Source organism: Zonotrichia leucophrys, chromosome 5 (genome assembly GCF_028769735.1).
Source record: "Zonotrichia leucophrys gambelii isolate GWCS_2022_RI chromosome 5, RI_Zleu_2.0, whole genome shotgun sequence".
NCBI classification, from domain to species: domain Eukaryota; kingdom Metazoa; phylum Chordata; class Aves; order Passeriformes; family Passerellidae; genus Zonotrichia; species Zonotrichia leucophrys.
In genome coordinates, this window is record NC_088175.1 from 45,004,539 (window position 1) to 45,230,338 (window position 225,800).

At 39.4% G+C, this 225,800-nt stretch overlaps 3 protein-coding genes across 11 annotated transcripts; 1 reads left to right on the plus strand and 2 right to left on the minus strand.

Moving 5' to 3' along the window:
- Positions 1 to 57,676: 57,676 nt before the first annotated feature.
- INSC (INSC spindle orientation adaptor protein) lies at positions 57,677 to 178,085 on the minus strand. Of its 4 annotated transcripts, XM_064714166.1 has the most exons (14): positions 177,886 to 178,085; positions 148,074 to 148,321; positions 144,907 to 145,000; positions 112,543 to 112,888; positions 111,990 to 112,042; positions 110,289 to 110,412; positions 108,004 to 108,117; positions 102,883 to 103,008; positions 74,727 to 74,898; positions 72,372 to 72,550; positions 61,964 to 62,030; positions 60,238 to 60,393; positions 59,527 to 59,603; positions 57,677 to 57,805 (listed from the first exon to the last, which is right to left on the minus strand). In XM_064714166.1, exons 3-14 carry the CDS (start codon positions 144,957 to 144,959, stop codon positions 57,677 to 57,679), a joined length of 1,596 nt encoding a protein of 531 aa, XP_064570236.1. In that variant the 5' UTR covers positions 144,960 to 145,000; positions 148,074 to 148,321; positions 177,886 to 178,085. The 4 variants fall into 4 exon arrangements, with proteins under 4 accessions (XP_064570236.1, XP_064570234.1, XP_064570237.1 ...); XM_064714164.1 differs by lacking the exon at positions 148,074 to 148,321; XM_064714167.1 differs by lacking the exons at positions 144,907 to 145,000; positions 148,074 to 148,321.
- Positions 178,086 to 201,479: 23,394 nt separating this feature from the next.
- CALCB (calcitonin related polypeptide beta) lies at positions 201,480 to 206,658 on the minus strand. 5 transcript variants are annotated; one of them, XM_064714084.1, is made up of 5 exons: positions 206,561 to 206,658; positions 205,540 to 205,635; positions 205,111 to 205,242; positions 202,253 to 202,435; positions 201,480 to 201,955 (listed from the first exon to the last, which is right to left on the minus strand). In XM_064714084.1, the coding sequence occupies exons 2-4, from the start codon at positions 205,623 to 205,625 to the stop codon at positions 202,273 to 202,275; spliced, it is 381 nt and encodes a 126-aa protein (XP_064570154.1). In that variant the 5' UTR covers positions 205,626 to 205,635; positions 206,561 to 206,658; the 3' UTR covers positions 201,480 to 201,955; positions 202,253 to 202,272. The 5 variants fall into 5 exon arrangements, with proteins under 5 accessions (XP_064570154.1, XP_064570155.1, XP_064570153.1 ...); XM_064714085.1 differs by having other exon boundaries at positions 201,815 to 201,955; positions 202,253 to 202,432; XM_064714083.1 differs by having other exon boundaries at positions 201,850 to 201,955; positions 202,277 to 202,432.
- An 8,617-nt stretch (positions 206,659 to 215,275) lies between these two features.
- Positions 215,276 to 220,697, plus strand: LOC135448285 (vitamin D 25-hydroxylase). Of its 2 annotated transcripts, XM_064714112.1 has the most exons (5): positions 215,276 to 215,536; positions 217,179 to 217,320; positions 217,591 to 218,223; positions 219,157 to 219,486; positions 220,093 to 220,697. In XM_064714112.1, the coding sequence occupies exons 1-5, from the start codon at positions 215,276 to 215,278 to the stop codon at positions 220,266 to 220,268; spliced, it is 1,542 nt and encodes a 513-aa protein (XP_064570182.1). In that variant the 3' UTR covers positions 220,269 to 220,697. The 2 variants fall into 2 exon arrangements, with proteins under 2 accessions (XP_064570182.1, XP_064570183.1); XM_064714113.1 differs by lacking the exon at positions 215,276 to 215,536 and having other exon boundaries at positions 217,235 to 217,320; positions 218,027 to 218,223.
- The last annotated feature ends 5,103 nt before the right edge of the window (positions 220,698 to 225,800 follow it).

Genomic DNA, 225,800 nt, shown 5'->3' on the forward strand with positions numbered 1-225,800 from the left:
ACTAAAGATTACTTGGATTAATAGCGAGAGTAATAAAAATACTCCCCACTTTATAATACTAAGATAAACATATGTATTTGTAACGGGAAAATGTGATTTGTGGAAAAGATGTAAAATTTAAATCTTGGCTCAGAGAAAGTAAAAGTAGCCCTGAATGGTCACCCAAAACTGGTTTTAGCCTCTATATTTGCTTATAGCAGAAGTCATTTTCTTGGGTCATTTCTGGTTTAAAATTGTTACTGAAGATATTTAGATAATACTTAGAGTAGGGCTACAGCAACATTTTAATCATAATGTGATGCCTCTCAGTGCAGCTTCTCAAGCCATATTTGAGCCAAGTTTGCAAAGTTCATAAACCTTTTGGTAAAACTGGGCCAAGTCTAGAGTGAGCTCAGATTGATTTATAGCATTGCATTTAAAAAGGAAGCACCTTGTTATCTTCAGAAAGTTCAAAAATTAAATAATAGCCTCAATATTGTAAATCATTGGGATGCCCTCTTATGAAATAATTTACCATGTTCTTTCTATTCAGCTTTGGAAAGAACACAGAGAAAGACCTGGGCCAATGACAGAACTAAAAACCAGGCAACAATCAAGATTGCAGTCATAAAAACACATCTGCAGAAGGAGAGCTTGAAATATTAAAAATTTTGTTTTGAGAGGAAACACAGGAGGAAGCAGGGGGGAACATGCTAGAGCTACTGCACTGAACACAGTCTGAGGGATTTCAGACGTTTCCGTGTGCACTATCAGAGTATGAGAATAAAGACTGCAAAAATACTCCTCTTAAAATGTAACATTCTTTTTAAACTGTAATTTCAAGTTGCTCTTTCTAAAGTTGTTTTTTTAACAGCATATTGTGAGTAACCATTAGAATTCATTGTTATAATGAAAAAGTTTAGTTGGTTGGGGAAAATCCAAGTGATTAGGTTGAAAATCTCAATAACATAAACCATAATGATTAGCACAAAAACAGATTGGCTAAAGAGGTGAACCTGATTCAAGACAAAACAAAACTTATCTCTTGGACAGGTTGCCTTTTGTACCAAATAATACTATTACTAATGTAAATGTTTCCATTATTAACTCAGCATTTTTATTTCCCTATTATGTTACTAAACTTCCAATTGATTTAAGATTTGTAATTTACTTTTTCATTTTAATTTTTGTTGACAAAGGATTGCTCTGAGGTTAATAATCTGCAGAGATTATGTGTGTTCTTCAGCACACAAGTTTCCAAGAGAGAAACTTGAAAACTAGAGAAGGCACTTCATTCATGATTACATTATATATCTCCTTGCTTTGGAGCTATCAATAACCTCCTTAAAAATAAAGATATCACAGCCAGATAATTCATTTCATTCTAGCAATAATTGATCTTTACCACTGCATACCACCAGAGCAGTCTGGATACCATCTAGGAGCTTCACTAAAGTATTTGCATAAATCATCAGCATGGAGCCGCCTCTAGGCATCTGTTGGGTTTGAAGTGACTAAGAGGCAAAAAATCCTCTTTGACTTAATAGACAGACAGGCACTGACACCAGTCAATGTCTGAAACTGAATCAGGTGCAACAGATTTCTCCAGAAGCCTGGGCAAATACAATCTGGGGATGTGGAAAGAAATCAGGAATGGCGCTGGGAACATGGACGAGAAGTAAGGAAATGTTTGCTGAAAATACTAGCAGGGAGTGTAAAATGTATGCGAGAATGCCAAATTTAACCAGAGGAAGCCAGAAGAGATCAGAATTCAGTTTCTGTGCTCAAAGAAGCTTTTAGTCTTTCTTCTCCATCTTCCTCTGATGCATCAGAGATTGGCCACAGCTACAAAGAACATCTTAGGTAAAGGTGGACAGCTCTTAGACTACACAGAATACTAATTTTCCTAGACACATAGCTCAAGTTATAAAAACCAATAAATTAAAAGCCTCTGCTACTTAGAGAGTCACGTTAGATCATCAAACCATTTCTCTTCTCCTGATTCTAGATGTTAATAATGTAATTTAGCCACTTTCCTTTCTGCTTCATTCACTGTGGCTGTGACACATCATATATTGGGTATGGAGAGCAGGGGCACTCAGAGCAGAAGCAGCAAGAAACATTAAGGATTTTAATTCTATCTTGCACCAACATCCTTCCAGTGCCTTGACTACTCTTGAAGTGTAAAAGCAATTATGCCTCAGGTTTACAAAGGTTAGAGCATTTAGATTTACCAAGTATGAACCTGGAGCAGGTATCCTGCACAATACTTGCTTAGTCTTTGTCGCGATCTTTCACAAAACCTTGGGTTGTTCTTGTTTCTGTAAAAGGCATTGTCCTCGGGTGCACAAAACTCACAAAATATTTTTACCTTCCTCCCAGCACAACAAGGGCTCGGCAGCAATCTGAGATGCAAAAAAAAAAAAAAAAACAAAACAAAACAAACAAACAAAACAAACTAGAGAAGTAGTTTTGAGACCTGTAAATGTGGGTGCCTCACAAACCATTTGATTAGGAGAAGGTTGGACACCACACTGGCAGATAGTCAGTGAAGACAACAACATGCTGTAGGATCATCCCTCCACTACAGAAGGGAAGCTCAGCTCACAGTCCTGGGACACCTCTGAGGAAAGGATGAGCACCAAGCAGTTCCTGCTGTCGCTGGACTCCAAACTGCCAGACCAGCCCACAGCATTTTTCAAACATCACTAAATCAGTTCACATCTGTACAGCAGGTTATAAATGGCCTCAATGAGGCCACTGACTGCAAGGGCTGAGCTTTGACTTGCCAGTCTCTTTCTCTCCACCTGGCCTTCCACAGTCTGTACAGCCACTAGGGAAGCCTCTCCTGAGGAGCAGTTTCTGGACAGCTCAAGTGAACTCAAACTCACTGCAGGTTCCATGTGGCAGAAGAGTCAGCTCCGCTGGACACCCTGGAACTTGCAGAAACGGCTCAGATTGAAACATACCCAACTGATTTCCGCTTCTGTGCATGAACCCAGTATGTGCCAAACCTTACATGTCTTGTGGGAGCAAGGGGAAGGCACTTGAAAGATATTTTTTGGGAGGAGAGGAGAAGAGAAAGCGCAGCTACTTCTGTGATCAGCTTCAGATGACAAAGCTATTGTCACAAGAAGAAAAAAAGCTAGGGAGTTGTTTCATTTCAAAATATTAAATTTAGATGAACCTTGACGTTTCTAGGTGAGAAACCAAAGTCTAGCTCCAGGTAAGAGCATGTATGCTGTGCATGTCACTAATGAAATATATACAACAACTAAGACACATTAGTTAAGAAGGCCCATTAGTCATTTGTGTGTTTACAACACAGTTCCTGCTGCTTGAACGTAGCTCCTCTGACTTGATGAAGTATAAGCAGAACACCATTGTGATTTTCCCACAGAACACTGTAGAGCTGGTACTGAGGAAATGCAAATACCACATAGCGCTGCGAGATCCAGATTCACAGAGTACTGTGGTAGCTGAATTGTTTGAAAAGACATATGGCATCCCAAGTGTAACAGATAGTTGAATCTCAAGGGGGAACCATTGTTCATTCATCTGGACCAAGTGACATTCTTTATGCAAGAATAATTCCTGATTAAAGGGTGAGTTTTAATGGAAACTAATTAGGCAACCTCTTTAGCCTGGGCATAATGATCAAATGAGCTGTCACACAGTACCTGATACAATGATCTCACTTGGTACAAGATTTTATTCCTTAGCAATTACACTCCCACGTTGCACTGCATGTGTTTATTGCCTGGAGCACACATGTCAAATTAAAGAGCAGCTTATGCACCTGATATTTAATTATTGCCTAGCACTACAGACAACCGGGAAATGTCAAAGCGAGCAGTCCTGCACTGGAGCAACTAAAACGGATATCTTCTCTGGCAAAGAAAAAAATAGAGATAAAATATGTATGGATGATTCAGTTGTCTTACAATTCACAGTTACAAAAAATGGCCTCCCAAATCTTAAATAATTTACCATCCTGCTCAATGCAGAGAATACTCCCTGAGCAGAAGGGTATGTGAAACAGGTTCATCAACTCACACGATTATTTGTATTAGATGCATTTTTGCATGATTAGAGTGTTTAAAAGAATATGTTGAAATTTGAGCTGGTTTATATCAACTTCAAATACCAAAGGGATCATTTATTTATTCAGGTATGGACTAATTCACAGGTGTTAAAAGAAACATTCATTTCTACAACCCTGTTATCCTGCAGTTAACTTAAAATCATCCTTAGCTTACTGGAAATTTTCCTAAATTCCTTCATAGTCAAATCACCTCCTTAATCCTAGCTGTAATAAGGCTGAAATGAAAAGCCAGCAATACTAAAAGAGATGCAAGCAAAGGGTTTCCAGCAAATTGAGACAAGCTAATCAAAAAGGAAAGTTTTATGGCTCCAACAGAGGTGATGACAATAAGGTGAGGAAAAATCCACACCGCCCCAAGTTTGGAGCACAATTTTTAATAAAGAAAAAATGTGTGCAATACAAAAGAGTTTCTCTTAGTCATTGATCTGTAATGGAACACCCAAATAGAGATACGACGCTATCCTGTGGCTAAGAAAGTTGTGTGTGTGTATCTTGGACCATTCTACTCCCAATAAAGGAATCTAATTACCCGTAGTCTTAATTGCACAGTCTAATACTAAAAAGGCTTAATAAGAGTGCTTTTGTATTTACAAAACTGCACAGCTTGTGAAAGAACCCTCAAAACATTTGGCAGGAATCCCAGCCGAGGTATGACTGACTGGAACCTCTAATGACTACAACATGTAAACAAGTGTTTTGTTTCGACTGATAATCATTAACTTCCAGTGTCAGACTTATCCCACAAGGTTTTGTTCACTCCTTCACCAGGCTGCTTTACAAAGGCATCTGGTGCTAAGGGAAAGGACGAGGGGGGGGAGAGGAGGAAAGTGCAGAGTGCTATACAGTGTTGTCACTCTTAAACTAAAGTGGCAGTAGGCAAATGAAAGGGTCATGAGGTAAATGCTTCTAACAAGGAGCAAGCTGCTGTGATAATTCCCACCATTCTTTGATGGTCCCTCTTACTGTGTGACTTAGTGACATAACGTGCTAGACCTCCTGGTTATTTTATTTTATTTTTTAATGAAGACAGGTCATTTGAAACAGAGCCTCTCTGAATTATTGTTTCAAGCCAAGGTGGCTTTCAAATGTAAACGCAGGCAAAAAGAAAAAAAAAAAAAGAAAATGGAAATTTGGTTTCCCTTACTACTATAGTACTGGAACAATCTGCCTCTAAGCGCTGCATTAAAATAAAAGAGGAGTTGAATACAAGTCCTGTTAGGACAAATCTGGTTGCACACATAACAGAAGGGAAGTGTGTCAGAAATGACACAAACTGTCCTGGCTAGCTAAGCAACAGTCATTTTAAACATGAATTTCAGATGTCCAGATCCTCAGCTAAAATGCAGTCACCATGGAGAAGCCTAACCTGGACTTCTCATCATACACTTACTTAAATAATAAAGTACTTCCCATTTGAATTTCATGTAGAAACACTGAACAAGTAATAAAAAAATATGTCCGTTATGTAGAGCATTTAGTACAACTTTTCAGTCTATAAACAAAACACTGACTAGCCATATTCACATTCTCAACCCTTTCTCAGCCTGAGAAGTGCAGCTATTCTGGTGATTTTTAACCACGAGGCTGCAGGCAGCCAGTGGTTTCCAAGCCAGCAGAAGCAGCTTGCAGCCTGCAGATCTGATGCTCCTGTGGCTCCCTGCGAGCAGAAGGTCGCCTGTAACACCCCTTTAACTATGGGGGCCACGGAGGCTCCTTTCAGAGGTTTACATTTATTTCATGCCCTGTAAAGGGAGCACTCCCTGCCCAGCCTCGGCAGAGCCCTGTGAGGAGCAGGCTGCTCCCACCACTGCACCAGGGAATTTCTGCACGCAGCTCTGCTATAAACCCCGCCGAATCAGGTATGAGCCAGGAAGCAGCCCAGCTAAATTTATTTGAAAAACACTTGGCAAAGCAAGTTTGCCATTGTTTAATTTTCATTACAACTGCTGCCTCACGAGATAATGAGCCCTCATAACAGTGTTTTATATAAAAGCACATTATGCCTTTACCCAGCACACACAAATGGCCAGCGATTATTAACAATGTTAAAATGTCAGTAGAACCAAACCAGCAGAAAGGCAGAGATTTAGATGCCATAAAAGCTGCAAATGACTGTTACATTGTTTTAAGGAAGCATCTTTAAAAGGCTCTTACAAACAGAGAAAAAGAAATATTAGTTATGTGGAATAGAAATTTATGATGAAATGTCAATCAAATTTGACTTCACGACAAGCATTAGGCACAAGAAGCAGCTAAGCTCATCCCTGCTGCCACTTTTCAGTTTTAGGATTAGAGACAAAACGCTCCATAAATAATTTTTGATTTTACCTTTGGCTTGATATTTTTTTTTCCCTTGCCATTCCAGGATTTCAGTGTTTTGGAATGCTTTAAGAAAACATTCTCAAAGTAAAACTTCAGAAAGTCCAAATCTGCACATTTGCCACTGATTTACAGTCAGGGAAAAAAAAAAAAGGGTTCAACATTTAAATGAAAGTCTAGTAAAGAGAAAAGGTCTAGACAGGATAATCACTATCTAAATTATTACAAATATTTTAGAAGCTTTTAGCCTCAAAATGTCACTCACAGCATCATCTCAGATACAAGTGGGTCTTATTCCCATTCACTGAGGGGAAAATTAGTGTGGTAAAAGTCTGATTGACAAAGGATTTATGTTTGGCTGTTGTCAGTTATTTATGTCAATTCTCCAAAGTTATTCACACGAATTTGAGATCATTAAACTCAGTAGGCTACGTTTAAGTTAGTTCAATTTTTAAATTAGAAAGAAAGAGGAATTGTGGTGTAGTGTTTTGGGGGTATTTTTTTATTTGCTTTGGATTTGAAATTTTGGGGAGATTGGGGGGTTTGCTTCTTTATTTGTGTTTTTTAAGTTACCACTACCTAGCAAAGAATACAGTATCATCCAGGATTTGTCAGAAAAATTACTGTGTTTGTCTCTATGTAACTCCAAAAGCTCTACAAATGCATGTAAGTTAAATCATTTTTAATTTTAGCTTGTTCAGTTGCCAGGCCACATGCTGCATTTCATTTCATACATTAACAAAAGGTGTTCAAGAGCAAATGAGTTGTGAATGTCAATGTTTCCCTCACTAAAGATCTACTTCTATGAACCTTTAATCTCTTTATTAGATGTGAATACAAACAGAAATGCAAAATCAAGAATTTTAGACTTGATCTATGTAATCTATTGCCAATAGTAATTTTTTTTTATTTCCACGTATTATTATTTTATCTTGCACAGACAGTAGCCTTTTCAAATGTGATATTTGATAAATATTTGTACATCCCTCTCTCACTAACCACAGGCCTAATTTCTTCTCCTCAGTTATTATAAACCAAATACTTTAGAAACTGATTTAGATAGCTCATAGAATAAATTGGTATGTCTGTATAATTAATATAATATAGATTTTTGAGCCAGATAGATGGGAGATATTTCAAACATTACTCTAAAATATTAATATTTCATTGCTTTCACTGGGCACTCAATTGTGAGCTTAGTTTAAGGCAATAAATTAGTCTTCCTTAAACATGCATTAGATAGATATTGTTTCTTTAAAGTTGCAAATCTATCATTCATCTCCAGTCAGCTTAACACTTAACAGGTCTGTAATAAATACACACACAAGCAACAAAAGCCTGAACATTAGCAGAGATGCTAAGAGGACTATTAATTAAGCCACATTAGTACAATGTGATCAAAAACAAGGCATCAGTATCCTTAGGGCAAAACCACATCTCAGGTCAAACTTTACACACATGCACACACACATATATATAAAAATAGAAATAGATATATACACTCCCCCAATCAGGCACACACAAAGAAGTCTATACCAGACAGACCCTTCCTTTATGCTAAGTATTAAAAAAAAAAAAGGCATCAAAGTAACTATTTGCACTGGCTGCTTCGTTTATTTGCACTGTGAATTATTTGAGATCAGATTTTAAATCTCGTTTGGTTTCTGATCTGCTCAGAGCCCAAACCATTGTCTCGTCCTGGATATACTGATGGCCTGGCACCACCCTATGGCAGCCGTCAGAAATGCAGATGGAAGCTCTTCCAGATGCATGGAGAGACATTAGCAACACCTAATCATATTAGAGAAAAGAAGCAGTGAGTGTTTTCTCAAAAATAATCAACAGGTATTTATTCAAAACTAACTAGCTTCTCTTAAATATGTTTCAAAGTGGTTCAACAAGTGTGTTTCTTGCTAAGAGTTTAGTGCTGCCTAAAATCCATAGCAAAGCAAAATTGTTAGTGAATGCTGTATTTGGTTGGTTTGTTTGCTTTTTTAAAAAATATCATTAAATAATCACAGTTCTTGTGATATCAAAGCTCGTAACCAGATGGGAATTATTGTCAGGTCTCCTGTGACAGGAAGGCTGACCTACAGTGTGTAACTACAGAGTAAAGGGTAAAAGTTAATTAATTCTAGCAACTAGGGAAAGAGAAATAGGTGGCTTCAAAGCAGACAAGGAAAAAAAGCCTTTAGTTATTTCTTAGCCACAGCAAATTTATTCAATCCTTACTTGCTCCATGACATATATTATGGATAATTTAAAAAAAGACACAACAAAATGCCAAACTCCCTCTTCCTGCAAAAAACCCCAATGCACCAACTCCTCAATCAGATGTAAGAGGGTAAACAAGTCCCATGGCTCCTCCACCATTCCTCAGACAGAATAACAAACATTACTGCACTATCAGGAAAGCTGGCCATTCCCAAAGAGGAGGTGAAGTCACAACTTCACCCCCAGATATCCCACTCAGTCACAGCCTTTGTGCAACCCCAAATTAGATTTCCAGTGCACAGAGTTACAACAAAATGTAAAGGCAATATAAGAAGCCAGAAAAGCTTGCTCAAAAATGCTTTGAAACAAGTCAGATTATTTTTCTCAAAGAAGGTTCTTCTAGAAAACTACTTGGTATTGCAAGTTTAAGCTGTCTTATGCTCTGCTGCATAGTTTGCTCTTCATTGCCTTCATTATGAAGGTTGAGCTTTATCAAGTGTGAAAATAATTTCCTGCTGCTCCCAGAAAATTATAAAAGAGAGCAAACAGCATTTGGGCTTACACTCTCTCTCTCTTTTTTTTTTTTTTTTTATATTTAAACACATACATAGGAAACTTGAAAAGGATGAACTGGTGAGGCATTTTCTTTAATTGACAGATTGCTTTTCTAGAGGCTTTGCATGAAACTGACTGTAACAAGCATCTCTTAAATTTAAGACCTCCTGGATTTCACAAACACAGAGCACCTGCAGGATTCCACAGAAACTAACAGTGCTTTCACAGGAGGAATTAAGTCTCAAATGCTATCATAGACTAAAAATGCTGTGGCAGCTTTATCCAATTTCAGATAAACTGGATTTTTCAAATGTAAAATGACGTGAATGGAATAATGTGTAAAATTTACTTGCTCCTGTGTTTAGAGAGATTTCTCTGGACATTTGAGTGCTAGAAAATGAAATATTTACACAATATATTTTTTCTGCTGTTCAACGCTGGCAATTAAAGATTCTTGACCACTACTCCCCATAAGGAGAATGTTTTGCAAGAGAATTCAGAAAACCGCAAAACCACCTGTGCTCCTGAGAGCAGCATTTGTATTTCTAGAAAAGCTTTCTTAGGACAGAATCAGTTTTCTTCAACAAATTAAGACACAAACAACGCTCCAAAATGAGCAGATCCTACTACATGCCTGTCATGGACAGAATGGAGGTGCACAGGGATTTAATACTTCCTCTGGATGAAATGGCAGATCTGAACTACTGTGTGTCTTACTCACAGAAACATCCTTTCTCTCTTTTCTTTATTCTCTAGGCAATAAACACACTAATGACTGAGGTTCACTGAGAAAAATGGAAAAGACACAGAACGTGTTCCTTCTATGGTGGATTTTAACTCATAAGACGTTATTTGACAGAAATTCCACAGCTTCAAAAGGAAAAAAAAACTAAACAGCAAGAGCAAAGCTTGCAACACTAAATATAATAGTACAATTTATATGTTATTTTCACAAGGATAAGCTGTTTTCTAAGGACAAGACAAAATAATCAACTCTATAGAAGCAGCTTGAGTAGTCTAAATATGTCCCAGTTAAAATTTTTAATGAAGCTGCCGAGTGAATGCAAATCTACAAGTCCCAGAGCTGGTATAGCACCACGTAATTTCTAAGTAGCAGTGCCTGAGCAGTCCCCTAGCAGCACACCACAGCTCCTGCTGAAGAACTGAGCACCCCTGTAACACATCAGGGTCTGCACAGCAGCATCCAACCAGTCCCTTCAATCTGAGCAGTGCCTTTTGACTTTGTGAGGAACCCAAGTCTGCTGGGGGGTTAAACTGGAGGCTTTGGGATCCAAAAGCAGCAGCATTATCAATGCCAGCAAAGGCAAACCTCCAGGACCTTTTAGGGGGAGTCCTGAGAGGGCTGTAAAAGCAGTGAGAGTCTCTCCCTTGCAGGGATTCCAGTCATAAAGGATAAACCCCTCAGCCAGGTTTGACCGTAACAAACAGGGCAGGGAGAAAAACCCGCACAGGAAAAAGGGATGCTAAATTATAGAGGAACAGTAGCACATATGTTGTGTTCATTCCAGGTCAGAGTTCACATGGAATTAAATCCTGGCAGAGCCTGAGTGCTTTTCAGCTGCCATTGGGCCAAATCCTCCCGTCTTTCATGTTTCCTTAAAAAACAGCAAAACTGCCAGGGACTCCCAAATTATTTTTCCCTACTTAGAAGAATAGCTGGAGTGCTAAAATGAGAGGAAGATATGACAGAACTATTCTGGCTCAGTGACAGAGGTTTCTTGGCATATCTTCTTCCCCTTTAAAAAGCAGGAAAGTCAGACGCGTATTAGAACAAGCCAACAGGAGAACAAACATTTCTCATAAAAAGCCAAGGCAAAAGATGTCTTGTTTCCCTGCTACCTGGGAGGACAGCTTCCCTGGCTGCTGGAAGACTTGGAGACCTTGCTTCCCTGGAAAGGGGTGTCCCTCCCCCTGCTCCAGGTGAGATCAGCAGCTCTGAACCCCTGCACACTGGGCTGACGGGAAAGCTGAAAGCCTTTCCCGGGGTTTTTGGCTCACGACCTCTAACTTTTTGGGACGATGCCAAAGTACAGCTCTTTCTGTGCTTGTTGGCTCAGCAGCCCTAAGAGGGTGAACTAAAGCCCAGGCCTCTAAAGGACAATTACTCATTTATGCACATTGAACCTACAACCTTGTAACAACCAGGACAAATACAGCACTTCAGGGTCAAACTCTGCTTTTGGGTAAACACGAGGCAAGTAGCACAGAGTGCATGTCATTTAGATGGCTTTGAGCAAGCCCACAGAAAAGCACAGAGAAGGGAGCCTTACCCCCACTTGACCCCACACAGCAAACATGGCTCTGCCGTGCTCTGTTCCTGCAGGGAATTCGTGGCATCAAAAGGGAGAAGTTTTCACTGCCAAGCAGAGCTCTCCAAGAGACACCCAAGTTCAGGGAACAGAGTTCATGCACTGACAGACAGCCTGATGGCTCCTCAAAACCCCCGTGAAAAAGCTGCACAATAAATAGGGAGCACTTGGACCCAACATTTATGCAGTAATATAAAATATTAACTCCAGCCAGGGCGCGCAGACTTTGCCAAAGCTTGATTGGCGTTAGGTGATTTTGGCACCGTGGCTTATAAAGATTTCAATGGAAACCTGGGCAACTGAAAATTAAGTGTAAAAAAATTATAGAGACTGGAATCTACCTTCAAGCCCTTGTGCAGCAGAAGGGGTCAACCAGGTAGCTGCTATTCTAAAGGCAAGGAGGAAAATTTGAAAGCAGCTTGAAAGCTTTGAATAAAGAAATTATTGGTACAGAAAATACCATGAAACCTCACCTGGCTAACAGCTTATTCTGAAAAGCAAAACCAAAGAAGGGAAAAAGTGTCAGAGGACATGTGAAACCAAGCAAAAAAATATGTAGCTGTCATTCCAGTTAATTTCCGTGTTCGTTATTCATTAAGTCTTTTGTCTACATCTACTGATAAAAGGCTTTAATCTCTACACTTCAATTCCAGATCTCTATGAATGACAATTTAAGGCATTTTATTTACCCCATATTTTTAAAGATGTGGTAATTAAAATAATCTGTTTTACACTTATTAAAAATAAATTATTGCATATTTTAATGTTTTTCCTCCCTGCAACTTTTTCTTAATTAGTTATTTAAACTGCGTTGAAAATCCCAAGCCAATACATTTCAATATTCATTTTTCTATTTTAATTTTTCAAACAAGAATAAAAGTTTCCCTCTTTAAGCTGAAAATTCAATTTAAAAAGCAGATTAAATACTCATTGGTGTTATTTTACATCGTTCACAGAGAGCTTTTTCTTCAATATTTATTAATGACGACATTCTTGCATGTAGACATTATCTTACATCTATTAGCATCTTTTATCTGGAAGGAACTTGGAGAGCTCTATCAAACAGACATTTTTGTAACTACAATCAGGGACTCGTTCACTATTAGAACCCAAACCTCCCTGGAACAGAAATCCTTCAACTGTTCAAAACTCCTCAGCAATGATGTGAAAAGCAGCAAAGAGCACCTTAGTGAACATCAGCAGAATTTAAGCAATGTAGACCCACTGAATTCTATTGAATCTTACCATAAAATTCACAAGGTAAATAAATCAACTATTGAGGCTGATTGGTTATTTGTTCTGTTGGATATCAGGCCTTGTATCCCTAAATAAAAGATTTGAAAACCACACATTCCCCGTTCAGAAACGGCTGCACATATTTTACATAATTTTGTAGCACATATCTTCAATTATGTTGCTGTTTTACCCTCTGAAGAGCACTGGACTACTTCACTATTAGCAAATAATAACCAAAAATACAACCAAAATCTGGCTGCTATCTCAGCCAAGATCCTCAGCAGATGTCAGCATGTTCTAGGTGTCTGCCATGGCCACACAGCAATGCTAGAGAGGAGGCTTCACAAGGATACACATACATATGTACGTGGTTTAAACTTAATTGTAATTACAGACTTTGTGAAAACAAAGCTTCAGGGGAAGACAGAGGCTTAATTTCAGCTCAGTTGGAACTGAAGCAATCATTACACAGTGGGGATTGGTACAAAGAATGAACTCAGTAAGCTTATGCAGAAATTGACTGAGTTTAAAGGGTCCCTCTACATCTTAAAAAATAAAACAATTTTGCTCTTTGACTGTCTGTGTTTTTCCACTATGACAGATTTCTTCCAAAGTGAAACACTCTACACTGTGTTTGGCTGGGATAGAGTTAATTTTCTTATATCTATAGGCATGAATGCTGAATGCAGCATGTATTTTCTACAATGCAGAAATACATGTTTTTCATAACATCTGGTTTTCTAAGAAATGTGCTATTAGAACAGCCAGTGTGTCATTTTGGCCTCATGATGGTGGTGACTGAAATACTTCTGGTTTGGTCAGCCTGTTTCTAGTTTTCCAGGTAGATGTCCAGGCCAAATTTGGAGAGGGGGGAACGTGGGTAGAACTGGCTTAGGGGTGGTTTTATATTGTGTGGGTTTGAATTTGATTTGGGATTTTTGCCCCTTTTATTCCACTGCTTTCCCTTGTGCAGACTAGTGTTTTATTCACGTAGGCAGTAATGAGGTGAAGTATGGAAACATTGCCTTGGCACAGGGTGTTTCCCAGCTACCAGCATCATTTTTACTGCCTGCATGTCTAATGCTTCCCTAATAGATATTGTCCTGCTCTTTCAGACTAATCACATAGTGGGCAGTGTACTCCCCTCTCTCTTCAGCTGGCCTAATCTCTTCAGTGCTTGACTGGTACAGTATCTTTCCACGTCAAACTCAGTTTAATTCAGGGAAAGATGCCACAACTAAAGATTAAACTCTTACTTAATTGCTGTGAAGAACACTCCAGAGGTATATAAATTCAAAGTTTTTGTGTTCCAATGTCTCCTTCCCAGTTGTCATACAATAGTTTAGGTTGGAAAAGACCTTTAAGATCATTGAGTCCAACCTTTAACTCAGCATTGCCAAGGCCACCACTAAACCAAGTCCCCAGGTGCCACATCTGCATGACTTTTAAATACCTTGAGCGTCAGAAAGAAGCAGCAGTTTTCTCAAGTTCCCTTTAGAAAGGAGAAGCAGAGAAAACCCAGTGCTTGCTCACACATCTATCTACAGCAATGCAAACTCCACATCAATCTGACACTCAACAGTTCAGCAACAGGAAAATTGGAGCTACACAGCTATGAATTCCTTGTTGGGACTGAAGAGGCCTCCCATATCCTGATTAAGTAACCACAGCAATCCTCTTTGCTCATACTCTGAGCACACAGAATAAATACCTTTCCTGGCACCCTGAAAGATAAGGGTTAAACAGCGAGGCAAAAGAACCCTGGCTAAGTTTTGTCCAACTTGGGATGCGTTATACCGTATAATTTTCCAGAAGTACACATTGTACTAAACAGGAACAAAAGAGGAAATAAGAGATTTACACATTTATTATATTGCCCAGTAAGTGATGTCTTCTCAGCCATCAGCCTTATTTCCTCTCAAAAATGCATCAGATTCTTCTTCATTCCGGGGGTTTTCTTTCTCTGTAGTTTAAGTGTGATGGTCAAGCCATAGGGAAATGACAGAGCACATTATATCCACAAAAAATAATTTTAAAGCCCAACAGCATTCCCAAGCCAACGATTATTTTACTTTACATATTCAACATGTTATTCCTGCTTTTGACTCCAAATTAATTCCCAATAATTTTGCAAATGTCTATCTATCTATCTCAAATGTAATACTTGTGCGAGAATGGTAGCTAAAAATCTTGTGTTAGAACTGGACCAAAAGTTTCAGTCTAATGCTGAAGATTTGGGTTTTAAGGTTTTGATTTCTGCACTGTGACCAACTGCTCCAGTAATTTTGTGAATTTGCAGCTTTGAATGAGAGCAGAGATCTGCAGATTCCATTGCCAAATCAAACCCAAATATATCAGCTGTCATCATAATGTCTTTATTCACAGAAAGGGGGGCACATTTGTGCACACAGATATTCTATGTACTGCAGGCAAACTCTCTTTCTATAGGAATTACATTGTTGCAAAGCAGAGCTAGGAAAGCTCTACACTAAGGCTACATCCCTGTGGAAATACTGCATGAAAAGGCTTTTCATTTTTAAAGATAAATTAAATTTTTTTTTGTATAATTGAGTCACACTTTTCATGTAGCACTCAGCCTAGGGATGTCTGCAGGAGAAAAGAACAATATCTTACTAAATCCCTTTTAGGATCATTAAATTTAGATCACAAAACTCTCGCAGGCATGCAATTCCAAACATGTCACAGAAACAAAAGGAGCAACAACAAAAAATGACAAGCTTCTCTTACATTATTTTCCTTCTTTACAATGATGTTTAAGGTAGCAAAGTGTTAATGAATTCAGTACAATGTATCGTGCATTGTGTTAGAACTTTTATATTGTTGAAAAATTGTCATATTTGGCTAGGCAGCTGCATGGAGAAAAAAGCTCTGACAATATCTAATTGAGTCTATTTTTACTGTCTTTCAGATAACATTGTTAGAATTATGTACTGTACATATTTCTTATTTTTAGTTTCATACTCCCTCCCCCCCTCTTCACAGCCCTTCTCTGCCACAGTTTTTTATTACTGCTTATATAAATCCAGGTCATTTTCACAAAAAAAAAAAAAAAAGTGAGTCCTATTCTGTAATATTGAAATGGGTCTACAAGCTGTTATGTAAATCACTATTAATAACAGAGTATTCAGGACATGTGCCTCTAAAAAGCTGGTCCTTCTTTAGAAGGCTGACTGGGACACAAAGGCTTCGAGCTCTGTCTCCTACTTTATCATGGGATTCCTGGGCATTTTTGAGCTGAGCATCTCCTATCTCACTTGCACTTTTCAGTAAAATGGGGTAGCAGAATATTTCCTTTGGGTTATTCTGCCTTTGGAAACAAAGAGTGCTCCAATGCAAAGCCTGCCTGGGATACTTTCAGCACAACAACCTTTCATCTCTCGTCCTTACCCAATCAGCCTATTCACTTGGGACTTTTCATGAGTTTGCCAAGCCCCCACAGCCTTGTAGGAAAACCAGGTAGGTAGGTTAGTCACACAGCAGTTTTCTTCAAGGATAGGGAAAGAATGTCTTGAGCCTCATCCTTTGCAGTAGCCTGGTTAAGAATGTGGCAGGACACTAAGCAGGCACTGTCAGAAAGTCTTTTTAAGAGGAATCAAATTGTCTGGGGCAGCACACACCAAGCAGCACCACCACTGATGAAGGCCAGAAGCAGAAAATTACTCTGCACAGCCAGCCAAGAGGACTGGCTCTTCAGCCTTTGCAAATGGAAATATCACAGCCTGCTTCCATGCAGGAGAACAGCACACCAAACTAGATAAAGCAAGCCAGCCAGGGGTAAAAACAGACTTCTGGGGACAAAACTCTTTATGAAAATTTCAACCAGACATGATCAAAGACAGCATTTTGCTATGTGTACAGTAGGGACTCTTTCAATAACTGGGCTTCACTAGGCTTTGGAGGAAAGCATAGTACTGAGAAGAAAAATAATTATTTCAGTGACAAGGTACAGGAGAGGAAAGTAAGCAAATGGGACTATCAAGATGGGAAAGAAAACCACATCACTAAAAAAACCCCAAAACCACCAAAAACCACTTTTCAGCTTCTTTGGTTAGCTTCTTTTAACACCACCAAGATTTCCCCCCAAAACTTAGAGAAAAATACCTCCTCTTGAAATCTGAATGACATACTTTCATGTGGGTAAAATTAAACACTCAGCAAAAAGTCAAAATTCCAGAAACTGAAACTAGTACATTTAGTAGAAAAAAGAAACTTTTCCTTTCTATTACTTTTTTCCTCCCAACAATAGAAACATTGAGTTTAGGATGAAAAGCAAGGTACCATTTTGCAGAGGACCGAAAAAGTAAAATACATATTCTCTATACCTTTCCCTTGGCCCTTACCCTCCAATTCTGTCTCTATAAAAACACATTTTATTATTTTTCTGCATGACACCTCAGAGTCTCATGATAGGAGCCTAATACTGAGACGTTGTTCTGAGTGATTTAAGCTTGTGTAGGCTTTTAGGTGTCCATGGGGGCACTGATTATTAGAGAAACAGGAGTGAAAAAAAAAAGGAATGAAAATAGAACTTGGAAAGCATGGCATTCTCAGGGAAGAATAGTTGGGATCTAATGAGGAGCTGTACCTGTGAAACCTAATGGCCAGAACAGAATTGGCCATTCAGGGGGACTTACTCAAAATAGTTCTTAGAGCAGGTCTAACAGCAGAAGTGCTCCAAACCAATATAAAGTGCAGCTGCAGGTACAAGTAACAAGTGCATGAGTTAGTAGGACCTGCTCCTCTGTTACAGATGCCCAGAGGCTATGGTCAGACATCCAGAATATGAAAATGGATACATATGTGAATGCTCACAGCATTCACTTCCATTTAGCCTGCAGGCTTCTGAAAGTACAGGGAAAAGTCTGGTCCATTATGGGAACTGGCATTATGCATGTATGGCCAAAAAGAGCAAATTCTCTAATATAATAACACCACTTTTCATTTTTCATGAGTTTCCTGATTTACAGTGCATAACACACTGGTTTGAGCAGATGGATTTAGGAATCAATTGGCTTGTGCACAAACTTGTCCATTATTAAAAAAAAAAAAAAAATCAGCATAATTTGCATGTGTGGATCTACACAAAGGCTCAAAATGGAATGTCACCAACTTTGCAAGCTGAACTTTAACAACCTTAATAAAGATTCTGCCCATGTACCTCTGCCACCAGAGGTGAGGACTGGGTCTCACATGAAAAGTTCTTAAAAAAACCTAATTAAATCTGCTTGACTACTACCACTTACTGTCTAGAGTTACTATGTGACTGCATATAAAATAGCAGCTGCTAATGACAAAAACCCAGAAATCTTAGCAAAGGAGGTTTCCTCTTTCTGAATGCAAGATGAGCTGTAGCCTCATAATGATTGCTATGACATTTATTATTAATTGCATATTTTTGGAAATAAATTACTATTTTGAGGGGGTTTTTGGGCAACATTCAGTCTAACCCTCACCTGTCTACAGTTCATACTCATGTTTGCAGTTTAACATGGGAAAATAAGTATAATATGGTCGTTTTCTGTTCAGTTCCAAGCTAGACACATGATAACCATATGCACAAACCTCCTGCAGAAACACAGAATGTGAGAGTGCTACCTGGACTATCAGCTCCTGCCCTCACAGGTGTACACTTCACAAAATCCTTCCAAAAGAGGCTAAATCTCCATCTTGGAAACTGCACCTTTGGTCCACAGGGCTCATGGGAGGAGGTTCTAATTTCCCACTGCTCTGATGGTTTAGTTCCTGATTTTAAACCTGAATTCACTCATGGCCAACTCATCCCATTTGTTCCCAAATGTTCAGTGTTGTTGTAGCTTCACTTCCTCTGCTGTTAAATTTTTCTCCCTCTTCTTTCCTTCCTGTTTCCCTGCTGTCCCTGAGAGTTTCTTGGGTAAATTACTCTTTGCAAGGACCTACTTGACAACAAATTATTCATTTTCATTTTGCACAATTATGCAAGTAATTTATTTAAGGATCCTGTTGAATGTGTGTACATATAACACACACAATTGTTACTAGTTACTGAATTATCAAACAGTTCAACATGACACAAGCCAAAATAGAGACTTTATTTTTGTGTCAGTGAGAACACTCCCGCTCACCAAAATGGGAATTTTTTTTTTTTTGTCTTAGTTCTGTTTATGGCAAAGTCTGACTTCAGGGTGGTTTCCTACCACAGTGAAGTCACAGAAACAAAGACTCTTCTCTGAATTATCTCTGCTTCTGGCAATTGTCAAAGAAAATACACTGAAATAACACACCATTCATTTGCCCCAGCAAGTGTCATGCAGGCAGCTCTTACTGCAGTGTCAGTCCCGGGCCAATGCTCAGATCTGTGCATAAGTTCCTGACACAAGTGTCAGCCCCACACCATCCTTCATTTTGAGAACTGCCTTTAATAAAATTAGCAGAGACTGACTGTACATTCTTCTCTCCCTAAATACTGAAAAATCATTAGAAGGAAACAAGAACATCCATAAAGTGGCAAAGGTTCAAAGAAGCATCTATAACAGGATGTAACCATTTCTCTATTATGGTCCCTGCTTGTAACCCTGGAAACTAACTTGGTAGGACATGAAAGATGTACTAGAAAGTAAACTCAACTCTAAAACATCAGAAGCAAAGTTGAACTTCATTAGCCAATGTACAAGCCATCTTGAAAATATGGAAAAATTAAGCCCTGTGCATGGTTTGAGGCTTTATGAAATTTACACCCTTAATATTTAAAATTATTCAATTGCTGCAAGGCCTCCCTCTATCTCTTTTGGAAAGTCTAAAACAAAACTTTCATTAAAGGAGACTGCAAGCTTGCCTGTGGAGCCAAATTATTTCCTCATATCCCATTTGAGAAAGCTCTTATTTTACAGGTCAGCTCTGCTTACCACACATGCCTGTTTTGTAAGGGGTACAACTCATGCCAGCTAGAGTAGCAGATGGGATGCAACAGAATAAAGAGATCCTGGTAATTTGGGAGAAAGGAGTTAATCTGACTGATCTGATTAGAAAAATGTATATTTTACATTTTAGAATGGCTTCAATTCTCCCATTACAGTTGCTTTTCCTTTTTTTGTTCTTTCTTCTGTTTCCCTTCCTCTCTTCTAATGCAATACTCTTCTCCTGACTCTGTACACTCTTTACAGTCCCCCTTGCTCCCTGGCATGTGCTGTCTCACTGGAGACACTCATTTTCCTGCCCTTCTCTCTCTTTCAAGTGATTCCCTCCAAGTGAGCCCTCCTTCCAGGAGCATCTCCTTCCCACCATGCCAGGAAGGGCTTCCAGCCCAATAACCACCTTTCATCACACACACAACACAAAGAACCCTCTGGATTTCACTCTGACCTTCTCCACACCAGGTCTCTGGATTTGCCCTGCACTGGAGTGTCCCATGCAGTGTGAAAGCATCAGAAAGACACTTCTTCCACAGGCCAGGTCTTTCCTGCCAGGATGGAGGGCAAGTAAGAGTACATGGTATTATTGTATACATGATATTATGTCGCTGGGGCTTTGATTCACCAGATTCCCCAGATATGGAGCCAGAAATAAACCCCAGTTGTACTCTTCAACGAGAGGTCTTACAGCCTACAGAAGGGGTCCCAAATCACCCTGCTCAGTAGGAGTTTTGGAGTGTATTTTCTAAATGTAGGAATTTTTCCACAGAGGGCAGCTCAAGAAAGAGAAGAAACACCCAACACCCTTCCATCGAACCCCAAATTCTGCTCCACTGAAGTGAGAACAGACAGACTTCAGTCTCAGGCTATCATGTTTGATGCCCCTAGAGATCATTGAGCAAATGCAGACCAAATTGTTGTACCATTCTCCCTTCTCATATCCCCTCTTCTCACCAGGAAATGCTCTGTGTACTGGAGCTTACACAGAATAAAACCCCTCTGCGCTCTCTCTCTGCGTCTGCATCCAGACGGGGTGGCTTTCGTCCCTTTCTGCTGCTTGAAAACAAAGCAAAGAATCTTCCCCATTTATTGATTTCCAGAACCCTAAAGGTTTTGAAATAATACCTTTGCCTTTCAAGCCAGAAGGGTTGGAAGCCACAGCATAGGAAACTGGCAACAAAGAAAGCATTTTTTGATAGCATCCGCTCAGCAATTCAGAATCGATCTGCAGAGTATGTTCCACTTGTGCTTGCTTTTCACAGCCATTAGAGCAAGAAAGCTCTTTTTGCACTCAGGCCCTGCCCAAGGGCTGGGAGGCTGCAGGCTGTGGCCTCATGGACTGTGCACACCCCAGCTCGTAGAGCAGAGTTGGTGCCTTTGTACAGAAAGGAGCCAAGGCCTGGGTGAGAAACCCACCCTGGTTAAAGTGGAAAAGCAAACAGAAAGGTCACATGTTAGGGAATTTCTGTAAATCAAGACCATGCTCTCTCAGATAAGAAAAAAAGAGAAAAAGGCAGATGAACCTTTCTTTACATCACCTGTTGGTTTATATCTGGTACTTCAAACAAAAAATTACAGCATGGAAACATACATCTGCCCCAAGGCAAGTAAGGGAATAACCAACTGTTTAACCTCTAATCAAGGCCGGCTCAAATCGCCCTATCACATCTACAACATGCAATCAACCACAGAAAATGAGTTGTTTATCTCAATGATCTCCTGCAAACTTCACATTTTCTGTTGTAATCTGAAAAGGCTGCCAAGATACTGTTTATTTATCTCCTAACACAGAGGCTCCTTCAATGGGCCTTCCACAGGCAGAAGAAAAAACCAAGCAAGCAACCCTTTCCCTGGTCACAGAGCAGACAACTTCCTCACTTCTGGAATGCAGGACCCCAAACTTCCTTGACATATCTCCTGCACATTGAGACAAAACAGCACAGGAAGGAATAGCTGTTTGACCTCTCTCTCGACTGACAATAAGCACAACAAACATATGGGATGTATCTCTGTGGTGAGAAGAGCAGACAAATTCTTAATTTATTTAATGTTATCAGAGGCTGGAAGCATTCTGTGACTTAAAGGTCCCCAAAAACTTCAGGCTTTTGTTAAGAGATTATTTTATCACCATGGAAAGAAATGCATTCAGAGATCTGTTGCCCGGAGACTTAGGAGAAGTGTCAAGTTACAACCATCTTCAAGAAATTAGAATCAAAAGGAGCTCAAAAGTACAGCTTCTCAGAATCCATTTCCCTACTTGAAAATTTCTAGAGAAAAAGAAAAGAAGTGTGTAGATTTCAATATTTTAAAAAATAGACGTTTCTCTAACTAGTAGTCCAAGACTCCATGGCAGGAATATTTGACAGCACTCTCTCATCTTTTCTCTGCAGTCTTTATACAAAGCCCATGACACATCAGAGACCTCCATCCTTCACAGTTGCCACTCTTTCAGCAACCATTACTGAAAACATAAGAATACTGTAATAAAAATAAAATATAAATATAAAATATAATATATGAATATTGTAATAAACAAAAATCAAACAATGCAATCACTGGAAAGACCCACTGAAGAGTTGGACATGTGAGATTCCATTTGCAGCAATCAGTTTGTAGGCACCTGATCTTCAAGGTAGAATCCATAACCCTAAATTATACCTTAGGGTAATGACTAAGGAAAGGAAATCTTATCAAAAAAATAGTCTTCAAAACAACTGTCACTGTGCAGGGAGCTGCTAAAGCCATGGAAGGGGGTGTTTGCTCACATTCGGCAGCTATTGCAGTGTAAAGTCCCAGGGGATGGGGAGAGGCTTCCATCCATGGGGATCCCCATTGCAGATGGGCTCATTACACATATATAAAATATTGAGTGTGAGTATATATGTGAGAATATCTAGGTATTCTGCTGCATAATTTGTCACACAGAGTCAAGTCAAGTCTCTTGTACCCTTTCTGACTATGCTGCAGAGGTTTTTGGCATCCCATTCACATTATTACTTGGTATTTTTCTTTAAGTTTGTTCCCTCTCTTGGCCTAAGCAACATCAATGTGACAAACAAAGGACAGGAAGTAATTTCAAACAGGTTAATTTCTACATTTGCATCTACTCATAAAGCCTCCTATTTTTACAGAAAAAAAGTCATCATTAAAATTGCATGGAACAACCACTGTTGTCAATAACTGTAATGGAATTTCAGAAAATGTGCTGTTTCTCAAGAGAGTCTAGATGATAGGCCTAGACTTTGCTATCAGCTCTAGGAGAACAAACCAGAAACCAGTTAAACAAACCTGAATTTATGCTTTCTTCCTGACAAGTTGTGACTGTGCAGAAAGATCTTTTTAATGCTTTGGTGCTGCCACCATAATTAAACATCACAGATGTTCACTCAGATTTACAGCAACGCAAGTGCAATTTTCACCATGTCAAAAATACAATATTGTACTTCCTACTCATCCTCTGGCCCCAGCATGACCACAAATGAAGAAGAAGAAAGGGAAAAAAAAAAAAAAAAAAAAAAAAAAAAAAAAAAAAACAAGAAACAAACCCCTGTTGTGGGATCTGTCTCCTTGGGAAAAGGCTGGAATTTCAAGTCCTGGCACTATTTATGCATGCTGTGATTTCTTATGCACAGTCTCTATGGCATGAAAAAGCCTACATCAAATATGACCATCTTCTGAAGATTCTGTGTGGGTTTCGAAAAATCACTTTGCACATTCCAGTGCTCGTAGGTACCCACACTGAGTTATGAATAACTCCCAACATGTCTCAAAGCCAGCAAGCCTCTGGCACTACTTCAGGATATTCCTGGCAAGAGAGAGTTTTCCTACAACCATCATAATAAACTCAGGTAACATTTTGGAAAAGGATATTCTACCTACTGAGCAATTTATTTTTTTTTTTTAGGAAGGGGTCATCCAAAGCACTCTTCTTTGTATATAGAGATATGCAAATAGATTTTTAATCCCAGTTTCCCCAGAAAACAAGGCTGATGCAATCACATTTGTTTATCTGTTTTTCAGCAAAGCTTCCCACATCAGCACATTTGCAAGTAGAACTAGTATCAAAGACATGTTGAGTGAAAACAGGCTGTCAATAGAAGGAAAAGTTCCAGGCTGGGCTTGTGCACTGGTCCCTAGAAAAGTTTACACTCAGGAGACCAAAATAATTTTCTCCTGTTAAAAAAATATGGATGATAACCCTAGAGTAAAAACAGGGGATCCTTCCAAGCCATGGGAAAATGTCAGATTTCACTGACAAGCACTTTTTGCAGTTCCACTGCAAACCAGTACACAGTCATTCTTGTGCTCCTGAAATTATTTGGTTTTAGCTTTCATGTTGTTCTTTTGTATCAGAGTAGCCCAGCAATATTAGAGCTCAGACACAGCCTGTTCTTGGTGTACTTGTGCATGTCTGTGCACTTGCAAAGCTACTCCATTGTTTTGGTTTTTGGCTTTTTCCCCCATTTGGAAAGAGAATTTGCAGATTCACCAGATCCACCAAGAAGCAATCTGGGCAGACAGGTCCTGTGCATCAACCTCATTTATTACGCAGGCCTCTAGGAGACAGCCCACATCTTCTATTTCCTTTATGCATAAACATTTTCTGAAGATTTGTTTAGTGACACTACAACTGGGCAACACTCTCAGGCATGGGGTGAGATTTTTGGGGAGTACTGTGCAGGGCCACAATTTAGGTTCAAACACTGATGGATCCCTTCCAGCTCAGCATATTCTATGATTCTATGACCTTTCTTCTTTCTCAGTCAACGTGGTAAAATCAGTATGACTTGACTTCCAAAAAGCAAGGCCCAACACCAGTGTTTTATAGCATAGAGGGGAAAAAATCAAGAGCCTTAATTCACTCTTAAATCCAGTTTAGAGCTCTGAAAATACATCTATATTTGCACTGAGTTCTGGTTTTGCAGATAAGTGATAAAAACTCAGTTTTCTTCATGTTTTCAGCTGATGGTAGGCAGATTTTACATGGTTTTCTTCATCTGATTCTTACTTTAACTATATATATATATCCAGGAATGAATGAGAGCATTAGCCTCCACACATTCTGTACTTTATGCTATTTACTACCGGATAGCCCTGGAATATTTGCAGCTGGCTGTACTGTGTTTTGTACAATGTAGCTCTTTCTCATGTTTTTTATCAAAGAACTGTGGTTTAGCACAGAATGAGGCAGAGATGCATTGAAGCTGTAATGTGGTTCAGGTTACCAGATTGCATTTTTGATGATTTGGTATTAAAGTGTTCAACATACACACACAAAAAAAAAAAAAAATCAACATTTAAGAAATGCAAGTGAGAAAAGCTCTAAAGGGAGACTGTATAAACTATACCATTATGGAGATTTTGCCTTACTTTCTATATTAAAACAAGTAGCTTTGAATCAATACAAGTGAATCTCCCTATTATTTTCTTGCTGAGGCAAATCTTACACTAAACTTTTGCTAGCAGAAAGTCAGGGGTGTGAGGACATGGGATTTGCAACCAGCACAGCTGTGCTGGCAAAAGGCCCTAACATAGATGTGGTTTTACTGGCAAAATTGAACTTTTGCCAGCATAGCTAATTTCTCTCTTGGGAGTTAGTTTTGCCAGTACAGCTGCGTCCAGACTCAGGATCACTGAGTTAGAGACATTTTCAGAGCTGCCTTCCAAGCATGGGCACGCTCTCAGTCTCAGCAGAACACTGGTTTGTCAACACCTTGGGCTGACATTGCAACCATGGCTGTCAAACAAGGAAACAGCCAACAAAACAAAAGACTTACCTGGCTCCTCCAATGCTTCCAGGGCCACGAAGCTCACTCCTTTTGTCTCTCCTTTCTTTCTTGTCCTGATTCCTTGCTGGGCAACCCAGAATAACTAATTTAGAAGTTAAATTATCCTATTACCACCTCCCTCTCTGGCAACCTCAAGCACATCACCTTCTCCCCATTCCCTCAATCCTCCATGAACCCTTTGTGCTCCTCAGCTCAGCTCTGATTTCAGCTGATGCCTGTGATAAAAACTGCTATCAGCTGCAGTTCCATCACCTGTTATGGTCCTTGCACAGCTGCCCATCTCATCCTGAAGGACTTCTGCAGCATGGCATTTCTTATGTGCTGATGAAAGTGCTGATCTTCTACCACTACACGCCCTTATTCAGCTTTTCTGTCTTTCTCAAGCATTATTGCTACCAGCTTGTAGTCCTCTTTCAAACTGGCATCTCTCCTTTTTCTGTGGGAAACAATTGTGGCTCCTGCATCAGATGTCAGACAGGACTGCTCCCCCTGCACATTTAACACTGTTAAATTCTGCTCTAGTCAGAGGGCAACTTTTGTAGTTGGATGATACAGAATATAATTTCCCCTGTGCCGCTTCATCACTAAATATCTGAAGTTGCTCCACATCAGTGTCTGCAGAACAGTATTTTGATTTTTCAATTATTCCTCTGTCCTTAAACCTTCAGTTAAAAAAAACCCACCATGGTACTATTCCTGCTGGTAAGGGAGCAAGACCAATCATAAAGTAAGGGATTATTTTATACCAAAATAAGTCTAAAAAAGCGGGAGTATTCTGTTTTCTACCACTACTGAGAGCAGACTAGTGAAAATGGGAAGCTGTCTTAAAAGGAGATTTCAGCATCTTAAGCAGTTGGCAGCAGGAAAAAATGATACTGAAAACATTGAATGTTTTTCCTTGAAATACTATTTTTTATGCTTCTATATTATTTATCTGATTTAAGCAACCACAAAATACACCACCTTTGGAAAGATTGTTGTGTTCTTTCTTGTGATTTAAACTGACCAGTTTAAATATGTCATTTAACTTGAAGTTTTGATAATCAGAGAAATGGGAAACTATAATTCCTAGCATCCTTTGAGGATGCCTGCTTTTGGGTTTGGTGTCATGCACAAACACACAGGCAACAATTAAATTCCAGCAGGGCACTTTTTTCTGCGTCAGCCATCACTGAGAGTGGCACAGCCAGCATCTCCAAAGAGCTCCCATACTCAGCAGCTTTAGAGCTGCTCTGCAAACATGCTCAAAGGTTGCTTTGTTGAAGTCCCTCAGCACGGCAAACAAATGCCTTGCTGATGTCCTCAAACAAACAAAATCAACAAGTTGCATTGATAAAGAGCAAAAGTCTTGAGCTAGATTTGAAAATACATCAAGTAGTTAATAAAAGGCAATTCAGAAAAATATTTTTTTCCTCCTATGCCAGATATGTCATTGCAGGTAATTTACAAAATTGTTCCTTAAGAGACTAAACTAAACTTCAGAAATCTCATAAAGAATTTCATCAGAAATTATTTTCCTCAGAAATAAAGTATAAAAAACAAAAAGAAGAATAAAGTATAAAACAAAGAATTCAGCTCTGAAGCCAAGCACCTTGCATCGGTTTTGGCACAGGGGTACAGAGATGACGGAATAGTGCTTGCCCTGACCTTGCAATTTTTATCACCATGACTGGGATAATCTCCCAGGAGATGAGCAATGTGTTTGCACATCATGTGGATGCGAACGGGCAAGGAGAGCCAGCCCCTCAGTGAGGCTGCCCTGATCCTGAAAGGCAGCTGGAGGCACCACTCTGCAGTGGGGATCCCCATGGATGGGAGATGGAAGCCTCTCCCCATCCCCTGGGACCTGGCACTGGAACAGCTGCAGAATGGGAGCAAACGCCCTTCCCTGGCCTCAGCAGCTCCCTGCACAATCACAGTTATTTTGAAGACTCTATTTTTTTGAGAAAATTGACTTTCCTTAGTCATTACCCAGAGGTATAATTTAGGGTTACAGACTCCACCTTGAAGATCAGGTGCCTACAAATTGGTTGCTGCAATGGAATCTCACATGTCCAACTTTTCAGTGGGTCTTGCCAGTGATTGCATTGTTTGATTTTTATTTATTACAATATTCATATATTACATCTGCCTCTTTCATATTGCTGCCATATAATCTTGACCTTAGCTCTGCCTTTCTGCGATGTTTTTTTCAGAGAAGCCCCACAGTTATTTAACATCCAAACAAAAGCAGTAAACAAGCACAAGGAACAAGCCTGCAGTGCTTTCAGTTATTTGCTATTTAGTATTGGCACTGAAAAAATTTTATTCACTTTGGAGGTTATTAACTAATTTGCTAAACACACCAACAGCTAGTTGGTTATCAATAAGGCTTATAGCACTTTTAGATATTACAGCAAGCATATAAGACTACCACACTGCACAGGTAAATTTGGCCTTTAAAATGTAAATCTATTTTCTTTTCCTTTTGTTTTTCAGAGTACATGCACAATGGAGTTAGAACAAAGCCAGTTCCCCTATTTGATTTTTTTTACTTTTTATTTTATTTTTTTTAATGGTACCAAGCAGTGATTATGTAGCCTTGAAGACTTAAAAACCGAGGGAAACCATCCAAAAATATCTACCAGGAAAAACACTGTGTGCTATGTGTATCTTGCCCTCCACACCCCGGAGCTCTTAGAGCAGAATGTGGTGCTGTGTTTCCTTTAGCCCCAGGAAAAGGGCACTGGGAGAGTCACAGAGGCTCAGCTTGGGAATCCTCCACTCAGAGTTCTCCAGGCTACTGGCCTGGGCTGTGAACAGCTTGGCTTTATCACACTTTCTCTTCTCCAGATTTAGTGAAGATGCACAACTGCTACCAAGTAACAGTTATTCAATGTTTTAAATGCTTTCCATTACGCATTGTCAAAACCGTTTGAGGAAATTAAACATTTTATAATGTTGTGTGATTTGGTTTGTTTTGTTGGGTATTTTTTTTTTCTTAGAGAAGTTTTCATTTATATTAACTGCAAAGAAATTAAGGCCCTGATTTATCAATTCTTAGATATTTATTTCTAACTTAAAGAAAACAGTACTGCATGTCCAGAGAGGATATTCTGTCTTTTTGGGGGGTAAAATGAAAAGTTGAATTCTAGCCTAAAGTTCACCAGTTCATCAATTTATGTTTTTTTGGCCATGTGAAAATGCACATTTAATTACATATAGCTTATCACATGGCACAGGTAAGGACAGACCTGTAGTTCAGGCCAACAAACACCAAAAGATGTCTTGATACATCTAGGACTTTTTACATGCATTTGTGAGAGAGTCTCACATGAGACACACCCACATTAGCAACCATATATTCCCCAAGTATCTTAAAAGTACGGGCTGCAGATTCAATTTCTCCTGAGCTTTGCACTTCTCAGCTATTGTCAATTTGCATCACAAGCATAAAGTTATTTAATATACAAAAGCTTTAATGCTCTTTCCACATCATATAACAACACATGTTTATCTGAGTGCTAAATAAAAGCTTTCAGAACTTTAAAGTGACTTTATGAATTGTATGTACCATAAAATAAACATTAGAGTAAAATAATATTCTGTAATTTGGAAAACAGCAACAGAAACCAGTAGAAGACAAAAGAACCAATGCTTGAATAATCTGCTGCATGTCAGAAACATTAAATTAATTTATGCAATAATGTAAGCACAGTGATGTTAAGGTAATATGGAGGACATAAATTATACATTATTATTGTCAGTTCTAGCACTTATCTTAGTGGTATGTCAAAATAAATCCTGATGTGTTAATATTTATAGAAATGAACAAGTGTTACAGCTCAGGGATTCATCTGTGATATTTTTATATATAATTTGCATTCGCATATATGGGTGTCATTGTCTTTTCTGTAATTTGAGAGGTAAGCATCATGCAATTCATTTCTAATGCATTTTACATTACCATGAAAGCACATTATGCTTCCTCCACTAACACTTTTCAAATAGATGGCCTGCAATGATTTAGAGATTGCACAAAACCACTCAGCAAATGGGTGACAATCTACCTGCAAAATCTGCAGTAACAATGGGTTATGGTGAGCAAAGTGCACAATTTGCTAACAACAGATTGTCTCTGTAGAATAAATACCTCCCAAACTTCTTGCAGTGGCACATTTGTTAGGGATTAATATCTCCAAAGGATGCATCTTTCCATTTTTCATACTTTCACACAAATTGGGGGAGCAATTCACCCTTCTCCACATAAAATATGAGAATCTGTATTTACCCCCTTTTATCATGCCCAGATCAGTTTCTGGATGAAGATAACTGGACCCCACTTGGTATTTGAAGCTGACAGGAGAAGTTTCCATAAAAAAATGAAGATTTCCCCCCAGATGAAGTACAGTCCCATTTGTTGCTACCTCAGAAGCAAGAGGCACACATTCTTCCCTCAGCACAAGACCCTGAGTAAGGGTAGTTGGGGGTTTTGGCCCTGGGCCACATCTTCTGGGAACCATGCTTTGGACAGAAAGATAGCTGTAGAGTTCATACACTGCTGAGTCCACAAGCACGGCTACTGTTTCCAATTACCCAAGACCGTTTTGATGTTTTCCAGAAAAGAAGTGTGAAAATACTTATACTCCCTGGTTCAGCAGTAAAAGACTTCTTCTGACCCTTGGGTTCATGTTCTGGTTATGCATGGACTGCCATGTCAAAATGATTTGGCTAAGTCTGATGAACTTGCCTTTTCCCAATCGCCTCACACACAGCTGAAGTCTTTAGTTTTTTGCTCTGAAGTTTTCTGTCAAGAGTCTCAGTACAGAAGAGTTTAAATTCAGTTTTTTGTATTTTTATTAGGGAGATGGCTATCTTAAAAAACTCAAAAACCGTCCCCAGTACCAACCCTTATGCTTCATCCTGTCTTCAGAAAGAGCTTACCTGGAAAAACAGCTTAATGTCTTTCTTTTTGCTTCCCTCCAAAGGTATTTCTAGGGTCTATCTACAAACATCAGCCTAAAGAGCCATTTTGATGCCAGCATAGGCACAGAATCCAGAGGACTGGAGAAACTTAGAGAATAAGCCATTAAAAACCTGTAGGCTGTGGCCTTAAGCACAATCAAGCTCCGCTGTGTTGTCTTATGTATTACAACAGCTCCATTATCATTACAGTGCAAGGATTCCATACCACCAGAATTTCATACCTCCTAAATGTTTCTCACAGGCAGCTCCTCTAAGCACTGACTATTCCTACTCCTTGCAGGAGCCATCTAATTGCACATCCTATCATTCCACTCTTTTATACCACTTGTTCTTATTGGCTGCAGGTGTGGCCTGTTAACATCAGGCCTGCTCCTAATCTTAGTAACTGGCCCAGCTGCAACTCGTTGGGGAAAAGGACTACATTCTATACCACCTGCATTTACCCATACTGTATCCCCCTACACCACTGGGCACAGTATGAGCATACAAGAAGCTGCAAGAGAAAATATGGGGAAGTGTCAGAGGGCAGTTTCAGATCAACACACTCTAAAATCAGCCTGAGACTTGAATGAAGAGAAGGGGCAGCACAGCCATAAATTGAGAGCATGAATTGTCCCTGTAAGCCTTTTGTCAGACAGCATGGACAAAAAGTCCTGCTTGATTTCACATTTGAACAGGAAACAAAAATAAAAGAATTCAATGACCACATTTTTGCAGAACCCATGTACAATTCAGGAGAGTGAAAAATGACACAAGTACAGTCTTTTCACATATGAAACCCATACCTGAAAGAATGCCATGCCAGTACAGGCAGCACACTGTATACACAGAAAATATGTAAGTAAAGCATAGTGTGTGGGTCCAATTTATCACTTGCCTTTTGTTTATAACATTTTATGCTCCACAGAAGTATAGGATTCTCTTCCATCACTGAAATGGAACTTGTGTCAGCACTCCAGTGAAATGAAATACTATAAAAGGCTGCTTGAAGGTTCTGGGAACAGAGAGGAAATAGTCTTGGGGTAAATGTGGAAAAAGCTTCTAAGCACGCAACTTTACAATAGCATTCAGTCTCTATGGGATATGTCTTCAGCTACAATAAATGTTATCTCTTCACTGAAATCAGTGGAAGAGTAGCAATCGATATCAGCTGAGGATTTGTCCCACTGACTTCAAAGGACACACTTACAGTGCACACATTTAAAGGAAATGTATAAACCTTTCCAGCACTGGGGACTTCCATGTAAGCACACCAAATCCTGAAATCCTTACTTCATATTTTAAACTACTTTTATTCTGAAAACTCTCATTGGAATCAATCAGGATAAGTAACAAACAGAGCACTAAAAGGTATTTTCAGACCAAGATAGTACATATAAGATTCTTGCATGTCAAAGATCTTTAGCAGAATAAGGGGCTTAGTCTCATGTAAATTTGTACTCCGGAAATAAAGTATTCTTTATTTCTTGGGCTTACAAAAGAAGGAGATTTTTTATTATTATGTATTATCACTTTCTCAGTGTAGCTGAAGCAGAGAAGAGAGACTGAAAGCAGGAGAAAAGTTGGAAGTAAGCATGTGTAGACAGTATGGATTTTAATGGACTCAGTACAAAAAGGGAAAAATATGAGCAACAGGGAAAAAAATTGATTTGTAAAACAGTGACTGTGTTTTGAAAACAGTATGCATTTTTCAACCTTACAAAACAGAAATTATGTCAAATATTTTGTAGTATTCCATAAACTGCTCTTCTACTTTCCAACCAGATCTTACACATATAACCATATAGATTTTATCTTTACTTTTAGTAAAACTCTAGGAAAACATAAGATAATGTTAAAGGTGTTTAGTGTGGGCCTTTCCTTCTTGAACACTCATAAATCCTGATAAGGAGAATGGGGCCTTTAAGTATAAGAGCATATTGTATATTCCCACTACTTTCTTTCTACCTTGGTTTCAGCCAGAGTTCTGCTTTATATATTTATATGAATTGTGCACAGTTACTGGAAAATTCCAATAATGAGCATACAGAAAAACAGAGTAACTGGCACTTGCCAGACAAAAGGGAGGGAAGGAAATGTGCAATTTATAATGTGCTGTAGTGCTAGAACTGCTTCTCTGTCCTAAATCTAAAGGACCCTTTACAAAATGGTCACTACAGCATATTTCATCTTGTTGCCTAGTGGGGTTTAAGTGGCAGCCTGATGCTTGTTGTTTGTTTCTTAGCTTTCATTTGAGCTTGCTACCACTGCACTGCAATATGTTTTTCACTCATTTTTTCCCCCCTCTGCAATGTCTCTAGGTTTTTTGTTTGTTTGTTTTCACTGCTGCTTAATATGGCTTCCTTGTTGCCTCTGGCTCTGTCCACCACACAGCTCCTCTATTTTGTCTTCCTTATCCTCCTTTTTTTTGTCACTTTCTCACATTAGACCTTTCTTCTTGCAAAGTGTGCATGCTAAAGTGTCCAGCAGCACTCTTACTCAAAATCTAACAGGACACACCCTCAGCTGTGAGGAAACCATGAGGGCCTCCCAGGCAATGCTCCTGCATGGGGAAAATCCTTAACTGGAATAAAGCTACTACATCAATACCCAAACACTGGGTTTCTTGACCATGGAATTCAGAATATGTTTAGTGTAAATGTCCTGACTGGATAATCCTGGTGCAGCATCACTCCTGGAAGAATCTGCAGGCAGGCAGCCAGCCATGAGTTAGCACAGTTTGATGTTATCCTAAATTATACTGGCCACCAGGAAAGGCCTATGTGATTTGGGATGGGCAAACACACACAAACCCACTGCTGCTTCAGCACTGCCACCTTCTAAAAGCATTTACTTCTGCCTCCCCACATGCAGCCATCACAAATCTGATTATTTAGTCTGATACAGCGCTCCCTCCCCAGAATTCTGTTCTTCTTTCTCTCCACAAAACAGATTGCCCTGGCTTTCTGTTCTCAAGCACAATTTTCACTAGATCACCTCTTAGATCTCTTCAGGGTCTCCTGACTGTTCTAGCTTGTCTAGACAAAAGCAGCTGAACTCCACAGGACAGAGAAGCTAGAGAGGAGGATGAGAAGTCAGAAAAAAACAGAAAAAGGTCTAATAACCCAGCTACAAAACAAGCTCTCCTCTAGACAGTACCTACTGTCATACCAAATCTCTATTTATTGAGTTCTACAGTGACACATCCCTTTCTGAAGGAGAACAACATTTCTGAATTTCACATTTATTTATACTCTTCTACAATGCTCTCCACTCTCACCTTTGACTATGTTGAGACAAATCAGTTTGCTATACTGCTTCAGAATCTCACAATTATTTTTCTCCCCTTTTTTATTTTTTAATCTCTCATAAGCATGACATAAATATGGAGCAGTCCTAATACCACTGGCAAAAAAAAAAAAAAAAAAAAAAAAAAAATCAAATATTAAAACAAAAATACAAGTTCACACTGAGATTATTTTATTCCAGCTAGAGAGCCAGCATGCTTAGTCATGTCATGTACACCTGTAGCTCTCCCCTTTCCTGTCTCTCACAGGTATCAGGCTGTGGTGGTAAACACACACTCCAGACTTTCCCAGGGTGGTAGGGATGGGAAGGGGGTGGTGACATAGCCTGTGGGTGCTGAGAGCAGCCAGGCAGGGTTGTGTGTGTCAGCACCAGCTGTTCTCTGCAAAGAATGCGTGTTATCATGCTAAACAGGATGCATCTTTTCTGCATTTGGCTGGTAAAGCTTTGCAACTTTGTCAACCTTTTTAGCATTCAACAAATTCTTTTAAACATATGACTTTTAGTAAGTTAATCCATTCATTGTCTGGAACTGCGCAAAGTGACATAAAAGCACAATGAAGCCTAATTAAACTTGTTCTGTGAAAGCTAATTTGTCAAACCCAGAAGCATAGTTCATAGATAAATGCTAATATTTGAAAGTCAAATTAAAGTTGAAAAGGTTTGTAATAACAGTTAATTAACTCTTGTTTTGTTTTCCTCTCACAAACTTGAACCAGCTGAAATATTGCTCAGTTCATCTTTAACATTTTGGACCACAAAGATAAAATTCAAAGCTTTGAGATAAGCCTTTGATGTTGGTATTCTCTACAGATTATATATTATTTTAAGATCTCTTTGTTTAAAAATTCATTTTTATTATCCCTGCATGAAATGCATGGCAATTCCCCAAATAACTAACCATCAGGGCAATTAACATCTTCGATCGACACCATATTCCTGATAATTAATACAGACTTTGTACCTCCCCTGTGATAGCTGCAAGGGTTTGATTTTTCAGAGCAACTGTTCATTTACAGAATCAGTTTCATCCTAATGAAAATGGATTGTGAAACTTTAATGAACAAGACTTTGCTGTCATAATAATAAAGACTTTGAAACAACACGAAGACCTACATAACAAGCATCCCTCTACCCTTGTGTTGCTATCCTGTATCCAACCAATTAAGCCATACAATGAATATTAACACCAGTGTTTGTCTAAAGTATGTGACATCAGGTAAACTCACAAAAACGTGCATTATTTTGCTCTGACAACTTCTGGCATTGTGGCTTAATAAACTTAAAACATCTGTAGAGCAGGATGCTTTGGTCTGCTCTCCTCTCTTTGGTTTAACATAGGTTAGCCAAAGTCTGGAAAATCAATTTACACACAGTGCCATTGTGTGTTTGCTGTGACAGGCAGAGAATTGCCTCTCCTGCTTGCTTCCAGCACTCTAGGAAATACACACAAAAGCAAAACTGCTGTTTCTGGCACACATCTTGTACCTTTACCAGCACCTTGCAGGATAAATAACTCAACTATTAACAGGTAAGCTCTTCTGAGGAAGGGGTTTGCTGTTCCAACACTAATCTTGGATGGCCTTGCCAAGGATTCCATGTCTGAACCCTGAAGGGTTTTCAGCTAGCTGCTGGCCCCACTGGAATGAGCCCATCAGCCTGTGGTTCATCTTGAAAACCAACCAACCAAGCAACCACCTGCTGAAAAAATAAAATAACTGGGGGGCAGAGAGGATTAATACATTCATCTGCTGAACCAAGGTGTCAGGGTTTCTCTCCAGCTCATCTGACCCCTATGCAGGGCTCCCTGGAAAGCTCAGAAAGGAGTTTTATGCAACCTCTAATATCTTGGCAAAAGGCCTTTCAAAGTTGTGATCTGAGCTATAATATGCTTATAGTTTTCCTTTGGCTAAATCCCCTCAAACATGGAAATGGCTGATAGTTCCCACTTTAAAAAAATGGTGCATGGGAGAGAAGGGATAGAGTCATTAGTAAATAAATGAATGGGATGATTTTAAAAAAGAATAATTTGCTCAATCAAGAATAATTTGAGCAGCATCTAAGTAGTCATGGAAAATCATAAACTATTACCCTATATAGTGCTCTGTTGACTATTAAATGCCTCCTTTTTCACACCACTGGCCTGAATGAATAACTTGGCAGCACAAAATTAGCCAGGTGGCAAAATGTGCTTGTGTCAGCTATTGGCCAAACAAAACAGCAAATAGCAAAGCTCATTTTGCAATGTCACATTAACTCCTTCAACACTGGGGGCACGTATTTTATATCTGCTGTTTGGAAGTACCTGGGAGCAGGCCAGGAGAGAGCTGCTCACTCCCTGCAGCACAGGTGGCCCTGCTCTTGCTCCACTCCTTGCTGTCACAGGTTGAGCTGATGTTCGTGGCTGTTTCCAGATGTGGCATCTGAGATTGCATGGAAAGGGCTCCTCTGTAACATCTGTGTCAGCTTAGAAAAACTGTATTCTCAGATGCTTTCTGCTGGAGGGGATTTTATGCACAACTTCCTTTACCTTTATTAGAGCCATCTCTTCACATTATCATAATACTTACCCATTTTTACGTTTTCATGTTTCCATTATCGCGTGTTTGTCTTCAGCTTCCAAGTGACCTTCAGGAAACTGATGTAAGCAGCATGAAGACAAGAGTTAGATGACCAAACTTAACTGTTGTCATGTTCCCAGTAGCTTCATTGGAATCACCTCAGGGATTAATCTGGAGTTTCACTTACACAGCATTACTAAAATATTATATATGACAAAAGCAGCTTATCTCATTGATGTCAGCAGGATCCTTTTCAGAGATTTCACAGAATTTATCAAGAGCAACCATGACCTTTTTCATTCTAGAGGTTAATACAGGGGAACAAAACATGTTCTTTTATAATTAGCAGTCCTTCCCTGCTCCAGAAACTCACCTTCCCATTGCACAGCTAATAGTAGATCCCTAAAGTTAACACTGGGCCTGGTTTTTGTTAGCAGAGAATTTATTTAACCTTAGTATGTAATATTTCCCCGAAGTACCGTGGAATCCATTAAGAAAATAAAGGCAGTATTTCATAATTAAGTTGCTGGTTTAATATTTTTTTTACATGAGACATGCTTTATTGATAAAACTGCCCGTGTCATTCACTGTGAACCCAAAGCAGAGAAGGGTGGGATATTGGCAGCTGTATTTTTTACAAAGGATATTTATAGATTTTTCTTGGTCCACAACATATATATCTCATATTTCAGATCCACTTTATTTCCAAAAATTATAAACACATTGCACCTAGCCAAGGATGATGTCCTGTTCTTATCCAGGCAGTCTCTTTTCCACAGGGTTGTTTCACATGCCCTAGGAGAAAGACGTGTGAATATTTTCCATTAAAAACACCAGTGGTGGGAGGAGGGAATCACCAGTACTGTAAGTTAATGAGATGGGGGGCTTTAAATACACTTAATAAACAGTCACTTAGGTTGAGCATAATAAGTCATGGAAATTTATAAACTATTACCCACTATAGTACTTCATTGACTATTAAACATCTATTTTTCACACCACAAGCCTGAGTGAATAGCTTGGCAGGAAAAAAAATTGGCCAGGTGGCAAAACGTGCTCAGTACAACCCATGTCAGATATTGGCCAAACAAAATAGTCCAATAGAAGCTGATTTTCAAATGCTTTTTAACCCTTGATAGCCTACAATGAAAATTTCTAGTAGCAAGCACACTTATTTTCCTGGAAAGAGTAATCTGTATAAGAACCGTACACTTCTTTTTCCAATATATTTTGGTTTTGCTTATCCTGGATACCTGTTCTCAGTACAGCCCCTCTGTGATCTCCAGTCCTGCTGATGGTCACAGCCTGGGGACAGAGGCACTCTCTGTCACCCAAGGTGTGAGGGTGCACCTGACAAAGTTTTCATTGCAGACCTTCAACGCTGGGGTTTGGACTGTGCTCTAATTTGGGTTCTCTCCTGTTTAATAACAAATTCCAAGGAGGACTGGGGAATTTCCAGGCTAGTTAAACACATGGCAATCCCTAATCACTCCCCCATGAGCAAATGGACTTTTTCTGGTGTAGAAGCAAGGGTCTACCTGTGGATTTAAGACTGTGATGTGCCTGGAGTCACATGGGACAAGGAATGTCTGAGGAAATCCCTGAGCTTGGTTGCATTGCTGTATATTAGCTCTGCTGATCTCTGTGGAGAGACCAAAACACCCATTTTTAGAAATTCATCAAGCTTGAGCCACTCCCAGGCAGTTTAAACATTCTGAGGTATCTCATGCCTGGCTGAAGAGCCCCTCCATAAAGTAGGGTAGAAGGGCTAAAGCTGGTTCCATACAGCACATTGGAAACTATTCAGTGTAGATGAAAAATGAGAGGTTTACACCGTGTCTGACCTTTCTTCATCCTTTGTGACTTCAGTTAGGCACAGCAGCAAAAAGACAACAACCTTGTTTTCCATTATGTCCTCATATCTGTCAGAGTATAAGATTTTGATTCAGCTTCTAATGCATTTCATGTGCCTCGTGTCTCTTCCTTTCTCCCACATAACACTGTACTTTTGCCTTCAGTTTGCTTATCTCCTATTTCCTCTCTGATGAATTTTGGAAGTGTTTCACCAGATTACACAGAGAGACAGAATTATCTTCATTTCTTGCTGATACCACCCATCACTACAAATCCAACCATGCAGCTCACAGTGGGTTACACCTCCTGCCACAAACTGGCTTGAGAGTTTCTCTGTGTACAGGGCTAAAAATCAGTGTCAGAAGAATAGCTCAGCCACCTACGTCCAGTCCCCAACAGATAATACATTCACCTTCTGAGTTCCTACTGAATATGGCCTTCTAGAAATGTCCCCCTATCAAATATTGCTGGAGAGGTGGTAGAGACACACTACTGAAAGCACACCTGAAAAAACTTTGTTAAGCAGTAATTGTGTTATTGGGACAAAGGACTATATGGGAGGGGAAAGACAGCTTACAGTTGTCCTAGTGTCAGTTTGCATCAGTCTAGCTACAAAAAAAAACAAAAACAGAGGGCCAATGTGGCAGCACTGAACTGAGCTCAGCACATAGAACTAAATGAAACTGCTGAAGGAATGTGTGTAAGTTAAAAAAAAAATTTAAAAAAATCCAATTACTGGCACTGGAATTAGGCCAGAACACCTTCACTAACACCTCTATTCATGAAATAAGAAAAAAAAAAGGTATCCTTAATGACCACAAATGATCACAGACTCTGTTTTACATCTCTTACAAAAGCCAGCATATTCAGCAGCATTACATCCCCCAGAGCTAGATGGATAAAGGGGGAAATATGTCATTGATTTTTTTCCCCCCAAGAAACCCATGATACTGTTTGCACTAATTTGAACAGTACAGAGATTTTCAAAAAGGGAATCAGTCTTGTTTAACCTGGAAGCTAACAGTATTGAAAACCTATGTTGTCTCATTGCTTTCATTTGCAGAGGCAATCAGGATCTGCTTCTTCTCAAGTAGTATTCATAAAAAAGCCTCTTAACTCTTAGACTGTAACACTATTACCTGCAGCAGAAGAGAAACAGCCTCTCTGAAGGTTCCTTGTAGCCTCATTCCAACAGGGTGATGTCTGCACTGTCCCAAAGCCCACTGATGTAGATGGATGGGGTTCTGTGGGTCTCACTAGTAGATACATGTAGAAAAGAATTCATGTTTTTAATTTCTACTAATGAACTGTCAGTTTATACCTATATCCTTCCTTTCTCCATATATCTATTATTCAGTTCCTTGCTGCCTGAATTTTGGGTACACAGGAACAAGGACTAACTTCCTTTACTCACCCATCCTCTGCTCCACTGGAAAAGAGGAATGAAGAATTAGGAGATCACCTTTTCCCCTCACTCATTTGCCAGCCTTACTGGGATTCAGTGTCTTGCAGGACATTTCTTGGCACAGTGTAATCTTTTTCCCAATAATTCGCTCATTCTATTGCCTACTAAAACCTCACCTTTGCTTTACATGAAAGTTACTGAATCAAAACTAAGAGAACAGCTCACATGGTTCTACATAAATTCCTTGGACTACTTGTTCAAAGAGATTGATATAATTCTGCTGTCAAACTTACAATTGGCTTAACCCAACTTGGAGCCTGTAGTGTTGTTCCAACATGTGCTACTGAGAAAGTTTTCTCTTTCTAAAATTTTATTTTCCACTGCCAAAGCACGCAATGATCCAGTGCTCAGCTATGGAAACTTAATGAATGAAAGGAGAACACTCCTGAAATATGAAGAATTTATTTTATTTCATATTCCTTTTCAAATTGGCTACTCCTAAACACTTCTTCCACTTTAATGGGCAATAAAAAATGTCCAAAATCCTGCTGTCCTTAGACCTCTGTTGGTTAAATAAAGCAAAGCAGTATTCCAGCATACATGTTGAAAGGACACACAAGCCTTACTTCCAAAGCAGAGAAGTAATTTTGCCTACGTGCTTGCAAGGGAAGAGTGTTATGGTACCATGATCAGAAGGTTTGGTATTAAGTTTGTTCAGCCTGTTCCCATTTTTAGGCTCACCATTCTTGGGAACACAATTCTACATTTGACACACTAAGCTGGCAGAAGTAAGCATGAGGACTTCTTGCTTAATTGCTGAGAGGGGTCATCTTGCTGCTGCTCTACCAGGGCTCCTGTGGATGGATCTGAGCAAAAATACTGGTGAATTTTTAGAGTGAAGACCCACTGAACCCCTTCTAGGAAATGGTACTTTAAAATGGAGTGTTTGCTTTGTATTTAGCTTTTTATTAGCTTTTTCATTTCATCTTTTGTCAAAGGAAATAATTAGTAGCACTGACCAGATATTATCACATGGAATAATAACTGACCACGCATTCCTGGTTCTGGAAACATGAATTTTTTCCTTCCCATTTATTTACTGTTATCCTGGAACCCACTGCATTCTGGGTTTTATTTAACCAAAATTCAGAAGATTTATGCTGATCTATGATGCTTGTGGTATTATTTTTTTCCCTTATTGTATGCCATTTGTGGCATCTACACAAACTTGCTCTTTCAGCCATGGAACAAATCCATAAGACACCACTGTAGATACAAACCATGTACCCAAATGTGTTGATTTTGGCACCAAACTTGCTGATGAAATTTATGCTTCATTAACAAATGCCTAATGTATATAATGTACATATTTTAGAATTGACCTCAGCCTGGCCAGGGAGGCTGGCTGACCCCATGAAAATACAATTACTTAATGAGAGATTGGAGTTTTGCTTATTGTATTTACTATTTATAGGAAATTACTTTTTGTCTCTGTAGCTGCGTCAGCCTTCTTGCTCAAAGTATGTTTAAATGTTATTAGAGCTTGCAAGCTAAACTAGTGGAAAGACAGGGAAAGGCAGCACAATTTCCTTTCAGATCAGAGCCAATGTTTCTCCAAAACCTTAGCAGGCTGGGTTTGCCACAAGATCAATGCAGCTGAACACTCCACCTGCAGAATGAGCTCACTGTCTGTGCATTACACCAGCCCTCTGCCAGTCCAAGTACTGAGACTCCTGGGGTTGGTCCTGAACCTGCTGCTCCCCACACTGGAGTGCTAAGCTTTGCTGCCAAGACACCAGGCCAGGTATTAAATGCATTCTTGTTCCTATTACTTTCCAGCACTCCAGAGGACCACATTAGAAACACCAGGAAACTTAATTGGAAAGCAAGGAGAATGCAGAATGCTTAAAGACCTTTTACAGACAGAAATATGTTCTTAAAAAAAAAAAAAAACAAAAAAAACCCCAAAAACAACCCAACCTGTTTGAAGCAAACAAAAAAAAAAAAAGTATCAGGACTAATTTCATCTTCGTCACTGTATTAAATTTTATGTGGGCTGCTCATTTCAGCATTGTAAAGCCTCCATCTTTTGGAGAAGGGGACTTAGTGGACACTGTAGCTCAAATCCCCAGGTGTAGGAGCCCTGGGCTATGAACTCACCAAGGACCTCCAGTTTGGTCTCACTCAGGACTTTGGATGGAGCATGTGCACCTTGTGAATTCCTTGGAAACCACAGTGAAGGGCAGAAGTGCTGCTTTTAATTATTTGGAGTAAAACTAGTGAACAGGAAAGTGAGGTCCCTATAAAAGTGATTTGGCAGGATGGTTTACCTTGGTTTTTATAGCTCTTGCAAGGGAGAAATGAAAAGCCCATTTGTGGTTTTCTAGTTGTGATTATTGGAGGTAAAAACTCGAGTACCTTAGGTTTATCATTGTATTGACTGCAGGCATGGGAAATAATGCACAGTAGAGATTAACCACTATGCTAAGTAAAGCTTCTTACTGGCTTTCCTAGGATCAAGCTAACAAAAAGAAGCAATTCTGAGATTGTGAGATGCCATGAGGAACTCAGAGGGACATAGGCATGAGGATACATTATTTCATTATAGAAGATTGTTTAAAAAACCATTAGTAATTTAGTGTTTCTGAATCAGAGCTAAATTTTAGTCTTCCATTTTTTCACAACAGAGTTGAAAATAGCAGAATGTTTGTTCCAGTACAAGGAGTTTCTCTACTATCTGTGCTCCTCTCTCTCTACATTTCTCTAGCCAAAGAGGACAAAGAAGTAAAAAAAGACAAAGAAAAAAAAAAGAAAAAGACAAGGAAGAAAGTCCTTCCATTTCTAGTAATAAGTCTAAGAGAAATATTTTCATGCTGCTTTAAGCTCTCCTAAACATGACAGTCCCTTCAAACAAGCCATACAGGTCAGGGGGAATGAAGAGGAAGCAATTATATGAATTTATATAGCTCCCCTCTTAATATGGGAACTGCATTGGTATATCCCTTTAACTGTGTTGTTGGGTATGGCAGGGAGACACTACACTAAAAGTTATTTAGCATGTAAATAACAAACATTTGTGAAATCTAAAAACCTTCTTCAAAATACATGTCCACTGCTCTAAACAGCAATTTCAAGTTCTCTATGCCTTGGTTTGGAAGGGTTTTCCACCTTGAACAAGAAATGATGAATGAACAATAATTAATCTGATGGCTTTGACAGCTGCTGCTTATGTTGAAGTTTGATATACAGCCCAGGTCTCTTACTGGTGGCTTCACAATAAGGTAATTGATGTGGATCCAGACTGAAAGGCAAGTGTGTCTCATCCCAGCCCTGCCGTGTCAGTCCTCAGTGCAGAGGGCAGCAGTAGCTCAGAGAGACTGTCAATATTTTTGAATAACTTACTTGAAGTATGGGCTGATAAAGTTTTGCTATTAACCCTAATATATCAATCAATTTTCATCTGGAGGAGAATAATGACTCTGCTTTCTCCCTGAGTCAGCAAGGAACAATGCCAAAGCTTGGGGTGTTTCCACATTAGTGCAGGGAGAGGGGAGGGCATTGCAGCACAGCTGCTCTACACACTTGGAGGAAACATGGAGATGAACATCTCTCAACAGGATTGATGCTCCTCTCTCCTTGGGTAAGTAGGAAAACACCAAGCAACAACACCACAGGTGCTTTTTTCTCAGACCTGAAATTAGCGAGGTCTTTAGATCTAAAACAAGCAAACAAAAAAACCCCACCAAAAAAAAATCCCCAAAAAATGCAGAGTGAAAATGTTGAAATGGTTAGAAAGTTATAAAAAGGTGAAATCAAAAGCAAAAGACACACAATGAGAAACACCAGAAGCTTTATCTGTGTCATTCAAAGATTTTGATTACAGCCCAGTCACACTTAGGGAAAGTTCTCCACTAACACAAGGTTCTCTGATGCAGCATGACAAGATCTCAATGATTAACTCCAGCTTTTAGCTGAAACAAACTCATATTAGAAATACACAGTGTTTCTTTTTTTTTTTTTCTTTTTTTTTGAGCATAGATCACCATCAATCACTGAACCAATTTAGGAAAGTAATCAATTTACTGTTAACCCTACAGTAGTTCAGACTGTCTAGGAGGATCCCTCTCTAAACAGTTCAGGACATGATGTAGAATAGATGAAATTTATTGTCCTCAAGTGGCAAGACAGATCAAAACATCCTAAAATATCCCTCCAAAATCCACAAAACCAAGCAAAACAAAATCAGTTTAAATCAGTGGAGTTATGTACATGATGCCCCTTAAAACATGAGAATCATTAAAGAAAAAAAAGAGAGCAACACAAAAACCCACATAGTCACTGTTTTTTGTGTACTTGTGAAAAGAGACACTGAAAAATATTCATAGGGTTATGTGCTAGGCAAGGGACCTCCCATCCTATTCTGAGTATTACAGTGTTTGGATGTTGACAAATAAATTACATTAATTGCATTCATTCTAGCAACCACTTAAACACCATTAGGGCTTATGCATACAATAACTGTGCCATTAGTCAAATCTGGATACCTCACTGCTGGTAATCAACATTCTGTCTTCTTCTAGTACAACTATCTTAATTTCTTTTTGCAAGCCTCCTTCAGAACCATTCAGCTTTTGAACATGAAATTAAGGACATTATCATTTTGCCTAATAACATTACATGGTGTTCTCTCAGAGTTACAGTCTAGTGAGCTACTTGTAATTACTTGCAGTGAAAAGCTGGGGTTTTCTGACTATTCTACTTTTTTTTTTTGCCATGCTGCAAACACCTGCTGCAATACCATCCTCATATTACTGTTATAATTGTTGCTTTGCTTCTTTCTTAATCCAGGGGGGAGTAAGAATCTTTGTTTTCCTATCCCTCTCCCAGAGGACTGACAGCCTATGCCAGGAGGAACATGAGATACAGAGGACCAAATATTGGGATAATATTTGTCCCTTGTATCCACTTTGAAATAAAAAAAAGTGGACAGTGGAGTGGGTGATTTCTTAAAATCTGTTTTCCTTCTTTACCCTTCAGCTGCCACCACAGTCCTGGGATTAGGAAGCTGATTCCTTGCCAAAGCTGCTTGTGCATCCTCTCCCAAGGGCTGATCCAGGGACATGTGGTCCCAGCAGTCCCAGGGTACCACATCCAGGAGTTCCCAGCTTTGCCATCAGTGTAGCTGCTTCTGCACACAATGACCAGGGCACTATGAGCCTTCTTTAAGGAGCAGGCTGAAACCACTTGGAAATTCACCAGTCCTGTTTCAGTCTATAATCACAAGACTAAGGTGATTTATTTTCAATATTGACACCAAAAACTCATCAATGCACCAGGGAGGAATTCCTTGATTACTTGAGTTAGAGAGCTCCTTTGTATAAATGTGGGAAAAATTAAAAGGCAGGGTAGGAAGTTATAAAAGTGCTTATTCAGGTCACAGAGATCTCTATTTTTATCATTTCATTAGCATTTGTTTGTGTTTGATCAAGGCAATAAGAAAAGGGACAAGCACACTCAGCATAGCAAGAAACATTTGAGAGTGTGGTTTGCCCACAGCTTTCAGAGAAGCTCAGCAATAAATTAGCAGAGCAAAAAAGATTAATCTTAGGGAAAACATCTTACTATTAGTTCAAACTCTTCATTCCACAGCCAACACCTGGCCGAGATTCCTAAATTAAGCATTGATACAGCATTGACATAAATGTAACAGTTGTTCACTAAAATCAAGTTCTTTCATTTATGTTCATTCTCCCCCCTCTTGTGGTTCATTATAAAATCACAATTGTTGCTTTCAGAAACCTTCCATAGTTGGACTTTTGTGCAGGAAGGACAGAAAAAGATCCACAAAATCTAAACAGGCAGTACAACAACTAAACTCTACAAATATAGTAAATAATGAATATAGTAAATAATGAGCTTGTTATTCAGGGTACTTTTCACAGCTATTTTAAATGTTCTCTGTAATCTCCTATTGAAAGCAACTCTTGCCAGAAATTATATGGAGTACATTTCAGACAGATTTACCACAACTATTAATTGGATATTATGTGCTATTGTCTGCGGAAGATTTTAGTGCTTGCATCCTCAATCATTTATTGTCTTACTAGCTTAACATATAAGTATTTTTACTTTAATGCCTTCAGCTTGTCTAAGTGCATGTATTACTAAAGTGTACTCTGAAAATGTGCCAGAAGTTTTGCCAGCACCATTGTGCAGGCAGCTTCTGGTATGTCTAACATACAGGTACATTTCCCTAACTATGTCCTGATCCACTAAAGTGTAATTATGAAAAGTACTAATTGAAAATATACAAGAACTTTGTCCATAGATCCTGGATATTGGAGGGTCTGCAATAGGAGTAGGTTTGAGCCTCAAAAAGGTTAGAAATAGATGTGGATATGCATAAAGACTCAGGGAATCTCTTTTCAATTAAAAATGTGTTATTTGGGATAAATTTAGAAAAACTTGGGAGCAGCAGGCCAACCAAATGAGACTGATATATTGAAAGAAATGTGTCAGTTTAGTAAATCAGAGGCACAGTGCAGGAAAGTTAACACTTACTAACAAATCTGGAGGATTAAAACTCATTATTAAAGTCAGAAAACAGTCATGTGAGCATTTCTCACCATAATGCTGACACCCATACTGTCCCCAATGAGCAGCAGGTAAGTGAGATTGTCACTTGTGGTCTCTTTAACCAGTCTCATAACCGGAGCACACAGCAAACAGTGTGCAAAACAAATCCCCCTACTGGAAAGGCTGGGATGAGTGGGATCTCCTTTGATTCCCAGTACCCAACTGAAGGCAAGACTGGTGGTAAATGTATGTTTTGATGAGCAGCCAATAGTTCTCTTTTGTCATTCCAGCAGAAAATCCTTAAGGACAGTTTGGTGGAAAGCTTTACAGAAACCTAAAGTTACTCACAGATCTGACAGTTTTTAACAAAAGATAGGTAGATAGATAGATAGATAGATAGATAGATAGATAGATAGATAGATAGATAGATAGAATGAGTAAAAAAAACCCAGCACAATAATGTGAACCAGCTATGTGTAATTTTTAAGGCAATTCCTAGTAAGAAAGAAAAATGGTGGTGGGACTTACAGGAATAGGACTTATCCTCCACTTTGTCCATGGCTTTTCTGGTGCCTGTTACTCTAAATATTGCTGAGCAATCATTTCACATTACCCACCAGAAATCACACAATTTATTTAGTCCATCATATGCAAAGACTGAAAATGCAGAGCCCAGTAAAATAGAGTGTTTGTGAAACTCTGTGGAACAGTCTGTGAAGTACCAGTGTACTTCAAACATTGGTAATTTGGCTTTTAGTTTAAGGAGAGTGGGGAAACTCCTGCTTCTCATTTTCAACAATTTTTAATTTCATGACACAATCACATCATACAATCAGGTCATAAACTTTGTAAAGTCATAGGGTCTTTGAACTTCAAGGATTAAAATATGGCATAGACTGAAGGGCATAGGACAGACAAATTGCAGTGGCACACAGATAACACTGGAAAACATCCCTTCAGGCCAATTTTATCTACACCTTCCTTGTCCAAGCAGGAATTATTTATGCACTAATAAATAGGGATAAAATTTTGGGAAACCCCAGCCTCCATCCAAACCGAGCAAGTCAGAATTTCTGTATCAAGAGGGACACCTTCCCCTTCTGCAATTTTAATCCTCTTTCCCTCCCTTCCCCAGACTTTCTCTGAGGAGAGGAAGGGAGCACATCCATAACACTGCTGCTCCTGCAGGCCCTGTCCCAAGGTCCAAGCAACTTACATCAGGATGCAGGAAGAGCCTTCACACTCTTATTGGGCATGCAGGACACATCTCAATCTAGCCCCAAGAAATTAGGAGATTAAAGTCAGAACATGCTTTAAATGGATCTGAGTGAATAATTTTTAATGAATGCACTTAATGATGGATGAGTTTCCTTCCTTCTTACCATGAAATGTGGGGAGTGGGTTGCAATTTCCTTCACATTATTCCTTCCTCATTGAATTCTTTTTTAATTCTTTTAAAGTAAGGAGTTGCTACTCCAAGCACAAACTCACTATTCAATTGCAGTTTGTCCCATAAATCACTTAATATTGTTTCCATCCTCCAGTCTAATGAACATAACTCATGGAATCAGCTTTGTGGTACACAGGCTTACAGAAAGCACATTAGAAATTCACTTTTCATAGTATTCCTGTGTGAGCTTAACATTTATTTTCTGCCAACAGTTATGTGATTAAAGTTTAATAACTCTGAGTGTGTGCAGGAAATGACACCAAAAGCAACCCCAAGATGGCTGAAGATTTGCTTCCAAATTTGCACAAATATAAGTAGAAATTGTTTCTGCATTATTCATCCAACTTTAGACCTAAACCAAATATGTCTCACTAGCAGCCTTGGAAACATATGATGAAGTGTTTTAAAATTCCAGTAGATGTCCCCACTTCTCCCCCAGCAAGTCCTTAAGTACATCTAAAAGGAGCTTTTGAAAACTCAGTTTGCACTTCATCATGAGTTGTGAAAGCACAGAGACTCCTTTTGCTTTGGGTTACATTGTGTTTTGACAGAAAAAGAATATATCCATTTTTCTAATCTGTGCCAATGAATTAATGAGCTTCTAGAACTCCTGCCACTATTGCAAACCAAGGCACGTGCAGATCAGCTGCCAGTGGTGATGTTGTCACTAATATAAAACTGCACCTAGTCTTGTATTAATTTTTTTATTTTTCACTTGGTACTTCATAAATATCAAGTTTAAAATGATACTTTGATTGTAACTACAACTCTGATTGTGACTACAGTTAGTTTTCCCGAGGTCATAACCATTCCCTGCAACATTTCATTTGCTTTTGTTTCCCAAGTTTCAGCAAGCTCCAGTAGTATCTCCTTCCTAAACATTTGAGTTCAATTCTTTTCAGCTTTTCCTTTCTACTATCTCATGAAAAACGAGGCCTCATGCTTCAGTTCACCTGATTTTGGTGGCTGCATTTTTCTCCACTCTCGCTGGGAACAAGACACCCATGAGGCCTGGAGTTCTGACATCATGGAAGAAGGCTCATGCTTCTGGTCAGTCACATCCAGACAGACATTCCCAGTACTTTCCCTTCTTCTTTGCACACTGTCTCTAGGGAAGAAAATATCTTTAAATTAATATCAGATGAAACTCAATTCCAGATAAAATCTGCATCTTTGAGAAACAACATCAATGGATATTCATTGCTTACACTGACCTTGACTCCTCACATTTGACAATTAATATATTTTCTTAATTATTAAATAATTATTATTTAAAATTTAATTAATAAATAATAAATTTAATTAATAAATCCCTTTATATTTCTCTGCATCATGAAATAACACAAATTTACTCTGCTCTTTTTTAAAAGCAACTCAGATCCACAGGACACTGTAATGTGAAAAACCAAATTAAGAAAACCTTACTCTGCTACAGAAAAAAAAATTCCTTAGTCTACACTTCATTTTCTGAAGAGATTTTAATAATCTTTTTCTTTAGAGAAAAATTTTACATTTTCTTAAGAATATTAGAGGACAAAATTAATTCTCAGGAGTTCCCAGGGCAAGGAAATGTTTTGTGTGACTTTTTTTGGTCACTTTAGTGTGTGGCCCCACGGGAAGTTGACTTTCTGGCTACATTCACCCCTTAAGACTTGGAAGAGAGTTTGGATGCATAACAGTGTATAATGATCATGTATTTCTGATGAGTTCAGCAGTGGTTTAAAGATTTCAGAAAGGTTCATTTGCAGGTCTCTAGATTACTTGCTCTCATTCAGATTTCACCCAGATTAGAACAGCCAAACTGACTAAAGACATTCCAGATGTAAGGAAAATTGGTTCTTAAGTATTTTAGGAAGTGAGATAAGATTCAAATGCATCCCTTAGACTTTTTAAAATGTCTTTATTCATGGGATCAGGTCACCAGAACAAGTTAAAAAACTATCAAATATTTTTAAGAATATTTAAAACATTATTGTTGCAATTCCTTTCCCACCCAGCTGCAAAGGGGCCTCTAAATTACCCTATTGTCCCTGGGATTTGTAGAATAGCAGCCAGAACTAACATGAATCTGAACAATAGCAACACTGTACTCCTTCTCAAGAAAAAAGAAAAATGCAGTCTATGGCAAAACATTGGGCTGCTACATGACAACTGACTCTTTTAGAAGATTCTCTAATTGCTTTCTAACTTTTAAAGAAACAAGTTTTCATGTTAAGCATTTGAAATTTTTTCCTTGTTTGAAAATAAGTTAAATTTGAAGAGAGATTTTTTGCTTGAACTGTTAAAAGCAGTTTATTGACAAGATTATGGAAATAGAGGAGAATAATATGAGCAACTGTCCCTGATAAAGTTGATTAAGTTTTCTAGCAAATGCTTTAGTATTAACAAAATAATGCTGTCTTTACATGGAGGAAAGGGTATTTTATTAATTATTTGTTTAGTTTGATTGCAGTTTTGTTAGATTTCAGAAAAGCCTGACATGAGTAAACAAATAGTAAGGAAGATGATTCTTCAGCAGGCAAGTGTTACAAATAAAGCAGAAAGAAAGAGGTATGCAGACAAAATCAGAATTATCCACAGGGTTGCAGCTCTCAGCTGTCATGATGGGAACAGAGAGAAATTACCATTCAAGGTTTTTTGAAAAACTGAACAAGCTGAGAGGGTACTGAGTGAAGGCAGGGGACACCTGAACTATGCAGGGGCCATGGGGCACTCTCCAAATGATGAGGACTTTCTGAATCTTGAGCAGGAGGAAGCACTTTCAGCAAGATCTTTGCTTTTGCTTGTATTTCATACATTTCCTGTACCCTTGGAGAACACATCTCCAGTCTGCAGCACAGAACTACCACAGTGCTGCAAGCAAAACCAAACACATGGTCATTTTCTTGGAAAAGTAGCCCCTGGGCAAAACTAGAATTAATTTTTTTTTTTTTCTGATAACACTGTCATTTCTGGATTCAAGGTAAAAAGGGACATTAAAACTTTGTGAAATGTCACAAAAGAAAACAAAATATAAGAACCTCTTTGGTAAAATCTTTTGCAGTTTTTCATGGTGTTTTTAACATAAACATTTCTAATTTTTAAAAAAATCCAACTATTTAGGAAAGAATTTTCTCAATAAAAATATATCCATACTTCATAGTGAAAGACACTCTACCTTAAAAGTACCTTCAAAATACTTAAAGCCTGAGATCCTGGTGTCAATAACACCTCTCTTCCAAAACCATATTTTAATGATTTGATTTTCAGCAGCCTTTTTGATTATTGCTCACAACAACTGATAGCATTTAAATCTGAATTTAAACAGCTGCAATATTTAATTGATACACATAATGAGAAAAGTGAACAAATTAAAAAGGTGATCAAAGGATAAATGAAGAAGGCAGAACTTCCACTGAGGATGAGAAGCAACAAAAGTTTTGCTCATGAAAGGGGCTCTCAGATGAGCTTGCAAGCAATGGAAGTGCTGAAATAATTTTCTATAAATGAAAAAAAAAAGTTGGAAATCAGCTGTTTTTAGTGAATGAAAGCTGCAGCTGAACAGGTGTTGGACACAAAAGGCATTTCTATTTCTAATCCATGTCAGATTATTAACTACAAAAAAAACCTTGAAAGACATTTGCACACAAGGAATATCCAAGGGTCACAAGCAAAAAGACCATACTGGTACTGTCAAAAGAAATGATCTTTGTTCTTAATATTTTTCAGAATAAATACTCTTTTAGTGGCCTCAAATGAAAGGAATAATCTTAGAGACCTCAGTATCATACAAAAGATTGGGAAAGAACACTTCACTCCTGTAGTTTTTAACTTAGATAGGCAAAAAAATGAGAAATGGCAACAATTAATGAATGTTCATCTGGTCTTTGCAGCAGAATTCCAAAATTCCGTCTGAGTGCACTACCCAGCATGTTGATAACTGCAAGTATGATGCTTTCAAAAAATAAAAATAGATAATATTTGAGGAGAAATAGTTGTGAGATGGTGATAACTGTGCAAGTTAGGAAACAGAAAAAATTTTAGTCAAGATGTTACACCCAGAGATTGCCTTGATGCAGATATAACAGAGCAGTGGGACAGCACCTGCAAATACCCTGAAAAAATGTCACTGTCCAGTTTCACAGATGTTGGGTTTGAGCTCTCAGGAGCTTTCCCTTTTACTGAGCTAATCCTTCAGCTGCCATTCACTCTCAAGGGGAGCATTAATCTGTTGACATCAGGGGTAAAGACCTAAAGAAAACTAGAGAGGAATGAAGTTTTGAACTACCACATATCTGTCAACTGCAACATTGATGGAAAGCATATTCTTGACTCAATAAAGAGTTCCCAACTAGCTAGCTAGATTAAAGATTAAGCTAAAGTAAGCACAGCAACAGAGACTTCTATGGGTTTAGCAATGGTCTTGATGATAAGCAGCTTCCAAACCAGCATGGGATGCTATAGGATAGTCTGGAGCACCTGGAAATAGTCCTCATTTATCTGTGTCTTACCTGTGATGTTGCATTGTTCTAGGCTCTGCCATGTAATGAAGTGTCCTTTCTTCTTCTTCCAGCTCAGCTGATTACTTTTAGGAAAGAGGCTGCACCGGGTTTGAGGGGATTTGTGTTTGTTCTCTTGTTTTCTGGGGAGTAGCAGCTTTCCTGGCATGTGCAATACTATTGATGAGCACAGTGGTATTTCACATATTGTCCAGGATAGCTCACTTTGGAGCTCTTAGTGTCTTTCTTCTCCCTTTTTTCCAAATACAATATATTTTTCTGTAATAATAAACCTATAATATAATCTGGTACATTATCATGAGCTTTATCAATGAGTTGGTGCAGTTATTCCTTGTTTTAAAACAGGGCCAAACAGAATTCATCAGTTAGCACATAGCATACAAGCAAATGATGTCTTTGTCATTTTAAAAGAAGAGTCTGATCTTGCAAAATTTTCTGGTTTGTGCTTGATATGTAAACAGCATGCAAAACCCCAGTTGGAAAAGTGCCTCCCATTTGTCTCGAGACTGAGCCTGGAATTCATCTCTCGTGATCTGAAGAAAGAGTTAGATGTCAAGGTGTTTAGACAGCTCCCTCAAAGGAATCATCAGGACTATTTTTCCATACTTCTCTCTGTGGTCTACAGAATGGAACTAAATTACTTGTCTGTGTATGCTTGCAGAGCTGAACTTCTAACAGTTCACAATTCCCCCCTAGATAAAGCACGCAATCATTTCTTCTACTGATAGGATAAACTTTTAAAATCATTGATTTGTGTTAATTGTTGCTCTGAAAAAAAAAAAGTTTTTATTCTTAGTTTCATATTGTAAGATTTATTTATACTTATTTTATGTGTTAGACCTCTACACATCTAACTCTTGCAAGGTCCTGTAAACCTTGGGTTACCTCTGGCTCTTCTTTCCTTCAGTGCAAGCAAACTGACTTATAGAAGTCAGAAAAAGCAGCATCAAATAAGATTTCCCTAGATCATTTGGACCTATAATTATTCTTTTGATGCAAGTGAAAACATACATGTCTGTTTCTGGATCCTTTTAGATATACCTTCTTGATTTATCAAAATCTTTGTCTCACCTGAGGAACATACAAAATAGACATAAATTGTTAGGTTTATCCTTTCAGAATTATTCAAAAAAGGAAATCTTTACAATATAGGTATTAAATATAAATAAATCAGGCTAAGTAGATCACTTAGAAGACATACACATTATTAGGCCACATTGTAAATGTTGTGAGGAATGTGGACAAAATCTGAATAAAACCCAGAGGTAATCCAGAAAGCTTGAAGAGGGTATGAGCAGTGATTTGTAGCACAGGTGATCAAACATTGATAGGTGAGGCACTGCATTATACACACTTCCTACTTCACATCATTTAGGCCTTTAGATCCTTTCAAATTTCTTTCCAAAGCAAATTAGCATCATTATTTGCTACGGGTTTTTTTGCCCCACTGGTTTCCCATAGGTTTTTTTGGGTTCTAGGCACACTTCAATTATTAAAATGAAAAAGTCAGCAACTGGTTGTTGAAAATGAGAGAGAAAAATCTTTGATTTTTACAGTGTTTGGTCTGCAGGTCTAGTGGGTTACTTTTATTTCCCTGATTCAGTGATTATTTGGCTGAAAACTGATTAAACCATAAACTCTTAGTCAGCAGGTCTGCTTGTAAAAGTACCAAAAACATTAAAGTATAAGCTGATATTCCATGCTTTCTCTCAGGCTTTTTGGAGGATATGTTGTTCCTTCCCCTTGTAATAACAATAAATAATTCTTTCTGTTCTAGGTGATCCTAATTATATCTATTTAACAAGGTCTTTTTGTTACTTAGTTTCTCAGCAAAAACCTTATCAATATAATAATTAGCAGGACTAGACCTTGGAATGCAACTCTGTTAGATAACTAGCAATTATACAAATGCACTCCCAAGAGGAAGAAATTTGTCACAGCTGGAAAAAGAAACTCAGATCCAAGAGCAAGAAAATAGAGATAAGGGTCTCCACAAAGAACATAAGTAACTAGAATAGATGATCCTGTGTTTTTCTTGTTCCCAGTTAGCTTGTCAAGGGCCAAAAGTATTCACTCACCTTCCCACCAGTTCTGCACTTCCAACTCCAATTAACAAATTCACTCTGGACCTTTCCTTCAATGCTTAATGCCATCTTCCCTCCCCTCCCCTTGAAAATGAGAACATTGGTGAATAATTTACATTGTCTAGAGTGCTTCTTTAAATGCATTAAATTTAATATAAATTAAAAGTGAATATCAAAGCAGATTCCTCAAAATACAAAAGCCAAGGTTATTTTGACTGTTCATTGCTGTTATCTAAAAGAAGATGGTCAACACAAAAATTTGGAACAAGCCATATAAGAGAACAGAGTCAGTCTTGTACAAAGGCAAACCCTACAAACGAAGTAATCTTTTGGATACTAACAGGCAAACCCAAAAAGTAGCTAAGATATGCAATTTACAAAGACATTATTTTATTCTAGGTAAATACAATTTTAAATTGAAAAGGTCAGACAAGTAAAATTCCCCATAAGTGATTCATGTACCAAGTACACAATAAACAGAGAATAACCAAACTATTCTATGAATGAAACATCTGGGCCCTGAATATCTGTAAACAGTTTGAAACCAAAGCTGAAATTTGAAGACATTGTCCAAAGTTGCTGGAGTGTAAATCAAAATTACAAAGAATCCTGCAGCTCACTGCATGTTTGTTAAGTATTTCTAATCTCATACAAAACTGAAAATGTTCAGAAGAATTTAAGTGAAACAACATTCCCCACAAGTTTGACATTCATTTTCCAGGAAGATGAAACCCATACCTAATCTACATTCAGGCTCTATGGGGCAATGAGTCCACATAAATGAGCTGATTTGGGAATGTATTACACATACTCTCCACTCTTACTCCTACCTGTATATGTATATACAGAGGGAGTCCAAGGATTAAGCCATCACAATATTTATTTTAGTGAAAAATTCTTGATATTAAATATTGTATTTCATACTACATTTGAAAGAAAAAATATTTATTCTGGCTTAAACTGTTATTTTTTGTCCATTTTGTTTAAAAGCTGAAGAGCCACTTTCAAAGCAAACATTTAGAATCAAGAATTCATTCGGAATCCAGAATTCTCATTCAGAAGTAATGAGAATAAAAAAAAAAACAGTATTTTTAATGACTTATTATTTCCAAGTGAATCAAGAAGTAAAATTAGAGGTATGTTTATTTTCCCATAAACTTTAGCATATACCAAAATAAAGTGCACAGCTCCTGGTGAAAAAAATCAAAGCCTAAAATGCTTTTGAGGACACTTAGGTGACAAGAGATCTGCTGAAATGGCTCTTTCAAGATATATTTTCTGCTGCAAATAGGAGTTTCACCTAAAAGTACTCTTCTTCTGTAATATAAACAGCCACATCTGTAATATGAACACATTTAAATGGAAAATATGGACCTAGAATTATGGATCCATATTGCAGATTGAGAGTATCTGTAGTAAATTCAGTCATTGTGGGTTCACATTCCTGTACTTAGGAGAAAATTAGTTGTTAGCAACCTGCTCACTGAATATTTGATTAATATGTTAGAAATTACATTAAAACATTATGAGCCATGATAGCATCTTCTTAATAGCCCTTTCAGTTCACTATGCATGCATGCGAGGAAAATTTCTTTAAAAGAGTTTTTAAATTTACCTATTATGGAGTAAACCCTACTCTATCTTGACACTCCTATCTCTGCTGTTAGCTGAAGTTGACAGAATGAAGTTCTGTACAGAAACTTAGTACAGAATTTGATGTATTTTATCAGGGACTGCCATGCTAACAGAATGATAACAAGATTTTTTTTATTAGGTTTTTTTATTAAATTTATTAATTTATTGTTTCTACCAAGACAACCATGGCTCACACATGTATTTCTGCTTAGGAAGAAAAATGTTGAAGTCCATCAATAATACAATATTTTTAAAGCTTTACAGTACCATGCATTTTAACAATCTTGGAAACTTAAGAAGTTGTCTCAAAATAAGCAAAAAATCAGAATTCATCTCTGTGCTTACTAGAACATCTGATCCAACACTTTCCCTTGAATAGCTGCTCATGACAGAGGTTATTGTAAGTTTTGTAAGGTTTTAAAATTCAGTCAAGATAGAGCTGATTATATGGAGAGGTCACAAGAAAGACATTAAGACAGAGACTTCTTAACTCATACAATCAAAGGAGAAAAAAGTGACCACCTTTGTCTCACTGCTTCAAGGTTTCTTATATACAGAAAATGTGGAAGGCAATCACAGCTTCACAATTTCCTGGTGCTTTTCACCCAAACAGTACATAACACTAAAGAAACGTTAATTAATTAAGCTGGTTAATGTATCTACAAAATACAGCAAGAAAAGAATGGAGGGGGGGCGTTTTGGCAGATATCCTAGAACCCTGAAGTTGCTGATCATGAAATGATCCAAAGCAATGTTTGGAAGCCACGAAAAAAAAATTACAGCTCTTTTCAAAATCTACAGAGTGCTTTGAGAAAAATCAAGGGAAAAAACCACTACCAGATATTGTTGGTTGAGTAATTTTCAATAGATGTGGTTTTTCAATGAAAGGAAAGAGAAAGAATTAAGAAGAATGCTTATGGGAAAAAAGTTGATTTCAAAATAATGTCTGTTATTTAGGTTATCATCCATTTCTCAACTTCCAGAGCTCCTAAGGGTCCCATTTAAGTTTTAAAAATACAGAACTAGTTAGCAAGCCAGAAAAATGAAAATTCAAGCTAAAATTAATTAAACTCTTCAGGTTATTTAGTATAGGTGTGAACAACTTTTCACAAAAACAGTAGCTTGAATGTAAAAACATGTCTGGACATTAGCACTTCCAGTTCTTGTAAGGCTTGGAAAGGAGAGAAAATCGTCACTGTGTAATGGTTTTAAATCATAGGTGGAAAATTTTACATTATGAGATAAAACACACACCATCCAAGATTTTTCTAGAATTCTATGGATTTCTTTAGGAAATTTCAGTCAACATAAATAAAGACCTTTCTGTTATTGTGTATCCTCTGATGAAAATATATTTAAACAGCCTAAGAATGTATTCAAGCATCATTTGAAGCCAGTGCTTGAACGTTTTTGGAAATTTTTCTATCATTTATATAATTCTATTAAAATATATAAAAAGTTAGGAACTGGACTTAGACTGTAACATCCCTTTCATTTCAAAGTATATACTTGCAGCTTTTAGGATTATTTTTCTCCTAATACAGATGAGGCTAAAACATTTATTTAAAAACCTACAAAATGTCCTAACTATAGAAAAATATCAGTGAAAAAAATCATCAGAAGCATTTAACATCAGAGCAAAAAATTCTTGGCTTCATTACCTTAATTCAACTATATTAAACAAAACATTTTGCTAGATGGCAATGATAAGGTATTGTGTGTCTTGGCAGGAAAATGAAATAAAAAATTACCTTTGCAAACCACAGTAACAAGTTTTCTGCCTTTGCTCTGACAAACCACATGTTCATGGGTTTAGAATAAATAAGTCATAAATAACAATAGGACTAAACCAAAATAAAATTGTACATGTGCTATCTTACTGTGTACCTATCACCTTCATCATTGTTCAAAGGTTTTTGGCTCCCATTTATACAAAGCTCTCTTCCATATTTGTGCACAGCAGAAAAGAATCCACGAGTCTGGGCTTTACCAGCTGCTGAAAATCTGAATCCTCCAGCCCATCAGGACTCATCACTGCCAGTCTCCTCAGGGCTGCCTAGAAAAACAAAAACCAGCATCGTTGCAATGCAGTTTGGGAAAGGTTTCATTTCAGGTTTGGCAAAGCTTTCATTGCAGAAATCCATTATAACCATACCTAAATAACAGCCAGAACCCAAAACTGAACTGTGCAGGTCTATGAGTTCTGCTACCTGGGTAATCTCTCCTCACTGTCTTCATCTGTCAGATGAATCTTCCCTCATGCAAAGTTATTCAATAGCAATTATTTTGGGGCACTTTGCTTTTAGACCTGAGTAATGTCTAAGTACAGTTCAAGCCCTCAGACACCAGTGGCAGTACCCATCAGAGCTTGAAGCAACTTACATCTCAAGAATAATATTTTTGCCACATTTTTATCAGAAAACATCTTCAGGCAATTACTAAAATATCAGGAGAAGCAGAATTTCTGAGACAGCAAAGTAGGTAACATCTCAAGCAACAGGCATGGATTCAAGGAATGTGCAGCAACTTCAGTGAGAAAGAAAAATCATAGTCTGGTTTGTTGCCATTGCTCTGTGGTCTCTGCTCTAACCACACAAGATTAACAAGTCTTCTTGGCATGTAGGAAGAATAATCACAGCATTTTCTGTGCTCACATTTATACTTTCTTCATCCTGAACGAGACCTGCTTAAATGAACAATCTGCAATAACCAAGCATTACTATTACATTTAAAATAACATTAATATCATAAAGCACTGTGAAATTACATTCTTCATTCACCAGAGCTTGTGCTCCAGCCCTAGATCACCCACGTCCCCAGAGGCCTCTCACAGCAAGCTCAGTGAAATCATTCAGCTCTGGCATTTGGCTCACAGTGCATGCAGTGCAGGGCCAGCAGATGGGATCTTTCTCCTGAGCAGAGACAGTCTTAAGCTTCTGGTGCCCACTCCTTGCTGGGCACTGTATTGTCTTGGTGACACAAATAGAAAAAAATGGATTGGAGTGGAAGCAAGAAATAACTTTTCCTCTTTTTGGATGTTTTACATAAATATTTTCATATATAGGCGTGAGTGCAGATAAAGGGCTGCTACCCCCATGACTCAAGGCTAATTTCAACAAACACAGAACCATCACAGGATGGAATTTGGGAATTAATGAATCCTTAAATTCCAAAGTGTTCCAAGGAAATTTTTGGTGCCCAGTTGTTGGGAATTTAGCTGCTAAGGATTGGAAAAGTACAAAACTGCGGCTAATTCCAAGTCCTGCACCTGCACAGATAGCAATGTCCTTGGGCCTAGCTGTGGTATAATAACAAACAGTGAAAGAGACATGAGAAAAGAGAGTGTAACCCCTAAGGAATGAGGATGAGTTAATGCTATAGTTTAACCAACAGATTGCTTGGCTTACAGAATATTCATAAGCTTATTATTTGCTGTATAAGTGTTTGATACTTTCTTCAATAAACTGGACCAGAAAGACCTGAGGGACCGGGACCGGACCGGACCTGAAGGGCCTGTGATGAACCAACTGGTGTCCTGGTCCCCTTCCTTCGACACCCAGTAATTTGAAGATGAAGCCATTTTTCCTTGTGTGCTTAAATCTTCAAGCTGAGGATGAATAATTGACAGTGTACAGGATTATGCTTAAGGGGAAAAGCAGGAGACCCTGACATGAATTTAAAACATTTCTGCAATACTTATGCATTTTGAAATCTAAAGGGATGTTTTTTCTTTAATTTTCCAGTATAAGCATGAAAGGAAGACTAAAATGTACATACCAGACATGCCACTAAGACAGAATCACTGTTATTTCTTTCTGTTGGTGATCTGCAAAGTTTAATCAGGCGAGGAATACCTGAGAGCAACAAAAGAGTGTCAGGAGAAATAATTTAGAAAAACAACTTATTTTGTGACATTTTTGAGGCATCATATTTATTTTTTTTAGTAGATATGATCTCTAATGCAAAGATGATATGCAAATACTTAAGAGACCTTCCATGGAGATATGCAGTTCAGAGCAGTTATAATTAATAGTTGTAAAGCATAAACAAATAAATTGGGTTTACTTGCTGCTGCAATTTCAGAGAAAATTGTGACCTCCATTTCTTCCCTACCAATCCCCCCACTCACCCTTAAAAAACTCCTAGCTAAAGAACACATTCCCTCCCATTGGATTCATCACACCTGGGCAAGCTGGGGTCCCAGCCTTCTGTGCCCTGACAGATCCTGCATAAAGGAATGAGGAGGCAGCAGTGTCATTTGGCACAGCAAGGCACAGCTCTGTGCTGAGTGGTGCTGCACCTCAGGCTCCTCTGGGAAACAAGCCAGAGCTTCATTTAGCTCCATCCCCTCCATCACCCTCTGGACAGACTCTACAGGGAATATCTCTCACAAAGTTCACCAAGTGAGGCTAAACATTAAAAAGAGCTTCTCCATGACTGGCAGCTGCTCCCTCTTTCAGTGCCATTAAGCAGGAGACACGTCCTTACAGCTGAGTTTTACAGCTGCCTCTGCCACCTCGGGATCCCGGCTGAGCCGTGCCAGGGTCACCGCAGATTTCTGCTGCACTCGCTCACAAGCTGCAGCTTCTGCTGGGTTTCCAGAAGAGGATTTCTCAAAGAGCATCTCCATTAAAAGCTGAACACCTGAAAGAATACAAGAGCCATCGTTATCCACTCTGCAACAAAAATCTCAGTGCAAAAAAGTAAAGGGGAAAGGAAAGCTGGGCTAATACAGACCAGCCACTGCCCAAAAAGGGAGAATGCAGAATACATAAATGAAGGCTGCAATTTTGACTTTAGCACCCAGGCACATCTAATCTCTGCATAAGTTTGTCTTCACTAGGAAGGTACAGAACTTCTGGAATTAGAAAATGCACTAACTTTTCCCTCCTCTAAAAGTTGGTATCTTAAATTTCACTAATTTATTTCAGTCAACCAAATGTAATTCCTTATTTGCTTCTAAATTAACCTGAAGGCAATCACTAACTGAAAAACCTGTAGTGACATATTTCAGGTCACTAAACGAAGTTTCACTCTCAATTCAAGTAATTATTTCTTGCTTATTTACATATTTTTAAGCAAGCCTTTAAAAGTTTCCTTCTCAAACTGTTTGAGAATACTTTAGAATGAGGAATATTTTAATGAAGGAAATTATGAAATTCTGTTTCTTGAATTTACTGTATAACTCTTCACTCTAGAAGAGACAATGTTATCCCTGTCTAAGTGGCTTCATTAACTTATTGTTGCCTGTAGGAGTTGATATTCTTCTTGTAGCATCACAAAAAAAGAAGATGATTTCTCCTTTCTAGATAATTTTAAATGTAAAGACAATTATGTGCTATTAGACTCCATATGCTATTAGGCATTCAGATTACATCAGGTAGCATCAGAGGATTTTAACTGTTTGAACATTTGCATAAATAATTCAGAGAATTATCATCAGAACCATGCAGCTAGATAATAATCAATCAACATACAAAAAATTCAGAGTTGAGAAGAAAGTTCCTAAATTCTCCAGCATTCAAAGACCATTCTCAGAATGTGGCCTCTGACTAGCACCTGCTTATTATAACATGAGGCAGACACAAAAGACACTTTACACACAGCATGAGTGCCAACCCCTCTCAAAAGCCAGGGGGCAAATGTTTCTTGTGAAATTCCATGGCAGAGTGTGTACAAAAATTTTACTTACTGTCATTGTCCCTGACAATCCACTGCAGTGTCTAGCATGAGTTAGGCCTACTTGACTTAGCAAAGCAATACATGTGAACTTTCACTGTAATTTAATGTTTCCCAAAAAAAAAAAATCACCCATCTTACTCTGTTGCTGGCCTTGAATTTGCTGGTAGATGTATTAATAAGGCATTTACATCTTACCACAATATTACCTGTATTACCACAATACAGCTTGCTGAAACAACCTTTACTTTTTTACTACTTTTCTTTGCATCTAGGAGTAAGAAACACACACAGAACACCAACAATGTGGTCACAAATGCAATTTCCTAAAACAGTGGCATTTTATTTCATTTATGTGGAACCATCCCCAGGACTCATTTTGCATCCTGCAGCAATGTGTAATATGCAGCAGAGACAGGATGCAAAATTAAGCTTTATTAGTGAAGACTTTCTCCTCTACCTTGTAAGTACTATGTTCCCATCTACTCTGACTCTACAGAAAGAAATAAAAATATAATTCAGTTAAAATACATACCATTTCCTTGAATGATTTCTGAAGCACACTGGTCCAACACAGACATGTTTGCCAATATTGTTACCACCTGTTGTTAAAAAGAGAAGGAAATATGAAGTCCAGTCCTACAATTCAGTAATATTAAATACAATTGTGGTTCATAAAATAAATATGGTAAATATTTGGGAGAGCTGTTATTGCGCTGAGTCTGTTCAGGAAAAATGCTAAGAAATCCTTGCAAGAGATTTGGAGTTTTGAGCTTTGATTCAAGGGCATATTTAAGGAATATTTTCCAGTTTTGTTGAAGTCAAGAATTTTCTGCATGTCAAGGCACTGTCTCAAAAGTACCTGGACTTAAAATTTTGTTTATACTTTTCTAGAGGTAAAAAACCATGGTTAAGCTTTGTACCAACACATTCTGTGTTGGTATGTGCATAAGCCCATTCTAAGATCTTGATTTACAGAATTTCTTATCCCAAATCACTTTAACTGTTTTTGAGATTAGGTGTAACTCAACTTGCTTAAAGTGATGCAGCAAGACACTGATAGAGCCTGAACCCTGTGGGGCTGCTGGCTTTCAGTCAGCCATTCCCTCATTGATATCACATACTTTCTCACACATCCTGCAAGACATTCTTCTCAGTCCTTCAAATACTTTGCTTTTTGCATGCAGACACATCCCAACATTAACAGCATATGTGAGAGACCAAATAATAAATGCTAAAGATCTTCATAATGCAAAACAGAAATAATATTCTTTCTTAAGAGGTTTTAAACTTTCTCTAATGTAATTCAGGAAAACTGATCAGACTCAAAAATAAGGGTCAGTTTTGGAACTGATTATCAGCTTTTAACAGTACAGTGTCACTTCAGAAACCAGCAAGCCTCTTAGATGTAAAGAGGCATGAGATCAAATCACCATTCTGATCTCACTTTGCCATTTTAAAAACAAGGATGACTCATTTCCAATGCTGTGACATAAAGGTCTTCCACTTTTGAAGGTGGTGTTACAGTGTCATCTCCCTGAATAAATATACTTACTTAGCATGCAAATGAGTTGCTGAAACTCTACAGAGTGACAGGTAGAAATATGGTAACTCAGTGTATGTCTATGTATTTATTCCATATTAATTATTAACTGTGTTGCAGGCAGAGTGTATATGTTTTCTCATTCTAAATTATATCCCGTTAATGAAAATTGCTTCCTCCGTGCAGAATCTGTACCCCATGTGGCTCTCTAAGCCACAGATGAAGAATTCAATTAACCACAATTTGAATACATGCCAATTATTCCACTGCTTCAAGTTATTTTGTCTAATAAGTATTTTCATACATAAAAATAGTTTGTGTGCATCTTTTGACACCAAAAAAATCATTTGAGGTTATAGCTATACTTCCTTTGTGTTGATTATGTGGCCCCCATATTTTGCAATATTTATGGACTAGCTTAGAGGGTTTATTTGTAACATTCTCCAGAGGGGAGTAAAAAAGACCCTTATGACCAATGACCATCAAGTTCTACCTATGTTATCTTCTAAAATCTTAGCAGGACTCAAAAGGTAGCTAAGCCCTATGGCTTACTCACTCCATATGGATAAACCTTTTTTTTCCCCAAGAAAGTCCATTTTGTTGTGATGTAAACAATATAACAAAATAGGATAATGTAAAAATATAATAGGCAAGCAGAATAAAGAGTTGACTTCAAAAGCTCTATTTCCCCTCCATTTTCCTCTTTTAAAGTTCATGCAACTTACATGAAAATTTCCTCTCTAACACAAACCAAAGTTCAAGGAAGTTTCCTATTAAGGATGAACTCTCTAGAGGAAAACAAAAACAAATGTAGATTCAATTTGCTTCAGAAAGTAACACTTCTGTGAGCACTAGTATTAATGAAGCCTCATCTCTTTTGGATTTAGAGCTGATCAAAAACATAAATAGATGTTTGCCAGTAGATCCTCTCCCACTGTAGATTTATTTTTCTTTTTGTACACAGAAGCTTATACTGCAGTCTTTGCTTCTCTTCCCATTATCTGGCTCCAAATTTCATAAAGCCTTAGGCAGTCTCAAAAATAACTATGAAGTCCTGTTGAATCAGCAAACCAGTTCAGATGTTATGGTGAGACATGGAGCACACAAACAGATAGAGATAAAATGACTGCCTGAGCCTCATTTCATATTTGAAAATTATTGGAAAAGAATGCATACCAAAACCACTTTCAGAACTGAAATTACTTTGAAATAATTGAAAGTCTTGAAGATGTTTAACATGGAATCTCTACTGTTCAACTGCAATTTGTAGCATCAATTTCATTAATTGCTGAAGTAATTGATGCTGCCAAAGGGCACACTCCATGATTACAAAGCATTGGCACCTGACAGAATTTATAGTTCTTGCAATTATTTTGGATTCCTAATCCATGCAATGAACTTGTGGTCAACTCAAAGTGTAAGAAAGAAGACATCCTGAAGACAAGGTGCATGAGCTCTGGTCATCTGTCATTGCCTCCCTGCCATGGAGAAGGAATGTGCTGAAGCCACATGCCAATTCTTGACCTGTGGGATTTGTAGACGTGCTATGAAGCAAATTTTGTCAGGGAATCCAGCATAATTCCCTACCCCAGCATCTATATCTCTGCTAAGCAGATCTGCTTTGGAGGTGGATCCTGACCCATGCATTTCCAATACCTGCATTTTAGCAGTGCTCTCCAATAGACTGACACAGGCTGGCCCACACTCCTTTCTCTGATCTCCAAATCCATCAAGAATTGCAGCTGCCTCTCTCTGCTAAGCCTGGTGGCTGCAGCTAGTGCACTGGGAGCCCTAAATCCACTGTACTGATGAAGACCACAGAAAAATAGACTTGATCAACACAAAATCAGCACAGAAACATAGAACAGCTTGGGTTGGAAGGGACCTTAGAGATCATCTAATTCCCATCCCTGCCATAGGTAGAGACACTTCCCATTTGACCAGGTTGCTCAGACCTCCATCCAGCCTGGCATTGGACATTTCCAGGGATGGGACATCCTCCGCTTCTCTTGGCAACCTGCTCCTGCGCCTCACCACCCTCACAGCAAAGAATTTCTCCCCAATATCTAATCCAAACCCACTCTTGTTCTGTTTGAAGCCATTCCCCTTGTCCTGTCACTACATGCCCTTGCAAAAAGTCCTTCTCCACCTTCCCGGTTGGCTCCCTCAGGTCCTGGAAGCCCTGTGACATTTGTTTGCCATCAGAAGGGAGCAGGATGGATGATTCAGGTCAGTGTCACGAGCAGCACTGCTAAAAACAACCAGAGGAACAGCCCTGCAGGGCTCCTCCTGTGCTCAACACCTGCCTGCTCACCTGTGCTCTGCACACCTGACCCAGGGCGCACTGAGACACGGGGCAAGGCAGAACGTCAGCAAAGGAATTCTCAGCTAAAGCTCATGCTTTAGCACCTTCTGAAGGGACACCAACTTAGCAAAATATCAACACGCAGAGATTTCATCGGGAGTAGTAAGATTTTTCACAAGAGTAAGAGATTAGGCAGTTAAAGCTGAACTTTAAAACTTTAAATTTTTAAGTTAATTTTTAAGTTAAAATTGAACTTTAAAACTTCAGAACTTAAAAAAGCACCAAAATCAAGAAGCTTTGAATGTTCATCTTTAAAGGGTTTGTTGGTGAACCTAGTACACAGGGATATTTGAGAGGCCCCTTAAGACCCGTGGAAAATTTTCCTGTATAATAAATAAAACTAAAAATAACAGTGTTATTTCATATTTTTCAAATGTGAGTACAGCATCATCTTCTTAAGTGTTGCAGTTACCATGGAAATTATTCTGAAATCTAATCAAAAATCTCTATTTTTATAAGCCAAATAAGTAAACAGATATTAAACACAGATACATCTCTAGTGATAATATCAGATATTATTATAAAATTGGCAGTGTTGATCTTTTTTGGTTGTCCTATATATATTTCATAACTTAAAATTTGTTTCTATTCCCACGTAGTTTCCTTCCACTCCCTCAGACTTCCACACATATTGAATTCATGAGTGGTGAATCCTCCTTTTAAGTTCTGTAGTCTGCTTTGCCCTGAACTGTAGGAATTTCAGTTGTCAAGAGGAATTTAAATTTGAGAAACCATGGTTGATTAAGAACCTTTAAAATAGTTTTCTTCAAACAATAGTCACCTTGGAATTTTTTTTTTTTTGCTAAAATACATAATTACTAACACTACAATAAAACTTTTCTAAACAACTAATGGTGACTAATGCTCATCAGCCAGTGTACAAGGTACTAAATCTTTGCTGCAAAAGTAAAAACTAGATACAAATGCTTTGCTATAAAATAAGATACACTGAGAGTCTAAACCTGTAGTTATCAAAGAGATTTATACTTAAAGAACACTTAAGAACAGAAGGCCTCTCTGAAAACTTTCCCTTAGTGAGAGATTTAAGAAAGTTTTTCTCTTTATTGTGAAACCAGCTACTAAGGAAGAAAGATGCACATATTGGCCCTTTAGGAGGCTAAAATTTTCCACAATTGAGGGTCCCTTACCTCATTTGTGGGAGGGGGAAGTGTCTGCAGATGTGAAGGTGTGGTGCTAATATACCTTTAGTGATAATAAAGGCACTGCTCAGGAGGCTTTTATCAACACTCCCAAAATAAAAAGAAAGACACAAGCTCAAAATAAGAATTAGCAAGTAATTTAATAGAGTGGCTAAGAAGATCAATATAGAACTGCTAATTCTCTTAGTTAATTACTCCTTTAAGGCAGATTCATTGCTAAGTAATATTAATTTTTGTACATATTATAAGAGCATTTTGTAATTCATTCAAGTAAATGAGATAAGCATAAATCATAATGTGTCTGCAAAGTTTCAGATAGCCATCTTCAGAAACAAAGTGGCACCTGAATACTACTCAGAAGTAAGACAGTCTCTGTTTCTGAAGGTAAATTAAAATCATCTGAACATCACCATTCAAGATCCATCCACAGGGAGACAGCAAAAGAGTGCATTTAGCAGGCATCAAGAACAGGAATTACAGCAAGCTGAGGTAGAAAAAGCCTTTCAAGATACTATCTATCAGGAGGAAAAACTTCAGTGAGAAATCTCTGGATATTCTCCCTGGGATATTATAATGCTTGAAAATAGGAAATAACTCCAATGGCTTCTGATAGCCATTTTTGTGATTAGGAACTTTGTTTTTCTTCCTGAAAACAGACAATAAATACAGCCAGATGAGCAGAAGAAGGTAACATCCCCCAAAAACAATTACAGTGGTTGGAGACAGGACCTGCTTGCCAAGTCTAGGTTTATTCTGAGACTGTGCCAGAGAAATGTATTTTTGGCATGCTGAGGCAGAGCAACAGAGACTAAAGCTGTAGGAAACTTACATTTTGGAATGAAGGAAGTCTTTACTACATTTTTATGTTACTTCCTCTTGCTGACTAATGTAGATAAGGAACAGGCAGAATAGCCAGGCTCTCACATTATTTGTTTTAAAGAAGCACATAGGACGTGCACCCTGTGTGGGTCACATTGTGAAAATACACATCCCATAAACCAGGGCATATAACTAACAATGACTGAGCTAGTGGCCACAGTTTTGTGTCTTTCAGGTTAAAGCCTGGGGGGGGAAAGAATCTCTCAGACTTCCTTCAAGGCACTGAAAAGCTTCTTGTGTTCTTCAAACAGGCTCAAGCAGCCAAAGGCACCTAAGAGATCTGATCTCCCCAGAGCAGAGCGCAAATGAGCCTTTATCACAAATTAGTTCTTCAGCTGAGCTGAGATTTTATTCTTCCAACTGAACCCCTTGCTTTGCAAGTGGGAGTACACTGTCTTATCCTGCACAGAATCTAAAGTATGAGAGGCAGAATTGGAACTAAGCAGGAATTTTGTCCCAAAAATCTTAGTTTTGGACCCCTAAAATATAACAATCTATAACATTGACCATATAATGCCAGTCAGTACTCTTATCTATTTATGCTGGTCAGATGTGCATGAAAAGACAGAGATAAGTGGTTAAAAAGAGAAATAAAAGACATCAGTAAAATTATTACAATCTTACATAGGAAACTAACTGTAATATCATTAATATAATGGTGTGGTTAAAATTCAGATAGTTGGGTGAGTTTGGCCTAATTTTCATTTTTGCATCTGTTACTAGCAGTCATGTTTCTTTCTTGATTTCTTGAGCTTTTTAAAGTAACTTAATTTTTTCATTTACCAGTTCTCTTTCTTGCTATATTAGTTGAAATCATGTTTTCTCAGTGTGATCTAGTCAATACTGGAAAGGATCCCACAATTTTAATGTACAATTTACCATTCACAGAGCACAGTCAGGCCTCTCAGAGGGAAGGGAATTCCAACCACCTATCTAGCGCCAGAGCTGGGTATTAACAGAGACCTGTGCAAGAAAACAGTGCAGATACGCTTTTATGAACTTGTCCACATGTAAAGGCTTTGTTAATAAACTCCCCAGTATTCAAGAAATTTAGATTGAGAAGTAGTACTGCAAGTTTCTTTCATACAGACAGGGATTTTCAAGGAAATCTAAAAGAACTGTTAATATTCTTCTCATTAAAAACAGTATTCTCAAAGTCTTTCACTGAGGGTTCAGAAATATTTAGAAATCAAAACTTCTTTATATTATAGTAACATCTGTTTCTAATCTCCCTTTGACACTACAATCTTCTTTCAGGGAGGGGAAAAAGGTGAGGAAGGACAGGAAAAATAAACACAAATGCCTAATAATGAACAAAAGGTGAAGAACAGAGAAAAGAATGTGGAACCTAGAGGAAGAAAGGTAATAAGGACTTAAAATATTAAATGAAACAGAAGATCTCAGTGTCTAAACCAGCAGCATCTCCCAAATACCAAGAAGGCAGGAAATAATTTATTAGGAAAAAAAAAGCAGCAATCATTTCCAATTTTTCCTTCCAGCTTAAGAGTCTTTCTCTACCTCAAATTGTTTTCAAACCTAACTCACTGATTTTAGACCTAGGAATAACCACTTTAAAATGGATGTGTTCACTGCACATTAATTCTTTGTGTGCCTGAGTAAGAGAAGCTCAGAAGGTGTTAGGCTATACCTCCACAGCTTCACAGGTGAGGTGAGAATACTAACAACACTGAAGAGACAAGTGGGAATGCAGAGAGAAAAATTGTATTATACATAAACATACTGTGCCCAAACATACATATTTCATATTTTTCTATGTAGAATCTAAGATGATGGTTAAAGTCAAAAAGATCCTGGATGATAAGGGATTTAGCTAAACCCCTCTTTTGACAGATCTCAAACTCCATTAAGACTGCATACACTACACTGCTGAATTTAGGCATAAACACTTCTGAAAGGATATTTTGATTGTTTTTTGAAGTAAAAAATCTGCTCTTCAGAGAATAAGTATCTGCAGAAAGAAACAAAACATGGGACATTCATATCCATTTTGACCCAAAACTGTGGACAAAGGAATCTGGGAAACAGTGCTTTATGACTGTTCTTATACAATGTATTTTGTTACAAAACTAAGGAATCTCAGTAGAATGTTGCTGGCTACAGAAACAGTCACATGCTTCTCTAAAATGGGCAATGATAATCTTGTTTATCCAGTTTAGTCCAGTTCTCTGTTCTAGATTTCGTTCCTGACCTAATCTAACACTGCCTGGGAAATGAAAGAAGGAGGAGGTTGGTTTTTGGATAGCAAAGACAGAAAAGGTTGGGGTTTTTTTTAGTTTAAGTTTTTTTAAATGTTTTTTGTCATCTGGACAAAAAAACTTTACAGAATTCAAAAGACAGAATTTTAAAGGCAGAATGTTATTTATTTGTACCATCACAGAGGGTGATAACTAATAATAATTTTATGTCTTGTATAGAAGGACATAGTGTGAATTTAAGATGAGGCAAAATGGCACAAAGGAAAACAAATTTCCACGTTCCTTTGCAGCATTTCAGCTTCCTCCCAGGTTTGGTTTACAGTAAAGCACACTCCAGTCTAGCAGAATAGAATTTTTTTAAATCAGCATTAACACTAAAGTAGTAATATAGTTAGAAATATTAGGTAGCTTTCTATAAGTAGTTGTGCTACTTAAATTAATATTTGTATGAAAAACAGAGCATTTAAGTTTGAGGGGTCTTTTATACTATTTTCTAATATTTTGTATCAGCTATGTAAATTTTTACTTTGTTTAATCACTTTAACATTTAGTATAACTTATTCCAAATCATCTTTTTTACTGACCAGGATGACTTGGTCATTCAGAATGGACATCAGTGCATGAGAATATATTTCATATTGGTTCCATTATCCAAAATAGAATCTTGAATCAAAAAATTTTCAAATCTACTCATCTTTAATGTACATCTCCCTAGACAAATGGCTACTGTCTGGGACATAATATTATATATACTGGGAAAAGATTCGGACTACATTACTTACCTAAAAGGATTTCCTGTCAAAAGCCAAAAAACACAATTTATGATACCATTATAAAATATAGTATTGCAATGCTGTTTTTCTTTTTTAGCTGAGTTTATTTTCCTCATTGCAATGATAGACACAGAGCAAATTAAAAGGCAAAATATTCCATGAGACTGCTGCAATCGGCAGACATCATCCCCACCCCCAAATACAAGAAGCAAGGGAAGCTATCCACTCAAACACACTTGTTCAGGAATTTGAAGGAAGTCTTCTCTCAAGGCTTTGGCATTAGCAAAACTGCTTGACTGGCAGCTCTTAAAGACAAGATGAGCAGCACTCAAAATCCACCTGGACATTCAAAACCCCAGGGAAGGATGTTATAGTTCCCATTGCTACAAGAGCCAAGGAGACAGCTCAGAATCTTCCTGCAGCACGCCACAGAGAATCCTTGCTGCTCTAGGTTGTTGTTCTGAGAAGGAAGATGAGGTGTCTGGGGGATGAGATCTCAGTTTTTGAAGGGAAGCCATTCAGTTTGCTGTTCATCTGGCTAGTGAGATGAACTTGCAGCCTGCAAGCTGCAAAAGGCCTGGAACTAGCCTGTCACCTAAAAAAGTCATATATATTTCTTTCAAGATCTACCTTCCTCAAAAAAAGGGGCTTGCTCTGCTACCCACAGAGCAAACTGTAAACTCACAGCTGACAGCAGAATTCAGATGAGGACATAAAAAATAAGGAAATCAAAACTATGAGAGCATACAGGAAGAATTTTTTAAAAAGTGTGAAGGATTGTACATATGTAATAGTACACAGCCATGACAACACCACAACTGATATCTCTGACTTTGCCCAAAGAGTACTACAGCAATTAGGGCTTAATTCCATCTTTTTATACACAGACCTGAGCTGAAAAACTACTAGTTGCTATTAGAAGCTAAAGCAGCCCTAGTAATCCCTCTAGAATACCAATAATCAGTTTCTAGGGTCCACTGTGCCTTAATTTCCAAGGCCTGGCTGATGGCTAAGGATGAGCAAAGCCTTCTGTGGCAGTGTAGATCCTAAATCTACCATAAGTCATCTTTTCTTATCTAAATCTACCATAAATCATCTTTTGGCTCCTTCAGAGCTGTGAAAGGGAAGGTTGTGAGGCCTGAATGGTGGAAGTTTAATTACAGTCACAAGGTCTCATGGACAGAAGTAGGTTAAGTTTGCTGAGTCCCAGCCTCCATCCCTCAGCAGCCACTACTGAACCCTCAGGCCTCATGCACATCACTGCTGAGGCAAAATTAATCACTGAGACACCAAATAAGTAGTGCCTCTGCACCATCCCAATGCATTGGAGTGACTGAGAGGAGCAAAAGAATTCCCCCTGATTTCACCTGTGCATTAACATAGACATTTAGTATTCTCTAGTGTCCCTTTACTAAAAGAAAAAAACTTAAATATTGGTGAGAAGGAAAGAGAAAGGCAAAAGCACATTAGCAGTATTTGCCAATAAAAATTTGCAAGCCATCTACCAGGCAGACAGGACTTGGTCTGAAGCCCACCGACGTCAATGGGCTGGGGATCAGGTCCTTATTCAGCTTTTGGAGCTAATTCCTCTTTGAACTGACAACTCTATATTTAGGCTCCATATTTATCTTTGCCTCAAAGCTCTGTCCAGTCAAGTTTTGAATCCCTCCAACGACAGAGATCCCATAACCTCTCTGGGTTTCTGTGTCACTATTTGGCCTAATTCATGATGAAAAAAAATAAATTCTGCTATCTTAGATATATGGAATTCAACTTTTTTTTTTTTTTTTTTTTTTTTTACTTTTTGAAAATCACATTAAAGCTGTCATATTTTCAATGCTCACTAAAAAATTAATAAAAAAACAACCAAAACCAAATAAGGAACTGAAGCAGATAAACAAAGAGGCAATACAATTAAAAGAACCAAGAAAGGATTGGCTATGTCAAAACAGACACAGTGCTGAAATCTTTTGGCTTTTACACAAACGTGACAGAGAAATTCCTCACCTGATCCCGGGAATATGGAGTATCCACTATGTGTTTGTCTGAGCATGCTGCCAGGAGAATCTTCATTGCATTTAACTGGAGCAATATTTCACAAGCCATGGTATCAAAGAAAGTGATGTTGGCAAGAGCTGCTGAAGCCAGCAGGAAAACTTCACCTGATGAGGCTTCTTGGCACAGTTCTAGGAATGCAGAAAATAAGCTGGATAAAAGTCATTCCTTCAATGCAGCTGTTAAAGGCAATATTTAAGCATCTGCAGCTTGCAATAGTGATCTTATTAGCCGATATCAAGTTCATAAACAGGGAGATAAAAAAAAGGAAACAAAAAATATAAACTTAATTTTTGTCAGTTATGTAACATCATAGAAGGATTTAGGGTGGAAAAGACTTCTAAGATCATCAGCTCCAACCAAATCCATCTCTGCCAAGTCCATCACTAAACCATGGGCCCAAGTGCCACATCCACACAGCTTTTAAATACCTCCAGGGATGGCAATTCAACCACTTCCCTGGGCAGAGTTTTCCAGCATTTAATAATTCTCTCCATGAAGTAATTTTTTTCCTAATATCCAATCTAAAACTCCCCTGGCACAACTTGGGGCCATTTACTCTTGTTCTAACACCTGTTACTTGGAAGAGACGAACACCCATCTCACTAGAGGCCCTGATGAACAATATGCTCTACCTAGTATACCGTTCTACTGGGAATATTGCACTGCATGTTGTTCAAAATAAAGCTTAATATAACTAAATAAAATCAAATACAGGAGGCAGAAAGCTAAAAGTAAATTATCCATATGAGAATAATTCCATCCCCTTCTTTAGAACAAGGTAGATGTTGCTTATCTCTAAATCTAATTCTCTGTAGTCGAAAATCCTCCTGCATATTTTTCAACTTCAATAAGTGCTGAAGAGACAGCTACCTTTTAATCCCTTGTACATATGTACTTCAACTAAGATGTGAATCACCTGGTAATGGGATTTCTGCATGGTTTAAAAATTAAACATATTACAGTAATTCAATTACTGAGTTATAAATATTACAAGGAAAGTGGTGTGTGATTACTGAAACAGGTCTTGCAAAGTTATACATGTTCCATTTTTAACACTTACATTTCTTGGGCAGAATATGTACAGCTAAAATTCCTGCTCAGCTTAAAGAGCAACAACTGAGGAATGATCCACTACCTAATACATTCTGGATAAACTGTTCAGATTGGCCCTTGACTGCAGTTCACTAAAATAACCCAGAAAATCATCTGAAACAAACCAGGTCACATGCTGCTAGCTACAACAGAACCAAGCTCAGCACAGGTTAATTCCACCCACTGGCTTCCGGGCAGTGTTAGGGCACAAGCTTCTCTGTTTGCTGCTGGACGTCAGGAATAAATTGTTCCCTTGATTTCTCCATCATTAGTTCTGTTTTGGCCTACTGAAGAATGCCTAAATACAGCTCAGATAATTCCCAGCCACAGCAGAATCCTCAAGCACTCATACTATTCTTTTTTTCTTCTTTAAAAAGCAAACAAACAAACAAAAAAAATACAACCCAGCTGTATCCAAATTGAAGTTCTACAGTTTAACCAATAGGTTCACTAGAAAAAATTCTGAATTTACTGATCTATTATACATGAGAAATCAAACCAGAAAACCCAAACAGTACCTTTTGACTTGGAGCTCTGGGAGACTAAATTTCTAGACTAGACAGAAGAGAATGCTTGAATGAAAGCTCCTGGTATTTGAGAGGGAGGGAGCACACTGCCAGAAATAAGGTATTCCTCTCTTTAGAAAGCAATAAGAAATGTCATCTTGTTTTTTCTAAAATATCCTCACTGACCCAGATCAAGGAAAGTCTTGCTGCTACCTTTGTCTCACTTTACCATGGATCAGGGGCCTAAACAAGAAAGACAGAGCTTTCATTTTCTTGTAACAATACCCATAGATTATATGACACTCTACTTTTCCTCTGAATTATCATACAAATGCAGATGTAGTGGTGAGCTTGAGTCTTAGCAAGTTTGGAAAATACAATAGGCATAAAGGTTATCAGCTCTCAATATTCCTCTTTTACAGACAAAAACCAAACAAAAGGATGCTTTGCTGGTCCTCCTTGGCTCTTAAGATAGACTTTCACACAGATACTATTTTTACAAATATTTATAAATTCTATTCACACGAGGCCTGGAGTAAAAAAAAAATATTATGTAATTGCAGAATTCTCCGGTTCAGAATTTAAAATTGTTATTTCATCTGTTAAGGGAAGGATGGTAAACATTATTTAGGGAATATTTCTAATGAAAGGCTCATACCTTAACCTGTTACTTTAACTGGACTCAGAAGTCCTGTGGAAAACTTACTGACAAGTGCTGTCACAATTTCTTCCATATTTTCCAGGAAGCTGCTGAGATGCTGAGTGAATGTGAGATGTGGAGATGTGATCTGGGCAATTACTGCTGCTGCTTCTGCATGGGTGGCTTCAGAATGGCTGGTATCAGTGAGGATGTCAGCCAGGCACAGTATCCCATCCACCTATGGACAAACAAGAGGTAGATGTAGAAATACTATAGGAAGCACTTTTGCAACCAAAGATGGTTTTCTATTTGTCTTTTCTTGGCAGTGACTAAACTACTCCATTTATTTTCAAAAATAACTTAAACTTGGTGGCCTTTGTGTCACAGGAAGTTTTAGTTTAGCAACTAGAAATGAGTTCAGCATAAGAGTTTGTTGTCCTGCCAAAAGTCTTGCAGTTCCTTCTTCCTTAATTTTTTTGTGAAATCAATTTTGGTCCAACAAAGTCTTCTCTGACAGACATCTAAAGTTAAATATAAATGCAAAAATAAGCTCTGATAAGCAAATGTTCATTGCTACTGTGCCTCATTTGAGCTCTACTACAAGACTCAAACTTCAAGGTCTAAACAGACAAAATTTTTTGGCCACTTTTCCCTGAAATTGTCACAAAGCCAACACAGGATCAAGAAGAATACTATTAAGATGACCCTGGCCAAGCTGGTCCTGATGAGCTTACAGAGCATTTATATTAAAGCCAGGTCCACACATCCCTTGCATACTTCAAAGGGAAACAGTATAATGAGAACTGACTTAAGTTTTTGCTTTTAGAGTGTTTCAAGTGCTCTTACACAGTTCAGGCAGATAGATATCATATGCACACATATTGGTTTAAATAATTGGAGACCCACTGGCACAACAAAAGACAGCAAAGGGCACATCCATTGGACTCGTGAGCAACAAAACATAGCAAGGGAGTGTTCTCTGTGCACAGGGGCATAATGTGTGAACTTTCAAATTAATAGCAATGTGTTTCTCCCCATTTAACATAGCCCTGAATAACTTATCACATTGACAAGCAAGTTGTTAGACCATAGGATCATTTAGGATGTAAAAGAACCCCAAGATCACTGAGTCCAGCCTATGACTGACCACCTTGTCAAGCAGGCAAGGCACTCAGTGCCCTTCAGTCCTGGTGCCTCTCTTGGGCAGTACATTCCAAAGCCTGACAACCCTTTTCATGTAGGAATTTTCCTGATGTCCAGCCTGACCCTTCCCAGGTGCAGTTTGAGGCCATTTCCCCTTGTCCTGTCACTGGCTGCCTGGGAGAAGATGTCAAGTCCCACCTTCCTCCACCTTCCTTTCACTGAGTTGTAGAGTAATAAAGTCTCTCCCCTGAGTCTTCTTTTCTCCAGGCTAAACACCCCCAGCTCTGCACACTTTAGAGATACAAGGAGGAGTTAAGAAGGCTTAGTACCAAAATATGCTTGAACACTCAAACAAAAAACAAACCCACATTTGTGTTTCACACCCACTCTTGGCTCTGTCAATTCAAAGCTTCCTCACAATATCCATGTTAAGTCCTACCCATTATCTTCAAAAAGGGTATTTAGCAAATCTCTTATTCTCATTTTTATTATTTATTAATACAGAATGTTGAGTTATCTTAATTACTTATCCTGCAATGGCCATGAATTAAATTATTTGATAAGTACTGACAGTTACAGTATTTTATGAGAAAAGCCCTCAGGTAGATAGAAGTAAAAATTATTCTCTGTAAGATTATTCACTGGGATGGAATTTTTAATAAGAAACAGACTATATCATTGAAACTCTAATAACACAGACAAATAGAAAAGAAATTATATCTCTATTTTTCCCCAGATCACAAATGGTATTTATTGTAGAAGCTCAAGCACTGGCAAAAAGAGAAAGAATAAATTTTCAATGTTGAACTTTTTCTTGACAAGCTTTCAACATTAATCTACCTACAGCAAAATATTTCCTCCTAGTTATGGCAGAATTCTACAGCTTGAAACAGCAGAGTCACATAATTCACTGGGCTTCAAGGTATATTAATAGATCTCAGTGTCAAGAATTAATCTATGTCCTCACAAGATGATTTAGTACCCAAAGTGTGCTAGACAATATCATATGCAAAACCCCACAATTTTGTCACCTTGAAATCTCCCCAGATCGCACCTTGTCTGGGGTCCAAAGGATGTTAATAACAACAGGCAGTATAAAAAGTTAAACATATTCCAAGACACTCAAAAAATACTTCACAAGAAAGTTCTTCTAAGATCCACTTCAGTCTTCAGCTCTAAATTTACTGGTTAAAATTCACTTGGCCTACTTATATTCAATGCCCTTGACAAATGACTTAAGAGTACTTTTATGCTGTTTGAGAACAGGTAATGGCTTATGAAAGACAGGTACAAGTACATGGTTAGATTTTTCTATCACCAGTAATTGTGTAAATCTACATTAATGATACAAGCTTCTACTGCTGTACTCAAATTTTAAATCACATATTTGATTTCATTATTTGCTAAGTGATAGGTTTTGGAAATTGGGTGTAGCTGAATTGTGAATAAAAAAGCAGATACCATTTTATTCAACACAGAGAGAAATTACATTTTGGGTCTGTGAAACCCAGCACTAGTTATTCTCCTTCCTTTTCAGAAACACGTAAAATACTAACAAATTCAGCCGAAAATTTTCTCCATACACTTTTTCCTCCTATCTTCAATATAGAAAATAAAATAATTCTACTTCAGCAGGCAACCCCATTTATAAGTGTCTAGCAATAAATTTTAAAATGACAGGGGAACAATCTAATAAAAGCACTTTAACATCCAAAAAGAAATTGCTGCTCAAAGCATTTTTATAATTAGGTTTCACACTGAAAGGAACTTTGGATGGCTGCCCTGTTTTCTGTTTAATTTTGGTGAAGTAATCAGCTAAATGTCAAATCTGTTCATCACCTTGGCAATACAAAAGAACCAGTTAGCCAGATAATGCAAACAAATGAATTCCATGAATGCAACAAGATGCTGTGAAGCCCCTGCATTTGAGGAATGGCGTTCAGTAAATGCTTGATCACTAATATTTCAGTATTGATAACTGGAAACATGCCAGTAACTTACATCCTTATGAACATAGCCCTGTTGTAGAAACTTAATCCAAGTGACAAAATAAATGTGTGACCATGCTACTGCATAGATCAAGTCTTCTGAAAGGAAATAATTTCTTTTTTTCTACAACAGGAATGAATGAGTTTTGGGGCAAAAGTCTTGTTTCTTCAGTATACCTTTCCTTCCTCCTAAAAATATTAAATAAAACTAGGCATCCGTTAAAGATACCAATACAGAACTTGGGATGAATTGCATTAATGACTTCATGATTTGAAATATTACACACAACAGCAATCTTAACTCTCTGCTTCCCACAAGGGGGTTTAAGGCAGTTTTCCCATGCCACTCTGAGAACCAAGACCCATTGCCTTCCTTTTAGAAATATCTATGTTCCTTTGTATAAAATGCTGCTGAAATTCTTATAGCATGATTTTCCCTACCATTCCTGTTTGCTCACTTAACATTCAAATGGATCCCTATGTATTGGTAAAACTTTGGTCAAAACACTTTTTTGTCTTCTCTAAATTGATCTCCAGAGTCATTTAGTGAGACTGGAAAGTCTTACAGGCTACTGTCAGCTGATTTCCCACTGTGAATTCCAAGGATAACACTATCAGCCCAAATTGGGTGCTTCTGGTAAGAACAATCAGCAGATTTCCAAGCAGTTTTACAGAAGAATAAAATGAAGATGTTGAGATCCAGAGGTAGGGCAGCAAATGTGGAAACAGTATCACAAAAGGGATTACCCCTTAAACAACTTTCCCAGAAGAGAATTTCAAAAGCAGAGGCTGCACCCAACAGTCAAGAACTGATAGATCAGAGCTATGTGTCTTCTCTCCTTTCACCCATGCTGTGTAATAACATCTCCTACCTGAAGCCAGGACAGGTTTACTGTGTAGGTGAAGACATGAACATTAGGCGCGGCAAACCAAACATATAAATGTGGATAAAAATCCAAACACATCAAAACTTATAGGATGAGAGAGAGGGTAACTGAGAAAGAAAGCAGGGAGGGAGGATTATCCTATTCATCCAGCAAAACCCATGTATTGTTATTCTGATGACTTGTTACTGAGTAATGGAATTGAATGAGATGATATAGTAACAAAGTGATGTCATTAAAACATCCCCAAATATAATCCTTAATAATCCAAAGTACTGCAACAATTCCACGGCAGCAGCAGTGACCAGTGAACAAAACTTCAATGATTTTATAACTAATGCTGTACAACAGTGGCCATGGCACCTAATTCAAAAGCCCTGTTGTGTACACCATGGAATAGTGTGTGGCTGAATAAAAGTTGACCAGTTCCCAACTCAGTAGCTTTGAAACTTCTGTCAATAACTTTAGCTTTGTATCTAAACTGGCAGTGAGTTGTGTTTTGGTTTGCAGCAACTTTGACTACAACTTCCCTTTAAAACTCCCTTCCTTCAGACGGAGCCAAGCTGATGAAGAGGTATTTTTTCTTTCTGATGTTTATCCACCAAGGAGAAGTATAAATTTGATCTAAGAATATTGTTATGTGCATAAGAGAAAAGACATTTGGCTGTATCAGCTTGAAGGATGCATTAAGTGTGGCAATGCCTGAGTAGCAACCTTACATCAATGCTGCAGGGAGAAGCAAAGTGCAGAGCAAGATCAAATAAAAAGATCCGTACTCTGGACTGTCCAGGAGTCAAAAGATAAATCCTGTGCAAACCCTTTCTCCCTATGAAACCAAGAGGAAGCAGCTCTGCACCTCAAAATTCATGTTCCTCAGCACTCAAAGATGCTCTAAGTTTGTTGCAGATAGGAAGTACAAGTGGTTGTCAAAGAGATAATAGAGAATAAGTCATTTTATAGAAAGGATGGAAAAAATCAGAAAAGTCGATATCCAAGACAAGACTTCTTTCTTGTCTTTGCTTCAAGGATAAGAGAATAGAAGGCTTTGAACTCCCTCAATATTGAGAACTGAAGTGAAGCATAAAACAGTCTTTTAAAGCATTTTTGTGGTTTATAAAAGAAACCAGGCACTACACTCTTAGCCTAGCAATATTCACATATCCCCAGTCCCATAAATCACAGCTTACATTGCTTCAAACTACTCCCCACAAATATAAGTGAAATACCCAAGGATAAACTCACCTTTCCTGAACTACTCCTCCAATGTGATATCCCTCAATTTCTACAGGATAAACCCTGAGTGGCTGCAAAGGGCATGAGCAGAGACTGCAAAGGAATTCACTTGCAGCTATGCAGAAGTCACTGTAGTGCAGGTAGGTGTTCACAAAATTGGGTTACATTGATAAAACAGAAGGAAAACCACTGGTCACAAATGAGCACAGAGGCTTACAGGGGAAAGAAAAGACATTTGCAATTACCCTCATACCCAACATTTGTTACATTTTTTTTCTCCTATTCTGTCAAACAATCCCAATAATGACTATGTTACCTGTAGAGTCAGAACCCTGTAAGAATAAGAAAGAACAATTTATGATAAATATTATGATATATATTTAAGTAAGAACTATTCATTATATATATGATAAAGATTACATATTATAAAGATTAAATTCATGAAGTTATGTGACACATGACACCAAATGTTTCTCAGGTTCTTGTGCCTTACATTTCTGAGGGCTGGATACAACAGCTTGTTTTTAAATTGCAAGAATCTATTCCTATTTGTAGGGTTTTCTTGGTATCTGCATCTGCATTACAAATTCCAGAAAGTACATGCTTGTTTCTTTTAAATAATGGATAAGGCTTTATATATTATATTTTGGGGACTGAAATCCATTAAAATGAAGGCACACAGACCCAAAAAAGGACTTGTCAACAAGATGAGAGGAACTGTCAAGTGGTGTACAAGAATGCTGAACAAGATACTGGGACCCGAAGTCTGAATTAAGGAGAGACCATACATTAGTCATTTTCACATAGCCCTCATTTTTATTTACCCTGGGGGGTCATAGTCTGAGAAAAAGAAAAACACCCACTTCAACTACTCCTATAAACAAACAGGTGCTCTGGGTTATGTGTAGCAGGGCACTCCAGAAAATGAGATGTGCTCCCTGAAAAAATATGCACTAGTCATCTACTTCTAAATAAATAATGTCACAGACACTTCATGGTGTGAGGGTAAATTCTCCAACACCTAGAGCCTGGCATTTAAAAACAAGAACACTCTTTCAACATGTTTGATGACTTTGTATCATTTAGGTTTTGAAGCGACACCATGGGTTTTATTTTCTAGTATCTCTTAGTGTAGTTCTTCATGACAAAAAAAACCCCAAAACTCATGCACATTGCATTTTTGGAGGACCCTCATTTTATTACGATAATGAGAAATGGTCTCTATCCAAAAACAGCAGCATGGAGGTCACAGCCAGTCATTATCACCTAATCTAACTCTCCATAGTGTCCTTCCTCTCTCAGGAAAAGTATCTGATAATCTTCCTGCCAGAATTCTTGATTTGTTCATGTCAAAAATTTGAAACCTTAATTATGCTGCAGATTTAATTTATAATGTTGACAATCCCTGGTTTTATTATTGCTATAATTGCACATACAATTTCTCTCATTGAATTAAAATTCTTGACCAGGTGTACAGCATTATATCCTGACTTTCACACAAATACAACCCTACTCTATTCTCAAATGACAACAAACACCACAGTAGAAAGCAGAGTTACATTAGAGAGGTAGAGAAAGTGAGCAATGGACATGCATAAGAGTCAAAACAAAGCACAACATCCTATTTTAAATACGAGATTTTTGCACACTCTTTTAAGAAAAATATCCTCCTGCAAACAATTTTCCTGCACTTCTCATTTCAATGGTGTCCCTCAATTTAGCCTAAAAATATTCACCCTCTAAAATGCATGGCTTCTGCAGTATTTCAATCATATTTACACTAATCAAATGCACTATTACAGTAGAATATTTGTATAATGTAATGTATTAAATATGCACAGTAAATTGCTGAGAAAAATGGGTTTATATCTAAATTCACATAGTTACCAAAACTGACTCAGTGCTTTACTGATAGTTCTCCTCCCAAAATTTCTGTTGCTGTTAAGAACCGTGCTATGAGGCACCAGGCATTAATAGAACTGTTTGCTACATTCATTACTTCACAATGGCTGTTCAATTATTTTAATAAATTTTTTAAAATAAATTAGCTCCAGAACCAACCTTGGATGTGCCAGATTTTTATTGGCAGAGACTTTTTACAAGCAAGTTATAGAGTTTTATGATACCCATTTATAATGAAAACACTCACAGTACTTTTGCAATAAAACTTTTAGGGAGCAACTCAATAAGAGTTCATTCGTGTTGTAATAACAACAGAGGAAATTGCTACCCTTATTTAAATAAAAAATTCACAAAAAGTGAAAGAGGGGTAGTTTTTATCTGGTGAGAAATGATAGAACTTCATTGGCAACAGCAGACCCAAGTTATTTGGTCCTAAGATTCCTCTCCTGACAGTTTGGTAAATCTCCTTGGGTCTCCTGCATTGATTTATGTCTATGACTGCAGTGGCAATAAAATAATTTCAGAATTGCTTTAAGCCAAAGAAATTCAAGTTTAAGATCAGCTGTTCCCATACAGTCTCTTTGAGAAGTCAGAGGTCTACTAGGAGTCATTAGGTAAAGTGATCTCAGATGTTTTTCTCTCCATTAGCACCTTCCAGTGCTGCTCTTTGGTCAAATACAGTTGCTACATTGATTCTATACTAGAAGAAATAAGAACAATCCTTAGACTCTGAGAAAATGGAATATTTTTACAAGCTGAATTTTGATTTTTCTTCTATGCAATATTCTTTGCTGTCTTAACAGGTCTCAACATAAAGAACCCCTCTTATGAAGAATAACAAACACATATATTTAAAGTTAAGCTAGTGTTTGAACTAAGAGGAACAAAGGCACAAATTCTGTTACACTTTCAGTAGAGATTGTTCTTCAATATGTGAAAATCCAAGGATAAGTACCATACAGCACTTTGATATAGGGGCAGTTACATTCTGCATTCCAAATCCTATTTCCAAGTCAGCCTTTTTTCATAAGCTGATCTAACATCAGAAAAATGGATCAGAACTGTCTGAAATTGAATTTACCTAGTGAACAGATTCCAGCTTCAATAGTCCAGGATCTTCTCAGGGTATTTTGGATAGATAAATGTGGAAGTGTTATGTTATGGCAAAGATAAAACCCCAATTTGCCTTATTTTAGCTGCTTATTTTAGATCTGGGAAAACAAATATGTTACTTAGGAAAGTCCCAAACAGTGTTCTGATTCTGTCATCCAGTCACTGCCTGTTTTTCTAATATTGCCCCTAATCCAAAAATCAGTGTTCTCATTCTTAGAAAAATGCAAAGGATGTTATGGCAGAAGGAATGTAACAGCTCCAAAATACTAGCGTTCCCCAATAACACACAAGGCTCAGTTCTCATAAGCAGTAAAAAACTTTCATTCCATACTCCAAACCAAATGAATCCACCAGATCTGTAAAGCTCAAGTCTGGATTAGAAATTTCACATGACCAAGCTGCATTCTGCCATCTGCCAGTCCATAAAGAACAGAAGAGCCACTGGAGCTCTCCACAGAATGCTGTTGGCTTTCTCCTGGATCCAGGAGAGCTCCCATGATTAGGATCTGTTCTAGTTCACAAGGAATCAAAGACATAACTGGACATCTAGAAGTGATACTAGGAAAGGGTGACAGCTAGGATTCTGAGGTATATACACATCACTCTGAAACCACAGACACTGAATCCTTTAGGTCAAAGAATGTAACCTTAAATTAAAATCTACCAGACTTTTAGAAAGAACTCAAATTCGAGGCATCCAAAAGAAGGAAAATGCTGTTTTGAAGGACAGTGCCTTGCCCAGAATGAAACTGTGGTTTACTGGACTTTCTCCTGAAACTTGCCTTCTGTGCACTCTCCATTCCCAAAAGCATTAACAAACAAAATCAATATAATTTTCTAGGCAATCTAATCTAGAATAATTCAGACTGTAAATAAAATATTTCAATGGAAGTATTTTTCCAGTATTTAATCTCTACAGCTGACAAAGAACAAAAAGAGAAAGAACTGTGGACATTCTATTTATATTTTCATCACGTCTCAGAGTACAAATACGTCCAATTTCACTGGGCAACAGGCAGAGTCCTGGTCACATCCTTCTCATCCTTGGGAAAGTGTAACAAGCCAGAACTGCCACTGGAAGAAATGATAACAACTGCTAGGGAAAAGCCACTGCAAAGTCTGAGCTACGTCTTTCCCACTATTTTTTACCAAAGATGAATCTAGCATATGAATTTAACTTTTTTTTTTAAATTTACTTTGACTGATGTCAAATGAGGAAAGTAAACCATATAAAACAGGATTCAACATAAAAAAATTCTACCACATTCAAAGCCAACAAGGATCCTGGTGGGAAAAAAAATGATCAGTGTAAATGACTTTTTAAAAATCTCCCATGTTGCTTATAATTACATTAGTAGCCTCCAAATAAAAAACTCAAGCCAATCTCTCATACATGTTTGCTTTCCCTCTATACATAAGAGGAAGAGATGTTCTAGTAAAGGTCATCCAAAACTGTCTCGAAGTGAGTCTCTTGTGTGCTAAGAACTGACAGCTCTCTCCACAAATAAAGAGCATCTTCAGGCTTTATTTCACCCAAAATGTGTGAAAAGTACCTTGCAATTGAGGCATATTAATGTTATGACAAAGTGAAGGTTTAACATTCTTCAGTGAAATTAGGAGCCATCAATAAAAGTCCTTGCACCTAGACCTAGTTAGGCTAAGAACTGTTCGACCTCCCATGTTGTCCCAAAAGTAACTCTAGGTCTTTACAGGTTTCAATGCTCTCAGACTGCCTGGGCACTTAGGTGTTCTGTCCACATCTGCTCTAAAGTTCTGTATAAAAACCTAAATAGCAGTTGTTGCACTGAATGCGTGGGCTTTTGTTTTCAAAATATTTATAGAATTGCCAGTTTTTCAAGCAACTTTACATGTGTACATACAGCAGTTAAGATACATACAAGGGAATAGAGGGTGGTGGGATTGCACAGGCTTGGATTTGGTTTTTTTAAATCTTAATTTGCCTAATCTGAATTGCCTGGGAGCCAAATTTGGGGTTTTTTAAATTAAGTTTCTGTCATTAAAAAGCCAGTTCAAATTGCACTGATATTTTAATGCACTAGGTGGCATAATGTTATTCATATTAGAGAAATTAAATGATTCACCAGCATCCAGATATTTTGTTGGATAAAATTAGTTACTCTTTCTGCCACATAAGAAGTGGCCACCCTTCACTGGGATTTTGTCTGTGACTATGATTTTCACTAACACCCATATCAAATACCAATAACATTTATTTCCATATTGCTTCCCTTCAAAATAACTTCCATATTGTCAACAGCAAAGATTCACCATGTACTCTGGAGATTCATTAGTCCCACCACTGAGCAAAGACATTTCTAAAGCAAAGTAGATCCAAACCACCTTTGCATGATCCTCGCCGTGACAGAAAACTTATGTTTCTAACTCCTAATGCACAAAACCTGCAGGATAACTCTGTCATCTCCATTGCCAACCACCTGCTGGACAGGTTGCCCTGCAGCAACAGAGATGCTGGCAGGCTTTTTACTGACACTCATGGCTTAGATCCTTAGCTGTTTTAGGGGAGAGCAACTTTAACCAGAAGTAAAATACAGGAGTCACTACAAAGATGAATGGCCAAAGTAAATACAAATACTTCTTCCAAAACCCTAAGGATTTTTAAGAAAAGGACAAATGTTTTTGTTCAAAATAACTGGCCACAAACCATTCTTCTTGAAAAAAAAAAATAAAAACACCAGCAGTCTAATCAGATGGCTTTTAATGAGTTTTAACTGATCTCTGTTAATTCAATTGTAAATCTTAGAATCTATGTTACTGAAAAGGTCCTTGTTACATCCTTGCCTATCTCTCTCTCTCTCTGTGTTATTTTCTCTTTAAACGAAAAAATACTAATTATTGGAATAGGCATACTCTTCTTTTTAGGACTAGAAGGATTAGAAATCAGCACTCATATCTTCTTCAAAAAACAAGAGAGAAAAAGAAGGAAAAAAAAAGCCAGTGTCATCTTGACTTAAAATCACTTCCTTGCCATTACCACTTTCAGCAATTGTCATTCTTTGTCTTTTGGGGTTTTTTTTCTGTAAGAAAAATCAATTGTAATTACATGAGTATGTCTCAATTACCTGTCCTTTTTTTTTGGGCTGAATGTCCTGGCCTGATTAATTGGACTTCTCTGTCCTAATGTCTTCTCCAATGCCACAGGTCCTAAGTGCCTTACCTTCTTCGTACATTTTGTGGCTTCATTTTTACTGGTTAATACAAGACATAAATTCTTCTAGCAGAGAAATGTGCCAAAAATTAAATGCAAGTGAGTTATTTCATGTTTAAAGGAGCTTGAAGGGAAGATGAACCAAAGGAGAGCAGCAAACAGAATTTTTACTCAGAGTAACCAATATCATTAATACACTGGCAAAGCTGGTAAAATAAAAGTGCAGGGTGTGTTTCTCAGCCTTATATGATACAGCCACACAGAAATCCATGGGCTGGAAAACTCACACACCACCAGTTCCCTGGGGCAAAAACCATCAAAAATCCTTTTCTGAGTGAGGAAAAAAGCAATTTGTCATGGCCTTTAAATACGTAAATAAATTTAGCTAACTGGAGCAGGAAGTCAGTCATGTGTCTTCATCCATGAACCTTTCCTAGGTGAGATCCTGTGACGTGTAACCCAGTTTTTCCTCCAGGATACAGGATGAGACATGAGCAATCTTTAGTAACTAAAAGGTGACTTATGCCTTCTAACTACTTTTCTCAGAACAAATCAGGTATCTTGCTCAAAAAAAAATTGCAAGCCTATTCTAACAGCTCTTTTGCCTTCACTTTAGTTATAATTGCTTTCTCAGCCTAGACAGTAGTAAAACACCATGTTTGGATCAGCCACGAGGTTCACATTACACATATGGGGGAGATTCTTACTCCTCAGTGACTTCATTTCCCTTTCATACCCTGTGCTATGATAAAAAAGTGAAGATAAAAACTTACTTACCTACAGCCACATGGTATGTGGCTATAGGCCATTCAATAATGCTATTTATTATCCTTCAAATGAACTTTCATTTCTCCAGAAATTGAGTGTTTCTCAGACTGAACAATAACCAGATTAACATAAGTCCTGGAATGTGTTTTCCTGCATCCAGCCACTCCTTGCAGACCTAGAAGAATTCCGGCAGGGACAAAATGCCAAAGTCTGTGGTGCTTATGATGAAATGCTAAAATAAATGCAAAAGGAAGAAAGTGTTAAAACAGTTAAGGCTGGACAATTTCTAGGAACTCAGATCATCATTCTAATTCATCACATTTTTGTGATCTTATAAGGCCTATACATAGCAGGAACTGAAATCTGAGCACAACAACACCTTGTGTGCAGGAACATCATTCTAATTCACTCCATTCTCTTTAGCACAACATGTCAGCTATTCCCAAATCCCTGCTCATCAGAACTACTTACAATACATGATCCCTGGGAAAGCAATAACCAGAAGATGACAAGTGCAGATAGCCCCCTTCCCCATGGAGCAGCATGTTGACCACCCCATAGCAAATAATATTATTTACAGAAATCTGATAGACAATTTATTTTGTAGCATGTTTTTTTGAAGTTGTTCTGCTTACAGCTCATTCTTAGTGCCCATATATTTTAATGGTGCTGTGTTATCATTACCTGAATTTAAAGCTTGAAGACATTTTTCCCTTAATAATTCCTTCCCTACCTGACACTCTTGGCATTCCTCCTGTTCTCAACTCCTCTCTCATGCACCTTACAGCCTTTTCAGACTGAAACTGTGCAAGCAGCCATGCTTTCCTTCTGATCCCCCTTTCCCCTGTGCACAAATCCTGCTCCTCACATTCTCTCCAAGTTTTTCAGGCTGATACTCTCAATATCCAGGCATTACTCTCAGGGCAGTGGGAATAGAAGGCATTTTTGCCCACCTCCCCAAGGATGCTCTTGCATTAGATGTTGCTTAAAGATTTTTTTTTTTAATTAATGCAGGTAAGGCAGAGGGTCTATCCTGTAGGAAAACAGGCCATCCAGGTTGATGCGAATAGATAAGAGAACCTTAATTTTTCAGATTAAAACCCTGTTATCCATGGCTTACCTTGATTTAGGAGGATGCTTCAGTGGTGCATAGCTTTGGTTCCCATAAACCGGCCTTCCCAAATCCTGTGCTGCCTTCCTAAACTCAGGATAGGTTTGGGCAGACCATACCCAGGAGCAGCACAAGCTTTGCTGTAATTCCAATCTCCACTGGGTGCCACTATTGCATAGTATAATGTGCATTCACTGCGGGGAGTCAGCAGCCTGGCAAAACTGACTTTTAACTTGGGCTTCCCTGTCATGAAGTTTTCAGACCAGATGTAGAGAATTATCACTTGGTTTTTATGACCCTAAAACGCCACGTGATAATCATTTTAGCACAGAAATACGAGGATGATTTAATTCTTCCTAGATCACTACAGCTGAAAAGCTCTAATGAAAAAGTGCTCAGATTCTTTCCTGATTTTGTGCTGGAATAAGCCTTTCTGCCCCATGTGTGGATGTCTTCCTCCATGCTGACTGATAATCAATTTACCCCTCTATTTTGCCCTATTTTTTAATCTCACTGCAGCGGGCCTGGATTAGATGACCTTTAAAAGTTCCTTCCAGCCCAAATTATTGTATTGCCTTATCTCCAGCTAAAGTGCTTTGAACACAGCTTAACCAGCACAAGGGGAAAATCCTACCACAGACACCTTAAAAACACTCAGTGCTCTTAAACTGTGTGCACATCCCAAGGATGGCAGTAACGTTGAAATACATTATCAGCCCACTTTTAAATTAATAGAAATTAAGTATTAATTTTACGGAGTGGATTTAATTGCCATTTGATGGTGCATGGATATCCACAACTGGAGAGATACCATTCTGGTGATTTGAGCTGTAATCTAAAAAGACTGAAATTTAATCCTATTAATCACTTTTTTAAATCATGGGCAGACAATTCAATCACCTTTGATGTATTTCACATTATCCCTGCTCTTGTATTTTGCTTCATTTCCTTTTCCCAGGCCTCAAATAAGTAACTAACTAAATAACTAAGCAATATTAACTAATACTATATTAATAAATAAAAATATTTAAATGTATACATTCTATTAATATATGCAATAACCTATGTAATCACATAAATAAATATTAGCTAATGGATACTTTGAGAGCTTACAGAAAACATGCAAAATTCTTCCAGGCAAAACACTGATACCAGGAGATTTTCATGCCAGCCTCCCATCCTGGAATGATTTGTTATCCTACTCATTTGGCAGAGCTGACATAAACACAACTGCTGCAAGTTGTTGAAGATGAGGGAAGCAGTGTCTCAGTGTTTATGAAGTTTACTTTTGTAACTTGGTCTTTCCTCTCACTCCTCTCAATACTCATAGACAGTGACACCAAGAAGTACAGAAATGTCTACAGTCACTGGCCTTTGAAAGGATCTCAGCCTTTTCTAGTAGAGATCCAAAATACTTCCTTGAAAATCTGATATATTCTGGCACAGGCTTTATTGCAAACAGAAGCTTGAGCAACTCTGTCCAATATTGGTTATATTAAAAGAGAGATGGGCAAAAAAAAAGAGCATGTAAGGATTAATCTGACAGTCTAGACTTTTCTAAGACCAGAAGATACAGCAGCAAGAGAGAACAAGACTATCCAATAAAGCAGGGAAATCAACAAAAACAAACAGCAAGTAGAGTGAATCCTTATCTGACCCACAGTTGTTCAAAGCCAGCTAAACCATTGGCACCAGCAGCTACAGATCTGTGATGCAGGTCTGGAGGCAACAGGTAAGACCTGTGCTCTGCACCTGGACACTCCTGCACTGCTGGAGACTCAGAAGTGGCTGTTTGTGGCTAAGGAGAAACAGCTATTCATATGGCAAGGTAAATTAATAAGGTCAAGAAATTCATCCAGGGCAGGAAATAGAAACACCTGCAAAAGAAAATGGAAACAGAGGCAGAATTTCATACTGTTAGAGCAGCTCTGCTCTAGGGCTCCCTCAGCATTCCAGCTGCTGTTCATCAGGCTTGGCAAACTCTGCAGGAGTGACCATCACCCATGTGGTTGCCTCCATTATTCCTAGGTAGTAAGTCATGTCAGGAACAGCAACAGGACAAAAGAACTATCTACCTGCTCTTCAAATGGATTGGTGTCTATCAGGCATACCAATGAAGATGTGAAAGAATGGTCACAGATGGAAAGTTCAGGTTTATAAACCAATTTGTGCTTATCAAAACCTGGGAAATCTCTGTCTTTCTATTAACAGCTGTACTAAAAGCTTCTGGATAGGAGAGCCCAGTCCCACTTTCAGCAATTTAGGATACTTTCAGGAATCTAGGACGTGTATGCCTTTCCTACCTCACCAACAACTCAGGAAACTGTCTGTGCACAGCCACCAGGAATGAGTCTTGTGCTGCCTTCAGAATTCTTCTGGGCAATTGTCAGGGTATCAGAAGGCTTTAAGCTCAGCATAGCTTTCCAATTTTATTTATTTTTTTAGGGTTTGATATGTTTCTTTAACTTTCATTTCTTTCCCTTATTTTATGAATTGTAGTTAATCAGGAACTCTGACCAGTAAAGCTGAGGATAAATAGCCAATAGGGCGACCAGGAAATTATGTCATCACAGGCAGATCTTTCATGGCTCTTGCTGTACATCTTTATGTGACTCAGTACATCTTTATGTGGCACAGGGCTCAGCTTTGTGAGTCTCCACCTCTGCACTGCCTTCAGTCAGACTGAGGCTGTCACAAACTCTTTTCAGAAGGGGCTTCTTTGAAAATTCAAGATATACATAGAAAATGCTTGTCTCCATACAAAATATAACTGCACATATAGGTGAGAGGAAAGGATATAAAATCCTGAGGGACAGAGGGAGCACCTTTAGCTGGTATATTGACCTCTCTGTTGTAACCAAGAACAGCAGTGTAGGGACTAGTAAACAGAATTAGATGTGTCAGATACCACTGTAGTAATGACATCACGAAATTTCATGGCACACTGAAGAGAAAAAAAATCAACTCCTTCAGTGACGGATGTTATAGGTCCCCTATTGAGTGTCAACAAGCCTTCATGGGATATATGTAAGAGAAAATTTGGCCTCCCTTCAAAATCCAATTCTCTGAAGTGTTCGTGCCAGAAATGCCCATTTTTAGCAACCCAGCTAAGCTCATTTTTAAACAAAGACAGACAAGAAGACATTTGGACTCTGGCAGAGACACACAAGTGTGTCTTATGGAGACACAACAGAAGCTAGGAACAAACATTGGTTATACCAGCTGGTCTGTCAGTTATATATGAAGTATGAAGGAAGGGCACACATGTCCAGTGTGACAGAATTCTCAGTATGAGGGAAGACATCATGTCAAAAGCCTTACAGAAGTCCAGATAAATGGTATCTTCCCTTGTCCATGAGTTTAGTCACTCCATCACAGAAGCCATTCAGCTGGTCAGGCAGGACTGGTCCTTGGCTAATTTAAGTCACTGTGAAAACTTCTCCACACCTTCTTTGTGAGAACAAAGTGACAAAGATGAGTTCCTACAAAAGGAAAGGCCTCTGTCTTCTTGATTCTACTTGCTGGTCCCATGAGGATTCCTTCTTCATCTCATTGAAGATCCTTGTCAGACAAGCATATGCGTATGCCCTGATCCATACAAAACTTTCTGATCCCTTCCCAGGGACTGCAAAGGAACAAACTGAAAGCCCTCATAAAGGAAAAACTTGAGACAGGACTTCAAGGGAAGGAACAGTCAGTTAAAGAGCTTCTGTCTGGGAACTTAATGATAGGCAAGAGAAGAAAGGTACAGGTCAGGTAAATATACAAGCAATGCTGTTAGATGTTTAGCTAACAGGATTATTATCTTTACCAGAAGAGGTTGTTTTTCCAACAGCTCTTTAAGTGTTTTCAAAGATGCTTTATGAAACATGAAAGTTTTAGTGTAAATCAGGCAGTGTGCCAGACCTAAGTGGTTTCCTGCAAACAAGCCTAAGCAAAAAATCCAGTGACACACAAACACATCTCTACATCATCTGCCATTAATTATTGTTTACCCTTCCCTTATTTTAAGAAATACATGGAGACTCCTACTTATCATGGGTGAGCTTCAGGTAAGTCACATGGTAGCTCTGAGCTCATTACAAGGCTGGAGTAAGAAAAATCTCACACAATTATCTTCCTTTGCTTTGTTAGGAGCACAGACAAGACACTTCACCTGAGTAATGCCAGCCCTGACCTCAAACGTACATCACAAGGAAAGGATACCAGGTTTCATCTAATTAGCCAGCTGGATTACACTGGGTTTGATTTCCTCTGTTACTTTTTTACACCTCCCTCTGGGAAACAGTCATCTCATCTCCACTAAGGGCTAGTTTTTGGCCCACGTAGCAGAGTCAGAATATTACCACTAGGAAAATCCTGAGTGAGTTTTTTTGTTTTTATAACAAATAACCCCTTTTGTCTGAGGGTAAAGTTAAACTGCTGAGCACTCATTTAAATCAATCAAGCCTACTGGTAGAATGTTTAATAGCAGCCAGGGCTAGAACTGGCCAACACTGGTGTTGTAAAGTTTCCTGTATTTATTTTTAACTTGTTTTCTAAAGAGCTTTCTGACTTTTTGGCAGTGATAGGTACTGAGGACAAAGAAGGAGAAAAGAGGGTTTTGCCAAATATTTTGACTGTAATTTTGGCAAATATTGTGTGAAACCAAACAAAAACCACAAGCAACTGTATAAAATTAAAATTTTCAAAATACAAACTTGTGGATTTCCCTCTCAATAACAATATCTAGATTTTTCACATTTTAGGAACCCTCCTTGGACCTGATTTGCAAAGGTTCCTTAGTATCTGCAGCTAGAAAAGATTGCCAGCTTATAGCGGGACTGAATTGTGTCACAGCAGGACTCTTGGAGCCTCCCTGCCTAAGTGTGAGCTCTGGGAAGTGCTGTGGTGCAAGGGCTTGTGAGCACCACTGCAACTGGAGGAAGGGCAGTAGCACTCGTGGGAATGCAAGAGTGGCAGAAGTGGTTTTGGAAAAGAGCCAAGTTGTAAGCTGAACATAAACTGAGGTTTATGTGTTTTGCTAGTTTGAGCTACTACCAAAAAGCAAGCACAAGGAAGTGGTCAAGATGAGAAGTTGATTCAGAATATGGATGCTTTTGTGATGAAAACCAGTTTTCTGTAGTGCTCCCACGTCCTGTAACCCCAATATGTTACCAATATCTATTTCCAGACCAAGCCAGTGACTTTGTCTGACAGCCTCCATCATGTTACCCATATTTATGACTGAGATCAGCTCATTTATTAACATACAGAGCTATTTGTTTCCTACTGGAATGACCTAAAGAAAATAAATATGGACATTTTTTCTCCAGATTCCAGGAGAAAAAAATTTCCTATTTTTGAGAGCTTTGGTCATGCAGTACTTCTGTAAATATAGTTTTATATTAGTAAGGAATCCCATAGCTGCATTTAGATTAACAAAGGAAGGATTTTCTCCTTTTGCTTTTTGGTAATGTGCATCTGAGAATTCAGTCCTTCAAAATTAAAAGGGTATTAACATTTTTGAAAATCAATGTTATGCAAGCAGGAATAGATACACAAAAAAACATATAGAGCACTAGAAAACCCTCAGAGCAAGTTGGTAAAGGTGGGAAAATAAACATGAGAGAAGAATTAGAAGGAAAAATAATGCTGGTAGTGAATCCTCAGGCTCCAGAGGCATTTAAATCCCTGATGTGTTACCAGATCTCTGCAGGAAGGTACCTCAGGAAGGACACCTCTGCTCTCCTTCCTGCAGAGGTCTCAGAAACTAGTGAGGATTTAGGTAAGCTCAAGGATCAGCCAAGCAAGAAAAAGAAGCTCTGAGCAGTAAACTCTTTGGACTTTTCTATGATCCAGAAAATTCTTCCACAGTACTGAGTCATAAAATCTGCAGCAGGATGGATTGGTTAGATCAACTATTATTATTAGCTATAAGTTAGATCAACTAACTATATCTAACTATAAGTTAGATCAACTTATTGTTATTATTATTAGCAGAGATTTTATAGAGGGCAACTATCTACTTGTGTTCCTTTTACAAGCATTTTCACTCCTATCTCTCCTTTATCATGGCTACAGATAAGCTATTCAGAAAGTGCAACCTAAACACATTCAGTGCATGTGTTTACACCTGGCTACAGATGCAGATATGAGATGCAACAGTTTCCTGGTGAGTGAGGAGAAAAGGTTTATCCAAGCTATTAATCTGTTAGGTCCTTCTGTAAGACCATCTCTTTCCAGATTTCTGCCTCTGTCAGAGACAAGGGGAATATTTGAGGTCCAAAATAGCTCTCTGCTTGCACTCTTTTTAAATGCTTCAATTGATTGTCATTAATCTCTGCCTTCAGTTTAGGAGCTGAGTAAGCTGTTTCTTTCATCTTAAAATTAAATTTTCTTGATAGATGATGATGATTATTATTATTAGGTAGGGAAAACCCACCTGTTATTTGATGTGCTGGCTTCTGTTCCTTCGGACATCATTCGTGGATAATTCTCTGCCCTGATCACTGTCATCACTTTAGGTAATACTTTAAATTGTTACAGAAAAATCATCATCTGGTGATTTCCAAATTATTTTTCATTTATAAAATTCTCTTAACATCCTGACTTTTGAAACATAAATCTGGAGCTATTTGGAGAGCTTGAAATAAAATACTTAGGGAAATATAAAATCAATAAATAGCATAAAATACTAACAGAACTGACTGCAAAAACCATGTGTAAATTATATGGGAGCCAAACAAGTGCAGAGCAGTAACCTGGCACCAGTCCAAAGTTTCAAAATGAAGTTGGAGGGAATGGCTATCCACAGGCACTGCTCCAACTTGATCTTGCTCTTTGAAGTGTACACCTCAGTAACCTGTCATAACCTGGGGTCTTTCCTTTCCAGCTTTTAAAATCTATTTCAAGGAAATTTATCTTTTTAAAACAAGAAGAAAAAAGAGATTTGTAGGGTCTATCCTGCATCTCAATTAAAGAAACTGAGGTGTATAAAAAGGCAGAGCTGAGGGATAGATTAGAAGAGTGGTTGCTCCTCCTTCAGTAACTGCATCCTCTCTGGAAACCAAATGCCAAAGTACACCTCATTCCATCAGCTGTCACTTGCTGATGGAGCTCTCGCTGCTCTGCAGCCATGAAAAAAGTGTAACAGTGGCAAGATTTACTCCCAGAACAGCAGTGATAATACCTGAATGCTGCTGCAATGCCTTCTTCTGATCAGGTCTTGCTGAAACATGGAAAAAACCCAATAAAACAGGGCTGCTTTGACTGCTGTGAAATTTTTGCACGTGGACACATTATCACAGATCTGTGCTTAAGCAATATACCCCTTTAAGTACAGGACAAACTTCACAAAGCCTAAATCTGTGGGTGATGTGGAAAGACTCACACTATAGGGAATGGACTTTGAGTATTCATTGTTGGGTTAGAAGAGAGCTCATCTTAAATTGACATACAAATCTATTCATAAATTGTTAATATTAACAATTTACAGATAGATTTTTATGTCAACTCATGGATTGCCTGTTCAACTCTATTGAAAAGGCAGATAAAGTTTATCAAAAAGATCTTTTACCTATTTAACTCTAAAAACTTTTCCTTTGTGCCACAGCACTGTGTTCAGTAGTCAACAAATTAATATTTACTTAATGAAATTCATTGCCATCAGAAGTCTCAGTCATGAACAGACTGACAGATGTGCATGCCTGCTGACATTTTTAGCAGGTAGTGGCTCTCTTGTTTTTTCATTTTATTTACTCAGATGTTTAAGGCTGAGTGCACATTTATATGTTTGCAGAATCTGGGCAAGGCCAGATACCTAAATGAGGATCTGCTAATAAACAATAGAATCTGTGTCCTCCAAAGCCCAAGGCACGTATTCACCAACTCTTTAGCCAAGTCTCACATTGTCCTCCTTCACCAGTATTATCAAAATTCTTATCTTATTGCTACACTTGCTGCTCCTTTCTTCCTCTTTTAAAAACCTGTAATATGCTTTAAGTGAAGCAAGGTTTGTAAGAAGAGATAATATCTTTTATCAGAGCAACAGATACATATCTCTTTAAAGCATCAGGACTACAACAACCCATCCATAATTTCATTAGTCATTTCAACAGAATTGAAATCATGTCCATGACCTCAGCCAAAGCAGTTTGTGGATACTTTTTTCCTATGTAGATCTGGCAACTTACCATAATCTTGCACCAAGTTGTCTGTCTTTATTCAATTCTATGTCTCTTAAATGAGGCATAAAAAAAACCTCCTTGCTTTCCTTTTTGCATGATGAAATGGGCACTACCATAAAGTGAACAAATTTTAATCTGCTGTGTAACTGGCAGAAGGCTTTCAACATATCAAATGCTACTTCAGAGATTAGCTCCCAGTTGGTTTTGGGTTTTTTTCTTTTGATGTTGTTGTTGTGAGGTTTTTGGGGAGAGGGATGGGAATTTTTTAAACCTCTTTTCAGTGTTTCTCAGTATTTACAAATATCACTTCCATTACTTCTTTCACCTTAGAACTGCAGCCTGCTCCACCAAAGATGGTCAGATTCTGCAGTGGCCTAGGAAGTCTTGCTGCTCTTGCCTGGGAAGGTGCTGAAAGAGGCTACACTTACTGATTTCATGTACACAGCTGTGTAGTCAGAGGTAAAACTTGAACCACCTAATACACACAAAGCCAGCACTTGAGGGAGAGCAGCTCCTGCACTCTCAGTTATGATTTAGTGAATCTTGCAGGGGCTTTGACAGAAATGTAATTTGCCAAACACTGCACATTTTTCACTGCCAATTAATTAAACAGCCTTACTCAGAAGAAGTGTCCAGTAAATTAAAGAGCTGCAAGCGTAGAACTTTGCATTATCTAATTGTACCACAAACTCAGCTACTGAAACAGATATGCCTGGTTATCTAAAAGGCTAAGTGAAAAGCAGCTTCAATAGGTTGTCCCTCCTGCTATTCCTTAAGTTTGACTTATTTCTTATGTCTTTCTCATTGCTCTTCTTTCTCATGTGACTTTCACACTTGCCCACTGAGAGCAGTGAGACAATCCCCGGGTCCAGCTACCAATGCCATCAACTTTCAGTGTGCTGTGCTCTGTCAAAAGTTGCCAGAATTAGTCTTTAAAAGGTTATCCTCCTCTCTCAAAATTCAGAAACCTCTTTATCCGTCCCTGGTCACTGTTTGTAACTTCACAAGTATGATTTCAAAGCCTGGCTCCAAACAGCCATGGAAGATGAGCCAAAAGAGTGTTCCAGGATAAAAAGAAGTGAGTTATGCAGACCAGAAGAGTTGATTCTCCAGCCAAAGGGCTGTAAAAGCAATGCATCACTTGAACCCTATCCACCTAAATCATTTCACATGTTTTCAGCACACAAGCCAGTGCTCTGTGGTTTTGAGCATGCAGAAAGTAAGTTTCCAGGCTCTTCCCAACCAGTCAGCCTCACAAGCTTCTCCAGTAAACAAACACAGCTTGAGGAAACATAAAAGAAAGGTACTCCTCTTTATAAAACAGCATTAATAATGTGTTTGCCAACATGAGCTGTGAAAAATTCAGAAAGGGTTGTAACACTGCATGTTACCTGTTTTTGACGAAAGAGACAAGAGATCGGCTCCTTGTCAACTTGATACCTACCAATGGCTTCTAAAAATCCTGTATTTTGTTGTTATTACTCAGCTTTATCCTGTCTCTCACAGGAAAAAGAATAATATGAAATTTGACTTTCCATGTATTAAAAGTAAACTTGGAAAACTATGGCCATTTTGAAATGTATTTTTTTAAATCTCAATCATTTGATTTCTTGAACTCGACTAAATTTAGAATAAAACAACCACGCAACTTTTATCATCTTTGAGATCATCAAATCCTTGTTCTGAAACTATTAAAATAGGCCATGAAAATTTTTCATCTAAGAAACCCTAACACAAAGCTCTTCTCTGAGTTATAAGGGCTGACAGGCTGAGGCAGAGATATGCACTTTCTGAAACTTTCTCATTCTTGGAAGTCCTGTAAATAAGCCTTTTGCTACAATAAAAAATCAATATTTCCCTGTTCCTAAGAGAACTTGCACTTCTTAAAAGAAGCAAACAACCTGCAGACATGCTCTAAAATGTAGCAACCTAAGGGTTTTCCCTACCTAAACTGGCAATCTCACATACCTTTTCTAGAAGAGAAATTATATTTCTCCTAATTAAGAGATTTAATGTTAATATTAAAATATTAATAACATCCCTGGTCATTCTGAAATTGGAATAATGATATATAAAGGCAGCTAAATAGTTCATTCAGATCAGGAAAATTTTTTATCTCTTGCACTGTACAAAGTTACTTCCACTGTATACCAGGTACTATAAAAATTAAAACATTCACAATTCTAGAGCATTCCCATGCTGTGGCAATGAAACTCATGGGCCACCAGCTAACTTTTACATTCAGCCTTTGAATTAGTGACTTTACTTTCACATCATCCAAGCTCTCGTAATCAAAGCCCTCTCCATAATTCATAGAATAGTTTGAGTTGGAAGGGATTTTAAAGATCATCAATTTCCACCCCCCACCCTGCCATAGGCAGGGACTTCTTTCATTAGACCAGGCTGCTCAAAGCCTCATCCAATCTGGCCTTGAACACTTCCAGGGGTGGGACATCCACAGCTTCCCTGGGAAACCTCTTCTGGTGCTCTACCACTCTCACAGTGAGGGAGTTTTCCTAACACAGTTCTCATTTCTGTCTCACCCTACACTCACATGGACTTCAGTGGCTTTAGCAGCTGGGACTTCACCTGATACAAAGTTGCTCCATGATTTTAACTGAGGTTAATGTCTGAAACTGAAAGTTCAAAGTGGTTAGAGGTGAATTAAGCAACCCTCACACATGCACCCAAAAACTATGAATAAGTTCTGGTAGGAGGTTCTGTAATATACATTTTACTTCATTCCCCTAGAAAAACTTGTTTTTTCAGCAGCATTATGGACAGACTGCATTACCACCATGCAGAAATTATTACTGCATATAAGAATATGGTTATTCTGAGGCTCAGACTGGGTTCACAGTGACTAATAGATTTTTAGGTCACTCATGTTTTAAAAGTCTTCGCAAAATTCATATATTTTCCCAGCCGCAAATAACGTACACTTCATGCTATCTTTACCTTTCCTCTTCTGGAGGCAATTTGATTTAGTGTGCTTTAAATGAAGAATTCAAAGTAATTTTTAATTTATTCCTTGGCAATTTTGCTTAAAGCACAATGATAAAAGCTGTGTCATTTGTTAAAAAGGTTTTACTAATGAAAGTAACAGCTGTTGTCACCAGTGTCTCTGGATTATCTCCTCTTAATGAGCTGATTCCAGGTGTCTTGCTTTCTGGAATAGTTTAAATAATCTAAGTAACCATACTCAGCACACTGTTAAAATTTAGGCAGCTGGCTTTTTGTAAAATCATCCTGGTTTTGTGGCAGTTAACCCTTGATCCAGGTCCCAGCTAAGCAGCATTTTTTAATGTGATAACATTTCACATGCACAGTAAAAAAATGCAGTACATTGCACTGTTTGCTATTTATTTCTGAACCAGCTCTGCAGTTCTTTTATTGCAGCAGGAAGTTTATTGCCACAGAAGCTTCAGTGAAAGACCACAAAATTGGGCTTCAGGAAGGCAAAAATTAGGCGGCCATGCCTTTTAGTACCACCAACAACAACTTTTGTACAGACAGCCCTGAAACAAAGAAACTGCCACAGATTTTAGACTTTAATGAGGTTGCAAGTCACCAAATGTGTGGGAGAACCTTTGCCCAGACAGCTCTGCAAAACAAGGACCTAATGTATGCTCACAGGGGTAAGGCCTGAAGAATTGCTTTAGAAAAAAAAAAAATCTATTTAAACACAAATCCCATTTCCAGGCAAGGTTGCTCCATGTTGAAAACCAGATCTGTTAGATGTTCTGTGTTTCTTCATAACAAAAGTATTACTTGAAATGCAGTTACTCCTAATGCAATTTGCAGGATATACATCACCAAGATCACAATTTTTACTTTTTCTGGACCTTAAGTGTCACTAAATACACACAATAATCAATCCTAACTCCGTGCCTCCAACTCTCCTTGCTGTATGGAGGTGAATTATGTTTGCAAAACATATTCGTGAAGGCTCAGATATTCTTTTCTCCAGAACCCCTAACAAATCAAGACAACTAATCTCCTGCTACATCACTGCATTTCTGTCCTAAACCTCAGCACCAGGTCCGTCTGCATGTGCAGCACTAACATTGTTCTTCAGTTTCAGTCATGCTCAGCTCTCCCAAACTCCTCTCAGTTTGGGATTTAGGGACTTTATCTATTTTCTCTATTCCCAACTACCTGTAGTACTTATTGTGTCTTTATAAATCCTGGAATGCCCAGATCAAGAAAAACCAACTTTTCTGGTGTAGTGAGCTTTCTCCTAAAAATAGAGTGCCACAAGACACAGATGACAAAGTTCTCTTGGGTACAGGGACAAACAGCAACAGGAATAATATGTTCTAGTTGCTTTTCCAGGGTCTCACCACTCCACTCTAAAGTAGGAAGTTCTGACCAAATAATGATCTCAATCCTGCTGGCATCACACTGGATTACAAAATTAAAGTGTATCAAACAACCAGACACCCACAAGCAGGTTGAAGCACCTTGAAGCACAAAAATTACCACTTGTTGAGCACAGCTTACAGAGAACATTTATTTATGCAGTCCTCAGGCACACAATGAGACTATTTCTTCACCATTTTTCTACTTTAATTGCCTAATTTGTCACTCTTGAGTTCCTGGAGCTCTGCACTTCAATGTACAACAAAGAGTACTAGTATATTATCAAAATTCACTAAAGTATTTGCAAGTGAAATAATCGCTCCAAAATCCCATTTTGACCAAGTGATTTTACATCACTGTACACAGACCCAACTAGATTCACTGAAAAGAGGAAAAGCTAATAATTGCAACAACTACCTTATCACTGCAATTATAGCAAAGACCAGCTTGTTTACCAAGCTGATAAAAAGGTGATAATGGCTTTTTCCAGTCTGATATATTTAGAGATGTGTCACTGGGAAGAAAAAGAATGTTTTTTTTTTATTGAAAGAAATGCTTTTTTATTAAAATAGGCAATTTTCTACAGCTTTAGAAATGAGCACTGAATTGGCAAGATCAAAGAACATTGGATAAATAAATAATATTCCTGATGTCTTTAGTAATTAAGCACTGCAATTACTGCAGAAAGAGTACCACCCCCTTTCAGTTCACCTTTCAGATAAGCGTTTCATAAGAAATTACAGCACTTGCTGCTTTCTTTTAAATGGTCTTTTAAACACTACAATGGCTGTGCAATCTAATTTAAAAAATACAGGGGGGAAGGCTTGCATAGGGTTTTTTTTAATCTTGATTTGCCTAATCTGAATTGCTCAGTAGCCAAGTTTGGGGGTTTTTAAGTGAGGTTTCTGTCATTAAAAGCCCAGTTCAAATTGCACTGATATTTTAATGCACTAGGTGGCATAATGATATTCATACTAGAGAAATTAAATCATTCACCAGCACCCAGATTCTTCGTTGGATAAAAGAAGCTCCCTTTTCTGGCACATTATAAGTCCTGTGATAACTTCTGTAATTACAGGATTGCTAATACTTTTAACTCTCTTTTGTGTTCTTCAGAAGAGTACTTCAAATTTTGAAAGAAAAAACTATTCATATTTAAAGATGATGACTTAAGAATCGAAAGTTCTTGAAGGGGGTAAACCTTTTAAACCCTGCTCCAATCCTGATTGTGATCGAGTTTACCCTGAACAATTTTATTTGTGGCCAGCTTTAAAGCAGATCAAAGAAACATGAGCTTGAGAGTGTTCACTTTTTCTGGCACTCCTGTTCCATCAGCTTTGATATGGGGACATTAAACACGTGTTGATGCTTCCAGGAATTGGACCTGGTGACTTGATTCAATCTTTTCCATTTCTACCTCTATTAACTCTACCATTATAATGGACATAATGAAAGACACTTTCAGACTGATTCTGGTGTTAGTCTGAACCAGCATGATGTAAAAAAAAAAATTAAGTCATCTTCATTTACTGTAAACTCAGAGACTTGCTTTTTGCTGCAGGTGTTCTGTCACAGTTTACTTGAATTCAGGGAAGTAAATTACAAGATATGTCAGTGTAAAGGGGCAGTGAAATCATTTATCATTAACTTCAAGAGGCCATTATTCAGCTGAGGAAGATGACTCTTTTATGAAATACAAAAGATGAGATCATGATTTAGTGACCAGAAGTGTTCATTTTCCAAAACATAGCAGTACGTAGAGAATGTGAGAAAGGAAAGGAGCCTAAGAAGTTGATATAATTTTCTCTGGATAATGTTTTGATGTTGGCCATTGCAGTTAAAAGTGGCTTTTATGAAAGCTGCTGCTGATTAGCAGACACATTTTTTGATTGACTAACGATTGTATCTATCTCACTTCTTTCTGTACATCTACAGCTCTCACAAGCTGCAGCACTGCCACAAGCAGGAGCCCTATCAGACCATCAGGAAAGGATTTAAAGAGGTATAAAGCCTTCTGTATTTTAAGGATGATTTGAAACAGTGGAGTTTCTAAACAATTTAGAAACTCCAGAAAACATAATTTCCCTAGTTTTTGTTCTCCTTTTTTTGATGCAGTTGCTAACATGTTTACCTGTTTTACAAAATTATCCCCACTTATAAAGCCAATTTGTGCAAAGATTATAGGATAATGCTATTGCTGAGATTAATTTTTTGAAGACTGAAGATGTGTTCAGCACAGAAAAGGTGTGTATAGTATGGAACACCAGTATTAAACACCACCAAATCATCAATTTCTGCAAGAGATTAAAGACAGGGCTTCTCTATTTTATGACAGAGTCAGTAAGGAACCCTGAAGCTCCTACCTTTTCCAGCTGGTGCATCCCTTCCTCTACACAGCAAATTGACGCCAGCGTTCTCAGGGTCTGGGGATAAAGGCACCTGAAACAATCCTGGCGACAGATCTTGAAGAGAACAACAACACCTCCTTCCTGCAGGGGAAAAAAAGACATCAGGACAGTAGGATTAGATGTTTCCCTAGTATTTAATCAAGACTGGGATGGGGAGCAGATTCCTTTATTATTTTATCGAAAACATCTATCAGAATAACACCAACAAAGAGGGTGTTAAGCTCCCACAGAGAACTCAAGTGGATTAATGCTTGTACACTAAGTGATGAAAAAGTAATACAACCTCAGCAGGAGGTGTGCTTAAGTGATTGACTCCTACCAGTTACAAGCTCCATTTAAATTAAACCTGACATTCCTGCAAAAATTACAAAGAACCATCAATAGGTGGCAATTAGAGTAACATTTAACTGACCCTTCAGCCATATTTTTAGTGTAAAACAGGTTTTTGTTACCATATATTTCCTGTTCATCTACATTTCTGAGCTCCACAAAAAATTTAATTAATACTAAATTTATGAACAGGAAGGTCGTATGTTTGAAGAGGTACTGAAAAGCAGGTGGAAATAGTTGTCAAATTCTAAACAGATACAATCCAAATATTCATCCTCTTAGAAATAAAATCTGCATTCCTAAAATTTTTCTTTAAATACTACAGTGGCTAGGACTTGAGTCCATATTGGAGTAGCTATCCCTAATTAATTTCCAACACAACTTGTAAATACTCGTTTTAGCAAATTTCATATAACAAATATAAATATTTAAATAAATGCCAACAATGTTGCACTTCGTGTGGTGGGGTTTTTAAAATTATTTTTCATTTCAAAACGTTGTGCTATCAGGTAGACTACATATGTCTTTTATGATGTAGGATCAGACATATGATGAGGATGAAATCATTTAAATTACTGATGACAAATGAAAGAGCTCAGTCTAGTGGTCAGATTACAGCAGTAAATTAAGAATAGTTGAAATCATGGGCCAAGTGAAAAGTACACCCTTTTTTAAAGCCTGTTTCATTAGACTCTGTTTAAAAATATTTTTAGATTCACAGAAATAACCTATTTTTTCCTCAGCCATTTTCTCCTCACCATTATTTGAAAGCTCAACAGGTTATACTGACTTAAAACCCTGGGCTACAATTCAGCCTTTATTCATTTTCAGAATTCTATATTTCTGTACCAGTTTTGCTTGAATACAGTAGAGAATAATACAGGAAGCAAAGCCTTCTGTTCAGTTTAACAAAAAATGTATACCAAGTCATATAGAATTAGATAAAATTAACTCTTCAACATATTTTCCAGAAAGAAATTTCATATCATATCTTTGCACAAATATATGGAATTTCTGTGGCATCAGTGAAAACAATAGCCTCACTGAAATTTTTTAGGAGTAAAACTTGTTTCTGGAATTGTAAGAAGCATTCATGTGTCTGTTATTTTATATCTTATACTGCTATATAAAGACTAATACAGAAAGATATTTCTGAGCCTTTAAATTAAAAAAGAGACAGTACATTAACAAAAAAGTTTCAGTCACACTTTTCCTTCCACAAAAAGTTACTGATATTTCACCCAAGCATTAATTAAATTATCTATCAAAAATGTAGGGGAAAAGCTGTTGCACTGTCATTCCTAAGCCAAAGGGAACAGTTTTGTTGGGTTTTTTTTTTTTTTTTTGCTTACATTTCATTATCAATTTGAATTTTCCCACAGTTCAATTGAATCAAGGATGATCTGATTCTCTGCTTTGGCCATAATAAGCAGAAGATTGTGGATAAATCTAGCAATGATCAAGTGATGTTGGCACATTGCTTTAAGCCTTTTCTATGCCAAATGGGTGCCCTGATTTTGCCTTTGATGGACAGGAAGTGATTTATCACTGCATTTGTCAGGAGGAGATCTGTACTCTTTATTTTGTGCTCCATGTGCCATCACTAAGCTGTAAAATATTGACCATGAGTAATGAACTGAGAGATGTGTAAGTGAAATATTGAATGGGTAGCAAATACTGAGCCTGATTCCATGGCTTGTCAAAACCAGTCCCTTCATTGGTATCAGAGCATTTCTCAAAATTTATTCTCCTTTTTCAAGATTCTTCCCCTGTATCTTTTGCAATGATGCCAAACCATTCCATCTGACAGAGACATAGATAAATTGGTCAAGTGGGTAAACATTCAGAGGAAGAGAGGGACACTTGCTTTAACATGTGATGAACTACTTCTCTCCTACATTGTATTAACAGGAATCCAATTTTGTGGGAGACTTTTCAGAAGGGCTAGTTTTAGGTAATGAAATCACCTGAAATACAATCACCACAACCATGTGGATTGAGTGAATAAAGGGGGGAAGCAAAAAGACAGCTAATTCTAAGGTGGAATATTTTGTGGTTTCAGCCTGAAATGACAACAGGTGCAGTAAATACTCATCAAGGCTTTGACAACATTTATAATTATCTGACAGATGACCTCCAAAGAGATCTTCATAGTAAATAGTTGCTAGAAAAGGAACTGGCATATAAAGAAGGTAAGGAAAGATGCATTAGAAGCTTATCAGAGCAAATGATCTACTGTACAGACATAAGGAATTCCAATAGTCAAGTATTCTCCAGGGGGGCTGTTATGAGGTATGAATATCTTCATTTTTGTTTCTTTCTCTTTTACAAGCCTATTATCACAGCCCTCTGTTCAGTACAGTTGGAATTGGACTGTATCATCAGTAAAATGTTTCTGGGGTTTTTTTAATATTTTCTTTACCACTCCATGACCTATTTATTGTAACTTGTAAACAGATTTCTACAAATCCTTCTGCTTGTTACAAATCCAAATCTATTTATACCTATTTGCTCCAAGTAATGCTAATTTTCATCTCTTGTCCATGCTACTACTCATTTTTGTTAGAGACCTTAGGTTTGATGTCTCTGACAGCTAGTGAGAACTACTACTGGCTGCCAGGGTGAGTCAGCAACATGAGTTTTTCACAGCAGATTGCAAAGTTACATGCTAAAAAAGAAAGTGTCAAAGAATGCCTGTAGGTGGAATAAAATTATGGGTGATGCTTCATCATAGAGCATTTTATTTTTTTTTAATTTCTGTAAAATATTAGCAGGGGATGGGGGAGAAGGAGAGAAATTATGAAACTTTTACCAAACTGTAAAATGAGACACCAGCTCCCGTAATATTGTAGCTTTACAACACTATCTTGGTTCTTTTTCTTTTGCATCTCCAAGATTGTTGTGCTTTAGGGTTGTACCTTATAGCTTGGGACTGGAAAAAACCTAACAGCAGTGTTCCACAAGATCACACTTTGTCATAGAGAGTAAGACTTCAAGGTTACATGGAAAAATTTTTGAATTTCGCTTTCACGGTAAACAAATAATCTCTGGCTGGTTTTTATCAAGGATACTATGGCAGCTCTTGAGGGAAATATGGATTCAATAGAAGCTTTTGAGATCTTTGCATGACTTCAATCCTTTTTCGCCCTCATAATGACTGAGAACAATTTCAGATTTTGTTTTTGTTGTTGTTTATTTTTTGTCTGGAAATTACCCTGAAATTTTACTGTCATAGCTAACTTGAGCCAGTGCCCCTCTCTCCCTTTCTGCTTCAGAGATTGTGAAACCTGCCACAAGTAAAACTTGAATGACAGCACAAACAACATTTATGTGCTATTTGGTCAAAAACTGGAAACTCCAAAAAGCCTGCACACAAGGTCTGTTAGAGTTCCTCTGCCGCCTTGGTCACTGATGCAGGGAACTGAGGCAGTGAAGAGGGGGAAGGATAATGGTCAGCCTGGACAAATGCATTTCCCAGTGCACAGGGCAGGCAGAGGCACAGCACAAGGGATGCAATCACTGCTGTCATTTGTAGCCAAACTCCACTTAGGGTTCTTTGCATAGGGGATGCATTTCCTCAGTTGTAAACCTGTGACACACCCAAATTTTAGCAATATATTATCTAATGATTTATGAAAGGTCAGACTTCACTTCTACTAAGTTAAACTCTTATGGAAGTATTAAATTACAAAAAGCCCAAGCCCAATTTTCTTTACTTTGTTAATTCTGCACTACTCAATACTCAGCATTTTAACATTGTTTTTGGGTACCACTGAGTGGAGCTCACATACCAATTTAGAAAAAACTAAACCTCTCAGGCTGTTGACATAATCCACTACAGGTTTCCAAGTCTGACTTGTTCTCAGCCTTCAGAACAGAGGAGCACCTTTTATGGTGTAAATATCCATCTAAGGGTACATCAGAAGTAATTAAATGCTGCTGAGTAACCCTGCCTCTGAGTGGGACAAGGAACTGGCACAGCAGTAGCTGGGGGAGGGAGGTTTTCCTCTTTCTGCATGCCCTGTGGTTGTGATTATCCTATCCTCAACAAGACACCATGTCCCACCATTCTCACTTCTTCAAGATCCAAGTGTCCTCAAAGGTGCAAACTCTGCAGGGATTTCCAGTATCATGGATCTTGACAGAATGACTCATTTATACCAAAAGTTAGCACCAGCTACTCAGCAAATGAGAACACACACTGACAGAAGGAACTGCCATGATGGGTCTTTTGTAAAAGCATAATAAGGCAAAGCATTTCTGAATTTGCATCTTTAGTAATACCTGTAACCCCCTAGCTACACACAGCTGAGAGGTTTTGCTATTTCTCTGCAGTCTGAAACAGTCCATTATTAAGTTTCTCTCCATTTCCATGGCTGGTAGTTAAAAAGCACTGTCAGGAGAGACACTACAAAAGTTCCCAAAATTATGGAGTGATAATAGCTCAGATGGCACAAAGACAACTGCAACTGAAACAATGCTGAGAAGCCTGTTGGAGCTGACCATCCTATTGAAGCTGCTTGCACAGGTGTTGGGCATTATCAAATTAAAAATTGGGGGGATGTGGGCCTCTTAAGAAAAAAATGTCTAATGCAATAGTTGGGGTGGTAAACTTTGTAGAGTATGACTTGCAAAAGCACCACAAGAAGAGAAAAATGCAGTTTCTCTGAATAAATTTTGTTTCTCTTTAGTGAAATGAGTTTCTTGTATTGCCAGTTTGCTTTGGTTACTCCTGGGATCCCTTACCTTGGCTATGATGCGGCAGAGGTGAGCTCCTTCCTGGGCAAGGCTGAACAAACTGCTGATGGCCGACTCTGTCACGTACAGGCTGTCAGAGAGCTCTATCTGCCTCAGCAGGTTCTGGGGGTTACAGGACAAAAAGTGGGGCAGTCAGACTGACAACACACATTTATCACTGCATTTGAGTAGATGGAACCAAGGACAGGGATATTTAAAAATAAATATTAACAGAGCAAGACAATGGGCACGTGCATAAGAACAAGCGGTATGGAACACTCCAGCTATTTAGTACATATTAATAATATTTAGTTATTGTGTTTGGTTCTGGGATTGAATCAGAATTTTCAGAAAGCAACTAATTTAGTTAGTGTAGAAGCTGAATCACATGGTGATACAATATTTCTACTTTATTTATAAGCAATATTGCTACACTCTGTTTTACACTACCTTCTAAGGGTCTGCTTTCATCACTAATCTCAGTCAAAACATCACTGACAAATAGATATTCTTATAAAGAAATATAGTCTATTTCTCCAATGTTAAAAAAATTAAATATTTTTTAATCTTAGTAAAAAATTGTCTTGCTTTTGCATTAGTGTCAATGCAGCTTTAGAGAAGCACAGCTGTGAAAAGAACATGAAGTCCATTTCATTTTATGTTTCTGAAAAAAGACATAGAATCACTAGAGTAATTTAATTCTATTTCCTAGGAGGAGGAAGGTAAGCATTTTTGTATTTAATCCAACTTTGAAAGAAATGCAAGGAAGTATCCCATGTTTTACAGTGTTATTTATACAAAATTCAATTACCTTGCCTTTAAGAGGCTCTGTTCTTCCACCTTTAGCATTAGAAAAATGCTCCATAATAATGCATTAGAAAAATGCTCCGTAAAAGACATAGCTTAAGAGTTCAAAATTTGATATGAACCTATCCTGAATTAAATCCTGATACACTGATTAGAAAAAAGGCTCTTTACACAATTTAAGCTGAAATCTCTCACACAGACACTGAGTCTGCTTCAGAGCAGCAAACGATCCCCAGACATTGAGGTTTTATGACAGAAGTGGGCACACAGCCTGACTGAATGGCTCAGAAAACTGTTCATAAAAAAATTTTTATTAATGAGTTCTATATCCTTCAGTCACCCAAATACACATAAGATGAGGTGGCATCAATAATTCCACTCCCTTAAAAGAAGAAGGGAGAAGGATTTCAGGTGTGTCAGTAGGTGCCAAGATGCCCAAACGCAGAAATATCAGCAGGGAATAACTTCAGACTGAAATAATAAACATCTTAACAATCCTTACCTACTCACCGAATTTGAAATATGCAAAGTTATTAATACACTTCAACTCATACATTTCATGGAGTTCTCATAAATCCCAACCAAAGAGCATTTGGAGGTAGCTCGTTGGTTTGACTGTAATTCTGCAAATATATTTGGGATAGTCTCACCTCCTAGTAATAACCCTTTAAAACTAGAAGGGATTTTTCTGAAACCACCACAACTTCTTTTTTGCCATCTTAGCACATCAGAGTATGCTAGAGTTTAACCAATAGCATGCATTAATTTAGTTTTGTCACTGCAATAAATACTTTTTAACTATTTGTGTTCACTAAACATCTCCTTTCTTCTTTTTCTGCTGCAACAACACAAAATTTCAGCATAAAATCACCTCTAAAACATGGACAAGTTATTTGAGTAAAGTTATATTGGGGAAGGGGAAGGGTCAAAATAGGTTCGCTAGACTTGCAAATTGCAATGATTTCAATAATGATCTAATGGAAAAAAAATAATGCATTTGCAGCCTCAGAGTAATTACTCAGTGTATTTCACAGATTCAGAATCACAAAATGGGTAAGGCTGGAAGGGAAAATCAGAAGTCATCATTTAGATGCTTTGAAAGAAAGAGACATCAGGAAAAACAAATAACATGGTGAGACAAGAGATCATTTTGTTTGGGATTTGATGTTCTTGGAGAATTTGAGAATGTGAACACCTAAATCTCATTGCAACATATTTGAATTCTTGATCATAAATTTGTTGAAAATTGAGATCTGTAATTCTAATCCTCCTATTAATCGCAGAATTATAGAATGGCTTGAGTGAGAAGGGGCCTCTAAAATAATTTCATTGCCATCTCTGCTATGAGCAGGGACACCTTCCACTAGATCAGGTTTCTCAGATGCCCCATCCAACCCAGCCTTGGATCCTTAATGGATTGTTGCCCTCAAGATCCAACAATTTTGGAAGATCTTTTTGGTTTGGAACTTTTTAAACTAAAAACTAACCTGTGCCTCTTGTGTTAAAACCAGCTCTATCAACTGGCCAAAATATTGGGCCACAGTCGTGAGTGTTTCGTTAACACAAGATTTCATGGACTTCAGTATCTCTTCATCTTCAGTCTGTAAGCACCTGAAAAGAAAGATATGAGAAAGGGATGAAGGGAAAAAAGATGCAGAAGATGATTATCAGAGGGGAGCTCCATGTTAATCACAGGGTATAACTGGAATTCAGCTGTTCACAAGGATGTTGACTTTAATCAAAGCTTTGTCTACAGAGTAAATACACCATGAAAGGATGGACACTACTGAATAATTTTGGGATCCCAATTTACCTCACAGACTTCAGGCCAAATTTTGCTGCAGATGCTGTGTGTTTATACAGTGCAGCACTGCTCTTTTCCTCTTATGCTGATAGTTTCACTCTTGGGTGCTTGCATTTCAACGGCTGCTGTGCATACCCACCCATTTTTCATAATCAAATTTTCAGTTATTTTTGTTTCTTTACCTTCTTTGTCATAGTTTAACAATAGCAGGATAAGGATGAAGAAAGAAATGTGTGCCCAGATTAGCTAAACAGCATAATCAAAAATAAAATTTGTCCCTCTCTACAGAAAGATACATAAAGCACCTTTACACAGTTAGAATGGCTATCCTGTAGCCAGTGATGTTTGGCTGTACTTGAAGAAATTAGATAAAGATGGAAAACTTTAAACAATTCAAATGAAATAAATACTTCCTTACAGAAACATATTCATTTATATTGTCAAAACATCTTCCACTCAGGCAGGCCACTGTAATGGAAGATATAGTTTGGGTGATCAGCCTCTACCTGCACACAGGTTACATTTTCAGCTTTACCTGTCTGTCAGACACCTATATCAATTTTTTGTCAAAAAAAGACAAGAAGGGAGAGGACAGATTTAGGGCAGACACTTTGAGATTGGAGCTCATTATTAAAACTGTGTGTCTTAGAGTAAAATATAAAACACAAATGTGAGCCCTGTGGGTTTGGCACACAACAATACAGCTACAAAAAATGTTATTTCCTGATAATTAGATGGTGCTTTTTCCCTGACGATACCCTCAAAACCGACTGACTTGCACAATGTTTAAAGTAAACCAAAAAAGAGTGATTGAACTGTGCTGGAGGAAATGGGTAACTTATGTTAGAAAGCGGAAATAGCATGAGAAGAATTACAGAGATTTTTATTTTCCAGTCTCAGTATTCTAGAGTGCAGGAAGATGAGCAAACCTACAACTACAATTTGAAGGAATGTGTATTTTTTTTGGTTTGATTTACAATACACGGATATGTTCATACGCATAGTACAAGTCTCAAAATCCAAGTTTTCACACCAGCTGAAATCCTGACTCCACAGAAGTAGAAAGGAACTTTGTCACCAATATCTGTCACAGCCAGACTTTCTCCCTTGATGTCTAAAAGTCCTGAAAAATCCACTTGTGTGTAACTTTGTGTCTATATCAGACTCCTTGTGCAACAGCAGATCCCATCTTTCATTAGGATGCAGTTTGGGTAAAAGTAACTCCCTTCATCCACCAGAAATTAACATTTAGAAAGCCTTGCAGAGTTACAGCAGCCTAGTTCAAACAATTGAGGGGGTGGCTATGGATTTGTGCTGCTCATTAGAAGTTCTACAACATAATAAACCAGCAAAATTGATATTTCAACAACAAAATTTAAGTTACCTTTCTGTAAATGCTGTAAATTCTGAACACTTGTCTATTAAGAGTTTTTCAAGCTGCAGAGAAAGAGAAAGTGGTTTTAAAGTTATAGCCATACACACAATTGCTTTGCAAAAATAAAGAATCCTTGTTAATTGAAAACTCTCTCAAAACATAATATTTCATATGAACACCCTTCATCTACTTTTCTGAATAAAACTGGTAGAGATAAAACTAAGGTTTACCAAAAATAAGTAGCATTTTCTACATTTTAAATGCAAAGGAACTCACAGATGCGGTGTCAAAATACTGTAGTTCTGTAGTCCTCAAAAGCAAAACATTTTTTCCATGTGATTTGTCAACATTATTAACATTCAGAATAGCCTTTGATAAAATAGGACCCAAAGTAAGTCAAGAAGACTTCCATTGCTGAAAAGGGATTAGAAAGTCTTAAACAAGGGACCAGTATCAGTATGTAAGAATTTCTTACAGATTGTTTGAAGCAAGTTCTAATTATTACAATAGAATACAAATTCAAAAAAGTGGGAGAAACACATCAGGTAAAGCATCCTCTCACCTGGTGCATTTCTTCTGAAGAGCTCCTGCTGGAGGTGCTGTACTCGTTTATCATGGAGTGCACGTGGCAGTTGACTCTCACTGTCATGCTGTGGACCCTCTGCCACCTGTTCTTCTCCAGCTTCTGAGCAATCCTGGTCAGCTCAGTGCTGATGATCCAAGCTCTCTTCAGCAGGAGCTGCAAGTTATCACAAGTGCTGTACTGTGAGGAGAGGATGAGTTCATTTTGTTCATCCTTCTCAATGCTGATGGGCTTGGACTGGAGAATGCACATACATTCACAGTCTGTCATCAGCTTCAGGTCCTCCATCCATCGCTGAACGGAGTCCACCTGGATTAGGTGCATGCTGGAAGGCAGAGAAAGAGAGGAAAGAATGAGGTAAAGCAAAACAACCTTGGAATAACCACCAGCAGCACCATACAGCTGCACCAGCTCCTAGGCTGCAATTGATTGACCAAAGGCAAATAATTGAACAAGAAATTTGCTTGCAGTAAGTAACACAGTGACACATTTAGCTCTTTATCCCAAAAGTGAGTTCTGGATTTCTAATCACTTTTATGCCACATACCCCACTATAAAATTTTGTTTGAGAAATCAGTGGATATTAGAGATAAATAAAAAGAATTTTTGATAATTTTTTTCAAGAAATTGTTTCTTGTATTTTCAGAGTTTTATATGGGAGAAAGAGCAAAGTCAAGGATGTGTTTGCTTGTTGTTTATGGGACTGTCAGGTTCTCCTAGACACTTGGCCTATCAAGTGCTTAAAATAAAATTCTACCTTGCAGCACCTCTCCAAAGCCCTTCCAAACTTATGCAGCCAAAGCAAGACAGTGAACAATACTGCAATATCTGTTCCATGTCATAATCCCTGCAGCTAGGGCTGGATTCTACTCCCTGATCAGACTTTTCCCTTCCCCCCCTTATTTCTCACTGTTCCCTATACAATTTGCACACTGATTTCCAAAGCACATTTTTACAACAAATATGATGTGAACCAGCAAGGCTGAAAAGCTCCTTGGCAAGTGTCCCCTGACACTAGGGCAGTGAGCCTGCATTTTGTGCCCTTGCACCCTCCAGCCAGTAAAATGTGGTACCTGAGGCAGAAGTTGCACTGATTCAGAGCCCATTTTTTGAGGGATCAAAAATTTCATAGTCTTAAGATGAAGATGCCTATTTTTTTTCTTATAAGGCACCCTAATAAAAATATCTTAATCCTCACCCCAACCATACTAAAATTTTCCAAAGAATTGAAAATAAAAGCGAAAGAAGAGATTAGATTAAGTAAAGGAAGAGAAAATGGATTTAACTATTTTTTCAAACTTCTATTGGTATCCTACAGTTAATATGACAGATTAGTAATAGTAGATTGTTGTCTACTTTCTGGATACATGTGCAGATTTTATGTACTATGCCAAAAAGGACAAAAAGAAAATCCTTATTCTTTTAATTCAGATACTGATTTATTGCAACTCAGCAGTAACATTCTGTGCTGTTATATAAAGCCTTATTGCTAGAATAAAATCTGCAATCACATTAGCTAAGGAGGACCAGGTGGAAGCCTTTTTCAAATCTTGTGCTTCCATTTATACCATGAGCACCAGCTGAACTCCAGAAATCTCCTGCCAGATCACTCCAGTAATATTCCATAAATAAACAAAATGTATTTACATATACAGGAAAAGAAGGCTCACCTCAAGTATCATTTCATGTAAATTGACAGCAAGCAAGATATAAGAGATCAGTTTCATTGATTCAATCTCCCTTTTCACAATATATGATGAAACTACTTTTAATTTTGAACTTCACAGGCTACTGCTATTTAAGGTCTTTATTTCACTCAGCTCTGAATATTGTGTAATTGCATTTCATGATCGATTGAGGTGCACTTTCTCTTTGCTATGTGTAGTCTCCTTATTGCCTTTTTGGATCTGAAGCAAGGTTTGCTAATAAACAAAAACAACAACTTTAGGAGTTTGAGACCATGATTTATAACAATGTGCATAGTTTGCATGCAGAACAGGATAAACTCATTTGACACAGAGTAATGTATCTTTCATTTCCAAAGTGCACTGTGATGATTAATTAAATTTCTGTTTAGTAAGTAGAAATAAACTTCTACATTATAAATTCACATGGACAAAAAACTAGAATAGAAAGTTAGTGAGGAAAAAAAAAAACAAAAAAAAAACAACAAGAAATAAAAAAGTAATTCATATTTCCTTTAGTCCCAAAAAGCAGCCATTCTTCACTCTAAGGAGGAGAAAGAGAGGAAATAAGATTTGCAGAATGAAAAAAAAAACAAAACCATGGATGTTAAAGAAACTCTCCTTGTTTGCTTCTGTTCCTACTAATTGCCACAAGTAAAACTGTAGAATGTAGGAGATGTTTTAAATTGAAACTTAATATTCCTTAACTGACAAGAGCAGAAAATGATACCATTCATCTCCTTCTAGAGGACCATAGAAAACTCTCCCTGCTTACTGTTAGTTTTTCTGACACATTGTCCTTTAAATTAGACACACATCATTATCACTCAAATGAAATACATAAATTATTCACCTTCATCCAAATCTCACTGTATGTAGAGAAAATCATCTTAGGCATTCTGCAGATGAATTTGTATATTCATTTTTATGTATTAAAATGAAGAAAGCAAAAAAGTGTGATCATCCCTAATTAGCTGTTAAGAATCATATTCCAGATGGCATTTACAGAGCTCAAAAAACAAGTTGGAAATTTCCATTTTGTCTACCCATTACTGAAAAAAAAAACCTACGCCTACAAAATAAAAACAACCATAATGGTTCAGACAAAAAAAAAACAAATAAACTCTGTTTAGCCCATTATCCTGGTCCCAACATGCCCATTAGGAGATGCATAAGGAAAGATTATAAGAAGTGTGGCAAGAGCTGAGCAACCCCTCCTTCCCATCTTCTGTCAATTAGTGGTTTAGGAACTTCCTCAGCCAGAAGTTGTGTCTGAGTAGGATGTTTTTACAATTCATGAAACAAAAGTCACCATTAATCCCTTTTTGAACTCAGTTAAACTTTTGGCCTTTGCAACATCTAGTGGCAGTGTCTCACATTGTTTATTTTTTTAATATGAAAAAGTGTTTCTTATTGTTTATTTTAAACTTGCTGCCAGGAGATATGAACACAAACACTTCAGTTGCTATATTCTAAGAGATAGTGTAAATGAAATGATGGTTCTGTATTCACCCTCTTCATGTAATTAATTATTTTGTTTGCTCTACCCCATCTTCTTGAGGTTATTTTATTTCCATTGTATAGAAACTCAGTCTACCTAGTCTGTTCCCCTATAGACAGTATTCCAACCCTTTGATCATTCACTCACTCTTCCCACCTTTTCCCAGTTTCCCTATGTCCCAAAATGTAATGGGGAAAACAGGACACAATATACAAGATCCAGGTAAATTTATGCATTTGAATAATGCATAATTTTTTTTTTACAGTCCTTATTTTCCAACAATTCTTAAATTTTTTTTTTACTAAAGTGCTTTCCAGAGAGCTGTTTTATCTTTACTTTTTGGAAAATACACTTATTTTGATTTCAGAATCTTTTTCACAAGTGATAATAAATAATGTATTCACTACACATGTGAAAAAAGAAATTGTGCTTTAGTTCCCTTTACCTCCTCACATGTACTACTTTATGTTCATTAGCAGATTTCTTCTACTATTTTACAGTTTCATCTTGTCCTACTTTTATAGCTATTTTTGCAGATATTAAATACATTGAACGAGTTTTGCTCAACCATAAGAGATCTTATTTGTGTGATTTCCCACAGTTCTCTCTAATTTAGCAAAAGTATTTCGTTAACTGGCTCAGACCCTGATGTTTATAGAACCATAGAATCATTTAGGTTGGAAAAGACTTCTAACACCATCAGGCCCAACCATTAACCCAGCACTGCCAGGTCCGTCACTCAATCCTGTCTTTAAGTACCACTTCTACACAGCTTTTAAATACCTCCAGGGATGGTGACTCAAGCACTTCCATGGGGAGTCCATTCCAGTGCTTAACAACACTTCCAGTGAAGAAATTTTCCCTAATTTTCAATCTAACCATCCCTGGGTAACTTTGGGTGCATTTCTTCTTGTCCTATCACAGGTTGTTTGGGAGAAGAGATCAGCCCCCACCTTGCTCCATCCTTCTTTCAGGCAATAACAAAAAGAGATCTGTTAATCCTCAGCCTCCTTCTCTCCAGGCTGAACACCCCCAGCTCCCTTAGCTGCTCCTCACAGGATTTGTGCTCCAGACCCTTCCCCAGCTCTGTTGCCCTTCTCTGGACTCTCTCCAGCCCCTCAATGTCTGTCTTGCAGTGAGGAGCACTGCACTCAAGCACTGCAGAGCTGGACACAGCACTCGAGGTGTGGCCTCACCAGTGCCCAGCACAGGGTGCTGCCACACACAATATTCATCCAAGCTATGAACAGCCAGTTTCTCCAGCTTAATGCTGTGGGAAACAATCTCAAGGTCTTTCCTGCAGTCCAGGCAGACAGACAACAGCTACAGCCTTTCCCTCATCCACTAAATGGGTCACCTTGTCAGTAGGTCAGGTTGGTTAAGCAGGACCTGCCTTTTCTGAAGCCTTGTCGGATCCCCTGGTTTTCCAGATGTGCTTCACGATGGTGCCCAGGATGGCCTGCTGTGGCTCCATGGCCTTCCCTGGCTCTGAGGCGAGGCTGACAGGCCTGTAGCTCCCTGGATGCACCTTGTGGCTCTTCTGGAAGACAGGTGTCACACAGGCTAAAAAGCAGCCACCTGGGACCTCTCTATACAGAGAGGTGTGCTGGCAAATGATGGAAAGTTGCCCACTGAGCACTGCTACCAGGACCGTCAGCATCCTTTGGTAGACCCCATCCATCCTGTAGACTTTTGTCATCATTTCCCCTTGGAATATGGAGGCTTCATTCTGTTTCCTGCCCATCTTCCATCTCAGGGGGCTGAGAAGCTGCAGAACAGCTGCTCTTACTATGAAAGACTGAAGAAAGAAGGCATTGGATGCCCTGAGCCTTTTCTCATCCTCTGTCACCATATTTCCCCCCCATATCCAATAAAGAAGGAGGTCCCCCTTGGCGTCCCTTTTGTTGCCAACGTATTTATAAAAACATTCTCTTATAGTTTTTTACAGAAATAGCCTGATGAATTCTGTTTTTTCTAATTTTTTGCCTGCATAACCCCATGGCATCCTTGTAGCTCACACAAGCGGCCCTCCCTTTTCTCCAAAGGTGATAAACTTGCCCTTTTTTTCCTGAATTCCAGCCAAGGCTCTCTGTTCAGCCAGGTCAGACTTCTTCCCTGCCGGCTCATCGTTTGGCAGCACATGGGTCCAGCCTGCTCCTGTGCCTTTAGGATTTCCTTCTTGAAAGGGAGTTGTACAGATGCATTGATGGATAGTAGCTACCCACTAGTTAAAATTACTGAATTTTGTATGCTGTGGCATATTGACAAAAAAAGCAATTTATCTAGACTCTACATTATAAAGGCAGCATTTAATGTAAAAACAGTTGTAAAAATAATTCAGTGCAAAAAGAAAATTCTAGAGAAAGTCTCCAACATTCCTTAAAAGTCGTTCTGTTTTAATTGAGGTTGTAAAGTATTTAACACAGTTTTCAAGAGCACTCAACTGAACTTGACTAAGAAGCAATTTGAATACTCAGAATTCTAGTGTGCTTTCCAAAAAACATAGTCTTTAAAAAATTGTGTCATTTGGAAAAAATCCTCTGGTGTCACTGGCTGAGCCCAGCTTAGAGCAACAGCCCATTAGAAGTGTGTTAGTTCAAAAGATGTTTGGACCTTGTTTAATATAAATGTTTCTGCACTACATAACACATTGCAGATAAATTTCTTCCTGGGCAAAGACATTAAAAAAATACTCCTATTTTATATATCTAAGAAGAGACATATGATATTCAAAGTTCTCTTACCAGCATTTGTCTTCTCCCTCCTCCCTTTTTTTTTTTTTTTTTTTGCTATTTTCTATCATCTCGTAAGTAGTTTGTTAACTAACAAATCAAGATTTTTAGGACAGACAAGGTGGATTAATATCAAAATGATTGATCTCTCTCATGTTGGTGTTACATGAATACAAAAGTCAAGAGTTAATAACTAGATCATTTGTTTAAAATTTCCATCTTGAAGCTCTTTACCACCATTTTACTGGCAGCACACACATTTCTGTTTTAAATTGCAAATGTTATCATGAAAAAGAGTTATACCTCCAATTTAGCACTGAGTTTCACTAAGTGCAAAAGTTTCATGTTTTATAACATTGTGTCGAAGTCAGAGCTGATCAATTCATGTGAATAATTCCAGTGGTCATATTTATAAAGTGTAGAGACTTCTGCTCAGTCAAATTATGTTTCCAAGGCTTCTTAGCCTTTTTATCCATTTTCACCTAATATGACAGATTTATTACCAATCCTAATGATAGCATTTAGTACTGCTTCCAGATAAGCCTATGGTGAAAGTCAATGCCAAATCTTACAACTGTGTGCAAATTTATTGTTCTAATTAGTGGTAGGTAATTAATTGGCAACAAACAACTTACTGAATGAATTTCACCCTCTCTTTGAACATAAATAATCTCTAATTTTTTTCTAATTCATCTTTTCAGAATTATTCATGGGTATGCAATATAGCCAGGGCCAATTTCCACATCAATACAATGGCCAGCAGAACTCAACTCTCAGTGGAAGGAGAGAGTGAAGAGCCATAGAGACAGTGCTCCTTTTTCTTCAATTGCTTTACATGATATTAATCACATAAAAGAGCCCTGTCGATACACAATATTGCATTTGCACTGATGTGGGCAAAATTTTGGAGAGATAGCTTAAAACACACAAAGTAGCTTTCAGGTAGATAAGAATCAGATTCCTGGTTTTTGAGTGCACTTACCATGTAGATCATTCCTAAGGTAATAGAATCCTACAAATATTTAGGTTTTGTACTCAATGGAGCAAGATAAAAGTAGAGCCAGATGGTTTTCAGGATATTTTTTTTTTTCTCCTCTTAATTTTACCTACTTCTTTTCTGATAGGACACTGGCAATCCAACTTCACTGTGACAAAAGGTGACCTTAGTATGAATTATTTAAACCTTTAGAACACATGGGTAAAAGCTAGTTACTAGGTTTTAAAAAAGTTAACAGGCTATATTAAAAGGGTTATTTTAATTAGCTTCAATGATTACTCAAAATTGTTACAGTTACCAAAATCTGACAACTTCCCCAATTTAGTCAGTATAACGAATAATGCAAAATTACTCAAAGATCACCACTGTAGAAAAGTCACTGTAGAAAAGGAAAGTAAAAACACTGTTATCACTCGTAATAAGTAAGGTATGATGTGTGAACTTACAGTTGTTCCATCAGGACTCTTTAAAATGCCATATAAATAATTTAGTGTTAAATGCTGCACCAGTGTTCTCCTCAGATCTTTACATTTTTCTGAGAAATCCTCACTGTAAGTTGTCCCTCTAAAGATGTCTGGAAATATTGTTCCAGTCCAGAATTGCTGGCACAAGGCAGAACTTAAGGAAGTCACTCTGTAAAACCACAGCCTAGCTAAGCTTGCTGATCAGCTCATGTAAAGTCTAGGATAAACTTATATACTAATTTTCTGTCCATGGGAATAGTTAAGTAGGTCCAGTCCTATCCAACCTCCATCAACTGAAGGGATACCAAGGAAATGTTCTAGCTGGTTTTGAGGAGTTTTACTTCCTGCCTAGCACACTGAATTGCTAAAACAGTAGTTACCTTGACAAACACACTAGCCACTGAGCTCATAGAAGTTAAAGACCACAGTAAAAGAATGTAATTTCCTGAGAGAAAGAAGGAAAATGCAAAAAAACCCCACTATTAGCAAGTTCATAGCATTATAAGGCTGTTAATTGGCCTCTTTTCAGGCAAAGCTGAACAAAGAACATGATATTATTGTCATAATGCTTACCACCCAAAATGTGTTGAATTTGTATTTGTATAGTATCATTAATTCATACTAAAAATTAATATTATTGCTTTTCCAGTGTTGTTACAAGATAGTAAACCAAGGAAAGCTTTCAAAACCACTACGTTTGTTGGACCCTGTGATATTGGCATATTCAGATTTAATAAACTGTTATGGACTCAAATCAGACTTAATAAGCTTTGATCCAACTTAAGGAATCCACCAGGCTTAGAAACAGGCAATTTTAGCCATTCTAAAATTTGGACATGAGAGATGGGTCAAAAAAAAATCTGCTGACGATATTGGTTGAAGGATATTGGTTTGTGAAGGATATTGGTTTTTTTATTCTTTTTACCTGATGATTTGGAGCTGTTCTTCTGCGCACAAACAAAAGTAGTGCTGAAGATGAAGGATTCCATGACTCAATCTCTTTGCAAATGACAGCCTGGGTCTTGCAAAAAAGTGCAGCAATTATAGTTTTCCTGAGAGATGAGACAGCAGAGCTGAGTGAGCTTAGCTTTGTGTACAATGGCAGAATCTGTGACTTTTGACTTCATTTAGCCCAAAGTAAGAGGAATGTGCCTCATGAAACATTGCGTGACAAATCTTCTCAGAACTTCCTTGCAGATTCATCCAGGAGTTTAAAACCTGACACGGCGACTGAAGCATGATAATAATCCTGAAGGGATGTTGACATCAGCACACGTTTAAATTTCAGATTCCTGAGTACACACACAGTTCTCACTCCCATAATTACCAGGGCATGTTTCCTGTGTTGTGAAGGAGAAAAGTGAACAAGGCCAACAGCAGGAGAGAATGTGCTCAAGAGAGCTCACCCTGGCTCACTGCTTCCCAGTGCTCAGGCTACACTTGTAATTGAAGGGGACAATATTCCTCATGGCCTTATAAGATTATGCTACAAGAGAGAGACACCTGGCAGGGAGGGAGAGCTAGAAATGAAAGTGAAAAGGAGAAAAACAACACTGGACATAATTTGGGGCCACAGGCAGTGGAAGTGCTCAGACACAATCACAAGCAATGACTAATTTGGAGACTAACACAAGAGTCCATGAAAATAGCACTAGTGCCTCATTGAACATTGTTTTTTTCTTCCTCCAAATCTGCCTTAATTTGTAGTTTAATAACAAACACAACAGCTCTTTGTGCCTTATTCAAAGGAGTTATGACATGCATTATGAGCAGCAGCATTAGCCTTTCACCTCTACTATTTACTCATTTAAGGTCCTAACCCTTCTGATTAAGTAGAGCCTGGATTACTTAATGAAGGGAGCAACAAGCATTTTACAGGGAGCTATGAGATCAGTATCACTCAGGAGACTAGAGAAATTTGGAGACCCTTGTTCACATCTATTACACAGCAGCTCAAGCTAAAACTGTCAAAAAAAAAGGTGAGAAAAGGACAGTCTGATGTTAGCTTTTCTAAGATTCCCATCAGAATATTCAACAGACAAATTTAAAAGATTAAAAGTAGCAACACAGTGTCACAAATACTGGAATGAGAAGGCAAAAATACTTTAGGTGGTCTGATTAAAATAAGAAAGCAGTTTCCAATCAAACAAATTCAATATTTGTGCACAGGTTTATATGTTTCTGTAGAAGTCAGAAGATGGAAAAGGAAATCTACGCCATCAAACCTACACATCTGATACTAGAAGCAACCAGATCAGATGACTTGTTCATAAATAGCTTAAAAATCACTCTAAAATTAATTTAGAAGGCTCAAATATGTTCTATTAAATGGTTATTCTAGAATCACAGTGGAAGTTTGGTTGGAAGTTTCTTATTTTTAATCTGAATTTCTTAAAAGCCAATTCATTTCCATGTGGTTTCATCTTTCCTTTTAAACAAGATTTTATCTTTGAATGCATTTCTAGAAAGCAAACACATGTTCCCAGCTTCTAATTTGCAACACTTGACAAGCAAAATTCTTCAGATTCGTTTTATGAGACTATGTCCTTTCCAGACCCTTGCTTTGAATAAATTTGTAGTTCCTGTAAAATTAATTTTTTACTGAAAGACTTGGTGTCATGCTTGATAGAAAACAAGGTCTAACAGTAATTTTGTTCTAATTTTGATATTAGAACAACCTTATCTCCACTAGAAATCTCATCTCACACAGCCTAGGAGTGAGCCTCCTGCTTTCATCACTACATCGTACTGGCAAAGCCAGTCACAGTCATCTCAATCAGCCAGCATACATAGGTTCTCCTCCTACTTTTTTTTCCATAGAATAAACTACAGGTTGTTGCAGACTTTCTTGTTCCCAACCCCCAAATGCATAATATTGATATTTCAATTAGTGCCCCCTTTTCTTCAATACTTCAAGTTCACTTCTAATTGGGTACTTTCAAAAGTACCCTTTGTCATTACCCCTTTGTCTAATCACTAATTTTATATACTTTATAGTAAAAATCATGTATAGAATCACTGAACTTCCTTTGTTTAGAGGGCAGGGGTTAAATTAATTTTGTTTTCCCTAGAGAATGATAGATTATTCATTATTGTGCATCTTTGGCAGGTCCATGTATTGGCATCTCATCTCCTGTTTTATTCCAAACCTTCAACAACTCCTTAGTAGAAGGTCTTCATTTTGCTTTCCAATTAAATCTTATTCCACCCTTTCTCACTTCTTAGACACAAAAATTTTATGTTGCTATTTTACACTTGGAGTCACTACCAAATTTTTTCAGTAAGTTCAGCAGCTTAAATAGAGTAGTTTTCCTGCCTCTTGTATATTCTGTTTTGCTTCTACCTCAGATGCATTCCCTTCTCTTTCCATTCACATTGCAGAGTCAAAACTAGGTGGTTAATGTTCCTGGATGCTTTCATTTTCCTTTGTGCAGGTATTGAACCTAGGAAAGCCAGGCTAACTGAAGGTTTAAATGAAATCAAAGCAGGTTCAATAATTACAACCAACAGGAAAAGCCAAACTCACGCTGTATCTCCATTGCAAACTACCTCTTGAAGCAGCAAAGACTCAGGCTATACTATCACTTTTTCCACCATGCTTTGCCTGTGATGGCATCGTATTTATCATAAAATATTTCAGACAAAAATGTTTTCACAATATAGTCCAGTATTTTTCAACTGAAAATTCTGAGCCACCTTGCTCTAAAGCATATTTTTGTGGAACAGCTGAAATGTAATACGGTATTGGCTTCTGGGGGATAATCATGGATACCTGAGGACTGTAACATAAGCAGCAAGTGTGAAAATTAAGAAATGTAGTGCCAACATTCCTTAAAACTCAAATTAAATTCCTCCTCTGTCTTCAGTGGACTTTGGAAGAGGCTTGGGGGTGTAGCACTCATGATTCTTTTGACAATGCTTATAGTAAATTCCCCAAGGGCAAAGAATTTTAAGAACAACATAATCCCACATTGGAATTGACAAGAGATAAGCAACTGACTGAAAATGAAATTAATGGAGAATGCTCTGGGGAACCTGGCAGCTTAGCATCATCTCAAAGGAGGTGGTGGAGTCACCATCCCTCAATGTGTTAAAAAAAGACTGGATGTGGTACTCAGTGCCATCATTTATTTAAGGTGTTAGGGCATGGGTTGGACTCGATGATCTTCAAGGTCTTGTCCAACCTAGTCATTCTGGTAATTCTGTGAACGTAAAAAAAATCAACCCCAGAATCTGTGGTTCCCTAGGATTCCAGTTTTGAGCAACTCCAGGATACCATGACCCTGGAACCCAAGCACTCCAGGAATGTCTCCAAGGCAACAAGAGCAGGTTGGTGTTAGAGGGAGGTGCTGCAGCAGAGCTGCACCCACTGTACAGAGGTACCTGCTGGTAAGTGAGCTGCACCCACTGCTCAGAGGTATCTGCTAGTAAGTGAGCCCCCACCAGCCCCACAGGTTCAGGCAAGGTCATGCCAACGTCTCTAGGCCTTCAGTAACAGAGGCAGAACCTAGCAAACACTCTCTCTTGAGATTTAAAATTCATGTGAACAAGTGACAGTGTGTCAGACTGAGGTCTGTAGCAGCAGCTCCTTCACCTTCATCACTCCTTGCCTCCCAGCTGAGGGCCCTGCTGTATCCAGCCTGTCCTGAGCCTCCCTGGCAGAGCAGCTGGGAAATGTCTCCCTCAGCAGCCTGCACCAGCTTGTTAGGCCCCACTTCTCCTGCTGCTTGGGGGACTTTGTTTCCTCTTTCATTTCAAAACTCAGGACTTCTCTTTCCTCAAACATGGCCATTTCTGTTTTGCCTCCCTACTCACCTTTCCCCTCATCTTGTGCTGTTGGAGCCTTTTTGGGAGATGAGTTTGGAACCTGCAGCAACAGGCCCGCACTGAGGAGCTCCTCCAGCCTGCAGCCTTTTTCAGGGCTAGTAAGGACACAAAAGCTTTTATTCCAGTGTGAAGCTTCTTTTTCTTCTTGAGAATCAGAATCTTGGCTTATTCCACCTTTCTTTCTCTTCCAAGGAAGGATCTGGCATGGCAATCTTCTGGGTACTCCTTTAGCTGATGGCAGCTGTTGACATCAACCAGTTGCTCTTCTCCTCTGAAGTGACGGGAAGGGAACTATTCGTGAGAAGGAAGGAACGGAAGAAATCCTTCAGAAGCTGAAGGAGCAGGAGGAGAGCCTTCAGCTGCTGTCCTCACATTTGAAGAAAGAAAGTGCAAACCTGGAAGGCGGGCAGGAGGCTGTGGCAAAACCTGCATTGGCACTGGATACAAATATCCAACAGTGGATATGCAAAGTCCTTTTCTTGGCTGCCATCACGCTGTTCAAGCTCTGGGGATAACATTTGCAGGAAGTCACTTGTCAGCACAGTGGAAAAGGAGAGACTGACACAGTATTCCTGGGGAAAGCATGGAAAGGAGTGGCCTTCCCTGACAACACTCTTTGTGCTAAATAGGGGAATTCACATCCACATGGACACAACTCTAGCAAATCTTTAGTTACAAGATGACTGGTTCCATTACCTTTGAAATTACTTCAGTCCACTAACAAAAACTTGGTGCTTTAATGTGTTAAGAATTTCCTCTTTTTTGTATCAATTGTTATAAATCCTAGGGTTCTGTTAATGAAATAAAACAGATTAAAGCAAAGGAATAAACTTATCAGAATTGTTTGCTTGCAACCAAACAAGTTCATTTCATCTTTTGGCTCTGGCATTTTCCTTGTATTGTGCATTGCCATTACAGCCAAACCAAGTGTCATGGTTTGACCAGGAAGAAGTGGGAATTCTGGGAAGCTGTGGTCAAACCAATGAAGGTTTTGGGTTTCATACTGACACCTGGTGTAGCCAGTGGGGTTTGGACACACCTCCGAGAATACACAGGGGTTAAAAGCAAGGCACTGCCCTGGCACTTCCTCTTTGGACCTCGTCGGGCGAGGAGTTCAGATCTCCCTCCCCCGCCCGGCCCGCTGCTGCTGGGCGGGGGAGGGGCCAGCCATGCGGTAAGGCCTGGGGCCTGGACAGAGGGGGCTTCGGGGGGGGCTCCAAGGATGGAAGGGTGGAGGAGCCCCAAGAGACATCGAGCCCTCGGGCAGCCAGCCCCCCCCCCCCCCCCCCCCCCCCCCCCCCCCCCCCCCCCAGGAGAGCAGCCAGCCGGGAGGAGAAGGAGGGAGACTGCCCGGCCGCAGCAGCAGCAGGTGTGGGAGTATCATCGTTCTAAGATAGACAGAGACTGAAACTTTTAACCCTTTCCTTTCATGATTAGAGCCTTGCAAAAATGCTAATCCTCCTCGAAGCTGAATAAGAAGGGAGATGAGAGATGAGATGACTTGGCCCGGAGATTGTGGAGATGATTGGATGGGGAGAGATGATTTGGAGTGGCCTTTTGGCTGGACTTTTTCTTGTAGCCATGGACTCAGTTGTTCCTGTGACACAGACTGCATTTAGGGGGAGGCAGTGCCTCAAGAACCAGGAGGGTTCATTTGTGAGGACCCCCCGGCCCCAGGGGGTTGGAAAAATATGGGGGGGACAGTTGTCCCAAAAGCAGAGACTGTGCCTTTTTGGAGTGAGACAAGGCATCCTTGAAAGACCACCCTAAAAGCAGCTCTGGCCATGTCTCGGTGGTGAGAGCACTGGGCATGGAAGGAACATGTCACAAGCGGCAAATGGACTTTCCGGGCGGTGCCGAAGTGACACGGAAGCATCCGGGATTTCAGTGTGTTTCCAGAAGCCTATGGAACAAGAAGGACTCCTTTCCTCTTCATGAACTGCAGTTTGAGTATACTAATGTGGGGCCAAGGCTGGGCCGTTGTTTTGGGAGAATGTATTGGATTGGGAAAGTCAGGTGGTGGGGGAGGAGGAAAATGGTTTTTTTTTGTAAGGTTTTCAATTCTTTTCTTCTTTTTCCTTATAGTCTCTCCCTATTTTCCTGTAGTTTAAGTAATAAAGTGGTCTTTATGTTTAAGTTAGAGCCTGTTTTGCTTATTCCTGGTCACATTTCACAGCAGACACCAGGGTGAGGCATTTTCATGGGGGCACTGGCTCTGTGCCAGGCTCAAACCATGACACCAAGCACCACAGAAACAGAGATCATGTTTGCTAAACAATACTACTGATGTACAATGCAACTTTACCATGCTAAATGGATGGCAACTTAGAGGAAGATGGTTCAGAAAGAGGCTATAGATATTTTGACTGGAAAGCAGGAAAAAGTCGTTTAGCACTATTTCCTCCAGCAATAATGCAGACAGTTTTTAGTTTAAAATGAAGTTTTCTATTGGCATCCAATGCTGGTAAGAAAGATAAGAGTAAATAATAAAAAAGCTTACTTATGTTGAAAGCTGATGACTTAAACAATGATGACAAACATTCCTAATCCAAACATTAAATCTCAAGACCATACAATTTTAGGAAGGGACTTGGGAAATAATTTCTTCACTGGTATCAAGAGATTTTCCTACCCTTAGCAGTTAAAAAAGGATTTCACTCCTTGAATATATTAATGGACATTTGAATGCATAGTGAATTGCTGTGAAATTCCAGGGTTTGGAGGGTGCACTGTGGGATCCAAGGAAACACTGCCCAGGCTTGGTGTAGATTGTACATCTGTTTAAACAAAAGATGTTTAATGGGATTATTTCCAACTTTCATTTCCATTAGCACTTCCATTCCATAAGCAGAGCTCTTCACAGAATTCACTTTTCCAGAACAAATACCATCATTGTACCAAGATGGCCAGAATGGTGCAAGAACCACCACCCAACAGACAGAGGTACCCAGGCAAATTCCTTTTTTCCATGGGTCTAGACTGACCACAAGGTTCAGTAGCATAATAAGCCCTTCTCAACATTTTCTGAGTTGTAGGCTTTGTGCTTAATTTCAGATCAGAAAGTGCAATGCAATATTCTTATCTATACAGACTTGATGGGCTGCTGTGCACAGCCAGACTTTTATTGGCTGAATTTCTTAAAAATTGTGTGGTTTTCCAGGCATGATAATGTTACTCAGAGCAAAAGACCAATCTAATGGATACATTCAAGCAGAAATTTCAAAAGCTGAGCTCCACTCTTGGCTTTCCTACGAATATTCTGAGAAATTTTATTACTTCCTGCCATCTTTCTCTCCTGCTAAACTCTCTTCTTTGCTTAGCCTAAGTGACACTTCCTTGGTTTTGCACTGAGCATTGCACACAGTGTTCTCATCTTGATTGAAGCTTTCAGATGCTACTGTAACACAATAGTAGAGAAAGGCAAAAAAATAAAATTTTTCCAAGCAATCCTGAGAAGAGTTCTGAGGGCCAGATATGTAAAGCAAAAAGGAAATGAATGGTTATTTTTACTACTGTAGAGCTGCTTTTCAAGGATGGACAACAGCTGAAGTGTGAAGAATGCCTGAACCGGAACACTCTCATTAAAATATAAAATCCAAAGCAATTGGATTCCAAGACCTGAAATAGACAAGAGTTCAGGAGGGTCCTTCACAAGACTGAATGAGGTGAAGAAACAAACACAGCCTGGTTTCCTGGCAAAAGCAAAGATAAGCAGGTTAGGAATCCCACGGATTTCTCCTTCCTGGGAAATAATTCATTAGTGAGGACTTTTCACCTCACTGCTGTTCACAGCAACTCAGGATATCAGGTGTAAAAGAGGAGCAAGGGAGGGAGCAGATCTGGCTGACATTGCCCAGGTGTCAATCTCCACCTTCACAAGGGAGCAAGTGAAAAGAATTACAAACCCCTGAGGATAGAACCGAGTGGCTTTTACACAGACCCAGAGAAAAGACAGAATAAGGATTCCTTATTTTTCCCCCTTCTTAATGAGTAGAATGAAACAGAATATCTATTTATTCCTCTTCATTTAGCAAGAGAAGGGTTTGGATCACTGTCAGTGAATTTCTGGCACAAATGAGCTAACTAGCCATGATTCATAAGGGCATGCAGGCTCCAGATTCTGCAGTGCATTAAAAACAGAACAATGATGTTTTCCCCCAAAAAAAAAAAAAAAAGGCACATCATTCTGGTATCATTCCACAAAAATAAGCCAATTATCTCTCTTTAATTATTTATTTAGCATTTAGTAATAAATGCTTAGTGGCCATCAAAGAACCTGGAAGACAGCAAACAGAGCACAGAAGTGTAGTGAACACCATTGTTTTGCAATAATACATCTCAGGTTCAATGAATTGGCCTCTGGCACCAAATATGAATAAATGGTTGTTTTATGGGAGTAGAGTCTTTTGCATTAAAAAAAAAAAAAAAAAACCCAATTAAAGGATGAGTGGAACTAGGTTTTTGTCCTCTTATAGTCCCTTATGGCACCTCACAGCACATCAAGCAAATCAGATTTGAAAATATATTAGAAATGGAAGCAAGGAAATATTGCATCATATTAAGTCTGTTATTATAATCAGCTTTAGCTAAAGGAATTTATTTCATAAAATTAATGTGAGATAACAGAATTTCCTCACAAGTGGAAAATATGTGTGTGAAACATACTCAAAATAGTTACCTATTCACTGAATATTCTTTTAGTTTCCCTTTTGCAGCCTGTATTATGAGAGTAAGGTCTTCATGGGAAAGAAAAAGTTCTGTGTCTATCTGATTAAAAATCCTCTCCTGCTGCCATCATGTAAACAGAAAATAAGATAACTGACTTCACTGTATAGGGAAGCAAATAAAACAGATCCAGTTTTCTACGTGATTTCTGTGTTCTACTGTTATCCAGACTACTAGGATAAATCAATTTAGCTTTATTAAAGGCTTTTCATCACTTCATAAAATTTTCAAAGCACCTGCTCAACAGCTTTTCAAGCTTCAACTCCCAAGCAAGATGTACTTTCCTGCAGCTGCCACTAATACAAAAAATTCAGGCAGCAATCTCAGTGCTAACTTGGCACATTGTTTGCAAGCAAAAAGATGTGTAATTTAAATTCCACTACTCACCTGACACCTGTTCCTGGAAGGACTCAAATAATGGTCTGAAAGCCAGATACTAAATTTAAAACATCTTACAGGCTTAACACTTGGTATTTTGAGCCATCTCTAACTTGGAGGAAAATGGAGTTTCCTTCCCTAGTGTCCCTTTCCCCCAAAATTTTTATTTCACTTAATTCATTCTTAGACTGAACTAAAAGAAAAGCAGCTGAACCTTCCTTCTGAATTCAGGAGACAAGATCCAATCATGCAATTCCTACCTGGGGAAAGATTAATCATTCCTCTTCAATATATTGCAGAAATTAATAATTTGAATAGACACACTTCTTCAAAAGGCTCTGATAGGTACCTCTGTTCCTCAAACCAAACAAGATAATATCTCTGATTTCCTGCCTCTCACTACTGCTGTGTACTGAAGGCAAACACCACCCATTTCCAGTGGAGAGCAGAAAAGAAATACCAATGAACTTAATTTAAGGCTGACCAAAAAGCATGCATTGAAAGATATAAAGAAAGCATGAACAAAACAAGAGCAGTTCAGCACAATTTCACACTTTTAAGTTACATTGAATTCTCTATGTAGGATGCAGGGGTGGAGGGGAATCAATGCTACATGCAAACTTACTTCAACTGGACCAGTAAAACCATCATTAAATAACTTCTGCCTGTGTTTTGTCAGATGTGCACTGATAACCAAAGTTGTGCACGAAGGTTTTTTCCCTTCCCACCTTTTTTCACACCACTGCAACCCCACAGACATCTGACCTGAACTTGGAGGTTTTGAGGGCTTGAGATATTCCTGAGACTGCACTACTCAGGTCAAAGTCTCATAGTGAGGTTTGGAAGGGTAATATTGATAAACGTGTCATTGGTTCCATGAAAATGGAGAGGGATGAGATTATCCTCTTTCTCTGTTCATGAAATATCACCTTGGTATTGCAGCACCCTTGAACTGTTAAATATATGGTTGGATTTTGCACCAAGCATAACCTTATTGAAACTAAATTTTCCTGCACTTCACAGCTGCCTGGAATGATAGCTGGTGAGAGCAGGAGTGAAACCATGACAGGGCACATGCAAATGAAGCCATTATGTTATTTGTCTCCATACACACATAGTTGAAATCAAATGTCACAATACTTCACAGAAAAAAGTAACTACCAGGTCCATGAGACTACAAATCACATACCAAAATGCTGTTTAATACATCAATCTAGAAGTGGCTGGCTGTTTTCTGAGCTATTTTATTCCTTCACTCTTTCCCTATCCCATTCTCCCCATTTGTTTGGGTTTTTTTAAATCAGATCAGTTTTTATTTATCAGACATAATTTGCAGTTCCAATTAAGGGAGCACATATATGCACATGTGTATACCTGGGGGTTAATATCTGTCCATATATCTCCTCATTCAGATGATTAAGTTGTGTTTTTAACATATTTTAACTTCATATTTCATTTGAAATATGCTAGATATTTGCTGTTCAAACATTTGTCTCATGCCATAAATTCAGCTGGAACAATTTGCCTATCAATCCACATATACATATTTATCCAGGAAAATATTAAGGCATTTATAATGAACTGGTGCTCAAGTCCCCACTTTGAGGGATATTTTTACAGATAGAAGCTCTCAGCAGAAAATCTTCCTCTGCTGTTTTCAAATTATTAAGTGGAACAAGAAACATCTTTATGCAGAGGTAAAACAAATACATTTACATTCATAACTACTTGAACAGAAGAACAATTTCTCAGCCAGCTGTACACAGAACTCCATTTAATTTGTTCTGCAGCTTCAGTTTTGGGAAAAACAAATGCAATACCTTGATAACCAATCCTAGAAATCTTATTTCCCTTTTACTGAATTTGCAGACCTAAGTTGATGAGAAATAATCTCCTTGCACAGGTATACAAAATTCATTCAACTTTCTGACTTTGTATTTCCTGAAAACTAAAGAAGAGTTTCCCAAAAGAAAGCTCTAGGTCATGCTGAATAATCTCTGTGTCACTCTACCATTGGTCAGGATGTCCTTTCATAATTTTTTTGCACGTGGGTCAGTGACCCACTTGGCCACCCCTTGCGCAGGTGCCTAAGAGTGACAGCATTCTGAGCTTTCAGCTTCCAAACAACCAGAGAAAAAAGCTTGGAGAATAGTGTTAAGGCAAATATCAGCAGCATTTTGCTGCTTATTAGCAAAAAGTTCTACTATTTCTGACATAAAAGAATGCCTGAAATCCTAACATATCTTCTCTTATACAACTGTAGTAAATAAGCTCATCTGTACCAAATTTATCTGGAGTAGAAAACTCTGTCCTAACGAGCTGCAGGGATGTACACAGAGCTGTTAATGGGCTGTTTTCACCACTGATGCTCTTTGACATATAAAACTAAACTCGCTTCTAGTTATAGATTACTTAAGGACCTAAGTTGAGAAGTAGCACTGTTTTACTCTGGGGGCAAGAGTGATTGGAGGCTCTTTATGGGTTCAAATAAAACGAAGGTTAATATACCTGCAGGAAGCAGGTACAATTCCTGTATCACATTTGTGAAATATTATGCATGTTCCGTCACATCCATTTCCTCTTTCCTGATTCATTTAATGCTGAGGTGATCATATTTTCCAAAGGCATTTCTTCAGAGTATGAAACAGGTAGAGATATGTGAAAAGTGCAAAAGGTGGCTTTGCCTGGCCTTCATACAGGGTCTCCATGTAAGCATTATTTTACAACACCAGCACAGGTCCAAATGCAAGCACACATCAAGGGAGACCCAAATGAAATACTGAAGCGGGGTCCAAAAAGTGATGCAACACTCAAAGCTGTGTGACCTAATTGTGGACTTCCAGTGCCTAAAGGGAACCCACAAGAAAGATGGAGAGACTATTTACAAGAGCGTGACAGGGTAAGGAGAATGGCTTCAAACTGAAAGAGAGTTTTAGATTAGATATTAGGAAAGACAATTCTTTACTGTGAAGGTGGTGAGGCACAGGTTGCCCAAGGAAGGTCTGGATGCCCCATCCCTGGCAATGTTCAGAGACAGGCTGGATGAATCCTTGAGCAATCTGGCCTAGGGGAACATGTCCCTGTTCAGGGGATTGGAACTTGATCATCTTTAAGGTCCCTTCGAATTCAAGCCATTCTATGATTCCAGCAAGGGCACAACCTTCCCCATAGCTTTGGTTTTCTTTGCAACCTGTCCTTGTAAGCAATTCTAAGAAAATCTAATCTCAAGTGTCATTGTCAACAGCATGGTATATACAAAGTGGAAAGAGCAATAATGCTGAAACATTTCATGAGACACAACGGGGAGAGAAAGAAAGTTATATGTAAAAAATAAGTTATACTCCTCATAGAGGATGGATCATTGGACAAATGTCAACAAAAGACAGAGGTAAACAGAACACAGAGAAAGGTGATAAGTTTCTGAAATGTATGGAGCCCATTTTACTTCTTCCAAATGTAGTTTTAGGCTTCTTTCTGGAAACACAAAAACTCTGCACATGTTTGCTAGAAGAGTAAGCTGAAATCAAATTCTCTGTGCTTTTGCACTTTAACCAGTATATTAATGTATGTCATATACATCCCTATTCTGTGTCAAATTAAAAAGGATAGACAAATGCTGACCTAAATTTTAATTGAAAAGACATCAGAACTGTCCAAAAAGCTTCCCTGTTTCTTCCACAAATACATAGATACACACACTGAAATTTAATTGGCAAGCAAAGAGCGGTATCACTTCTTAGATGCTGGAAAATCCATCAAGATTGTTGTGCAATGTGTTGAGGTACTTAAATTGATATCAAGCTGTTAACTTAAGTAGTCAAAAAATCTTCAATTTAAGCATTGACTGAGCACCTTGCATTTGCAGCAAGCAGAACTGCAGTAGAACAATGCTGGGACCAATGTGTACTTTAAAATACCTTTTAAAATACCTCCTCTTTCACAGCAGGGCAGCTGTGCAGCAGTTCAGTCAGTTGGACTGTTTGCAGATTTTACCAAGGAAAACAAAAAATTTTCAAAGTTACTGAGATCAACCTCTTATCCAGCAGTTAAACAGAGAACGTCCAGTACAATTCCAGCCCTTTACAGCAGGACAAAATATCTTTTTTTCCTCTGGCAGTAACAGCTGATTGCTTTCCAGGTTGCTCCTGACACTTTAGCCAAGAGCAATAGGGGGTTAGACTAAGCCAAGAGTGTTCTCTTCCTGATTCACTCTCACAACATAAACACAGCCCTCACGCCTCCACACACGGACTGTGCCACAGGAAGACAGGCTTGAGAAAAGTTTGTTTGCTTCTAAATGAGATGGAAAAAGATTAGCTTTGTGCCTGAACCACTATTGAGAGAAGTGTCTGCCAAAACAACATAAAATTAAAATTATGCAGATATATGGCTCTTCCATAACTCTCCCTCCTGGCTTCCCACTGGGTGCTCTGGACTATAAGAAAGTGTTAAACAATAGTAGTTGTAAAAGATTGTTACTTGAAATCTGGAAGTCTGAGGACCTTAGTAATAGTCTCAAGATTGAGAAACCAACTCAAACACCTTTGAATAAAGGACTCTTCACTGCTGCAGACTGGACACTTGTAATATTCAGAAGGCCACTTCCATTAAGCCTCAAAGGCCAGCATAGCAGATTTTATGCTTGAAATACTAACATAAAATACTACAGTGAATTCAATTTGAAACTTGGAATTTAAACTTTAAAAGTTTCTAAAATAAAGTTAAAAGAGTCATTTTGCACCAGTAGCACAAAGCATAGGAATCTCTGGCCCAGAATTCAAGTTAGCCTGCAAACAAATGAAGGCTCCCTCACTCCAGGATCCTGGCAAGCAAGGTTAACAACCTGAATACACATCATTAGTGGATTTCACTGCTTTCAAATTAGAGTATTTGCCTGCCCTTTACTTTCATCTCTTCCCACTACCACAGTTATCCCAGAGTTAAGTTGTGTAACACATAACACATCAAACCGCTGATTTGTGCACAGCTGATACTGAACAAGATATTTTTTGCTCTACAGCACTTCCCAAAAGTTTGCTTTCACTGATCATGTCATCCATTGAACAGCCTCAGTTACTTGGATACCATTGCCTAGTTCTTCCTTTTTTCCTCTGATAATTTTCTCAGCTTTTCCCTGGTTTGCTCTTGTTTAATGTTTATCCTGACACCAGTGCTGCTGACATTTAAGATATTGAAAAAATATTTCCATAACCTTAGCTGAAGAGAATATTATATTCTTGATGTAGACTTTTTCTAAACTTCCAAATTGGACCAAATTTTCTACATTGGTCCAAAAGTTTTCTATAGTTCCAGGACCAAATTCAACAATAAAGTATCAACAATTAGCAAAATGCAATACTCAAATACCTGAAGCATAGTTTACATATGCAAGACAATTAAAAGTGGTTTCTTTAGGAATAAGAAAAATATTACATAGAGTCCTTTATGTATATTTCCCTAAATAAAACAATATATATGTTTATGTGTGTGTATGTATGTTTTCACATTACCACATTCTCTGAAATACTGTGAGAAGAAAAACAAAAAACTGGAATTGTTAACAGCCACACTTCAGCTTAATATTAAATTCCTGTTTGCACTCCAAATCCCTCAGGGTTAATATGAGCTCATAAACCCAACCACTAACAGACACGAGCCAATTTAATGAGACCAGAAATGGGGTCACACCAACCAGCACATTTTTTAAGATCATTATATTATTTGTCAAAAAGGGAAAATAACAAAGAAAAATATTTACAAAGTTGAAACATTGTCCTTATAGCTTTTTTTAATTTGCTCTTTACAGGCTACTGAACAAGTGATTACAAGATCCTCCCAACCATCCCCAGGCAACAGCGAAGCAGATTAAGAGAGACCAGGCAATTAAATAAGGAAGAAATTCCCAGGAAACTGAAGAGAAAAATACTGTATTTAACACAGTATGGTACTAGTATTTATCCTAAACAGCTGAAAAGACAAGTCATAGTTAAACCATTGAAATATCTTTAATGAGGGAATTAATTTTTAAAAAATTAATTGTGGAAAAATACCTCAGAAATACTAAGGTACAGGTACTTATTCATCAGTCTCTGTTATGGCCATGGTTGTAAAGAGATTTTAATGAACTCACCACTGTGAAAAAGATGACAAAATGTAACATATGGAAAGAACAAGCTGGGTTTTGTGAACAGAAACATTCTTTGCATTTACTGGAAGCAGTTTCTAGGTAATATTCAACATTTCCCACCTGCCACAATTCAGAAGGATGCTGCACCCACAGCAGGCAGAACAAGGCACACAAGACCATAACATAATGCTGTGTAAGGACCACTGAAATAAAAATATATGGAGATAGGCTAGTAAGGACTTCCTGGTGTTTCCCCAGCTGAGGTGGAACACAAAGACAAGGGAAGGTAAAGTGGTTTGCCTGAGGCAAGAAGATAAGTCAGCATTACAACCAGGAGAGAAACAGGAGGAATGATATCTAGAGCTAAATCAAAGTTTCAGCAAACCATACTGCCCTTTTGAAGACATACACAACACCATCTTTTCTCAGAATAAGTCAAGAACTATTTCAGTGAACCTGAGTCCTTGAGCTTTTGGATCCCTTCATTAGTCTGACCATTATTTTCAAGTTTCATGACAGTTTTATTTCTGTTAAGGAGCACAACTTTTTTTTTTTTCCCCATCTTAGCACAGTAAAAGGAAGGTCCCTAAAATGCTTCAAACCAGCTTGAACGTTGTACAGGAAAGATATATTGGATATACTAAGCAAAAAGACAGAATTTCATCCTTAATTTCCTTCCAGGACTAACTAGAATAATTCCAGATGCATTACCAATGTGATAACAACAGCAATATGGCCTAACTGCTAAAGGAGAGAAATTTATGGAATTTTTGGTTCCATGGCATGCCATTTGATTTCAGCATAGTCTACCTATTAGGATAATAATTTACACTTTTTAACTCCCTTAATATTAACAATTCTCTCTTTTAGTTCATAGGTGGTGTCTTATATGCTTCCCTTCCAAAAAAAATGCCAAACCAAACTATACCATTTTTTCCAATATTATGCCAGCAAGAATACTAAATTCAGATTACCTGACACATATATAGTTGCATAGAAAGCCAAAGTGTCTCAGCAAAACAAGCACTAATAATTTCATATTGTAAAAGGAAAAGCACAGACACAGTCTTTACTATAATTTGCAAAGTTCACAAAGAATTGGAAGATAAAGAAGTCAAAGATTAGACACTGCAAGCTCTGTGTTTTTCTTGTAAAATGCAGTTTACAGATAATACTACTTAACTTTGCCATCCTGAAGACTCCAACTTGCAAGTTCTTCCCTGCATGACCAAATTCTCAGAGCAGGACAAGAGCAGACCACCAGGGTAATTTGATATGGTTTTTTTTGCTAGGAAAGGTTCCTTTTGCACATCCCTTCCCCACAGCAAATACACTGGGCTCAGAAAGTGTACACTTGGTGTTCAGGGTTATTTAACACCAGGAAGTTCACAAAGACAATGCAGAAATCAACACTGGCTTCTAGAAATCACACTCATGGCTGAAATGTTATGATGTAAAAGCATAACATGACTGCATAGCAACTCAGCCAAAAGAGGGGTTATAGTAGGGTTTTAGGAGGGTTTTTTTCAAAAGATGTATGGCAAATAAGCAAGATACCTATGTGCTTCACTTAGCATTGCACCAAAATTAAACAGATTCAGGTTTTGACTTCCCTCCCTCCCCTTTTTTTCTCTCCTTTTTTTTTTGAGAGAGAGAATCTATGAGACACCATCTGTGAACTAAAAAGGAATACTGTTAATGGTAAGTGAAATATAAAGTACATTATCATAATAGAAAATGGCAAAATAAAATTCTGACTAAAACTACTAACATGTCAGTATGAATACAATTACTTTACAATTTTAAAAATTCCATGAGATTTTCATACTACATTTAAAATATCCTAAACTTCTAAAAATCCCTCTACTTCCTACATAAAGCAGAAAAGGATCAAATTGCAATAAAAATATTTTGTAGACTAAAGGAAATCAGAGAATTTTTGTCAATGCATCATTCACATTTTTAGACTAAGAAATCAGCAAAAAGGCTCCCTGTTCAAGGTAAAGTCTTTAATTTAACATAGAAATAACCAGCAAGTCTGTCTTCTGAAAACAGAAAACTCCAACATGAGTGGTGGCAGATGTTCAACCTGCTCAGCATCTGTTCTAAAATGTGCTACAGAAAAATAACTGTAATAAAGATTAGAATTCATGTAAACAAAGACCACAAACAACATTCGAAATGTTTCAAAAATTTTTGTTTCACTAACATCAGTGAAAGAGAGAAACACAAACCATGGAGCCAAAGCCATAAACCAATGGCTAGAAGAGCAAGACACAGGGTGCAAAATTGACAGGATCACTAACTTGATGTCACAGTAAAAACTACATGCAACACTTGTGGAGATGCAATCAGAACTTATCAGTCATGCCTGGCAGATAAGGTAACCTGACATTCAGGCACAGCTCTGTCACTGTGATTTCAAGGACATTAAAATTTGAGGGTTCATTAAAATTAACTTCTGAAAAGGACACCACAACCCGAACACAAGATGTCTATTGTGCAGACAGCAACTGCTTTCTCTCTAAGACACAAAAAGGGAGGAGCCTCCTCTATAAAATCCCACTTTTCCAAAGTATGCATTCTCAAAATAATAGGCAGAGTTTCTTCCATAATAAAGGCTACAGCAGCACTACCTTGAGCTCTTTACAGTGCTTGTGTGCCACATGCTATGAAACCATGCTATGAACCGTTACTGACCCTTACGAGGGATTCAGAATAAAATCTTAATTGTCTTTAACGATGAAAGATGGTCCTTGATCTTTTAAAAGTATTTTCCAACTTACAGCAAGCCACAAATATGAAATATCAAGTTAATGAAGGAAAGGTCTAGTGAGGCCAGTCAGACAGATCGTTTAAATTCATCAATTTGTTCACATTTTAAAGTCACCATAACTTGACAATTATTATAGTGTACAAACTCAAATCTCTTTCAGGTTAAAAGCCAAAATTCTCTTGTGAATTCTACAGTTAAACATACAATATTTTACAGCACAGCTCTGGGAAGTAGTATAACATATTTCTACAGAACATTATATAGCTAAATATAAAGATGTAATGATAAAACTATCGGAAGGAAAAGGTTAGGAAATATCTGGAATTCTGGCAGACTTACAGACCCCAAAAATGCCCAAAGTACAAGCGAAATGCAATTATTTTTGCTGCTTGCTAGCTAAACTGCTGACCTACATTTTAACATCCTGAATAGAGGAACAGAGATATTTTACCCATGGATTCAAAGGAAAAGAAAAAATCTGTTGAGTTCATATTCCTCATGAATGCCTCCAAATGATGGCAAATCAATAGTTGCTGCTTTACTAACATCACCCTTTGGACTTAGTCAGCTAACATGCCTGAAAATCCTTCCCAGAAGAACCATACAGATTCACAAATCTGTTTTACAACCACCATCAAAACTCCATACAAACAACTCAGCTTTCAGTTTGGTTACAGGTACAATATAAATCACCAAAGTCAAAAATATTTCATAGTAAGGTGAACTCCATTTCTGAAGCTATAAAATTATTTGCTGAATTCTTGTAGGGTAAACTGAGTGAAAGAAAAGGAATACACGGCCATTAAATGAGGCATCATTAGTGTCTTGAGCTATGCAATAACTGATTTTATTTCTTGTCACCAGAAGGTAATTTTATTGCATTATTGGCAAAGCACCCTCCTTTCTTCTGTTATAATCTTTTCCTACAGCCAGTCGCAAAAGGAAGTATTTCAAAACACATTTTCAATTCCCCAGCAAGCATTCAATTCTCAAATGGTTTTTAGAAACTCAAAGCAGCGATTCATAGAGCCAAGTAAGAACTCTGAACTTGAAACTCTGAAAATTTTCTGCTGCAGCTCTTCTATTACAAATAACTTGGGATTTTTAGTTCTAGAGTTTCTTCCAGTCTCTATCGGACAACTTTCAAGGAGCCACAACAACAAAGTTCCTGATGGAATTCAAATAAAACTGATCACAGGGAATGTGGGATTCTAATTAACAGGGCAAGACCTATGCACAGCAAGTAGCTTGTACAATGGAAAAACCAGAAATATAAATGTTGTTTTCTGCTTTTCATGGTGTTCTTGTTAGACAGAAGGTCAGTCTGCAGACACAGGTGGGAAAAACCAGAAATACAGAACAAACCCTTAGTTATCAGCAGCGAACACTGTAGTGAAATAAAACAAATTCAGCACTTACAGAAGACATCCCTGATCAGACAAAACAATAAAACACTTTTACTTAAACATGATTTTATGACTAATTATAACTAGAGGACAGTCTTACAATTGAAGACGAAAAGAAGTGCTATTAAAAAAAAAAAAAGAAGAAAAACAAGCACTCAGATGTGGCTACAAACTACAGAAGCCATGCACACTGGACATAGAAAGGTAAGAAGAAATGAGGTGGTTTAAAGAAAAATAGACCAAAATGAGAAAAAAAAGAGCAACTTTTATTTGTGTTTATTCACAGAATTCCCATCCCTAGAAATCCTTCACTTGGGGATTCATATCTAAGAAAATAGGGAGATAATGAAACAGCAAACATCTCAATGAGCTGCCATGCGACCAAACAACTCACTGCCCAGAATTCAGGGCCAGGAGAACAATGGCATCAAAACCTACAGATTCCAATCACCTACAGAACACAAGGGGTACTACTGAACTACTGGCAAGTTCAAGGGAAAAAACAAAAAAACAACAGGTTATTTTAGTCAGAATTCACTTTCTATGACAGGATAACAAAACATGACTGCCTTTGATTCAGAGCACTAAATCATATATTGTGAAATTTTAGACACTCTGCAGAGAGAGACCAATGGATGGATCCATTCTTTTCCTAACAGCCCCATAAGAACACAATCTTAAACACACTGAAGGGTTCTGCACATGTCTTACCCCTCAAAATACCTCTTTTCAGCTATATAGAGACCACATAAACTCTAAAGGTAGAAGCAAAATGCAATGTGATGGTCCCTGAAATTATTCAGCTCCTGATCAGGTAGAAATCCTCTTACTTTATAAAGGGATTTTTTTTGTCCATTTTTCTTTTTTTTTTTTTTAACAATATTCACTTCTGGGACTATAGACCAATCTGTTCTGCATCTCATATGTCCATATGTTCCATGAAGTTCTACAAATTTGTCATCCTGATGAGGCAGAAAAACAAGCAGATTCAATGCAGTTCCTGCAGTATAAAATCCTGAATTTTTCTTGCTTCTGTTTCAAGACACAGCTTTCAACAAACATTATCTAAATGCCAACTAATGCCAAATATAGACAATTATTTTTCCTTCTATTTCCATAAAGGTTTCCGCATCACTTTGAGTAGTTCTTCTATCTCCACCGGGCACACAGTAATGTACTGAACAGAGTTGTGAAAAAAAAAACATTGTGCCAAGCCCTTCATGGATGCTCCTGGAGTTCTGGAAGTAGCTTTAGTTTGCTACCTGAAAACCAGCAAGCTATTTTAATCAATTCATGGAATCATGGAATGGTTTGGGTTGGAAGGGTCTTAAAAGATGATCTGGTTCCATCCCACTGGCCATGGGCAGGGACGTCTTCCACCAAACCATGTTGCTCAAAGCCCCATCCCTTCTTTTGATGTAGCCCAAGACACAACTGGCTTAATAAGCTGCTAGTGCACATTTCTGACTCAGGATTAGGTTTTTCTTCAGTTTGTTTTGTTAATTTAATTTTGGTTTTCCTTTGCTGCTGTTATGGGGTTCAGAGGTTTTTATGGGGAAAAGGGGAAGTTGGTGATAACAACTGTGGTTTGTTTTTTTAACCTAATTTTGATAAAAGATGATCATTTATTCCTTTTTTTTAAAAATTCTAATTGTACCATATTTCTCCAGTTGAAGCCCTGAACTGAACACAATCCCAGAAGCCAAAAGAGCATCTTATTTCACTTTTGGTGTTGAGTACCCTCTCTTTAGTTGAATGACTTCAGATTCAGCACTGTCTTAAGTTTAGTTTGCCATGCAATATGGAAAGCATAAAAAAAAACATGTATACAATCAAAAAAGCCTGTGTAAACTACAATTTAAACTCACAGAAAACAAACAGGGTAATGAACTTTCATTACACAGAATGAAAGGCAGGGGCATAAGTGAAAGGTAGGTTTTATTGTAGATGGAAAAGCCAATGTTAAAGCTCATTACCTCTTATAAGCAGCAGAATACCTTATAATATCTTGTAAAGATAAGGAAAGGGTACTGACATTTTCCATACCTATACTAAAAATAGCTATTTCAAAATGGGGTTATGATCATCTCTAAGGAACACACACAGAATTCACATGCTATAGTGAGCTGGCCCTCACTGATGAAAACAGATAATTTTTATGGTCCTGTAAGGTGCTTTACATGGGAATACAGCTTTTGAAGAGTAAGTAAATTACTCCTTTATAAAAATGATCTATTTCCAATTGCTTTTTTTCCCTAAGAGACAAAATCATAACTTAAGTTCCTAACTCACTGAAATAGAAATAAAAACTTTCTGTAACAATAATTTGTTTTTCCTTGGGATACTGCATAGCTTTAATTACTGTATCCATAGCAGTCTAGATGTCAATTAGAGACAGCAGCTCTGACAGTGTGTTAGAAAACCATTAACACCATGACTCAGTACTCTAGAGACTCCAGCACAAGTTGTGATTTCCCATAAAATCTAAGGAAAGTGGGTAAACAACAATTCATGAAACACAGAAACTTGGTTTAAGCCCCCACTTTTAAATTCCTTATACAGCCAAAATAGCTGTAACTCCAGTGACCACGGTGGAAACACCTGGAATCTGTTTGCATATTTATGGTACACTTTTCCTATGGAGGCAGATATTCTTGCTGAAGGTCCTGCCTGTTTTTATTTATGAAAGATTATGACCTCAACATGAAGCAAGACATGGTTATTGTCCTACACAGGATTTACCTCAGCTGCATTTGAGCTACCTTTCCCCTGTGAGAGGACCCAAGAAGTTAATTCAATCACCTCTTACAAAGAGTAGGAACATGAACTGGAATCATGAGACAGTCATAAATCCTAGCCTTGGATACAGGAACAGCAAAGAATTAAAAATATTTGAATCTTGTTATTTTGAAAATTCCCTTAATCCTTTTAAATGCCCTATATCACTCCTTTCTCTAACCCAGAGGAATTACTTAATCTCATAAAAATTCCATTTCTTTTGAAAAGCTATTATGTTGGGTGGGGTTTTTTTTCTTTTAACAATTAAAAAGAGCATTTTGTACAGTTCCTAAACTTTATCTAGTCCATTCTGTGTTCTTTCTGCTGAATTCTTAGCATAAAAATACATTTTCTTATTTTCAGTTTCAACGTTCCTGAGTCTTCATCTTTCTGACCACTGACAACTTCAACCTGCCTGTTTCTTACAGGGAGTTTATTGAAATAACCCTAATCTGAAGGGGGAAAAAATATTCTTTCTCAAAATAAAAACAAACAAAAAAAAATAGGAGCTTTATATTTTATTGCAGGTGAGGGAAAGCACTTATTTATTTATTTTTAAATTTCTCTATAGAGAATTGTCCTGCTGAGTTCTGTCAAAACAATGGTTGCTATGTGGGACTTTTCCAAATCCCTTCTTGTGCTAAGATACAGTTCAGAGTGCTTGTAGGGTGATTGTGTTCACATAACATGGCAGAGCTTTGTTTCTCTCAACACTACACACCCGACTCACAGGCACTTTCCATTTCTAGAAGTCACCAGTCTATAAAATTCCGTGCTTTTCTGTGCTGTTGTTACCTCTAAAGTGCATTTTTCATACTCCACATGCTGCTAGCATGGAGTGACTCCAGCTAATTTCCCTATTTATGTATCATAAAAATATTCTTGGCACCATCAGCCTGGATCAGACTTTGGCCACCCCCAGGACTTGTTCCTTCAGCTCTGTTTGTAGCTAGTTTTCTATAACTGTAAGTCGTAACTACCCCATTGTTCTTGGCATACCTCTGTACAGCGCTTCTTACAGAAGAGAATATGTTTAGATGTGCTACAGTGTCTCTGAGTTTAATGGCAATATCCAAGTGTCTGCTGGAAGACTGAGGTAAGCAAAGGTGGAGAAATATCAAACTCCCCATGAAGAAAACAGCATTGTATTTTGAGACAGTATGCCAATTACAATTATAACTTATTTACAATAAATAATTGCAGTCTGACCTGAAGGAAGAAGATTAGGGAAAAGACTGAATCTCAATTCCTTTTTATTTCTGATTTTACTCCTGGGTTCAGCAGACCTCACCCTCCTTCCTCCCATAAACAAAAACAAAACAAAACAAAGTGAGATGTGACACATAATGACTGTAGGTTATTGTATTTTTCTTCTTTTCGTAGAACTCTATTAGGCTAGAAGCAAAACTACACTACACAGAGACAACTACTAGATGGCAACCAAAAGATAGATTTTTTTTAAAATCTGTTGGTGAGCAGAGTCATTAATGTCTCCACTCCCAACAGGGTACCACACACCAGAAACATTATACCACAGCCTTCATATCATTGCCATACCTACAGCAGAACAAAGTCAACCATGCTAAACAAATTCATATATACAGCTTTCAGCAGTCTTTACGAAGTGCAGAGGATTCCAGTCATTTCCATCATGACGAAGCAGCAGTCCAGTAAGTACAGTCACATGGCTACTGCAAACATGGCCATCCATTCAAAATGATGGCTGCAGAAACACTGCCATGATTTACCACGCTCCAGGTACACAAATTTGCAAATACCTCAAGAAATATATCTCAAATTTCCACATTCATTCTACAAATTCCATAGGAATACTACCTGGGTTTAAAAGTGAGTCTTTAAGTATCTTCAGAGCCTCAAAGGAAAGTGCAGCTGCTGCCTCAGAACCATTTAATCACTCCAATGTGGATGATGGAGTGCACCACTTACCGCTGAACTGGGAAGGAAAGGGAATCTAAGTGGTCCTCGCCCTTAAAAGCCATATTTATCCTGTTCTCATGTGCACTTCTCCATGGGCTGGAATCTAGAAAGAAAACAGTCATTTAGTAAACCTAGGAAAACTCAGACACCTTCAGCCCAGGCTGGCATGGCATTTTCCTGCTCTCCTGTGGAGAGAGCTCATCAAAACAAACAAAAAGTCTCCTTTTCCACAACTCCAGCAGTTAACTGAGGCCATTAAGTACATTTCACAGCATAAACAATGTAGGCTTTGCATATTCCTGAAGATCCTGGACTGCTGCACAGGTCAGAGCCATCTGGGTTGAACATTTGTGAGTTAGTATTGAGGTATTATTTAGCCTCATTTATTTTATATTAACTTGAATGCTAGAGAAAATCTAATGAGTGTTATAGTAATTCTTCATGTTATTGTGTGAAAGATTGCAAGTGAGGCCCCTTCCAGCCCTAATTATTCTGCAATATGATTTCAGGATTGTTAAGTACTACATTTACAGAAAGGTCCTTGATGACTAAGTTACTGGAGTATTTGACCCCTCCAAAGGGGTCAATAAGACAATTTCATTTTTTAATACATTTTAAACGCTGCACACATCTTTCTCCTCCATGATTTCCCTTCATACCTAGTGACCAAGAGATGGATCCAAGCTTTATTGCACTAGAAAAAAAAAAAACAGAAAGGAGAAGGACTCCTCATTTTCACAAAAGGAAGACTTCTGCCTCTTTCCCTCTTCCTTTAATTAGCCTCTCTTACATTAGATCACTATCTACTATAGGTCAAAGCACATTCACAACAAAAATCACAGAGGATTTATTCTACAAAAAAAGGTGAAGTCATTTTCACTCACACACATAGCTAAAAGAAAACTAAGGCAAAATATTTGAAGGAAAAGACTAAGCCATGACTCAGGAAGAAGAGGAAATGGATTCATTTGGACAAGGAGACAGGAACAGTGGGAAAATTATGCTTTCTTAGATGTGAAAAAAAAACCTGGGATCAATGGATCTCACTCCTAGAGAAAATACTTTACACAGGAAATTACTGTTTGTGCCACCAGCTGAGGCAGAGTGGTTTTGATGTAGCTGCTTGTGAAATTCTGCTATTTGGTTATTTGGCTGCAAGCTGAGTCAGCCAGCATTCAAGATATTTGCCACCCCAAATTGCTCTTAATTGACAGAGAGTGGTCCTCACTCCCTTTCCTAGCAAACTGATCTCATTACTAATGCATGGCCTTGTTTTTTCCCCAAGATCTCACAAACATGTCCTGAGCACATAAAAGTATTGCAACCAACATTCACATGCTCTGTCCACTGTCAGCTCCAGATTGCTCTGGTGATGGCACCATCCTGTGTTCCTCTCTATCCCCAAGGTTTTCCTGGAAATAACAAATTTAATTTAATCCTTCTTTAGATGCATAGGCTATAGAAGATTGAAATACAGGAGAAGAATCTATTAAAAAAGCCAAAACCAACACCAAAAAATCCCCACATTAAAAATAGTTGAATTGGTACTGAAGTCTCTGGTTTAAAAAGATTGCAGGTATTTCATAGGTTTTGACTGGAGGTTCATATGCCCAAGCATATGTATTCTTCTGCTCCTGTGACACACTAAGATTTTAAAAACAAACTTATTTGGGGGGACAGGAGGAGGGAAATTTAAAGCATTTAGTGTATGATACACAGATTTCACTAACAAAGTGAATAAATGAGCTATCTTCATTTCCAGTAGTATAATATTTTCTCTTTTTTAAAGACATTTAAGATCACAAGATACAAACAATTGTACAATCACATTTACTGGAAACAGACAAATATCACCATAATCACTGTCTTCATTTGGAGGAGATAGCCTTAAAGCTGAACACATTCACAAAAAACCCTAACCTCCAAAATTAATTTTCCCTCCTAAATCTTGTCATTTAAAGGACAAAAACCTCCAATATTTTAGCCTGCAGAACGACAGATTTCATGGACACTAAACATCTCTTTCTGCTCAGCATTAGACCTGGATTTACCTTCTCATACTACCAACACTAAATCAAATGTAAAGCTTCAGCTTCCTCTGGCAAGCTAAATCTACTTCACCATTAGCTCAGCCTACTACCAATTTCCACACATACAAATCAAAGCACCTGCTTGTACTCCATTACTTGTGATCAGTGACATAATGTACACAGACATAAATTAGATTATTGCATGTCCTTGTTCCCCATAAATTAGAAACCTGACAAAAATGCAAGTTTTTATATGCTGCCTTCCCGCAAAGCACACTTTTATATTATGTCTGAAAGCCTGTAAAAACATTATCAACTCCTACTTAGAGGTTACTTATGCTCCAGGAACAATAACAAAACGCTACAACAATATCTTAACCAAACTGTCTGGCTGGAGACCATGATTAGATATTTGCTCAAATCTTTAATCCTAAATTAATGCTGGCAACATGAGGAAATTCTCTGCCCTGGCATTTTGCCAGGGGATCCACTGTACCCCCAGGATCACAGGAGAGGTTGGAACACCAGTGATTTGTGGCAAAGGCTTCTAGTCCTGCTTAGAATGCCTCCTCCACCTGCTGGGCAATTACAGATGGCAGATATTGCTCAGATTCCAGTGCTCTCATTCCTCTTTCCAGGTACGAACAAAACAACTGTACTTCCTAGTAAAGACTAGGAGAGGGCTGATGAGTCCTTCTCTTTAGCTGATTCTGCTTTTTATTTGAGTCCACAACACACGATGAGCTCTAATCAGCACTCCTAAAAGCAAAGTCCTCTACTCGAGCTGACTATGGAGATGTTATACATGTGCTCACTTTTATTAAGTATATATATGATAACAGATAACATTATTGGACTTCTGTTGGAGAGTTTAATATTTTTTTTCCACTGAAAATATTTATTTCCATGACTAATGATTAGACCCACAGCTCGTCAAGAGTTGCTGTCCGGATAAATTTGAACAAAAAAGACAAACCAAAAACCCACTGCTTGTACTTTGCAACATTGGTCATTTTGGTAGAAGCCTGAGTGACACACTGAAATAATAAAATTTTATTCTTGGACTATTATGAAGCCTTTTATTTAACACCTATATAGGGCTTGACATCTGCACACAGCCTTGTATCAGTGTAAATGCTGACTTACAATTTGTTTGACTCCTCTGGTAGGTAGCTGCACATGCATGTGGAATTCCATGTACTCAAGGCAGCAGGCTTTGTGTCCTGCTTTTTTCTGTTTGTGATTCCAACACTGAATTAGGTTTTCAGATGTTATTTCCTCCAGGAATAGATGCAGATAGGCAGAGGACAAACTACATTTCAATCCCATGCAATACATCCAGCCAAAAGCTTTTTTCAGAGGGCAGGAGTTCAGAAGAGAATAAAGCATCACACCTGAAAGAGCATGAAAGCATTGCTCTCAGAAACCAGCAAAGTATCAGTAAAGGGCGAGACCTTCATGGCCAAAATTCCCAAAACCACACAAGCAGGAAGAGATCTTGCTCACAGACAGGCACCAGGCCTTGCCAAAAACTGACAGAGAACTAAAAACATCTTTAAAAAATGTCAAACAGCCCACCTGTAAAAGAGAGGAGGAGAAGCCTCATCCCAGCTTGAGGGTAACCCTGTGCAGCACCTCATCAGCAGAGTGGTGCAGCTGGCAGCTCTCATCCCACTGCTCCAGGACAAACCCCTCCTGCCCTACAAGAACTCCCTGCTGGGAGCCCCCTGTTGCTCCAGCCCATTTAGCAATGGAGAGCAGCTTCTACAAAACCACAGTGCTTTTTAGCACCCTTCAAAATATGTTATTTCTGCTAAGAAAGCAAATTGCAACTCACAGAATCTCCCAGTTTAAATTTCTTCTCCATGAATCAACACGTTAGCTTACATTTAACAAACTAGATATTAGGAGGGTTTTAGCATAAGGATTCTTTTAGGAACAACAGCATGCCCAAAAGTAGCATGGTAACAGCATGTTTTCCAGGTGAACTCAGCATGATTCACTTTCTTCTACTACTGATGGCCCTAAAGTTGTCTATCACAAAATTATGTCCTTAATAATTAAGCCCTGAAACTTCAGACAATTAAATTCACATTTTCGAGCTCATTCATGTCACACATGTTCACCCTTGCAAAGGCTCAAATCAAAAGGCAAATCCGTGAACTTTCACCACACCCTTTCTAACCCTAACATCATAATTTCAACACTAAAAATACTTTAAAATAAGGTCAATCAAGAGCATAATTTCTTACAGAAATAGAGAGTAATCCACACATCTAGTCTCTGACTATTAATAATCATCTGAATTAGAAGAGCATGTTACCTATAAGCAATATGGTTAACCTGAGAATAAGAAGTTATTAGCTAAAAGTCATTTCAGACCAAATATTCCTTGATTAATATGAACAGTTCCTGTCTGCACTAAAGTACAATCTCTTTTCTGCCAAACAGTGCTTGCCCTTATTTTACAATTCTGGGAGTCTGGGAATCATTAGTTATTATTCTCCTATACACAGAATAACTGTTAATGGAATGCCACAAATCAAACTAAGAGCAAAATTCTGACAGCATTTATGTGAGAGGTCAGAAAGTAAATACATACATTCTGTCCTTCAGCAACACATCCAGCCCATCAGAAGTTTTTCCACACTAACCATTTAAGGACTCAAGATCCTGTGTCATTCTGCATTATAAGAGGCTTAAATGGGCATGAATTAATTGCAATTGTAAGAGCCAACTCAAAATTAAGCTGGGTGTCACAAATCTAAGAAACCATAAAACCAGGAGCAAAAATAATGAAGAGCCCTTCGAGCAGCGCATTGAAATGGGTTGTATTAGCATGGGATCACATACACAGATCTATGGACCACACTCCTGGAATGCAAAATTAAAACTAGGAGGGAGAATTGGGAAAAGGCACTACCTATGGCATTCATTCATGGCAGTGGCTCAATAATCAGAGAGGAAGCTCTGCTGAAAGTTTATGCCTTGCACTTCAAGTATAATCTGAAGCATAAATTTATTTTCAGTCGCAGGGGGGTTTTATTTTTATGGCATATTTCTTCCCCTCTTTTCTCTCTACTTTCTGCAGAGAGAGGATCTCATTTTAAATTACTCTCTGTATTTGAAAATATTCCTTCTAATGTATCATAAAACAGTTTGTTTTGGAAGGGACCTTAAAGATCATCTAGTTCCAACCCCTCCCTGGGTTTCAGTGGGGTTACCTTCCACTAAATCAGGTTGCCCACAACCTCATCCAACCTGCCTTGATTATATACACATACAAAAAAAATATATAGCCATCTGTTTATTTAACTATTTTCTTAATACTTCACTTATATTTTCATAATTGTAAAAATATGTCTTAATAAATATTCGTTATAAATTGCTATTACTTTAAATGGTTTTGGAGTATAAATTATAATATATATGGAGGTTTGGAGAGTGTGTGCATATATACACACACATCTGATGTAGTTATTAATGCAAACTCAAGTTTGTGCTGTTTTTTCTTCTGGACACTCCCCATTTTAGTCTTGTTTTACACATCTGTGCCTTGGAATATCCAGGGAGATGGAGAGGGAGAAACAAAAATGATCTACCTCAGTCAAATAGGCCATTCTGAAAACTACAGGCAAGGAATATTATTGTGTAGATCTTGAGGGTGGAAGAAAAAAAGAAATCTGAAGCCAGTATCATTTCTCTGCATACAGAGGAATTCCTTAATTAACTTTCTGGTTTGTGGGTTTTTGTTTTAAAAAAACCTCCTTGTACGTTAAAAAAAATAGTTTATGATGTCCACTAGGCAAAATCCTGCTTTGAAAACAAGATGTATGGGACTGCTCCTTCCATTTCTTTATTTTAGATAGTGGATCATATGAAAAACACTAAGTAGAGCATATTTATCCAGGTAATTCAGCTTTCTCCAAGATTAAAAGTGGAGGAGATCAATCATCACAGGTGCCACAGCAAGTCCTTTGGCCAAGGCATGAGTTTTCTTACAATGCATCTTTAACAGGTGTTCCCATTCAAATACAAAATAGCTGGAAAAATGGAGCTTCCATCAGCATAGATTACATTATGAAAATGTTTAAAATAAGGAGATAAAGAATGGCATAACAGATTTGATGACTTCTTTTCACCCACTCCCCCTCAAAATCATTTTAGGCAACAGGCCACTGGAACAGACACTTGGCATCTTTTGGGTTTTTTAAACTTATCAAAGTCTCTAAGATCTCCCCTTCTGCAAGGGACACACCAATTTCCATAGCTGGCAATATTACGGGAACAAACTGATTAGTGGTCACATTTCTAGCAATTAGCATTTTAGAGGCAGTTTCACTGGAAAATAATTTACTTTTGAGGTTCAGGAACCGAATAAGAAGTGTCAGGTTGGGCCACTCCAGAGCTATATTTTTCCTTTTATGTGGTGGAGAATAATCAAGGTATAAAGTGTTTCTTGGTTCTCAGGGCAGCAGTAATGCAAGCTGCTACCATGTAATTTTGGGGTGTCCAATGGACTAGGCTGCTCAGAGCCCCATCCAACCTGGCCCTGAACATTTCCAGGGATGAGGCATCCACAGCTTCTCTGGGCAACATCTCCAAACCTCACAGTAAAGACTTTTATCCCAATATTTAATATAAACTTCTTCTAGAGCCATCATCCCTTCCCCTGGTACCATGCAACTTGTAGAAACTCCCTCTCCAGCTCTCTTTTAGGCCTCCTTCCAGTACTGGAAGGCTGCTCTAAGGTCTCCCCAGAGCTGCTCTCCTCCAGGCTGAAGAATCCCAATTCCCTCAGCCTCTCCTAACAGGAGAGGTGTTCCATCCTGGGACAGTCTTTGTGGAGCTCCTCTGGATTCACTCCAGCAGGTCTGTATCCTTCCTGTGCTGGGAACCCCAGCGTGGTGTTAGAGGTCAGAGGTTTGTTTTGCTGACAATAAATGACCTCAAGTGAAATTGCCCTGCTTTGGTCTCATTTATCCCTGACACCATAGCCAGGATTTCATCTCCATGTAGAGAGATCAGAAATAAAAGAGCTGTTCTTTCAACTGTGCAAGCACAAGAGAAAATGGGAGATTTTAGCAACTTAGAGTGTACAAATGTAGAAGCGTAGAAGAAATGCCCACAGAACATCCAACTTTTCTGTTATTAGATAACATGACTCTCTCAAGTGTAATGAAATTTAACTTAAGATTCATTATTTCCCTTACAAACAAGCAAAAATTCCAAAAGGATCTTAACATGAAAAGAAATTTTAAAATAAGTCATTTCTCTACTGAGGCATAAAATAAAGAAAAAAATAATTTACTAGCCCAAAGGTAAACATAACACAAGTAAAAACTGAAACCGAATATTTGAGAGTTTAATACTATAAACAAGTACATAGAGAAGATAACACTGTATTTAACCATTTCAAAGGAAAGGAATAGAGACCTACACAAATAACTCATTGCAATGAAACATGACAATATTTGCACATCCCTGTGTACAAACCATTACCTGTAATGAAAGGATTTCATCCTAATAGTCATTTCTGTTAGTCAGACAGGAAGTCTAAAAGACATCTTTATTTACATTTATATTCCTCAAAAAGAAAAACAAATCTGACATTTTAACAGAGAGGAGCAAAACAATATTATTAATTCAGGTCACAGTCAAGGCTATATTGGACTAGAATCACAAGGCATTGCATGGTAAACAGTGGTCATATTTTCACAATATTTTCCAGTGATGATTAAGTTTATCATTTCACAGAGTTAATATCAGATTTGCTCTTTTGTGGTCATAACTCCAAAAACGTTAAGACCAGCTTTAGACCAGTGCAGATAAAAAGACATTTATCTAAAAAAAAGACAATCACAGAAGGCCACAAACAGCTAATCTCTAGCCCTTAAATCACTTCTCTATTTTAATTACTAATAAACTTCCTACTTCTTTCAATCAACTTCAGCATAATTTTTTCACCTTTCTACAACATATTAGGCAAAAGAAAAACAAGGACATCAGAGAACTACAGAAAAGTTAAAAGGGAAGTAGGTGAGAGAGATCAAAGTTCTTGCCTGCTGCTATGGTAAACTCAACAGAAAGCAAGAGCAGGAGATCCAGTTGGGAAACAAGCACACGAGATGAACCAACATACCAAAGAAAATGTAATACACATGTGGTTATGCTACATATTTTCAAGGATCCCATCCCTCTTCATGCTCATTGCAAGTTCTGCTTTCAAGTCTACCTTTTTCAAGTCTACCTTTTCTAGATAGACACAGTAAATCCAGTAGAAAAACTTCCTGAAAGCTGAAAAAAAAGTCCAAGTACGTTGTGAAATTACCTATACACTAAAAAACAAGAACATGGAGCCTACAGCAAAATTTGAGCATAGTTTCTATTTCCTGCTTCTTTAATTTAATTAACTCCAATTAGCACCTCCAGACAGCCTGTCAGCAAAGTATGCTACCTAGTCATTATAATTCTACACAAAGAAGTCATAAAGCAGCAGGGAGCTTTTTCTGTTTGTAAGGAGAAAATACTTCATTTATAATGTTGAACCACTGCCAAAGAGAATCCAATCACCAGATAGTTTCTTCTTCCTCTGTCCTTCACACACAAGAAAAAAGTGGAGAAGCCAAAAAGCTTTAACAATATCAAAGAAAGGGAATCCTCAGCAGGGCTAGAGGCAAAACTGCTCTGCAGGATTGTTGCCATATCCGGTGTCTCAGGGTGGGTGTAACATGAGCAGGGCACATCCAGAAACTCCCAGCAAACCCAAAGGCTCAGGGGACCTTTCCAGCCTGCTCACATTGCTTTTGCACCAGGGATCAAGTTGGGTGTGGGAGCAGAAAGTGCAAATCCTACTCAGGTCAGTGAGCTGCACTCAGCCTGTGTGCCCCAAGTTCTCCTGAGCCTGGGGCTGCTGAGCTCTGGAAGGCCAAGGTCGTATTCCCTTATGGAATGGCAGGTTTTGTAAAGATCACAGGAGATGCTGGATAGGAAGGGACCCCAATGATTATCAAAGTCCAACTTTTGGTCCTCCACAGGACAATCCCCCAGAATCACACTGTGTGCCAAGAGCATTGTCCAAATTTTTCATGAATTCTGACAGGTTTAATTTTGCAAGCATTTCCCTGGGGAGCCTGCTCAGCGCCCAACCATCCTCTGGTGAAGAACCTTTTGGATATCACCAACCTGAACCTCCCCTGACAACTTCAAGCCACTCCCTCAGGTCCTGTCAGAGGTCACCAGAGAGATCCGTGCCTGCCCCTCCTCTTCCCCTCATAAGGAAGCTGTAGACTGTAATGAGACTGTTCATAGAACACAGACTATGATGAGTTGGAAGGGACCATCAGGATCACCAAGTCCAACTTTTGGCCCTGCACAGGACAGTTTTCTTTGGAGCTTTTTGAGTCTGGGTTTTGTTGGTTTTTTGTTGACATTGTTGCTGGTTTTGTTTTTTTAATCTTTCCCCCCTTCCCAATTCACAGGCTGAGGTCTTAGCATGGAAGAGCCAAGGAGGAGACCACAGGCAAAATAATAACAAGAAATATAAGGAGAAGAGTAGTGTTGATTAGTAAGTTTGGACGTTGATGAGTGTGTGAACAATCATGCCACGCCCAACAATATTGCAGCTCAGTAGGGAGCTGTGCAATTTCAATTAAAAAGTGCCTATATGTCACAGTACTTTTAATTACTAAACCCCCAAATTTGGCAAGTATAAAAGTCACAGCCTTGTAACTCCCAGATAGGCAGCAAATCACCAAAGTCCAACAACTTCACGTCTATCACCTGATGTTCAGTAACCCATTATGCAAGGATCTGGCACACAAGTTCTGAGTACACCATGAATTGCTATACAGTCTGTTCCAGGATGGCTGCATTGTTTGTTCCCATGATTTTCTAAAAATGGATATTGAAAGAAAAATTATTTTTTAAACTGTACAAATCTCCTTGCAGAACAGGCTTAGTGTTTTGATAAATATTTCCCATTATTATCATGAGGTTGTAACAGTCTGTGATGGCACAAGCAGAGACACATATCAGAATTAGTTGGAAGGAAAAGTCCCAGAGTCCATTTTGCTATTAGCAGCCAAATCCAATGAATTTGTAATCATTAGGCTTAGGAGTGCTCAGATTCCAGACTTTATTTTTTCTCCACACAGAAAAACATAGCAGTGACTATAGAGGGTTTTATCCATAATATTAGCTTGAGCTTTGCAGTTATTTATGACTATGCCACAGAACTTTGTTTCCCTGCAAGTCAAACAGAGGCACATTAGACTCACATTTGGAAAGCAGTCCGTTCACTCATTTCCAATGCAGGTCTCTGCACTATTAACCCTCCAGACACATGAGATTGGTAAGGACAAACAAGTGTAAAAGTTCTCCATGAACTTCCATTTCCAGAAATTAGCATTGACCATTTCAGTTGCAAATGCACCAAAACTTAGAAGTCACATTGCTGGTCTACTGCCCTGAAAATTTCAGTCTTCTGACCTGTTTATTTCTGTTGCTGCCTGTGATATGTGGGCAGGGGATCGGCTCATCTGCCATTTGCAAGAGTAGCTAAGAGAACTAAAAATCCCTCCAGAGACCTCATTTCACTATTAAAACGTCAGCACTTTTCCATAGATAGTTCCATGATCAAGAGCTTCTTTTGTCTCCATTTTCCATTATCAGCCTCAGAAAACTCTGCCAATCTTCAAACACCCATCATCTACAATATTTCTGGTGCAACCTAAGGCAATAATTGGCCTCAGCAAGAAAACAGACACGTTCCTAACCCTGCAGGGTTACAGAGCGTACATCCCACCTGCAACTGTGGCTTTCATCATTTTCAGTGTGCCTACATTTAGAGATGCTGTCAACAACCCAGTTTTTACGTCAACTGGATCCAAGGTACTGCTTGTGCCAATTACACTCACATTATTTACCAGTAAATATCTGAGGGTCAGGCATGTCAACTATCTTGCTAGGTATTGCCAATGTCCACCCACTGATGTGTTTGGGCATCCCACAGGAAAAATCTGCCATCTGTGCAGTCAGGCACTGTCTGCCCCAAGAGCAAGAAAGGATGCCCACAGAGGTTTTTCTTTAGATTCACATTATCTGGACAAGACACAGAGCAAAGGTTTCAGGGAAATAGCCCATGACCTTTCTCAATCGGTGCCCAGGTGAAAGAAAAGGATCCTGAAGGCACATATCAGCTGTGCTCATTGCCATGACTTGAATGTCACGTAGGCAATTTGAAGCTGATGTGCACGGCCCAGCTTTCCCAGCTTCTGTCAGTACAGACCTCATTGAGAAAACTGTCCCCAAAAGTACAACCAGCACTTGCACAGCCGACCCAACACCTGAAATATCTTAATTTATTTAAAGGTAGAGTGCTGTGACCAGCAACATGTACATGCAAGGGAAAAAGTGACATCCCTAAATTGTAGGAAAAAAATTTAAATTACTGCAGTGGTAAATGTGAATCGGTTCTGAGACCCAGCTACCTAATTGTCCATTAAGATATCAAAAACCAGATTCTTCTTTTAATTTAATAGCCTTCCAAAAGAGAACCCAAGAAAATGTTAGGCATTACTCATGGTAGAACTACAGGACAGAGCTTTCGACTCATGACTCATCCAATAAAAGGGAAAGCAGTTCATAAGCAAATTCTGAAAAGTTTCAAAGCACAAGATGAATTTACCTTTTAAAAAGAAGCATTTCAGTAAGATGGGGTGGAAAAAGAAATCACTTACAGGAAACATAGGGCAGTGGTTACATCCAGGGAATGAAAATACAGAAATCATCCTGCTTTACACAACAAGGTGCATCACCATCCTCTCGCAGCTATGCAGAAACTTATTTAGCCTCTCTCCCTACTCTGATAATGAAGTGATAATGGTCCAAATTCCTCTCCTCTCTTTAGTGCAATGACAGATTATGCCTGCAAAGGTGGGGGCTGGTGGTGCCTTTTTACAGCCCTTGAACCTCAACTTGATTCTGAAGCACCGGCTCAAATTTAATTCCAGGAACCGAGGACCTCATACATGGGAGTGAAATGCGTAAGGCACAAAAATAGATTTTAGTAAAAATGTGAAATGGTTGAATCCTGACAGAAGGTGACTAAGAGGGGAATCCAGTAGGGAGCAAACATGGAAAAATAAGTCAGGAAGTTTAACATCATAGACCCCCCTAAAAAATTAGCAGAATAAAACCACAAAGTCGGAACTCAGACGGGCAATGCTCTTCTTGTAGCACATGTGCCACTTGCTCCCTCAAAGTCACTGTGGCCCAGAACCTGTCATCCCACAGCCACAGCACCATTGAGGTTGAAGAGACTCAGCTTCAAAAGGGAAATTCTTATGGATAATACAGACTACCAAAGTTAACATTATTTATAATATTTTTTAAATTATTATAAATAATTTTAATGTTAATTTTTGCACCTCAAGAAGATTGCTACTTGCATTACATCCTACTCTTAGGATGCCCTTGAAAGTTTGGCTTCTGGTTTAACTTTTGAAGACCAGCATTTTCCAGGATAAGAGAAAACTGAATGGAAGAACTAGATGGGGTCAGGAGAAGTCAATGAGAGGAAAAAATGCATTAAAGTTCCCAACAGCCCTGCCACTGACTCCAGTGGTGAAAGAAGCCAAAAACTTATTGTACATTTAGGAGTTAAGATTGACTGGGACCTTTCTAAAATTACATATACAAAACACCAGCTTCTGCAAATAATTATCAGGTCATATACCCATAAAAGTCAAGAAAAATATATTTTATTACCTGCTCATCTTACTTATTCATAGAGCAGAGCCAATATTAGTCAGCACAAGTAGCTGCTTGCGGGCAGGAAGGCTTCAATCATTAAGGAAGGGATGTAATTAAAATGAGGGAAATCCAAAACACAGTTATACCCACCAATCACATCATCTAAATTGTACTATTTTATTCATCAAAAATAAAGCTTTGAAACAAAGATGCCGTATTTTATGCAAGTTCTTGATTATCTTTCTTCTGAGGGAGCATGTAATTTACAAGAAAGAGGACTTAAAGCTTTAAGTGCCTCTGACTTAATTCAGCATTGCTGTATTGATGGTCCCATTTAGATGATTCCATTTCAGGCCCCTCTAACGCATTAAAGGCATGACTTACTCACATCCATTTGGCTAATGATCCCCTACTGCTCCAAAGTAAATGACAGCTATTTACAGTAAATTATTCAATTAGATAGAGGGAAGTGCGGTATTCATTTTATATTGTTTGACATGGCAAAACAGAAGTGTGCAAGAAGGCAGGTAGGGCATTTTAATCTTCCAGAATCAATTGTTTAATCCATAGCAGGAGGATAAATACACTCCACAATACTTGTCAGCATCAGGTTTTTATTGTAAACATTCTAAGAGAGACTGGAGTGTTGCAGCTCCAGTTAATATAATTCTGTCCATTTCAAAAGTAAGCCATCATACCACACAAGGAATACCAGCTTCTGACAGGACTGCTTTATTTTAGGCACAATTTCAAGGAGCACACAAAGTGACCATATGCTAGCAGCAGACCAAATTTCCATTTAAATAAAAGAATAGGCATGAGCAAACCTGAATCCCATTTATCTGTAATGGGATTTACACTACTAAGTGACCACCTCACTCTCCAAAACAAGGACTCAATGTCCCAAGACATTTGGATAGTGGGATATTTTTAATTTATGAAATCCCAGGACAGGACAGCTCAGCTCCTCTCTCAAATTAAGAGGGGGATCAAAGCATAATCAACCAGTTGGGGCTAAGACAGAGCCCAGAAAAAGAGGGAATGATCACACTGCAATAACCCAAATTTTTCACACATTCATCTGTTCTTTTCCTGGTGTTGAAGGGGATGTGTGAGTACATACACATTACAATGTCCACTGTATACACACTTGCTTGACCCACAGCACCTGGAGAAAAAAAGAAGTCATGACTTTGGTGTCCCCTGTCAAACCTTTGCCTTATAAAAGAGAAAATGAACAAGACGTTCTCATTATTTTAGACAGGAACATGAAGTCCAAGGTGCAGGACAGGCCACCATGTGTGCTGAGCCTGCCAGTGACCATGCTTGAGTGGCTCTCAGGCCTCCCAGAATTCATCTGAGGAAGAAAAGGAATAGGTAATTTCTCCAAGCCCTCCTGGCTAGCCCTAATTTTGGAGAATTCTCTCTTCCGCAAGCCCAGAATGCCTCAGGACGAGTGCCGAGCAACCCAAATAGAAGAACATTTTCCTCTGGCTAACCTGCCAACACATTTAATTTTCTACAGGCAGAGGGCCAAGCTCAGCAAGCACAGCTCCTGCTAAGCTTAATGGGAGCTGCACTTGCCTGTGCCAGGCACTGAAGGTTTGCTGGGGGACTGCAAGGAACACACCACAGAAAATACAACTGCTGCCAGTATCTCTATTCAGAGGCTGCATTTGAATGGGCTACTCTTTTTTTCTCCCCCTGATTTTATTCAATTCTTCTAAAGCTGCTGGCACAATGAAACCCTTCCTACTCTTAGCATGTGTTCACTCATTTCTATGAGCAAGGAATCCAGACTGGCTGCTTGCAGGGATGAATTTTGTCCAAAGACCAGCTTACCACAACTAGGCTGTATAAATTGAACAGTCATTTGGTGCCTTATAGCCAACAGTGCTGGCCAGATTATTCAAAAGGCCTCTTACACACAACTCCTGAATTCCTAGGGAAGGTCTGCATTTCAATGGCTCCAGATCCTATTTTCTGCAAATCTATTCTTATTGCTGATTTTCCTAGCTACCTTCACCCTCTCATGAATTATTATGGCTTAATTTCTAGCTCTACCCATTAAGAAAATTAAGGTTAATCAAGGTTCTCAGTGGCTCTAAGGTACACCAATTTTTACTAGGCAAAGATTTCTCCATTGTTATTTGCAGAAAATCCCCTCCCCTTTAAATATTTTCAGATCCTACAGTAATACAAGTAATAGGAATAACAGTTCTAGACCTTAATGAGCAACACTCTAGTCCTCCAGTCCCTGGTGGCTGCCTCTGCTCCATCTACACCTCTTCATACAATGTCTTCCTTGTTCACCTTCCTGCTCTCAGACTAAACATATCTGCTGACATTCCCTCTGGTGCAAAAGGAGGGGTGTTGGACTTAAAACCTTTAAACTTGTGATGAACCTCTGAAACATTCCACAGTTCATTTCCACTAAAATTCACCTGCCTGAAAGGCACTGAGTTGAAATAGACTTCAAGCCAGTCCTCTATCTAGTAGATAAGAGGAGTGAAAACACTGTGTGGCACTTGAAATCACACAGGAAGGCTAAATTATTAAAAAGAAATGTAAAAAACCCACAATAACAAAATGCAAGGACGATGTGAACTTTGATCCACATTTTTACAAATTTACTTCACCAACATAGACTTCTCTACACCAAATAGTGAATATTTGTATTTTTCTAAATTCAAAATTCCCCCAGAAGGCCAAATAGGAAAGTTCAGATCAACTGAGACATTCAAGGTACATTGCCAGTAAAATTGCTACACATCAAAACTACACCAAGCAGGACTGAAAACTGAAGAGTAAGCATACAGAATTTCTGCTCAGATTCTGAGTAGCTGCTCAGAACAGGCTGCTTGGAGTAGCAAAAATGAGAAGACACTGAAGAGGAGGAGGCAGGGGGAGCCAATGCTGCAGCTGAGCTCTTCAGGGAGAAACCTTCCCTTCCCCTGGGCCAGACTATAGCGGGAGCCACTGCCACCAGCAGGGACAGCACAGCCAAGTTGGCCTGATAACGTGGCCCTGCTGCTGCCAAGAAAATACAAGAGCAAGGATTGGAAGGAATGATCCGGCCCAGGATGAGTCACTGGACATCATCTCCTGTTGGATGGTGCAGGCAGGAATGCTGATGCTCACAGCTCGTGTCCTCACCCCCACTCACTGCCCGGGCCTGCCGCCCCAACAGGGACCCTGTCCGTGCTGTGCACATCCTTCTCCAGCACAGGGACATGAACTGCAACAAATGAACCTGATTTTGTTTACAAAGCACCTGAACACCCTTCACATTTAAGTGAGATGATAGCAAAATGCAACGTACAAGTTCACTCCACCTTAGGCAGGTGTGCTGCATTTGCATCAACATCACAATTCACAGGCATTAAGGGTCAGGCATACACATCAGCTGGAAAACAGCACCAGGATAAGAGAACAGCCCAGCTCTGCTCACATAACATCAAGCTTTGCCTAGTTTTGTTTTGAGCTTTTTTCCCCCCTCTCAAAACCCCTGACATTGTTTTCTAGCTCTAGTAACACTTAGATAAATAGAAACAGGCAACATTTCCACATTGGTATTGAGTATGTCACCCTATAACAGCCCTTAATTTCATAATTTTTATATGTTTAGATTTAAACAATTATATGCAGAGTATTTTTAATATAACCAAACACAGGGTACAACAACTCCCTGAGGGTTTCCAGGTTTCAGGACCTGTTTAATATAACTCCATAGAAGTACAAGTCCAGAAACTTTTTCTTATATTGTCACAGCAACCAAAGGTCACCTTCATTTCACAAGTCCTACAAATGCTTTCCAAAGGAAATGAGTTAGAAATGGGAGAAGAGCATTCAAATACAAAAAGAATGCAAGAACATAGATATAAAGGAAAAAGGTATTCTGGGGAAGCACTTTCATTGAAAATTACCATGAAAATAAAGAAGATGCACCATGAAAAATGCCATTGCATCTCATGTTCAGGACATCAGTCTGTGCTGGAGACAGTAAGTCCCTGGCATGGGGCAATGGTTCAACAATGATGAGAGCACATTTCAGACACAGCATAGTGTTATATTTTGCAACTCATGTTGGCTGCATTTTTCTTTTGTAAATCAACATAATTTGGCTCTTTTAACATTCTTCTTACTTTTCCTTCATTTAATGATTTTTCCAGAAGTGCTTAAAATCAGGGTGTTCTGAACACTAAATTATAAAACCTGGCATATAAAAAGACTCAAATTCCTATAAATAGATGAATATCCCATTTTCTGGAATTCTAATCAGCTTCCACTTTTTATTTCACCTCTATTAGACGGCAATCTCAAGAGCATTTTTACAACTACTGAATATTCATCGCTGCTTTTTTCCTTTAAAGAAAATCTATTGATTAACTGATTTGGTGGCTTGTATAAAGCAAAGGTCCCAGGTAAAAAACAATACAGCCTCCAGAGTTTTGTGTCCCACACACCACTGTAGCCCTGACAGGGAGTGAGCAGACCTGCTCAGGGCTGAATGCAACATTGGGAGCCCTGTCCCATGCTCAGCTGTCAAAGCATGCACTCACCTTTTCAGTAAAAACTCCGTGAAAATGTGAAATCAGGCAAGACTTGCTGTTTGTTCACAGCTGTGTTCATACTAGAACTTACATAAAAATCAAAAGGGACAAAAAGCTCTCACACAACACACACCTAAAATAACCTTACTTCAGCTGTGCCTTGGCAAAAAGCCTAGGCAGCAACAAGATCTTTCCCTTCAGCTAGCAAACAGACCCCATTTTCCTTTTTCCAGGGCCCACATCCGTATAATCAACTATAGTTCTGGTATCAGCATTTATAGGTTTCATATGGTCACCATTTATAAGCAAACCACTTCCTCAGTACAAACACAGTTAGTATATTTTCTCTTTTTCATTTGGCAGAATAGTTGTGGACAGTGAGAGAGAGTTAGGAGAAACTGTAAGGGACAGAAATCAGATCTCAAAAAAAAAAATCAAAGTATGTTTCTTAAGACACAATAGAGCAAATATGCAAAAATCACTACATAGATTGTTTGAAGCACACTTTCTGCCTTCTTTTCTCAGAGGAGCAATGGCAGCCACTCAGACCTCTCTGGTGGGATTTCATGTATAATTGCAAGCATTGTGTGTAGAGGGACTAAAGGATTCACATCACTATCTTCACCACTACTAAATGCCATCTCTAGCACATCTACACCCTGATCTAGTGTGTCCTGGGGGCTAGCTGACAGAAGCAGCCAAGGAAACCAAAGTTTCAAGCTCAGGTACTTTATGATATTTATGATCTTTATAAAGATACTTTATCTTCATTTTTCTTCTGTTAGAGAAAAAACAAACAACAACAACAAAAAAAAATTCTTAGAAGCAAACCAAAACTAAAGGAAATGCACTAAATTCACACAGGGAAGAGGCATAATTGTCATTTCAGTGCTCTCTTTGAAACAAGAGTTCCAGAATCCAACACACAAACTCTTCAGGCTCCAAGATAAAGACTGACATTAAATACCACAGCTTTAAAAGAAAATATAAGCACAGCCCTCAGCCTGCCCTGGGATTACTGCTGCAGACTCCCAGGAGCTGCCTTTTGCCTCTAACAGTTTACACATCAATGTGTTTAGCTGGTACTGATAAAGACATGAGTTCAGATAAAACAAGAGCACACATTTCAGTCTGTCACTGCTCTGGCGGGGACTGACACCAACCTTTCCATCTGCCTGCTCCATCACACAACAGCAAAAATGATTTTTTTGTGACACATAATAAATACTGCTTTTTAAAGAACACAATCAACCACCCATCCTGAAGCACCTTACCTGGCCTGTAGCAAACCAGTAAAGCCAGAAAAATGAAATACCAAAAGGTCAGTCCACTGTTGGCACAATCCAACTCCCAACTCCCTTGCACTTGGGCTGAAAAGGCATGCTCAAACCCTACATGCACTGCAAGCCTGGCAGTCCAGCTTCTTTATGTAAAGTTCATGCTTGAAAATTACTCAGATCATGCTCTTTAAAAACAAATTCACCTAGTTTTAATTATTCATGCACTTGACTCTCAACAGGTTGGCTTTTCCAATTACAATGCCTGGCAAAGTATAACTCAGCCATCCCTCAATGACTTCCACACAATATTTTCTGCTGGTTTGTTTCTGATTATAGCAAAAGATTCTTGTGTAGATATTTTCCACCTGTTTAATCCGTTGGTGGTATTCCATCTATCTTTCAAAGACAGCTAATTATCAACAGGCCACTCCATTCTAGTGAACAAGTCTTCAAATATTTTTTCTCTACATGCCAGTAGATCTCGCAAAGCAGATACTGAAGAACAAAAAGACTCAAGAGATCACATTGCATTCAAAGGATCAGATTTTCAAATTAAGAAGCATCACAAAATAAAAAAAACCCTCAGAAATATTTTCCAAATTTGACACACTCATTTTCTGGGTGAAATGGGGATTCCAGAATAAACATAAAGCTCACATCTGTCATAGGAACCAGGAAGTTAATTTTTTGAAGTAAAACAATGTTCTAATATAGATTCATTATGAATATAAAAGCTGCAGCAAATCAACAGCTTCTGTTTTACTGGAGGACAGCATGGATATCAACAAGAGAGCAGTCATGGAGCAGTGCCATGTTATACCAGCTGAAAACATGGCTTACTCCCCTTGCTACAGAGAATTGGAATCTAAAAATACTATGCTACAGCCCATTATTTTAATGCAACTTTACAGCCATTCTACTTTCTCTGAAATTTGTACACTCTGCCCTGAAGTAGGCAATGAACTAGAACTCAGGATAGGGAAGGCAGAAAACTGCAGAGAAAATGCAGCATCTCTGGGTAGCACTGCCCCACACAGAAAACTCAGTGTACTCAAGCTACACTTCCTTTCCCTTGTGCACTGCAGCACTGGACCACTAAGGGAAAATGAAAATCTGCTTTCCTGTAGAATCAGCACAACCTAAAAGTATCTGACCCAGAAGGGTAAAATTTATGTTTTGCCAATATTAAGAATTTATCAATACCAAGCTAGTTAAAAAAATTCTTTTCACTATTAAATAAGGTATATTAATAATACTTTTATAATCAAAATTATTTTAAGAGCTCTCAAAGCAGAAAAGCATTTAGCTGCGCTTACAAAACTTTTGCAACTTTATCCATAACCTTTAGGAACAAAGGTGAGCTGAGTACTAAAAGAACTTTGATTGCAGAAAATGTCTAATTAAAATTAACTGATATTTCATTAGTAAAAAACTATTCATTACTATCAGAATTAAAATAATCTGACTTAAGGAAAATAACAGATATCCTTATCACTGTGAATGAAGGCAATGTTCATTTCCAAAGACAGATTTTTATTCAAGCATTCACTTCGCCCTGTAACAGTTACAAGCAAATTTAAGTGCATGAAATTTAAAAATTAACTATATGAACCAAAAGGTGAATAAGAAAAAAAATATCCCTTCCTCTTAAACCATAAACTGTTCCTGCAAATTGCATGACTAAAGAAATGCTCATATCAGGGCTTGAAGGTATTTTTCAAAACTATAAATTGGGAACAGCAAAGACAGTGCACTAATGCAATGTAGATGTAAAGTTCAATTTGTTTTACACAGCACAGCAGCACATCTTAGTACTTAGACATGACATTTACTTTTCTGCCTTTTAATCCATCCCAATAAACAAGCAGACATTTATCCCACAAGCCACTTTCTCAAGTTCTCTTTAGAACTGTTGAGTGCATTCGTGCCCACTGCAGGCCTGCAGAGCAGGAAATGCTTCAGCCCTGCATAGATACTTTGCACTCATACAGCACTGAGTGCAAAAAACTTCTGAGAGAAAAAATAACAACAAAAAATGAAATAAAAATAATTTTTTTTAAACCCATAAATATTGATTAATACCTATTACCCAAGACATTCCTATATCTTCCCTATGCTTCCCCTTCAGTAACCTGAACAAAGATAAACTAGCAAACATAAGGTCAAAAAATTGCTCCAAAAGACATTTACCATTTCACAGTGATAAGGATATCAGTTCTTTGTTTTCCTTAAGGCATATTATTTTAATTCTGATAATAATTATTTTTTTAATAATGAAATATCAGTTAATTTTAATTAGACGCTTTCTGCTCAGCTCACAATAAATAGCTCCTAAAGGTTATGATAAAGTTACAAAAGTTTTGTTTTTAATGGACTGACCAGGAAGGGCATGGATAGTGCAGGTTTCTACCAATTTCACAGTTCCTGAGAATACTGGCCTACCTGCAAATTTAGATACCAGCATAGATTCAAATAATAAACCAAAGTCTTGACCAGCAGTTGGCATAATGCTGAAAGTAGACTTAATTACTTTTTATTCCACTAGAACGAGGAAGGAAAGCTGAGATCACATTTCACTACTAAAATGGAATATTTGGGATAGAAATGAAAGGGCAAATTCATCCCTTTGGAAAACCTTTTTAACCTCAAAATAATCGTCAGGTTTGTGGCTGAGGCAAGAAGTATCATATTTTGGGGGGCAGCTTATTTGGTATGCTTCTGTAACTACAAGTTTAAACCCATCCAGCTGGAGAAACAGCAGTAATGGTGTCCATTTCCAAAAGATCTGCATTTAAAGACTTTTTTTCTATCAAGTAAAATTCTTTGTGAAATCGTGTCCTCTCTGTTTTCTTGCTTGGCCCAGTTTTCAGTCCTGGAAACTGCTGAAGTCCATCTACTCCAGGCAGATTTATTGTCTGGGCAGACAGAGAACCTACAGCCGCAGCACACCCCTTATGCACTGAAAAACTGCTGCATTTTCGCTGATCTCAAGCCAAAAGAGACCCTCAATCAATGTGCAAAAATCTGTTTTAGAAGAACAACAGGAAACCTGCAAGCTACAATAGCACAAACTGGGCAAGTACAGTGCAAGTCCTGCTGCCTGAATCATGAGAGCTCTCCCAGCCTTGCTTCAGCTTTCCTCTCACCAGCCAAAAGAAACATATGCTGTTCTATCCTGAAAAGCCATTTAATTCAGCTAGTTTTGGCAAACAACACCTCTTGAAAAATGCATTGCATTCAGCGTTTGCCACCCAGTCTCCCAATTCCTTCTTCAATAGTACACAAAACCAGCATGAAGAAGCTTCACAAAAGAGAAAGGCATCACCACCAGGCAGGCACAAAGGTGTGTAATGCAATCATGAAACATAAGCAGAATCAAGCTCAACAGCAGTCATTTTGTAGAGGAACTAATCCATCATTTATGATGGTTTGCTGTTAAGTGTGAGTTCTCTACAGCTCAGATAAGCTGAGCTCAGCTGAGCTGTTGCTAGATGTGCTTCATCTTTGCCTCCACACTAAGTGCAAATACAGCTCTCAAAATCACTTTTTTTTGGCAGGCCAGAAAACAAGTACTCCTCTGTGATGGTTTGCTTGACAAGGCTGCAATCTTTTCTATGGACAGCCTCAAAGTCCTACAATAGGTGTATTTTTCATCAGTATTAGTTTTGTGGGGCTTAATGATTGATTTCATTTTTTTTTCCCAGTCTCTTTAAATGGATTGCATATCTAATAGGAATAAAATGTAGACTCTTAAATTTTATAAAACCTAATGAATTCTTTCAAGCTCTTAAAGAAGCAGAACTACCAATAGGGAAACAGTATAACTATGTCACAGAATTTAAGGAAAAGCTGCACATCCAAAGAAATTCTTGCTATAACTTATGCTGCTTAATGGGCAAAGATATTTAAGGCTTCAGTCCTGCCAGGATCCCAATCCAGCAAACTACTTAAGGACTCTCATATGCAACAAAATGAAAAATCTCACGTTTGGAACATGACACCTGCTGAAATGCTTTGCTACATTAGGGGCCAGCCACCTCAGCACTTTTCAGACAAGCTGCTTGTGAATCTCCACTGAAATCAGTTGTGTTGTCCTATGGCACTTGCCTCCAACCCTGTCAAACACCCCATGGTTTGTCCCAGCACAGCTGCTGTTTCACCATTTAGATGCTCAGAGTACCAATGGTTTCTGAGGCTTGGACACAACTCTTGAAGACATTCAAGGGAAATCTGCCACAGAAACTCCCAGTGCCAGCAGCACTGAGTGGAACACGCCCCTCATGGAAGGGCTTAGATTCAGAGCATTGTTTTAATGCCTCCAGGGGATGGCTGCATAGCCCACCTACCTGAAAGCCTACATGGAAGCTGCTGTCCCTGGTAGCTCATTTGGAAGTGATGCCCTTTCCATGACAGATGTGCTCGTGCCTAGAGCCCAGGTCCCATTCTGTCCCTGGTCCTTGTGCAGCCCAGTGAGTCACTCACACCGTGATTCTGCAAAATGCACATCCAGCCAGGAAGATACAGAGCATGTGCTCAAAGCCAAATCTTTTCATTAAGATTTGAGCATGTTCTTTGTCAAATAAAGCAAGTTTCTGCCTTGTAGAAATAATCACATTCCTCTTCACACTCCTTGCTTTGCACTATTCCTTTATCTTCCAATAACCTCAAGCAATCCAGCTCTTGCTTGCCAGATTTCATAGAGAGACTGGACAAACTCAAAAACCTGTATTTTCTGGACTAGATGGGGGCTCATCAAGTTAAAAAATTTAATAGCTCTGAGAAAAAATTTCAGTCTATTTTATCCTCTACTGTGTGAACATAACTCTCAGTTAAAGACCATTAGGGTAAATTGAATGACTCTAAAATGTGAAAATTTGGCCAACCCATTTTTTTAGACAAATTAAATACACACAGATTGTAGCTGGCAATCTATTTCCAATGACAAAGTAAGAGACACAGCAATGGGCTGTACAGACCTTCACAGATTTCATGCTACAAACAAAATGCACAGCCACCAAGTCTTTAGACTTGTGTTTCAATGAAGAAACAGTACCAAAAATATGTAGTTGTTGGCAAAGGATGGTCTTGCAAAAGAAAACATGGATTCATGTAGAAAAAATAACACAAGTGGAGAGGATCTTGTGAGCAATAAGTTGAACAAGGAACAATGAACTCACAACTCAAGCTCAGATAAAATTTAGCTTATCATTAAAAAAAAAAAAAAAGAGAAAAAGGATGAAAAATAAAGGCTTCTTTTGGTTATATGCAAGTTTGTTTCATTCTTTACCAATATCCTAAAGCATCTGTGCACATTCTGTCCTGTTCTGGTAAAAAGGGGTGATGCAAGGGCTGCATATCTGTGGGAAAAGGCAGTGTCCAAACACATGAACACTGTGTCAGCACGCTGTGGGGGTGACACAGCACGGTGGCTCACAAGCATCTGCTTTTTATTCAGTCAGTTTCTGCTCCCCTACCCATTTGTGCCAGTAATTTCTGTGTATTTTGAACATCAAAATTGAAAATTGACACCGTGATTTGAAAACCAGGTTATTGGGAAAATAATATGGTCATATGTAAGATTTTATTCCTCCTTTTAAATAAAATAAAACAATTCTTTATCAAGTGAACTTAACTTCTTGTCAGGTCAAGCAATTAATTCATCACCAAAGTTTTGCTGGACCAAGGAATATTCCTTTGATACTGCAATGTTAAAAAATCTACCTTGATCCAATGACACTACTGTCTATAATTTCTAGTGGCACTTAGAAGACTGAACTTTCCATGTTGTGTTGCAGAAAAGTATAAGTTACAGTTGCATTTAATGAGACACAACAGGTTTTACACCAGTATTTTCAGCTTGTGAACCAGTATTGATCAGCTCTGAGTTGTGATGGATCCCTGTCAACAGAGCTGACTTGCTCTGAACTTTGGCCAACTGTCCAACATTCAAACAACCTCACTGAAGTCCCTTTCTGCATCACTTTTGCTACTTAAGAAGAATATTTTGGACAAACCATAAGCATCAATAGTTTTCTCACTGCTTCCTTATATTTTAGTGCATTTGTGTACTGGCTTTGATGCATTTGCACAATATTTGAGGGTGATATTAAGAATTAGTGCTCACAGTCCAAGGAGACACTGCACCCAGCTGCCATTACAATCAGGGTGGCATCTGTCTGTTTTTTATTTTAAAGGGGTACGATAATGGGCATAGTTACTTCTTGGACTCATTAAAGGTAATTCCCCCTCTTTCTTAGCAGTCTAAACTGAGAATAAAAGGCAGAAAAGGGCTTTGTTCACTCCCCACACACTGTGTACTTAGACAGAAAGGCAAAAGCTGGTTGTTTTAGTGACATGTAGAAGGTTACTGGCCTCCCTGGCACCACGCTTTTGGCTCAGACAAGCAAGGTTACTGTAAAACTGAGACACCAGACACTCGTGCTAAGTATATCAAGCAAAAAAAACCTTTCTGATGGCTCCAAGAGAGGTTTTATCCATCCAAGATATTAAGGGGACTACAGATATTTCATAGACTCGTGGAACCACCAAGGTTGGAAAGGACCCCCAACATCACGATGTCCAACCTTTGATCAATCACCACACTGTCAATTAAACCACAGTACTAAGTGCTACATTAGAAATATGTTAAGAAACCACTGTGCATTTAACCACTTCTCATGCAAACATATCATTAATTGCACAAATTAAAATGCAGAGCAAACCTCTCTTTTCAAAGTATCATCAGCTTCCATGGCAATGCTTAAATGGACAACATTTAAAATAAAAGTTGTAAATTGAATCCTGATTTTCTCCTATTAATATCCAACAGGTGCATGGAGTGCCAGCACTACTCAGACCACCACTGAGACAAAGCACAAAGTCAGCTTTTACAAGCCCTGCATGAGTGGCTGCCTTATGCAGTTTATTACAGCAGAAGCCACATAAAACTCGGTGTGAGGTCTTTGGGAGAGAAGGGCTCAGGCAGTGATGCTGCAGCAGGAAGGGGCTGCAGCCTCCCCTGCCCCAGATGAGAGCAGAGCCACGGAACAGAGCAGCACAAGCAGGCTGAGCACAAGATAGGCTTGGCCTGAACCCCAAAGAGCTTTGAGGAGGAGACAAGACTGCCTATAATAAATGGGCTGCCAAGCAATGATGTCAGCCAAGCTCTAGGACTGCATTTCCCTGGGTTTTTTTAATCTCCTCTTCACCAAATCAACTCTATGTTGTTCAACAATAAACACAGCTGATTCTGCCCTGTATGCAGAATGAAGCATAGACCAGCTGTCTCAAAGGCATGAAGGAGCAAAATGTATTTGGCCATCCTAGTACATCCAGCTATCAAAGCATTTGAACATGGTTACACTTCTATGTTAACATTAAGAAAAAATAAACAGTGATCTTGTACTACATTTGTATAACAAACAATCTACATATTTGTAAAAAGTTACTGATTAAAAAACTGACTTGACAGATTAACTCCACAAGAACAGAAAGCTGTCATACTTAAAGGCTGTAACATAATTCTCCCCCACAGCTCCTGGCTAAGGGGAGATTGACATAACTTTTCAACAGCCCTAGTTAATACATTGGCAAAAGGCAGAAGAATTCATATGCCCCTTGTGAAAGGTTTTGTTAAAATTGCATCTATTTTTGCAGCAGATCTTATAAATCCAAATCCATCTGCAAATATCCCTCAGCTTCCAGAGCACTGAAGCCATCAGGAACCCAGCTCATCTGAGATCAGTGATGAAATCCCTGCCTTCCCACATGCTCTGTGTCATATGCAGATTGCAAATTGCCTGATAAAACAAATAGCAAAGCTCTGACAAAAAGGCAAGGTAGGGATTTATTCTTCCTTTGCTTGCAGGTACCACATATTTGAGCTTCAAACCTAAAAATTCCAGGAAGCAAAAGGGCAAATCAGAACAAACAAATCAAGCACAGCACAGTTTTTCCAGGTCTGCCACAGCCAATTTGCTCTTTTAGCAGTTCCAGTAGGAAGTGATCTCCTTGCACATTGGTTTCAAAATGTCTGAGACCATTGCCTACTCAGAAACACTTTTTGGTCCTCTATGTGCCCTGGATCTTGTTCTCAAGTGTGCCTAAGACTAAATGAGACTTTGGCTATTCACCAGTTTATTTTTGCTGCAGTCTACCTCGTATTTACTTTTCCTAGCTATATCTTTAAATCACTTGAAAATTAATAGCCTCAAATCCTCCTAGGAAAAAGCATTAGAGTATGTGCTGTGAACTAACTCTTCTCAGCAGACACACATGGAAACCTGGCTCCACAAGAAGACTTATCCCAGAAATCCCCAAAATTCACTTCCCTGCCCTGGCCACACCACAGTATGTGATGTGCCACAGCCACTTCCTCCTCCTGAGGGTGCACATAATTGTGGCATCTGAGATAATGCTGCAAGCACGGAGAAATGATGACTTCTGAATGGAAAAATGATAGCTTGTACAGTAATTGCAGGCTATCATAAATGCCACAGTTACTTAACTGCAAGACAGAACAAAGGCTGGCCCCAGTTTGAGGCAGTTAAACTCCACAGCAATCAAAATAAAAATAAAAAGTCTTTTACACAAATGTACTTTTTTGGTTTTTTTTACTGGAAATTGTAAAGCGTCTCAGCCTCAGTAAGTCAGAGGTTGAGCCAGCCAAACTACAGGTCTCTCCTCCATGAAGTCCCTGGCCTGGGGTCTTCAGGCTTTCTGGGAAGGAAAGGAAGAAAAAAAAAATTTAAAAAAAGAGGAACATCCACAAACTTGAAATATTCTTTTCAAAAATACCAGCCGTAGGCAGGTCAAAGGGAGGCAGGCACTGCAGAGTCAGGCATTGCTCTGCAGAGACCTGGAGCCATGACAGAGCTTGTCTGGTATTTCAGATGTGATCTCATCCCCACCCATGGGCACTTGGGTTATGGAATCAAATCCCTAACAAGTAATAAATGCATTGATTTGGCACATAAAGTTGCACTTCATTATTGCTTCAAAATCTAGAGTTATATTTACTTATATTTTTTATATGGATATATTATAGAGTTATATTTACTTATATTTAGCATATGCAACAATACAACAACTGTGGTAGTACAGGCTGAAAACTCAAATTATACTTTTGCAACACTATGATGGGCCAGTTGCCTCTTTCAAGCAGCTCCTTCTTTAGCAATATTATTCAATTTTTGCCTCTCCTTTTCTTTAAACCAATTACCCCTGTACCCATTCCATCAATTTATTTTGCAGGTACCTAGGCTGTGAGAAGAAAGACAGGAAAAAAAAAAGATATTTTAAATTGAAAAAAATCTTTATAAATCTTGAAATTTTTTTAACAAAAAAAAAAACTTGAGGCAGTGTGAAAAACTCTTATGTATTATCCTTTCATAGGAACTTTTCTCCCCAGGCTAGTTCACTGTTATTATTAATAAAAAGCTCTAACTCCTTACTCTTTTCCCCTTCTCCTCTCCTTTTTGACACAGTGTATTCACTTTTGAAAGGAATTAGGAATTTTGAGCCCTTTCCATACCCGGTGTGTTGGCTGCTACAGAGGCCTCTCATTAGTAGACTACATAAATGGTACTTGAAGCCATAATGGTGCAAAACAATTTTCTAAAGGAACTGTTTATTCATGTGATAAGAAGTATCTCACTTGTTTTCCATAGAGATATATCTGATTTATTTATTTTTTCTGTTTTGAAAGCCCATTAAACTGTAGTCTGCCTTTGACAAAATGGTACAGAGATTCACAATATTATACAAAGTTTTTGCTTGGTTTATAGTAAGTTTTATTTACTATTATTTTGTGATGCAGTTTGTTGAGCTCAGGTTTTGAGAATGACAGGTAAAATTCTGCTGAAAATGGAAACATTTAATGAGACTTCCTATCTGGGTCCAAAAAAAAAATGCAAGATTCAAGAGAAAAACCAAAATTATCTCCAGCTATTAAGTGTAAGAGCTGTCGATTACTATCATAAAGGCAGAAACCATGAAGAGAAACTCAAGGTATAGGGAACCTGATTAAATCTCAAACTATTCTTCTGTCTGTCCTTGAGGCATGATTGCCAGCTTCTGCACAGAAATAACCCCAAATCTGCCACCAGGTGCTTGTGAAATAACCTCCCTCTGGGAAGATGCACACCTCATTTAGATGGTACTTTTATCCATGGAAACCACCAAGGAACCAGGACAAAGAAAAGAATATTCTTGAGACCAGTGATATAATCTGGATCACATCTTGCCACCAGGTCACTTTCCTGTGCATGTGGGGTTTTTAGTGGGTTATGGAACAGAGCACAAGTCCACAAGCTCTGGCACTGCTCTGGAGCCCTGCACAGCAGGCAACTTCATTCTCACCCAAAGTTATCATTCAAAAGAAACTCGTAAATTCAAAAGAATAGTGTTCGTTTATGCAGTTTATGAGAAGGATCATTTTTGGAAAGCAATTGATAGGATTCTGAAGTCCCACTGTTCCTTTCGCCTCTAGAACAAGGCTTTTGCTTTTTTATTTTTTGTCTTCAAATAGCTCCCTATAGACAACTGAATGAAGCTACTTCATCAAGAAATTCAATTCCTCTCTCATCTATTAGTGCAGCAACAGAACACAATCCTTAGCAGCCAGAGAGCAGCCTCCCACCTTTGACTTTAGTTTGGACAAGGACCTGTGCTACAATCAGAACATTTCTGTCAATCTTCTTCAAATCTCACCTGGATTATCACCATGCTCAAACCAGCATTAAAATTAAGGTGGTGGTTTGACTTCCACTCATCACCATGATGGGAGTATGGAAGATCCAAAAGCATTAGAAATTTAAATTATCAACCTGAAAGAGATACACCTTTGTCCTCTCTATTTTTTGTATTTGCCCAATTTTTGTTTTAAAAAATGCAGCAATGGCACCATTCACACCTGTGATCAATCTGTTTTGCCACTTTTGTACTTTATTAGCAACACCAACAGGTGAGCAAACGACTTCATAGTAGGCCTGGTAATTCACAACACTTCCTCTCTCTGCTTTCCCATCCACACAAAACCCTCTCTGTGACACTCAGACCATGACAATGACTATTTTTGTCACATTGCCACCCTCCAAACCAACCAGACACTTACCAGCACCACCATTTACTGTTACATCATGCTGGACCTGTGAGTAGCACCCAGGCCCTTTCAGCACTGAGCTTCCTGCAGCATGAGCTGGGTCCTGCAGGCTGTGGCGAAAATAAATGTACAAATCACAGCTTTTGCTGCAGATTACCAGATCCAACAGGAGATAATCTCTGCTGTGCACAGCTGCTCCAAAGGTCTCAGTGGGAGGTTGTACTCTTTTTTTTTGGATCAACACACTGAGTGAAGGCTTGGGGACCATTTTAGCAACAAAAAAGGAAAGTAGATCTGGTGGGCTTAAAAGAAGGAAGGGAGTGGAGAGGACTGATTTATACACTCAAAAGAAGAATACTAGCTCCAAATTATTTACTAAAGGAATTTCCAGCATCTGCTGTTTGACTGAACTACGTTCTCACAGGTGCTTGCTGTATTAATCCTAACACACTTGGGAACACATTTTCCACTCACACAGTAATGATGAGCCAAGCTTCTCTTTTCATACTCCATTCCTCCCTAAACATAAACCCAGCAAACATGAGCACTTATTTCTAGTTAAGCAGGGAAGAAAATAATTAATTAACAACTCACTCCACCTTCAAAAGCACAGGAAACCAACTGCTAAGTGGAAATCAATGCAAATATTCATGCCTAGTTAAGATAAGAGTCATTCATTACAAGCTCCGTTGCAGCTTGTAAATGCAGAGCCAGGTTTGCACATATAGTACATAACCACAATTTTCTCTCCAAATCCTGCCTTTCACAGGCAGCTAATTGCCTCTCCATTTGCAGAGGGAAAAATATAGCAATGAAAACTTAGCGAACACTTCACCAGGAAGCATATTTAAGATTTATCCCAGCTTCAAACACATTACTAATTTCAAAATGACACTAGATTAAAAAAGCAGTGATTTAGATTTCCTACCAAATCACCCAATGCTGACTGCCCAGCCAGTTGAGGCTTGGTTTTGCTTCTTTTCTTCTGCTAACTCATTTCCCAAGAGCTCTACTCCTTTGCACAGGTGGTGCCTCTGCAGCAGGGCACTCAGGACCATCACACTCAGTGATTGCTATGGATTCCTACCTACAGCAATTTTTTGAGGAATACAGTTAGGAAAGGGAAATGCAGTCCTAATGTTACTAAGCTAAGTTAATGTTTAACATATGGAACAGAGAAAGGCAGTTTTCCTGGCCAGGAAAGCTTTCTCACAACTGCCTTGTAGAAAGGCTAATGTAAGTGATGGGAGTAAGGTGGTGCTCCAGCCAAAAAAATGGAGAATATTTTAAATGAGACAATTTGACGATGCTGAAGTTTTAAATCTGCTCCTCCAAGGCATTTTTTTTTAACGTCCAAGATTATACAGCCTTAAACCTACATCTAGATCTCACAAGATGCTAACAACAGCTATATTTTTATTAATTAATGTATGCAGACTACAAATAGTAAAATCCCTACATCTGGGGTAAGGCAAAGTTCTGCAATAGATAGGCTCATTGTATGAAAAAATGTCCCATATCATATCAAAATGGGCTTCTTGTTCTAGGAAAGAAGCTGTCACTTAAGCAGGCTCTAAGTGATATAAAGTTCAGAAGGAAGTCTGAGTCCATAAATCACAATTTGATTTAACACCAACAAGTGTTCAGTGGCCCAGTTTCAGTACTCTCAGAGCATACTGAATCAACTGTCTTCAGAGCCCTGTAGCTAACAAGGAAACATTTCACTTTTCTAATTACCAACTGTTCCCACATCCACAGGGAGAGACATGGACCAAGCTTTATCAAAGATAAAAAGTCTAAACTATGCTTGGAGTTGTGTATTGCCTATTTTCCAACAATAACAGCAAGGAACTACACCAAGTCTAGGAATTACTTGACTTCCGTTACATAAGGAGATCGAACCATAAAAGAATCTATTTTGTTTTCCTAGGTTTACATCCAAGCAGCACATGCTGAAAGACCTCTGTTGCTTACACATTTTTCAGGCTGATTACCAGTTGTTGGTTCCATACATAAATTTGTATAGTCAGACACTTATATACACACTTTTACTTAAAATAAATTCAATCCTAGATCTTTTGAAAATTAAGCTACCCTTTATATATATTAACATTTTTGGCTCATTACCCAGCACCGCTTCCCTCCTGGGCAGTGGCTTGAAGAGACAATGATTCTGGGGGCTCCAGTTCCATTCATTTGAAAAGCTACAAACTTCAGCTGTTGTTGAGAAAGTCGATTATTCAAAGCTGTGTGCTTTCAAGGCTACTGGGTACTTTGTTCAAGGTGTTGTTTTTTATTGCTTTGGCCAGAAGTTTTGGGGAGCTCTAGAGATTAGGTAGCTCCCTTTTGTAGTTGTTTGAAGTAGACCAAGGGGGGCCAAAAAAAAAACCAAATAAAAACCAAATTAACTGCTATTAAATATCAGAGTGACAGCTCTCTGCAAGTCATAGCCTGAGGAATACATCCAGCCAACACATCCAAGAAAAAGTCCAACACAAAACTTGAACAAATAAAGTCAGAACCCTCTCTTTGCAGTTTGCTCAATGCAGAGCAGGGACAAGCACAGGGTTCTAGACTTGAACTTTCTAAGGCATTTCCCCACACCTAGGAAGACACAGAGAAGCCAGATGTATATTTGTCATACACACACATCTTCAAAGCTCACTCAGGCTGAGGGATGGTATCTTGGATACTTAACTAGATTTAAATATCCTGAAATCAGTCTCAGATATCTATTTCAGTTACTGCAAACACTTAGTTTAGAGTATCAATTAGGGTGCTAGCAAAGAAAGATTTGGCCCTAAGCCTCCAGATCATGAGGCAAATTAAATGCCCAGAGGACCAAGAGGCAAGTTGCCCTCCCCTGTTCTGCAGCCAGGAAGGAGGAAGGATCATCTCCAGGGTAAAGCCTGGGCAGCCTCCTGTAACATGCACTGAGCTTTTTGCTGTCCCTTAGCCTCTGCTGGCAGAGGAACAGCGGTGACAAGAGAGGTTAGAAGGGCCCCTGGGAGGGGAGAGCCAGTGGGATATTGCTGCACTGCTGTGGAGGTGCCTCCAAACAACACTGAGAAAAAGAGGCCCTGAGCTGCCCTGAGGAGCATGGCTGAGAGGCCTCACCTTTCCTGAGAAGGAGGACTGGCTTCACAGAGCCCAGCTACAGAGCCATGGGGGTAGCATTTCACCATCTTCATCTGACCCCACATCCAGCCCTCTTCTCAGCTGCAAAATCCCCAGCACAGAGGCAAATCCCCACAGGCAGCCATACTTACACAACCTCCATGTCCACGGACAAACACCATGGCCTTCCTCTCGTGCGCCGGAGCTGCCACTTTCTGTTCCTGTCTCAAGGTGCTCTCCAGGGGTGGTCAGTCAGCAACCTACACTGATTTCACTTTTGTCAAACCCTGTGTAAAACCTGTGCTCCACAAGCTGCTGAATTCAGACACCAGCTACTGTGTGAAAGGCACACAAATACAGAGCTCCCCTTCCACTCTCAAATACTTTCTGTGATTAGTGGTGTAAATATAACCCACCTGTGCAAGCTGCTGCAGGGGCACAGGTGGTGCTTGTCAGCACCAAAAAGCAGCAGAAGGGGAGCAATAAATAAACAGCTGTGACAGAGAAAAGCTGTCCTGCTCACAATCAAGTCAATGGCAAAATTCCCAAGAAGAAGCAGTGTTGCACCCTGCATCGGCAGCCAAGAGCTCAGTGTAACAATCTTACTTTTCCTGTGTCTTCCTGTGCAGCTTTCTAAAGGAAAGAAATTCCCAGTGTGTTCCTCACACGGTGTATCCCTTATATCCCTTATCCTCTGGCTGGAAACACAAGAAAACTCTTTGTGCCCGGATCCCGCGCCGTAACTCTGATCGCGTTTCAGCACGGCTGATAAATAAAGAAAAGCCTCACATGGCAGCCTTCGCTCAAGACACTTAAATCTGCAGCTTCAAATCTGCTTTGTGCACTTTCAGCCACGTCAAAGTAAAACACTTTCCCCTAGAAAAAAAAAATGAGGGTGGTAGAAAAAGCCTCTGGGTTCTCCTGGGCCATTTACCAAATGGAACACTTACTTTCTGTTTGGTGTAAAGTGACAGCTGGCTTATTAGAAGTGACACTGATCCTCCCGAGAGGATTTCAGGGAGCCAGTCACACAGGTGAAGGTCAGCACAGCAAAGGAATTAAATGAAGAGAGGAAGGAAGCCACTTCCTCCTAAGGACAGAAATTAGCTAACAGAAAAGCTATTACTAAAGAGGCTGGAAATGCACTACTTGCAATAGGTTTTGTTCTCCAGAAATGCTTCCAAGACACTTTTGGGATGTACGTTTGCAAGCCTTGTCACCAGCTTGGTGTGCTGGTGAGAAGAAAGATTTTGCAGTCAGGCCCCCAGTGCAGTCTCCACCTGCAGTAAGGGCTCAGTGAGCACAGCTTGCACCCTGTCACCCTCTGACTGACACAGCACCAAAAGAACACATATCCTCATTTATTAATCCTCATTTATGAATCATACCTCACTTCTGACACATGTGAAAAGGACAATTAACACAGCATGCCATATTTTGAAGTGAATAAGGCAATAGCCACAGCCCCACTGCCTGAGTGAGTTTTAACTCCTGCAGCAGGCATGCACAGCTGGCTGCAGAGCTGCATGAGTTCTCTGGCTCCCTCAGCACGCCTTCAGCAGGCCACAGGAATAAAGACTTTAGCCAAGGCATGATCAGCTTTTGCCAAGGTTGGTTCAGCACTCCTGCTCTTGCCTCTCTGGGTCTGGCTCTGGCAATGACCTCCCTGCAGCACCGGGACCTTGGCAGCTGCTGTCCACAGCAAAACCTAGAGAAGGGAGATTTCATCCTCACAAGGCTGGTGAGAGAGGTGTATCTGGTGCACAGCTATTGAAAGAAACGGGGTTTAAACCCTGGCCAGAGGCAGAATTCCTGCCTCAGACAAGGTGCACTGTCTTTTTGTGTGCAAACCCCAAATGGGAGACAGAGCCTGTGCTGCCCCAATGGTCTGATTGTTTATCCTTTTCATGTTTGCTCTGCTGAGATTACAGCAGTGAAACATTTTCCCTAACCCTGCTCCACTGCACTGAGTAGGGCAGCAAATCTGTGTGCCAGCTAACACACTCAGCCAAATCAAACCTGTGGGTGCTGCTCCCCAGGGACCTGCCCTGGACAGCCTGGAGTGGCAATGCAGGACAGCTCTCACCACCTGTGACTGAGCTCCAGCTCAAAGCCAGGCTTGGCTTTTTTTGAGGATGCTTGAGCCAGGCCAATACCAAATTTCTTTGTTGTGAGCCATTCCCTGGGAGCCCCCACAGCCAGTGGGTTTGTTACTCTTTCCACAATTTAAGGGAGCAGGAGAGCAGCAGAAAGCACAAAGTCCACTCTCAGTCAGCACAGCCTCCTCTGGAAAACTCTTACTCTGAACATTTCAGCTCACTTCCAGAACTGGTTTTAACTCCTTCCTAACCAAGAACACAAAAAGCATCAGAACTCTCAGTGACCCACCACCATTTTGGGTTTCCCTAACAATTCTAGAAGTCAGTGAGTTTGGGGTTGCAGGGAGACGTCACTAAATTAATCTGACAGGTACCAGCAGCACCTCTGGTTTGAATGTCATCCCTCTCCAGGCATGCTTGTATGATACAAGTTCACAGATTTTCTTATTATTTCATGTAGATATGACTTACTTAAAATTATGAGGGCTTTTCCTGGCCAGAGACAAATTAATGTGGCTCTACTGACTACACTGGGACTCTGCCAGGGTGCAGAGTCTGGGGATGGGAGGATGTCACAACAGCATCATTCTCTAGAAGCAGCATTTCCCAGGTCTCTCTTATCTCAAAAAAAAAAAAAAATCCTCAGTAACTCTAAATTATTTCAATTTTGATAAATTTGAATTCTGATATCAAAAGTTTTCATGTGAAGCTCCATGTGATAAATCTCAAGACCACCAAAATGAGATTTTTGTCCATTGGGCCAGCTGAGGATGAAAGTGCACAAATAAATATGTTTGAGAAGTAAATTTGATTCCACAGGTTTTTCCTGCATGACAGGAAAGCTGGGCAGGCTTATATTCATGAAATGTTCTAAATTTCCTAGATGACTTAGAGTGGCACTGAGCAGGTGTGTTATCCCAGTATGTCTCAACTTTCCCCGAAAAAATATGAGTGAGAAATCCATTCTTCCAGTTCTCAATCCTCATGAGAGCAATTGGATTTCAAGGATACTCAGAAATATGCAAAGGCAGGATCTGAGAAGTTTGGCTCAGCCCTAAATTTTTGCAGAGTCCCAGTGATCCACTCCAGTTTCAATCAATAGCTTCAATTCTGAGGCTCTGGATAATACCCTGAGATCGAGCACTTCTCTGTGGGAGACCCCAAGGAATAGTTATAGGTAATCAAATACATTCCTTAGCTCTAAAAAATTTTAAAAATTCTATGAAATACCATTTGCACACTATATATATATGTTCTATATTATCTGAATATATATATATATATATTCATATATTATAGAGCACACACTCAAAGAACATTGGAGGTACAAATGAACTAATAGCTAGCTCTAATCTCTTTTAAAGGTCACAAGCCTGCTAAAACATTTTCAAGCATAGCCTACCCAAAAGCTGTGTATTTCTAGTCTTCTCCTGGGATCACAGCTCCAGGTGCTTTCCCTCCCTGCAGAGCTTCACCTGCAGAAGTTCAGGCCTTCCTGGGGCTTTTTCTTTGGAATCTGGAGTCTGTGGAATGGATGTCTTCCACCAGACCATCTGGCACCTCCCAGCCCATGCTGCAGATGGAGGGTTGGAGTCCAGGAGGCACAGGGGCCATAGCGGGGAAAGAACTGAGCTGCTGGACTTGTCACCAAGCACAATCCCTTTACAAGCCCAATTAGAAAAGTTATGGCCAATCCCCACTTGGGAGGGAGGCAGGCAGGCAGAAGCAAAGAAGAAATCTTGTTTAAGAGATAAGAACCACGGTGTCTAATCCCAACTGAAGCCCTTCCCTCTGTGCTCAGCTGAAGTTTCTCCGCTGGCTCCTCTGTGCAGCTCTCCCAAAGGAATCCAGCTTTCATCCCATGACCTATGTTACCCAAAGAGACTCTTCCAGCAACCAGGAGGAGGGCACAGGTACATCCTCTGAATTTCTTTTTGGACAGCACTGACACTCGGAGACCCCTACAAATGGCTGAGACAGCCCCTACACCCCAAAACATTTCCACATGGATTGGTGCCATGTGTTTTATGGCCCATTAAGGGCAGGTAGCTGCCTGGGGAGATGACTGAAGAATGGAGAATGGAGTTAATTGGGCCAGGCACACAGGAGGCAAAAGAGGTTTGGCAGGCAGTCACTCATGCCACTCTAGCTGATTATCCTGGTAGAAAACCTCACACTCTGTGGCCACATTTGCTTTCCAGGCCCAGGAAAATATACGCTTCCTCCTGTGTTCATTAAGTTGGTATGAGGACTGGTGCTCAACTCCTGCAGGAAATAAAACAGCTTTCCATGGCTGTGCCATCCCGTGTGTGCCTTTCCAGCAACCTGCTTCAAGCCCGTTTTGTTTCCCCTTTGATCACCAGAACTTTGTGCCAGAAATGACACATTAAATATTTGGCATTCAAGAAAATAAATAAAAAAGGTCAATGGGTGAAAAACATGTCCATACACAGAATGGCAGTCCTAAGGAAGCCAGGAGAAATGTCAGTGCCCTTTGGAAAAAAATTACACAGGCCAAAGGATGGCTGCCAAAAAATACTAATTTCTTTTATTAGACAGTGCAGGTCCTAACCCCATTTTCCTTAATGCTTTAATACACATTTTACCTCATATGACACTGATGAAAATTTAAAGCCACCTCAAAGAGTACAGGGCTGTATAAAAGAAGCAAAGGAAAACTTGGATTTCCTCTTTACCAAAGGGGAGGAAAGAAACCTTTGCTTGCTAAAGATAGTAAAATGCTAAAAATGCATCATCTATTTTTCAGCCTTCCAAATATTCTCCCTACATACAGCCATGTAGACCTACCAAACCCATAAAATATTTCATTTTTGTCCCTTTCTACATATGCAGCACAATTTCAACATCCAACACAGATGTACATTGTTCTTGGTGGGATTTTTAGGAATCAAATTAAAATCCAACTGTCCAAGGACTGGAATCCTGCAACATGAAACTGCAAACATTTTTGAAGTAAATATTATATTTTTGTGTCAATCAGCTCCAGTGAGATCCATCATACACATTTCACCCATAGGCAGATGTTTCTGGAGTATCAAACCCCAGATAGGTGAGGGTTTTACACAATATTATGAAAATTAAATTAGAATTGATCTTATTCTAGTATCTATCAGCCTTGACTTTAGGGCTGCTTCATTGAAAAAGAGGAAGGAGAAAAAAGGCAGGGACCAGAAAGGTTTCCATGCAAATGGCCCTGTTTCAGGAGGAACCTGGCTACATCTGTCTTTTCACTGCCAACACATTTCTCCACTCTGCCTGGACATAAACCCCTTTTAAGAAAAAACATAGATATACCATTACAGGCTCTTTTCAGTCTGCCTGTAGAAAGTGCCACATGTGCAACTGAGAAAAAGCACCTAACCCAGTAATAGCTTTCCCTTTCCAAGAGGAAATATTTGCCTCAGTGCATGCCAGGTTTAGAAATACAGAAAAAAGTTCCTAAAGGCTGAGCTATGTTTGCTTTCCACAGGCATCAGATAAGACTGTTCACATGAAATGAAGGTATGGTTCAAAATAAAGTAGCAACACAAAAAGGAATGCTGAGACACAGAAACACAAGCCCTGAACAGCAACAGAAATCGTTCAAAAAAGCTGTTATCACACGAACATTCACCTCCTTTCTTACAGTCAAAGTGTATGAGAGTTCCAGTCCAAAATTCACAGACAGAAAAAGTTGCTCAACTGTTTAAACTTCACATGTAACACACTCACCGCCCTTGCAAAGTGCCAGGATGGATTTAACCTCACAGACTCCTCAGAAGACTGTGGACACATATTATCACCCAACAGCCATTTGTCCTCATTTTCTTTCTGTATATACCAACAAATATCCTTTTTTTTCTGCTTTTCCAGCTGAAGCAGCCAATTACCTGCTGTGCTTTGTAAGCTCCCATCCACATTCCCCAGGAAACGGATAATGTGGAGTGCAGCGCAGCGAGGAGAGCTCACTCAGATGCAAAATAATCCCCAACTTACCCCAGCAAAGTCTCTCCACTGCATTCACAGGCTGAGCTATGTGTTAACTGCATTTATTCACCACTGAAAGACTACACTTTACAGTTATAACCCTGGCAAATACTGAGCATTTCAATAATTCTGCTTTTTCCTTATCTGCACAAAGGGGTTTTATTTCCCTACCACAGCTGTACACAAAAGAATAGAGTGCCATTTCAACCCAAAACTCTCTGAAGTTCCTACTTACCAGCTTGTGATTATATATTCAGCAAGCCCCAAGAGCTGAAAAGATTTTGTTGCAGGAGACAAAAGTTATAAAAAAGCAGGCAGAGTCAACAAAAATGAAGGGAAACTAGCATAAATCCTCTCTTCATTCATCTACTTAAATGTTCCTGAAGACTAAAAAGGACCTTAAAGAAAGCGCTCTAAGCAAAGACTACATCCTCTTGTCAGTCAAACCCTGCATAGTTTCAGCCAGGCACCCGTCCAAAAAGACATGGAATTATTCTATTTTTGTCTCCCTGTGCAAGTGGAAACATTTTTACAGATTTGTGGTGAGGATTTCAATTTTTGTAGTGGTCAGCGAGTAGAGGAATGTAATTAAAGACCCTGATAAATGAAAGATAGTCCAGAAAGATTATCCAGAAACTGGATAAATCTGGAGATAAATAACAATTCCATTACAATACAGTCTGATATAAAAACACATTAAAAACTTTCAATGAAGTTAAAAATCCAGATGTGGTTTACTGGAAGAAAGTTGTAAAAAATTTTCCTTTTAAAAGAGAATTGTTGTCAGTAGTGGGACACCAACACAGTTTCAACAAGTGTAGGCTGATATTTTTTAATTAAATATTTTTATTAAAAAAAAAATAATGATATTATGCAGAGCACTAAAAGTTTGGTTTACCACCCATGTTATGCCTGGTATGTTACTGGTTTTACACAACACAGGTGTTTCCTTGGAAGTACTTCATATATTGCCTGTTGCTGTCTTACAAAATAAACCTTTTAAACTTCTGGCTTTGTAAAGTAGGAAAATACTTTGGAAATTATGTTTGGCTTCTATTGCATTTAATTTTTGCTGCTATTCTATCAGTAAGAAAGTACAGCCATTTCCCCTGTACATTCAGCCTGGAAGCTGACTCTGAAACTCAGTGTACCTCATTTCTGATCTGTGGAGCTCTACAGACCTGAGACTTCCCTCAGAAGGGAAGCTTTTAGTTCAATTCCCCAAAACTCTGTCAGCATTGAAGAGGATGAACTTTTGTCCTTGCTGCCTTCTCCTCTCTGCTCCAACTTCCTCAGCCATTGTGCCTTTCACAGTGGCTGCTGTTCTGCTCTCATCCACCATCCCCTGATGAGCTCCATCACTGCCCTTTCCCACTGTGCCCTGATTTTTACTCCTCTTTGCAGCTCTGAGTCCCTGCCCAGCCTCACTCTTAGGGTATCCCCAGCCCCTGCAACCTGCTGGGCTGCCTTACACACAGCTCCTCAAGCTGTAGAAATCTCCCTCCTGCTTTAGTCCAAGAAGTGAGTTGGTCCTGGTGTCATCATCCCTCAGGTCAAAGCCTTCATCCACATGCACTAGAAGGCATGAGAGAGCTGTAACTTGGAGGGTTGCAAGGAACAAACAACACATATTTTAACAGAAAAAAAATCACTTGTTGTCCCCCTGTCCCCTGGTTCTTAACTTACATGTTGCTTTTTTTGCTTGGATTTTTTACTTTCTCTTACAGTGGAAATGTCCTTGGGGTAGGAATGTTCTCACACTACATTTTGAGTTAGTCTCTGGAGTAGCAGTATCCAGTCTCTTCACACTGCAAAACAAACAAGAAATAAACTCTTTCTTTGATATCTTCCACTTATTCTCTTCTCCTTCAAATCACACCTCTTCTGAGATGCAGCTTTCCACTAACTGTAAGATTTGGTTTAGTTTTAGGGATGAAAAAGGAGTTTAAAAAAAACCCCTGTGTGGATGGGTGCACATGGTAGGTTGCTACCCACACATTACTGGAAATGACAGAGGGCTACTGAAACCTCAGCAGGACAAGGAAGCTGCTTCCCTTGGAAACATCTCAGGCACATGACAATGCTGGTTTCTCTAACCAGGAACATGGCATGCTATCATTCCATGTTTGAATTCTCAGTTTGCTGACAGTGGGACAAGACAATGTGAAGGAGGTGAGCACGAGCTGAAGGAGGTGAGCACAGGGGTGCAGAAGGGCAAAACAAGCCCTAAGTGCCAAGGAGCAGTTCTGCTTGGATTACATCTGCAAAGGCAGGATAAGGACAAGGCAGGATTGTCTCTAATAAACTTTTCAGCCCTTTTCTTGTTGACATAGGAGTTGAATTTCTCCATTTACTCCTTTCCTACAGGATACCTGGAAATCCTTCACTGGTGACGTGTAGAGAAGCGTCTGCCTCAGGAAGTGCCACAGGAGTACCCAGGAAACCACAAACTTTCTCCAGCCTCATTTTTATCTCAGACTTTATGGATAAGCACAGCTTCATCCATTCCATGCCCTACAAGCCTGCCCATATCTGCTCTGGCACCTACAGATGGACTATTCCCAGCCCAATTCTTCCAAGATTCCATCTGACTCCAACCCTTAGTTCAGTCCCCTGCCATCCTCTCCCACAGTAAAACTGTTCGGTTTTAATTCTGCTCGCCCCACTGTGATGCTGGTCACCTGGAGGATGAATGGTGCTTTCAGGATGAGCAACACACTCTAATTCAGGGAGTTTGCAATTTACCACAAGACCTGTGAATTATGAGCTCAGAGCAGCTCCTAAGTAATAAAAGACTTGTGGTGGTACAAGATACAACCTAGAAAGGAAGGCTCTCAAACCTTCTGTTCCTCACAGCACAGAAAGGCTGCCAGCATTCCCATGCCTTCTCTCTGCAGTGGAGAGCCCAGAGAAACACCTGGCACTGCTGCAGATCATTGTTAATGTCCACCACCTGATGTTGAATACAATCCCAATCATTCTGATATCCAAAATAAAGGAAAACCATCAAGGCTTTGCACTGTTAATGTCCAATTAACTTCACATTTCTTGCTGGCTGGACATCAGCCACTATTACACCAGTATGACATTGACTTTTAAAATGGAGATGTTTTATGGCACTGATTGCTTAACTGTCTTGTTCTAAAATTGCCTGGTCTCCAAAATCCATCCATTCTGAAGAGTTCCTAAGAGGCAAAAAGCCCTGGATTAAGATTACTGTTCCGTTATTGGTCAGAGTGTTAATTTCCTTCCTGTGATACCAGGCTGTTTATCATCTTTGACAACACACCTAATTGCTGTTACAACCCCCACAGCTTTTTCATAGGTGCTGTCAAGATTATTTTAATTAAAATAATCTCTATTCAGAGGTTAATGAAAATAGAGAGGAAAAAATCCAGCAGGAATTTGTCATTTGCCACACTTCACTCCCCAGGATTCATGGACACCAACTGGGACAAGGAAAATACTCCTACATGGCTTCCACAAAGATGTGGCTCCATCTCAGTCTGTTTGTCATGCAGATCTAGCATGCTTTTCACAGAGAAAGCATCAAAGTCCTTGTCACTCTCCTCAGAAACACCAATGACCATGGGGCAGGTAAAATCTCCTTCATTAAGTCAAATGCTACTTTGATAGGACCATAGACCATGGGGTCACCTATACTTTTTCAAAGATAAGATAATTTGGTATCAAAAATTCATTTATTTTGTACATTAAAAATGCATTTCTTTTTGTACATTTTAAAACCAAATAAACAATACCACATGTGTGAATCCCATGCTTCCAACAATTAATGCACTGAGCATGTAATGCATTTACTCAGTACTTTTTTTTAAAGCAGACTAATCTCCACTTTAAATAAACCCTGCATATAATTGGATAAATCAATATCTATTTCTCTTTTTTTTTTTCAGTTAGCAACCCTCACTTAGTGCTAAATTCTATCTCTGCAAACTGCTCATCTAACAAATTACAAGTTTTCAGTCAAACCAGAGTATTTTGTTCACTTTGTATGGTTACAGCCCACAGACTTTGGAGATTGTTTCAGGAAAGTTTCTTCAAGTGATTCCTCCATTTTAAATACAATTAACAAGCTGCTGGAGCATCTTTGTGTGTAGGTGACAGCAGGCACCTCAGTCACCTTCTGCAGCCCAAAGCAACCTCCTCCTCCTCTGGGGGAGGCTGGCCAAAATTCCAGGCTCCCCTTCCAGCTCAGCCCCTTGTTTGCTCTGTGCTCCCATTCTCTGTCCCATGATAAAGCCACTACCACAGGTTTCTTTTTATCTAGAAAAATGGTCACCTCCCCAGCCAACACCTCTTTCCACTGAGGGGAAACTGCAGAGTCCACATCTCTGTGCAGCAGCAGAACTCACAGGGGTTGTTTTCCCACAGATTTCCATGCTGTTTATTAAAGTTTCTGTTCTCAGTTCCTTGCCATGTGCCATATTACACCCATTATGGCTCCCCTGCTTCTTTCTAAACTCATTTCCAGATGACAGGCTGTTTTCCTGAAAAAAAAAAAAAAAAAAGAAAAACAAAAAAAACCCAAAAATAAACCAAAAACCCAAGAGCAGCTAATTCCTCCTTTTTCCCCTTGTAGGAAACTGATTTTGATACAAGTCTTAGACACTTAATACCTATGACAGGTTGGAATTTGGAATTTTTCAGACTTTCCTGAAGTTGTCAGGTGTGTCCCACTCCCTCCTGCAATGTCACCATCCCAATGTGAGGTTACTGAGCACAGCTGACAAAAACTTCTTCTCCATTCTGGAAAGCAACATAACACAGCACAGCTGGTGGAAATTCTTATGGATTTACTGTTGTGTTACATATTGCTCATGCAAAAACCACAGAGTTGTTAAAAATTTTTGTATGAGCACCCAAAAAACCCTGGGAAACAAACTGGAAGGAATCCCTTATGAGGTCAGCATTGCTGCTCTTCATCAAGGGGAGACGGAGACAAAAGCCTACTGCAAATAAGGAAAAATCTGCCTGCACAGGCAGTGTCAGAGAGATTTTCTTGGCCAAATTAATGCCTCACACTGTATCTGAATACATCATATTCCCCCCATCCTGCCTGCAAGCATGTGTTGTTCTGCTAAAGGGAACTCCTCCTAACATAAAGTTGCCAAACATAAATCAGCCTTGAATAGGAATAATTAGAGTAAGTTAGAAGATTAAAACCATGGGAGCAAACTGAAATATACAACAACTCCTCTGTAGCTGTGATTTTCTGCGGGGGAGGCAGAGGATTCTTGTTCTCACTCACTCCATCAGGGCATTTTCTGATAAAGGGGCAGCATTGTCACTCACTCTCAGATTTCCTCATGCCTTTTCTGTGACTGTGATGATGCCTCAAAGCCTTTTCTATTAGCCTTTCCCATTATTAACCTTCTTTAGCTCATAACAGTTCATATGCTTTCTGCTGTAAGGATAAAGGGGCTCTTCACTCCTCACACACTGCAGAGATTCTGATTACTGGCAGGATATTTGAAATATAATATTGTGAGGAGAGGTGTAATTATGTCTGCATTTGAATGGATCTATTCTAAGGGGCTTTGCAAAGGCAGACTGTCATGGCTGCTATAGGCCCCTGGGGTCAAGCAGTTCCTCAGGAAATAATCAGGACCTGAAAATGGTCTGGTTGTTTTTTGGATGCTTGGCAAATTCCACCACCTTCTCAGGAAACTGGTATTAATTATTCTCATTGTAAGGGCTCAAACTGTTCAGTGAGCACTGGCATTGATACCAGTGTTCTTTAACACCCCTAATGGTACCACCAACATTCTTTTCTTTTCTTTTCTTGGGTACTGGATGTGGCTGCATCTTGCATCACTTGTTTTGTGTATTTTAATTATTTTATCATTATGATTGCTGTTATTTCCCTTTCCATTTCTCTCCTACTGACTCTCTTTATTTCAAACCATCAATATCACTCTTTTTTCCCAGTTTTCTCCCCCATCCCCAGGTGGTGGGGGGAGAAGACATGAGTGGCTTTGTGGTGTTTATCTGCCTGCCAGGTTAAACCACCACAATCCAAAGCAGATTAAATAGCATCCCCAGTTCTTAAGATAAGGGTACATTTCTTCCTCCACACATCTTTTAGTCCCCAAAAACTTGAAAGGGGGAGAAACTGAATAATCTTCTTTCTTTGAATTTAAGGTTTGGATTTCAGCCCTTTCCAGTTTATCTTTTCCCTTTTTACTTTTGTCACACCCGCCCTTTGCTGTGCTCTCATTCTCTGCTCAGCCCTCACTCTGTTGCCCCAGCAGTGACTGGGCAATGCCCACAGCAAGGCACGCCCCAAAACCCTCACACAACCACCACTCAAGTTTGTTCTTAATCTTCTGACTAGAAACGTGAACTTCCTTTCTCCTCTTCTGCCTCCCTCATGGATTTATTCCAGCAAAGCAATAATGTAAAATGTGCTGCACAAGCCATAGGGAAAGCCGGAGTAAACCTAGCTTTTCATGTCCCAGACAGTCTAACCTAGGCCAAGAGCTCTGTGAGGAAGGCCAGCTTTCCACACACTCTTCCCACCCATACATGCATTGTGGCCCAAAACAAGAAGTTTAATCAATGCCTTGCCAAGATAGCCCAAAGTCAGCTTTTATGAGAAATATTCCTTCAAAATTTTGTCTTGTTTCTGGCTGCAGCACTTAGCCAGGCTCTGCCATCCTAGGGAAATGTGCTCATGCAGAGCTAGATTAGAAATCTGGCCTGAAGAGTGATCAGCCACTTTTTCACATAACCTTTTTTTAGAAATAATACAAGTCAACATAAGCTTCAAGGGAGGGAAGGAGCCAAATTTGGGCTGAAAACATCAAGGTCCCTTGGGAGTGCAGGCTGCAGGCAGCATCAGTCAAGCACAGGCTGAGAAGAGGGCCAGTGATCCCAATCACCATTCCTGTGGGATTTCCACAAGCTCACATTACAGTCTCAGGCACATAACAGGGCACCCAAAACAGGCAAGAAACACTACAGAAATCACCCAGCCTCTGCCACAGCCAGCTTCAAGCAGCAGCTGGGCAGCAACCACATCCAATCGTGCAAGAATGCCAAAGGCACTGGAGTCCTTCCACAGAAAATGGGTACCCTCCACATTCTAATGCTGTCCTCCACCACAGGACAAAATCAAGGCTTTGCCTTCCAAAGAAAACAAGCTGAATGGCTGGGTGGCTCGTGTGCAGAAACATCTGGACTGGATGGGGAATAACATACAGAAACAGCCAGCACGAGTGTCAAAAGTTCAGAGAAGCAGGAACTGAACATCATCCTATTTCAGCCCTATAGGAAAAGATATCACAGAAAATCAAGTCAAAAATTGCAAGTTGTACAGGAGAAATCATGAGTTTTAAAATTTTCAGAGTGAATGTTTTCGCATTACTTTTTCTGCTCCCAATAAATTGTAAATCTGTTACAAGTCAAGCACAGAGAATAAAGTGCCAAACCCAGTAGACAGCCCCAGTCACTAGGCAATAACAGGGAGGCCTCTGACTATGGCAGCACATAAATATGTACAATTTCAGGGGAAAAAAACCACTAAAATTTTTCCATGCCTCTGTCTAGAAACACAGTCTCACCAAATGGAGCTGTCAAAGGTGGGATGCACATCTGCTGTAGGAAAGGCAAAGACTGCTTTACATTGCGCAAAATTGATAATATTGTATTAAATTTCAACCTGCACTGTTAGGACAAGCCATGTCTCAGTCTCTCACAAATTACTATCAGGAAAAAAATTGCCTTTAAGCAGAGTCCCATTCTCTAACGGCCCTATTCTTTGATATCCAGTAGCAAAATAAATAACTTTTTGGATCCTTACAATAATGTATCACATTAATTTGCCACATTTTACTCTAAGATTACAAGACAACCTAATAAGCTGTACTTCATCTTTAATGAAGAAGAAAAATGTTGTACAAAACTGTAAATTGTATTTTTTTTAAAACATTACGTGTTGAAAAAAAATATTTTATGACACTTGATGATGAAGGAAACTCTGTACCTTGTTCTTGATAAATTTCAGCCAGTATGACAGCTTCTAGTAGTAACCACCATCAGAAGCAAGCCAGACATCTTAAAAGGGGACATCAGCTGAGTTAAATTATTCTGTGTATTACTATACACTGGGATAATTTATATTAATGTAATGTTAAAAATACATTATACTAGATGCAAAGTCACTTAGTGAAAGCTTGAGTGCACGAGCTTTTCCTCAGATCATTATTGCCCAGTCCAAAATGCTTCCTTGTTTATATATTAGTACTCTTTTTTATTCTCTTTTCTTTTTTTTCAGGATTCTGCCTCACTGAGCAGACCTTACAGGTGGCACCCAATGAACAGCATTTTATAGCTCATGTTTCTCAAACCCTGTGGTATTACCCACTATTTTGCTCTTGGATTTTCTCATAGCACCTGCCATCACTACCCCAGCACAAATCTGAGGGGCCAGCAGGATTCTCCTTGCCAGTGCTCTCTGCCACCAGTGGATAGCAGCAACCGGACTACCATGACCTAATGCTGCACATTTCATTGCTTCCACTAAAGTTTAGAGTGGGGCTTTGGAAAAATAATTTGCTTTTGGGAAGGTGGGAGGTTTGGAGTCTAAATTCATTCTACAGGGGGGTTTCTTCCTCCTCCCACCCCCAGTGTAATCTTTCCTCCAGAGCTGTAAGTGAAACACTGCTTCACTCACCATCATTGTTGGCAGGCTTCAGCAGACACTCCCTCTCAGCACCATCCAAAACTAAACCTCCAGATATTGTTTGTTGGAAAGATCAGTTCAGTTTTGTAGACAGAGCTGGCCTCACCATCATAATTTTTTCCACTCCAGCTTCTCTGCCCATGCTGGACATCCTCCTTTAAATTTCCTACTCACATTAACACATCCCTGGTCATTCTTAAACCATTACAGCAGTGGGAGTAAATCCTGGGAGTACCTCAGGATACCCACTTTGGGATGAGGCTGTGCTGCTCCTCAGCTTCCAAAGGCCAGCTGGGAAAAGGCTTCATGGGCTAAAATTGTATTGCTGGTACACACTGCTTTATTGGAACCTGGCTGATGTATTCTGTATTCTTGTGGCTATGTGAGACATTTACTATGAGGCATCATCAGATTTTGGCCAACAAGCTTGGAGATGTGCTTCTCTTTGAAGACGTATTTCTCTTTGAAGATGTGCTTCCTTTAAAAATGTGTAGAAGTCCATTGCTTTGTAGCAAACTGCTTGAATGTGCTTTCAGTGTTATGTCCATGGAAGTAGAGCCTGCACTTTAGAGGGGTTTTTTGGAATTAGATTGACTATTCCAAGATGAGTCATAAATTCCAAGGTGAGTTTGGTTGACAGCTACCAAACATGGTTGTTCCAGTCCCTTTATGCAAAGACATGAATTTTTGCAGATGCTTCCCTGAGAAAACAGGCCAGGTGCACAGCACAGGCACAGGGCTGTGCCTGGCCCTGCTCTCATCTCCAGGGCTGTTTACTATGAAAACTCTCTCTGCATCATTCAGGACCCAATGAATAATTCAGCAGAGTTTCATTACTCCACCAATGCTGTTTTGTTTACTAGAATATCATCCTGTGGTTCAGCACCCATCTGGCTTTAGGCATAAAGCCTGTGGAAAATGAAGAATTCCCAAAGGCTGGAGGGAATCCTTTCTGTGATGCAAGAGTCCTACAAATTCAAAATATCTCTCATTTTCTGCTTAAGAGAGAAAGCCAACTGCCCTGAGAAACTCAGCATAAATTAATCCATCTTTCATCCTTTGCAGACTGGCAAAGTTATCTCACTGGCTTACTTGGAACTGCAAACAAAACACACTGGAATTTGGAGAGATGTTCCAGAGAGCAGGTCAGAATATTCTGTCCCACTTACACACTTAGGGTAAGGTCTGTAAACTTCGTTTCAAAATGCAAACAAAGTAAGGATTGGTCTGTACCAAAAAGTTTCCCAATGTCCTTCTCATGCAGGTATTACACTGGTGAGATATGTGGCTTTTAGATAAAATAAAATACACCAGGACCATCACAGAAATACTCTGTGAGAGTGAGGAAAAGTTCTCAAATACTTCCACCAGACCACCTGGACAAGTGAAAATCTGAAATTTGTGATTATTAGGCTTGATAACAACACTCCTCTCCCCATGAACTTACCTTTGACCTTTTCCATTAAAACAGTTCAGTAGTTCTCTACAAATGGTTAGTGATAGGAGGTCCTGCAGAAAGCTATATTATTACTGAACTAATCTGGATTAAAAACGGGAAGCATATATTGGCAACTTCATTTATATCAATATCAGTATGAATAATTTATTTTCTTTTAAACATCAGCAAAACTGATAAAAATCCAGAAAGACAATTTTGATTTTCAGTCATTTCTCTTCAGAAAGAAAAAAATAAATCTGTTTGAACTTGAGTAGCAAGTTCCATTTTATGTGAAAAGAAGCAAAAGTTATTCTGGCTCACTCATTCCTCCTGGTAACTGAGTTATACCAGAGGCTTTCTGTGGCTCCTGTGCCCTCTAGCTTCTAGAAGATGTATTTACCAATCTCTCCCTTAACTTGAGCAGCTTTATAGAGTTTTCATTTCTATACAGTCACTAAAAACTTACTAAAACAGAAAGTGACACCTTTCCCTCTCTTCCTCCCAGATATAACTTTAACCTGAGACTGAAATGAAGACATGGAAATATTTGTTTAGATTTTTTGTTTACCTTACAGGCACTTCATACTTCTGAGGTGATATAAATGGGCTTTATAGGTACACATTATATTAATATCAATTTAGAGTCCTCTGTGAGGGCTGTAAGGGAGATTCACAGAATTCACAGAACTCACAGAATGACCAGGTTGGAAGAAACCTTTAAGATCATCGAGTCCAACCCATGCCCCAACACCTCACATAAACCATGCCACAAGTGCCACATCCAGGCTTGTTTTAAACATATCCAGGGATGGTGACTCCAGCACCACCCCAGGCAGACCACTCCAGAACTTATCAACCTTTCTGCAAAAATTTTTCCTAATATCCAACCTCTATTTCCCTTGATGCTGCTTGAGACTCAGCAGATTCAGCTCACCAGAGAAATGCCAACCAAACTGGAAATAGCAATGTTGAGAGAAAAGTGACTTGTGGGACATAAGGGGTACTAAATCAGCTCATTATATGGTGTACAGCAAAAAGCACCTGATGCACAAGGGGCAGCTGGAGGCTGTACTTTGTGACACCCAGCAGGCTTCAGGTTGAACTTCTGAAGAGCAACACCTGGCTGGGGAGGGGAATTGGCCATAAGAAAAGATAATCCTGGTGTCCCACCCTAGAGAACCCACAACAACCTGAGGGAAAAATCAGTTTTCTTGGAGTTTAGGAGGCTGATGGAACATGATCAGCTTAAAGCTGGCTGGCTGTGAGAGACAACCCAAGTTCATTTTATTTTGGCATGTCATCAAAAGCACTTGAAGAACTAGAAATGTTCTTCACCTGTCAGATTACAGGTCTTTGTAAGAGTAGAGGTTTGACCTCCACTCCTCCCTGCCACATCACTGCAGTGGCACCAGGGGCAAGCCTGTGAAGTGCAGCTTCTGCAAATCTAACGGGTGATAACAAACAGGCAATGAAACTTTTGTTGAGGAGAAAATCACCCGAATAACAGAATAGGGACACAAATCCTACCAAAATCTTCAGTCACAAAGTCACTTCATTAAGTTAAATACTAAATGTATGTGGTTTTAAAATACACAGTTACAAATCCAGTGCTTTGATGCTGTCTATTAGAAAAAGGTGCAATAAAGACACTTCATTTTTTTTTTCTGAGAACCGAGACCATGAAGAAGAAGCAAAGGGCATCATCACATAATGCAAACAAACCTTTAGTCCACTGAAGTGTGCAACCTTACCAAGACTAAGCTTAAACTAGAGATAGCCAAAGCAGAAAGTTTATGAAAAATGTCTTTGAACTCACTTTCAATGTACATAAAGTGCTTCAAATAGCTTGGTTTCTCATCTGCTTATCGGTAAGCCTTTTAAACAAAAACTATGGCAGTTTTCATTTAAGCTCTGTATTTCCAGTATTTGAAGGGCAGAACCATTTCCTTTTTCTAAATAACTCTCTGCTTCTATTGCATTAAGAACAACAATCAATATTAATTTTCATAACTAATTTAACTCTTAGATAGTATCTTTAATTACAGAATGATGAAGGACTGCATTAACTGAAAGGTAAACTTTCCTTGGAAAATGTACACACTCAAGAATGACCCTGGCAACATTGTCTTCCTGTTTGGCAGGATTGACACGCTAAAAATTTCCCCTAAACTACAAAGACTGCTCCATAAATAAAATTTGCCTGTCCACATGAAATTCACTGAACTACAAGGATTGTCATCCTTCCCCTGATGCACTTTCCTGGAATTCATTCCCAATAACAGGCCATTCCTACCTACTACAAATAACAGCTTTGATATGGTCCCATATATAAAATCATGGTCATTTCACAAGCTAAAAATGGAATTATAAATTTATTTACTTATAAATAAATTTATTCAACTATTTTCAGAACATATGCTAACTAGAATAATTGGCTCCTTCTACAACAAAAGACAGTGAAGACCTGTAACAGTCCTTCAAGCATGTCAGCAGAACAATGTGCAAATTAATGTGTCTAACACAACACATTTGGACATTCAAAGTGTTGCAAAGCTACAAAAAAATCTATAAAGGCTCCAAATAGCCATGGGATTATGTTCCTTTAGAGTGGTGGGTTGACCCTGGCTAGATTCCAGGTGCCCACCAAATTCATTTTGTCCCTCCCATCCTTAGCTGCATATGGGAGGGAAAATACAATGAAAGGTTCATGGGATGAGATAAGAACAGGGAGAGATCACTCAGCACTCACTGGCATGGGCAAAGCAGACTAAACTTGTGGAAATCAGTTCAATTTATTACAATCACATCACAGTTAAATGATAATGAGTAAAACCAAGTCTTACAAACACTTCCCCCACCTTTCTTTTTCCCAGGAGTAACTTTACTTCCATTCTGTACCTTGTCCCCACTCCCAGCAGTGCAGGGAGATGGGGAATGAGAGCTGTGGGCAGTTCATCACACTCTGCTTCTGCAGCTCCTTCTCCTCCCCTGCTCCAGAGAGGGGCCCTTCCCACAGGAGAAACCCCTCCAACTTTTCCAGTGTGAGCCTTTCCCATGGCTGCACTTCGTGAACTCTCCAGCACTGATCCCATTCCACAGAGTGCAGAGTCCTTCAGGAGCAGGCTGCTCCTCTTGGGATCACAAGCCCTGCCAACAAACCTGCTCCAGTGTGGGCTTCTCTTTCCATGTCTCCAGAGGTCCTGCCAAGAGCCTGCTGCCTCCATCAGCCCTGGCAGAGAAGGAGGAGGAGGAGGATGATGATCAGTATCAATATCTCTGGCTGGGGGCTATGTACAAATCACGAACAGGATGGAACTGCTAGGAATGTGCTTTGAGCTGTTTTATTTTCTAGCATCAGTCTCATTACATGGTTATGACACTGGGAAGATGCCACCAGCTCACATCTCGGGCAGCAGACCAAGAACTCAATGTTACAACTCACTTTATAAGTTTTTTGACCAATAACACAAAGCAGAAGTATATTGACAGTAGTTCTATCCAATCACTATAAGCACAAGTACAAACAATTATACAAGGGACAAACAACTGCTTATTTCAAATACAATATTTGCTTGTAAGCCTTAAGATACAATGCACAGAGCTCCATTATTAAGCTTAAAACTTCCTAGTATCTCATTAGATAAACTTTTCTGCAGCTTAGGGAGTTATTCTAGACAAGAGTTAATACCCACAGCATTGTTCTATTTGTCTTTACTTTTCTACTTCTTACATAATTTTTCTGCTGACTTATCTCATAGCTACTGCTTAGCTCTAATCATAGTTCTGCAGTTTCTGAAGCCTGCCTTTTGTAGCTTTCCTAAAACCCTCTACTTTTATAGATTTCCACAGAGGAGGAGGTGGAGGTGGAGGACCTCTCCATCACACCCAGAGCCTGGGTCACACTGCTGGGGGAGGAGAGGAGCCAGTGGCAGCAAACCTGGCTGTCCTGTCCCCTTTGTGTGCTCTGGGGGACAGGAGGCCTCTCAGGGACACACCTGGGGGCTCTGGCAGGCAACTCCCAGGCCAGGCTGCCCCAGCACCCAACCCTGGTAATCACACAAATTGTTCCGTGCTTAAAGCCCTCGGGCTCCACTCTCAGGCTGCAAGCAATTATTTGCTTTCGTGGAGGTGACACTAATAATTTAGCTGGGATCACAGCTCAGCCCCAGCCAAAAGAGTAATTGGTGAAAATAAGAGCTGTGGTGAAGCCAAGAATAGAAGGAAAAGATAAATGTTGCAATGGTTCTGATTACTCCGTTGAATCTGAAATCTCACAGAGAGTGGAAAGTTTACAGAGAAAGTGTGACAGTGTTAGGTGTAATTTGGAAATGGAAATTATTTCCTTTCTGTGGGAAAAAAAAAAAAGAAAAAAAGGCAGGTACTCCACTCCTTGGGCATTTTCTGCAGAACAGAAGAATTTTACAAGGCATGAGGAGCATCCAAAGTGGAGAATAGGGAAAGGATGTGGTGCCTTTTAGAACAGTACAGAGACAGCAAAGGTGAGCACCATGCTGAGCCCTTTGGGCTGCCCAGAGGCAGTGATTGTCACCAGTTTGGAACCAAGCTGCCAGTGCTGAACCTGGGTGAAGCCAGGCTTGAAGCACCCAGTTCATCTCCAATAAGTATTCACCTGCTCTGAGACAGTTCAGTCTGGAAAAATGCACAGATTCGAACTCTCCAGCATGTTTTAAACTCTTCACCTCCTAGAGATGTTCAATCTGCTAATTAGACATGACAATGCTGGATTAGATAACCAATACCAAAATTTACTACTGCCTGATATAAGTTGCTTTTGGCAGTGTTCAGTGTCAGAAGCAATAACATTAGCTCTGCTCCTTTCTCACACTGCAGATAATGGAAGCTTTCAGGAAGATGAATTAAATTTCACTAACAGAAGGAGAAAAAAAAATTGCCACAGTGGAAGTCCACTTGGGTTATTTCAAAATGATGCTCCATCAGTGTGGGCAGCAATGTCCTGGTGAATGATCCTGAATCAAAACCTGAGTCAGCTCTAGGAGCAGATCACCACCTGTCCCCTTTCTTTCTCAGAAATTTATTCTGGTTTTGCCCTTACTTGCAAAGTACTCTCCCAAGACTTCATTTGCACTCAGATTAAAAAAAAAAAACAACTATAGTAATTAAAGGAAATACACACACACAGACATCTAAAAATATTAGAACCAAACTACAGTCAGGCTGATATTGCCTCATAAACAAGAACACAGACACCCATGCATGAATACTGAATGCTAAGTAATTTTGGTTTGGTGCCACTCTCATATATTGCACCGATGTTACACTATCCACCAGCTCCAAGTATTCTTAGAAAGGCAATGTATTAAAATGGAAAGGAAAGTACACTAGAAACCACACTTTTCCTTTTTAAATGCTAATTCCAAAATAGATTTTCTCCTGGAGCAAAAGTTTGGGGTTTACTTGAGAGCTGACAAGTTTGGGTAATATTACCCAGAGCAGTACCTTTTAAAAATGGAAGCAATTTCTTCCACTTGTTCACAGCCAGGGAAAGCAATTGACAACCTTCTAGCAGCTTTGCAATTCCTTCTACAATGTTTACAGCCTTAAAACTACCAAATTTTTACTTAAAATATTACTGCTTACAACTCTGCTTTTCTCTAGTTTCAGTAACAATCTGCTTCTTCTAAAGCATCTCAGTTTTGTGGTGGAGGGCTTCTATCCCTTCACATTATGGAAAAGTTTTTTGTATTCCCCCTTGCTTCCATAGTGCTCAACCCTCTTTCCTTTACTGGGATATATGCACTGCTAAGTGTGTTGCAGTTGCAGACAGAGATCCTAAGAAATGAGAAATGAGACAGAAGATACAACAGGAATAGATCTTGAGGTGGGAAAGCAGCTAGTTCTCCCTAAGGAAAAAGAAAATAACAATCAGCACAAGCACTATGTATCAAAAGTTTCACCCAAATTTTCTATACCCAGGACAAGCCAAAGCCAGCACCAATGCTACTTGAACGTTTTATGTGTCAGGTTTGTGCTGTGGTGGGCAGTGCTGGGCTGGGGAAATCCCTTGCATAACTTTGTTACACTGAAAAGAGGGACTAACAGTTTTCAGATTAGATGGATATACAGCTGACACTCAATCATGCGGAGCCTCAGGTGTGTCTCAGCAGAGAATGGCTGTAAATGGGAAAAAATAAACTGCCTGACCATTTAGGCTTTAAAGCCAGAAGGGGCCTTTGGGCATTGCTGGCTTCTTATTGAATATGAATCACTAAAACACATGTATCCACCCCAATAACTGTACTTAGCATTCTGTCTTGGAGAAGATTAAAGTGCTGAGTACTGTATTAGGAAACAAAAGAAACAAGGTGCCACCTGTGCCCAAAGGATCTGCAGTGACAGGGAAAGCTCTTGCTGAGGTTGCCAGGCAATCCCAGCATAAGATCCCCACTTTGTGTATAGAAAAACGGGGAAAAACGCCTGAAACACAGCAACAAACACTGACAGGCTGCAGGACTGGCAGTTTGGCCTAACCCAAGCAGGTCCTTGCACAGAGACAGGGCAGTGGCTCCTCTCCCCCAAGGCTGCTTCGTGCACTGACTTACCAGGGCTGCTGCTCCCAAAGAGACCCCGCAGCCAGGAACGAGCACGGACCGGAGTCACTGGGTGGCCTTGGTGTCCTCACAGGGCTGGCCAAGCTGCTCCTTGTGACACCTGCAGCAGAGACAGAGAGAGCATGAGCACCTTCACCCCTGCTTGGCACAGCCAGGTGGAGCCTCCCCCACTGGGGGTAACACAGATCCCTCTGGATGCAGCCCTGGGCTGTGGGATGACCCTGCTGGAGCAGGGAGATGGCACCACACAGTGCCCCTGTGGCCTCTGCCCTCGCCCATTCTGGGATTCACTGAATTGATGAAGCACATTTTAGGGTCAGGCTGTAAAGCACAGAACAAATCCAAACAAATATCTGACTCAGCTGCTAAACTGAAGCAGCAGCAGCTTTGAGAAGGAAGTTGGCAGCACCACTTGGAAGTCCGTGGAATGGATCCAGCTACCCTCTTCTCCACTCACTCTAATTATTTATCCCTGATCCCTAAATAGACTCTGTCTCAGGATTGCTTCAAAGAAATGTACATTTCTGTATCTTCTCTTTCTCTTCCTAACTCACTTTTTTGACTTTACACAAAAAGCTACAGCGGATGTCAGGCCATTTCATCTGAACTAGAGCCTGCATAAAATTATTTGTTTTAAACTACACAATGAAATTTGTCCCCATGTTTTTACTAGATGTACCTGTGGCTTCATCTTATTTTTCTAGCAGAAGTCTCACTAAGTGGTGTCTTTTGGTTCATTTGGGTTTTTTTTTAATACATATAAAAAGTAGCTGTTCTTTCTGCTCTGAACTTTTGACTCAAACCCTAGTATTTATAGTTAATAAGGCTGGAGCAGATCAATGGACTAGCTGATCTGCAATGGTGTTGGCTTGGTGCCACATGTCTCCAGAAGCATATCCAAATGAAAAATCAGTTTCTCAATCCAAGTGTATCTAAAATACTTTTTTTAATTTTGCGTAAATTCACAAATAATACAATACTGAAGTGATTTCTCTCTTTTTTTTTTAAACATACTGTACAATCAGGATAGTTAAGTGTTTTACATCAAGGCACAGCACACTGTATAATACACATATGCCTTGCCAGGCAGCAGTTTAGTATAATCCCCGAGATTTGGCAGTAGGGCCAGGATAAGTAGCATGGATCACATAAGCTGGAAGATAAATAAATAATAGATGCCGTCACATTTTATTTGAAATAGAGTTGCATATAAAAAGAATATACAATAATTTAACTTTAATAACTAGATTCTCTTTTACTATACATAACAGAAGTGTTTTCATTTGTATTAAATAAAACATTTTCAATAGTAGGATGAAAAATTAATCTTTTTGGTGGTCTTGGTTTATGAAGAAGAGTTGCTTCCATTAGAAATTAAAGTCGAGTTTTCAGTTTCATTGCAACCTGTAAGAAAGAAAACCAGAGTTACTGATACATTGATAATGAAATGTTAGTGGTAAAACAAGGAAACAATTTCAACCAAATGGCTGTGTTTAGTTAATGCACTGTGGAGGTGCTAACACAAGCAGAACATCTCTAAAAGCTCTTGTACATACATTTTTGTTCTATTTGTAAATTTTTTTTTTTTTTTACACTCTAACTCCCCGTCTTCTCAGAGGTGACCACTGCAGGTCTGGCATTCCCCCCACACAACCCAAACTCTGGTGCTGCCCCAGGCTGTGTTTGGGGCTGTGCATTTACCGCGTTCACCATTCAGCTCCTCACATCTGGACGCTTCTTCTCCGCCGGCCGAAGGCCTTGGAGCCCACGTTGGTCGGCACGAAGTTGTTCTTGCCCACGGCCCCTGACCTGCTCAGGAAGTCTGCCAGGCGGTGGGTCACGCAGGTGGCTGTGTTGCAGGCCCTCTTCTGTGCTGTCACACTGCTTTTCAGGAGGAAAGGGAAGAGTCAGCTCCTGCAGCACAAGCCCTGCAGGCAGTCAGACATGGCTGTGGCCAGCAAGGGCTCTGCTGCAGGATTCAAAGCAGGCTGGCAGTGCAGCAGGCATTGGCACCTTCTGTGCATGGCTTATCACTGCTAAAACAAGCCTCTTCATGGTTTTCTCAATGTCAGGCTCACTTTATAAAAGAGCCAGATTTTCAGCCACACCTGGGCTGCTGCCTGCCTCCAACCGGGCATTATGGCCATGGAAAGGAGCTGAGGAGGTTCAGACCTGGAGAATTTAAACAATCCCCTCTTCCTCCAAAAGCTCATTTGTATTTTGCTGGAGGTGCTCCTGAAAGACAGATTCTCACTTCTCACTCCCACACCTGTGCTCCCTAACAGAAAACATGGAATTGGAGCACCACTGACCACTGCAGGATCCCTGTCAGTGGCTCTGACCAGCTGCCTTCAGAGCTGAACCACACGAAAACACAGCTTCCAGGTGCTCAGTGGGAATGGGAGAACCTCTCTTTCCTCCAGTTGGACCTTGGTCTACTACAGAACTCCACCATGGGACAGTTCAGGCTGTGACAGTATTAGTTCTCTGCTCACAATTCAGCCTACAGCTAACAGATGTGCTAGATATAGTGCAAGATAATGCATATTCAAGGAATATGCATTCACACAATCCTTGCTTGCAGAATTTTCTACTAAAGCAATGAGTTTTTCTTGCAGTAGGAGGGATTTTTCCTCAGCTAAGCATCACAAGGCAATTTATTAATTTCAGCAATGAAAGGTTGTTTAAACAATCAATGCCAATTTTTTGAAAGAGGCCTCTAATTACAAGATAGATGCAGTGCTGCAACAGAACTGTAAGGAAATCTGGGTTTGGCTCTTAATGCAAGGCAACCTAAGGTAGGTGAACTGTAAATCAACACAAATATTTTAAAGGTACATAAGCTTTAAATATAGAGCAAAGACCTATTGTAAAATAAGAAAAGAAAAAGACCACAAAATTCTTACCTGGACATGTTCAGCATCAGTTTTAAACAGGATTACATTTCTAGTTTGTTAGAATGAATAAGTATGAGCCTTCCTGATTTCTTTGCTTCTCAGGGTTCCTACCAACAGGATTGCGTGCATGCCTGATTACAGCACTACATATCAATTTATATGTGGAACTTTGACTTCTAAGCTCTCTTTGAACTTTTCTAGAAGTTACTAGCATTGCCTCTCTTGACCATTAAGACAAGCTGCAAAATTTTCCTAAGCACATCTAGAAATCTCACATTCTAAAACAAAATGTTAAACCAAGCAGATCTAACCCTTATAGAAAAATAGGTTTATTGAACAAGTGCATGGGTAAGCACAAAAGAAAGATCTACTTGAGCATTTAGCAGCCAAAAATGAAGAACCTTTTTTAGAATTTCTTTTTAATCAATGTCTAAGAAAATCATTTGGAATGTCAAGGCAGTGCTGATCATTTTTATTTATTTTTTTCCCCTAGTTTGATATGCATGTTATATTCTTGGTCTTCCTAACATTAGGTCCATCTCAAACATTCTCTGTCGAAAACAGAATCAAAAGAACACAGCAAAGTTAGCAATCAGAGTTATATCCACATGCACCAGGTTAAAAAAGGGAAAGGGGGAGGAATAAGCATGTCTAGTTGTTTCCCAGGGGCTCCCCATAGTTTGCATAGCGTTCGTGTTCCAGGTCACTCAGCACATTCCGCTTCTTGCCAGGAGTTCCAGCCCCGACGTCAGTGCGAGGGTAAGTTTGCAATTTGTGCAACTCTTGAGACAGCTTGCCCAGCACACAAGTACTCAGACTGGCACAGCGTTTGGAAATGGGCTTATCCAGGCTGCAGGGGGGAAAGAAAATAAAAACATGCCCGAAGGAAGAGTAACCTCAAGCATGCACATCCATGCATTTCTTCCCCGCGTTAAAGAGCTACGGCTAGGAAACTTAAACATTCATTCAAAATAAATCCAAGCCCTCCACATCGCATTCCATGCCAGGCAAGTCCATACAAAAGCAGTCAGAAGGAAAACACCATTTGTTAATGAATCCAATTTTGTTGACAAGCAAGTCCATTAGCCTTTTGGATGCTCGTACAGTCAGAGGTCAGGAAGCTGAACTTCCCCCACATCCCGCATGCTGTTCAGTGTCTCATCCATCCCCATGCATTGCAATGCAAATCCTGTTAGGATAGTGCAAGTGCTCCTGCATGCCTTTGGTCCCAGGGAGAGTGGCGCTGCTGCTGCGTGCATCAGGAGGAACACATCCCTCCTGCCAGGGGCTTTCCATGCCTTACACCAGCATGCATTTGCACGACAGAGAATCCAAGAGTGACTGAGGGATGCCCTAGCACTCCCACTGGGAAGACATACCTTTTGCTGCCATATTTTAACACAACCTACTCATTCAAGCTCAAATCGCCCTCCACTTCCAGAAGTAAGAGACAGACAGAGGCAGGTTAACTAGGTGAAAGCCATTCTCCTGACACCAACACTAAGATGTCTCTGCAGTATCATCCTTTACCAGTCAGCCATAACCCCAAGAAAACAAAAAAGATCCTGACCTGCAGAGGGTCTGCCCAAATGCCTTTTGCTAAATACCAAACATACAACACCCCCACATTGCTGTTCTGCTGCCCAGGGCTGCAGTCCTTACCTGTTCCCCTCAGAGGCTTGCTCCAGCTCCTCTGCTGTCATCTGTAAGAACTCTTTCACCAGCGCGTTTAACAACCGCCGGGCTTCGTAATCACTGAGAGCCACCCGCTCCGTGAGGGACTCCAGGCCAGGTCTGGGCAGAGGCAAGGGAAACAGGGTGAGTAAAGCCCAGGCTGCTGCAGGCAGAGGGGTTTGGCAGCCTGTGTGTCATTGACAGTGCCTTTGTGCCTTTCAGTGAATGTGTGAGCCCCGACGCGCTCTGCTCACGCGCAGCGTCAGGAGGTTTAAAGATGGAATCAAAATGCCCCAGCACAAAAAGCAGCCTCCTTTCTCCTTCACCGTGGTCTGTTTCCCTCCTGGAGCTCTCAGGAATATTAAGCATTTTCATCCCATTCAGACAGAGCACTCAGCAACAGGACCAGCTTCTTACCTGACTGGGGCTGCCTGGAAGCTGTCCATCTGGCACACAACCAAGGCATAAACAGCAAGGAAAGATGAAATCTTCAGCATAACCATGATTTCCTCTCTACAACAAAGAGGTACATCAGGCAATGGCTGTTTTCCAACCCTCTCAATCCTGCAAGTTCCACTAAAGAGGTCATTGCTTCCCAGCCACAAGTAGCACAAATATGAACCGCATTAGATTTTGAATTCACCTTTTTGTTTGTTGTGATTATTGCTATTGTGCTTTACTTTACTCAAAATTTTATTATAGCTCGGCTCTATTACAAAGCAGAAAAATGTGGCTTTTCAGACCTGCAGTTATTTGCATTCAACTTAGAGCAGTTTTCCTAAAACTGGCAGAAAATACATTCCTCTGACTACTGCTCACAATGTCACAGACAGTGTGCCCGACACGGACAGATACAAATGACAAGGTAAAACCGTAAGTGTTTAACATTTTTGAGAACCATGTGCCCTTGTTAGCACTTTACCTGAAGCTGCCTGCTTCTTGCCAGCCAGCACACTAACAACCCAGTTCAGATTACACTAAGAATTAAGTAGTTTTACTTCAATAAACACTTTCTACTCTGAAACCAGAGAACAGGTAAGTTAAAAATCAGCCATAAGCACAAAAGCTGTAAAAATATCTATTACTGAAGATTTGAGATACTCCTCTCTCACAACATCAGTGTCTTGCACTCCAAGGAGCGCATCACAACCACCACACCATCCTCATTTTTGCCAGCTCCCATTACTCGACGGGAACCATGACCCCACTTCCGAAGGACGCCCCTCATGCCCGCAGCACCCGGGGGCGCCCCGGCCGTGACCTTTGCCGCAGCACTTTGTCCTGGCCGGACACGGACACGCCACGTCGAGGGAGCGACCGAGCGGGGAAGGGCTGCCTTGGCTCCGCTGCGCTGAGCGGCGGTCCCGCGGTCCCACAACCCCGCGCCCGGCAGAGCCGCGCAAGAGCCGCGGCGGGGACAGCACATCGCGGCGCTTACCGGATCGGGCGCGGAGCAGGAGGGGAGGGGCGCGCTGCCGGTGCCGGTGTCGCCGCCGATCCGCGGGTCCCGCACCGCCCGCCGCCCCTTTATACCTGCCGCCGCCGCCGCCTGCGTGGGCGCCCGCGCGCGCCCGCCAGCCAATCACCGCGCCGGCCGCCCGACGGGGCCCGCTCCTCCATTGGGCGCCAATCGGGCCGGGCGGTGACGTCATGGCCCGCTCCGCGCGGGTCCCATTCACAAAAATCGCGGCGGGCGCGGCGCGGCCGGGGCGCTGCGCGGGGCGGGGCGGCCGCTCCCGGCGCGCCCCCGCTGCACCGCTCACGCGTGGCGACCTCTGCAGCAGCGGGACCGCATTGCAGAGCGGGGCCGCTCCCTCTCTCCCTCCCTCCCCGGGAATTCCCGCCCTTCCCCGGCCGCCGCCGCCGCTCCCGGCGCTCTCCCGGCGCACCGAGAGCATCCCGCACCGGCGGGGTGTGCAGCGCGGCAGGGGCACGGCGGGCGGCAGCGCCGGTCGCTGCCCGAGGGGAGCACGCCGGGGCAGCTCCTCGGCAGGGGAGGGAGCGCTGGCGGCGACACCCGCCGCTCCTCACCGGGGCCGGGGACAAGCGACACCTGCGAGCATCCCGTGGCGGCAGTGAGCGGCTCCGTGCTCTGCCCTACCGGGCGCCCGCACCGCTCCCCCGGGCCGGGGCCGAGTTTCCTCCGAGAGGAAACTATCAGCATCACCAGCATCTCCATCACAACTCCAGGGCAGGTGCAGGTGCAGATGCAGCGCCGTTCCGAGCACGGAGGATGCTCCCGGGAAGGGGGGCTGGCCCCGCGCTGCCCTGCGGGGATTACCGGGCAGCTGCACGCCGCCCATGCATCACCCGCCGAGCAGCCTCTGTCACGGCAGCACCTGCCCGCTCAGGATGTTTGCCGGCGGGTGTTTGCCCAGGCGCGGCGGCGGGGACACTCGACACGGGGGGGACACTCGACACGGGGGGGACACGGACCCCGGAGCGGGCGCGGGCAGGGGCAGAAGCGGCCCGGCAGGGATGCTGTGCAGCGCCTGGGCGCTCAGAGCGCTCCCACCGCGCCCCGAGGCCCCGGGAGCGCCGGTCCCGCCCGCCCCAAGGCGCTGCGCGTTCGCCGGGCACGGTGGCCCCGCCGCTCAAGGGCTGCCCGGCGGGCGGGACCGGGCAGGGACAGGCAGGGTCCCCGACCGTCCCCGGGACCCCCGGAGCGACCCCGCTCCTCCTTCGCTCCCCGGCAGCGCTCCTCAGCCCCCGGCGCTGCGGGCACTGACTAGCAGGAGACGCCCGTGTCGCTGCCGCCGTCCCCGGCGGTGACACCGCGCCAGCAGAGCCCCGCGCACGCTGCGCGCACTGACTGCGCAGGTGAGCGGCGCGCTGCATGGATGGCGCCTTTCCCTGCTCCTTCCGATGGATGGGAGCGCTCCTGGGAACATCCCGGCGGCTCCTCGTTTGTGTTTTAAAGGGTCACTGCCGGCGGCAGGAGCCGTGTGTTCAGCGGGGGATGGATAAATCTGGGGCGGGCGATGTTGTGTTGATGAGATTTAGCTGGGAAGTTTAGAGAAAACCCACGGGCACACAGCATCCCTAGCGAGCGGCTGCCGTCGGGCAGGACCGCCGTGCCCATCGCCAGTGCCTCTGGGGGCGCCCCGGCCCCGTCCCCTCCCGGCGCCGCTCCGCCACCCTCGTTTGGCAGAACCGCAATTACAAAACCCTCTCGGTTTTGGGGGTCTGAGTTCCGCTTTTTTCCAAGTGACAACCCAAACAACTTTTGGGTTTTTCGGGGTTTTTTTGGGTTGATTCCCCCTTCTCCCCAATACGTCTTTGTAGCCCTTCACGAGCAGCATCCCTCGAGGGGGTGGCAGAGGGGATGCTCCCTGGAAGGATTTCTCCTTCCCCCCCGCTCTGCCAAATTTGAAAGTTCGTTTTAAACAGCAGCTCCTTCTCACATATGCTCACCACGGGAATCCCCCGGGAGAAGGAGTCTAAGTATTTGATTTAAAATCTCTTCCATTTTCACGACTCCTGTTCTGGTTTTAAGGTAGTGTTTCTGAGGATGTGTTTAGAAATATTAGGCAGCACCCTAAAGGAATGGCTCGGCTTTAGTTTTGCTGTTTGAATATGATTTATACAGCCACACCAACGGAAATAAAGTGCAGGAATTTAAATGACTGGTCTGCCAGCCTGATATTTCTCTCTATCTCCACTCTTCCTTTTCTCGTCCTATGCTAACAGCTAATTGTCCCCATTTCCTTTGGGGAATTATTTCCTCCTTGCCCACATGGAATATTCCCGGGATTAAAGCTAAAACAATAAAATTCCAGACGGTTCTGTTGTGAAAGCATAGTTCAGTTTCCTCCCCCTGGGAGGCAAAAGCTGAATTCTGCCTCGTGGCTGAGCGCAGCTAGTTCAAGCCCTTCTCCTCCTCCCGCTGCCAGGGTGGCTCGGTCCGGGGCTGGAGCCGGCGATCACAGGGTTGCAGGTGCCAACATTTCTACTTTCAGCTCTCACAGGAAGGAGTGTAAATTTAAACCAACAGGTAGGGATGCCAATGGATGCACTCCTGTGCGCGCAGGGATGGATGATGTAGCACTTGGATGCTGGCAGGCGCTCCGGCCGCTCCTTGCCAGCGCTAATGGAGGGACTCCCAGCTGGAACGCCGGTCCCATTCCCCCCTCCTCCTTGGCTCTGTGTCATCCGCTCTCCCCAAACATATTTTCCTTTTTGCAAATTTCTCTCGTGCATGAGATGGGGAAGAAGGGCAGCTGACCAGTTAGTTTGGCTGTTTTTGCAGCTGTGAAAAAGAGGCAGGATTTTCACAGGATCACCTTCTTCTGCTGCTTGATAAATCCAAAAACTAGAGGTTAAACGTTCATGGAAAATCTAGCAGAGAGGGATGTTTTGCAGCACTGCACTGAGAAAGTGAGACATTTACTGAAACAATCTGTTCCAAGGGACTTGTCCTGCCTTTTTCAGTGCTGGGTATAGGTTGAAAGCAGATTAAATAAAAAGCCACAGAACAACAGATTTATTTATTTATTTATTTATTTAACGAAATCAGATTCTCTAATGCAACCCCCAGCTCCAAGTAAAAGGAATTTCATTTTCAATTTTTTTTTGATTTGTAGGTAATAATAAAAGTCTGGGCTATTTTATACCGACTTTCTCTACACTAAATGCAACTTCTTACAATATTATTATACTCTTTCATATCATTTAACCAATACATTTTAAAGAGTGATCATTTTTTCTATTGTAAATATTGCCGTTATATTGAGAAGCCACAGACACTGTAGTGAAGTTCTGAAATGGTAGCAGATGGCATGCTGGTAAACAAAAATATCATATTCAAATATTATGGTGCAATTTTTGTTCAAAACTAAAATGTAATTCTTCAAGAGAGAGAAGACTGTGAGCTGCACAGGTAAAATCTTCATTCCCACCATTGGTTCATATCAGAGAAAAATGGACCCCACAAAAATGAAAGGGGGGGCAGTGATGATGCCATGATCCACAAACACAGTCAGCTCTCCACGAGGGATGTGAGTGTGATTCAGGTCTCTGCTCTCTCTAAGTTTGTTATTTATAACAACAAATGAAGATTTTTCAGGTAAAGTCAATGATAAAGCCAGCTGTAAAAATCACATGCTCTCTCCTTACAAGGAGAACCTGGAGAGTCCCTTCTCTGGGTTTTTGGTGGATGCCTGGCCTTTCTGATCCAGGATCCTGTCCCATGAACAGACAGCAAACACTGCTCCTTAGGAAGGCTCTACAAGCCACCTGGGGCAAGGTGAGCAAGCTAACTTTCTGACATTTCATTGTAACCCATTTGCAGAAAATGAAATAAGCTAACCCAGAGTTGTGATGCTGTAAAAGCAAGCTGTGGGCCTGGGAGATAATCCTTACACTCTACTTTTTGCTGATAAGGTCTAGACCAAAAAGACTTGGACAAGTTGGAGAAAGTCCAGAAAAATGCCAGTAGGATTATCAGAGATCCCATATAAGGATTTAGGGAAATGAGCTCAAAGACCAAGGAAATGTAACAGAAGGAAAGACTATGGAGAAAGGTGATAACAAAAATATAAATACTTGTCCTGAAACAATAACAACCTGCAATCTCGTACTATATTATATAAGTGTATATATATAGTCTTGAAGGGCAACAAAGGAGACACCACACTTGAGAAAAGCTTCCTACAACTGAGATTAATGACAGGCAAGAATAAGTTGCATTTCAGTTATGGCACTGAAATCTCTTTCAGTGGAGGATTTCATGGCATGTTACTCCAACATCTGTCAGGAGTGACATATATAGGTGAGATGCTCTGGGAAAGGAATGTAATCCATTACATTTGTTCTCTTCGTATCTTTCTCCTCCAATTTCTGTGACACAATAATTTGAAAAGCTGGAGAATGACTTATACTCTGAAACCAACACTATAACTTTAGTAGGCATTTGGTTTTGCAGAACTTACATCCCTAATTGGTCAAATTATTTCCTAAATCCTGCTCCCATAGTCTCTGAAAAAACCATATTCAGATTTAGCATCAGCTCACATCAAGCTTATCCACATAAATAATATTGTACCAATCTATCTTGTGGCTTGGTTTGAATTTGGCCCCCAAAAAAAAAAGTGCTTCTTTTTATAAAAATGCAGTACTTTCCTGAGAACCAGAACACTGATATAAATCCCAACACTAAAGCATTTCCTTTTTAATGGACATTAAATCTGGATTTAGGCTGCTTCAGTGCCTGCTTTTGAGAAAGTGGAACTGCTGTTGAGCTAATTAGTGAAAAATCCATGAATCACTCTAGAAGCAAATTTTCCTCCAAAATGCCTTAGAAAAGCTCCAAGACTGATTTATGAAAGACATTTTAAACAGAAGATCATGGTTGCATTGGTTTAATCTCCTTGAAATCTTCTTATGGCACAAAAACCCCCAAAAAGTTCTGTAGGTTCTGTGGCAATTTTCCTGAATATATTCGAAATCCAGTTTGGAATAATCCTGGGTTATTCAGGAATAATCCCAGGCAGCAGGGCAGAGCACTGCTCCCTCAGGGACGTTTGCCATGGCTTTGTCACCTTCTGTCCTGCCCTAGCACAGCTCAGCCTCCCAGCAGTTGCTCCAGCCCTCTCCTGCCACCTGGGAACACATTCCCTCCCTCTGACAGCTGGCACAATCCCAGTTTTGTCCCAAGCCAAACCTCCAGCAGGCTGACAAGGAGAGCCCCTCACACTCCGCAGAGGCAGGGTCAGACTGTGCAGCATCACCAGAGCAGCACGATGGAGGAAAACCTCACCCTGAAAAGGTTTCAAAATCAGCACCCTCATGCACTCCATTTTTTTTGTATGCTGCAGGTAAAATGAGAGTTGAAAAAACAACCTCAGAACAGAAAACTAATCATGTTAAACGACAGCATGGTTATAAAACTTTGATTTCGCTGCTTGCACAAGTACTGTGATACTATCTTATACATTGTCAGAGCACGTCAGCGAAAATAACATGAGAAACTGTTTCTCAAGCCCTCAAGTTAATCCTTGCTCGTTGTTTACAGGATGTTGGATGAGTGGAACTCCCCCGTCATCGTTTCATCCTCTGTCTTGCCAGTACTGAGGTCTGGTGAGTTTTCCTCAGTCCCTCCCAGAGCTATGCAGTTGTGATGACATTTTGAGTCCTACAGCTCTGATTGAGCCTCTACCCCCAGTGAAATTTGGGGCTGAAAAAGATCTCTCTCCTTTCAGTGCCGGTAAATAACATTTATTTAGGCAAGGCTATTACAACATAATATTTGGTAATCTACTTTCAGCAGAGTTTCTCAGAACCCATAGTCATACGAGACCATCAATTAAAAAGATGAATTTCCAAATTTATGCATAGAATTGACCAGCATCATTACAGGCTTGGCTCAGGAGAGAGTTGTGACATGGAAGTTGATCATTCTCTGTGATGACATAGGCCGAAAAGAACTCTGTGAGTGTAACAGATAACATCTGCCCATTAGCCGAAACTTGTCAGTGGGCTTGTGAAATTAATTTCTTTCATGCCAAGCGTGCCTGTTTCACACACATCTGTAAAGACCTCTCTCTTTTCCCCAGTCCACCACCAAATGCAAGGAGCAAAATCTTTACCCATCTGTCCATAAAGCTGTTTTCCTGCACTTTATAAATCATGTCATGATTTCACTGAACAAGAGACATTACTATAGGAATGGAAAACACTTTAACCTGATCAAGATTTTGTTTTCCAGCTACAATGTCAACTCTGAAGAATAAAACCAGAGCCTGTTTCAAAGTTGCAGCGAAGTATAAGTTTGTGAGATTTTTAATGGAACTTGGAAAAAACTTATTTTTTCTCCCCAGAGTTATCATCAAGATCTTAACATTGCTACTTAGAGAACAGCCACACCTGGCAGCATATTTCTTCAAAAGTCAAAGCTATATTTAAGCATGTGTAGTCAAAGAATACAAAGCCAAATAATTGCTGTCTGATTTTCCTGAGAAGACAGGAACACAATCATTTCCTGTTACTCCAACTTCTGCTTACAGAATTTCCAGTGCTAAGTAATTGTAAAACCTGATGACTAGAATGTTTTAGAATTCAATAAAGATACATGCTTTAATGGGTTTCTTTACTCAGCCATCATTTTAATAATTGAAATAAAAAAACCTTTATTCATCCTATAAGTTTTCTCATTTGATCATCCATGATTAAGATGAGTAAAATGTTCCCAAAGAAGCAATTCAGCATAAGCTGCCCACACACTTCTGAAGGAATGAATGAATGAAAAAAAAAATTTAAAAATAAAAAGATCAATCAGAAACTGGCAAGGAATCCTGTGCTTGGACAGCAATTGGAGTCTAGCATCCCTAAACCTGCATCCTTAAGTGATTTCATCTGTCTACAAAGGTTTATTTATCACTTACTTTTGACAAGTTTCAGTCATCTTTGTCCATGCTGCTGCTGCTTTTTGCCTCCATTTAATCACACATCTTTAATCTTGGTTGGCTCACTATCTTTTAGCATTTGGCTTGACCAAAATGAATTTTTTTTTCTGTAATCAGGTTCTTCAGTTTCCCTTCCTCTGTTAGAGTGGTGAACATCACTCTGTTTTCCATCCCCATGGCTCAAACACCCTGGTAAGGTCATTTTTGACTGTTTTCTCCTCTGCTTGAGGATAATAGTCAAATATTGTTGTCTTTCCCCCCACTACAAATCTATTCCTTCTGTTTCAGTCAAATTTTTGGACTTTTCTTCTGTATAATTTTTCCCCTCTTGGGTCCTTCCTATACTATTTTTTCCCTTTTCCCCCCTTCAAAATGCTTGCTGCCAAAACTGTTAGTTTCCTTTCTTTTCTTACATAGGTGCAGTGAAAATCATGATCACCTAACACTTTGAGTATTAAACACTTAAATTAACAGGCCATTGAAGATAAGCTGCAAAAATAAATCAAAGCAATAGTACCTCTTCCTACATTCTCTCAGTCACTTAAGCATGTGCACATCTTACTTTAACAGCTGGCAGTTTTCTCTTCATTCTTCCTCTGACCGAAGCCAAGATGAGGTCCTGAATCTTTGGTGAGAATTCTTTGGGCACTGACATTAAAAATACTGGTGTTTTCTGCAGATATGACCCAAATAATTAAGACAGCAGGCAGTATCCCACTGAAATAAAAGATAAAAAAATAACTTGGAAGAAGAATGAAAAAAATAAACCTCCAGCAGGGCTGAAGCCACTTAATTATTGTTTCTTCTGTATTCTGACAAAGTTGGTAAGATTTGGATACAGGATGGTGGCATTGACACAGGTTATTAATGAGCTCCATCTGCCCAAATTCCTCATCTGTTTAGATCTTATCAATGTTCTTAAAAATCTATGGGCAGCTATTAAGATGAATTCAACAAGAAAGACATCTCGAGTTAGAAACACATGGCACAGAAATTGTAATGGGCCAGGAATGCTTCTGTTATTCCTAAAATTGCTTGTAAAATAGTAGCAATGCAATAACAAAACTAGCGTGAATGGAAACAAATCTGGGTTTGTTTATGAAGTGTCTTGCCAAGAATGCCCCATGGCACAGCGACACTGCTCTGTGACCTCTGCCTTACCGATCCTGGCCTCTGCAGCAGCTCAAGCCCTCGTTCTGAGCCAGCATCCCACTAAATAGCAGCAATCTTTGCGCATTAAATGTGTGATCTCCGTGCTGCGCGGTCACACGGGCCGGAGACAGTCAGACATGCGGGGGCCGGGCCCCTTTCCTGCCGCGGTCCGGCCGGGGCAGGGAGCCGGGCCAGCGCGGGGATCGCGGGCATCGCACCCGGAGCTGCCGCAGACCCGCACGGGGCATCTGCCAGGGGGAATCCCTGCGGGCTCCGCCGGCCCAGGGCTCCCCGAGCCCGGAGAAACACATCTCCAAACCGCGCGTCTGGCATTGTACAGAGGAGCAGAATCTCCCGGCAAGGAGCAGAGAGCTGCCGCTGCCTCCCCGCAGCTGCCTCGTTCGGCGTGCGGAGCCCTCCGGCACTGCACAGATCAAACTCGGCGTGGCTCCAGGGGAAAGAAAAAAAAAAAAAAGAAAAAAAAAAAAGAAAAAAAAAGGAGGGCTCCTGACGCGGCGGGCGGAGCCTCCTCCTCGGGCCAATGCTCGGCGGCGGGACCGGGCCGACAGGAGGAAGCGGCGGCGGCGGCAGCGGGGCCGATGCGGGTGGCGGCGGAGCCGGGGGCGCGCCCGGGCGCGGCGACAGCGACAGCCCCGGCGGGCAGCGGCCCGTGGCTGCTGGCGCTGGCGGCACCGCTGGCGCTGCTGCTGGCGCTGGTGGTGCGGCAGCTGCTGAAGCAGCGGCGGCCGCCCGGCTTCCCACCCGGCCCCGCGGGGCTGCCGCTGCTCGGCAACATCCCCGCGCTGGGCGCCGAGCAGCCGCACGTCTACCTGCGGCGGCAGAGCCTGATCCACGGGCAGGTACCGCCGCCCCGGGGCCCGCGGGGGCGGGGAGGGCCGGCCCGGGCTCGGGGAACCCACCGGGAGCTGCTGCCCCGGCACGGACCGGGAACCGACCGGGAGCTGCCGCCCTGCCCGGCCCGGCCCGGCGGATGCGGCGGGCGGAGCGCCCCGACGGGAGCGGGAGCCCTGGGCTCCGGCAGAACCGCGCCCCAAAGTGCCTTCAGCGCGATATTTGAGATACCTACAGCCCCTCAGCCTAACTGCTTAAAAACTAATCTTTTCCTTCTTCTTTTTTCTTTTTTTTCCTCCCTTTTTTTACTTTCCTCTATATCGGGCGTTTCTTTCCATCAGCCAGTCTTAAGCAGCCAGCCTCCTCTTACAAGCTTCATAAGACTTAACTCCCAACTAGATTTAACATGTATTTTGGTAATTAAAAAGAAAAAAAAAAAAAAAAACAAAGAGTAAACGTTTTTCAAGCAAAGTACTGGGACAAGTAGAATGGAAATAGGAAGGAAAGTGTGCTGTCGAATAAAGCAAGCTTTCTACTTGCCTGGAATGCTGTATGGAGTTCAGTCATCTGCTCTCAGAAAGAATCCTGCAGAGTTTGAGGGAAACAGCATATTAGGATTCGGGAGACTGGAAAAATACAGTCAAAGGGGTTGTTAAAAAAAAAATCATCTATGATATAGGAATAAAGATCAATAAGTTAGACCAAAGTGTACAAAACTCACAGATGGTTTGCAGAAATATACCAGGAGTGTCTTCTTGACACATAAAAAAGAAGAGCCATTATAACAGTGAAAATACCAAGTTTTCTAAAATAAAATAGACTCATAGAATCATTTAGGTTGGAAAAGACCAAGATCATTGAGTCCAGGTGTTAACCCAGTATTGCCATGTCCCCAAATGCCACATCTGCACAGCTTTTAAATGCCTCCAGGGGTGACGACTCCACCACTTCCCCAGGCAGCCTGTTCCACTGCCTGACACCCCTTTGGGTGACAACCCAATTGTCACAGAATGTATTATTAGGCTAACACAATTTGATATTGTGGAGGTCATCAGCTTTGACATGGAGAAAAATCTAAAGATTTGTAATGGTAAAAATGCAGATTTCTAACGCTGCGATAATGTATGGAAAGGGATCTAAAGGATTCAGTCTTAAGTTTAGGCTCAGTTTTAATTTTTAAAATGTAGATTCAGATTTAAATTTTTTTATTCTCTATGCGCCTTCTACAGGCTGTATTGTACCTTTCTCCAAAGCACCTTGTGCTAACCACTTGTGGAAAAGGAAGCTAGGCCTAGCTGGGCTCTGCTCTCAGTTGTTGGCTGTCACCTTGGCTCTCCTTCCTCTCTGGGGACTACATGAAGGTGTCCCCAGTCCTTAATTTGGGGGGCTGGTGTCTCAGCTGTGTCTTGCACAGCAAAGCACAGAATGTAGTGTGGGCTAATTAATTTTATCTTTTAACAAAGCAAATGAGCTTACCACAGACTCCTGTGTAACGCCACAGCTGTCCCACCTCTGGCCACGCTGCTGAAGGTTATTCAAATCTGCATTCCACATTGACGTATAGTGCCAACTCTCTTTTTCATTCCTTGTTCTCAGATTGGGTTGTTAATTGCATTTGACACTTTTATTCCTTTTTTCCCCCCACCAAAGATCTTCAGCCTTGACCTCGGGGGAATATCTGCCGTTGTGCTAAATGGCTACGATGCAGTGAAGGAATGCCTTGTCCACCAAAGTGAAATTTTTGCAGACAGGCCATCTCTTCCCTTGTTCAAGAAACTGACAAACATGGGAGGTGAGTGCTAATGTCTTTTGTATAAAAATGTAATTTTTGTCCCATAGATGTCATGAAGCATCTGTTTTAGCCATTTTCTCTACTTGATGTCCTTTCATAAAATACTTGATGCTTCTTTAAATATATTATTGTCACTCGTGGACTATGCTCCATAGCAGGACGTCCAAAATATTTTATCTCCTTTTTTTGTCTTGTTGAATAATTTTATTATCTTATGGGGGAAGAAAAATAAAGCATTGCATAAAACACTATGTCAAAATATTTTTTCAGGCTTACTGAACAGTAAATATGGCAGAGGATGGACAGAACACCGCAAATTAGCTGTAAATACCTTTCGAGTTTTTGGATATGGCCAAAAGTCCTTTGAACACAAAATTTCAGAAGAATCTCTGTTTTTTCTTGAGGCCATTGATACATACAAAGGCAGACCCCTTGACCTTAAGCACTTGATAACAAATGCTGTTTCAAACATTACTAATTTGATTATTTTTGGAGAACGTTTCACATACGAAGATACTGAATTTCAGCACATGATTGAGATTTTTAGTGAAAACATTGAATTAGCTGCTAGTGCTTCTGTATTTTTATATAATGCTTTTCCTTGGATTGGTATCTTGCCATTTGGGAAACACCAGCAGCTGTTCAAAAATGCAGCTGAAGTCTATGAGTTTCTTCATGAGCTTATTGAACGTGTCTCTGAAAATAGGAAGCCTCAATCACCTCGACATTTCGTAGATGCATATTTAGATGAGATGGATTGCAATGGAAACGACCCAGAATCTACATATTCAAGAGAAAATTTAATTTTCTCCGTTGGAGAGCTCATCATAGCTGGGACAGAAACCACAACAAATGTTTTAAGATGGGCAGTGTTATTTATGGCTCTTTATCCAAACATTCAAGGTAAGAATTTTGACATTTTGAGGAACTGATTCACTTTACTATTGCAAATTTAAAATGGTCTTTCAAAGTGGTGCATTGATCCATAATCATCACCAAAAAAAAGCTTTGTATATACTATTCTAGTCTGTCATTTACTAAATATTCTATGGACAGAGGTGGAAAATTTATTTTAAATGCAGACAAAGAAGATATCAAAAGTCAAATGTAATGATAAAATTTTAACATATTATTTTGTGAATACGCTTTTATGAAGCTTTAATACTTTTAAGTATTTCTAATATATTTAGATTTAGCATTGTGATGCATGATCTGTTGTTGGCAGATATACTAATCTATGCAGTTAATAAATAATAAGGGAATGTAATTAAATATGAAAGTAATAATCTAAATTAAAAATGTACAGGTGTCAGCAAAAATGTAAATCAGGTTGTGGTTAACAATTTAGGTACAATTCTTTTTATCTTAAGTTCTCCAGTTCACAACAGACTTGCATATGATAGACAAGAATACTTACACTTCTGAAAGAACAGAAATGGCATTTAAAAATAAAAAGATGTGTTACAGCCATTGTGAAGTAAAACAGCAAAAGGTGCTTGAGTGTTAGCCCAGATATTGTGAGGAGAAGTTTGAATTCCAGAAGTGAAGAGTCACATTTCTGGTTTCACTGCCTCCACTTTTCCTGCCAAACCCTTAGCAGTGCTTGGTACAGCTGGGGCTTCCAGGATTTAGAGGGAGAGAGGCTCAGATAACTTGGAAACTTACTGCTGGTACTTTGACCAGAAAATAGCACTCTAGTACCAATTTCACCATTTTGTATAAAGGTATATGATGTTTCAGTATTTTTTAAAAATGTATGTATATACACAAATACTTTAGCTTAAATTGGAATGTAAAACCTATTACCAAATAAACCTCAGTTTTTACTCCTAACAGGGCAAGTTCAGAAAGAAATTGATGCTGTCATTGGCCCAAACAAAATGCCCACCCTGGAGGAGAAGTGCAAGATGCCCTACACTGAGGCTGTTCTGCACGAGGTGCTGAGGTTCTGTAACATTGTCCCGCTGGGGATTTTCCATGCAACTTCCAAGGACACTGTTGTGCGTGGCTACACCATTCCTGGAGGCACCACAGTCATTACCAACCTCTACTCTGTTCACTTTGATGAAAAATACTGGAGCAATCCAGAAGTGTTTTTTCCTGAGAGGTTTTTGGACAGTAATGGGCAGTTTGTCAAGAAAGATGCGTTTATTCCTTTTTCCCTAGGTAAGAGCAACTCCTTCCACTGTTCCTTGTCACAAATCCAGGGATGTGTAAAGTGTTAAGGGGTAGAAATAAATGGACAGAATGATATCCTCAGTTCTGATTTAAAGATATCCAATATAATTCAATTTGAAGATATTCAATATAATGCCCTCTGGAGATAACAAATTTTAGCATAATGTCTTCTATATAGATGAGCTCAGTTTATATATAAACTAATAAAAATCCTCCCTACAAAGTTCCAATAATTGCCAGTTAATAATGACTAGCAGTAGATATAATTAAGAAAATAGTAGGAGGAAAAAGCTAAAATTCACAATGCCATTTTTTAAAGCATTTCCACCTAGATTGGCACTTCAAGACCAGATACAGTAAGTAACAAGTGTATCTAAATCAATTTGACAGAATTTGTTTCAATGGCACTTGTGAGCAACAAATTCTCTAAAATCAGTTTCTTAGTGTAAGTTCTGACCTATCCTTCTTACAAAATACTGCCAGGAGGTTCACACAGCACTCCTAGAACACAGAAATGACCATTCCTATTCACCCTAAAGGCAAAATGTGACTGAAGACACCTTAAACCTTTTTAAAACCTTTTTTCCAACTCAGGAAGAAGACATTGCCTTGGAGAACAGCTGGCTCGAATGGAGATGTTCATTTTCTTCACCTCGCTGCTGCAGAGATTCCACCTGCACTTCCCCCACGGCGTGATCCCGGAGCTGAAGCCCAGGCTGGGGATGACGCTGCAGCCGCAGCCGTACCTGGTGTGCGCCCAGAGGCGCTGAAGGGCAGCCCAGTGCCCCGAGCTGCACCTCAGGATCCACTTTGCCTATTCCTAAACCTGTTCAAGCCAGAATAACAACAATTTAAAGGACTGTTAGTTTCTTTTTTACTTGGTTTTCACAGAAAAAAAACCCAACTAAACCAAAGGTGTGGAACACATCCCGATGTTTTCACTCCAGAAGACTGTGTTGACTCTAACTTCTGAGACAGATTTTAAATATTTAATTACTTAACAAGCCATTGTACTTTGAGAGGGTATTTTCATAAGCATGGAGAATATGGTTCAAGATGTTTATGCTTGAATTCATCCATGGAAATATAATATACATTATTCCAGCTAAGCCATTCTTTGTAATTATCCATTAAATTTTCATTAACAAGGGATTTTAAAAGGTATCTATTTAAATACCTGTAACCAAGAATAAAATATATTTTCCAGCCTTGAAAAACAGATTGTCTTTTAAAACATTTTATCCTTCTTTTTCCTTGCCCTGTCTTCCCAGTTGGTCATAATTTTCTAGTGAATCAGATAATAATGAATTCACTTTTAGGACCTTTTATGGCTTGCTTCTCACTTAGCATCATACACACAGTGTTCAGTTATTGCCATACTCCTGACAATCACAGGGCTTTTTTTCCTCCAGTATATTGCATTTCCAGACTCCTGTCCTCCACTGCCTCCCAATACAAAGTACTATGTAATGATTAATCTCTGCTTAAACAGCCTGAACAAGCCAGTATTTGTGTTACCAGAGTCACATGCAATCATACTACGAGTAAAGAAAATAAACTACTCACCCTTCTGACCAGAGGTGAGACCTTCTGGGGAGAGAAAGCACAATAGGATGGGGAGAAACAGATTTTAAATGAATTTTCAGCACAAATTCTAGGTTTTAGGGCTACACTTGACTTCTGCCAGCTTCATTGATTATTCTTGCCAGTTCTTGCTTTGTGGTTATTGGTAGATAAAAATGTGTGTCTGCAGACCTTGCAGGAGCAGCTGGAACTCCAAACACAGGATTTAGTCCCCTCTGTGTGGGCAGAGAGGGCCTCAGGACAGGGTTCAGAATAAAGTAAGCAGCTATTGAAGGCCAGGGCTGAGCGTTTGACCTGGCTTTTTACACAGATAGTGCTGCAACTCGGAGCTGCAGGGAAGCTGAAAGGCAGGAATTGGTGTTTGTCTGCTGACCTGATGTTTGCAGCTTATGCTGAGGAGAAATACTTCCTTTCTTTTGAAAGAGCAAAAGAGAAAAAGCAAAGAGAGCTATTGCCAGTCTGTGACGGTGTTCACAGGGGTCTGAGGATGGGGGAAGAGATGAGGATCTGCCTCCATGTTTCAGAAGGCTGATTTATTATTTTATGATATATATTATATTAAAACTATACTAAAAGTATAGAAGAAAGGATTTCATCAGAAGGCTAGCTAAGAATAGAATAGCAAAGAATGATAACAAAGGCTTGTGGCTCGGGCTCTCTGAGACAGCTGGGCTGTGATTGGCCATTAATTAGAAACAATTCACATGGGCTAATCAAAGATCTACTTGTTGCATTCTACAGCAGCAGATAATCATTGATTACATTTTGTTCCTGAGTCTTCTCAGCTTCTCAGGAGGAAAAATCTTAACGAAAGGATATTTCATAAAAGATTTCTGCGACACCAGTTCACTCACATAACAACCTGTTGACTTCAGGTGCAGCAGGTCCAGATTATTTTACCCACACAGAGCAGCTCTAACACAAGTTCCTGTTTCTCTGAAGAGGCTGGGCAGGCGACTCCACTTCCTGAAAAAGTGCCTTTTGTAGAGAAGATTTAAAACTCAAAAAAGAGAGGAAGGAGGCAAACCTAATTGCTGTGCATTGGGCACACCATGAAAACTGAATAAACCCTTGAAAACTGAATACACCACTCCTGAGGCATTGGCAAACAGTGGGGTTAGGAGTCATGATTAAGGTTTTTCTGGATACCAGGTAGATGTGGTGTGTTTGTGGAATGCCTGAGGAGAAATTGTGGAATGCACTGAACTTAGGTGCCTTCAGCACGAAGCAGCCCTGAGGAGTTCAGCTCTAGTTTTGGACTCGCGGCAATTCCTCCTGTTCCCAACCCTGTGCTCTCAGAGCACAGCCAAAGTCTGTGTAGCACCTAGTCCTGCTTTTTGTTTGGGAAGAACTCCAGGCCATCCTTTGTTACAACATGGCACAAATAATGCTCATTGAAGTATGGGAGGGAGGATTTGAAACCATCAAGAACCAGTTCTTGCAGGGACCCATGCTCAAAATGCAGCTGACCAGTTATAATTCCCTTTTGCTGAGGTATTTTGAGATCTAACTCCTGGCTAGTCTTTAATCCATTTAATGAGAACCATATTGATTATATGTCATTCTGGTTTCTAAATCAAAATGCCTTGTAAAAGCCTCAGAATATCAATCCAAACTTTTACCATTATCTGCCAACTTATGGTCTCATTTAAGCAATCAAATATGTTTGACAAACAGTCTTTTCTCTAAATCTGTATCAGTATTAGTCATATTTACATGTTTCATTCTCTATCAGCTTTTTTATTATTTTCCCTCTGACGTAGAATTATCCTAATGATCCAATTTAATAATTTGAAATATTGACATAACAGTAGTTTTTTCTAGTCTTCCAGCATTCCTCCACTGTATCAACACTGGTTACAGTATCCAGCCAGATGTTCAGAATTTCCTGGTGGGATGCTCAGATAATTCCAGCTGAAATATCTAGGATGGATAGCAGCTGGCTGCTATTTAACATTGTTTGTGGATTAAAGGTTGATATATTAACCAGTGTATCTTCACTGCTGCAAGAGCTGCAGCCAGAACCACCATCATGTGTAAAATCCTCCTTTCCAAATCTCTGTCCTCATATTTAAATTTTTGGGTTGTTTTTGGCCATGTCAGCATCCTCAGAGACTGAAAAGGGAACACTACAAGCATGTCCTATATGACACTGAAAAAATGCTGAAGAAAAACCTCACTCATTGCCACTGAATTTCCTGAACTTCCAGCAGTTTCAGTGGTATTGACGAATACATCCTTAGTATGAACCTAATAAATGCAGGAGGGTTCATTAATTAGTTCATTCAGAAATTAACTATACGAAGGAAGATTTCATAGAAATTCAAGGAACATTACTGCTTCTCTGAAAGGAAATAGTACAAACTTACTGTGATATATTTTTATATGTATCCAGGATGTGTTCAGCCTGAATTGAGCTTAAGGGTTTGTGCAAGCACTAGAGAGCAGATGAGGCAGATTATGTTGTCATGAAGAGAGCAAGTTCATGAGAAAAACAGCAAGCTCAGAGAAAAACACAGTAAAAAGTAGTGAAATCCCTTCAAATAATGAGTGAAAATTAGATTGTGTAAATTTCATAATAATGCATTAGATATGAAAACAAAGATTCAGGCTAAATGAGGGGGGGGGGAAATCATAAATGAGGAAGATGCCAGATCAGAATCTGTCTTTGGTTGAGAGAGAGGGACTGATGAAAACACAAGATAACATGGCCACGATCAGAGGATCAGTAAGAGTTTGAAAAGAACTCAATATTCCCAGTATAAATTGTTCTGTGAAGGTGCACACAGAAGGCTGGTATATGTTTTCATACCAATAAGTTGTCCCAGGTGTTTTTCTGGCACTGGGCCTAATAATTCAAACCCTCTGTCTAATCGAGATCAAATTAAACTACGGCTCTGGAAATCTTCTGCCTTCTTCTGTCCTTTCACAACAATGTAAATTGGGCATCAGCAGATTCTCCCTATTCTAGATCATCCTTTCAGGCATTTTTGAAGGCTGTCAGCTCTGTCCATGTCATTGGAATTAGGCAGGACCCACATTCAGTGTGTTTATTCCTTAGGAGGACTGCCAGGCTTCAGGAGATGCTACATTTGTTACATTCTTCTGAATAAGTAACATCCCAAATAGATTAAACCCATTAAAATAATGGGAGCACATCAGGAATGTGCAATCTAATCCAATATCTTGCTATTACTGCAGCAGATGGCTGCCTGCCAAAATTCTTACATGTGATGTAGACTGGCCTATAGCAACATTCTAGAAAAGAGAATAAAGTTACTGTTTATTCTGCTGCTGATTTCAAGCAACGACTTCCTTTTCTACACTCATGTAAAAAAAATTTAAAGGAAATATTTTTAATTTGTGCTAACTACGATTTATCAGAAGCATGAAGAAAATATTATGTGTTAAAAAGCTTTTTACATTACAGTTAATTTGTTCAGATGCTTATCCACCAGTATCCAGACAAGAGGATCCACCCATCCATGTCTCATAGACATTTATACTCTCACCAAAACAAGGGGATAAAGGATGCCTCATTGTTCAGGTCCCTCTCTAATACAGGTAACACAGGTTCAGCTTCATACCAGCAAGGAATGAAAGTTAGGGAACAGAATCCCTATGGATAAAACATCTGAAGGAATTCCAGTTATTCTCAGGGAATTAAGTTTTCTTTCTCCACAGGCATCCTCATTTAAGGAGTCAAAATGGCCCTTTGGTTCTCTTCAATTTACAAAATAAGCTCATTTAAAATAATAGTAGTAATAGTAATAATAATGGTGCTGAATACATTCCACAGCAGAATTTTATAAGCCTAATTTTTTCCAGGAAGAACATTGGTACTTGCAACCCCTCTTTATCTGACATGGAAGTTAATTTAATTTCTTTTTTTTTTTTTTTTTTTGGAAGCATAAAAAATGCTTTATAAAGCCATTTCAGGGCATTTTCAGATCTCCTTCTATTTTACTTTATATTCTGTAAAGACACACCATTTCTCTCTCAAGGAATGTACAGTCTAAACTGCCACACTATAGAGAGAAATGCAACATAGCTTAATATTGCATTTACTTCACCACAAATTGTAGGTGTAATCTATAAAATGCTCTCTGTGCCATAATGAACTTCATGATGACATAGAGACAGTAAGAATAATTCATTGTTGATGGGAATAAAATTTAGTGCTAACAGCTAAAATTTGTCTAAAAATCCCTACTCACTGATATTAATTCTTTTGCTAAGTATATGAATTACATCATCTTCTGAAGCGTCCAACACCTCCCAATGTCTCAAGGATGCACTTTCTTAAGATCTAGAAAGGCCCAGATAGATTGAAAAATATTTAAAATACAATCAGCTTTAGTAAACTAACTTAAGATAATCATATTTTTAAAAAACTTTTTGGCTACCACCTCTGCATTTGTTCACCATCTGACAATTAGATTCTTATCTCTGGCTAAGGTTCAAATCTGGCCTATTTTTTCAAGAGGATTCTAGCTCTCTCAACAAATAAAAAGACTCTTTCTGGTGGGAGATGAATTATGGGTGAGATTCATTTAAAATAAAAAGGTTTTAATATTTACTGAAATAAAGGAGTTGATACCTCCAGTTCTTGCTGTTTGAATGTTATTTCTATAACTGTGCACATTTTCTTCTTGGTATTTAAAGTTTCCATATCAGACCTCTACTCTAGTCCTAGTGTTTAAAAAATAGGTTCAGAA

Bases quoted from the DNA above. Each gene is read 5' to 3' on its own strand.
- INSC (XM_064714164.1), bottom strand. From the start codon at position 144,959: ATGGCTTTTAAGGGCGAGGACCACTTAGATTCCCTTTCCTTCCCAGTT. The intron at 62,031-72,371 runs GTGAGGAATTTC...TTTTAACAACAG, and splicing joins CTCCATATTCCCGGGATCAG to GTGGTAACAATATTGGCAAA. The intron at 59,604-60,237 runs GTAAGGACGTGT...TGTTGCTCTCAG, and splicing joins GGCAGCTGTAAAACTCAGCT to GTATTCCTCGCCTGATTAAA.
- CALCB (XM_064714081.1), bottom strand. From the start codon at position 205,625: ATGGTTATGCTGAAGATTTCATCTTTCCTTGCTGTTTATGCCTTGGTT. The intron at 205,243-205,539 runs GTAAGAAGCTGG...GCCTCTGCCCAG, and splicing joins TTCCAGGCAGCCCCAGTCAG to ACCTGGCCTGGAGTCCCTCA. The intron at 204,299-205,110 runs GTAAGGACTGCA...TCCCCCCTGCAG, and splicing joins CAAGCCTCTGAGGGGAACAG to CCTGGATAAGCCCATTTCCA.
- LOC135448285 (XM_064714112.1), top strand. From the start codon at position 215,276: ATGCGGGTGGCGGCGGAGCCGGGGGCGCGCCCGGGCGCGGCGACAGCG. The intron at 217,321-217,590 runs GTGAGTGCTAAT...ATATTTTTTCAG, and splicing joins GAAACTGACAAACATGGGAG to GCTTACTGAACAGTAAATAT. The intron at 218,224-219,156 runs GTAAGAATTTTG...TACTCCTAACAG, and splicing joins TCTTTATCCAAACATTCAAG to GGCAAGTTCAGAAAGAAATT.